The sequence below is a fragment of the Pecten maximus genome, chromosome 1 (assembly GCF_902652985.1).
Source record: "Pecten maximus chromosome 1, xPecMax1.1, whole genome shotgun sequence".
Lineage (NCBI taxonomy): Eukaryota > Metazoa > Mollusca > Bivalvia > Pectinida > Pectinidae > Pecten > Pecten maximus.
In genome coordinates this window covers 57,382,712-57,648,099 of record NC_047015.1, presented here as the reverse complement: position 1 = coordinate 57,648,099, position 265,388 = coordinate 57,382,712, and the positions used below count along the sequence as shown (strand labels likewise).

Genomic DNA, 265,388 nt, shown 5'->3' with positions numbered 1-265,388 from the left:
ACAGGTGCCATTGAGCTGAAACTTGCCTGAAATGATCCTGACATGATCCCGACCAAGTGTTGTTATTTTTCGGGTCGGTCCGAAATCCAAGCTGGCCGCCATAGCCGCCATCTTGAAAAACACATTTTAAACTTCTTCTCAAGTTCCACAGGTGCCATTGAGCTGAAACTTGCCTGAAATGATCCTGATATGATCCCGACCAAGTGTTGTTATTTTTCGGGTCGGTCCGAAATCCAAGATGGCCGCCATAGCCGCCATCTTGAAAAACACATTTTAAACTTCTTCTCAAGTTCCACTGGTGCCATTGAGCTGAAACTTGCCTGAAATGATCCTGAAATGATCCCGACCAAGTGTTGTTATTTTTCGGGTCGGTCCGAAATCCAAGATGGCCGCCATAGCCGCCATCTTGAAAAACACATTTTAAACTTCTTCTCAAGTTCCACTGGTGCCATTGAGCTGAAACTTGCCTGAAATGATCCTGATATGATCCCGACCAAGTGTTGTTATTTTTTGGGTCGGTCCGAAATCCAAGATGGCCGCCATAGCCGCCATCTTGAAAAACACATTTTAAACTTCTTCTCAAGTTTCACCAGTGCTATTGAGATGAAACTTGCCTGAAATGATCCTGATATGATCCCGACCAAGTGTAGTTATTTTTCCGGTCAGTCCGTAATCCAATATGGCCGCTGAGGCCGCCATCTTGAAAATCACATTTTAAACTTCTTCTCAAGTTCCACCAGTGCTATTGAGCTGAAACTTGCCTGAAATGATCCTGATATGATCCCAACCAAGTGTTGTTATTTTTCGGGTCGGTCCGAAATCCAAGATGGCCGCTGAGGCCGCCATCTTAAAAAACACATTTTAAACTTCTTCTCAAGTTCCACCAGTGCTATTGAGCTAAAACTTGCCAGAAATGATCCTGATATGATCCCGACCAAGTGTTGTTATTTTTTAGATTGGTCTGAAATCCAAGATGGCCACCATGGCAGCCATCTTGAAAACACATTTTAAACTTCTTCTCCAGTTCCACTGGTGCCATTGAGCTTGAAATTGGTGAGGATGTTAAGGAAGGAGGGCCAACAAAGTGTTTTGTTATTTTTTCGGTCTCGTAAAAACTTTGACATGGCAGCAATGGTGGCCATTTTGTAACATGATTGCGCAATCATGGTTTTCCTGAACAACACCTATTTCAAACTTCTTCTCAAATTCCACCAGTGGGATTCAGCTCTAACTTACCAGAAATTATCCTTAGATGGTCCAGACCAAGTGTTGTTATTTATTGGGTCCGTCAGAAATCCAAGATGGCCACCATGGCCAACAGTGCCACTATATACTTGCTACAGAGAATGCATACTACAATAATATAAGGGTTTTAATTTAGAGTCAGATGACCGTTAAGGCCCCTGGGCCTCTTGTTATGATACAAACAGAGCGTGCCATTTGATTAAATACATTGACAGATGTGATTTTTACAACACCATACTGTAGAACAACTTCCGCTGTACTTTATGATGATCAATAGATCAACTGATTAGTACATACTTTTCAAAAGTTTGAAATCTTCAGGTCTCCACACATAAATAAAGTACAAATTGAAGATGGACAAACGGTTTACCCCATTTCGGAATATGATGATGTTTTGTGAGTCCAAACAATTTGAATATAAGTTAGCTACCTTTTCTTTTTTCTGTTCTATGAGCTTACATTTTTAAGGATTTCTGATATGCTCAGATTACCTGGTAACAAGTTTTATTAGGTCACCTGAGACGAATTCTCAATTGACCTATTTTAATCGCCTTTTGTCCGTCGTCTTGTGTCGTCTGTCCGTAAACATTTTATATTTTTGACTTCTCCGAATCCTCTGAACCAAATTCAATAAAATTAGGCAGGCAGCTTCTATGGCTAAAGGTCAACCAAAATTGTGAATTATATGGTCCCCACCCCCAGGGGTCTGAGGGGCGGGGCCTAAAAGTGTCAAATTGGCTAAAATTTCAAATTTTCTTCTCTACTCTCAGATATGGTGGAATCAAACACTCTTCATAGGTGGAAGGCTTGTAAGGTGCTTTAACAAAATTGTGAATTGCATAACCCTAAGGGTCTCACATTTGCCCCTGGGGAGGGGATTAACTTTGCTGTAGTTTATATTTTTTGACTATTATTTGTTGGATTTGTATTAAAATTCATTTTAATTTGGTTAACATTATCAGCATTGGATGACAGTTTGATGGTATGACATGTTGGCACTGACTGACCCAAGGGAGCTGATGAGCGGGGCCAAAAAGGTCAAATTGACTGAAATTTCAAAAATCTTTTTCTCAAGACCCAAATTAGGTAGAATCTAATACACTTATGTATTCTTCATAGATGAAAGAGTCTTAAGGTGCTTTACAAAAATTCATGACCCTGGAGTCACACGTTTGCCCCTGGGAAGGAGTAAATGTATGGGAAATCACATTTTTGACTATCATTAGTTTGATTTCTATTGGAATTAATTCTAACTTTGTTAACATTATCAGCATTGGATAACAGTTTGCTGGTATGTACATTTTGGCCTTAACTGACCCCTAGACTGATGAGTGGGGCCAAAAAGGGTCAATCAAATTAACTGAAATATTTCAAATCTCGGGTGACTGTTAAGGTCCATGGGCCTCTTGTTTTTCCCAACATACCCTTGGCCTTGGTATAAGTGTATGATCCTCCTTCAAGCGACATTTTATGTTTTTATAACTGCCGCTTTTATATCAATTATATTGCATGTACAGAGTTTATCAATATTATTATTATTAATAAAGAAAAACTGTAAATGCTATCAATGCATTGAGATGTTTTTACAACATGTACATCATGTTGGTATTCTAGATGAAGAGATGACATATGACAATTAAAGGATTTAATTTATCATTTGATGATGTCAATGTATTTCTTTATGTCACATGCCATTGTCTATATTTGTAAATGCATGTAGTTATATATGTCTTTTGAATTACGTGCTCTTTTCTTAGTTTGGGAGTAAGTTAAGTTAAATTTAAATTAATCATTATAACTATATCTATGAGGTTATAATAAATGTGTATTGTGTACAGGATACTTAGGTTTATCATATGATTTAGTAGACGAAGGCGTTTAGCATTTATACATGGTATTTACCATGTACCCATTGTGACTGGTCTGTGTGACCTACTGGGGTAGTTACCATGTACCCATTGTGACTGGTCTGTGTGACCTACTGGGGTAGTTACCATATACCCATTGTGACTGGTCTGTGTGACCTACTGAGATAGTAACCTTGTACCCATTGTGACTGGTCTGCGTGACCTACTGGGGTAGTTACCACGTACCCATTGTGACTGGTCTGTGTGACCTACTGGGGTAGTTACCATGTACCCATTGTGACTGGTCTGTGTGACCTACTTGGGTAGTTACCATGTACCCATTGTGACTGGTCTGTGTGACCTACTGGGGTAGTTACCATGTACCCATTGTGACTGGTCTGTGTGACCTACTGGGGTAGTTACCATGTACCCATTGTGACTGGTCTGTGTGACCTACTGGGGTAGTTACCATGTACCCATTGTGACTGGTCTGTGTGACCTACTGGGGTAGTTACCATGTACCCATTGTAACTGGTCTGTGTGACCTACTGGGGTAGTTACCTTGTACCCATTGTGACTGGTCTGTGTGACCTACTGGGGTAGTTACCATGTACCCATTGTGACTGGTCTGTGTGACCTACTGAGATAGTAACCTTGTACCCATTGTGACTGGTCTATTTGACCTACTGGGGTAGTTACCATGTACCCATTGTGACGTGTCTGTGTGACCTACTTGGGTAGTTACCATGTACCCATTGTGACTGGTCTGTGTGACCTACTGGGGTAGTAATCATGTACCCATTGTGACTGGTCTGTGTGACCTACTTGGGTTGTTACCTTGTACCCATTGTGACTGGTCTGTGTGACCTACTTGGGTAGTTACCTTGTACCCATTGTGACTGGTCTGTGTGACCTACTGGGGTAGTTACCATGTACCCATTGTGACTGGTCTGTTTGACATACATTGGTAGCTACCTTGTACCCATTGTGACTGGTCTGTGTGACCTATTGGGGTAGTTACCTTGTACCCATTGTGACTGGTCTGTGTGACCTACATGGGTAGTTACCATGTACCCATTGTGACTGGTCTGTGTGACCTACTGGGGTAGTTACCATGTACCCATTGTGACTGGTCTGTGTGACCTACTGGGGTAGTTACCATGTACCCATTGTGACTGGTCTGTTTGACCTAGTAGGGTAGCTACCTTGTACCCATTGTAACTGGTCTGTTTGACCTACTGGGGTAGTTACCATGTACCCATTGTGACTGGTCTGTGTGACCTACTTGGGTAGTTACCATGTACCCATTGTGACTGGTCTGTGTGACCTACTTGGGTAGTTACCATGTACCCATTGTGACTGGTCTGTGTGACCTACTTGGGTAGTTACCATGTACCCATTGTGACTGGTCTGTGTGAACTACTGGGGTAGTTATCATGTACCCATTGTGACTGGTCTGTGTGACCTACTGAGATAGTAACCTTGTACCCATTGTGACTGGTCTGTTTGACCTACTGGGGTAGTTACCTTGTACCCATTGTGACTGGTCTGTTTGACCTACTGAGATAGTAACCTTGTACCCATTGTGACTGGTCTGTGTGACCTACTGGGGTAGTTACCATGTACCCATTGTGACTGGTCTGTGTGACCTACTGGGGTAGTTACCATGTACCCATTGTGACTGGTCTTTGTGACCTACTGGGGTAGTTACCATGTACCCATTGTGACTGGTCTGTGTGACCTACTGGGGTAGTTACCATGTACCAATTGTGACTGGTCTGTTTGACCTACTGGGGTAGTTACCTTGTACCCATTATGACTGGTCTGTGTGACCTACTAGGGTAGTTACCTTGTACCCATTGTGACTGGTCTGTGTGACCTACTAGGGTAGTTACCATGTACCCATTGTGACTGGTCTGTGTGACCTACTGGGGTAGTTACCATGTACCCATTGTGACTGGTCTGCGTGACCTACTTGGGTAGTTACCTTGTACCCATTGTGACTGGTCTGTGCGACCTACTGGGGTAGTTATCATGTACCCATTGTGACTGGTCTGTGTGACCTACTGGGGTAGTTACCATGTACCCATTGTGACTGGTCTGTGTGACCTACTGGGGTAGTTACCTTGTACCCATTGTGACTGGTCTGTGTGACCTACTGGGGTAGTTACCATGTACCCATTGTGACTGGTCTGTTTGACCTACTGGGGTAGTTACCTTGTACCCATTGTGACTGGTCTGTTTGACCTACTGGGGTTGTTACCTTGTACCCATTGTGACTGGTCTGTGTGACCTACTGAGATAGTAACCTTGTACCCATTGTGACTGGTCTGCGTGACCTACTGGGGTAGTTACCATGTACCCATTGTGACTGGTCTGTGTGACCTACTGGGGTAGTTACCATGTACCCATTGTGACGTGTCTGTGTGACCTACTTGGGTAGTTACCATGTACCCATTGTGACTGGTCTGTGTGACCTACTTGGGTAGTTACCATGTACCCATTGTGACTGGTCTGTGTGAACTACTGGGGTAGTTACCATGTACCCATTGTGACTGGTCTGTGTGAACTACTGGGGTAGTTACCATGTACCCATTGTGACTGGTCTGTTTGACCTACGGGGGTAGTTACCATGTACCCATTGTGACTGGTCTGTGTGACCTACTGGGGTAGTTACCATGTACCCATTGTGACTGGTCTGTGTGACCTACTTGGGTAGTTACCATGTACCCATTGTGACTGGTCTGTGTGACCTACTGGGGTAGTTACCATGTACCCATTGTGACTGGTCTGTTTGACCTACTGGGGTAGTTACCATGTACCCATTGTGACTGGTCTGTTTGACATACATTGGTAGCTACCTTGTACCCATTGTGACTGGTCTGTGTGACCTACTGGGGTAGTTACCATGTACCCATTGTGACTGGTCTGTTTGACCTACTAGGGTAGTTACCTTGTACCCATTGTGACTGGTCTGTGTGACCTACTGGGGTAGTTACCATGTACCTATTGTGACTGGTCTGTGTGACCTACTGAGATAGTAACCTTGTACCCATTGTGACTGGTCTGCGTGACCTACTGGGGTAGTTACCATGTACCCATTGTGACTGGTCTGTGTGACCTATGGGGGTAGTTACCTTGTACCCATTGTGACTGGTCTGTGTGACCTACTGGGGTAGTTACCTTGTACCCATTGTGACTGGTCTGTTTGACCTACTGGGGTAGTTACCTTGTACCCATTGTGACTGGTCTGTGTGACCTACTGGGGTAGTTACCTTGTACATGTACATCAGGATTTTTATTTTAATTTGACCTATATTGATATCTTTGGCCTACATCAAGGCATAAACAATTATTTGGGCCAGATCTACTGCCTTTCTTAACTCTTAAACTTCTTTCTTGGGATTCTCAAGTCTTGCATTTAACTTCTGATAGTGCTTACTAAGAATTGTAATATTCGTGAATATATTCACTTTATATCACAGACTGTAACGCAAATCATCATCATCATCATCATCATCATCATCGTCATCATCTGATTTTTTCGTTTTTAACAAATTACTTGTTACCGATAGAGTGATCTGTTAAAATAATAGCCAGTTTGATAGTTTACTGTCACTGTTTCTACACTAATAATGATCAGTGTCATTCTTAACTTCAGTTTGAAGTTAGTTTATATAACATATAAAGTATAAGTGTTGTTACTCTAGCAATACTAGTAATATTAATAAACTTAGGTAGCGAAAAGGGATTATCAAGATGGTAATTATGTATTTTAAAGATCAATTCATTTCTTGGTTAATTCTTATGATGTAGTATCAAATCTTAAAGAAAAACATTGTAACCAATATTTTATCTTTAATGGCAAGTGAGATGTCTAGGGGAGACAACTCTATACCATTGGTTTATATTGTTCATGTTATTAAGTTTATACTTAAATCTGGGTGTTGGTTTTATTGTTGTGTGCTGTAAAAGACAATACAACTCTCTTCTAATATTCCCAAAATCATTGACATTAAACAAAATAACACCACATATAGAATTTGGCTAAACTGGAATCAGGTGTTCACCTAGCCGTCTAGACTATCGGATGCTACTATAAGTAATTATATTATCTGTCAATATGGCCATGTGTGTTAAGAACCCCAACATATTCCTCGAATGAATTTTATACGTTATGTCCGCTGTGATGTATTACACAAGTATGCTGTGAGGTGTTGTCTACGTGCCTACTTACTGTATATTTGTTAGCAAAACTGTGAATTAGAGTCAGAATTTCTGGCTACAATTTTAAGTTATAAATGCTCAATTTTCATGTTAAGCTCTGCTTCTCAGAAGAACACTACATGAAACAAGTTTGGGTCATAGAATGGTGGAACTTGGGAGGAACATCATAATTATTTCATAGTTCAACTTTGACAAGATGAGCCATTATTTTTAGTTAATATAAATGTTTTGATCATTACAAGAGAAACCAAAGAACATGCACCATGACAGACCGAGACAACAGCTTCACCAGACAAACTTACATCCCACACCCAGACAACAGCTTCACCAGACAAACTTACACCCCACACCCAGACAACATCTTCACCAGACAAACTTACACCCCACACCCAGACAACAGCTTCACCAGACAAACTTACACCCCACACCCGGACAATAGCTTCACCAGACAAACTTACACCCCACACCCGGACAATAGCTTCACCAGACAAACTTACACCCCACACCTAGACAACAGCTTCACCAGACAAACTTACACCCCACACCCGGACAACAGCTTTACCAGACAAACTTACACCCCACACCCGGACAACAGCTTCACCAGACAAACTTACACCCCACACCTAGACAACAGCTTCACCAGACAAACTTACACCCCACACCCGGACAACAGCTTCACCAGACAAACTTACACCCCACACCCGGACAACAGCTTCACCAGACAAACTTACACCCCACACCCAGACAAAAGCTTCACCAGACAAACTTACACCCCACACCCAGACAACAGCTTCACCAGACAAACTTACACCCCACACCCAGACAACAGCTTCACCAGACAAACTTACACCCCACACCCAGACAACAGCTTCACCAGACAAACTTACACCCCACACCCAGACAACAGCTTCAACAGACAAACTTACACCCCACACCCAGACAACAGCTTCACCACACAAACTTACACCCCACACCCAGACAACAGCTTCACCACACAAACTTACACCCCACACCCAGACAACAGCTTCACCAGACAAACTTACACCCCACACCCGGACAACAGCTTCACCAGACAAACTTACACCCCACACCCGGACAACAGCTTCACCAGACAAACTTACACCCCACACCCGGACAACAGCTTCACCAGACAAACTTACACCCCACACCCAGACAACAGCTTCACCAGACAAACTTACACCCCACACCCAGACAACAGCTTCACCAGACAAACTTACACCCCACACCCAGACAACAGCTTCACCAGACAAACTTACACCCCACACCCAGACAACAGCTTCAACAGACAAACTTACACCCCACACCCAGACAACAGCTTCACCACACAAACTTACACCCCACACCCAGACAACAGCTTCACCAGACAAACTTACACCCCACACCCAGACAACAGCTTCACCAGACAAACTTACACCCCACACCCGGACAACAGCTTCACCAGACAAACTTACACCCCACACCCAGACAACAGCTTCACCAGACAAACTTACATCCCACACCCGGACAACAGCTTCACCAGACAAACTTACACCCCACACCCAGACAACAGCTTCACCAGACAAACTTACACCCCACAACCAGACAACAGCTTCACCAGACAAACTTACACCCCACACCCAGACAACAGCTTCACCAGACAAACTTACATCCCACAACCAGACAACATCTTCACCAGACAAACTTACACCCCACACCCGGACAACAGCTTTACCAGACAAACGTACACCCCACACCCAGACAACAGCTTCACCAGACAAACTTACACCCCACACCCGGACAACAGCTTCACCAGACAAACTTACACCCCACACCCAGACAACAGCTTCACCAGACAAACTTACACCCCACACCCGGACAACAGCTTCACCAGACAAACTTACACCCCACACCCAGACAACAGCTTCACCAGACAAACTTACACCCCACACCCAGACAACAGCTTCACCAGACAAACTTACACCCCACACCCAGACAACAGCTTCACCAGACAAACTTACACCCCACACCCGGACAACAGCTTCACCAGACAAACTTACACCCCACACCCGGACAACAGCTTCACCAGACAAACTTACACCCCACACCCGGACAACAGCTTCACCAGACAAACTTACACCCCACACCCAGACAACAGCTTCACCAGACAAACTTACACCCCACACCCAGACAACAGCTTCACCAGACAAACTTACACCCCACACCCAGACAACAGCTTCACCAGACAAACTTACACCCCACACCCAGACAACAGCTTCACCAGACAAACTTACACCCCACACCCAGACAACAGCTTCACCAGACAAACTTACACCCCACACCCGGACAACAGCTTCACCAGACAAACTTACACCCCACACCCGGACAACAGCTTCACCAGACAAACTTACACCCCACACCCGGACAACAGCTTCACCAGACAAACTTACACCCCACACCCAGACAACAGCTTCACCAGACAAACTTACACCCCACACCCAGACAACAGCTTCACCAGACAAACTTACACCCCACACCTAGACAACAGCTTCACCACACAAACTTACACCCCACACCTAGACAACAGCTTCACCAGACAAACTTACACCCCACACCCAGACAACAGCGTCACCAGACAAACTCACACCCCACACCCAGACAACAGCTTCACCAGACAAACTTACACCCCACACCCAGACAACAGCTTCACCAGACAAACTTACACCCCACACCTAGACAACAGCTTCACCACACAAACTTACACCCCACACCTAGACAACAGCTTCACCAGACAAACTTACACCCCACACCCAGACAACAGCGTCACCAGACAAACTCACACCCCACACCCAGACAACAGCTTCACCAGACAAACTTACACCCCACACCCAGACAACAGCTTCACCAGACAAACTTACACCCCACACCCAGACAACAGCTTCACCAGACAAACTTACACCCACACCCAGACAACAGCTTCACCAGACAAACTTACACCCCACACCTAGACAACAGCTTCACCAGACAAACTTACATCCCACACCTAGACAACAGCGTCACCAGACAAACTTACACCCCACACCCAGACAACAGCTTCACCAGACAAACTTACACCCCACACCCGGACAACAGCTTCACCACACAAACTTACACCCCACACCCGGACAACAGCTTCACCACACAAACTTACACCCCACACCTAGACAACAGCTTCACCAGACAAACTTACACCCCACACCCGGACAACAGCGTCACCAGACAAACTCACACCCCACACCCAGACAACAGCTTCACCAGACAAACTTACACCCCACACCCAGACAACAGCTTCACCAGACAAACTTACACCCCACACCCAGACAACAGCTTCACCAGACAAACTTACACCCACACCCAGACAACAGCTTCACCAGACAAACTTACACCCCACACCCGGACAACAGCTTCACCAGACAAACTTACACCCCACACCTAGACAACAGCTTCACCAGACAAACTTACACCCCACACCCAGACAACAGCTTCACCAGACAAACTTACACCCCACACCCAGACAACAGCTTCACCACACAAACTTACACCCCACACCTAGACAACAGCTTCACCACACAAACTTACACCCCACACCTAGACAACAGCTTCACCAGACAAACTTACACCCCACACCCGGACAACAGCGTCACCAGACAAACTCACACCCCACACCCAGACAACAGCTTCACCAGACAAACTTACACCCCACACCCAGACAACAGCTTCACCAGACAAACTTACACCCCACACCCAGACAACAGCTTCACCAGACAAACTTACACCCACACCCAGACAACAGCTTCACCAGACAAACTTACACCCCACACCTAGACAACAGCTTCACCAGACAAACTTACATCCCCACACCTAGACAACAGCTTCACCAGACAAACTTACACCCCACACCCAGACAACAGCTTCACCAGACAAACTTACACCCCACACCCAGACAACAGCTTCACCACACAAACTTACACCCCACACCCGGACAACAGCTTCACCACACAAACTTACACCCCACACCTAGACAACAGCTTCACCAGACAAACTTACACCCCACACCCGGACAACAGCGTCACCAGACAAACTCACACCCCACACCCAGACAACAGCTTCACCAGACAAACTTACACCCCACACCCAGACAACAGCTTCACCAGACAAACTTACACCCCACACCCAGACAACAGCTTCACCAGACAAACTTACACCCACACCCAGACAACAGCTTCACCAGACAAACTTACACCCCACACCTAGACAACAGCTTCACCAGACAAACTTACATCCCACACCTAGACAACAGCTTCACCAGACAAACTTACACCCCACACCCAGACAACAGCTTCACCAGACAAACTTACACCCCACACCCAGACAACAGCTTCACCACACAAACTTACACCCCACACCCGGACAACAGCTTCACCACACAAACTTACACCCCAGACCTGTTGTGTTGGTATACATTAATTCATTAACTGACAGTTAATTATCGTTCGGTTTTTTACAGTTTTATGCATAATTCAACAAAATGAATAATTAATTCATAAGAGATAATTGTCATATCCAATTGATATACGATAAGAGTTATGATACAGTAATGCTAATTAGACATTGATTGATACGTTCTAAAGATGTGACATGTTTATGTGGGAGGTGGTAAGTTTTGGCCATATGTGACTTACTCTTTCTAGTCACATATTTGTAGTCACGATGATAGCTTTATTATAGAAATGTTGGGCTATTGAATCGACGAATTTTGTCTAAGTTGACTGGCTGTATAGATTTAGTCACTTATATCAGTAAGTCACACCTAGTCACATTTCGTCACATTTTGTTGCTTTTTCCAATTATGTTCCCCTAGACAGAAGCTAAGCATGTTTATTTGCTTTAATAGTTGAAGAAAGTTTATAGAATCACAAGCCTGTAGCATATAATACTTGGTAAGATTTATTATCTCTGTGTCGAATGTTCCAGGATAAAATGATGATACACAGCGCTCGTTCTCCAGTCGTCCTTAGCAGATTCCATCTTGTTCAATCACACATTTGCCCAAAGTTACAATCGCCAGTCACAGCCCTGGAGTGTGCACCCATCACACCAAATTGAGAACTATAATAAAAGTTTTAATGCTGCCTATCACATTTCAATGCAAGTAGCCCTCATTGAAATATGACAGAAGGTTCCAAGCCCTTATAAATGCAGAGGAGAATTTTTTTTTTGTTCCTCAGAATAATTATAGTTGATAAAATCAATGTTATTGTTACAAATAATTATCTGTCAAAGATATTTGCTGTCATTGGTATAGGTGTTTATAAGATAAGTTATATTTTATTTAATAAGTGTCACACATTTTAAATACATAAAAGTACATAATTCACATACATCTGATCTGACATTAAAATGTTCAGCCTTATTAGACTTACGAGACAATAAAAAACATTAACATGTCCGATATTATGCATGAAACCCACTTGACTTTCACAGGTCATTATATAATATTTGTACAGAAATAGCATTATTAATCTGTTCTTATATGTCACCCTATATAGGGATCTATACATGTTTAGAGTATCAAATAGGTTATCAACATGCAAATCCCTTAAGTCACATTTTGCAGTGCAGTATATTACCGGGTATGATGATATAAATCTATACATTAACATTCCATCATTGAAGATAGATGTATATTACCGGGTATGATGATATAAATCTATACATTAACATTCCATCATTGAAGATAGATGTATATTACTGGGTATGATGATATGAATCTATACATTAACATTACATCGTTTAAGATAGATGTATATTACCGGGTATGATGATATAAATCTATACATTAACATTCCGTCGTTGAAGATAGATGTATATTCAAGTTATTTGTGTCAGACACTATATTCATATTGTACTGATTTCCTACAACACCTCTATAACATAAAATATCAACATCACTATATATTTGAGAGTATTCAAGGCACTATATATATGACTCTACTCTTTTATCATTTTCTTTATCTGAATACATTATATATACACACACACTGGACCTACACACACAGGATCTACACACACACACACTGGACCCTATGCACAAACACTCGACCTACGTACACACTGGACCTACACAAAACACTCGACCTACAAACACTGGACCTACACATACTTTACCTACACACACACTGGACCTACACACACACTCGACCTACACACACACTCGACCTACACAAAACACTGGACCTACAAACACTGGACCTACACATACTTTACCTACACACACACTGGACCTACACATACTTTACCTACACACACACACACTGGACCTACACACACACTGGACCTACACATACTTTACCTACACACACACTGGACCTACACACACACTGGACCTACACACACACTGGACCTACACACACACTGGACCTACACACACACTGGACCTACACACACTGGACCTACACACACACTGGACCTACACACACACTCGACCTACATACACTCGACCTACACACACACTCGACTTACACATACTTTACCTACACACACACTGGACCTACACACACTCGACCTACACACACACTGGACCTACACACACACTCGACCGATTGCTGGAACTTTCGGCCATTAACGAACAACCTTCACTGCTACTCTCTTTTAATCATTTGATGCTTGGATCAGCTGGGAACGTCGATTATGTAGCTTGTATATGAATTCTCTGCTATACATTTATCTCATCAGGCGTAAATATATGGATTTTACTGATCGCTGGGTGAGTATTTTCCAGGATGAGCCGTGTATAGGGAACAACCAACCAATTGAAAAAATATATTTTTGAAACAGCCCCTGTGTATAGAACGTTGAGCCAATGATAAAATGTCTGGCAGCCACTGATTGGCCAGTTTATTATGAAGTGAGAAAATAGATATGTAGCCTGATAGGTAACTATCAATAAGAAATGTTGATATAAATTTCGTAAGTCCGATTGGTTTTTTTCCCAAAAGTTCACGTAATAATAGTAAACAGGTAAACATTTACGATTTTTGAGAATTTTCACTGCGAAATTCACCTATTTTCAAAATGGCTACCCTGGAGAAAATTTGAGCTGAAGGACCCAACTTTTTTTTTTGATAAGGTGTTATATCAGACCCTAAACTTTTATTATAAACCATAATCGTCATATTCAATTCAAGAATTTGAATGAAATAATCCAAAACGTTAACACTAAAGTCTATGGGAAAACAATTGGTTGGTTGGTCTCTAAAAAGGTCAGGATTCTGTGGTAGACCTTCTTACCCCCAATACTTTATACTATCTTTTAACGATTTGACTAACTTTTAGGAACTCTTAAACTTTAACCATGATTCCCCTAATCAGAACCTTGATGTTGTTTAAAGGGACATGGACAGTGTATATATATATACCTAAGGCCACTGTATATACTCGTTGCGTTTGCAAATGCACAGTAAATTTTATCCGTTATAAATTCCAGAGATCAACTTTAATAACTTTATCTACACTATGTTCAACGCAGTGGTGCCTCGTAAAGAAATCGAGGGAATCTTTCAAGAAACCAACAAAATGCCGGGATTATATGGCCATAATAACACCCGGCACAACAAAAATGGAACCAAAAGGTAACAAACTATTTCACCTACATGGCTAATACAACGACATTACCGGGTAAAGGGGTAAAACTCCTAACAATGCCTGTAAGGAGCGAAGCTAGCTAGTATGCCAGTGTGCTACATAAAATATAGTGATAAACATTTAACCGTTTAATTGCGAGAAAGTAATAATAACCGGTTACCAGAAAGACTTTCCTGAAAATGCTATTTTCTCAAAAACTTGTGAAATGCTTGAATTAGTTGATTTCCTGGGTTGTATGTAGTATGTATGGTCAATATCAACATGCAAAGGATTTTTTGAATGTGCAGGAGTGTTTGAATTGATTATCTCCATTGCTTTGTGCTGACTTTTTTTTTTTTTTGTATTTTCTGTTACACCCCAGACCTGTTGTGTTGGTATACATTAATTCATTAACTGACAGTTAATTATCGTTCGATTTTTTACAGTTTTATGCATAGTTCAACAAAATGAATAATTAATTCATACGAGATAATTGTCATTTCCCATTGATATATTATAAGAGTTATGATACAGTAATGCTAATTAGACATTGATTGATACGTTCTAAAGATGTGACATGTTTATGTGGGAAGTGGTAAGTTTTGGCCATATGTGACTTACTCTTTCTAGTCACATATTTGTAGTCACGATGATAGCTTTATTATAGAAATGTTGGGCTATTGAATCGACGAATTTTGTCTAAGTTGACTGGCTGTATAGATTTAGTCACTTATATCAGTAAGTCACACCTAGTCACATTTCGTCACATTTTGTTGCTTTTTCCAATTATGTTCCCCTAGACAGAAGCTAAGCCTGTTTATTTGCTTTAATAGTTGAAGAAAAGTTTATAGAATCACAAGCCTGTAGCATATAATACTTGGTAAGATTTATTATCTCCGTGTAGAATGTTCCAGGATAAAATGATGATACACAGCGGTCATTCTCCGGTGGTCCTTAGCAGATTCCATCTTGTTCAATCACACATTTGCCCAAAGTTACAATTGACGGTCACAGCCCTGGAGTGTGCACCCATCACCCCAAACAGGGAACTATAATAAAAATTTTAATGCTGCCTATCACATTTCAATGCAAGTAGCCCTCATTGAAATATGACAGAAGGTTCCAAGCCCTTATAAAAGCAGAGGAGAATTTTTTTTTGTTCCTCAGAATAATTATAGTTGATAAAATCAATGTTATTGTTACAAATAATTATCTGTCAAAGATATTTGCTGTCATTGGTATAGGTGTTGATAAGATAAGATATATTTTATTTAATAAGTGTCACACATTTTAAATACATAAAAGTACATAATTCACATACATCTGATCTGACATTAAAATGTTCAGCCTTATTAGACTTACGAGACAATAAAAAACATTAACATGTTCGATATTATGCATGAAACCCACTTGACTTTCACAGGTCATTATATAATATTTGTACAGAAATAGCATTATTAATCTGTTCTTATATGTCACTCTATATAGGATCTATACATGTTTAGAGTATCAAATAGGTTATCAACATGCAAATCCCTTAAGTCACATTTTGCAGTGGAGTATATTACCGGGTATGACCATATAAATCTATACATTAACATTCCATAGTTTAAGATAGATGTATTTTACCGGGTATGATAAAATAAATCTATACAATAACATTCCATCATTGAAGATAGATGTATATTACCGAGTATGATCTGATCAATCTATACATTAACATTCCATCATTGAAGATAGATGTATATTACCGGGTATGACCATATAAATCTATACATTAACATTCCATCATTGAAGATAGATGTATATTACCGGGTATGATGATATAAATCTATACATTAACATTCCATCGTTTAAGATAGATGTATATTACCGGGTATGACCATATAAATCTATACATTAACATTCCATCATTGAAGATAGATGTATATTACCGGGTATGATCATATAAATATATACATTAACATTCCATCGTTTAAGATAGATGTAAATTCAAGTTATTTGTGTCAGACACTATATTCATATTGTACTGATTTCCTACAACACCTCTATAACATAAAATATCAACATCACTATATATTTGAGAGTATTTAAGGCACTATATATATGACTCTACTCTTTTATCATTTTCTTTATCTGAATACATTATATATACACACACACTGGACCTACACACACAGGATCTACACACACACACACACACACTGGACCCTATACACAAACACTCGACCTACGTACACACTCGACCTACACAAAACACTGGACCTACACACACACTGGACCTACACATACTTTACCTACATACACACTGGACCTACACACACACTGGACCTACACATACTTAACCTACACACACACTGGACCTACACACACACTGGACCTACACATACTTTACCTACACACACACTGGACCTACACACACACTGGACCTACACATACTTTACCTACACACACACTGGACCTACACACACACTGGACCTACACACACACTGGACCGATTGCTGGAACTTTCGGCCATTAACGAACAACCTTCACTGCTACTCTCTTTTAATCATTTGATGCTTGGATCAGCTGGGAACGTCGATTATGTAGCTTGTATATGAATTCTCTGCTATACAGTTCCAGACGGGTTATCTCATCAGGCGTAAATATATGGATTTTACTGATCGCTGGGTGAGTATTTTCCAGGATGAGCCGTGTATAGGGAACAACCAACCAATTGAAAAAATATATTTTTGAAACAGCCCCTGTGTATAGAACGTTGAGCCAATGATAAAATGTCTGGCAGCCACTGATTGGCCAGTTTATTATGAAGTGAGAAAATAGATATGTAGCCTGATAGGTAACTATCAATAAGAAATGTTGATATAAATTTCGTAAGTCCGATTGGTTTTTTCCCAAAAGTTCACGTAATAATAGTAAACAGGTAAACATTTACGATTTTTGAGAATTTTCACTGCGAAATTCACCTATTTTCAAAATGGCTACCCTGGAGAAAGTTTGAGCTGAAGGACCCCACTTTTTTTTTGATAAGGTGTTATATCAGACCCTAAACTTTTATTATAAACCATAATCGTCATATTCAATTCAAGAATTTGAATGAAATAATCCAAAACGTTAACACTAAAGTCTATGGGAAAACAATTGGTTGGTTGGTCTCTAAAAAGGTCAGGATTCTGTGGTAGACCTTCTTACCCCCAATACTTTATACTATCTTTTAACGATTTGACTAACTTTTAGGAACTCTTAAACTTTAACCATGATTCCCCTAATCAGAACCTTGATGTTGTTTAAAGGGACATGGACAGTGTATATATATATACCTAAGGCCACTGTATATACTCGTTGCGTTTGCATATGCACAGTAAATTTTATCCGTTATAAATTCCAGAGATCAACTTTAATAACTTTATCTACACTATGTTCAACGCAGTGGTGCCTCGTAAAGAAATCGAGGGAATCTTTCAAGAAACCAACAAAATGCCGGGATTATATGGCCATAATAACACCCGGCACAACAAAAATGGAACCAAAAGGTAACAAACTATTTCACCTACATGGCTAATACAACGACATGACCGGGTAAAGGGGTAAAACTCCTAACAATACCTGAAAAGAGCGAAGCTAGCTAGTATGCCAGTGTGCTACATAAAAATATAGTGATAAACATTTAACCGTTTAATTGCGAGAAAGTAATAATAACCGGTTACCAGAAAGACTTTCCTGAAAATGCTATTTTCTCAAAAACTTGTGAAATGCTTGAATTAGTTGATTTCCTGGGTTGTATGTAGCATGTATGGTCAATATCAACATGCAAAGGATTTTTTGAATGTGCAGGAGTGTTTGAATTGATTATCTCCATTGCTTTGTGCTGACTTTCAAAACCCAATTTTTTTTTTTTTTTTTTTTTTGTATTTTCTGTTACGGGGTGACCATTTGGAATTGTTGTCTCCCTTGGTTTTGCATAGTATGTGAAATCATTACCAGAGACATATATATGTATATGTCATTACCAAATAATTTATTGCATATAATGTGTTTATATACCAGACATATATCTCTGTATATACTTAAAATGAGAGTTTTCTAACAGCAGTTCCACTGTAGGTATATGACCACTTATAGTCAAAGGATCAAAACATGACATATTGAATACATGCCAATTATTTCCATTGATTCTATGACCGAGTGTCGTTTTCGGCCATAACACTTATATACATGCTCTCCATGATGATGTCACAAAATATCACCGTAGTCCAATGTTGCCATTCCTCATGTTTTATCTTAACTATAAACATGAATACATATCTTTTTTTTTTTAACAAATTTTTTATTCAATTTTAATTTTATCAACAACACATTACAAATACAATACATGTCCATTCAAACTTACAAGCATACATCATATTCATTTAGATATAATGTTATATATATTCATACATGTAGCCATTCTATATGTCTTTACTCACTCACTCACTCACATAAAGACACCAAATCAAACTTACACATTACAAACATACTGGGGGGGGGGGGGGGGGGGGGGGGGGGGGGGGGGGGATATGAATACATATCTTGAGGTACATAGTTCCCACCAGCTCTCAGTCACACCCATATACATCATCCATACTTGGAACTTAACTGTTTACTGTCGACTCTAAACCAGAGTCTGAATATAATATTTTAGTACCCAAGAAAACCTCCTTCTAATTGATATAGTCCTTCTAATGGAATCTTTCCTTTTTGGAATCCTAGATTCTCCTTCTAATGGAATGTTCTCCTTCTTTAGATTCCCCTGATTCTGTAATCCCCTATTTTGGGCTCTTAGCCCTTACTTTATAGCTCGTCCCTAGTTTGTATTTGTTATACTAGTTAAACCCCCGCAACGAAGTTAGGGGGGTATACTGGAATCAGGTTGTCTGTCCGTCCGTCCGTCCGTCTGTCTGTAGACGCATTTTGTCCGGACAACTCCTCCTAAACCGATGGGCCGATTTCAATGAAACTTCATCCACATAGTAACGATCGTGTGTAGATGTGCATGCCACTTTCTTTTTCTCCAAATTATGGTTGCTATGGCAACTGGTCACTATAAACAGGTTTTCTGATAAGAACCATAACTTTAAGTTTGTCCGGACAACTCCTCCTAAACCGAAGGGCCGATTTCAATGAAACTTAACACAAATATAGAGGACCATGTGCAGATGTGCATCTCACTTTTTCTCAAAATTATGGTTGATATGGCAACTGGTCACTATATTACTGGGTTTTCTTAGTTAGCCTCTAATTAACAGTTCCAATTCACCATTGACTCGTGTAGATTGCGGGGGTATTAGTCAGCCATCCTGGCGACAGTTCTAGTTTCATTTGTCATAGCAAACAAACTTCACTATTTACAATCAATATAAAAGTCTAAAAGAGGACTTCTTCTATTTTCTACTGATATAGAAATTACATAAAACCATTATTAAGTATAAATATTACCTTAGAAATACAGACTTCTATTTACTGTACATTACAGCTTCTCAACTATGTTGTCTATTGAATTATAAAACAATGTATAAATTCTAGACCACTTACTGCATCTAATGGTATGGATATTATAGTCCACATTAAAATAGTTATTAAGTTATTTATTGTTTTAAATATAAAACAAACACAACCTCTTAAACTACCTTTAGCTTACAAAGTTTCCTGTACCATATGGTCACCATGGGGGACAGACCCTTCCCTTCAGTCAGGGGTTATGGGCCCAGCATGGCACCTTTACCTATACAGTGGACAGCCTTATCCTGTTATCTATATACAATGTGTATCTATATTATACTTATTTACATAACATAATTAAGACTATTTCTATCTGTCATAATTCCTTTCAACCATACTTTTATTTGAAAGTCCAAATAAATTGATGCTGCTTTCACTTCAGAAAGTGTAGCCCAACCATTATTGAATAGCATATGCGTCCTTATGTGGAATTTGAAATTGATGTGGTGTTAACCAATTTTAATTTTTAGCTCACCTGCCCGAAGGGCAAGTGAGCTTATGCCGTGGTGCGGCGTCCGTCGTCCGTCGTCCGTTCGTCCGGCCGTCCGGCGTCAACTTTTTCATTCAAACAACTTCTTCTCAATAACCAAAAGGCCCAGAGATTTGATATTGGGCTGTAGCATGCTGGGGTGAAGGGCTACAAAGTTTGTTCAAATAAATGACCTTGGCCTTCATTCAAGGTCACATGGGTCAAATAGGCTATAATCTTCAAACGACTTCTTCTCAATAACCGAAAGGCCCAGGGACTTGATATTGGGCCTGTAGCATGCTGGGGTGAAGGGCTACACAGTTTGTTCATATAAATGACATTGACCTTCATTCAACGTCAAATGGGTCAAATAGGCTATAATCTTCAAACGACTTCTTCTCAATAACCAAGAGGCCCAGGGACTTGATATTAGGCCTGAAGCATGCTGGGGTGAAGGGCTACAAAGTTTGTTCAAATAAATGACCTTGACATTCATTCAAGGTCACATGGGTCGAATAGGCTATAATCTTCAAACAACTTCTTCTCAATAACCAAGAGGCCCAGGGACTTGATATTGAGCCTGTAGCATGCTTGGGTATAGGGCTACAAATTTTTTTCAAATAAATGACCTTGACCTTCATTCAAGGTGACATGAGTCAAATAGGCTATAATATTCAAACAACTTCTTCTCAATAACCAAGAGGCCCAGGGACTTGATATTGAGCCTGTAGCATGCTTGGGTGAAGGGCTACAAAGTTTTTTCAAATAAATGACCTTGACTTTCATTCAAGGTGACATGGGTCAAATAGGCTATAATCTTCAAACGACTTCTGCTCATGTTATTGCAATAACCAAGAGGCCCAGGGACTTGATATTGGGCCTGTAGCATGCTGGGATGAAGGGCTACCAATTTTGTCCAAATAAATGACATTGACCTACATTCAAGGTCACAGGGGTGAAATCGGCTTAAATCTGTAAACAATAATTTTGCGATAGCCAAGAGCCTCCAAGACCTGATATTAGGCCAATAGAATGCTGGAATAAAGGACTAAAACATGTTTAATATGAATAAAACTAGCTTACAATGATATTTGAATAAAGAGGTAATCAACATAGTATCTTTAGAAATGACCTCAATCAACTTCAAAGTTGCTGTAGAGCCAGGTGAGCGATACAGGCGCATTGGGCCTCTTGTTTGTTTTACTTCCATTCATTATAATATACATAAATAAAGTCAAGAAAATTGGTCTTGGGGTAGGTGATTTTGATGTGAGTTATGTAGAGAGGTTGGGAGAGGGGAGTCACTTTACCATGATTATAGTGAAAATATTGTTTTGTGGTGTGGATTTAATTTTTTTTCACTAAATATTTTCCAATAAACCCCAATTCATTAATCTATACATTTAAAAAAATTTGAATTTCATTATGATCCTTGAATTTAATGTGAGTCATGTAATGTGTTGATTTTTATTTTTTAAATTAAAAATTAATTCAGTTAATCAATTGAAGTAAACTTCTGAAAGATTTGGCAAAAAACTATTTCTTGATGGAGGAGGAGGGGGTCACTTTACCATAGCCAATCTAAATCATGTTGCTGTTAATGTATATAGACCTGCCACAATTTGAAATGATCCACCCCAATACAATTCTGTTGATACTTCATGATCTGATTTATAGAATAATACTTATTTAACCAAAATTTTCATTAATTTATTTCAATTAATTAATCAATCTATATGTGAGAACATAAAGCATCTACAAAATGTTTGGATGTTAACATTATAACAACAACAAGTGATGTTAATGTGAGTCATGTGAGGAGTGGGGGAAAGCGACCCCCCTCCTTATTAACTCACATCAATGTCAATTATCTCAGGCCAATTTAGATTTGTTATAATGTATAGATTTAAGAATTAAGGTTTATTAAAGAAAATGGGTAAAATATTTTATTTCATTACGGATATAGTAGCGTAGTAAGTAAAATTGATTAATATATATTGATCAATTTTACTTATTACACTACCATATCAGACATACATGATCACATCAAAAACTTTTCTTTGACAAATCTAGTTTTGTTATGACAGATAGTTTAAGGAATTGAGTTGGTTTTTTTAAAAGTATTTTGTGAAAAAAAGGTCAATCACAAAAAAAAGGTAAAATATTTTATTTCATTACGGTCAGGGTAAAGTGACCCCAACCTGCCCCAGCTTTTGCAATGATCTACCAAAATCTAATATTGTAAATACTATATTTTTTGTGAAGTAAACTTGTTATAAAATTTAGGTAAAAAAGATATATCAAAGCATTGCGAAAGTATGAAAGTAGTGGAAGTGAAGTGTGTGTGTGTGTGTGTGTGTGTGTGTGTGTGTGTGTGTGTGTGTGTGTGTGTGTGGGGGGGGGGGTCACTTTACCATGGCCATGGTAATGTGACCCCCTCCCCCTCCTCCTTACATGATCACATCAAAAAAATATTTTAGACCAATTTGGTTTTGTTATAATTAATGCATCGATTAAGGAAATGATGTTTACTGAATAGATAATTCCTGGAAAAAAGGTAATCACAACTATTTTTTTTTCATTTCATTATGGTCATAGTTAAATGACATCGACCTTCCCCAGCTTGAAATTATCTACCATAAACTAATATTGTAAATACTTTATTATCGAAGCTAACTTATCAAAGTTTAGTGATAAGATCAAAGTATTACATAGGTATTGGAAGGGGGGGGGGGGGGGGGAGGTCACTCTTCCATGCCCATGGTAAAGTGCACCCCCCCCCCCCCTTCCTCCCCCTTACATGATCACATCAAAAAATTATCTTAGACCAAATAAGTTTTGTTATAATGTAAAGTTTAAGGAATTGAGGATTTTTAAAAAAAGTATTTTTTAAAAGAAAAAATCAATCACAAAAAAAGTTAAGTATTTATTTCATTTTGGTCATGGTAAAGTGACCTCCAACTTCCCCAGCTTGCAATGATCTACCCCATGCTAATATGGTAAATACTTTGGTTTTTTTTTTATGTAAACCTGTTATAAAAGTTTGTTGAAAAGATATATCAAAGTATTTGAAGGGAAGAAGGGGGGGGGGGGGGGGGGGGGGGGGGGGGGAGTGACCCCCCCCCCCCCTTCCTCGATCACATCAAAATCACTTTTCTCATGTAAATCTAGTTTTGTTATAATGTAAATAATGTAATTGAGGTTAACTGAAAAAAAATCAATCATTAATTATTTTTTTGTTTCACTGGGGTCATTGTGCTGTTCTGGACAGTAAAAGCCTAAGTTCTGTTTTTCGAATAGTTCCTTTATTTCAATTTCCATTTTATGTCACACAAACACAAACCTCCAAGTTGAGTTGAGGATAAAGACACTATGGGGGACCTTTCCTTATATTGATTCCTGACGAAGCATGTGCGTCTGGTTGACATGTTGGATTTTTTTTTACCTTGGAATTATGGGTAATTCCAAGAATCGAAACCGAAAGTAAAAGTAATGAGAACGACAACAATACGTCGCAGTACCAAGCGACGTAACTCTTAATGCTGACGTTGACTTTTTACATTAAAAGTACATGGAAGAAAAAAGGACAAATATTATAATCTACATATACCAATAACCGAAGGGTAACAGAACATTCCCCGTCTGGTTTTAAACCAAAAGTCACTTCCTAAATAAAAAAAAACCCACTTAAGTATTGTACGACCTAGGCTACTGGCCTACAAATCCTATCAACCTCATCAGAACATCTACAAGTTCCACAATATGGTTACATAGTTGCATAATTAAATTGTTTCAACACATTTCAGTTCATCACAATAGACTAGATATCATTATCACTGACTGCTCTTCAGTATTGTCTGTCACTCGCAATCGGAGAACAAATACACCAACTGAGTAATTGGTCGAGTGTACTTTACCGATGTACCGTCTTTGATCACTCGGACTGTGACCTTTCGGACAAGTCCGTCAGAGCTGGATACACTTGTTCAACAACTCCTACTGGCCAGGAATTTCGCGGTAGGCTAGAATCAACCATGATTACAACGTCATTTTCTTCCATGTTCCGTTGTTGGTTGACCCACTTTCTTCTTGTTTGTAGATTCTGTAAGTATTGACAGTTTCCATTGCTTCCAGAATTGGTCTGCTAGTAATTGCACTTGATGCCATTGTTTTTTTTATACATTCCAAATTGTTCTGTGTTGAAGCAGAAGCTTACTAACATCGCCATCTTCCACGTTTATGGAGCCTACACCCAGGTCCTCAGTTGCACCTATAAAAGTTGTCCCACGATCTGACCTAAATTCCTTAACTGGGCCTCGAAGTGAGATGAACCTACGGAGTGCATTGATGAATGATGAAGATAAAAGTTCCTCAACAACTTCCACATGTATTGCACGAGTAGTTAAACATGATAATATGATTGCCCACCTCTAAGAGTTGGAAGCTCCACCTCGCGTACGACGAGTTTCTACCGACCATGGCCCAAACGCATCAACCCCAACGTAGGTAAATGGAGGACTAGGCGTAAGCCGATCTGAGGGCAGATCTGACATCTGCTGATGTACCCTCCTACGTAACTTGGCACATATTACACATTCATGCAAAACAGAGTTAATAGCAAATTCGCTAGAATTAAGTATTCTGTCTTGTGCATCTAGGAAGTCTTAAGGTCCTTGTAGCCAAGAACAGTCTTTGATCTTGTGTGCGTTAACTGGCCTCGTTGCATGATCTGCTGGGTTCTGACCTGTTGGCACGTACCACCATTGTGATTTTGTTGATGACTTGAGAATCTTGTCAACACGATTTCCAACATATACGTAAAACCGGCGGGTTTCGTTGTTTATATATCCTAACACTACCTGACTGTCTGTATAGAAAAAGGTAGATGCAATCTCCATGGCTAAGTGTTTGTGAATAAAGTTTGACAGTTCAGTTGCCATTACCGAAGCACACAACTCCAACCTGGGAATAGCATGTCCATGTGCAGGGGCCACTTTTGATTTACCCAGCACGAATCCCAGTTGTGAGTTTCCACAATCATCATACTGTTTAAGATAAGCAACGGCTCCGATTGCATCCCTTGACGCGTCCGAAAAGATATGCAGTTCGCTACGTGTCTTCTGTGACAAAGTATCCGACATGATACGAGGTATCTCGAGAGATTCAAGACCTTGAATAGATTGCTTCCAAGCATCCCAGTTGAGTCTAACCTTTTCTGGCAGTGACTCGTCCCATCCAATCCTATTCTCCTGAATAGCCTCCCTTAGCAGTAAACGACCACCAAGTACTACTGGCGCAACAAACCCAAGGGGGTCAAATATTGAGTTGACGACCGACAACAAGCCGCGTTTTGTGAACGGTTTTTCTTCTTGAGAGACCTGATATGTAAACGAATCCTTCAGGACATTCCAACAGAGGCCTAAACTCCTCTGAATAGTAGGTTCACTGGTATTAAAGTTTATTTCCTCAAAGTTCTTTGCCAGGTCACTTGGCGGAAAGTTTCCAAGTACATCTACATCATTCGATACAATTTTATGTAAACAAATATTTCCGCCATCTTTAAGCCTCTGTTGTGCGTGTTTCACTAGACTAACTGCTTCTGTAGAACTTGGTAGCGATGTCAAAGCATCGTCGACGTAGAAATTGTTATTCACGTAATCGCAAACATTGTCACAGACATGTTCTATGTCTTCCCGGTTGCATGCTGACTTGCGCAAGCCATACGTGGCCACTGACGGAGACGGTGAGTTGCCAAACACATGCACTCGCATCCTGTATTCAACAAGTTCCTTTGATGGGTCGTTGTCCTTAAACCATAGAAATCGTAGTAGATTTCTATCCTGTTCGTGGACTTCAAAGTTGAAGAACATCAGTTCTACATCGAAGGTAATGGCGACCTTTTTCTTCGCGAAACTTCAGTAGCACACCCACCAAGTTGCTGGTCAAATCTGGACCGGTAAGAAGAATGTCATTCAAAGATAAGCCCTGAAATTTTGCAGAAGAGTCGAAGACGACTCTTATTTTGGAGGGTTTCTTAGGATGATACACCCCAAAAATTGGTAAATACCACACTTCCTCTCCTTTATCCAGTTCCTGAACCTCCTCAGCATGATCGTTTTGGAGGATTTTGTCCATGAACTCAATAAAGTGCCTTTGTTTCTCGGGATTGCGTTTCAAGTTCCTTACCAGAGCCTGCGTTCTATCCCTCGCTTGTGAGTAATTGTTCGGTAACCGTGGTCTGTTTTTCCAGTACGGCAATGGAAAACTCCAGCGTCCATTAGGAGATTTGCTGGCTCCATCCTGCATGAGTTGAAGGAAGTCTCGGTCTTCCTGTGAAAAACCCAATTCATCATCATCTTTGGTCCTTTCAAAAACATCACTTCCCACGGTAGTGTGTGTAGGTGTGTCCTTTAATATAAATCTGTTACGACATGGTTCAAGTATTGATTCACGTGCACCATGTACGACATGGGTTTTCAACACAGTCACAGAATTTGACGTATGAATCTTTCCAAGACAGGTTTCCCCAATTATCACCCAGCCCAGTCTGAGTCGTTGCGCGTATGATTCGTTTCCCTGTCCAATACACTGGTCGAGGACATGATGTGAGTCGATCATGTCTCTACCAATCAGAAGCATGATCTCCGCATCTGGATCATACTCGGATATATATGATGCGATGTCCCTAAGATGTTCATAATGTGTTGCGATCGTGCGAGTGGGAATTTCCTGTCTAAGATTGGGTATCTCATTGCATTCGATGAGTGGAGGGCAGTTTTCACTGAAAGTACCTTCTAGAGACTCGATGACATAACCCGAGGCGCACCTACCGGACATAGTTACCTTGCCGGCACAAGACGATAGCACATATTCCATTTTCCCGGCGTGATAGTCAAAATGTTTAAAGAATTGTGAGCGTGCCAAAGACCGGTTACTTTGGTCGTCAATAACGGCGTAAACCTTAAGGGCCTCTTCCGGACGCCCTTCCGGATAAACTTTTACCAGCAATGTCTTGCCACATGACTTTCCCTTGAAGGATGTAGAACCACATATCTGTGTACATTTCGCGGCGACATTTTCATCTGATGATGGTTTTCCCCCCGTCATGCTTTCCTGTAACTTCTCGATCAATGTGAAAAGCGGCACAGTGGGAAGAACTTCCACATTTTTCACATTTTATGTTTTCTTTACAGTCCTTTTAAAGATGCTTTCCTACACAGCATTTGAAGCAAATTCCATGTTTCTTAATAATCTCCTTTTTCTCTGACTGGGGCTTCAAATGAAAAGTACGACAGTCTTTCAGAGAGTGTTGGGCTTCCATTCCATGCAGGGGGCAGTGCACTTGAACTACATCAGTTTTCTTTGAAGACAGAGCGACTTTGTAACTTGACTGAGTACTACCAATGGCATTGCTGACTTTCCTAGGTGTAGGATTACTACCTGTGGGCGTTTTTGTTGTTACAGTGGGACTTGCTTCAAACCGGAAGCTGGGGTCATTCACCGTGTCAGCCATATCTCTTATGAACTCTGCAAACTTACTAAACGGTGGGTACATGACACCCTTGTTCCTTTTATACCTTATGCCTACATCAGTCCACTGTGTCTGAATCCAATGTGGAAATTTACATATGATCGCATTCACACCAGATGACGAGTCCAGGAATGCTAGAGACGATGCATACATAATGTTCTCCTTCAACGAATCGAACTCGGTGAGCATGTCAGATAGTTCATAGATTTTCACATCTTTTGTGCCGAGTTTTGGAAACTTCTGAAGTCTGTCATTGAATGACTGTACTACCAATTCTGGTGCACCATATCGCATATCTAACCTGTCTCAGATTTTCTTTAATGCACTGGCTTCATCTAGACAATTGGCTGCCCTTAAACTATCAGCTTGCCTGGAGGACTCTGGGCCCAACCATCTACACAGAAGATCTAGCTCTTCTCTTGTTGTCACATCTAGCTCCGTAATTATACCTTTGAAGCTTGATTTGCAAACAAAATATCTCTCTGATTTGTCATTGAACTGAGAAAACCTATTTAAAGTTATGTCCTTTTTCATAATGTATTTAGTAAGATCCGTCATTCTTTGTGTTACCGCTTGAGAATTAGTATCCGTTTGAAGCTTAACAGACTTATCCTGTTGAAGACTTGAGCGAGTAGGAGAAAATTCTGGTGCATCTGGCTTTAATTGATGTTGACTATTAGCTACTACAGGTGTACTGTGAAATCTGACGTGCGTGCTAGGCGGTGTAGGATGACACTACTCTTCTCTGATATAACCGTTCGTAGGATCATGCCTATAAGAAAGGGTTTCCACATACTGCTGGGTCCTTTCTCTGGTCACTTCAGACAAATCCAAGTTCAGTTCATGATCGTCGCATTCCTCCATAGCTGCACAAAGTTTAGCTTGAGACTCCTTCACGTCCCTCTCAGACTCCAACATCCGGAGCCCTGCATCAATGTAAGCTGTGTGGCGAATGTGAGCCGCTTCCTGTTGTGCCCTTGCCTTTAGTAGATTAGCTTCCTTCTTGGCGAACTCAAGTCTCACCTTTGCAGCCTCATGTCTTGCCCTAAGTCTGGCTGTACTTGTACTGCTAACTTGAGAAAGTGACCTCGCTACAGCAGAGTTGTGAAGTGTTGTGGCCATTACTAGAACTACTGGCCTTAATGGTGATTTCAGGACCTCTACCTTTGGTTTAAGATGCGAAGCTGTCTTTACCGATGGCTGTGTGTGTATATCTTCAACATTAGGTTTAACGTCCAAATCTGTAGAGTCTATATGACGACGAAACTGATCTTTAACCTCCAGTTTTCCTGTAACATCTGCCACCTGTTCTGTAATACTTTGTTGGATTTTAACCAAAGCCATTTCCACTTTTGAAATAACACTTTGTAAGATAACTGTGTGTCCTTGAAGTTCATTCAAGCTCTCTCGTGTACGTACTCCTTGTAGATACCTGCTAAACTCTGAGTACAATGTACTGTAAGTGTCGCATATTATGATAAGTTTATCTTTGAAATCCTCGTTTTCAACACATGAGGCAAGAAATTCCAAAACCTGACCCACATTCTGCCTAATTATCATGAGCCTCTGATTAAAATCCTGAACACGTATCTCATACGCTGTTTCCGCCTTTTTGGAAAGTGTCCTTATCCGTTTTCCTGTTGCCTCACCTATTTCTGCCATTTTGGTCCTATTAAGTGTCTCTACTGTGCTGTTCTGGACAGTAAAAGCCTAAGTTCTGTTTTTCGAATAGTTCCTTTATTTCAATTTCCATTTTATGTCACACAAACACAAACCTCCAAGTTGGGGTAATTCCAAGAATCGAAACCGAAAGTAAAAGTAATGAGAACGACAACAATACGTCGCAGTACCAAGCGACGTAACTGTTAATGCTGACGTTGACTATTTACATTAAAAGTACATGGAAGAAAAAAGGACAAATATTATAATCTACGTATACCAATAACCGAAGGGTAACAGAACAGCCATGGTAAAGTAACCAATAGCTGACCCATCATCACTTTCTCCGTTTCCATCACTCACCTATCTTAATCAAAAATAAATCCATGCTTACATATTATTAGTTTCTTGATGATAGAGGGAAGAAAGGGAGGGGGGTGTCACTCTACCATGGCCATGGTAAAGTGACCCCCCCCCCCCCACCCCCCACCCCCCACCCCCCCGACTCGCATCAAAATCACTTATCTGATACAACATAGCTTTCATTAAAAAAATATGTTAAATTATATATGAAAAAACTAGTTAGGAATTTTTTTAATTTTTTTTTTGGAAGTGGGGGTCATTTTACCATAATGGTATTTTGACCCCGGGGTCATTTCACCATGATTCAAAATACCATGCTACACCGGGCCACATTTTTCAAGGGAGACAACTCTCATGAGGATAATTTTTTATAAAAAAATTTAAGAAATATGTCCAAAAGCAATTACATTTGTATTTAAAATATTCATATAATCTACAACAGCATAGCTTGTCTTTTGAATGTTTGTCAATAAATAATCTATATATATATAGATTGGTATGGTTTTGAAAATTCCATGAATTTACAAAACACAATCTGATCAAGTAAACAATATAAATATTATTAGAACTAATGCAATTTGTGAAACCATTCCAATTAATATATTTTAATTACTTATTGACAAACATTTGCCAGACGAGCTATGCTGTTCTCCAACAGCTCTTGTGGTAACATGCATTGCTAGTAGAAAGCATTAAAGTCAATAATTAAGTAGTCCATAGACAGCAGTCTTGACTTATTTTGCAGAGATACCATGACCACGCGTTGCTGAAGATGGTTTTGCCCAAGACAGAATTACGATACCTGAGGTAGCATAGTAACTGTCAGATAAGGTAGACTGTCTGATAAGGTAGACTGTCTGATAAGGTAGACTGTCTGGTAAGGTAGACTGTCTGATAAGGTAGACTGTCAGATAAGGTAGACTGTCTGATAAGGTAGACTGTCTGATAAGGTAGACTGTCAGATAAGGTAGACTGTCTGATAAGGTAGACTGTCAGATAAGGTAGACTGTCAGATAAGGTAGACTGTCTGATAAGGTAGACTGTCTGATAAGGTAGACTGTCAGATAAGGTAGACTGATAAGGTAGACTGTCAGATAAGGTAGACTGTCTGATAAGGTAGACTGTCTGATAAGGTAGACTGTCAGATAAGGTAGACTGTCTGATAAGGTAGACTGTCTGATAAGGTAGACTGTCAGATAAGGTAGACTGTCAGATAAGGTAGACTGTCTGATAAGGTAGACTGATAAGGTAGACTGATGAAGGTAGACTGTCAGATAAGGTAGACTGTCTGATAAGGTAGACTGTCTGATAAGGTAGACTGTCTGATAAGGTAGACTGTCAGATAAGGTAGACTGTCTGATAAGGTAGACTGTCTGATAAGGTAGACTGTCAGATAAGGTAGACTGTCTGGTAAGGTAGACTGTCAGATAAGGTAGACTGTCAGATAAGGTAGACTGTCTGGTAAGGTAGACTGTCAGATAAGGTAGACTGTCTGATAAGGTAGACTGTCTGGTAAGGTAGACTGTCAGATAAGGTAGACTGTCAGATAAGGTAGACTGTCAGATAAGGTAGACTGTCTGATAAGGTAGACTGTCAGATAAGGTAGACTGTCAGATAAGGTAGACTGTCTGGTAAGGTAGACTGTCAGATAAGGTAGACTGTCTGATAAGGTAGACTGTCAGATAAGGTAGACTGTCAGATAAGGTAGACTGTCTGGTAAGGTAGACTGTCTGATAAGGTAGACTGTCAGATAAGGTAGACTGTCTGGTAAGGTAGACTGTCAGATAAGGTAGACTGTCAGATAGGTAGACTGTCCGATAAGGTAGACTGTCAGATAAGGTAGACTGTCTGGTAAGGTAGACTGTCAGATAAAGGTAGACTGTCAGATAATGTAGACTGTCTGGTAAGGTAGACTGTCCGATAAGGTAGACTGTCAGATAAGGTAGACTGTCAGATAAGGTAGACTGTCGGATAAGGTAGACTGTCTGGTAAGGTAGACTGTCCGATAAGGTAGACTGTCAGATAGGTTGACTGTCTGATAAGGTAGACTGATAAGGTAGACTGTCTGATAAGGTAGACTGTCTGGTAAGGTAGACTGTCAGATAAGGTAGACTGTCTGATAAGGTAGACTGTCAGATAAGGTAGACTGTCTGATAAGGTAGACTGTCAGATAAGGTAGACTGTCAGATAAGGTAGACTGTCAGATAAGGTAGACTGTCTGATAAGGTAGACTGTCTGGTAAGGTAGACTGTCAGATAAGGTAGACTGTCTGATAAGGTAGACTGTCTGGTAAGGTAGACTGTCAGATAAGGTAGACTGTCAGATAAGGTAGACTGTCTGATAAGGTAGACTGTCAGATAAGGTAGACTGTCTGATAAGGTAGACTGTCTGATAAGGCAGACTGACTGATAAGGTAGACTGTCTGGTAAGGTAGACTGTCTGGTAAGGTAGACTGTCTGATAAGGTAGACTGCCTGATAAGGGTAGACTGGCAGGTAAGGTAGACTGTCAGATAAGGTAGACTGTCAGATAAGGTAGACTGTCAGGTAAGGTAGACTGTCCTGATAAGGGTAGACTGGCAGGTAAGGTAAACTGTCTGATAAGGTAGACTGTCAGATAAGGTAGACTGTCAGATAAGGTAGACTGTCTGACCTAACATTTTTGGAATTGCACAACACGGGAGGGTGAAAAAAGAGCATAGATCAGCTCGCGATTGTTTGTCAATAAATAATCAAAATATATAAATTGGTATTAAACATAAAACTTATTGATCACATAAAAAACTCTAAAACATGTAAAAAAGCATTTTTCCCAAAAATCTTTCCGTTCAACTCTGGGATGTTTTATAGTCTTGCCACACATTTTAGGACCCTAAATGTTCAATATTAATTCCCTAGTTCGATTGTAAAGTGATGTGTTAATGCCTTTGTTGTCAGCATAAAACGTTGAAAATGTGTCAAAAAGCAGGGGTTTTTTCCCGAAAAAATCTTTTAGTTTGACTTCAGGAGGGGAAAGTAGAACCCGACAGGGACCTAATACCAAATATTAATATGCCTTTCAACACTCAACGCCAAAATGTTACTATTAGAAAACCAACGCAGACACCAGGGTGACATATTTATTAGCTCTTTCATCTTCTTCAAAGAGACTAGCTAAAAACTCAGAAACATAAAAATAAAGACAAATTGTAAGCTTTATGTCAATGAGATTTTGAAATATCGTCATTGGGACCAATCTGACTGTAATAATTACGGCCCTTTACAGTTTAGGCTTACAGTCGTAATATTGGGCCAGTATTATATGCTGGGATGAAGGACTACCAGGTTTGTTCAAATGAAATTAGCTTGGTCGACCAAGATCAAGTCAAAGAAAGATCTAAAAATATCTTACTGAAACATATCAATAAATTGTTCAAAATTCATGTTGCTGTCTGTCGACCATTTTGTTTTCCTGATTAGTCTCAGAATTGAATAGGCACAAAAAAAGAGCAAGGGGGACCTTAAATGTGAAGTTTGAGTAATATCTCTCCGGTACTTCTCAAGAAATCCATTAACAAGGATTGTTTATGGACATACAATGGAACACGGACACGGGGTGATTTGAATAGCTCATGATCTGATGATGTTGGGCTAAAAAGGTAATCATACATTTCTGGATGGTTACAGATTGTGACCATGTCATTTTCAGGATTTGGAAAGGCTGTTCTGCTGAAGGCATGTAAAGATTCCATTTTCAATACTCAATCCTTCTATGAAGACTATTCTTGTGATATGTTTTGGCACTAGCGGAACCAAGGCGGGTGGTCAGGACACCCAACCCCCCCTTTTTTTGGATGAGGAAATTTTTTTTATTGACTTAAAAACAAAGGCCTATGCTAAAATCCCTCCCCCCCCCCCCCCCTATCAACCTTTTTCATTTTCCGCAATTTAGGCCCCTAGACCCCTCGCCAAAAAGTTGGCTCGCATCACCACTAAATTACTGGACCCCTGCCCCTCCCCACTTTCTGAATTCCTGGATCCATGCCTGTTTGGGACTTATAGTATACTGTCATTTGGACAACATAAACAAACTTATGTCGTGCTATTACGTCATTACAGAAGTGACGTAATAGTACCCCTTAGTTCTCCGCTGTACACTGCACCAGCAGACATGTTTGCACGATTCAATTCAATTAGATACACCTGTATTGTTGTCCACTGTGATGTGTTTAACAAAATCATGAATTACTATAGTACTACTTATGTGATTGAAGAGACAATATATTTCTCAGCAAATCAAATAAAGTTTCGTGCAAAATTTAAGTGGTTTTCATACAGAAACCAGTAAGCACTATAGGAAGTTTTAGGTTGATTGACCCAAAGGGAACGGGACAGATTTTCAATTTTGACAGTGACTTTGACCTTCGAACCTGAAAAGCAATCCCAAGCAAGCACTTTTGGTAAGGAAGCATGTTATCAAGTTTCAGTTTGATTGACTCAAGGGAACTCGAGTTATCGCATGGAAACCATCATGCGGACGACGCCGACGACACAGTGATACCTATATGTTGCCTTTTCAGGCGACACAAAAATCACCCATAGCCAGCTGCGGGCAGTCTTTCTGTGATCTGCTACCATAGTTAAGTTTATCCCCTCCCCAGGGGGAAACACGAGATCCCAGGGTCGTGATATTCTCATATTTTCATAAAGCGCCTTGAGACTCTATCTATGAAGAGTATTTGATTTTAACTTATACGAGCATTGAGAAGAAGAATTTTGAAATTTAAGCAGTGGAAACTGTAAATTGTTCACAACACATGATTGACGACACGGGATGCCGGACAAAAGGCTTTGTCTCAGGTGAACTAAACACATATTCTTACAGCAGGACAAACCAATAAACAATATATACTATATAATTCAATGGTGTTTAATTTTAAAACATTGAACATGACATACATACATTACTTCAAAAATACATCTAGTGATGATCAATATCTTACATTTATAATGACCAGGAAAATAAAATTCTATGAAACATGAAATGTCATTTTTCTGTTTACTGTGATGTTATACTCAAAATAAAAATGTTGTTTAAACATTGAAAGGTGCCATTTATTAGTTTTAAGACTTCTGAATAACTTGCAAGTTCTTTAAGACACATTATCTTTTAAACTTTATAAGTTTGAAATTTAATTCTGGTCGAATTAGAGTTAATCACTACAAGGTTATGCAGAGGATTAACCTGCCTCAACAACTCTGTATCTATCCCACTTAACTGTCAGCGAATCCTCAACATCAAGCCAATCAGATTATTGGTAGTTTCTATGGAAACCAAGGCCTCATGATGAAGTATATATATATACAGATGTTAAAAAACAGTGAATATACCAAAAGTTAATCAATGTTGAAACTAATATTAATCTAAAAAGGTCAATCTGACTACCATAATCAAACCAATACCAGTTCCTCTACAGTCGAACTCAAATGTTGACCTTAAAACATAATAAAAATATTTACATTCAGTTTAAAGTTCTTCTGAAGTGAATATAATCTACAATACAGCTGACTTGTTGCAGCAAGTTACTTCAAGAGATGCACAGTAATCAAATATATTCACATATTGTTACACTGTCTCAAATATATAACGAAATATGACTTGATAAAAATGTTTGTTTCCTTTTTGAAAATTAAATCAAATCTGCCACATTCTTTGGTATTTCATCAAGCCGCTGTTGAGTAGTACTGCTCAATGTCTCTTAAAATCCTGATGTTGTCATCCTTCACACAGTTGATGGCCACACCCTTTCATCAAAATAATTCGAAATGACCGGTCCAATATAGTTACATTAGTCTTAAATATAGAACTTCAATGACTTTACAAAAAATGTTTTCTTTTCGAAAATTAAATCAAATCTGCCACATTCATTGGCATTTCATCAATCTGTGTTGAGTAGTACTGCTCAATGTCTCTTAAAATCCTGATGTCGTCATTCTTCACAAAGTTGATGGACACACCCTTTCGTCCGAATCGTCCAGAACGACCAATCCTGTGGATGTACAACTCTCTGTTGTTGGGAAGGTCGTAGTTGATGACCAGCGACACCTGTTGGACGTCGATTCCTCTCGCCCATACATCTGTACTTATCAGCACACGACTCGCACCTGAAACAGATTGCAGACTGTTAATGACATGTTTTACAGGTATGTATTATATATGAGTAGCTTAGACGTGTAACGATTCATTGAATTGCAGAGTGGTGCATCGATTCATCGTTTATCCTGGATTTGTATCGCAATACTTGAAAATGTGTAGTTATCTCCCTTGACCAACGTTGGCTTAATTACGTTTTGTAGTAAACAACATGGCTGACAAGGCCGTTCCAGCGGCTTATAAAGTTGCCTGTTGGAGTTCTTTTACATTCAAATATCTAAATTCAAGAACACTTATAATTTGTGGGAAACGAACAAAAACTTATGTTTTTTTAAAACAAATGTTGACGAAGATTCTAATATTCCTGAAATACCAAATACAAAACATGACTACTGTATGATGGAATACCAGATATCTGATAGGTCATCAGCTTCTCATATATCATGATATGTATCATATTGTGACCCCTGTATGGCGTTACGAATCATATCGCGACCAACCTTGCAATACACAGCTCTATATTGTTTATCATTGAAAATAGTTGTCTAACGACATCATTATATAAAATAAAATAGTTACCAAATCATGTCATACCATCATAGATAGTTGCTGACGCCTGTGTCTATATCCGATGTTTATTTTACAATATTAAATTTTTAAGTTTCAACAGTGATCAAACTTTATAGGTTATGGCCTTGAAAACCAATAGCAGGTGTTACACATAGGTCGTAACTCCAGGTTTATATTTCTTACTGGATCTGAAAATTCTTACACAAATTTCCATTTTATATGAAATTTATGAAACCAGTCAAGTATTTTTAAATTTACAAAGCCTGACAAGATAAAATGTGACAAATGATTAAGAATTTTAAACCAATCTGGAAAGTTTTGTACTGATGTGCATGATTTTGCACAACAGTTAACTTTAAATATTTTAATTGGGTATATTTTATAAATATATGGGTATATATATAATAGTAGGTGTGTAGAACATACAACAGCCATGTCAACAAACACAGTCACTATATAACTCAGAAAATTGAACAGAAGGTGTATTTTACTTCATGGATTTTAACAATATTGTTCTTGTTTTCAAAAACAAACCTAAGCAGGAAATATAATATGAAAACAGATCAGTACAAATTCCCCATGCCCCATGTACCTGATCTGAATTCTTTCATGATTGCATCTCTTTCGTCTTGTCGCATGTCACCATGCATTGATGAAACAGTAAAATTGGCTTCCCTCATCTTCTCTGTCAACCAGTCGACCTTTCTTTTTGTGTTACAGAAAATAACAGCTTGTGTGATGGTGAGAGTGTCATACAGGTCACAAAGAGTATCAAACTTCCATTCCTCTCTTTCAACTGCAACAAAGAATTGTTTGATTCCCTCAAGTGTCAGTTCATCACGCTTGACCAGGATACGGATGGGATCTGTCATGAATTTGTTGGTCATCTCCAAAATTTCATGGGGTAATGTGGCAGAGATGAGCAGAACCTGTGTTGCAGGAGGAAGGTATCTATACACATCATAAATCTGTTCTTTGAAACCTTTATTCAGCATCTCGTCTGCTTCGTCGAGGATAAGCATTTTGATAGATCGGGTCCTCAGATTCCTCCTTCTGATCATATCAAATACTCTTCCAGGTGTGCCCGATACTACATGTTGTCCAAAGTCGAGTTTTCTGATGTCTTCACCGACATTTGTACCTCCGATGCACGAATGACACTGGACATTCATGTAATCTCCAAGGGCCAGTATAACCTTTTGGATCTGGACTGCCAATTCTCTCGTCGGAGACAGTACCAAGGCCTGGGTTTCTCGTAATTGTGTGTCCAAACACTGTAAGATGGACATGGAGAATGTAGCTGTTTTTCCCGTACCCGACTGAGCCTGAGCGATCACATCTCGCCCTTTCACAATGGGTTTTATAGCTCTCTGTTGAATGGCTGACGGCTTTTCAAATCCGTAAGCATATACTCCACGTAAAAGTTCTTCTCTCAAACCCATGTTATCAAAGGTCGGAGTGACTTCAACATCTTCACTTGTTTCAAATTCGATATTTTTCATAATATCGTCAGGTACCACGCGTCTGTCTTGTCTTTCCGCCATGATTGCGTTTGTCGATGTTCTAGTTAGATCACTTAAATGTTTGAATTACTTCCATTCGGGGGACTTCCCAGTGAAGCATAATCGTAACCTAGATGTTATAGTCTGTTTCAATATTTCCTCTTTCAAATCCACAATGATGGGACTGCATATAATTTCACATTTCCAGACGTATCATAGGTTCTCCGAATAGCATAAAATTAAATCCAACCGCCCATTCTTCGTTATAGAATTAGAATTGTAACATTCGAAGGAAATTAAGCCAAACTGAAAAATGTTAAAAAGGGAGGTCCGCCCCGGAATCCGTCCCCATTTCCTTTCTTTAGACTTACCCTCAAGCGGCAACAGCGTGTTTATTAAAAGTGAAAAGAGATGGCTGATACCGGCGATGCTCCCTCCGTGAAGAAACAAAAGATCGTCGCTAGGTAAAGGTGTAATTTGACGAATATATGAAAGAAGTTAATGTATTGTTAATAGCGCAAGATATTTGATTTCGTCTCTTCAAAATGAAAGTAGCTCTAACCTCGTCTACAGTAACAGTTATGCATGACTGATCATGCATGACTGCTGATTGTTGTTGCATTACAAAGTTTACTTCTTCCCGATTCCTACATATTGAGACAGTTTATTTGTTGTTACAAGGCGACATTTATGATGCTTTTTATTTCATGGTAGGCATGACCCTTTTGATGATCCCGCAATATGTGAATAACTACCTATGATTGGATAAAGTCCTATGGGGTTTACGGAAGGTAAATAACATCAGGGGTTTTATATAGTTGATAGCCAATCATGGAATACATACACAGACGTCAGAAATGTATTTATACTCCAACAAGTTATTACTAAATTATAAAATTATTACGTGTTGATGAAGAATAAGTGTAAAGAACCCCAATTGTGCCCCTAATGTAGACTCCCTGAAGATATAATAGACTATTCCATTAGTATATATACACACACACCTAGTCGACACAACCTCTTTAGTAAGGCGACAACACTAGTGTGTACACCTGTAAAATGGCCAAGTGAGTTTATACACTGATGTACCTGGTCTTGTGCGGACTAGTTAACTTATAAACAAAAGCTTAAGATTTTGTTTAAAACATTTATTTACATACAAGAGTTCAGTTTATTCATATCTTTGAAACTTTTAATTGACATTTCAGTTTATTTTATAAGAATTATGAAACAAAATTTATTAACTTAAAAGATTATTATTATAAAATTATTGGTACTGTAGAATAAACAAGAAAAGAATGAACGAGAAAACGTGGCGACAGTTTAATCTTCGTTACATTATAATTTATTTTTTAATTTTATTTTCATTCTTCAAATATTGGTTACAAGCTAAGTAAATAATTATATATTCATATTATGTAAATACTCTGTCAGAATAATGATAACTTTGAATTTGATCATCTTATAACAAATTAATTCCTATTCTAATTAACATGTACAGTTTTTGGCTTGCCAGGACGGTGCATTGTGTGGTGTACATGTACATGTGCATCCTGTTACATGGCTGTCCATCCTGTTATATGTATGTCAACATGTATATGTGTGTCCATACTGTTGTATGAATTTAAATCACTACCCTGCCATCAACATTGTCCGTAGACAGCTAAGATTTACAAAACAGTGTTGTGTCAATACTAATGAGGACACATCTTAGCTATTTGCCATTTGCAGAGCTGTTTACCTTGATCATGACCTTTGACCTGTACTTTTCAAAACACTTTAACCTTGGCCACTGTATGTTAACTATACAAGAAAGGACTTTCATGATTGATCTGAATGTTCCATGTGACCTTTCCATTGGTACTACATTTGCTGACCTTGACTGTGACCTTTGACCTACAGTCAAACCGGTCATATATGACCGTCCAAGGGAGGAAATTAAACCATCACATACATGATGACAGGTGGTCTCTAAATCCAGATTGAAGTAATAAAAAAAACCTTGTAAAGTAAATAGCATTGGGAGGGAAAATATGATAATGGTAACATATGAAAGGGAGTCACTTAATTCAGATGGTCAATCAGGCGAGCTGGACCGTATTTTAAAAAGAACTTAAAACTTTGCCTGCATGACCACAGTATGATAACCATATGAGATGGGGCTTTCATATTTGACATGCATGTTCTTTGTGATAAGAACTTTCCATTGTTGCTATACATTTGCTGACCTGCTGACCATGTTTCTGACCTTTGACCTACTTTCTAAAACGGACCTTTGACCTACCTTCTAAAAACTAATTCTGAATTTCATCCCACTCCATGAGCTATATTGTCTTCTGAAAACTCTTAATTTGTTTGATGTATATATGGCTTAACTGTAGGTCCAATAGATAGGGGATCTATAAATATATACAGGTCCACAAGTTCAGCTTCTAGAGGTCTGAAAATAGTAATAGATTTAGCTCCCTTTGGCCTGGTTTGAGAAGAGTACTGTAGATCCATTTCAGTGTAACAGCCGTTGGCATTTCTGATCTACATCAATAGTAGACAGGTATTGATTGAGAAATAAAATCCTCTGATTAAAACGGTGGTCGCATGGCACAGTGTAACACTAAAAAACAGGGTGGTCGGGTGGCTCAGTGTAACACTAAAAAACAGGGTGGTCGGGTGGCACAGTGTAACTAAAAAACAGGGTGGTCGGGTGGCACAGTGTAACACTAAAAAACAGGGTGGTCGGGTGGCACAGTGTAACACTAAAAAGCAGGGTGGTCAGGTGGCACAGTGTAACACTAAAAAACAGGGTGGTCGGGTGGTACAGTGTAACACTAAAAAACAGGGTGGTCGGGTGGCACAGTGTAACACTAAAAAACAGGGTGGTCGGGTGGCACAGTGTAACTAAAAAACAGGGTGGTCGGGTGGCACAGTGTAACACTAAAAAACAGGGTGGTCGGGTGGCACAGTGTAACACTAAAAAACAGGGTGGTCGGGTGGCACAGTGTAACACTAAAAAACAGGGTGGTCGGGTGGCACAGTGTAACACTAAAAAACAGGGTGGTCGGGTGGCACAGTATAACACTAAAAAACACGGTGGTCGGGTGGCACAGTGTAACACTTAAAAACAGGGTGGTCGGGTGGTACAGTGTAACACTAAAAAACAGGGTGGTCGGGTGGCACAGTGTAACACTTAAAAACAGGGTGGTCGGGTGGCTCAGTGTAACACTTAAAAACAGGGTGGTCGGGTGGCTCAGTGTAACACTTAAAAACAGGGTGGTCGGGTGGCTCAGTGTAACACTTAAAAACAGGGTGGTCGGGTGGCTCAGTGTAACACTTAAAAACACGGTGGTCGGGTGGCACAGTGTAACTAAAAAACAGGGTGGTCGGGTGGCACAGTACAACACTAAAAAACATGGTGGTCGGGTGGCACAGTGTAACACTAAAAAACAGGGTGGTCGGGTGGCACAGTATAACACTAAAAAACAGGGTGGTCGGGTGGCACAGTGTAACACTAAAAAACAGGGTGGTCGGGTGGCACACACTGAAACATGAGGGTAACTGGTGGGGTACAAAAATGTGGGTTTTTTTTTAAAACAATTTAAGAGATCAGAATTGTATTTTGAAAATCCACTGACTGGTTGCTTAAGAAAATGTGTGCCTCTGTTTACAGATGGCCTTTTGACCAGCGGTTATCTGTAAGACGTGTGGTAGCCAGATACCATCTCTCCTATCTAGAAGTAGATTGTGGGCTTTGATAATATTGGTAGATTTTAGTTTTATTCTTGTCTTGTTCACAAAGTAAGGCTACTTATCTCTATAGAGGGGTCATCGATCACCATATCATACATATCACTATACAGGGCTCACCATACAATACATATCACCATACAATACATATCACTACAAGGCTCACCATACATTACATATTGAGTGCCCTTAGAGAAAACTGATTATATAAGTATATATGCAGCATTATATTGTGGCAAAGTTAGTGTGAACAGCAACATCATATTCTGGCACTTAAATTGTCACTCCAATATTTTATAAGCTGTTAAATAGCCGCAAAATATTGCCAGAAACTCTTCTTTCAAATTCTATGATCAGAAATGGTGCTGTGAATTATACAAGAACCTCTTAAACCAAAAAAAAACAAACCAAGTAAACAGATGAGAATGCCCCAATATTGCCGGTATTTAGCCACAGTAAGCCGAAGGGTCATGGGAATTCAACATCCCTCCTGCCAGAGGCCATTTATTTTGTAATGGTCATCCTCATGTCTTACTCATTTAGTCAATTAAGTGTTGTAAAATTGCTTAAAAAGAATATATGCTATTTCAGGGCTTTTTTTGGGGCCAAAATGGCCCCATTCCCCACAGCAAAATTGGATATTTTTCCCAATCCAACCAGTTAAAATTCCTAATCGAATGATCTATAAAAAAATTATGTCTTTAAAAATCCAGATGGTGCCGTCCTGTCTACGTTTTATTGGTTATTCTGGCCTGATAAAGGGAGATAATGCTCTAGAGTCTAAATAAATATAGCATAGATCCATATTTGTGTCTACTTGTTATTTTTACCATTATGTCCATTTTCCCAATTTACCTGTTGCCACGCATTTTTTCCCAATCCTAAAGCCATAGGCCCCATTCCCTAAGTAGTGAAAAAAAACCTGTATTTGACAATTTGACATTGTCGTATAATTATTTGGGTCATTTCATGTATTTACTTATAACATGAGATAAATATTTTAATGTTAACCGTTTCAGCGAAGGATGCTTATTGGGGTATGGTAATCCATTGCTGGACATCTCGGTCCAGGGAAATGCAGACTTCCTGAAAAAGTGAGTGGATCAGATCTTTACATAATGTATAATTTTTATACTGCATGTAATATTGTTTTGTTGTTTACTGGTAAAAGTCATAAAATAAATGTAGATTTCATGTCAAAGCAGTACGTGAAGTAGTATGAACCATTTTAGATATAAACTCAAACATGTTCGCATTGTATAACATACTTATATTGACAGTTATGATTACATATTTAAAACATACCATTACTTGTTAGTGAAAGATATTTATATATACTGTATACGTTTTCATTTCCTAGGTATGTTATCAGTTTGAATGAAAGAGATGATGGTTGAAATTATTGTGAATTCTTGATTTTGTATTCTGAGCTTATATTCTCCAACCTCGTACCCCAGGGGCAATTTCGTAATACCTTATTGACAATAATAAGCAATCCATCAGGTTTTCGAAGTTAGACCTAGGGTGCGACGATGATATTTCTCTACATTGGTAAAATGTAAGAGTAGAGTTACTAAGTCAGTATTGAGATCGGTTTCCACACAAAATGTCAATTAGGGGGGGGGGGGGATTTAAGTATGATTATTGTAATTCATGTATCGACCAATAACATCTATCAATTTGTTTTCATATCACTGTAATAAAATAAAGTTAGGTGGAAGAAGGGGTACAATAGAACCATTGTGTCTAATATATAGGTGTTTCAATGAAGTTTTGCAGGACACTTTCATGGACATTGATGATGAATTATATGTTCCTTGGCCCTTGGGGCCCAGAGAGGTGGGCCAAAATGGGTCTCATTGACTTAAATTTCAGCAATCTGCAGTGTAAACCCATACATGTTTTCTCTGTGCAGCTATATGCAACTAAAACTTCTTCCAAAAAAGCGAGACATGTCTTGATGATTTTGAGTCCCAAGTAATTTTGCCTGTAGTCGAGGATTCAGATTTTGTGTTGGAGAAATTCATAATCGAATCATTAGACAAGAAATAGTGCCACAGTTTGATTTTCTTGTGACCTACATTTATTTATTTACCAGGTACGATTTGAAAGCTGACAATTCCATCCTGGCGGAGGACAAGCATAAGGGAATGTATGTATAGCAATGGGCATAATGCCTTTGTTAGGTCAACTTAACGAATGTCCCCCTGAATCACTCATGACCTTTTTGTCTTAATAATCACACCCTTCATGCCTCATGGACCTCTTTTGTTTGATATCAAATCCAATATACATTGATTCATTACATGAAAACGTATTCCAATATTACACAATCAAATGAATCAGAGGGTAATGATAAATGGTATGTTAAATGTTTTATATGTATGAATTCGTTGAAAGCATGAAGAATTTTTAGATGCCATGCAGATAGTGAATGTAGATTGGGCTGGCCTCTTTCATATAAATATTAAAATCCAAGATGGCATTGGCAGTCTTTATCACTCTTGCATAGGGTCCCCCCCCCCCCCCCCCCCCACCACCACCACCACCACCACCATTTTCAGTGATGAATGATTAAATTATTAAAATCATTAATTATAATATCATAATTGAACAGGTATGATGACATGACAGAGACGTTTGAAGATAGTGTAGAATATGGACCGGGGGGAGCCACCCTCAACTCCCTCAGAATTGCTCAGGTAAGTCTGATATAGAAAACAATCTACAGTATTTAACCTGATAATCTACAGTATTCAACCTAATAACCACACCCGCCCCAATACAAGCACCCATAACTTTTTTTTAATGTATGGGTGCAGTTATTGAAACATAAAAATTTCCTAACCTCTCTGATCTGCCAATATAATCTTAACCAAAAGCTCTGTATTGTTTTTGCTACATAAAGGTATGTAAATGAAAAATAAAGTTGTTATCCAACCTGGATTTCAAGAAATTTTCCCAGTACATGGGTTAAGTGCATAGTGTGATTTGTTTAATTGTTTAATTGGGTTGGAAAAGTCGTAATTTTCGGTTAATCGACTACGACAATCTGACCAAAAAAATGGAAATGCTCCAATATTCACATATCTCTTTAAGTTTTAGACATTTATCATCAAAGAGGGTAATTTAGATGGTTATAATGTCAAAAAAACGGTAAAATATTTACTAAACGATAATGTTATGTTGGGTTTAATGTAAGGAAGGGCAAGTGATCAGCTTATGCCGTGAAGAAGTTGTTTAAATGAAAAAGTTGACGCCCGACAGACGGACGTCCGTCCTCAATAACCAAGAGGCCCAGGGACTTGATATTAGACCTGTAGCATCCTGGGATGAAGGGCTACCAAATTTGATCAAATGGATGTACTAGACCTTGATTAGGGGTCAAATATGCTAAAATCTTTTAACGTCTTCTTGATAACCAAAAGGCCCAGAAAAATAATATTAGGTATGTAGCATGCTGGGATAAAGGGCTACAAAGTTTGTTCAAATGGATGAACTTGACTTCCATTCAAGGTCACAGACACCAAATGTGCTAAAATATATCAAAACTCAGGTGACAGTTAGGACCCATGAGCCTCTTGTTTACTGGTGGTCTGGTATTGATTGACGGAGGGAAAAACATTGTTTACCTTCTAAAGGTATCGTAATTTAAACTCAGAATATCTGATTATCTAGTGGCTGTCTGGTGTTCCCAAAGCAACGACCTTCTTCGGCTGTATCAATGAAGGGGACAAGTACGGAAAGATTCTTTGTAGCAAGGCAGAAGAGGAAAATGTCAACTTTAAACACCAGAACAACTCGGAGGTTCCAACTGGCACATGTGCCGTCATCGTCACCGGCACCAGCAGGTACGACTATTGGCCTAGGCTATGATATAGCTTTTATACGGTTGAGCTGTAAAAGTAGGTCAACGAGTAATTATTGCTATTTATTATCCTAGTTACACAATGTGCTAAAGTTACAGCAGGCATTTCGACTGGACACGAATATTAGCATGGGAATATCAAGCTTTCATGTAATTTCTTTATCGTTTTACGGACATTTTCTCTGAACAAACACTCGCTTGTGTAGAGGAAACACACCAATTAGTTAATAAATCTGCAATCACATTGATTGTTTGCTTTTTGTCTCGTGTGTACCGCTAATCATTTTTTTATGGTGGGGTCTCCTTTTTAGCTCGTCTCTTCGAAGAAGAGTGAGAGCTTATGTTGTCACTCCGGCGTCGGCGTCGGCGTTGGTTTTCCAAATGTTAACTTTTTGGTGCAAGTGTTGAAACGCATAGTAATTTATGGTAATATGGTCCCTGTGGGGGTCAAACTATCCCCTGCCGGAGTTAAACTAAAAGATTTTTTGGAAAAAAAAACAGATTTTTGAAAATTTTTGGTGCAAGTGTTGAAAGGTATCAATACATCACTTTATAACTGTACTAGGGTGCTGATAATTGGCAATAGAGTCCCTCTGGGGTTAGACTATCCCCTGCCAGAGTTAAACTAAAAGATTTTTTTGGGAAAAAACCAGAATTTTCAAATTTTTGGACTTGGAATATTTCTGCGTTAAGTTTTTGGTGCGAGTGTTGAAAAGTATTAATACATCACTTTATAATTGTACTAGGGTGCTGATAATTGGCAATAGAGTCCCTCTGGGGTTAAACTATCCCCTGCCAGAGCTAAACTAAAAGATTTTTTTTTTAAAAACCAGAATTTTCAAATTTTTGGACTTGGAATATTTCTGCGTTAAGTTTTTGGTGCAAGTGTTGAAAGGTATTAATACGTCACTTTATAATTGTACTAGGGTGCTGATAGTTGGTAATAAACTCCCTCTTGGGTTAAACTGTCCCCTGCCAGAGTTAAACTAAAAGATTTTTTTTTTAAAAACCAGAATTTTCAAATTTTTGGACTTGGAATATTTCTGCATTAAGTTTTTGGTACAATTGTTAAGAGGTTTTAATACATCACTATATAATTGTATAAGGGTGCTTATATTTGGCAATAGAGTCCCTATGGAATAAGACAATCCCTTCCTGGAGTAAAAATTGGATTTTTTCTTTTTAAATCTGTGTTTTTTTGTTTTTGTTTTTAAATCTTTGGACTTTGTGTTAACTTTATATTGTGAGTGTTGAAAGGCATAGTTATACATGGTATTAGGTTCCCTGTGGGGGTTGAACTATCCCTTTCCTGAGTTAAACTGAAATATTTTTTTGAGGAAAAAACACATTTTTTAAAAAATTTCGTGCAAATGTTGAAAGCTTTTTAACACATTACTTTATGTTTGTACTAGGGTGCTGATATTTGGTAAAAGAGTCCCTATGGAGTTACACTATCCTTTCTTGGGGTGAAACTGAATATAAAACAATATGAAAACGTCACAATAGACAATTTATACCGGTCACATTTTTCAAGGGAGACAACTCTCATTAGGATATGTTGTCAAAAAATTGAAGAAATATGTCCAAAAGCAATTACATTTGTGTTTAATATCTTCATTTAATCTACAACAGCATAGCTTGTCTCCAAAATGCATGAATTCACAAAACATAATCTGATTAAGTAAACAATATAAATATTATTAATGCAATTTGCGAAACCATTCCAATTAATATATTTTAATTATTTATTGACAAACATTTGCGAGACGAGCTATGCTGTTCTCCAACAGCTCTTGTTATATTGGGAGGGGGGAGAGGAATAGCCCAATCGGTTAGAGAGTCAACCTGGGTAATCTTGGGTGAAGATCCAAGGTGCGTGGTCCGATGCTCCCTACCAGTGTTCGGTTTGTGTTTCTCAGGAAGCTGAGATACAGGCCAATCTGCTGATGTGGTTATGTCCTTGGGCATTCACTTTACCATATTTGCTCCCTTCCATATGGTGTTCAGTGAGGTAGTCACCAACTACTACATGTACAAGGAGACCCTGTCTTAAAACGACCCTGGCTGTTCACAGGGCGTTATCAAACAAGGTAAACAATTGTAGTAGTTTGTGGTTACTAAAATGAACTACATGTATATATTTATACAGAAGGAGCATGCTATAAAGAGAAATAGTCTTACCACAGGACACAGGCTAACTTGAATATTTTAAGCTGAAGGGCTAGGTGAGTCTTGTTAACACATTTTGCAGAGTTTGCAATGTATGTATTAGTGTTAATATGATGCTGCTATTGTGCTTGAAAGTTCAGCAGGGGCTGCGTTAGCTAAGTAGTTAAGGTGTCCTGACACTTTATCACTAGCCCTCCACCTTGTTGCTTGTTTGAAACACACGTGGGGCAGTTGCCAGGTACTGACCATAGGTTGGTGGTTTTTATCCGGGTACTCCGGCTTTCCTCCACCTCCAAAACTAGGCACGTCCTTAAAACCAATGGGGTCGAAAAAATCATCACTGTAGATTGGAAAATTGTGAATTAATAAATTTTTTCAAATTTTGACATGTCTTTGACTCGGGATTAATTTCTAATTAAGCACAAGTGGAGGCATACGTGTTTCATAACATTTTCTGACTTATTTTGATTTGACAGGTCATTATGTGCCAATCTAGCGGCAGCCAACTGTTTCACGGAGAGCCATCTGGATGTTGAGGAAAACTGGAAACTCGTAGAGAAAGCACAATACTACTATATAGCTGTAAGTATAGGCCCTCTCCTACCCCTCCCCCCTTTATGCCCCTGCCATGAAATTGGGGGGGGGGGGGGGGGGAGGGGGGCAGTTTGTGTAACCCATGTCTGTCCTGTCCCATTTCGATGCAAATATAGTTAGTTAATCTCAGGAACTGCTGATGAGTCAACGCCATACTTCTAGTCTAGGATAGTGGGGGAGAGTCAACGCCATACTTCTAGTCTAGGATAGTGGGGGAGAGTCAACGCCATACTTCTAGTCTAGGATAGTGGTGTAGAGTCAACGCCATACATCTAGTCTAGGATAGTGGTGTAGAGTCAACGCCATACTTCTAGTCTAGGATAGTGGTGTAGAGTCAACGCCATACATCTAGTCTAGGATAGTGGTGTAGAGTCAACGCCATACTTCTAGTCTGGGATAGTGGGGGAGAGTCAACGCCATACTTCTAGTCTAGGATGGTGGTGTAGAGTCAACGCCATACTTCTAGTCTAGGATAGTGGTGTAGAGTCAACGCCATACTTCTAGTCTAGGATAGTGGGGGAGAGTCAACGCCATACTTCTAGTCTAGGATGGTGGTGTAGAGTCAACGCCATACTTCTAGTCTGGGATAGTGGGGGAGAGTCAACGCCATACTTCTAGTCTAGGATAGTAGGGGAGAGTCAACGCCATACATCTAGTCTAGGATAGTGGGGAGAGTCAACGCCATACTTCTAGTCTAGGATAGTGGGGGGGAGTCAACGACATACATCTAGTCTAGGATAGTGGGGGAGAGTCAACGCCATACTTCTAGTCTGGGATAGTGGGGGAGAGTCAACGCCATACTTCTAGTCTAGGATAGTGGGGGGGAGTCAACGACATACTTCTAGTCTAGGATAGTGGTGTAGAGTCAACGCCATACTTCTAGTCTAGGATTGAGGTGTAGAGTCAACACGATATTTCTAGTCTGGGATAGTGGGGGAGAGTCAACGCCATACTTCTAGTCTAGGATTGAGGTGTAGAGTCAACGCCATACTTCTAGTCTAGGATAGTGGGGGAGAGTCAACGCCATACTTCTAGTCTAGGATAGTGGTGTAGAGTCAACGCCATACTTCTAGTCTGGGATAGTGGGGGAGAGTCAACGCCATACTTCTAGTCTGGGATAGTGGGGGAGAGTCAACGCCATACTTCTAGTCTGGGATAGTGGTGTAGAGTCAACGCCATACTTCTATTCTAGGATAGTGGGGGAGAGTCAACGCCATACTTCTAGTCTAGGATAGTGGGGGAGAGTCAACGCCATACTTCTAGTCTAGGATAGTGGGGGAGAGTCAACGCCATACTTCTAGTCTAGGATAGAGGTGTAGAGTCAACGCCATACTTCTAGTCTAGGATAGTGGTGTAGAGTCAACGCCATACTTCTAGTCTGGGATAGTGGGGGAGAGTCAACGCGATACTTCTAGTCTAGGATGGAGGTGTAGAGTCAACGCCATACTTCTAGTCTGGGAAAGTGGGGGAGAGTCAACGCGATACTTCTAGTCTAGGATGGAGGTGTAGAGTCAACGCCATACTTCTAGTCTAGGATAGTGGGGGAGAGTCAACGCCATACTTCTAGTCTAGGATGGAGGTGTAGAGTCAACGCCATACTTCTAGTCTAGGATAGTGGGGGAGAGTCAACGCCATACTTCTAGTCTAGGATAGTGGGGGAGAGTCAACGCCATACTTCTAGTCTAGGATAGTGGTGTAGAGTCAACGCCATACATCTAGTCTAGGATAGTGGTGTAGAGTCAACGCCATACATCTAGTCTAGGATAGTGAGGGAGAGTCAACGCCATACTTCTAGTCTAGGATAGTGGGGGAGAGTCAACGCCATACTTCTAGTCTGGGATAGTGGGGGAGAGTCAACGCCATACTTCTAGTCTAGGATAGTGGGGGAGAGTCAACGCGATACTTCTAGTCTAGGATGGAGGTGTAGAGTCAACGCCATACTTCTAGTCTAGGATGGAGGTGTAGAGTCAACGCCATACTTCTAGTCTGGGATAGTGGGGGAGAGTCAACGCGATACTTCTAGTCTAGGATGGAGGTGTAGAGTCAACGCCATACTTCTAGTCTGGGATAGTGGGGGAGAGTCAACGCGATACTTCTAGTCTAGGATGGAGGTGTAGAGTCAACGCCATACTTCTAGTCTAGGATAGTGGGGGAGAGTCAACGCCATACATCTAGTCTAGGATAGTGGGGGAGAGTCAACGCCATACTTCTAGTCTAGGATAGTGGGGGAGAGTCAACGCCATACTTCTAGTCTAGGATAGTGGGGGAGAGTCAACGCCATACTTCTAGTCTAGGATAGAGGTGTAGAGTCAACGCCATACTTCTAGTCTGGGATAGTGGGGGAGAGTCAACGCCATACTTCTAGTCTGGGATAGTGGTGTAGAGTCAATGCCATACTTCTAGTCTGGGATAGTGGGGGAGAGTCAACGCGATACTTCTAGTCTAGGATGGAGGTGTAGAGTCAACGCCATACTTCTAGTCTAGGATAGTGGTGTAGAGTCAACGCCATACTTCTAGTCTGGGATAGTGGGGGAGAGTCAACGCCATACTTCTAGTCTGGGATAGTGGGGGAGAGTCAACGCCATACTTCTAGTCTGGGATAGTGGTGTAGAGTCAACGCCATACTTCTATTCTAGGATAGTGGGGGAGAGTCAACGCCATACTTCTAGTCTAGGATAGTGGGGGAGAGTCAACGCCATACTTCTAGTCTAGGATAGTGGGGGAGAGTCAACGCCATACTTCTAGTCTAGGATAGAGGTGTAGAGTCAACGCCATACTTCTAGTCTAGGATAGTGGTGTAGAGTCAACGCCATACTTCTAGTCTGGGATAGTGGGGGAGAGTCAACGCGATACTTCTAGTCTAGGATGGAGGTGTAGAGTCAACGCCATACTTCTAGTCTGGGAAAGTGGGGGAGAGTCAACGCGATACTTCTAGTCTAGGATGGAGGTGTAGAGTCAACGCCATACTTCTAGTCTAGGATAGTGGGGGAGAGTCAACGCCATACTTCTAGTCTAGGATGGAGGTGTAGAGTCAACGCCATACTTCTAGTCTAGGATAGTGGGGGAGAGTCAACGCCATACTTCTAGTCTAGGATAGTGGGGGAGAGTCAACGCCATACTTCTAGTCTAGGATAGTGGTGTAGAGTCAACGCCATACATCTAGTCTAGGATAGTGGTGTAGAGTCAACGCCATACATCTAGTCTAGGATAGTGAGGGAGAGTCAACGCCATACTTCTAGTCTAGGATAGTGGGGGAGAGTCAACGCCATACTTCTAGTCTGGGATAGTGGGGGAGAGTCAACGCCATACTTCTAGTCTAGGATAGTGGGGGAGAGTCAACGCGATACTTCTAGTCTAGGATGGAGGTGTAGAGTCAACGCCATACTTCTAGTCTAGGATGGAGGTGTAGAGTCAACGCCATACTTCTAGTCTGGGATAGTGGGGGAGAGTCAACGCGATACTTCTAGTCTAGGATGGAGGTGTAGAGTCAACGCCATACTTCTAGTCTGGGATAGTGGGGGAGAGTCAACGCGATACTTCTAGTCTAGGATGGAGGTGTAGAGTCAACGCCATACTTCTAGTCTAGGATAGTGGGGGAGAGTCAACGCCATACATCTAGTCTAGGATAGTGGGGGAGAGTCAACGCCATACTTCTAGTCTAGGATAGTGGGGGAGAGTCAACGCCATACTTCTAGTCTAGGATAGTGGGGGAGAGTCAACGCCATACTTCTAGTCTAGGATAGAGGTGTAGAGTCAACGCCATACTTCTAGTCTGGGATAGTGGGGGAGAGTCAACGCCATACTTCTAGTCTGGGATAGTGGTGTAGAGTCAATGCCATACTTCTAGTCTGGGATAGTGGGGGAGAGTCAACGCGATACTTCTAGTCTAGGATGGAGGTGTAGAGTCAACGCCATACTTCTAGTCTAGGATAGTGGGGGAGAGTCAACGCCATACTTCTAGTCTAGGATGGTGGTGTAGAGTCAACGCCATACTTCTAGTCTGGGATAGTGGGGGAGAGTCAACGCCATACTTCTAGTCTAGGATAGTGGGGGAGAGTCAACGCCATACTTCTAGTCTAGGATGGAGGTGTAGAGTCAACGCCATACTTCTAGTCTAGGATAGTGGGGGAGAGTCAACGCCATACTTCTAGTCTAGGATGGTGGTGTAGAGTCAACGCCATACTTCTAGTCTAGGATAGTGGGGGAGAGTCAACGCCATACTTCTAGTCTAGGATAGTGGGGGAGAGTCAACGCCATACATCTAGTCTGCGATAGTGGGGGAGAGTCAACGCCATACATCTAGTCTAGGATAGTGGGGGAGAGTCAACGCCATACATCTAGTCTAGGATAGTGGGGGAGAGTCAACGCCATACTTCTAGTCTAGGATAGTGGGGGAGAGTCAACGCCATACTTCTAGTCTAGGATAGTGGGGGGGAGTCAACGACATACTTCTAGTCTAGGATAGTGGTGTAGAGTCAACGCCATACTTCTAGTCTAGGATTGAGGTGTAGAGTCAACACGATATTTCTAGTCTGGGATAGTGGGGGAGAGTCAACGCCATACTTCTAGTCTAGGATAGTGGGGGAGAGTCAACGCCATACTTCTAGTCTAGGATAGTGGGGGAGAGTCAACGCCATACTTCTAGTCTAGGATAGAGGTGTAGAGTCAACGCCATACTTCTAGTCTGGGATAGTGGGGGAGAGTCAACGCCATACTTCTAGTCTGGGATAGTGGTGTAGAGTCAATGCCATACTTCTAGTCTGGGATAGTGCGGGAGAGTCAACGCGATACTTCTAGTCTAGGATGGAGGTGTAGAGTCAACGCCATACTTCTAGTCTAGGATAGTGGGGGAGAGTCAACGCCATACTTCTAGTCTAGGATGGTGGTGTAGAGTCAACGCCATACTTCTAGTCTGGGATAGTGGGGGAGAGTCAACGCCATACTTCTAGTCTAGGATAGTGGGGGAGAGTCAACGCCATACTTCTAGTCTAGGATGGAGGTGTAGAGTCAACGCCATACTTCTAGTCTAGGATAGTGGGGGAGAGTCAACGCCATACTTCTAGTCTAGGATGGTGGTGTAGAGTCAACGCCATACTTCTAGTCTAGGATAGTGGGGGAGAGTCAACGCCATACTTCTAGTCTAGGATAGTGGGGGAGAGTCAACGCCATACATCTAGTCTGGGATAGTGGGGGAGAGTCAACGCCATACATCTAGTCTAGGATAGTGGGGGAGAGTCAACGCCATACATCTAGTCTAGGATAGTGGGGGAGAGTCAACGCCATACTTCTAGTCTAGGATAGTGGGGGAGAGTCAACGCCATACTTCTAGTCTAGGATAGTGGGGGGGAGTCAACGACATACTTCTAGTCTAGGATAGTGGTGTAGAGTCAACGCCATACTTCTAGTCTAGGATTGAGGTGTAGAGTCAACACGATATTTCTAGTCTGGGATAGTGGGGGAGAGTCAACGCCATACTTCTAGTCTAGGATTGAGGTGTAGAGTCAACGCCATACTTCTAGTCTAGGATGGAGGTGTAGAGTCAACGCCATACTTCTAGTCTAGGATAGTGGGGGAGAGTCAACACCATACTTCTAGTCTGGGATAGTGGGGGAGAGTCAACGCCATACTTCTAGTCTGGGATAGTGGGGAGAGTCAACGCCATACTTCTAGTCTAGGATAGTGGTGTAGAGTCAACGCCATACTTCTAGTCTGGGATAGTGGGGGAGAGTCAACGCCATACTTCTAGTCTGGGATAGTGGGGGAGAGTCAACGCCATACTTCTAGTCTGGGATAGTGGTGTAGAGTCAACGCCATACTTCTATTCTAGGATAGTGGGGGAGAGTCAACGCCATACTTCTAGTCTAGGATAGTGAGGGAGAGTCAACGCCATACTTCTAGTCTAGGATAGTGGGGGAGAGTCAACGCCATACTTCTAGTCTAGGATAGAGGTGTAGAGTCAACGCCATACTTCTAGTCTAGGATAGTGGTGTAGAGTCAACGCCATACTTCTAGTCTGGGATAGTGGGGGAGAGTCAACGCGATACTTCTAGTCTAGGATGGAGGTGTAGAGTCAACGCCATACTTCTAGTCTGGGAAAGTGGGGGAGAGTCAACGCGATACTTCTAGTCTAGGATGGAGGTGTAGAGTCAACGCCATACTTCTAGTCTAGGATAGTGGGGGAGAGTCAACGCCATACTTCTAGTCTAGGATGGAGGTGTAGAGTCAACGCCATACTTCTAGTCTAGGATAGTGGTGTAGAGTCAACGCCATACTTCTAGTCTAGGATAGTGGGGGAGAGTCAACGCCATACTTCTAGTCTAGGATAGTGGGGGAGAGTCAACGCCATACTTCTAGTCTAGGATAGTGGTTTAGAGTCAACGCCATACTTCTAGTCTAGGATAGTGGTTTAGAGTCAACGCCATACTTCTAGTCTAGGATAGTGGTGTAGAGTCAACGCCATACTTCTAGTCTAGGATAGTGGGGGAGAGTCAACGCCATACTTCTAGTCTAGGATAGTGGGGGAGAGTCAACGCCATACTTCTAGTCTAGGATAGTGGGGGAGAGTCAACGCCATACTTCTAGTCTAGGATAGTGGGGGAGAGTCAACGCCATACTTCTAGTCTAGGATAGTGGGGGAGAGTCAACATCATACTTCTAGTCTAGGATAGAGGTGTAGAGACAACGCCATACTTCTAGTCTAGGATAGTGGTGTAGAGTCAACGCCATACTTTTAGTCTGGGATAGTGGGGGAGAGTCAACGCCATACTTCTAGTCTAGGATAGTGGGGGAGAGTCAACGCCATACTTCTAGTCTAGGATAGTGGTGTAGAGTCAACGCCATACTTCTAGTCTAGGATAGTGGTGTAGAGTCAACGCCATACTTCTAGTCTAGGATAGTGGGGGAGAGTCAACGCCATACTTCTAGTCTAGGATAGTGGGGGAGAGTCAACGCCATACTTCTAGTCTAGGATAGTGGGGGAGAGTCAACGCCATACTTCTAGTCTAGGATAGTGGGGGAGAGTCAACGCCATACTTCTAGTCTAGGATGGAGGTGTAGAGTCAACGCCATACTTCTAGTCTAGGATAGTGGTGTAGAGTCAACGCCATACTTCTAGTCTGGGATAGTGGGGGAGAGTCAACGCCATACTTCTAGTCTGGGATAGTGGTGTAGAGTCAACGCCATACTTCTAGTCTAGGATAGAGGTGTAGAGTCAACGCCATACTTTTAGTCTAGGATAGAGGTGTAGAGTCAACGCCATACTTCTAGTCTAGGATAGAGGTGTAGAGTCAACGCCATACTTTTAGTCTAGGATAGTGGTGTAGAGTCAACGCCATACTTCTAGTCTAGGATAGAGGTGTAGAGTCAACGCCATACTTCTAGTCTGGGATAGTGGGGGAGAGTCAACGCCATACATTTAGTCTAGGATAGAGGTGTAGAGTCAACGCCATACTTCTAGTCTGGGATAGAGGTGTAGAGTCAACGCCATACTTTTAGTCTAGGATAGTGGTGTAGAGTCAACGCCATACTTCTAGTCTAGGATAGAGGTGTAGAGTCAACGCCATACTTCTAGTCTAGGATAGTGGGGGAGAGTCAATGCCATACTTCTAGTCTAGGATCGAGGTGTAGAGTCAACGCCATACTTCTAGTCCAGGATAGTGGGGGAGAGTCAACGCCATACTTCTAGTCTAGGATAGAGGTGTAGAGTCAACGCCATACTTCTAGTCTAGGATAGTGGTGTAGAGTCAACGCCATACTTCTAGTCCAGGATAGTGGGGGAGAGTCAACGTCATACTTCTAGTCTAGGATAGTGGGGGAGAGTCAACGCCATACTTCTAGTCTAGGATAGTGGGGGAGAGTCAACGCCATACATCTAGTCTAGGATGGAGGTGTAGAGTCAACGCCATACATCTAGTCTAGGATAGTGGTGTAGAGTCAACGCCATACTTCTAGTCTAGGATAGTGGGGGAGAGTCAACGCCATACTTCTAGTCTAGGATAGTGGTGTAGAGTCAACGCCATACTTCTAGTCTAGGATTGAGGTGTAGAGTCAACGCAATACTTCTAGTCTAGGATAGTGGGGGAGAGTCAACGCCATACTTCTAGTCTAGGATTGAGGTGTAGAGTCAACGCAATACTTCTAGTCTAGGATAGTGGGGGAGAGTCAACGCCATACTTCTAGTCTAGGATAGTGGTGTAGAGTCAACGCCATACATCTAGTCTAGGATAGTGGTGTAGAGTCAACGCCATACTTCTAGTCTAGGATAGTGGTGTAGAGTCAACGCCATACTTCTAGTCTAGGATAGTGGGGGAGAGTCAACGCCATACTTCTAGTCTAGGATAGTGGGGGAGAGTCAACGCCATACTTCTAGTCTAGGATAGTGGGGGAGAGTCAACGCCATACTTCTAGTCTAGGATAGTGGGGGAGAGTCAACGCCATACTTCTAGTCTAGGATGGAGGTGTAGAGTCAACGCCATACTTCTAGTCGAGGATAGTGGTGTAGAGTCAACGCCATACTTCTAGTCTGGGATAGTGGGGGAGAGTCAACGCCATACTTCTAGTCTGGGATAGTGGTGTAGAGTCAACGCCATACTTCTAGTCTAGGATAGAGGTGTAGAGTCAACGCCATACTTTTAGTCTAGGATAGAGGTGTAGAGTCAACGCCATACTTCTAGTCTAGGATAGAGGTGTAGAGTCAACGCCATACTTTTAGTCTAGGATAGTGGTGTAGAGTCAACGCCATACTTCTAGTCTAGGATAGAGGTGTAGAGTCAACGCCATACTTCTAGTCTGGGATAGTGGGGGAGAGTCAACGCCATACATTTAGTCTAGGATAGAGGTGTAGAGTCAACGCCATACTTCTAGTCTGGGATAGAGGTGTAGAGTCAACGCCATACTTTTAGTCTAGGATAGTGGTGTAGAGTCAACGCCATACTTCTAGTCTAGGATAGAGGTGTAGAGTCAACGCCATACTTCTAGTCTAGGATAGTGGGGGAGAGTCAATGCCATACTTCTAGTCTAGGATCGAGGTGTAGAGTCAACGCCATACTTCTAGTCCAGGATAGTGGGGGAGAGTCAACGCCATACTTCTAGTCTAGGATAGAGGTGTAGAGTCAACGCCATACTTCTAGTCTAGGATAGTGGTGTAGAGTCAACGCCATACTTCTAGTCCAGGATAGTGGGGGAGAGTCAACGCCATACTTCTAGTCTAGGATAGTGGGGGAGAGTCAACGCCATACTTCTAGTCTAGGATAGTGGGGGAGAGTCAACGCCATACATCTAGTCTAGGATGGAGGTGTAGAGTCAACGCCATACATCTAGTCTAGGATAGTGGTGTAGAGTCAACGCCATACTTCTAGTCTAGGATAGTGGGGGAGAGTCAACGCCATACTTCTAGTCTAGGATAGTGGTGTAGAGTCAACGCCATACTTCTAGTCTAGGATTGAGGTGTAGAGTCAACGCAATACTTCTAGTCTAGGATAGTGGGGGAGAGTCAACGCCATACTTCTAGTCTAGGATTGAGGTGTAGAGTCAACGCAATACTTCTAGTCTAGGATAGTGGGGGAGAGTCAACGCCATACTTCTAGTCTAGGATAGTGGTGTAGAGTCAACGCCATACATCTAGTCTAGGATAGTGGTGTAGAGTCAACGCCATACTTCTAGTCTAGGATGGTGGTGTAGAGTCAACGCCATACATCTAGTCTAGGATGGAGGTGTAGAGTCAACGCCATACTTCTAGTCTAGGATGGTGGTGTAGAGTCAACGCCATACTTCTAGTCTAGGATAGTGGTGTAGAGTCAACGCCATACTTCTAGTCTAGGATAGTGGGGGAGAGTCAACGCCATACTTCTAGTCTAGGATAGTGGGGGAGAGTCAACGCCATACTTCTAGTCTAGGATAGTGGGGGAGAGTCAACGCCATACTTCTAGTCTGGGATAGTGGTGTAGAGTCAACGCCATACTTCTAGTCTAGGATAGTGGGGGAGAGTCAACGCCATACTTCTAGTCTAGGATAGTGGGGGAGAGTCAACGCCATACTTCTAGTCTAGGATAGTGGGGGAGAGTCAACGCCATACTTCTAGTCTAGGATAGTGGTGTAGAGTCAACGTCATACTTCTAGTCTAGGATCGAGGTGTAGAGTCAATGCCATACTTCTAGTCTGGGTTATGAAGGTTCTGTCGTCCCTTGGTTGTATACCAGGTACGCAAGGCGACTAAGGAATAAAGGGAAACTAAAGCCCTAAAGAAGCCCATCAGTTCTGGTGTTACCTGTAGTCACACACTAATATACTGTAAACGTACATATTTTAGCGGTAATTTTATTTTAGCGCTTTTCGCGCTGGAAGCCTTGCGCTAATTACTTTTTGTACGTTCCATTTCTATAGAAAGTTCTGTGGATGCGCTAATTCATCATTGCGCTAACTGGCTGAAATCTGCAAATGCGCTAAAATTTGATTGCGCTAAAATAAGTACGTTTACAGTATATACCTACCTATACAGAGCTAGTTATATGTGATCAGATATTAACTTAAGCCGGAGCAGATTTACATATGTAGTGTTGGTTTGTGTTGTTATTGTTAATATATAAGTAATAAACCGAAAAAAATCTTCTTTAAGAATTTGTAGCTTACATGATTGAAAAGATTCAATTTGATTTTGTTGATCAGGGCTTCCCTCTCACAGTTTGTCCGGCAGCCATGTTAAGAATTGCTAAACACTCTGGAGAAAAAGGCAAGACATTTTGTACCAACTTGTCAGCTCCCTTTATCTGTCAGTTCTTCAAGGATCCCCTGATGGAACTCATGCCATTTGTGGACATTTTGTTTGGGAATGAAACGGTAAGTTGTACCAGAATTTTTCTTTGCTATATAGATTTGAGAGAGTCCTTCCCAACTATATTTAGATACTCTAATGTGGAATGAAGAACACTTTTTATAGTTAATTACATCCTAATTAAATTCTCATTTATTTATCAATAATCTATTGTTCTGATTGATGGTTTTTTTTTTTACAATATTTACCAGTATGTCTCCCCAGGATAGAAACAGTCTCAGTATCAGTAGGTCGGTCAAGTTATTATCAAATATTTTTATAAAATATTATTATGCAGACTGTCAAAAGTCTCTCTCGGGGTTCAATTCAGGCTGTGCCATTGCGTCAATGACCCAACCATTCTGAGTGTAATAAAGAAATTTTGAGATTTCGAGCAGGTCAAAAATACTTACTTGCGGTTAATGAATAAATGTCTGCAAAAAAACGTAATTTAATACTGCTCAGTATTGTGCATGCATATATACATTCATTTAACAGGTTAAGTTTTCCTTCATAGGTTTTTCGTGTTTTAGATATTACTGGTCTCAGCAGCTCCCTTTCCTTTCAAATGGTCCCTATTTATGTATCACTTTATTAAACTTTTAGCTGACTCACTTTCACATTTAATAATCCTGGATTGAGAAATGATCTCGGACATTGTTGAAATAAATGACCAATTTTTCCTTGCTTCTCATTTATGAATGTTTATATTTTGAATGAGTAAAGGGAGATAACCAGTACATTAAATTAATTCTTGTGATTTTGACGACCAGATTTTACCCACTATGATGCAATGCATCAGTGTATCTTTCACTTAGCCAATGTGATACATCAGTAAATCTTTACATCTCCAATTAGCCCATTTGATGTAAATAATTACATTTCCACTTAGCTGATACTATATATTAGAATCATATCCTTTTGAGTTCCTGAAATTTTCACTTTCATGAGTTTTAAGAAAAAGATTATAAAACTCTACCATTCAATATCACTTTAGATTAAACGAGCCTACTGTGATGTAACCGAATCATGAAATTAATTATTAGAAAAATTTATGTTATTATATGTAATTATGCCCCGGTACAACTTAGAAGGCCATTACTGTTTTACCTTGATTCTGTCCACCTGTTCGTCTGTCCATCTGTCCGTCGCTATGATATAGGTTAAATTTTGAGGCCATTTGTGGGGGTCGAAATAAAGAAGGGAATGAGGGCATTCTTGTTGCACCAAAACATTTCTAGTTTTGTTTGTTTTGTTTTAACAGGAAGCAGAAACTTTTGCAAAAGAACACAACTTTGGGGTAAGTTATCTTCCATAATAATACTGTAAATATCCATATCTTAGTGGTGAACCTATTTTAGCGGTTTCTACAGTACTTCATCATCATGTTTGTCTGTTCAAATTCAGCAACGTGCTACGATTTCAGTCCACCATGTTTGTCTGTTCAAATTCAGCAATGCGCTAAAATTACAGTGCGCCAACATTAATACTTTTACAGTATCTCAATAACAAAACAACAATTACGTATAAAAATTATAGTTTCAGTCATGACACTGTGTAATTATAGGTCAGGGTTATTCCATTAAAACATCTACCTGATTCCAGGACCCCAGAATGAATCACTTCTGTCCATGGTTGTGTTTCCTATCTCTTAGTCCGGGGGGGAGGGGGTAGATATTTTACTGGAATAGCCCACAATGATAGGAAAAAAACGAAGTGTAATTATAGGGTGTCGGGGATGAAACAGAACTGTAGGATTAATATTTATTGGTGTGGTATTTCAGACAGAAGACAGGAAAGAGATTGCTAAGAAGATTGCTGCCATGCCAAAGGATAATGCGTCTAAACCAAGGGTAGTCATCATTACACAGGCAGAGGACCCCATCATTGTGGCCAAAGGTGAGTAGAGTCCTGGGTATTCATTATACAGGGGACTGACCCGATCATTGTGGCCAAAGGTGAGTAGAGTTCTGGGTAGTCATTATACAGGGGCGGACCCGATCATCGTGGCCAAAGGTGAGGAGAGTCCTGGGTATTCATTATACAGGGGACTGACCCGATCATCGTGGGCAAAGTTGAGTAGAGTTCTGGGTAGTCATTATACAGGGGCGGACCCGATCATCGTGGCCAAAGGTGAGGAGAGTTCTGGGTATTCATTATACAGGGGGCTGACCCGATCATCGTGGCCAAAGGTGAGGAGAGTTCTGGGTATTCATTATACAGGGGGCGGACCCGATCATCGTGGCCAAAGGTGAGGAGAGTTCTGGGTATTCATTATACACGGGGCTGACCTGATCATCGTGGCCAAAGGTGAGGAGAGTTCTGGGTAGTCATTACACAGGGGGCTGACCTGATCATCGTGGCCAAAGGTGAGGAGAGTTCTGGGTATTCATTATACAGGGGGCTGACCCGATCATCGTGGCCAAAGGTGAGGAGAGTTCTGGGTAGTCATTATACAGGGGGCTGACCCGATCATCGTGGGCAAAGGTGAGTAGAGTCCTGGTTAGTCATCATCACACCAAGGAAGATCAAATTATTTTGCCCAGAAATTTCTTACAAGATTATAATATAGAGCTTCTCTTTCTGTGAAGGTGTTAAATCTAATATGTATCTATAATTTTTGCTGCAGGTGGTGAAGTGACGGAGTACCCCGTAATCCCAATCAAGCCGGAGAACATTGTCGATACTAATGGCGCGGGAGATGCTTTTGTTGGAGGTAAGTACACAGGATTGATAATCTGATCGTCCTAAAATCAACGTATGATCCACCGATAATCCTAACTGAATTTCAAGGTGGTGGCCATTGTTGAAAATCCTTTTAGTGCCAACTCCCTGTGAGTGTTATAGTACAGGGCCTTACGGATGTTGTCTATAGTCTGTCCGATACAATGTATTGGCCCACAGTCTCCACACTTCAGATTTATTTGTGATACTACCAAAGCGTGACGTCAGCAGAGCCTCCATCAGAAATTCTCAATATTTCATCGTGAAAAACTTCATATATATTTTATATTTGTTTCTGTGTCACGTCTAACGATGGATCGACTCATCGACTTATCCCAATTGCAATGCTCTCGATGTCAATGCATCGATCCAGAAATCAAAAATCAATTCTTTCGCAATAGTCGGAGGACTAATGCAGTAGTCAAGATAACTAGCAATGGTCATGATTAGAAGGAATAAAAGAATAATTTTAGCTGCCGAATGCATGCTCTTCTCGTCCTTTCATTAGGCCTAACATATATGTACGAAACTTTAGTGTGCACAGCCAGACATGTTAATATTCTATAGGGGGGCTCACGTCATCACTGTTAACAACATGGCAGAAGGTGGCGCGAAATACCTCTTGGCTGAAAAAAAAAGAAAAAAGCACGGGTATAGATATAATTGGGTTTCGTAAAAGCTGACACAGATAGTGACAAAACCAGGGTAGGGCGCCGCCTGCGAATGTCCCGTAGTAAAATACAGTGGCAACACAACAAATTTGACAGATCACATTAGCCTTAAACATCTGGCTAAATTTGACAGATCACATTAGCCTTAAACATCTGGCTATTGACGTAACGAGTATTAAGATGGCGCCAACCATAACAACCGGTCATCAGACACCTGTGTCAAACCCATGTTGATTTGGGACCATTGGTCTTGTTAAATCATCAAAGTGTTTGTATGACTTTAATACTGTGCAGTATTTTCTTAAGTTGTTTATTGTTGACTGAAAATCAATGAAGAATTCAACCATGATGTCTTGTTTTAATATGTATTATGGAAGCATATATGTTAAGTTGTAAATAAAACTGTACACCATAATAGTCTATTGATACTTAACTGAAAAACAGACAAAATTGAACGTCAAACCATATTATAAAGCTATCGCAATAGTATCACAGTAGTTTGTCTTTTTCAAATACTATTGTGATAGTAATTCTGATTATCGCAATACTATCGCAATAATAAAATTCTGCTCACTAGTCACCCCTACTTGGTAAATTCATGCAAAATTATGTCTCAAAAATTCAAATGATTGCCTATGTTTAGTGAAGGTGAGTTCATATTCCAACACATAGTTATACCTGCCACATAGTAAATGGATGCAAGATATCTGATAAACATCTTAACAGATTAAGTTCATATTCACGCCATATCATCAAAGTCTACACCTTCTGATCAAATTTTGTTGCTCAGGTTTTTAATTTTGCTCTTTTTGCATTTTGCAGGTTTCCTCGCTCAGCTAGTGAAGGGGGAGAGCGAAGCTAAGTGTATCAAATGTGGCGTATATGCCGCCAACGTTGTTATACAGCAGTCGGGCTGTACATTCCCAGCACAGCCAGATTTTGAATGACAATGCCATAGGGCCTCCATTGATTGATGTATATAATAACCTCATCAACGAAATACACACAGCTGACGACCATTGGGCGAAACTCTTTACCGGGATATAGGAAGAGCTATTATTAGAATATAAACTGTCACAGGCGACAACCAACGCCTCAGGATCCATTAATACTCATCCTCAATTTATACCATGAAAACTCAGTAATGACCAAGTTTTTAAAACATTTCTTAGTTGTACTGCTCTAGGTCTGGAAATTTTTTTTTTGGTCTGAATGTCTAATGCTACCTCGCCGCTTCTGATTTTTTTTTTTTTTCAGAATTAGACTATATTAAGATGGTGATTTTACCAAACCATTGGGCATTCACGGAAAAATGAGAGGATGGACTTTAATCGATGATATTAATTTATGTAAAAACAATTATGTGAAAAGTAAATATTTGTACAAAGGATACAATAGAATGTTGAATCATATTTGGAAGAAATATCTGTCCGAGTAGGTTTTAAATGTTCTGTGTACTTAACTTGTGCAGCAGTTTAAGATTTTACAATGATGTGTTAAATATAGATAAGACGTGGCTGTTGATGTATATTGCATTATCTAACATCAGATAAGTATATATATGTACAGACAAGTGTTGGTAGGATTTGTTATATTTTTTAATGACGTTGACCTGACATTATGAAATAATTAATTTTCACAGGGTTTTTGTTGTCGTTTATTTTGTTAGTACTCTCGGACCACAATATACTTTTGCCACAAAATATCTAACATTATATTACACAAACAGATATTTCTATGATACGTGTCACATCTCGGTCATTTTCATTATTATGATAATACCTATATGAACATTCTCAGAGAGGTCCGTTTTCACTTCTCATAACTGTTTTAAATGGATGCATGCGAGTTGATTTTGTGATTATTGTTCATCCAAGTACATGTTCTTATGAAATGGTATGTTTAATGAAAATAAAAACAATTTAGCCCCAGGAAATATCTGATATTACAGGGTTAGTCCGGTAAAAAGTAAAATGCTATGTGTACCTAGGTAATTGCATTTTGAATACAAGATTGGCTCAGAAAATCAGAAAATGGTGACTGTACTTTACTATGTAAATTTCATTTCTGTTCTGGATATTGATGCTCATTCATGGTGTATTGTAGAAAAATGTGGCAGGAAGAGTATGATGATTGTGTGAATGACTTTCTCACCGATTCTCGTGACCTTTAAAGAACCATCTGTGGGTGTGTGTGAAGTACTATCCAGAGAACTTGTAGGTGTGTGTGAAGTAATATCCCAGAGCCACCTGTGGGTGTGTGAAGTAATATCACCACTGGCATTTTCTTGTATACATGGGTGACTACTAATGTCAAATCATATTTTAAGTTTTGTAAAAACTCCCTTTGCTTTTGAATGTGCATCATTTATTTCCATGAGAGAAGAAAACATTAAAACGAATACTGAAACAAACAATTGTTCTGGTTTTGTTCTTGTTTCAGACGGACTTCAGCAGAGAGAATCATTTCCCAAAATATGTTAAAGGCAGGAATGAGGATATATACCTGTCAGAACCTCCTAGTATTAAGCAGGGATGTTAAACAAAATTCTGATCACTAACCCAGGGCTAGTAGACACCAAAGGGGCCTCTAGCCCGAACTAGATATCTACGAGCCCAACATATTATAGGGAAAATATCAGAAAATTGAAAATTTAATTAACAGCATATTCAGAAAGGCCCTTTCAGCATACATGTGAAAAGCTAAGATGATAATTGTGATAATGGAAGGCGTGATCATTTTGACACAAATAACTCCATATTATTTTGATTTACGCTGCGGTAAGATTATTGCCATGAATTTTGAGGTTTTAAAATATGTTTTGGACATCCCTGTGTATAGAATTTAATTTAAATGTTTCTCTTTCTGCTGAAACGTCATGGGAAAGTCATTAGTCCCAGACTAGTATTGCTGTGATTCTCACAAGCCTGAGCTGAAAATTTGGTGGCCCCAGACGTTGGGGCTAGTGGATTTTTACCCGTCCTAATCGCGGGTTAGTGGATTCTTACACCTCTATCTTTAAACACATTCAAATACAGCTGCATTTTTTTGTGATGAAATATTTCAACTTATCAATAAAAACAGAATTCTATTTTTAGCAACAATGACCATGAACTTTGTCCACCCATTGGAAAAAAGGTTTGAAATTGATTGACATGAATATCATGGGTTACGTCCCTTTCACACTCCACCGACTTGGTCAGATAGATCACTCCATCTATTTATGTATATCAATCAGTTTTTAATCTTCGTTTTCAGTTAATGACTACATCACCGGTAAGAATTGTACTCGCATTTCATAAAGGTATTTAAATAAAGATACAGTTGAGTGTAAGCTAACCTTTGCACCCTAGTGCACTCCTACGTTTAAACTAGTAGTGCACTACATTTAAGCTACAGGTAAACTAGTAGTGCACTACATTTAAACTACAGGTGAACTAGTAGTGCACTACATTTAAACTACAGGTAAACTAGTAGTGCACTACATTTAAGCTACAGGTAAACTAGTAGTGCACTACATTTAAGCTACAGGTAAACTAGTAGTGCACTACGTCCAGTCAGGTGTGACCACAAATCCCCCTATACAGGTAATGGACAGTGCCACTGGACACCTGTGTTAGGTACCTGTAGTTGTTACATATACAGACCTGTGTAAATTGACTGCCTTATATCTGTCATCCAGGTGTATTGAAATGTTGATAAAATTTTATCTAATATTAACTCAAAATATAATTGGCTGTGGTTCTTATATGATATATTGCACAAGAGGAATTAAAACTCTATCAATTGGATTAGTAGTGGGTTTTTTTCATCATGAATTTTTTTTTTTAAGATTTCATTATAGTGTAAAATTAATGATTATCTTCCTGATTTCAAAATTTTGATGCTTTTCATTTATTTTTTTTTAAATGTGATTAATAAACATTTTATATTAAAGATTAGTACCTTAGGCCTTGATGACTAGATTTTTCTCTCAAGTAACTGTATATGGCTGTGGTTCTTATATCATCATCATCATCATCATCATCATCATCATCTTCATCATCATCATCATCATCATCATCGCAATCTTTCATCATAATCATCATAATCTTTTTCTCATCCTTGTCATCATCAACATCATCACAAGTTCTCATAAGTCATGATAAAATAAATAAAAAAAACCCAAAAAAATATAAACAAACATATGATGTTTGTGGAGTAAGGAACATATGGACTGCCATGAGTATTTCTGCAAAGCAGATTAACATGTATAACTTCCACACACAACCACACATACCTGCACACAACCTAAACACTCATAACTCATTCACCTCACAAACACATAACACGCACATACACCCTCACTACATAGACAGTACAACCAGACACACATACAATGTACATTAAAGGGAAAGAGACATATATCTAATATATCCATTCGAGAGAGAGAGAGAGAGAGAGAGAGAGAGAGAGAGAGAGAGAGAGACCACATTTACTTACCAGGTATATTCTGTAAGTGTTAGATGAATAAATAAAAAAATCGAAAAACTAAATAAACAGTTAAAGCCAAATGTCGAGACTTGGGGTTAGCGTGTATAGTAGGGAAAACAAAATTTATTGTAAGATAAGCTACATTTCCAGCATAGGTTTCCATTTTCTCCATTTACTTTCAAACTTCCTTCTCATGTAGATGTTTTTACTATAGTTTATAAAGCTTTGAACAATGAAGTGGTCTTTAATAACATTAATAAGTGCATTGAGGCTCAGGGACTTGTGAAGACATCTAGTTTTATATATATAGTGTTTAATAAGAATTAAAAGGAGGTGGTGCATGGCGGCCCACGGCCGAATCTTATTTTATGCATGATATTATGATATACTTTTACCAAATACATGTCATTTTAGACACTAAAACGAAAATTGGCAAATGCTGTATACGCAGCGCCACCTAATATGATTTCTGTAAAAAATGTGTACCCTCCCTTTTAAATTCAATATATTTCTCGTACAAAAGTACTTGATACATTTCATATTGCATTGATAGTCTCATGTGATGTTATATTTTATAAAAACATGTGTGTTTAGTATGAATTTGTATAATAGAAAGTGTAATTACAGCTTTTTTAACAAAATTATCAGTAAAAATTGTACCGTCTTGAAATTTTCTTTTATTTGTTAAGTAGATAAAATGTAATGATCGTTGGAGTACAGCTGTACTATCAAATTTTGCTTTTAAAAAACATGTTTGCATATTAATCTTAATACACAACCAAAAAAAATCATCAAAAATTACTGGATAACAAAAGATTTTTGCATACAAAGAAAGGTCATGAAGTAAATTGTATTAAAAAACCAAAGGTTACAAAGGAGCACCCTGTCTGACACAAGCAGTAAAGCAGTAATATAATGTTTAATCGAACGTTTTGATGTACCTTTTGTAGCATTTGCCTCTATTTTTCAGTACTTTCGGTACTTTGATATGTTGTCCAAAATTTGGGGTGTATGCATTTAACATAATAAAATCTTGGCATATCCAGTAATTCACAAAATAAATTTGTTTCATTAAATGTTTATGAATATCCATAGATTATTTCTAACCGGAAATTTTGATAGTACTCCATTAATAACTTTGTGGTATTAGACTTTAAATGAAAAGTTAAAAACAATGATTTTCACAAAGAAGACATCAAATTAGGCTGAAATTTAATTTTAGTGTCACGGAGCGTGATGATTCATATACAAAATTAAACCTTAAACAAATGGGGTGAATTTGTTTCACAAATAGGAAATAAAAATGTGTTCTATAATAATTAGTGGTCAAAACATTAGCTTCTTATGCAGTTACATGGGAAAATAATGAAATCACCAAAAAAAGAATATATACATTGAGGAATCGAAATTAATTCCTCTCACATAATAGGGGATATTATGCTTTTGACAAAAATATGTTTCCGGGAAAAAACTCGCCGTGGGCCGATTTAGCCCTCCTATGCACCACCTCCTTTCATTATCAACAGAACTTGCTTGAGCAGTTATAGTCCAAAAAGAAAGGATTCCTTATTTATCAACACAGGAATTAAAAGAATGTCACAAAGAGTTTCAAGTCCCTGTAGCAGTTTCTGAACTTCTTGACATTCCCATAAACAATGGATAATAGTTTCTCTCTCCATATTACACAAAGAACATAATGGACTAGGATATAAATTTATCTTGAAAAGAAAAGTATTAGTTACTAGAATATGATGTAAAATTCGACTCTGAAACCACTGTAACTTGGAATTTTTTGTGACAGTAAATGGGATTCTAAATATTTAAACTCTTCGTTCCATTTTTTCACTCCAGTAGGTGTTGATGCTGGTGTAATAAGGTAATTATAAAAATCTTTACACCCTTTTTTACTCTTATAGAATATTTCAATGAGAATAGGTCTGAAAGGTTGGGATGGTCTTTCTATCTGAAAATCATATTTCCTAAGAAAACGCTTAGCTGCTGAGACTAATCCTTGGTACTGCAAGAAATTTGTATTAATTTGAAAATTATGCAGAAATTCATGAAATGAGTAAAAGGTCAGATTATTAGAATTTTTAATAAGGTCATTTACTGAATGAACAGATGCCTGAAACCAGTTTGGATAAAAAACAAAGTTATTTCCTACTTGTATATCAGTATTGTACCATAGTGGAGTTTTTAGGATTGAAACCTGTGTAACTTCCCTCATCGAACTAGAATTATTCAACCTAATCCAGCCTATAAAAACATCCTTCCAAAATTTATTTTTGCAGTTAGCTCGACACAGAAATATATTCCCTACCACAGCTTTGTAACTTTTTTTTATTTATAACCAAATCTAACAGTAAATTCCATTTTCCTGATGAATGGAGTATTCTTCTTGCCCAACCTAGCTTTTAAGAGCATCTATAAAGGAATGCAAGTCTACCATTTTCAATCCCCCATCTATATAATTTTGAATTACTACATCTTTCTTAATTTTATGAGATTTACCATTCCACAAAAAATCAAATAATAAGGTGTTGAAGTTTAGAAATGCATTTTTCAGGGTTTTTTTTTTTTTTTAAAGATTTCATTTTAGTGTAAAATTAATGTTCATCTTCCTGATTTCAAAATTTTGATGCTTTTCATTTATTTTTTTAGATGTGATTAATAAACATTTGATATTAAAGATTAATTCTACCTTGGGCCTTGATGACTGTAGATTTTTTTTTCTCAAGTAACTGTATATGAACATATATTTTTATATTTATTATTTTATCAGACAAAAATATTTTTAAATTCAGTAGTGTATTGTTACTTCACTAATATCTTTTAATTCAACCATGAACTCATTTCATAGTACATAATCAAAAATCTGAAGTTTTGTATGTTCTCATTTATGTTCTGTAAGAGACATATAATATCTACACAACAAGTTATGTACGTACCGTATGTATAATTGGTACTCTCAGGACATGCCTGTTGTCATGGCCACCTGGGCCCCAGGGCCCAATCCCCACCTCACCACCACCTTATGGACCTCCATAACACCTTACCTATATATATGTATCAGATGAGGATCAGTCTTAAGGTGTGCCTGTTTTAACACCTGGCTATAGTTTTGTCAAGTCCTCAATTAACCCCCCAGGGGTTCATTTATAGCATGCTGTGCCAGGCTCCTCTGCCTTTAATTACCTACATGTAATTAGCATCTAACACTGCCCATATATAATATCTACCTGTGGATGTTTTTAAAAAATTCATAGGTTTTTTTTTGCGAATCATCAAAAAACAATTAATTTCTATATACATTTTTACAATAAAGATATTCAATAAGTATAGTTTATATGCTGATTTTCTTTAATAACAAGAATGATCCACATGTGTATATTATATATTTGTAAGCAGGTAACTTTATAGAAGAAAATTATGAAATTACAAATTTAAGTGTTGTATAATTCAAGTGTTGTAGACAAGTACAGCTCCAGATACATGTACATTGTATGTGTGTTATATCAGCTTAAAACTGTTGCCCCCCCCCCCCCCCCCCCCCTCCCCAAGTTTGGCAGTATATGTATTTCATAACAAAAATGTCATTAATTGTTCCCTCAGGCCATTATCTCATTCTGTGTTACCTGTAACTGATACATGTACCTGGAATCAGATCCAACATGTTATATCTTCAAAGTATTAAATACCTGCACACGGGTACATGTACAGAAATTTCAATATTTCAGTAAAGGAAGATGGAAGGTGTTTTACAAGTAACATATACCTTTGATAAACTTAAAATTTTGAAATGTAGAACTGTTATGATCACTTAATTACCAGTACACTCAAAGAATCTCTTTCTTTACATGTTAAATCAATATTTAATTAATTTCTTTATGTGTTCAGGTTTCTGACTTTAAGCAATGGATGTATACACATAGAATGCACTACATATGTTATGGGCTGAATTAGCTTTTAATAAGCATAATATCACATCAAAAATGAAATTTTGAATACGGTAAACCTCCGATTAATTCCAACACGCGGATAGTTCGAACACACATTTTTTTTCTAGAAAAACAGTAATTTTTTAGCCAGTAATAGTTCGAACTCTGGCTGTTTATAACTGACACCATTTCGGATAGTTCGAACTTGTCAAATGAAGAACGTAAAGTAAGATTTTTTTCCCCGTAAACTCCATTGAAAGCTCGCGACGACTCGGCTCCGATGACCGGCCCAGAAAAATTGCCAAGATTTAAATTTGATCAGCAAGCACGTTTAGCGCTAGGTTATTAGATTGTATGTGTGATCATTAGAATGCGTCCGTGATTTAATATATGCCACATATTTTAGCGTTAATTCAGTTTTTTTCTACATTGTGTCTAATGATTTCACTCTGCCGAGATTTTTGCCGATATTGACTCGAATAGTTCGAACTCACGCTTATTTTCTGAAGCATAATTTCGAATAATTCGAACTGGTTCGTCAATATTTATTTAATTTTGTTCGAACTAACCGGATGTTTACCGCATGCTACTTAATTTAATCGGTGGAAGGTCTTCAAAGTCTTTTAGATAGTCTATATGGTTATTCAAACACGTGGAAATTAACTGTTAATACAGAAAAAAACAAAGATCGTAAGTCTTTCGAAATGAGGATCGATTAAAAGATAATTAAACTTGGATATATAGTGCTAATATAGTAAAAATTGTAGATTTTTTCTATTTAGGAGCTAAGCTCGGGTATAATAATAAATTCAATGATATGCAGAAACAATTAGCTGATCAGGGCCGGAAGGCTATGTTTGCTCTCCTTACCAGCTGTTCTGATATGAGTTTTAATTGTACAACATCATTGCATCTGTTTGATACATATGTTTGTAGTATAATGAATTACGCTTGCGAAGTTTGGGGATAATCGAAGGCGATGGAAATTGAAAAGGTACATTAATTTTGATATTTTGTAAAAAAAAAAAATCTTAAAGTTAAAAAAAAAAAAACTACCTGCAATGCCATGGCGTATTTTAAACTTGGACGATATCCATTGGAATGTATTAGAACATACAGAGTGATTAAATATTGGTTCAAACTAATGAACCCGAACAATTGTATTTTGAACACAGCTTAATTATTTTTATGTAATAATGATACTGGTGATTGTTTTAACTGGGCTATCTATGATAAACATTGCTTTTTTTCTCTTGGCTTTGGTGATGTATGGGTACACCATTATACTTATAATTACATAGTTGTATATATATATATAAAAATACTTCTACTGATAAGACAAAGAATTTTTGATCAACATCAACAATATCTAACAGGTTTACTTGATACCTCGTCAAAATGCGTACTTTATAAATATATGGTTGATCATTTTACTTTACAGTTTTATTAATTTTGACAAAGTATATACCTGTAAAATATAGATCCTGTTTATCGAAATTACGTCTGTCTGCTCGTCTGCTATCGAGACAGGTCGATACTTTCACTTACCATATACAAGATATTGAAGATGAGTATAATTTTATTCTAGTATGCAAAAGTTTTCATGATTTAAGAAAAAAAATACATCAAACCATTTTACTGGCGCAAACCATCAATGCATAAACTTATCCAATTACTGTGTGTTAATAATATTGGCGAAATTCGTAAGTTAGCAAGATATGTATATGATGCCAACAAAGTCATAGTGTGATTAGCATACTATAGACATGTCACCTGTATTTTATATTTTTTTGTGTGGTTCAGTAATAGTCAGAATTAGTTCTCGCCTTTGTGTATGCATGAATTGTAATACGATATATATTAGCCCGAGTTTCCTCTGGCCCTGTCACCATATCTGGTGTAGGACTTGGTGTCAGGGCCAGAGGAAACTCGGGCTAGATATATTACTTACTTTAAACATATTTTATTTACACATATTTGCAAATAGGATTTGGCACAAGTTATTACAACTTATGAAGCCATTTCGGCTAGATATATATGTATCTTGGAATCCTATATATGGCAAGCCAAAGTGGAAAAAAGTCACTATTTATGGATATCCATAAATCATTTCGAATATCCATAATTCATTTTTGAACCTATATGCTATGTAGCTTTTGGAAATAAATTGAATTGAATTGAATCGCCGAGACGATGTTGACATTTGCAGTCTTCGGATGGGCCAACATATATAACGCATTCTTACTTACTGAAGCGTGATGATCAGCCTCAGTGCATCGCGTGCAATTAACAACCTACCGTTAAACCCTAATATTTTCATTGGTGAAAAATATTTTTGCCGGGTGGGCACCTCGAGGGGAAATTCATATCATCAGCAACGATGTACCATTACCGGCCCCTATACCTATTTCACAAGGTTTTTGTTGTGAAAAAGTATAAAAATCCAAAGATGGTGAATAGTAGTCCAAATGTAAAATTTAATAAGTCAAACGTTCAAAAGTCGGCAGGCGATTTACGGAATATCCGAAAATCGACCCGTGCAGTCCGAACTCTAGGTTCTAATTAATTTTACAAAACGTTACACATAGTATTTAAGCTAGAGTTAATACAAATGATTGACAGGTGGCATTTTAGTACTCAGGTGGCCATATTTCAGACAGGTGAGATAATGACCTTAATTGTCCTTTGTCCGAGACTAGGTGTCATACCTGGCCAGACCAGTTAAGTAACTCAATTAACATCAAAAGATAAATGTACATACATTGCGCGGTTTAATCCGATAACAATGAGAAAAAGGGAATTATACATATCACTTTCAAAAGACAGACAGCTGGTTGAGGTGTAATTAAATAATTTGTAAATGTAACATTTTTACAAAGAGAAATTAGACGGCGAAGAAATCCAAAATTATGGAAAATGTAAAATGTCCAATAATGTTTTGACTTGAGCCATTACATAATTGGTTTTGGTATTATTTCATAGTGTCTGATATTTCATAAGATAATAACCATCTCATATAATTCAACGATATATGTACATATATATTGCACAGTGAGAATAAATTAAAATGGGGGGGGGGGGGGGGGGGGGGGGGGGGAGAGAGATTTACATGGATATACATATTGAAGATCTATATATCATAGGGGGGGGGGGGGGGAGATTTACATGGATATACATATTGAAGATCTATATATCATAGAACATGGTCACATGTCGCGGATATCTTCTCCTCGGATATAAATATAAACGACAGCCACATATGGAACCACCAATCAGCTGTAAGGACTGAGACCGGCAGCGAGACTTCAGAAAAAACAAACAAAAAACCCACATACACAAAAAACTAAACAAAAAGACGTTTGATTGAGAATACCATGAAAATCAACTAAAAATAATAGTGATCTTATCTTGTAAAGTATTTTGCAATATACTCGTCAATTTTGTCATGGACCGTTATAATGCATATTTTGATATGTATCTTATCCAGAGACATAGAATGGAAGCATCTGATTTTCATCTTAAAACGGAAGTATCAATTTTCAATCACAGTATTTTTAATGTGTCATGCTTGTTCTGTATGCAATTAAAAAAAAAAAAAAACATAATTAGAATTGAAAAAAAAAAACCCCGCTCAATATACATCATTACCTTCAAGGGGATACCATTTCATGCACAATTAATGTATACTTAATTGTCTATCGGCTGTAGCTGGCAATGACAGGTCTGAAATTTACTGTTGTCTTCTGGTTTTGATGATTTTTGATGAAGTCAATTATAAAGACAAAGAATTTTACCTTTTTAAACAAACGTTTAAATGATAACTTTATCCAAAGATGGATGAGTTTGCTGAAGGTTCATTGAAATGTTATTTGTGTAAATTATTAATAAGATTATTTTTATCTCTATAGCCATCTCAAACTGATCCCTATATTTCGATTAGCAAAGAGAGAGAGAGAGAGATATCGTAATATTTTAAGATAATGTATATTTATTGTAGCCAGAATTTGGTAGAAGAGTTCTATAATATTCTAATTTGTCCAATTTATGTAATTTTACATAAAAAAAAGGTTAATTAAAAACGATACTAATTGACATCGACCCTCGTCATGTTAACTGAAATGTTCACTTGATAAAGATGCTACAGCGCCGACAAAGAGTATTTATGATCGATTTGAAATAAGAAAAGCCTGTAATAGCATGTTCTTGATATTGCTTATATCTGCTATATGCTATCTTCAAAGACTGTAATGAAATTATAAAATATTTAATGTAAAACTAGTTTATGATTTATGAGAATGGTATTTGTAATAGCTTAATGTATTATTGAGAATACTGTCAAACCAATTGGAATAGAAACATATTTTGATTCTCAGATATGTTTTCTTTTGCATTAAACTTTTTTTCAGCATAGCCGTATAATATTCTGTTGGCTCCGGATATGACGCGACAGGTGGCGTTACTGGTCAAGATGAAGTATGTGATTGGTCAATGTAGCGGTAAATGCAAAATGCAGATATGCAGTTAAAAAAGTTAAGATTGAATGCAAGCTGAATAAGTGGATGTATCTTTCAAATGACACATTGATAAAATTATATTCCTGATTCAAATGCAGTCTTATTATCACCAAAAATGATTCAAACTGATCTAATTTTGTTATCCGTGCTAAAACGCATTAGTTCGTTGATTTATTTCAACAGCAGTTTTACATTAAAACCACCAGCATTAAAACTATGCCGTTTATTTTTTTTTAAAGATATTTCTTTAGATTTTAGATGTAAAAAGTTTGGGGGGGGGGGGGGGGGGGGGGGGGGGCAAAACATATGTTCGCCCCCCCCCCTCCCCCACTGTAAAAAGTGAAAAAGTGGTGGGGGGTGGGGGTTGGGGGGTTGGGGGGGGGGGGGGGGGGGGTTGCAATTGCCCCTCCCCGCTTCCTACGCCACTGTATATGAAATGAAATATAGAACAACTTTGGAATATTTTTATTACTGAAATGGTCGATTTAACAATCAAAAGGCACAGACGGCCTGAATTGCTCACATGGATATATATATAGCATTTTTTCTTTCTTTCTTTCTTTTATTCTAATTTTGAAACCTGTCCTTTATCACTTTGAGTTGTTCAGCTCATCGTTGTGATACACAATGCATCTTATTAACAATGCTCAAACAAAACAGAGCGATACAAAACCATGGACAACAGTGCAAGGAGTGTATACGTACAGTTAATTACTAAAGATCATACCTTTGACAAGTTCAATAATATTAACCCTTTTGTATTTTCTCACGACAGTAATTCTGATTGTTTTAAACTTCATCCTCATTTTTTTATACGTGTTTGACCTTAAAAATCGGTCAAGATTAGTAGCATTTTTTCCCGGGCCGTTTTCGTTTTTGCGGTCCAAACGGTTAGACCACTTGGACCAGTGTTGTTCGTTTATGAAATAAAGACGGACCTGGTGATTTTATAATGTTTTAGACGAGCCTTGACAAAGACTTCCAAGGCCTGTATTAACACCTGCAGGTCCGTCAGGATATATGTTTGAAATATTACATTTAAAAACTGACAGACCGGTTTGTCCGCATAAACGAACAGACCCCTAATTAATGATGTATCCTACCTACCCCCTGTGCGAAACATGCATTTGACCGGGCCTTATACAAATCAGAGACCTATATACTACCCTAGTATATAGGTCTCTGTACAAATTAAGAAGATTCTTAATTGTTGTGTATTGTATCCCACGAGGTAATTTAAGTATACTAGCTTATGGGTAGCCAAGTTATTTAAAGGTTTTCTAGAAGTTAAGTTAAAAGTTGACAGACAGACGGATGACGAACTAAATAAGATAAAATGGAATAAAATGTGGTCCCATTAGCCTACCTGTTTTATGAATATCTAGATCTATTTATATATATGAAAGCATTTTACTAAACTGACAAGATCTGGAAGTTATTGTAACTTTCGTATGTAAATTGCAATTTTAGAAGGTCAAATTTCTTTGAAATGGTCGTCCTCTGCAAAGCATGAAAGTGACCTATCCTAGTGTGAAGCGGGTACATGCACTGGAAGAAGGAGCCCGAAATCGGGTCAAAAGTGACGTCACACAGCCTCGTTCTCAGTGTAAACATGAAAGCCAACATGGCGGACTTTGAGGTAACTTCGGTAAGTTCGTGTGGTTATTTTTGTAATTATACCTTTCCAGCGATGTAAATCTAACACATGTTGATTGATTTGGATTCCGGAGTTTATTTCAAGTGCACAGAATATACACGTTATCATCAGAGGTTAAGAAAGCATGACTCATGCTATTATGAACCATATTTATATCTTGTGAAAAGTGAGAAATTTTGACACAAGATGATGGATTGGACACTAAATAACTCATGTGGACAGCTTATTCCTTTAGCTATAAACGTCCAATATTGAAGTCACATACACGTGTGATAGTTAAACGATTCAGGAGGTAAAATACGTATTTCATTTGTTCATGAGAAGCATACACATGGATAAGATGTAGCCATGCATATTTGTACTGCATCTCGAAGTACGTGTATTGGGTTGATTGTGTATTGCAACTGTTGGGACGGAAGATGGAATACCGGTATTCCAAGAGTCCTATTTCATCTTTTATTTTGAACACGGAAAGGAGCAATTCGTACATTACTTATGAACTGCATATAAATGAAATCTCTTGGTCACAGATTTTTTAATCATTGATATATTGACGCCAGCTAATTAAAAGTATCCTATGTCAAAGAAGAAACATAAGATTTTTAACTGTATTTTTTTACAGATTTGTCGATGCTCACGACTAGCTGCCGATATTATTGTTTATAATGTGTGAGAGGTCTATGTAGTTAGTGTCTTAAAAGCAGAAACTAGGAAGTGAACTTAAGTTATTGCAGCTTAATGGAACACGTACAGTTGTCTAAAAATAGCTCTATAGAATCTTGATCATATAACACTTATTTAGATTAAATGACAGTACTGAAATATTTGTTCAGCAGAACTATCACAAGGCTACAAAGCATGAATATCATAATTAAATTTTCTTTTAGAATTTTACCATCCAATAATATACAACACATATACCCAACCCTACACCTGCACTAGAACAAGTTTGAAATGTGGTAGTGTCAGGCAGCTGGGATCAAGACAGGATTGACGATAGGCAAATATATTATACCTTTTCACTATCTAATAGAAAAAAGCTGGGGTTCGAAAGGAGAGTGGGGGGAATTCTACCCCCCCATACCCCCCCCCATCAGAATTTGTCAAGGTGATAGGTGATATTTTACATCGTTGACATATATATGTCATTCAGGTAAATGGATTTAGTTTATTCTGGTTAAAAAAAGGACAATGCGAATGAAGTCAGGCCAAGTTTATTGGAAAAAATATAACAAAAAAAACAACAAAAAACAATGGTTTTGAATGGGAAAATGATCATGGAGTTATTTGAGCAATTTTGAGCAATTTTGACTAGGCCTAGCTTGCATTGCAGGGAAGTTTTTAAGGCCATTTGAAAACAAATTGAAATTCTACTGGAAAAATTGACTTGTAAATGTTCACAATTCTTTGGTTTCACATGTACATATTGATGTAGATGATCTTATATATTATAATTTGCTAATATATTCATTGGTCATTTACAAGTAATTAAACAAGTGTTTAAGGAGATTTAAATATATTAACAACTGTTAATGCTTTGTGTTCACTATTAAAAATACTGATAACAAAAAATTAAAGGCTAAGACAAGTAAATTAATGTTCTTCAGATGTACATTGTACATACATTTTCTACAAAAGGTCAATTCTGTGCTTGATTTAGAAAACAGATTAAAATCGATAATCAATTGATTTCGAGTTTCAGATTATCAATTCTGAAAGTGAAACAGTAGTAGTAAGCGAGTAAACTTGGTAATAAATATAATAGCTGTGGAAATATAATGATTTTTTGTGTGCTTTATTTGCAGATGTCTTCAACTTCTTCATCTTTAACTTTATCCATATGATGGAGAGGGATAATACCTAAAGTTCTTACAAAAACGTCAAAACATGGCGGCTGTTGGAGTTTCCAAATGATGTACTTGATGATATTGAATCGTCTATGATGATGACCTGAGCTATTTAGTATTTATAGATTGTTTAATGAGAAGTGTGTGTTCTCAAGTACTTTTGATATTGGTACACAAATGTATAACAACATTCATCGAAAGCAAGTGTTTTCCTCCCAGGCGAGTGAAAATGTAGGAGGAGGAGGAGGAGGAGGGGGGCGCAACAAGACAACTGTGGGAGATAGACTGTTCATCAGTTCTCTTCAGAAGTATTCACATGTCAGAACAGAAAAGGTTTGTATTGTTTATTTTTGTTGCTGATGAATATATTGTAATCAGTTCATATACACATTTATTTATATCATGTTAACCCTACTGACCATATTGGACTTCAAATGATGAATAAATGGCAGAGTCCACTTAAGGTTCTTAGGGTTGAAAGGGTTGATAACAAATATTACTTATATATAATTTCAGTAATATCTTTTGCTACAGAAATATTAGCAAAATATCCCTGTTACTATTGGTTTTCAGCTCATGATCGAATACCAGAAGAGCTTATTTCATGGTGTGTCTGTCCGTTTGTCTGTCTGTAAATTACTAATCCTTTAAAGGAGGATAATCCGGAGGCTGGGCCTGTCCAATGAGAGAAGGGCTACCATATTTAATATCTTACCCAAAAAAGAAAATCTTGTTAAAAATCTATTTTTCAGATACAAATTTTGTAAGCTTCAGTACACCAGATGCAAATTTTAAGGTTCATAGATCAGATAGTCTCCGATGAAGTTTGGACCTGTATGTTGCTGTGCAGTGCAATGGCAGTCAATATGTTATTGAAATTATTTTATACTTTGGGTCAAATTAAGTTGGGACTTGATACTCGAAGAACTATGGTTTTTCTTGAGAGTAAAATTGACGTATTAATGTAAAGATTATAACTTATACTACTTGGAAAAATACATATTTTCTGGTAATTTTATTTAATTATGACGACCTAAACTTTATTCAAATGAAGGAATGCTCCTTTAATACCCTTCCATTATAGACATCCACCTTTCCAGCTATTTCATCAAAGTTGGTATGACCGAAGAAGATATTTCTTTTCCTTTCTTCGGGGATCCAGTGTTATCAATCTCACCTACATTGAAAAATGTCCAGATATTTTCGTAAAAAAGCAGGTACTCGCTTCTGAACAGACATACACACGCGGTCATTCGCGCCCGCACACGTACCAACCCACGGTGCTGTTCGCCATAAAAACCTAGAGGGTGGCCAATGTATTGAAGATGGAGAAACTGACTGACGGAAGCTTATCATACATGTTTTTCGTGACCGACGGAAATCTACTGTATGCAATCTTAGTTCTGTAAGGGGAAATCAAATACGATCTAGTCTAGTGAACTGATCAAGCGTCTGTTTGGCAATTTCGTGTGTAATCATTCATGCATAAACATAAACAAGAACCAATTACGAAGCAATGAAGTGAGAAATTGTTCGAACCGTCATTATAAATAACTAATAATTATTGAAAAATCACTGGTTCCCCAACAGCCTGGCACCAAAGTTAATCTTATAATCGAGTAATTGTGTCATTACTGTTGTTATGATGTAAGTTTTTTGCCAAAAGGGTAGGCGTGTTGGTTTAACAGGTAGAATATAGTAGTTGGCCAACACACACACACATATATATATATATATATATATAGAGAGAGAGAGAACATGGGTGTTCTCAAATTGAATTATAAACAATTTCTGATTTTGTTGAGTCATCCATGAAGGATATAGATGCGACAAGGTATGTCACGTGTTTTGTCTGTGGACAGTGTGATGGAGGGTAGCACTGCTCCCTTTACAGCACGGCATATATAGATATACCTGGTATCCGGAAATATCTACATTTATATCTCGAGAGAGACATTTAAATCTAGGATTACTGCTGATTCACTGGTAAAGGTTTTAAGGAAGTCTAGGGTAAAAAGTTTCAAGTTTCATTGCCATGGATCCCCGGACTAGCATTATGCACACCTATAGAGAGCATGAGAGTCCTTTAATCTATAAATATGAATTCTAAAATAATATTTCTTCTGAAATGTACCTTCAGGGATTATTTTGGGGTGATATCTGGGAATTTTTATCTAGTCCTGAAAATCTCATTAAAATTGAAAAGGTATTACTTTTTATAATTTTTTTTATCTATTTTCTGCAAAACCCCCAAATTTTGCAAAAGCCCCAGATTTTCCCAGAAGGGGCCAAAATTATCTAACCTATATAGTACATAGATGTCCACTCAGGTTATTATAAGGCACCTGGACCTCGTTACAGGACAGTCAATTCAATCATAGGTTCATATATAGGTTTGAAATTGAAGATTGAAAATAATGTAAAAGGGGAGGTGGGGTGTCAGTTGTCCCATCATCAAATTATATTTTGTACAACTCAAACCCCAGATTAATCGACATTTCCATGAGGACACCCCTCTCACCTAGCTATGCTAATGTTGACTACCGACAAATCCACAAAACATATGTTGATCTTTTTTAAGACAGACGACAAAAAAAGAATAAATGAGAGTAGTAAAAATTGTCCATGGTCAAAGGCCAGAGGTTAGACAATCAGATTTGTTGGGGGTCACAAATGACCGATCGGAGGCTGAGAAAGTGGTTACACACTGCAGTGTGTAAACAAAAACAATAACACACTGCTACGAATTTTATTACGGGCAATATCAGTTGTGAAACATACTTGCATAGTTATGGGATAAATAATGGTCAGTTGAGAATGTTTTAAGTGATAAATGTAACTTCAAATATGAAAAAATGTGAAAAATATCAAATTTTCTATTTTTGACACAGGGGTGTTCGAACGGTTTCCGAGAACGGAAGCTGAATATTTATACCTTTCTGTGTATTGTACATATATATCAAGGATAATTTTAACTCTGATGTTAATTACCAGTTACAAGTGCCTATGGCCAAACCTTGTTATATTTATCTCGAAGTCAGTGGGGGTTATGAAAAATCTTCACGATATCCTGAGTATTCGGAGTAATCAAGAATATCTTTCATAGAATTTTTACTTTTGTAATGGAATGTTAAATAATCAAATTAACAGAGTACCCAAGTTATCAGAACTTAAGATAACGAAGAACATGTCTTATTGTGGTTTTATAGGACCATTGAGATCAAGAGCTCTATATCTCTTAGGTTGATGTATATGTCATGAATAACTGAAAACAAGCATAAAAAATAATATTTTATCTTCATTTTCTTATTCTTATGAAGTGCTTGTGACATATAGTTGAAAAAAATAAATAAATAAACGTAACAAAATAAATATAGAAAATTTTTTTGTACGAAAATTCCTTTCAAGTTGCATACATCCATCCCTGTACTATTGAAAATGAAAACAACAAATACTTGGAGGCTGAATGCCAATTCCTGGTCCATGATTCACAGAATTTAGGCTCACAGCCAGTCAGCTACAGTTAACTTGACATGAAGTCTGTTTATTTTATTCTTATTTGATTAACTTTTCTTTTCTTTACTTAGAGATTTGTATAGTTACTCTTAATAACTTGCTACTTTTTATTTTGAGGATATTTTCAAAAGTTTGTTGCATTAGAATATTCTGTTTGTAACTGTTTGTTTATAAGATCTCAACATTGTTTACATAATTGATATAATAAGCACCCCCCAGGTGTTTCAAATTTTTAGCCCACCATCATCAGATGGTGGGCTATTCAAATCGCCCTGCGTCCGTGGTCCGTCGTCCGTCCGTCCCTCCGTCCGTCCGTCCCTCCGTCCCTCCGTCCGTCCGTCCGTCCCTCCGTCCGTAAACAATTCTTGTTATCGCTATTTCTGAGAAAGTACTGAAGGGATCTTTCTCAAATTTCATATGTAGGTTCCCCTTGGTGCCTAGTTATGCATATTGCGTTTTGAGACCAATCGGAAAACAACATGGCCGACAGGCAGCCATCTTGGATTTTGACAATTGAAGTTTGTTATCGCTATTTCTGAGAAAGTACTGAAGGGATCTTTCTCAAATTTCATATGGAGGTTCCTCTTGGTGCCTAGTTATGCATATTGCGTTTTGAGACCAATCGGATAACAACATGGCCGACAGGCAGCCATCTTGGATTTTGACAATTGAAGTTTGTTATCGCTATTTCTGAGAAAGTACTGAAGGGATCTTTCTCAAATTTCATATGCAGGTTCCCCTTGGTGCCAAGTTATGCATATTGCGATTTGAGACCAATCTGAAAACAACATGGCTGACAGGCAGCCATCTTGGATTTTGACAATTGAAGTTTGTTATCGCTATTTCTGAGAAAGTACTGAAGGGATCTTTCTCAAATTTCATATGAAGGTACCTCTTGGTGCCTAGTTATGCATATTGCGTTTTGAGACCAATCGGAAAACAACATGGCCGACAGGCAGCCATCTTGGATTTTGACAATTGAAGTTTGTTATCGCTATTTCTGAGAAAGTACTGAAGGGATCTTTCTCAAATTTCATATGGAGGTTCCTCTTGGTGCCTAGTTATGCATATTGCGTTTTGAGACCAATCGGATAACAACATGGCCGACAGGCAGCCATCTTGGATTTTGACAATTGAAGTTTGTTATCGCTATTTCTGAGAAAGTACTGAAGGGATCTTTCTCAAATTTCATATGCAGGTTCCCCTTGGTGCCTAGTTATGCATATTGCGATTTGAGACCAATCTGAAAACAACATGGCTGACAGGCAGCCATCTTGGATTTTGACAATTGAAGTTTGTTATCGCTATTTCTGAGAAAGTAGTGAAGGGATCTTTCTCAAATTTCATATGAAGGTACCTCTTGGTGCCTAGTTATGCATATTGCGTTTTGAGACCAATCGGAAAACAACATGGCCGACAGGCAGCCATCTTGGGTTTTGACAATTGAAGTTTGTTATCACTATTTCTAAGAAAGTACTGAATGGATCTTTCTGAAATTTTATATGCAGGTTTCCCTTGGTGCCTAGTTATGCATATTGGGATTTGAAACCAATCTGAAAACAACATGGCCGACAGGCAGCCATCTTGGATTTTGACAAATGAAGTTTGTTATCACTATTTCTGAGAAAGTACTGAAGGGATCTTTCTCAAATTTCATATGTAAGTTTCCCTTGGTGCCTAGTTATGCATATTGCGTTTTGAGACCAATCTGAAAACAACATGGCCGACAGGCAGCCATCTTGGATTTTGACAATTGAAGTTTGTTATCACTATTTCTGAGAAAGTATTTTAGGGATCTTTCTCAAATTTTATATGTAAGTTTCCCTTGGTGCCTAGTTATGCATATTGCATTTTGAGACCAATCTGAAAATAACATGGCCGACAGGCAGCCGTCTTGGATTTTGACAATTGAAGTTTGTTATCGCTATTTCTGAGAAAGTACTGAAGGGATCTTTCTCAAATTTCATATGGAGGTTCCCCTTGGTCTCTCTTTATGCTTATTGCATTTTGAGATCAATTGGAAAACAGTATGGCCGACAGGCAGCCATCTTGGATTTTGACAATTGAAGTTTGTTATCGCTATTTCTGAGAAAGTACTGAAGGGATCTTTCTCAAATTTCATATGGAGGTTCCCCTTGGTGCCTCTTTATGCTGATTGCATTTTGAGATCAATTGGAAAACAATATGGCCGACAGACCGCCATCTTGGATTTTGACAATTGAAGTTTGTTATCTCTATTTCTCAAAGTACTGAATGGATCTTGCTCAAATTTCATAAGTAGGTTCCCCCTGGTCCCTTGTATTGCATTTTTGGACCAGTCTGTCCTCAAAACAACCTGGCAAACAAACAGCCATAATCGTTAAATCTCAAATTTCTTATATAGCTAGGATTCCCTTGTTTGAAAAGTACTGGAGGGATGTCTCAATTTGCACAGATTAGTAAAATGAAGGGAAAAGTAGATAAAAGATCAATCTGACATGGAACTTATGAAGATCATTCAATGGTGGGCGCCAAGATCCCTCTGGGATCTCTTGTTTGAAGAGAGAAATTGGTTTAAAGGAACGTAACATTTCAAAGAATATGTCAAATCTGGACAGGTTAAGATTTACACCAGCTCATTAAAAACAATGTTTACAATATATACCATTACCAAGTATTTTATGAGTTCTGAAGGATGATATTTAAGACAGAGCTAAATACAAATTATATTGATGGATCGTTGAAGCTGCAAGGTGTGTCTGAGAACATTCATGCACGAAACATGTGCTGCTTGTAGAATGTACATCTACTTAGATTTTACGAAAATATTGCGATCTGTTCTGCCGATTATTCTCTAACATGGTAACAATCTATAAGAGATCTTCAACAATTTACATTACAGACCACTGAAGTAAATTAGACAGATCTAGACTCCTCAGTGTTAAGTTTAAACAAGTGTATATAAATAGACTGTGGTTCATGTGGAATAATTGGCGATGCATTATTTTTGGAAGCAGTGTTGTAATTGGTACCAAAATGGAAGCATTTGAAAGAAACAGACAGCCACTAAGTTATATGTCAATTATGAGGTGGACGAAAAGGTGTTTGTTGTATATTTGTTTCTACAAGTTGCTAGTTAGACTTCTAGCCAATATTTTTTGTCTGATGATTGCAGTTGGCAACCAAACTTGTTTTTGACCATGCGTAGGTAGGCCTCTATCTGATTGTGAATGAGTTAGTTACCAGGGGTACGATATAGTTTGTGGGGTTCAGTGAAACGTTTGAGAGGAGTTTTTCTGAGTAAATGGATCAGGTAAGATTTTATTCTTAATTTGTTTACAACTTATGTAATTATGAAACAAACAAAAACAGTAATAACATTTCAGTACTTGTCGTTGAATTAGATATCACTGCTCATCAATTTAGAAAAACATTTTTTGTAGATCGAGCCAGCTTTATTTAGATGATTCTAGAAATTTTCCTTTTTTTTTTCCTTTTTTTTTTTTTTAATGTATAATATGGATTTGGTAGTTTTGATTAGGGATCTATATCAAGATGCAGGTGCCAATTATTGATCAGCTTGTTTATATCATCTGTTCATCAGATTATTTATCCCCTCCCATTTCCATCTGTCCTTCCGTTCTTCTGTCCGGTAGATTTTCCGGAGCATATCTAGAAATCTGTACTCAATATTAATACCTTTACAGAACTACATACAACAATCAAAAGCTTTAGTAGTGCCTTTCGCTATGGGGCATATTTCAGTTTCAATATTTTCATGGTTAAATTATATATATAATTACCATGTACAAATATGGTCAAAATTACTGATTTAAGATCTAGAGTTTACGATGGTATATCTCCAAAACAACTCAAGATGACTCAGTCTTCCAAACTTTCTCGTACATCATTCCAGTTGTCTAGTAGTGTCTACTGCTACTGAGGAGTTTTCAGTTGAGATATATATTTGTTTTGTTACCAGGGAAACAGTTAAAATCACTGATTCCAGCATTTCTGGAACATATCTCCAAATTATGTAAAATACCATAATTAAACTAATATACCAATTCAGTGGACTATGCACCATAAATCCAATGTATGTGTTGATTAGATTTTAATATAATGACCGCTTCAAATCCTGTTCCATCCTTCATATTGACCTCTAAACATGATCGATCCTGTTAAATAATTTAATTTCAGTGAAATATCATACCAGTGACTGGGCTCCCTTGTCAGGGGATCTGAATGTCTATGACCTTGTCTTTTTGATTTTTTCTCAAAACTCGAGAATTTCACATTTCTGTTATTTTTGCATAGTGATATGTGGTATATATATATATGTGCACTATATATGATCCTTTTCATGTGTCATTGTAACATTCCCAAGGTTATTGGATCAAAGGTGAAGGTCAAATTTTGTAGATCTCCTTTAAATAGTTGTTAAACATTTTGTTGTGAAATTTTGAATAGAAAATATGTAAAACTTCATTTCTTTTACAACAATTGAGAAACATATCAACAACTCTTGTTGGCCCGATCGAAAACGGTCGAATAGTCTTACGGTGAGAGGAAACCGTAGAAAACCTGAGGTAGGGCAGGTGACCCCATACCTTTGCACTTAACTTTCAATCAGGGAATCTAACCCCGGACGCCTTGGTGAAAGGCATGTGTTGTTACCGCTGTGCCACCTGGCCACCCATTTTAAATTACCTGGTAAATTACAGGAACTGATCATGATGACCAATATATTGAAGATCTGAGTTAAGTTGGACTTGCGTAGAGTCTTGGTCACCAATATATATAGTCATCCTCACTAAATGTTACAGATGTTAAAGTTTGGGCTCTAGCATATTTATTCAAGTTGTATAACCGACAGAAATTTTTGTGTACATATTTGGCTAATGCCCAATTGGAAGCTATACTCTTTATGCAGCAATTTTGTGCCTTTTGCTAATGGGGAAATTTCATTTTTTGATATTTTTTTCTTCTGTTCAGTTGCCATGAAAACAATTAGTCCTGAACACCTAATTAACTGTTCCAAGCTTTTACAGATTATATAATTACAACTCAGAAACCTTTTAACTTACATCTGCAAAATTTTGTGTCATATTACCAATGATAATTATAGAAATGTTTCAACAGCTTTAGAAGGCCTGAAAACTATGGTGGTCAGTGAGAGCCTTAAAGCTGTGGTGGTCTTTCAAGGGTCTGAAAGCTATGGTGAACTTTAAGAAAAGAAAAAGTTTTCATCCATATTTTCATTCAACAAAATTTTATTGAATAAACAAATTAAGAGGGTATTGGGCAACAAGTTAATGCTGTAGCCCGGCCCTCTCCCACAAATATGGCTGGCAATGAAGTAATGACTATAAAATCAGGTCATATTGAACATTTATTAGTCCCTTACTGGAGAATTCGAAACTCCCCTACCAGTGAAACTATAATAGGTTTCCTCCCCGTCCTTCCGTCTGTCTGTCTGTCTGTCTGTCTGTCTGTCTGTCTGTCTGTCTGTCTGTCTGTCTGTCTGTCAGTCTGTCTGTCCTCAGTTTTCCAGTATTTTCTCAGCCATTTATCAAGGTATATTGGTGAAAGTTGGTGTGTAACTTCAGTATGAGTAGCTACAGATCAAGTTCAGATTTTAAATTTTTGGGTCAAGGTCACTGTTACTAATTTTAGCAGGGTCCGATAGGGGATATGTATTGCTTTCGGAATATCCGGCATTTTACAACAATTATGAAGCATGATGTGAACATTTAATCAATCTTGTCCCAAATAAAACCACCCAGGCTAAGGGTATATCTTAATCTGAAGTAAACTAAGGAAATGCCAAGTTTCTCTGTCAGGTGTTGTATCCGTGGTTTCATTATACACCGCCCCAATTATCTTACAGCTAATATCAGAATCGGATGTTGTTGCAGAATCAGATGTTAGTTATGGCAATTGTCCATAATTGTGTTGAATAAACAAAAGTAATTGTGGGGTAAGATTTTTTTAAGTTTTAAAAGTACTTTTTTTTTTAATTTCAAAAGAATTCATGGATTATTCTTCAAGCATGAAACGTTCCTCTCTCTTGTAAATGTGAAGCCTTTCTCCTTCGAAACCTGTCTGACAACGATCTCCGAGTTGTGGCAGGTGGCAGCTTCAACAGTCAGATTTAAGTGATTAAAGTATACAGCATCTATTCATGTTGTATATAGTTTTCTTATGTATTAGTAGGAAGGGTAAGAATAGTCAAGTTTTACATTCAGTACTTAACAAACCCATCAAGATCGGTCAAAATGGTGTTGAACTCTAGTACATATTATATAGAAGTGCATTTAATGTTCCATTACATGTTTATATCAAAATCAAAAGAATTTTTTGAGATGTAATATGGAGAAAAAATTCAGTTTAAATTTCAAGTCTCAAAACTCTTTTGATACCCAATATCAATCATCTAACACGAAACTAAAAAAATTGTAGAAAATACTGTTGCTGAATGAGATAAGGGGAGGTAATTCTTACAGTCTTATCAACATTTTGCCTAGTTGTATATAATTGTTGGTTAAAGATATTCATCTGGGAATTTCCTTTTGAATTATAAACCTTATATTTTAACAGCTTCAAATAAGTCTCATAAAATTTTATGAACAGGGTGACTATTGAAGTCACTACATTAAAAGTTTCATTGTTATATTCCACAATGTTAATTGTATTCTTACAATTTTATCCCCTGGAATGGTAGGGACAGAAAATAAAGGGACATCTTTATTATGTTAATAATATTAATATATTAGATATGTTCGATACATTTTCCTGAAAAAAAAATCTTTCATTTTCAATCTGCACTTGTTCACCTTTCACAGAGGAAATTATGGGATAGCTGGGGATGTACCACATGGTGTAATTGTAATGAATGGCAGAATTTTGTACTTAACTGAAAAAGTTTTACAATGGTGTGATGACCTGAAAGTTTACACATGTACATGTGTTGAACAGAAAAGTTTATATATGTGTTGAACATAAAAGCTTACCCAAGGGATGAACATAAAAGTTTGTGTATGTGATGAACATAAAAGTTTGCACATGTGTTGAACATGAAAGTTTATATACCGGTATATGTGTTGAACATAAAAGTTATACATGTGGTGAACATAAAAGTTATTATAATCATTATAATTGTGTATGGAGCCATTGTCAGACTCTATATCATCTATTGTTTATATAAGTGTCTGATGATTTCATAGACTTTATCATACCAAGTTATATGGAGAAGAATTATATAGCCTTCGCCTGATGCCCTATTTTCTTCCATTTGAATAAAAAAAAATTAAATTTAAATTGAAAATGAACATAAAATATAAATCTTGTGTATATGTTGCAGGATCTCGATGTCATCTTTTCCTATCTACACGGGATGGAGGCTCTGTCCTCGCTACGGGAGCCTGCCCTTCGTGCCTTGTGTCGCACTGTCCGCTACGAATGTCACGATGCAAACGACATCCTTTATTGGTAATTGTTTTAAGTATCTCCTTCCTGCATAATTAACGTGTGAAGTCTATATTTGACGATCCAGTGTTTCCTTTATTTTAACTAATGAATGAATTATCTAACATTCTATATTTAAGTATATATTATATCATTGCTGGGTTGTAAATTAGTTAAAAAACATGCAACTGAATTGTAATATCAAAGTAAAAAATCATGTCACTGAATTGTAAATAACACGTAACTGAATTGTAATTACATAGTAAAAATCATGTAACTGAATTGTAATTACATAGTAAAAAATCATGTAACTGAATTGTAAATTACATAGTAAGAAATGTTAATGAATTGTAATTACATAGTAAGAAATCATGTAACTGAATTGTAAATTACATAGTATCATGTAACTGAATTGTAATTACATTGTAAAAAATCATGTAACTGAATTGTAAATTACATAGTATCATGTAACTGAATTGTAAATTACATAGTATCATGTAACTGAATTGTAATTACATTGTAAAAAAATCATGTAACTGAATGCATATAGTGGATAAAAAATATTTTTTGGAATAGCAAAATATAATTTTAAATTACCATAATATTTTCCTTAATGTTTGAAAAAACAGCTTTAAGCTCACAGATGTTGAGTTCATTGAATGGAGCCAATGAAATCTTTTCCAGTGTAATATTTTTTTATGTGTATTTAAGACAGAGCTGCCTTTGATGTTGTGGGCCTGGTCTGTTACAGTAACTGAATGTCTCACTGTGAAAATAAAGATGACGACAGAGATACTTGTAATGTTGTAGCCAGGTCTTAAAAGGAAAACATTGTGGTGTTGTAATTGGAGGTTTGCTTTTGTAATCAAGCCTGCTGCAAACGGTCTGAACTGAAACAGATGGGCATAGTTTAAATTAAACTTGTACATTTCATCCAGGGCAAGAAAATCTTGTGTAAAGTTAGGGATATCAGTGTTGTGAATTTTCTCCATTATTTTAATGTTTGAAAAAATAAATCTGTGTAAATAAAAGAGAAAAATTCAGAACAAAAGGAGGGGATTCGAATATATGTATGCCCCTACAATTTCAGAAATGGATTGTAGGGGATGTCTGGTGGAAAGGGTATAGGGGATGGGTTGGCAGGCACATATGTTGCGAAGAAGGAAACGTGAATTTTACTCGATTTTGGTGCTTGTCCATCAGCTTTTAATACTACCTATCATTTCATATCTATTATGTCATATTTTCATGTAGTAGTAATTTTGAATATTTCTGAAACAGGAACTTGAAATAAAAAATAATGTTTTTTTTTTTTTTATACAAATATTTTTCAGTCGAGAAGAGTTGAGTACGTGCTGGTATATTTTGTTGTCCGGGTCGGTGTTCATTGAAGGTTCTATGTTCCTACCAAGGAGCAGGTAAGCGATTTTTCTCTTTACAAATACGTGCTTCGTGTCCTCTCTTGCCATCCTTTCCCCCAGTAAAATATTTCTGTATTAATATTATGTATGATGAAGCACTGCCGTCATTTGTCCTGAAATCTCTCCACAAACTCTATCACGTTGATGATGAATTGGTGGGAAAATCCATATTTGTTTGTGAGTGGGTTACCTTCCATTATTGTTAGGCCACAGAACTTTTGTGTGGTTGTCAATATTCTATAGTGACCAACTGACACATGAAATGGACGCTGGGGTGATTGATGGGTGTCTGTTGCAGGGTGTGTAATTGATAACTGTTTCTATTTCACATCAAATTCTACTGACTCTACATTTTATTAGGAGTTCAGATATCTTAATGATCAATTAATGTTATCAGTGAAACTTGTCTAAACCAGCTCCACAGTAAAAACCTGTCTAAACCAACACTACAGTAAAAACCTGTCTAAACCAACACTACAGTATAAACCTGTCTAAACCAACACTACAGTATAAACCTGTCTAAACCGACACTAAAATAAAAACCTGTCTAAACCAGGACTGCAGTAAAAACCTGTCTAAACCAACACCACAGTATAAACCTGTCTAAACCAACACTACAGTAAAAACCTGTCTAAAGCAACACAACATTAAAAACCTGTCTAAACCAACACAACAGTAAAAACCTGTCTAAACCAACACAACAGTAAAGACCTGTCTAAACCAACAATATGGTGAAAACCTGTATAAACCAACACTACAGTAAAAACCTGTCTAAACCAACATCACAGTAAAAACCTGTCTAAACCAACAATATGGTGAAAACCTGTATAAACCAACACTACAGTAAAAACCTGTATAAACCAACACAACAGTAAAAACCTGTCTAAACCAACACCACAGTAAAAACCTGTCTAAACCAACACAACAGTAAAAACCTGTCTAAACCAACACTACAGTAAAAACCTGTCTAAAGCATTAAAAACCTGTCTAAAGCAACACAACATTAAAAACCTGTCTAAACCAACACAACAGTAAAAACCTGTCTAAACCAACAATATGGTGAAAACCTGTCTAAACCAATACAACAGTAAAAACCTGGCTTAACCAACAATATGGTGAAAACCTGTATAAACCAACACAACAGTAAAGACCTGTCTAAACCAACAATATGGTGTAAACCTGTATAAACCAACACTACAGTAAAAACCTGTCTTAACCAACACCACAGTAAAAATCTGTCTAAACCAACAATATGGTGAAAACCTGTATAAACCAACACAACAGTAAAAACCTGTCTAAACCAACAATATGGTGAAAACCTGTCTAAACCAACACAACAGTAAAAACCTGGCTTAACCAACAATATGGTGAAAACCTTTATAAACCAACACAACAGTAAAGACCTTTCTAAACCAACAATATGGTGAAAACCTGTATAAACCAACACTACAGTAAAAACCTGTCTAAACCAACACAACAGTAAAAGCTGTCTAAACCAACACTACATTAAAATCCTGTCTAAACCAACACTACAGTAAAAACCTGTCTAAACCAACACAACAGTAAAAACCTGTCTAAACCAACACTACAATTAAAACCTGTCTAAAGCAACACTACACTGAAAACCTGTCTAAACCAGCACTACACTGAAAACCTCACTACATAAAGATTTTATTGTTGCAGAAAAAAATACAGAAATTACAGTAATCAGTGTGACCTTGTAGAGTTCTGTGTTAGAAGTCTCCTGAGTACACAGGTTGCTGGATTAAGCTGGGTTTGGCAGATTGTTTAGGGATAGATTATCCTGTCTGGTTTTATAATTGGAAAAGGCTGTACGTAAATGCTAGGGTTTGTATGGAGAAACAGACCTAACTGCCACCAAATCGTCCCAGGTGTACAAATGATGTTCTTGTGTTACCAGTACCATTGATAAGATATACTTCTTGGTTCTAGTGTGATTATTGGGTGTTTACTGTCTGAATATTTTTGTGGAGCATATACATATATAAATATATATATATATACACGGGTATCGTGTCATGTTGAATATTTTTTGTTTGTATTTATATATATATATATATATATAATAATCGTTAAGTACCTTATGGATGAAGTAATACATAAAGAAAACGAAAAACTCGACAACTTAAGACGAGTTGTCGAGTTTTTCTTTTTCTTTATATATTTAAATTTATACATATATATAACTCAACACTGTACGTAAAGTTGTGTATGGTAAATATTTGGATATATATGAAATATTTAATTCAGTGGCCATACTCAGACTCAAGCAATAGTGAGTTTTTCTTCCATGGGCCCTGGCCAGGGTCTATCTGTAAACAATCCATGTTATTGCTATTTCTTGAAAAGAACCAGAAGGATCTCTCTCAAATTTCATAGCTATGGTCCCTCTCCTTCCTCTCAGGATTATGCATGTTTAATTTTGAGGCTGAACAGAAAACAATATGTAACTTAATAGATAATAGATCTTTGTGAAATTTCATATTTGGCTGTTCATGTGCAATTTTGAGACCAGTCAGAAAAAGTACAATAGATATTTTGTGAATACCATATATTAATAGCTGGTGTAGGCCTGCTGTATTCAGGAACAGGGATACAGCAGCTGATGAAAATTGTGGGCCTGCTGTAGTCAGGAACAGGGTTACAGCAGCTGATGAAAGTTGTGGACCTGCTGTAATCAGGAACAGGGTTACAGCAGCTGATGAAAGTTGTGGGCCTGCTGTAATCAGGAACAGGGTTACAGCAGCTGATGAAAGTTGTGGACCTGCTGTAGTCAGGAACAGGGATACAGCAGCTGATGAAAGTTGTGGGTCTGCTGTAGTCAGGAACAGGGTTACAGCAGCTGATGAAAGTTGTGGGCCTGCTGTTATCAGGAACAGGGATACAGCAGCTGATGAAAGTTGTGGGCCTGCTGTAATCAGAATATTGAGTATATATACTTCTCAGTTCAGACTCAGAGGTCAATTCTCTTTTTGAGTGATATTGTTCTTATATAAGGACACCAGAAACACTTAATATTCAGGAGATTGTCTGTAGATTGAGTCGTCTGGAGAGCTAGGGTCTACTTCATTCACTCTACAACTTCAACAGATTTGATACCCTCAGCAGATACATGATTGAATTGAAAATAAAGACCACGATAGATAGACGCTTTTGTGTACAATTTTGTAACAATTCAAACCAAAACCTAAGCGCCACGCCTTTGTTGCCCTTTGGCGTCCTCAAAGACAGATTTAACAATTTTTAACTACCTCGGAAACAGCAATAATGTGGAGTTGAGTGTTCCTGCGTGCAAGGTTATTGAGATGTAATACAATCGGCTGCGTACGTCTATCGCTATTGATTGGTGATGTTCAAGTCTTGGGATTGTCTTGCTCGTAGAAAGTTTCAGCATCATCCGGGTGTAAAGCTCTGCAGTGTACATGATTGTGGTGCCAGTATGTAATCAGCAATTCAAGCATACTCTTTTCACTTCTTTTTATACTATCGGATTACTGCAAAATCATAATTTTTTGTTAATTTTGTGGGTGCTTTTGATTAATGAACTCATATGTCCACAAATTTATCAACTGATGAAACATGGTATGACCTTGAGTATAAGTCAATTTCATGGGTGTGTATCGCCCGTACAATAGTTGAAAAAGTGTAAGGAGTACACGTATATATACATATGTATATAGAACCACGCGTTCCTGAAGGGAGTGTATATATACATATGTATATAGAACCACGCGATCCTGAAGGGAGTGTATATATACATATGTATATAGAACCAGGCGTTCCTGAAGGGAGTGTATATATACATATGTATATAGAACCACGCGATCCTGAAGGGAGTGTATATATACATATGTATATAGAACCAGGCGATCCTGAAGGGAGTGTATATATACATATGTATATAGAACCAGGCGTTCCTGAAGGGAGTGTATATATACATATGTATATAGAACCAGGCGTTCCTGAAGGGAGTGTATATATACATATGTATATAGAACCAGGCGTTCATCGAGGGAGTGTATATATACATATGTATATAGAACCACGCGTTCCTGAAGGGAGTGTATATATACATATGTATATAGAACCACGCGTTCCTGAAGGGAGTGTATATATACATATGTATATAGGACCAGGCGATCCTGAAGGGAGTGTATATATACATATGTATATAGAACCACGCGTTCCTGAAGGGAGTGTATATATACATATGTATATAGAACCACGCGTTCCTGAAGGGAGTGTATATATACATATGTATATAGGACCAGGCGATCCTCGAGGGAGTGTATATATACATATGTATATAGGACCAGGCGTTCCTGAAGGGAGTGTATATATACATATGTATATAGAACCACGCGTTCCTGAAGGGAGTGTATATATACATATGTATATAGAACCACGCGTTCCTGAAGGGAGTGTATATATACATATGTATATAGGACCAGGCGATCCTCGAGGGAGTGTATATATACATATGTATATAGAACCAGGCGTTCCTGAAGGGAGTGTATATATACATATGTATATAGGACCAGGCGTTCCTGAAGGGAGTGTATATATACATATGTATATAGAACCACGCGTTCCTGAAGGGAGTGTATATATACATATGTATATAGAACCACGCGTTCCTGAAGGGAGTGTATATATACATATGTATATAGGACCAGGCGATCCTCGAGGGAGTGTATATATACATATGTATATAGAACCAGGCGTTCATCGAGGGAGTGTATATATACATATGTACAGTGGACCCTCGATAATCCGAACACCTTCGTTCCCAGCCCAAACCGTCCGGATTACGAGTTTTCCGGACTACCGAATTTCGTCTACCAGGTCAAAAAATTGTTGGGTAAGAGTTATCTCCCTTGATTATATACAATCCGGGACGTTTTAATGACGTTTCATAAACACGTCTAATAGTCAGTCTTTTTAAAAAATAAATACACTTATGTTCTTGATATGATTCTTGTTTTCTTTTATTTTGTAGAAACTAAAAAATAAACAATGTTTTTAAAAGAACATGTGAAGTGAAAGTTGTTTTATTTATAGCGGGCATATGTGACCTACAAACAACACACATGGGTTACGTCCCAGAGGTTCACAAACGAGTAGAAATTACATACGTTAAATACCTGAAATGAAAGACCCACTATGTACAATGTACGTTTTTTTACGTAAATTATGAACCTGAAATGAAAGACCCGGTTTTTACAACTTACCAACAGTTTTTGTGGTTTTTTTTACTGTAAGTTAAAAACCTGAAATAAACGAACTGCTATGTACAATGTACGTTTGTTACGTAAATCAGAAACGTGAAATGAAAGACCCACTATGTACAACTTACCATTAGTCCATGCTTTTTTATATGATTTTTACGTAAGTATGAAGATACAATGAATAAGTTGCAATGTGTAGTTTGGTATGTTCACAGTCTTTATATCAGAAGTTATCGCATCACGTTACGCCCATTTATTCTGATTGGATAATAATAATAAAAACTATTCACAATATTGTGTGTTTTTAATCGTGTAAATAAAATTCAGACATACGCCACGTAATAATTAACATTAATTAATGTGGTGAATCGTAACTCACTTTGCTGTACCAGAAACTCCAAGCTACCTATCTAAAAGTACGCGACACCAGCGAGAACTACCCAAGCTGTCCGATAATTATTAAACCCGTATTCACTTAACAATGTGACACTTACTGAAGTAAATCAGCGGTATCTGACGACTTATTAGTGTGTAATTAACCCGGTTCTTGTGATCACTGCTTAATACGTAAATGTACCATGTGTGTAATTAATAACATACATCTTTCAATGAGTCGTCATTACACGTAACGATGTTACAAGCCGATATCCTTGTTTACCCAATACAATTGTTAGTGATGTTAATTACCGATAATAAATTTATTACATGCATTTGTGATTGATTAAGTATCGTATCACATACTGTATGTTAGTGAATTAATTATTGCTAACTACGAAATAGCACTATGTAAAATAACTATAATAGATATTGTACGTCAAGTTGATCAAAGCAAGACCAGTCTACACTATAAAACCCTTTAATACTGTAGCATTTAGGTCGATCGTAAAGAAAAGCAATGTACCGTTATAAAAACAGAGCTACATTGTAACACAGGTAAACACCCGGGGCTATGACCTGGCAGCGGTCGCTATGACTACGCACAGTGTCAAGCGATAGTCTGTACAGCTGTCGACACGGGTGACTTGCCCGACATTTTTCTCTCCTCGTGGTGAAAAAATCGTCCGGATTATCGGGGGAAATTTACTAATGAAAAGTACTTTCCGTTCCCAAAATGGGCTTCCGGAATCGGAAACCGAATTTCCGGACTGGTGAGTACAAATAACGTTACGGAAATCCGTTCCCGTGCTATTCCGTCCGGACTGCGAGTTTTCCGGACTATCGGCGTCCGGATTATCGCGGGTCCACTGTATATAGGACGAGGCGATCCTGAAGGGAGTGTATATATACATATGTATATAGGACCAGGCGTTCCTGAAGGGAGTGTAAAATACATATGTATATAGGACCAGGCGATCCTGAAGGGAGTGTATATATACATATGTATATAGAACCAGGCATTCATGAAGGGATACCAGTACCTTTTACGCTTTATTACGCTGTAGAAACATGAAAATAATGATTGTATCAGATGCGAAGGCCTGTTCAGCCGAGAAGGAAATTTATTTATTGTTGATTTTGGTAATTGACAGCTGCTATGATAATGATCTCAATTAGACTTCATCACAAGGATCGAGTTTGTATTCAAATTGATCTGTTGGCAGGGGACCAGCTTAGTATGATGGCTGTATATAGTTTTTTGTAGATTTTATCAGGGTTCTTGGAAGGCAGTAAATATTTGAAATTTTTTTCCCCATTTTACTCGTAATAAGAGTTGTTCAGTCTTTTTTAATTATTTTAAAATGTAAATATTACTTGTATATTTATATACATATGTTTTTGTTGCCTCCTTCCTCATCCCTCATCTACTGACTATGGTTCGAAAGAAAGTTATTCAACTAGACTACTTAAATAGAGTAACTTGAAGGCTTCGGAAGGCATCCAGGAAGATGTTAAGGCCACTATCATAATCCATCAAGAATTCGGTGTGGCCTTTAATGTGATCAGTTTGGTAGGATTTAGGTTGATTTGTCAATTAGTCTCTCACTAAACAGCAACACAGTACATCTATCTAACGTAACTCATATGTTGATGATCAAGTTTGATTCCGTGGTGAAGTGCTTGTAGATTTCAGAACAAATTTAGGATGTTTTAATGGGCATGTATAATTATGAGATTTGTCTAAGGCTTGTGTACAACTTTCTAAGATCGTTTAGATTTAGACTTGTTACATAATCAGTGGTAATTAAGATTTCTGGAAGGGCAGAAGGATATCGGCCAGACTGTATTTAAAGATGAGCTGAAAAAGTTGTAGAAGTTTGTTTCTATTTCCTGTAGATATTTGCAAGTCTGAGAGTGTCTAGAGCATTTCAGTATCTGCCCTAGAACCAATGGCTTAGTCATTGTTTTGATGTTGTCACATAACAGAAAGAAAGTAATTATTTTGTACAATTCAAGCATCAAGCAATATTTGACCTCGGACAAAATTATGGATTAGCATCAACCGATAGCTTGTGGCATCCAAAAGCGTTTCACAAGTTTAGCATGGTTGGTAATAAGGTATGCATAAACTCATTTGTAATTAAAAAGTAAGTGTTGTTCAAGCATAAAGGAATGTTAATGGGACAGGAAATTTTATTGGCTTAAAAATTAGAGGTGGTAGACCATATAGTCCTGTGAACCATACACACAGTACCATACGTACACTACCGGAGGCCATACACTGTACCAGTAGGCCATACACAGTACCAGTAGGCCATACACTGTACCAGTAGGCCATACACTGTACCCGTAGATTCTTGGAGACAGTACCAGTAGATCCCTGGTGTCCAGTTTGGAGACAGTACTAGTAGATCCCTGGTGTCCAGTTTGGAGACAGTACTAGTAGATCCCTGGTGTCCAGTTTGGAGACAGTACTAGTAGATCCCTGGTGTCCAGCTTGGAGACGGTACTAGTAGATCCCTGGTGTCCAGTTTGGAGACAGTTCCAGTAGATCCCTGGTGTCCAGTTTGGAGACAGAACCAGTAGATCCCTGGTGTCCAGTTTGGAGACAGAACCAGTAGATCCCTGGTGTCCAGTTTGGAGACAGAACCAGTAGATCCCTGGTGTCCAGCTTGGAGACAGTACTAGTAGCTCCCTGGTGTCCAGCTTGGAGACAGTACCATTAGATCCCTGGTGTCCAGTTTGGAGACAGAACCAGTAGATCCCTGGTGTCCAGTTTGGAGACAGAACCAGTAGATCCCTGGTGTCCAGTTTGGAGACAGTACTAGTAGATCCCTGGTGTCCAGCTTGGAGACAGAACCAGTAGATCCCTGGTGTCCAGTTTGGAGACAGTACTAGTAGCTCCCTGGTGTCCAGTTTGGAGACAGTTCCAGTAGATCCCTGGTGTCCAGTTTGGAGACAGTTCCTATAGATCCCTGGTGTCCAGTTTGGAGACAGAACCAGTAGATCCCTGGTGTCCAGCTTGGAGACAGTACCAGTAGCTCCCTGGTGTCCAGTTTGGAGACAGAACCAGTAGATCCCTGGTGTCCAGTTTGGAGACAGTTCCTGTAGATCCCTGGTGTCCAGTTTGGAGACAGTACTAGTAGCTCCCTGGTGTCCAGTTCCAGCTTACTATTCTGAACTTTCCTGATGTCCAGCTGTACAGCCGGTATAGGATGTACACAGTTTAATTGACTGGGCCTTGTAACACTGACCAGTCAAGGATAAACATGTCACCATGGAAATATTAATGTCCTGGGGCTGCAGCCTTGGTCAAGCAGCAGTTAAAGCCGATGACCAGTGAACAGGTTTTACCTGGTGTATATACATTGGTATAATATTATAACAGAAATAAACAACATTTTTGACTCGTCAGTATATAAGCTGCTCTAGGCCATTAAAACAGGTTTTCTGTGTAAACAGTGTGTCTGGCAAGGAAGGATTTCCCCTATAGCACACACATGCACATGCATTAGAAGAGAATTATGTTGTAGACAGGCGGTAGCGTCTTGTTCCACCTCCCACTGGAATGGAACCTCCCAGCGCAGTATGATCCCTGACCTGAACCTGGTGTCATACAAGCCAAGCTGCAGAAAAAAAATGTGTTTCCTTCAGAGAGGCAAAGTGATGGGATATATAGACTGCTTCAGCAGTCTAAACCACGATTTTCAATAACAAGACAATATGTGTACTGGATGATTAGGTGTGTAAACTACAAGCCGTGGATACGCCTGACTGGATGAGATTCTTTATATTATACAAATCTACTGATCCGTGGTATTTATAGTACTGAGGTGAGTACAGCTGTATATATATATATACTGGGTTTGAGGAGACTGTTACCCTCTTAATGTTAACTGGACGTTTGGGAGACAATGGATGGAGGTTGCCTACCCCGTCCCCTGTCTGTGTGTCTTTGTATCTTTAGGTGTATGTGTGTATGTGTGGTTTCCTCGGCCTGGTAGCATCTTGTCTTGTCAGTGTATGTGTAGATCATGTAGCCACCACTATCATAACACACAAACCAGATTCTCATCATAGATGAATGTAGGAGTATGGATATTGCTAAATGTTTTCCAAATTAAAGTGTTTTTGAAGTAACGAGAGGGTAGGGGTGTGTATGTTTTTGTAATAAACAAGTGGGTAGGGGTGTGTATGTTTTTGAAGTAACGAGAGGGTAGGGGTGTGGATGTTTTTGAAGTAACAAGAGGGTAGGGGTGTGGATGTTTTTGAAGTAACGAGAGGGTAGGGGTGTGGATGTTTTTGTAATAAACAAGAGGGTAGGGGTGTGGATGTTTTTGAAGTAACGAGAGGATACGAGCTGTCCTTTAAAGACAGGTTATCTGAGATGATGGGACATTGGGAGCTGTCCTTTATAGACAGGTTATCTGAGATGATGGGACACTGAGAGCTGTCCTTTATAGACAGGTTGTCTGAGGTGATGGGACACTGAGAGCTGTCCTTTATAGACAGGTTGTCCCAAGTGATGGGACACTGAGAGCTGTCCTTTATAGACAGGTTATCTGAGGTGATGGGACACTGGGAGCTGTCCTTTATAGACAGGTTGTCTGAGGTGATGGGACACTGAGAGCTGTCCTTTATAGACAGGTTGTCTGAGGTGATGGGACACTGAGAGCTGTCCTTTATAGACAGGTTGTCTGAGGTGATGGGACACTGAGAGCTGTCCTTTATAGACAGGTTGTCTGAGGTGATGGGACACTGAGAGCCGTCCTTTATAGACAGGTTATCTGAGGTGATGGGACACTGAGAGCTGTCCTTTATAGACAGGTTGTCCAAAGTGATGGGATATTGGAAATGGCCATTTAGTAGATTTTCATTGCTATCCATTAAGACAGGTGTTTTCTTACTATAAAATGGTCAAATCAATATCCTGAACAGCCATTTATAATTTTCTGCAATCAGTTAACCTTATCTTATTGGTACAGGTCTACTTTGGACCATGATTTTTCTGATGCTTGTTATAATGTAATTCACGGTAGCTCTTATGCGGTTGGGTACATCTGTAGTAATGTAATTCTGGGTAGCTCCAGTGAGGTTGGTTACATCTGTAGTAATGTAATTCTGGGTAGCTCCAGTGTCAGGTTGGGTACATCTGTAGTAATGTAATTCTGGGTAGCTCCTGTGAGGTTGGTACATGTACATCTGTAGTAATGTAATTCTGGGTAACTCCTGTGAGGTTGGTTACATCTGTAGTAATGTAATTCTGGGTAGCTCTAGTGAGGCTGGGTACATCTGTAGTAATGTAATTCTGGGTAGCTCCAGTGAGGTTGGTTACATCTGTAGTAATGTAATTCTGGGTAGCTCTAGTGAGGCTGGGTACATCTGTAGTAATGTAATTCTGGGTAGCTCCAGTGAGGTTGGGTACATCTGTAATAATGTAATTCTGGGTAGCTCCAGTGAGGTTGACTACATCTGTAGTAATGTAATTCTGGGTAGCTCCAGTGAGGTTGGTTACATCTGTAGTAATGTAATTCTGGGTAGCTCCTGTGAGGTTGGGTACATTTGTAGTAATGTTATTCTGGGTAGCTCCAGTGAGGTTGACTACATCTGTAGTAATGTAATTCTGGGTAGCTCCAGTGAGGTTGACTACATCTGTAGTAATGTAATTCTGGGTAGCTCCAGTGTCAGGTTGGGTACATTTGTAGTAATGTTATTCTGGGTAGCTCCTGTGAGGTTGACTACATCTGTAGTAATGTAATTCTGGGTAGCTCCAGTGAGGTTGGGTACATCTGTAGTAATGTAATTCTGGGTAACTCCAGTGAGGTTGGGTACATTTGTAGTAATGTAATTCTGGGTAGCTCCAGTGAGGTTGACTACATCTGTAGTAATGTAATTCTGGGTAGCTCCAGTGAGGTTGGGTACATCTGTAGTAATGTAATTCTGGGTAACTCCAGTGAGGTTGGGTACATTTGTAGTAATGTAATTCTGGGTAGCTCCAGTGAGGTTGGGTACATCTGTAGTAATGTAATTCTGGGTAGCTCCTGTGAGGTTGGGTACATCTGTAGTAATGTAATTCTGGGTAGCTTCAGTGAAGTTGGGTACATCTGTAGTAATGTAATTCTGGGTAGCTCCTGTGAGGTTGGGTACATTTGCGGTTTTACGAGGTCAGTAAACATCATTACAACAGGCTATGGCTGCACCTGATCCACTTTGACATCTTGTGAAAGCCATTCTTTGTTATATTGTATTTTTTCTCAGTAGTACTGGTGTTCTGTGATAGCTTCAGCATATATTGTGTAACACTTGCCGCCCTAATGAGATTACTGTAGGGTCTCTGAGAACCGTATTAAGTTTTGTCTCGTGAGGAAAGTTTCCATTTGGAGCAGAAAATCTCAATACCAAACACTGTAGCATTACCAATCAATACGGCTTTCTGACTCCAGTGTCAATTCACATATAGTATTAGTAATCACTTTGGCTGTCCGTCCATGGGTCAGATCTACTTTATGTTGACACAATATAATGTCACACCATCAATATCTACACATGATTGGATTTTGGTTATATATGTGGATGTTGGGGGGGGGGGGGGGGGGGCAGTGGAAGGGGTTTTGGCATGTCAGAACTGGTCATAATAGGGGTCCCCTCCCCCAAGGATTCAAGACTCGGGCAGGGGCTGTTACCTGTCAGAACTTGTCATACAGGTGATAGGGTACCCTCCCCCAGCGATCCAGGTCAGGGTAGGGGGCTGTGATGACCTGCCAGAATTTGTAATACAAGTAATGGGGTACCTTCCCCAAGGGATTCCAGGCCAGGATAGGGGGCTGTGGCCTGTCAAAACTTGTCATACAGGTAATGGGATACCTTCCTCCAAGGGAGGATTCAGGTCAGGGTGTAGTGGGGAACAAATCCTACACTTCAGGGGAGATAGAAAGATACATGATTGAAATACAAATGTTGGAAGATTGTAGGGAAGTTAAGGCAGGTGAGCTGTGATGGGCCAGGTGAGCTATTTCACAAATATGTGTGCCTGCCAGGTGTATGATATATATATTATGTATGCGAGTCACACTCGGTCAACTCATGTGTAATATGACCAGCAGGGGTGGTTAAGTGTCATGGTCATGAATATTAATGAGTTAAGGAAGAAACACTTGTAAGACATGAATATTCATGAGTTTAAGGATGAAACACTTGAAAGACATGAATATTCATGAGTTTAAGGATGAAACATTTGTAAGACATGTGATAGGCTGATAACAGGTGATATCATTAAGATGATGGTCATCAGCTTTCACCAGTTCTTGTGTTGTTTATACCAGGTACTGGTGGATTTCGTCAGATGGACTTGTGTACATGTCTGGTATGTCGTCCTTGACTGCCAATTTCATTTCCATGATGCGGAATTCATTTCTTAATCAAACTTAGCATCTAATTATGTACATTATTTGAAACGGTTTATCTCAGTTCCTTGGTAGGTAATTATATAATTATAAAATGATGAGATGGTGCAAGCCTTAGGCTAGCTACTACTTCCTGTACATGCATTTCTTCACTCGTACGTCTTGTAGCCATCTTTGAGTCTGAAAAATTTAAGTTACACCTTTGATAGGTGCTGACATGATTGGTTTTAATATTCTTTGAATTTTTGTTATTGAAATTGGAATTAAGGAGCATGAGAAATCTGAAGTTGGAATAAATCCTGTCACAAAATGAAGTTTAAAAGCTTAAAGTTTTATAAAAAGAATTGGTCATGGAAGTATATTGTGCATGTCATATTTGAGGAATTAGTTGTAATTAAAGGGTGTTTTACATTTATGCCTTTTCCAGGATCATCTTGTAGTTCAAATGTATTCATTAAAAATATTACTTCTTCTTATAATTACCTGTGGACTGTCATCTGTACACTTAATTAAATGTGCATAATTGGAATTGATGCATAACACAAACTAGAGAAAACACATTCTATGTTGCTTACAATTTAGATGTATTCACTTCATTAAAAAAAAATTTCATATTTTTTTTTTTCTTTTTTTTTTAGATACTGCAGAAAAACAAACAAAAACAAAACAACAATTAACATTCAATGTTCAGATTATTTAGCTGGAATTTTTTTTTATGAAATTGATTATTTCTGAATTAATTGTCACGGAAGGTAATTGTTATGCAAAGTAATACTACTGCCTTGTGATTGTAGAAACAATGGAATGTGGAACTTTATAATGTTGTGTATGATGACAGAATTTATTTGTTTGGGTTGACATGATGGCCAACAGAAGGTTATGCTTTGAGGAGACAATCACGTTTACTTTGTCAGACGGATGTGAATTCTTAAAAAACAAAACTCAACAGTAGATACATGCTGTCTGGTATATTTATTCATGAAACCTATATACTTGAGGAATATGACATGCTTGTTTTTAGACAATTAAATGTTTTACGTCTTACAATGTATGATCCAATTTGGTGTCCGAGTATGTGATAATATGAACTATTACTTACTGGTAAGTTGATAAAATATTTATTTCTATAAAACAACATGTATGATATAAATCTTATTCCTATTTCTTCTTTCTGTTGTGATGAGTTTGTATATCAGATAGAATTAACATCACAGTAATGTTTGAAAAAAAACCCTGCTCTTTTCCTTCCATTTCTTAATGAGATGTTTCTGATGCCAGTACATACGTTTCTCAATGATTCCAAAAGCCCTCTTGGATCTCGGACTAACTCAAATTTTGTTATGGGAAAAAAAAAGAGATCTGGTGTTCATCTCCTCATTCTTCAGGCAGCTGTCTATTTTCAAGGTTCCTCTTCTGGACATATGTCCTTCGCATTCAGCAGAGAGGAAAATATAGGTCACTGTCACTTGATTTGCATGACAATTAGCACATTATTGATGTGAGGTATTGATAACTGATGATCTGGTGGATCAACTTTAGGCAATTTTTCGCCATTATTATCACGGTTATGATAGATGTTTGAGACATCAACAAAGTAAGAAAATATGAGAATGGTGATCTGGGAACTTTAAAGAAGCTATTCTTACCAAAAAGCATGTATAGGCAAGCAGTTGTTTTCCAAACTGACATTTACTGAATCAAAGTTTTTCATTGTTCAATAGTATTTCATCTATGCTATCCGTAAAATATAATTTTTCAAATATAATATTATAATATTTTTCTTTTTAGTTGCATATTTAATGAATTTATTTATATGAGCTTTGTCATATAGCTTAAGAATTGAATTTCAGAGAAATTGTTATCAAAAGTTCAAGAAAAAATTATAAATTTTTTTCATAAATTATTTTTTTATAAATTATTTTTTATAATATTCAGTTGCATGACAGCTGCAAATCTGCCAATGGCTAACACTTTCATAAGTAATTGTTGAAAGATTTTACATTCTGAATTACTTCAAATGAAATAAAACAAGTCTTCGTTTTGTCATTTTCTTGTATATTAAAAGGCAATATGCAATTTGTAACTTTTGAAAACGAGCATACTGGCATGCTGTTTCTCTCTGCTTCTGTTTTCTGAGTCATGCTATAGCCTTGAATAATTTCTTAGCCCCACACTTTTTATTCCCCTCTCTTTCAACATCTGAAGCCAATCTAAGTCTGCCAGCAGCCTCACCATACAGCCTGCAGTCTGGTATTAGACTCAGCCAGATGCCTGCAGTTGTTGTACCACATACCAGACTTAGGATAATTTCTTATGGATTAAAAATGTATATGTTAGGTTCATTCATTCCCTAACACTTAATTAAGAGTTTCTACACATGTGTGGTATTGCTAATTATTTTTATTGCCTTATGTACTGGACACAGGGGTGACAGTGTAATATGCATTCAAAGACCCGGTTCATTAATATAGCAGTTGATGTATTCCAGAGGAAAAATTAATAAATCAATCAATAAATAAAAATGAAATAAAATTCATTTATAGAAATATAATAATTCAACAATTCAGCATCATTTTTGACAAAACCTGTTTATAATTTCTTCTATGACCATTTGTAATTTCTATTTCTAGATTAAATGTTTGCTCCAATATAGATTTACTATCATTTTGATTAAACTAGGTACTTCCTGGTTCAATACCCTGTGGAGTAACATCAGTTATATCAGAGACAAAGACTGGCTGAAAATTACTTCCTTGTCTGGTTCGGGATACACAGAAATAGCCTGTACCAACATCATTTGAGAAATGTAGTATTTTCACAAGAAAAGAGGAGAAAATATTTATGATTGCTTTAATTCTTTCCATTTTTCTCTCTAAAACAGAGAAATTGTTGAGAAAACAGAAGTATTTTTAGCATGTTAGTGAGGTAGTTCACCAGCTGCATGGTAAATGCAGTGAAATGGACTAAGCTATACAGTCCTTGCTGACTGGACTGTTTTCAATGCCACAGCTTGAAAACTGTTCAAGATGAAACTTTGTACAACTATCAAGTTAGTGCCATAGTCATGCCTTTTGGTAGTAGAGAGGTTTAATTTTATGATATTTTTTCAATAAATCATCGAAACAAGTATGGTAGTCAAAAAAAATATATATAGAAATATAAAACATCACTGGTTCGGTGCTGATGGTAGCGTGGGCAGCAGCTGACTTGGGTGGAGAAACCTCATTACCAGGCATCAGAGCCTGTAGATCACATGTCATGCCTCTAATGTGGATTTCTAGAACCAGATTGGGAAATTTAGAAACAATTTTCCAAAGGACATTGTGATGATGCCGCTATGGTCCAATTTTTTTTGTTGTGTTGTAAGATTTAGAAGCTCTCCCCACCATGGTCACATAAGATCAGCCAGAGTATTTGTCAGAGCAGGTCCATTTCTCTGTGAAGGGGTGTTAGGGTGTGTTTTGGTCACAGTTATAACAACATGGAATCTCATCATGCAGACATTGTTAGAAGGAAGAAAACTTTCCTGACACAGCACTGAGAATATATAGCTAGGTGCTTTAACTGGGAACTCTAGCTATCTAGTTCCTGTGACAAGTTGTCAAACCAAACATGTCAGCCATTCTTCTCGTTCTTCTGCCAACAAAATTACAATTGGAATGCTAACGTAACCTATCATGCAATGATGCAGATTTAGAAAAAAATACTTTGAAAAATGTTGTCTTGTCATCATGTTTGTAAGGATTCCTTATATAAGGTACTTTGAGGTAATTTTTGGGTAAATGTAATGAGAAGATGAAGCAGTACAGAGTTTCAGTGAATTTCAAATTCATTTTGCTGTTGGTGATGGCTGTCTTTAGAGATCATTGAACTCTACTGACATCCGGCTGCTGCCAGCGAGTGCGCTTGCACTTTCTCCTAGTCAAGCACCACAACTGGTTTCCAGGCGGTCAGAAGTGCGACGAAAAAGGACCGACATTATAAGATGATACCTGTTTTAATTAAGAGTGTTTCAATAATATAAGATGTAATTTTTGATATCTTTCTAAAGTCCTTTACAATCCGTATGAGATTCATGTAAAAGATAATACAGACCTATAAGTACACACAGTTAGATGGCAGTGACTGTTGTTACACAGTCGTAACATAGCATCTCCATTATTTTAGTCAAATTTATGTCTGGATGATAAAAAAATAATAATCCTGTGTTTTTGTTTATATCTGTTTAAAGTTGCATGGTTCACCTGTACATTTGGGTTTATTTAGTATATTTTGTTTAATGTCCTATTAACAGCCAAGGTCTTAAATCACCTATACATCCGTGTAGTACTAGGGGTGTTGTATTTCTAATGTCGTAGCATAATTTAGGCTCAACTTGACTATGTGTAGTGAAGTGGCCTTAGATCTTGTTATAGTTCACAATCTTATGACTGAAGACTAAGACCATTTATCTAGTACGTAGTAATCAAAACTGTGAAAGAGTGTCATCGTTGTATGAGGTTTCGATGCTTCATATCTGGTGGGTTACACGAGAGTGTGATGCTTCATATCTGGTGGGTTACACGAGAGTGTGATGCTTCATATCTGGTGGGTTACACAAGAGTTTGATGCTTTATATCTGGTGGGTAACACAAGAGTTTGATGCTTTATATCTGGTGGGTTACACGAGAGTGTGATGCTTCATATCTGGTGGGTTACACGAGAGTGTGATGCTTCATGTCTGGTGGGTTACACGAGAGTGTGATGCTTCATATCTGTTGGGTTACACGAGAGTGTGATGCTTCATATCTGGTGGGTAACACGAGAGTGTGATGCTTCATATCTGGTGGGTTATACGAGAGTGTGATGCTTCATATCTGGTGGGTTACACGAGAGTGTGATGCTTCATATCTGGTGGGTTACACGAGAGTGTGATGCTTCATATCTGGTGGGTTACACGAGAGTGTGATGCTTCATATCTGGTGGGTTACACAAGAGTGTGATGCTTCATATCTGGTGGGTTACACGAGAGTGTGATGCTTCATATCTGGTGGGTTACAAGAGAGTGTGTTGCTTCATATCTGGTGGGTTACACGAGAGTGTGATGCTTCATATCTGGTGGGTTACACGAGAGTGTGATGCTTCATATCTGGTGGGTTACACGAGAGTTTGATGCTTTATATCTGGTGGGTTACACGAGAGTGTGATGCTTCATATCTGGTGGGTAACACGAGAGTGTGATGCTTCATATCTGGTGGGTTACACAAGAGTTTGATGCTTTATATCTGGTGGGTTACACGAGAGTGTGATGCTTCATATCTGGTGGGTTACACAAGAGTTTGATGCTTTATATCTGGTGGGTTACACGAGAGTGTGATGCTTCATATCTGGTGGGTTACACGAGAGTGTGATCTTCATATCTGGTGAGTTACACTGGAGTGTGATGCTTCATATCTGGTGAGTTACACGGGGAGTGTGATGCTTCATATCTGGTGAGTTACACGAGAGTGTGATGCTTCATATCTGGTGAGTTACACAGGAGTGTGATCTTTCATATCTGGTGAGTTACATGAGAGTGTACTGATGTGATTCTAGACATTATCTTCGTATTTTCTATAATGCTAAAAGCAGTGTTTCTTACTAAAAGCAGTTTACATGCTGGTTTATGTAACAACAGCTTGTAGCGGCTGTCATATCCAGTGCTGGACAGCTCATGGCATAAGAATGTGATACATGTTTGATTAACATGTACATAAATATCTTACCATATATATATATGTAGACTTTTGTCTGTTAATTAATGAAAAAAAAATCCCATTGTTAATAAATGAAAAAAAATATCCCATGTTCATAACAATCTGCTAATAATTTTTGACAATGAGGATTGTCTACAGACAATATGGATAAACAATAGAACCTACCTGTACATACCTGAATACCTATAAGTGTGTAATTACCTACCTGTACTGAAATATTACATGTACATTATATTGTCAAAGGTATTTTCTGCCGAAGAATACCGGGCTTTTAAACGTCATGTCTGTTTGTTCTTCATAAATCAAAAGCCTGTCGTGTGGTTGTGCTTAAGAACAAAACTTTATAACAGGACATATGTATACTTAATATGTATGTGTGAGGAACTTTAAGGTTCTGGATAATTTTCTTGGCTTATTTGGATCTTAACATATTTTTTAGTGTTAATGAATTTAATAACATATTTTTTAGTGTTAATCAATTTAATTTTGTTCAATCTGCAACAGTTTAAATATTTGAATTGAAACTGGATTTGGCTTTGGACAAGAGGCTAAGATGTATTCAGTGTTAAGTACAGAGTGTCATCATTATGAATAAGACTGAATGGAAATGAAATATTCAAATATTTCACTGGACGGAGAATTGGTAACGTGGATTTAGCTGAATTACAAAGATCAGGGTATACATACTGAAGGAACACCGGGAGGTAAGGTTGTTGGCGGGGAGGGGGAGGAGTTGAGCCAAGGTAACTTATAAAAATGTCTGAGGTATGGGGCAGAGCCCTGGTATAAATGGAGATATCTTTACTGTAGGGACGGCCTGGTCTGGGACTGTTCTGGAATGATCTTTACTGTCATGGAATAATTAATCTTTTTTTTTTTTTTAAATTAATAAAAAAAAAAAGGGAATCAGTTACAACTGATTTTGGGAGTTATCTCCCCTACATCTTTTCACAATTTTGTGATGTGAATACATGTTGTTATGACGTGTATTTATAACAGATATGTTAATGATCTGACATATGGAAATATTATTTCTTCTTTATCAGATGTTGTTTATGTATAAAGATACTGTGTATGTTTGACCCAAAAAAACGCTTATTGTTGATAGGTCACCATCCTGGAAACCTAATGTCTGCTCAATATGTGTCCTACAATTTAAGTGATGATTGATCTTGTTATACTGAATACATTGACCTGGAAGTGTCTCAATGGTACAGTTACTCAGGATTACTTTAGTGGGGCAACTTTATAACAGTGACCTAGACTTACTTTAGTGATCAGTCGTAGTCCGAGATAAAACGACTAATTGATCAGTCGTAGTCAGTTAAAATGACTAATTTATCAGACTTAGTCAGAGGTAAAATGACTAGTCAGAGGTGAAATGACCAATTCATTCAATAGTCAATTAAACTACTTTAATCATTGATCAGTCGTAGACAGATTAAAAATGACTAATTGATCATTTGTAGTCCGAGATAAAATGACTAATTGATCAGTTGTAGTCAGGTAAAATGACTAATTGATCAGTTGTAGTCAGGTAAAATGACTAATTGATCAGTTGTAGTCAGGTAAAATGACTTATTGATCAGTTGTAGTCCGAGATAAAATGACTAATTGATCAGTTGTAGTCAGGTAAAATGACTAATTGATCAGTTGTAGTCAGGTAAAATGACCAATTGATCAGTTGTAGTCAGGTAAAATGACTAATTGATCAGTTGTAGTCAGACTTAAAATGACTAATTGATCAGTTGAAGTCAGGTAAAATGACTAATTGATCAGTTGTAGTCCGAGATAAAATGACTAATTGATCAGTTGTAGTCAGGTAAAATGACTAATTGATCAGTTGAAGTCAGGTAAAATGACTAATTGATCAATTGTAGTCAGGTAAAATGACTAATTGATCAGTTGTAGTCAGGTAAAATGACTAATTGATCAGTTGAAGTCAGGTAAAATGACTAATTGATCAGTTGTAGTCAGGTAAAATGACTAATTGATCAATTGTAGTCAGGTAAAATGACTAATTGATCAGTTGTAGTCAGGTAAAATGACTAATTGATCAGTTGTAGTCAGGTAAAATGACTAATTGATCAGTTGTAGTCAGGTAAAATGACTAATTGATCAGTTGTAGTCAGGTAAAATGACTAATTGATCAGTTGTAGTCAGACTTAAAATGACTAATTGATCAATTGTAGTCAGGTAAAATGACTAATTGATCAGTTGTAGTCAGGTAAAATGACTAATTGATCAGTTGTAGTCAGACTTAAAATGACTAATTGATCAGTTGTAGTCAGAGGTAAAATGACTAATTGATCATTTGTAGTCAGGTAAAATGACTAATTGATCAGTTGTAGTCAGGTAAAATGACTAATTGATCAGTTGTAGTCAGACTTAAAATGACTAATTGATCAGTTGTAGTCAGGTAAAATGACTAATTGATCAGTTGTAGTCAGGTAAAATGACTAATTGATCAGTTGTAGTCAGGTAAAATGACTAATTGATCAGTTGTAGTCAGACTTAAAATGACTAATTGATCAGTTGTAGTCAGGTAAAATGACTAATTGATCAATTGTAGTCAGGTAAAATGACTAATTGATCAGTTGTAGTCAGGTAAAATGACTAATTGATCAATTGTAGTCAGGTAAAATGACTAATTGATCAGTTGTAGTCAGGTAAAATGACTAATTGATCAGTTGTAGTCAGGTAAAATGACTAATTGATCAGTTGTAGTCAGGTAAAATGACTAATTGATCAGTTGTAGTCAGGTAAAATGACTAATTGATCAGTTGTAGTCAGACTTAAAATGACTAATTGATCAATTGTAGTCAGGTAAAATGACTAATTGATCAGTTGTAGTCAGGTAAAATGACTAATTGATCAGTTGTAGTCAGACTTAAAATGACTAATTGATCAGTTGTAGTCAGGTAAAATGACTAATTGATCAATTGTAGTCAGGTAAAATGACTAATTGATCAGTTGTAGTCAGGTAAAATGACTAATTGATCAGTTGTAGTCAGACTTAAAATGACTAATTGATCAGTTGTAGTCAGGTAAAATGACTAATTGATCAATTGTAGTCAGGTAAAATGACTAATTGATCAGTTGTAGTCAGGTAAAATGACTAATTGATCAGTTGTAGTCAGACTTAAAATGACTAATTGATCAGTTGTAGTCAGGTAAAATGACTAATTGATCAATTGTAGTCAGGTAAAATGACTAATTGATCAGTTGTAGTCAGGTAAAATGACTAATTGATCAGTTGTAGTCAGGTAAAATGACTAATTGATCAGTTGTAGTCAGACTTAAAATGACTAATTGATCAATTGTAGTCAGGTAAAATGACTAATTGATCAGTTGTAGTCAGGTAAAATGACTAATTGATCAGTTGTAGTCAGGTAAAATGACTAATTGATCAATTGTAGTTGACTTATCATTCATCAGTTGTAGTCGGATCGATCGGAGGTGAAATGACTAATTGATCAGTTGTAGTCAGGTAAAATGACTAATTGATCAGTTGTAGTCAGACTTAAAATTACTAATTGATCAATTGTAGTTGACTTATCATTCATCAGTTGTAGTCGGATCGATCGGAGGTAAAATGACTAATTGATCAGTTGTAGTCAGGTAAAATGACTAATTGATCAGTTGTAGTCAGACTTAAAATTACTAATTGATCAATTGTAGTTGACTTATCATTCATCAGTTGTAGTCGGATCGATCGGAGGTGAAATGACTAATTGTTGATCAGTTACAGTAAGAGGTATGATTAGTCAGAGGTGAAATGACTTATTTGTTCAATAGTCAATTAAACGACTAAAATCAGTGATTAAGCTGATTAATCAGAACAACACTAAATTTTCTCGAGGAATTTAAAGACAAGAAATTATATAGCCAGTAAGTAAGTATCTCCCATCTCCATGTGTCATAACAATAAACAGAGCTTTATGGCATGTATCTGGTAATGTCTGCTGTTATCTGTCTGGTCTGAACATTATTATAACCCTTCCTCTACTGATGCAGCACACGCTGACATTGTACACCTGTCCTTTCATAGCTCACCTGGCAGTGTAACACTACTTCCAGCTGGGAGGAAGTTTACACTCCTTGGCAGTCAGTGTAACTCTACTTCCCTCCTAAGGCAGTGTAATTCTACTTCCCTCCTAAGGCAGTGTAACGCTTCTTCCAGCTGGGAGGAAGTTTACAATCCTTGGCAGTGTAGTTTTACTCCTAGCTGGGAGGAAGTTTACAATCCTTGGCAGTGTAGCTTTACTCACAGCTGGGAGGAAGTTTACAATCCTTGGCAGTGTAGTTTTACTCCTAGCTGGGAGGAAGTTTACAATCCTTGGCAGTGTAGTTTTACTCCCAGCTCGGAGGAAGTTTACATTCCTTGGCAGTGTAGTTTTACTCCCAGCTCGGAGGAAGTTTACACTCCTTGGCAGTGTAGTTTTACTCACAGCTGGGAGAAAGTTTGCAATCCTTGGCAGTGTAGTTTTACTCTAGCTAGGAGGAAGTTTACACTCGAGCTCCTTGGCAGTGTAATTTATTCACCACTGGGAGGAAGTTTACACTCCTATGACAGTGTAGTTTACTCACAGCTGGGAGGAAGTTTACAATCCTATGACAGTGTAGTTTACTCACAGCTAGGAGGAAGTTTACACTCCTAGCAGTATTGTTTTACTCTTTGGTTCACTTTTCTTAATACATCTTCTCTATTGCCTTTGAACTTTGAAATTTTCTTGGCCACAATATGCTGAGTATGTAGTCTTTAGTGTGAGAGATTTGTGTGACCTTCTACCTGAATTCCTGCCTGAATTGTCTAATAATTTATTAATTAATGATGGAGCAGGGCTGTAAATGTGCTGCACATAATCTTCCTAATTAATTCCGAGACATATCTGAGATTTGAAATGTGGAACACCAGGCGATGTATGGCGTGTCAGAGAGTCTGTACCATAGTGTGACGCTCAACACAATCTTATGTAAAAGGATCTGGTTACTTATAAGTACCGCTGCCAATTAGCGGAATTCAAAATTACTCGCTGCAGTCCCCAGAATGTTTTAGGAGCTCTATATAGCCAATTATGACAGAAACCTGCAGCCAGGTTCTCTTAGGAGTATAGTTTAGATAGCTGGAGCATTTGTATACTATATCATATCTCAGTGTTTGTAGATATGTGTGTTTGTGGTATAGGTAGGCTGTAAAAAAAAGTTGGCACGGACTTGGAAACCAGATTAGAGGTGCTGTAGTAAGTGAAGATAGAGCGAAAATGGTACGGTGGCTGGAATGACTGTTTCATATCCAAAACATCGGTCTCCTTCACATGGGGAACTCGGCCTATCAGCTCAATTTCACAGAGTTTCTAAATGTTTTACCTCCAGCCTATGAACATGCGTGATGGTGTCGACTGATCGGGGACCTCGGGATTGTCTCACATGGGATTGGGTTTGAGGCATTTATTGAAGAGATTCTGTGTCACGACCCAGTCTTCCGTCAGAATTTAAAGACATTCAGGAAGAAATGCATGTTGTGATATATCTGAGATAATAGTGGGGTGCTGAAGGTAGATCTAAAGAGTAGGATACGTTGGAGATATATCCACTATACATCATCACTACTTTTGATGTACATGTGACATCTATATATACTTACATTGGATATATGTCTAAGGCACAACAAAGAGAACTTTGGATTGATCAACTAATTCACACCATAGGCCCTCTAAAGTGAGGTTCGGATATCGTCACAGCTGATCTAAGTGTCTCTCTTCTTCCTTGGTCCAAGGGTGGTGCGTTCAGATTTGTACTTTGGAGGTTACACCATCAAGATTTGGAGCATTAATCCTGCTAAGTTTATACCAGACCATTGTGTATTCCAAATGTTTGTTAGAAAATTTCTATGGAATAGAATGTGATGATATTTCTGTGGCATTATGATTCAGGAGGTGGAATTTATCAGGTAAGTTTATTATACAGGTGATACCATGGCAGGTCATTAGGATGTTAACGAGGGTAAGATTACCGTATATATCCATAAACAGGCCCAAAGGGCCAGTATATAACCTCTGACTCAATGTCAAGACTTATCACAGAACATTTTACTTATATGTTCTGTAACAGGCCCAGGGGGCCCGTTTATAACCTCTGACTCAAAGTCAAGACTTATCACAGAACATTTTACTTATATGTCCTGTAACAGGCCCAGGGGGCCGGTATGTAACCTCTGACTCAAGGTCAAGACTTATCACCGGACATTTACCGTATATATCCTGTAACAGGCCCAGGGGGCCGGTATGTTACGTCTGACTCAATGTCAAGACTTATCACTGGACATTTACCGTATATATCCTGTAACAGGCCCAGGGGGCCGGTATGTTACGTCTGACTCAATGTCAAGACTTATCACTGGACATTTACTGTATATATCCTGTAACAGGCCCAAAGGGCCAGTATGTAACCTCTTACTTAAGTCAAGACTTATCAGGGAACAATGAAATAATCTAGTGATCATAATAAACAGTAATTGACTTGGGCTTATATCTAGACATGGGCTTATTGCCTGATTAATATTACACACCTGGTTAGGCTTATTCATAGTCACAGGCTTATTGTCAGATGAATATGACACACACATATGGTTGGCTTATTTCTAGACATGGTCCTGATAAACACAGTAGTATTTTGACAATCTGTCATAAGCAATACAAGTTGGTGTTTTTATTTACTTTGTATACAAATTCTGCATTGACCTACATCATCATGTCACAACATCCAACTTTAGTCATTCTGGCTTCAGGATGTGTGTCCTCAAACTATTGACATAACACAAGGAGATGTACCTGTTTGTCCCCAATTATATTTTAGGTTTAAAAAGTTGGAAGAAGAATCTTAACAATCTTTGTGACATTCTCTTAAAGTTTCCTTATTAGTCCCAACTGACGGACCGGGGGGGACTATAGGTTTCCTCCCTGTCCGTCTGTCTGTCTGTCTGTCTGTCTGTCTGTCCTTCTGTCTCTCAGCTGTCTGCCTGTTCTTCTTTCTGTCGGTCCGTCCACTCAGTTTTCTGCACTTTTCTTAGCCATGCTTCAAGGTATGTTGGTGAAAGTTGGTATGTAACTTCAGTATGAGTACTAAGCTTCAGATCAAGTTTGAGATTCAGGGTTTTGGGGTCAAGGTCAAGGTCACTGTTACTATTTTTAGAGGATGTCGGTATACATAGGGGACTTGTATTGCTTTACCAAAACAATACCCAGATTGTAGTATTGGAATTTAGTGGAGCAATTGTAACAAAAAACTTCTGTGTTGGTGGCTTAAAAAGTCTAGAGAGCCTGTAGCTGCTAGTCATTTACATAGGCAGGTTGTCACCCCTCTGGCCCACCACAGATATAGTTATGTAGTAGATTGATGGCACAGTTATGAACTAGTTGACTTTAGTCATTTAGATTAATGCTATGTTACATTACTATGGGGCAGTTGATTAAGAACGGTTTGGTGGAATGTTACAACAATCGGGACAATTTGGCCTACAAAGTAATTAATTCTGGTATAACTATTGAAGGATAAATTTGATATATAAGAGATGAGCAGAGGTGATTGTATTATATTACCGGCTGCTGTATCAGTGTAAAGGGGACGTTGACGGGTCAGTGACTCCTTAGGGAGCTGGTCAGTGACTCCTTAGGGAGACATTTCAGAGGTCTGACCTTTACTTCTGGTTTGTGTGTTAAACTAAAGTGTATAGGACAACCTAGTATCAGCCTGGTGGATCAGTAGGTGAATACTTTGACAGGAGAGATCGAAAACAGATTGGTTTTATGGTTGTATATTGTCAGAACCAGCTACAGATAGTGATGACTGTGTGCTCTGTTATGTGAAGGGGTCCAACGACTGATGATGGAAGTTACATCATCACCTGTGATGATACAGCTTTACTGTCTAGAGGTCTGTGTCGGAGAGCTATCAGTTTCCAGCTTGTTTTAGAATCAGCTCTTGTTAGATAGAAGATCATACACATTCTTTGTTGTAAAACTAAATTAATTAAATGAAAAGTTTATTAATTTCATATGAATTTATTTATTTATTTCATAATTATAGACTTATTAATTCAATATGAATTTATTTATATTCATTTATTGATTTCATCTAAATTTATTTCATATAAATATTCAAATTTCATATAAATTTATTTATTTTTTGATGACGTTAATATGATGGTTCCCTGAGGTCCCTACCTTAATTGTTGTGTAGTTCAGTTTTGTCGACCTTCGAATTGGCTTACTGATAGCAAAATAATTAATAGCTGAATTGCTAAGCATTTATTTTATTGATTCATTAATGTATAATAATAATTTGGAGTTTTATGTACCGCTATCACAGAATTTAGCCCACTCAACATGGTTCACACATTCTTTAACAAAAAGTGACCTTTTGTTAAAGACATTAGTTTTGGGTTATTAAATTTGATAATTTGCTGCATTTTCCACTTTAAATCTCATTTGTGACCATAAAAGTGGCCATTTTTCTCCATTTTTCCACCTCTTTGTGGTAGAAGGAGATTGGGTACATGTGGCTTATTGCACCCAATGTATGATTCATGCGTGCACAGCATCATGTACCAGCTGATGATGCTGTTATGTACACCGCACCAGTTCACGTCACAGATGTAATTATACTCCATTTGTACCTCTTCCTTTGTTTTACGTCTGATTCCTGATCTGTAAGTGATGACATCACAAAAAATTCTAACACTGCGATAAAGTCGCACATTATCACAAAGAATCTAAAACACATCTATAAAAAGATTTAAGTTTAACATTGTCAGTATAATAACTTGTTCGTATCAATCTATAATATTAATTATATCCCAAGAATATTGCTAATTGTTGTCACTTCTCCAGGGTTGTGAGGTGTCAAAAAACGTTTATATGGCCGTTACAAAGCTAGGCGGAAACTCCTACTAACAAGAACAATTGGGTGCTTCCTTTCTACGTAGTGTTAAGATGTTTGTCTTAGTCGAGTCATGTGCACAGGGTTGGTTTTCATTGTCTTGTTAAAACTGTACGTAATTGTGGAGCAGGTCAGACCGGGTCAGGTTGAGCCCTAATGTGAGGAAGGACTTGCTAACTGTACTAATGCCTCTAATCCTATTGTCTTTACTGTAAACATTCAAAATCTTAAAGTGCTTTTAAAAAAAAAAAAAAAAAGATTATAAAAATGTGAAGATATTTTGAACTGTAAAAATTATGTGGATTTATAAACAAGGGAGGCGTTTCAATGCTGTTGTCAGATTTAGTTGTGTCAATAAGATATATTGATACCAGTGAGGTATATTATAAATAAAAATACCATAAGTAAAAACCAGGAAAGAGGATGTTAGGTAAATAGTGTAAATAAAAAAATTTGAGAGGAGGTTAGATAGATAGTGCAAGTAAAAACTAGTAGAAATGTAAGTATTTTTGAAAGATTGTTTCTCTTGATGTTTTTTGATACGTTTTTCTTGATATTTTTTGATAGATTTGCACTAGATTACCAGGAAATATATCTAATTTTTCTATCAAAACTGGACAATCTCATCACATGTCTAAGTTCAGTCAATGATCCATCATCTGTGTTATGTAGGTCAATCAATAAATTGTCACAACAGGAAATAGACAGGAAACATATCAGTTTAGAATAAGGAACTTAAAAATCAATACTTGATACCAAATAAATCAAATAAATCAAAAAAAAAAAAAAAAAAATATATATATATATAATATATGTATGTACATATACATGACTTCTATATCCAAAAGGGATTTAATTTAATACATTTAAACTCTTTGCCCCTTGAAAACACACACTTTTAATTTTAATTGTTTTCAATCAGTCTTGACCTGATATTGATCAATGCAGGCAATTTAATGTATGTAGCAGCTGGTTTGTTGAGCTCAGAACATTTTGAAGATAAAACGTGGGTATGCTGGTTGTGAACATATGCAGGTTGACTGGATGTTCTAAAGATGAAATATGTATGATGAGCCAGAGAACAGATATGTTATGCATTATTTTTGTAATTTTTTGCAATCCTCACTTGGTGACCTTTGATTGTATGATTGGCTGTGAATTCCTAAATATATAAAATTATTGAGTCAGCTTCAATACATATGTTATGTTAACTTCAGTTTTGAGAATTTGATTTAAGATCTTTATTACTGTTTAAATCAAAATGAGTAAATTAAATAATCAAATTGAAACAAGCATTGTAGCATATATCTGATGGGTTTTCTTTTTTACTTCTCAGAAAATATTATAATTTTTTGGTAAAAATGGCAATTAAAATTGAATTTTGAAAAATACTGATAAAGATAAAGGCAAGACATTATAATTAACAGATAATGATTATCTGTAATCAATTAATTATTACAACAGTTGAAGTGTATTCTTCTCAAATTTTTGTTGATTACCCAAGTATGTCCCTAGTTTTAAAGTTTCTGAATTTTGACCATTAAAAATTGGAATTTGATGTAAAAAGAAAGAACTGAATAGACCTTTTTCAAACTTCATAATTTTTTTCCCTTTGGTCTCAAACTGTCAGTGGCCATCTTGGATTTGGAAAAGTTCAAGTTTGATATTCCAATTTCTCAGAAAAGTTTTGCTTGGATCTTTCTTTTTGAGAGTTGTATCTTTTCCTTTTGGTTCCAAGTTGTGTATTACCATGTCCAGAAGACCAAAAGCACAGGAGGGCACGGTTTTGAGAAGCCTTAGGGTCAGCCCTGAACAATCTAACGTCCTCACACAGGAGGGCACAGTTTTGAGAAGCTCTAGGATCAGCCCCGAACAATCTAACGTCCTCACGGAGGAGGGCACGGTTTTGAGAAGCCTTGGGGTCAGCCCAAACAATCTAATGTCCTCACACAGGAGGGAACAGTTTGAGAAGCCCTAAGGTCAGCTCGAACAATCGAATGTCCTCAAGCAGGAGGGCATTCATTCTTCCATGCCCTATCTTACCACTGTTATAACTAAACAATGGTGATAAAATGGACTAAAGTTAGAAGTTTTGGGTGAGGTTTCCTGGTTGATTAGATTGCCGGTTTAATTGAGCTTTGTGTATATTGTTTGAGTGAATTGGTGGCCATCAAATTAAGATAAAACCTGGGTGTTTCGTCCCGACATATTAACCAATATCGGCTAAAAATAGCTGATGCCTGTCTTAGCATAACGTTTAGTTTTAGAATGAATGTTTTTACCAGGCTGTTAAAATCACTCTTCATCATGATCTGTCTGTAAACAATCCTTGTTATCACTACTCCTAGAGAGGTACTGAAAGATTTTTCATCAAATTTTATCTGTAGCCTCTGCTTGGTCCTTAGTTGTTCATGTTCAATTTGAAGTCAGATTGGAACAGTGGCCATCTTGATTTTTGACAATTGAATTTTATTATTTTTGCCTTCCTCTGGAGTTACTGCATTGATTTGTTTCAAATTTTAAACAAACTTTATGTTGATCAAACAAAAATGGCTGATAGGTGGCCATCTTTGATTTTGATATTTATAGTTTGTAAGCACTATTTCTCAGAAATTACTCTGCGGGTCTTTTTCAAATTTTATTTGAAGGTTTCTTCTTAATGTCCTTAGATGTGTATGTTCAATTTTGGAACTGATAAAAAAAAACAAAAGAAGTTTAAATAAAGGTAAAAAAAAAAATTGAGAAAAGGTCAAACTTATAATGGTGAATGTCAAGTATCTCCTGGGGCAACAGTTTATATATTATATAATTAGCCAGTATAAGATTAGGGTAAAATTTAATTAATGAATACGGCATGATCACATGATTTGTTGAAAATTGACATGGGCCTATAATTATTAATCATTATAATTATATATAATCGGGAAACATTTTCAGCTTGAAGCATTTATGTATCAAATTTACTAAAAGGTTACATAGCATTGGCTCAACTTCTCAAAGATTAAATATTTGAAATGAAAAAGCTGATTGACTTTGAACAAAGACTGGTTTATTATGATAAATGGTGTTATTGTTTAATCTGCAAAATCAGGTGCAGAAAACGAAACTCGGATTTCAAAATCTGTATATATATAGGGTATATACGTAAACGTTCATGCACAAATCATAATTGCACAGGTAATATTGTGTCGGTGCATATTTTGTATAATTACAAAACGGCAACTTGGGACTAGGAGAGGAAATGCTGTGTATATATATATATATCTACATAGAAAGTGACACTTTGGAATTCGTTATTGAAAATTGAAAAAAAAAAAAAAAAAATGATTTCATTATATTTAACAAGCATATAATAACCGTTGAATTGAAAGCACTAAAGTATGTTGGCTGGTTGGCCTGCTCTGCAGGTTTGGAAATACCAGTTTAAGAAGGTATGTGGGATATACATTCTGAATGTGTTATTGTTATGTGTTAAGTTGGGAAAAAAAAAGGTTTGTATATAAGAGAGGAATTGGCATGTAATCATGTACGAGTTGCCAAATGACAGGTTGGGTATACGTAGTACAACTTGTTTTTTGCCGTTTTTCACCTGGCTTGTGGTCTTTGTGGGGGATAAGTGCGGATATAATATGCAAGTGACACGGACCTTTGTTTATATTTTGACTTAGCTGTGTATTAAGGTCATCTAGAGATCAAGAGGAACGGTAGCCATTTACACAATGACTGTCTACCTTTAAACACAAACACACAATTACCTTTGAAGGCTTTTCCTATTCGTCATTTTAATCTCCGGAAAATTTGTTGGAGGCACGTTCCGTTCTCACCTGTGCTTGTTCATATATTGGTGGAACCACATCGACAGGTGAACTTTTTTTGCTGGAGACGTTCGGGATTTGTAAAGAGTTCGATGACAGATGGTCAGCTGAAACCGCTGAGCACTATAATTATTAAGTTAGGGCTAGTGATGCGCGGTTTTGTGTTACCTGTAACACATTGACAGGTAGGGGCACACAGGTATTGTGTTACCTGCAGATAATGCTTTTCTCGTTAGTGGACAAGACCTGTTTGGTACATGCCGGCATCTATTGGTGCCTCAATGTCGGACGCTGCACCTAGGGTGGACTTGTTTTTATATTTACTGGACACAGACTGACCAGGCTGGACATTCACACCTGGACTTACATGTGGGAATTCAAAGACAAAGTGTGGATCCTAAATACTGCATTTCACTGTTGAAGACCTTAGAATACTGATCACCAATAAATCGCGAACGGGGGATGTAACAGATGAGGAACAGAGCGCCAGTTTTCTGCTTTAAGATTTAAAAAAAAATCTTGATTAACTTGTATGGAGTAAAGAAGGATTTTCCCATGAGATCTATGTACGGTATACTCCGGTAGATTAACAGAGACATCATTGTATTCTGGTTACAGACAAAAGATTCAGAAGACAGCTGATGCCTCTGTTTGTTCGTGAATACTATAGCAGTGTTAAATGTTGTGATGAACTGCCTTGATACGCGGGATTCCCAGGAGATGGCTACATTGTTACTCTGGTCGTTGATACCAGTTTGGGAGACAAAGTGATTACAGACATGGGTAATAGGGATTTATAAGATAGACAATATTATCAGGTGTTGTATACATAAAGAGGGGCGGCTACCAGGGCAGTGTTTACCTGTTCTGTATATATATATATGTATATATACCGTGTATATATATATAGACATGTCAGCACTTTGCACTAACTCGATGACACGACCACTTAATCAGCAGATAGGTAAAATATTCAATACAATATCCCGCTGACACACTGATCCGGGCCCGGGACCTTAATTTTGTACTTTCGTATGTACACCTGTGGACGAAAAATGGACAACACACTATAGACGGAGTACTTGACTGTCCATACATACAGAACTTGTCAAGCTTTCACCTATACTGTGTATATATGGATATTCTTATCAAGTGGAACCCAACTCCAGGTGTCGGATTTCATTGTAATAAGTGAATTAATATATATTGGAATTAATCGACATACACTGTGGAGATGTGTCCAGCTGCCTGGTGATGGTCAGTGGTCAGGTGATGGTCAGTGGTCTGGTCCAGACGGCAGTGTTTTGTGTATAATGGAATACATTCTGTAGAATACATTCGAGTTTAAAGGAAGTGATTGATGTGTTATGAAGATTTTTGTGTCATGATGTAATTACGATGTAGTGATGTAATTACGATGTAGTTACGGTCCTGCAGTCATGTATGTTTATGTTGTTGGGAACTCCGACCAGAATGTGGCCCTGAAGTGCGGGCCATGTGTGTCCTCCACAGACACATGTGTATCTGGGGACAGAACAGACATATGTGTACCAGGGGACCTGAAGTGTGGGCCATGTGTGTCTTCCACGGACACATGTGTATCTGGGGACAGAACAGACATATGTGTACAGGGGGATCCGTGCGTGTCCTCTACAGACATATGTGTACAGGGGGATCCATGCGTGTCCTCCACAGACACAGTTTTGTCAGGAACACAGGAGTCTCGTATGGAGGGGCAAAAAAAGGAGACAGGGGATGTGTTTGTTGGTACGGAGGCTGGTGATGAGGCAGATAGTGCAATAAATTGTGATGAATCTGACAGGTCATTTACTTCAGTAACTAGTCAAAGGTGAGCACTGTAGGGGTCGTGGTTCTCACTAGGTCAAGGTCAGATATACTTCAGGTCAAGGTCAGTTCACTTCTATAAATAGTTACAGGTAAGTATGTATGTAATGACACTGTAGGATTCTCACAGGGAGGTCAGTGTCATCCTGTTTTGATGTCTCAAAATAGCTAATAAACTAACTGGTTATATATATTGCTAATGTTATACATGTTCCCCTACCGGCCCCATTAAAATTGTCACAGTGACCTTGACCTTAACCCAAAACCCTGAAACACAAGCTTGTCTGAGATGTTATGGTCTTTTATTATGGTGTGAAGTTTCATCAAAATCCCTCAAGGAATGAAGCCGCTAGAGAGCTAACAAACCTTGCCAATACCTACGTACATATGTTATGTACAAGACAGACGGAAAGGAAATCTACTACAGTCCCCCCTGGTTTCACTGGTTGTGGACTAATAAAAGTGAAGTCATATACTACCTTACTTCTGTAGTTGAATGGCCCATTGTATGGTGCTTGGCGCTATGCTAACAATATAGCGTAAAGTTTCGTGCTTGTTTAAGAAAAACCGAATGCTATATTATCTGTGAATAGAGTTTATTACACGTTTGTGTGTTTTATATGTGGAGAAACTCGTTACACAGGTTATCAGTAGGGGAAGGTAGGCTTGTATATTTGTTAGACTAATAGATAAATTAAAGTTCCAATTCACAGAGCACGACAATGTGTCTTCCAGTAGACACTTGAGAGTATGTTTTTGAACCCGCGAAATGAGATCTGACTCCTATGTTTGAAGGGACACATATGTCTATTCAACATTTTGTGGCCCTTCAGATTTCTGAGAAATGCAGATTTGACTTCTGATATCAGTAAAAGTGCAGCATCAATTGAAAGTCCTAATTTGTGTCTTTCATGATTATTATATACAGGATTAATCTGGAATTTAGGGGAACTAAACACTTTTTGGACCATAGGGGAAAATCAGTTCTGAAAAGGGAAATTTAAACATCACAAAGTTTAAGTTTTTTTGCTTTAAAAACACATTTTCCATGTAAAAACAGCAAATGGTTAATTTGGAAAGCAAATCTGGAGTATTTAGGGAATATTATTGCCATAAAAATGAGGGAAAATACAATATTTCAGTGAATTTAACAGAAGACTGAGGGGGGCAAAATGGAACAAAATCCTGAGGGGAAACTATCCATAAATGGTAGTAAAATATCCCTAGATTGATCCCTGGTATTTATTGGTACAGACAGGTGTTGCAAGCTATACTTTGAGAAATAATTGAACGATGAAAAAAGGCTCTGGGGGAAGTACAAGAGGTAACATGGAGTGAGTTAAATGGACAGTAGAAGTCAGTGTGGATTAAAGGTTTACGGTAATCGGGGTCACCTTATAGCCGGGGATCAGTAGATTAGGCAGATCAGTGATATTTACTTGACTTTGTGGGTAGTTAGGTGACTTTACAGACACAGTGATTAATAGGGGGACTTTACATTCTTTGTAAACAGTAAGGACTTTATAATTACACGACACCATCAGATCGATAACTACCCAGTCAAAATACCATGAGATCGTTCCATAATCCAGTCTACACCATAAAATTCTACCACAATCCAGTCTGCACCATCAAATTCTACCAAAATCCAGTCAACACATCAAATTCTCCCACTATCCAGTCTACGCCATTAAATTATCCCACTATCCAGTCTACACCATTGAATTATTCCACTATCCAGTCTACACCATCAAATTCTCCCACTATCCAGTCTACACCATCAAATTATCCCACTATCCAGTCTACACCATCAAATTCTCCCACTATCCAGTCTACACCATCAAATTATCCCACTATCCAGTCTACACCATCAAATTATCCCACTATCCAGTCTACACCATCAAATTATCCCACTATCCAGTCTACGCCATTAAATTATCCCACTATCCAGTCTACACCATCAAATTCTCCCACTATCCAGTCTACGCCATTAAATTATCCCACTATCCAGTCTACACCATCAAATTCTCCCACTATCCAGTCTACGCCATTAAATTATCCCACTATCCAGTCTACACCATCAAATTATCCCACTATCCAGTCTACACCATCAAATTCTCCCACTATCCAGTCTACACCATCAAATTCTCCCACTATCCAGCCAGCACATCAAATTCTCCCACAATCCAGTCTACACCATCAAATTATCCCACTATCCAGTCTACACCATCAAATTCTCCCACTCTCCAGTCTACACCATCAAATTATCCCACTATCCAGTCTACACCATCAAATTATCCCACTATCCAGTCTACACCAAAAAATTTTCCCCATGGTCTAACCAGCACCAGATTAACATACTATGTATCCAGAGGCTGATGGCCAGGACCAAAAATGATCAAATTTACAGAAATTTTTAATAAATCTTCTTTTCAGGCCAAAATAAGATAGAACCAAATAGTTTTATAGATGGAAGGATCTTAGGCTTTACCAAAATTGTGAATGTCATGACCCCAGGGTCTCATATATGTTTCCAAGGGAGAGGTGGTAAACTTTTTAGTTTACATTGAGAAATCACATTTTTGATCAAGATTTGATGAAATGCCATTGGAAATCATACAATCTTAGTTAGAATGATCAGTATGGGATTGCAGTTTGATGGTATGCACATATTGGCCCTGACTGACCCCCAGGGGCTGATGGGTTGGGCCAAAAATTGGTTAAATTGACTGAAATATTTCAGAAATAGGCTGACCGTAAAGACCCCATGGGCCTTTTGTTTGGATGGCTTCATTGTTGAGGTTTGGCTGAAATGATATATCTAGTTGTATTTTCTATACATTGTGTACAAAAAAATGTTTCCTGGTATTTTAATACATATTTTTTTGTTTTTATTGTTGTAGTTTTGGTAAGCGGACACCAGGATGTACCCGCCGGACAAGCGAGTGCCTCATTCTGGAGCCCTCGGAAATGATAGTGGTATGTATTCGGGTTTTTTGTCACTTTATAAAAAGTTGAAAGTAAATATAGATTAAATTTAGCTTTGGTTTGCTATCATGTGGATGGTGATGGAGGAAGGCAGATTGTGAAGGTTACTATCACCATCTACACAATTTATCAACTTTGTTGAAATAAATATCTCGCTTGTTAATTTTTTGGAATTTTCACCTGGGAGGTTGTGTGCACATTCTTAACTTCATGCCGCAGGAAAGTACACTATCAAGGATCTAGAACTCTTCATGACAAAAAATACCTGGAAGCTTCCTTAAAATTGCTTCATTTTCAAATCATGAATAAATATTTAAAACATTTCATGGATATAAATAGTGTATGTCTAATGTTAGTATAAGATATTGGGAGTTTTCATTCAAAATAGTGAGTTTTAGCAAAAAGGGTTTGCATATATATTATGCATCCGACATTTTAAAGGGGCTGGGGCTGTGGGGTTGGGGGGTTGGGGGAGGGGCCAATGTCTATTTGTCCCACCCCATTTAATGACATATAACATAAAAAAAAACCTGAACAGAATTGCTTTTTATTTACACCATAGTATCGATAGTCATATCAACTTTTACACCATATCACACTCTGGTGGTTAATGGTCAAAGGTCAAAGGTCAAGAAAACAATGGTAAACTTTGATCCTAAATTAATTTTTCAGTAAGTTTATATTCATTTTTGAAATCAATTTACAATGAATAAAAAAAAATTAGAATTAAAAACTGTAATGAAGAGATAGACATAGAATGAATATATAGATCATCGTTCCATTAACAAAGCTAATCAAGGGAGATAATTATGTTAAAACTACTTTCCATTTAGACTAGATCTGTTCTATAAAGTGGATAAAAATTTCAGCTGGGTATACATTAGTGAATCAAAGGTATAGAAGGATTGTCGAATAGCACAGTGGTAACACTTTAAATGCCTTTCACCTAAGGTGGCCTGGGTTCGATTCCCAGATCGGATGTGAAAATGTATGTGGTCACCTGCCCGACCAGGTGGGTTTTCTCAGGGTACTCTGGTTTCCCGTCATAGTAAAGACCCCTCATGCTTCTATCCGGCGAAAAAGTATGATTAATAGAAGTTGGTATAACTTGTTTCGTAATGTTTGTAAAATAAATATAGCTTACCTAGAATTATCAGCACTAAGTTTGAATGTGTATAAAATAAACCACGAGACACTGGGGTCTGTATGTTAGGTTTATAATCTACTTAGCTCTGTTTTCATTTGTATCATCTGAGCAGAAGATGGTGCAAGTACAAGACACAAGTATTCACAAAGATGAGACCTATATATCCGAACTGACATTGATTGACGTCACCATGGGATAAGATCATGTACTATCAAAACAGTGGAGTGTTGTACCCCACTAGACTGGGCTTTTATGTGGGTCGGAAACATCTAAAACCTGAATAAGATGGAGGGATAGGGCAAACCGTGTACTACATCATATAGATATAAACATATAGATATGTAATGTATTGTTATGTAAATTAGATAGGAACAGACTTTGATATTTAATGCTACATTACATGTATTCTCAAAGTCTGTTCCTATTTAATTTACATAACAATACATTACATGTATTCTCAAAGTCTGTTCCTATCTAATTTACATAACAATACATTACATGTATTCTCAGATTGCTCTGTGGAAATCTCTTTTTTTTTTCTGCAATAAATTAATACAAAATTTCCTAAAGTTTAATATGGAAATTATTTAAAAATAAATAAAAAAAAAAAATAAAAAAAAAATACAGAAACAAATATTTCACTGAAAAGACATGGAAAAGAAGAAATTTCACAAAAATCATTAAGATACATTAGCAAAAGATAATTATGCAAGAAAATAATTCAAATATATTGTTCAGGGATACAGATACGATACTTATGATTTGTCAAATCACCTGTATGCATGTTATATCTTAAAGTAATTAGCTTGGTCGTTACATATGTCATAATTAAGATTAGTGTAAATACACACATAGCTATATTACACTATCTAGTCCTTTTAATGTTGCTAGATGCCATCTTTTAACAAGGATACTTATAAGATATTTATACATGGTCAAACGTCTTTACATGGTCAAACGTCTTAACGAGTGGTTAAGGTGTCCCGACACTTTATCACTAGCCCTCCACCTCTGGGTTGCGAATTCGAAACCTACGTGAGGCAGTTGCCAGGTACTGACTGTAGGCCGGTGGTTTTTCTCCGGGTACTCCGGCTTTCCTCCACTCCAAAACCTGGCACATCCTTAAATGACCCTGGCTGTTAAAATAGGATGATAGGACGTTAAACAAAGTAAACCAAACCAATCTTTTAAGAAGAGGGATGTGCTTTGTAACAATTTGTAGTTTTTGAAAGAGGATTGGATGTCTATCAATTTGCTACACAGAAAATTACTCATTCAGTGCTATATGTGTACCGTATGTCTGAAATAATTCTCACAAAAGAAGAATGATTGGTCAGAGGTCATGCGATTATGACCACTCGTATTATAAATCCTGGACTTAGGGGCTTAAATTATTCAGCAATAATGGCCATTACAACATACAGTTCTTGTGTACTGTGTTGTGTAGCTGTGACAATTCAGAATTTACCATCCATCGATGTGTTTTGATATGAGGCGATATTGCGGTTGTAAACTAATTAAAGAATTTTATTGGGATTTGAGAAACTGATCATAACTGTATTGTAACCCGCATAATTAAATATGTGTTTGGATTTTTAGTCAGAGTCGGGAACAATGGGGGTTATGAAGGAATGATAGAATAAAATTGTGTAAAAAAAAATGGGGGGGGGGGGGGAGGGGATTTTATCTCAAGGAAAAACATTGAAATCTCATTAGTTTTAGGCTAATCAATGTTTTATTACCTAAACAAGACATGAATTCAAATTTTCCTAACAAATTCTTTTTCAAAATTACAAAGTTTGTAAATTAAGAGTTACATATTTTGTGGCATAACACTGGAGATATTTTAAAATCATTTTAATATTCCATTTAATATTTAAGATTTGTATTTGAGTTGAATGACTGTGAAAACTTGTGCTATAGCTTATTGGAATCTGTATGATTGGGGAAAGAAGGTCTATTATTGAAATCTGTATGATTGGGGAAAAAAAGTCAATACTGAAATCTGTATGATTGGGGGAAAAAAGTCAATACTGAAATCTGTATGATTGGGGGAAAAAAAGTCAATATTAGAATCTCTATGATTGGGGAAAAAAAGTCAATATTTTCCAGATAGTTTGTGTGTTTAATAAAAATAAGTTGTGAAATGCAGGCTGTTTTTATTTGTCTTCATGAACAAGAAGATCTATATGTTTTTGTCTAAACTGTTATTTACATCCTATTGCTATAATGGAACCGCTATAAGGTTAGACAGTCAAGTGGGGTTCATTTTTCTCTTACCCTGGACAGGGATATCCGCAGTTTTACCGGGGTGAGATTTTCTTATCTCACCTTAGGGAAAAGACAAGCTACACATGCTCTTTGCATGTTCTCAACAACTGCACTTCGTCACGTCAACAATATCATGACGTCACGGTAACAGTACAATGACGTCACGTCGACAATTCAATTACGTCCAGGTCAACATTTCCTTGCATTGATGTAACGTCGATATTAGATACATAAGAGGGTAAACAGGGTAAGAGAAAAATAATCATTCACCCTCATGGAAGTGAGACAGGGGAATCTCAACCCTCGGGGTTGAATAATTAAGCTGCAAAACACCCGGCAAGCCTCGTGTTTGGCAACTTAAGAATCTTCCCCTCGTGTTGAGATTCCCCTGTCCCACCCCAAGGGGGTGTAAGATTATATTTGTCACCCATCGCTCCCTAGTTTCTCCAATTCTTTTGTTTTTCTATGAAATTAAAAATAGCTGTACGGACTTCCTTGTCGCCCACGTTCCTCTTTCAGTTGGACAGTATGTGTAAGTCCCTGTCCTAGTATTTCCGTGTATTTGTGAGAGTCTGTAACTGCACTGAGCCTGTGATGGTTGAACAGGAAACATGATATCCGCAGTGATGTGTCATTGTTTGACATAGGAATATCTGTTGTCAAGTGGGGAGGCTGTCAATGATGGGGAAATATTGAATCATGTCGAAATTGTTAAACAATTTGTGGCCGGCTCTCTTTTTTTGTGACTTTATAAGGAAATGAAGATGATATGGGTCCCATGTATGTGTAAATTTATATATATCCAGATTATATTTTATGCTCTCTTCGTAATAGAAAAACAATACTGCTAAAATTATTAGGTTAACAATCTAGCAAAACATCATGAAAAGCTGAATTTCATGATTTTGTGTATAGCATCCAAAAACGTGTTCAACACATGTATGTACCAGTAGATTTATAATATTTATATATTTAAAAATACAAAAAACAAAAAAACTACGGAATATTGTTCTTCTTTTCTTAAAAGATTTTCTGTTTTCCTCTATCATGAAGCATCATTTTTCAACTTTCACATAAAAGTATTATTTTACAGTTGCATAGAGTTACCAAACGCTTGTGTATCTTAACAGTGAGCGGCGTCATGAGTATATTACTGATGCTAGAATTTGGCTATTAAATCATGCATCAATATATAGATTGTTATATATATTGGCGAGATAATGTCTCAAGTTTGCATGTTAAGTGCCTCAGATGCCGAAAGAAATACGCTTACTGTCAGCGGTACCCGCTTTAGGAAAATCAGCTGGTGACATTCTTGAACGAATACCAAAAGCATAGCCAAATCAATGTTGGATTTACGGCTTACATAAATAGAAAGCTCTTCAGGAAATGTTTGGGCAAGCTTTCAAAACTTTTTTTTTGGTTTCTTATAATCTGTGGGTAGTGCCTATGTGTTATAATGTCTACTGCTGTTGGGAAATAAGTTAACAATTTTCGAGATCTAGTCAAAAGATTTGCCATAAAGTTGTTTCTTTTAAACATTATGAGTGTGGTAATTGATGATATATCGATGATTTTTACTTTGGAGTATTTACGGTGTTTGTCTATCAAGTGTTGTATATATGATATATCCGTGTAAGTCCACTAACTATGTTCAATGAATAACGGAAGGATATATATCTGCCTGAGTGGGATTTCAGTGTCTAAAGCATGACACAGGTCCATCCTATCAGATGAAGTTGAAACTCCGACAAGGAAGATAGCAGAGAATTTTAGAATTCAAATTTCACTGCAGGTTTTCAGTGAAGCTGGTTGATTCTATAAAGTTTTGGCAAGGAATCTGCCTGTATTTCATTACCAGGAGTGAGTATGTATCGCCTAGTGTTATCTTAACCTGTGTGATTTGGCCTCCATCATGATAGCGGCCGGGTAGGCAAAAGTTGTAGCCGCCAAAATGTTGGGAGAGACAACGCGTAAAATGTATTGATGCTTATAAGTCTGAGCTGCACTTTATGATGGAAGAGGGTGTGAGGCTGTTTCACAAAAACCTTGGTCTCCATGCCAGTTCTATCTCGATGAGACTGGGGTATGTTATCTCTCTAAAGATACCGACACATTCCATTTCCATGGCGGCGGTTTGTATTACAAAATGGTTCTGTTGCCATTGATCTTGCACTTTATCCTTCCAAATTTAATGTTTCCACGATAATGTTTATGTACGCGCGCCATTTAATATGAATTACTGACAAAAGAGATTTTATCTGTTAGGTAATTTATCGATGAAGACGAAACATGTCTAAAAAACGTAATAGGAACAATATATTGTCAGAACTGTAGATTTTTTTTTCAAAAAGTTTTCTTGTATAAAAGATTTAAAGGTTATTTTGTCAACTAAAATAATCCTGGTAGTCAGATTTAACTGATCAAACAAGTCAGAAGGATAGTAGGTCAGATTTAACTTATCAAACAAGTCGCGAGGATAGTAGATCAGATTTAACTGATCAAACAAGTCGCGAGGATAGTAGGTCAGATTTAACTGATCAAACAAGTCAGAAGGATAGTAGGTAAGATTTAACTTAAAACAAATCAGGAGGGTAGTAGGTCAGATTTAACTTATCAAACAAATCAGGAGGGTAGTAGGTCAGATTTAACTTATCAAACAAATCAGGAGGGTAGTAGGTCAGATTTAAACTGATCAAACAAATCAGGAGGATAGCAGGTCAGATTTAACTGATCAAACAAGTCAGAAGGATAGTAGGTCAGATTTAACTGATCAAACAAGTCAGAAGGATAGTAGGTCAGATTTAACTGATCAAACAAGTCAGAAGGATAGCAGGTCAGATTTAACTGATCAAACAAGTCGCGAGGATAGTAGGTCAGATTTAACTGATCAAACAAGTCAGGAGGATAGTAGGTCAGATTTAACTGATCAAACAAATCAGGAGGATAGTAGGTCAGATTTAACTGATCAAACAAGTCAGAAGGGTAGCAGGTCAGATTTAACTGATCAAACAAGTCGTGAGGATAGTAGGTCAGATTTAACTGATCAAACAAGTCGTGAGGATAGCAGGTCAGATTTAACTGATCAAACAAGTCGCGAGGATAGCAGGTATTCTTGGTTCATTTATTGAAGAACATAATTTTATGAAATGTTAGATATGAAATTAGCAATAGATAGAGTATATATATTAGAGTAATGAATATGAAACTGTATCATACAGTTGTTTTGTCCTTCTATGACTCATCAGGGATGTTAGAGACATCATACTGCTGTTTTGTCCTTCTATGACTCGTCAGGGATGTTAGAGACATCATACTGCTGTTTTGTCCTTCTAGGACTCGTCAGGGATGTTAGAGACATCATACTGCTGTTTTGTCCTTCTAGGACTCGTCAGGGATGTTAGAGACATCATACTGCTGTTTTGTCCTTCTAGGACTCGTCAGGGATGTTAGAGACATCATACTGCTGTTTTGTCCTTCTATGACTCATCAGGGATGTTAGAGACATCATACTGCTGTTTTGTCCTTCTATGACTCATCAGGGATGTTAGAGACATCATACAGTTGTTTTGTCCTTCTATGACTCATCAGGGATGTTAGAGACATACTGCTGTTTTGTCCTTCTAGGACTCGTCAGTATTCCTGGAGTTTCTGTGAGATGGGGAGGTAAACAGATGTATCCCTGGAGTTTCTGTGAGATGGGGAGGTAAACAGATGTATCCCTAGAGTTTCTGTGAGATGGGGAGGTAAACAGATGTATCAATGGAGTTTCTGTGAGATGGGGAGGTAAACAGATGTATCCCTGGAGTTTCTGTGAGATGGGGAGGTAAACAGATGTATCCCTGGAGTTTCTGTGAGATGGGGAGGTAAACAGATGTATCCCTGGAGTTTCTGTGAGATGGGGAGGTAAACATGTATCCCTGGAGTTTCTGTGAGATGGGGAGGTAAACAGATGTATCAATGGAGTTTCTGTGGGATTGGGAGGTAAAAGTATTACAAGAAATGTTTTGACTCGAAATATCGTTTGTGTGTATATAGCTTGGACTACTTACGGATATGTATCAGGTTCATCAGCTGTGTGTAAGTTGTGGTCACAACATTGAGGCATATTTATTTCGGATTATTTTGAGTGGATATACGTCAGGAAAGGAAGGAAGGAAAGAAAACTTGAGTATGGTGGTGAGTTTCTGCTTTAATCAGATAAACCTACATTAAACTACACAATACACGGTCTGCAACTCCCGCGCGTCCCGTTACAACCGACGTGTTATTGACTTAAAACATTGGATAGACAAGGAAAATCGCCCTGATTTACGTATGCGTCGATGTGTTGAAATATTAAATGTTGAACCTCTAGTGTGATTGACTTCAGAAGATACCTACAGTTATGGATTCATTTGAAGACATTCGGATATGTGTGCGGAGAGCTTCATCAGTGAGTGTTAATGTTTAGGAGTGTTCTTGAGAGTAAAATGAATTCGTAGTCTTATTGGATCTATACACATCTGTGATGTTCCATTTAGGAAAATAACTGTCTTGATTACATGTAGAGATGTATGGGTTTGTTTGTATAATCTAAATGGTATGAATGACGCAGTTAAGATAATTTTACCATATGTTAAAAGATATGACAATGAGGATAGTGCTTGGATTTGGATCCTAATTTTTATCAAGATTTTTTTTTTTTTTTTTTGTAATTTTTTTTGGTGGAGTTTGTATGGGGGGGGGGGGGGGGGGGGGGGTGCGGGTGTTTCACATAGACCCTTGTGTAATATGACTGCTAGTGATGACTGAAATGATATCAGTAATATATTTGTGCTGCTTTAACTGTAATTCTAGGTAAGAGTAACACCCGATATGAATTGGAAAGCAGTGTGTGGTTTATGACTTGTGTGATAAGATCCTGAGAACATACAGGGCAGAATTCTATGAATGTGGATTTTTTTGATTTTTTGTGTTTGTATTGCCAGAATTACCCCAATAAGAGTTGTGTTGGTAAACATCCAAATGTGTCAGAGTTCTACCATTATACAGGGACACCAGAATGTGTTATAGAGTTCTACCATTATACAGGGACGTCAGAATGTGTTATAGACCTCTACCATTATACAGGGACGTCAGAATGTGTTATAGAGTTCTACCATTATACAGGGACATCAGAATGTGTTATAGACCTCTACCATTATACAGGGGCATCAGAATGTGTTATAGAGTTCTACCATTATACTGTGAGGGACGTCAGAATGTGTTATTGAGGTCTACCACTATACAGGGACATCAGAATGTGTTATAGACCTCTACCATTATACAGGGACATCAGAATGTGTTATAGAGTTCTACCATTATACAGGGACATCAGAATGTGTTATAGACCTCTACCATTATACAGGGACATCAGAATGTGTTATAGAGCTCTACCATTATACAGGGACGTCAGAATGTGTTATAGACCTCTACCATTATACAGGGACGTCAGAATGTGTTATAGAGTTCTACCATTATACAGGGACATCAGAATGTGTCATAGAGTTCTACCATTATACAGGGACATCAGAATGTGTCATAGAGTTCTACCATTATACAGGGACATCAGAATGTGTTATAGAGTTCTACCATTATACAGGGACGTCAGAATGTGTTATAGAGTTCTACCATTATACAGGGACATCAGAATGTGTTATAGAGTTCTACCATTATACAGGGACATCAGAATGTGTTATTGAGGTCTACCATTATACAGGGACGTCAGAATGTGTCATAGAGTTCTACCATTATACAGGGACATCAGAATGTGTTATAGAGTTCTACCATTATACAGGGACATCAGAATGTGTCATAGAGTTCTACCATTATATAGGGACATCAGAATGTGTCATAGAGTTCTACCATTATACAGGGACGTCAGAATGTGTCATAGAGTTCTACCATTATACAGGGACATCAGAATGTGTCAGAGTTCTACCATTATATAAGGACGTCAGAATGTGTTTAGAGTTCTATCATTATACAGGGACGTCAGAATGTGTTATAGACCACTACCATTATACAGGGACATTGGAATGTGTCATAGAGTTCTACCATTATACAGGGATGTCAGAATGTGTTATAGAGTTCTACAATTATACAGGGACATCAGAATGTGTTATAGAGTTCTACCATTATACAGGGACATCAGAATGTGTTATAGAGTTCTACCATTATACAGGGACATAAGAATGTGTTATAGACCTCTACCATTATACAGGGACATCAGAATGTGTTGTAGACCTCTACCATTATACAGGGACATCAGAATGTCTTATAGAGTTCTACCATTATACAGGGACATCAGAATGTGTTATAGACCTCTACCATTATACAGGGACGTCAGAATGTGTTTAGAGTTCTATCATTATACAGGGACGTCAGAATGTGTTATAGACCACTACCATTATACAGGGACATTGGAATGTGTCATAGAGTTCTACCATTATACAGGGAGTCAGAATGTGTTATAGACCTCTACCATTATACAGGGACATCAGAATGTGTTATAGAGTTCTACCATTATACAGGGACATCAGAATGTGTCATAGAGTTCTACCATTATATAGGGACATCAGAATGTGTCATAGAGTTCTACCATTATACAGGGACGTCAGAATGTGTCATAGAGTTCTACCATTATACAGGGACATCAGAATGTGTCAGAGTTCTACCATTATATAAGGACGTCAGAATGTGTTTAGAGTTCTATCATTATACAGGGACGTCAGAATGTGTTATAGACCACTACCATTATACAGGGACATTGGAATGTGTCATAGAGTTCTACCATTATACAGGGATGTCAGAATGTGTTATAGAGTTCTACAATTATACAGGGACATCAGAATGTGTTATAGAGTTCTACCATTATACAGGGACATCAGAATGTGTTATAGAGTTCTACCATTATACAGGGACGTCAGAATGTGTTATAGAGTTCTACCATTATACAGGGACATCAGAATGTGTCAGAGTTCTACCATTATACAGGGACATCAGAATGTGTTATAGAGTTCTACCATTATACAGGGACATCAGAATGTGTTATAGACCTCTACCATTATACAGGGACGTTAGAATGTGTTTAGAGTTCTATCATTATACAGGGACGTCAGAATGTGTTATAGACCACTACCATTATACAGGGACATTGGAATGTGTCATAGAGTTCTACCATTATACAGGGAGTCAGAATGTGTTATAGACCTCTACCATTATACAGGGACATCAGAATGTGTTATAGAGTTCTACCATTATACAGGGACATCAGAATGTGTCATAGAGTTCTACCATTATACAGGGACATCAGAATGTGTTATAGAGTTCTACCATTATACAGGGACATCAGAATGTGTCATAGAGTTCTACCATTATATAGGGACGTCATAATGTGTTATAGAGTTCTACCATTATATAGGGACGTCAAAATGTGTTATAGACCTCTACCATTATACAGGGACATTGGAATGTGTCATAGAGTTCTACCATTATGCAGGGACGTCAGAATGTGTTATAGAGGATAACAGGTACGACAGAAACTCAAAACCAGTGTTCAGATTGTGCATTGATCATAGCTCTGGAGCTATATATGACTTACTTTTGTTGATATACAGATAATTAACCAAAGTAATAACCTGACACTTGAGAAAAGTCAAGAAATTTATGAAAAAGACTAGAAATTGCTCTGATTTTGTTGTCTTGAACAGTCTTAAAACTTTGTCATGATTTTAGGAAAATCCTCATGAGAAAGACACATTTAGCTACAAGTTCCATATTCTGTGATTTCACTATGACATCACACAAAAATGTTTTTCATTTCTCATCTTGAAATTATCTGAAAACTAATATATGAACTAGACAAAGCGAAAGCTAAAGCTGTGTTTACATAGAGGTTGTGTTCCGACAGAAGTACGGGCCTCACTACAACAAATACGGTAAAGCATCTGTGTCAGGAACTATATCACCACTCGGCCTGACAGAAGTACGGGCCTTACTACAACAAATACGGTAAAGCATCTGTGTCAGGAACTATATCACCACTCGGCCTGCTGTTTTTTTAATAGATTTTTGACAGAATTTGGAAATTAAGATGGAATACACATTGTGAGAATTTTATTTTACTCTTTTATTGATTACAAAGTTCTCATGTCATATCCCACCCAGATCTGATTATTGTTGGGTAATTAAAGTTTAGTTATTACAAATTGGAAGCCAACCTCAAAATAGTCTTCTGAAATGTTGTTTAGTTGGTCCAAAAAAGTAAATTAAAAACAGAAAAAAATGGAAAGATTTAATCTGGGTTGTTAAACTTTCAAATTTATTTCTTATTCAAGAGCAATATGGTTTTCATTAGCAATATATACATATCTGATAAATAAAAAATTACATCAGAATTAGGTGACCTCTGACCTGCGAGTCATGTTTATGATTTAAGGTACAGCCTTGATAAATGCCCTGCATGCCATGAAATTCTAATTTATACAGTGTATATAATGTTGAGGAAAATCAGATGCATTTTTCTCACCGATAAGAAATTAAGTGATATGAGACCTATGTTTTTTTTTTTTAAATCTTTCCTGTAGGGTTTTCTGATCATGAGAGGCCTATTTGCGTCACTGGCTGTAAGATGTATGTTGTATGGAAACCTCCAATCTCTTTGGTCATGATTTTCTCACAGTTTCATTGGTAGCGGAGATTGTGATGCTTGCACACGCAAGAAAATGATTTCACAACAGATATCCAAGGCACCAGTTTACTTGTGCTGATTTGAAATTCTATAGATTTATTTCTGCTACGGAATTGACTGAAAGATTTCGACAAATTATTCCAAGTCTAATTTAGAATTCATGAAATAGCGAGAATGAAAACATGGAAAATCAATTTTGTGTTTGCTTATTTTGACTGCTGATTATAACACAAATATATACTCGTATATGTTGATGTCGTCAAAACTGGCATTAAGTTATAAACCAATTTTTCCCACCATTTTCAGCATTGCACTAATTTTGATGTCAGCTTCACTTTTCATTATATCTAATCTTATGTAAAGTTAAAGTTTTAAAGCTAAGACTACATAATACAAAAAAAAAGGAATTTCAAGCAATTCACAATTTGCATCTTTAAAGATTTATTTATTTTGTTTTACAAATTTCAGATTGAAGTAGATCTGTCTTAAAACATTTTGAGAGATGTTATAAAATGTCATTTTGTTTAAAAGTGACATGTGATGATGATGTTGTGATTTATTTAGAGGTGACATGTGATGATGATGATGATGATGATGGGATTTATTTAGAGGTGACATGTGATGATGATGATGTGATTTGTTTAGAGGTGACATGTGATGATGATGATGATGATGATGATGTGATTTGTTTAGAGGTGACATGTGATGATGATGATGTGATTTGTTTAGAGGTGACATGTGATGATGACGATGATGATGATGTGATTTGTTTAGAGGTGACATGTGATGATGATGATGATGATGATGTGATTTATTTAGAGGTGACATGTGATAATGACGATGATGTGATTTATTTAGAGGTGACATGTAATGATGATGATGATGTGATTTATTAAGAGGAGACATGTGATGATGATGATGATGTGATTTGTTTAGAGGTGACATGTGATAATGATGATGATGATGATGTGATTTGTTTAGAGGTGACATGTGATGATGATGATGATGTGATTTATTTAGAGGTGACATGTGATAATGACGATGATGTGATTTATTTAGAGGTGACATGTGATGATGATGATGATGTGATTTATTTAGAGGTGACATGTGATGATGACGATGATGTGATTTATTTAGAGGTGATGATGATGATGTGATATGTTTAGAGGTGACATGTGATGATGACGATAATGTGATTTATTTAGAGTTAAGGTATGATGATGATGTGATTTCCTGTATTACAGATTGACTATCCGGATGTACAGGTTATGAAAAGTGGTCAGCGACAGGCATGTAACAGTGTGAATATTGACCGCTACATTGATGACCACTATGAAGGCCGCATGCGCAGGATGCATTCGGACGGTAGTGTAGAACCAGTAAGTATATCTAAGGTCCACTTGGATATTGATTAGGTCGGACCGGCTGAGGTCTTTACCATCAACCCTGCTCACATGTCAAAAGTGTGGAGAAAACTTCAGGGACCATTACTCATGGATTAAGGATTCCTGGTCAACATCTTAAATGATCATAAAAAATGTATTTTGGATATGTCTGTTTACGGGGTCCCTAGGTAAATTAGAAATCAAATGACACATAACTGTCGCCATTTCTGGAAACCATGGAAGTGGATATCAGTAGAATGGGTTCCAAGTTGGTGTTCTTTTTTTCAAGGAAAAAATTATTACAAAGTCTGGGATATATTACAATTACCAAGTAAACAATTGTAGGCCAAATAAACTGGAAGTTAAATTCAGTAGGATTGTCCTGACCATATGTAGATAATATCTGGGATGTTGAAATATCTATGTAAGCATTTGCAGGCTCCGTGAGCTAAAAGTTAAATTAAGAACGATTGTTAGACCTGCCCATATGTCGGAAAAGGTGGAAAAACAATGAATTATCAACATACAAATGGTCGCTTAAAAACTGAAATGGGAAGAATGTGGCAGCAATGCATTATCAATGTCCGAAGTAGTTATTATATTAAATTACCGTGATGTAAGGCTCAACAGATATATTTCTACTTTCACTTTTAATCTGTTTCAGAATTCGAAAATTGAAATCAATTGATAAAATCGGAATAGAGTGGTAGTGCTAAATGGTTTCTCTCACATCGCGGTGACGGAAAAAAGTATAGGTGCTATTTTTCTGTCTGTATATTCAGGGACAAGTACAAATAATGACAAACAGATTTTTGAATATCAATAAATCTTATTTTATGTCAGTTAACTTGGAAGCTTTAATGGATTTTGAGGAGTAAACTACTTTGATATATCCAGATGAACTTTTTTTTTTGCATACCATTGTTGTTATATAGTGTCAAAGTGAGATTTTTAAAGGCATTAATCCAATGAGGACTCTGGTTTAAATGAAACCCTAAGGCAAATCATGATAAATCATTGATAAGGGGTAAAGTTCCACCATGTTAGATTCAGCTCAAACTTACCAGAAATGGTCCTGACCAAGTGTGGTTATTTTTTTCGGGTCAGTCTGAAATCCAAGATGGCCACCATGGCAGCCATCTTGAAAAACACACTTTAAACTTCTGCTCCAGTTCCACTGGTGCCATTGAGATGAAAATTGGTAGGGATGTCAAGGAAGGGGAGGGCTAATCCAGTGTTGTTTATATGGCAGTCATGACGACCATTTTGTAGCATGATTGTGCAATCATGGTTTTCCTGAACAACACCTATTTTGAACTTCTTCCTAAATTCGACCAGTGGAATTTAGTTCTAATTTTCTTGAAATTTTCTTAGATGGTTCTGACCAAATTTTTTTCCCTTCTTTTTTTTTCTTCTTTGGGTTGGTAAGAAATCCAAGATGGCCCCCATGGCCAACAGTACCACAATACTTGCTACTGAGTATGTATTCTACAATAGTACAAGGGTTTTTAGAGTTAGCTGATCGTTAAGGCCCACGAGCCTCTTGTTTCAGTGTACTAAAATTAATTGACTAGTCACTCTGTTTCCTGGAAAATCAACATCCTATAAACTCGGAAATCTCAATAGACATTGTGGTTTAAATCTGCCTCTGATGTTAGATATTATTTCACTATTTCAGTCTTCAAAGGATGTGTCATAACTTTGCACATATCCTTTTCAGAAAACAATTGACTTTTTCTTTACAAAGGGTAGATTTCATTTCTTTAATTAATATGATGAAACTTTCGTTAAAAAACAAAAACAAAAAAATAAACAAAAATCTAGGATAATAAGTGCCTCAATCCAACTGATGTCTGTATTGATATTTGCTGAAATTGAATGTACACACATGTACAAGTGTGTCTTAACCCTTTCAACCCTAGGAAAATTTAGTGGACTCAGCCATTCATTCATTATTTGAAGCCCAATATGAGCAGTGAGGGTGAAAGGGTCAAATAGTCGAAGTTGTTCAATAACATCATGAAGGGAGATAACTCCTATAATCAATGTATGTAATAGCCTACCTTAACATTGTCACACTAATACACAAATCTGTGTACTTTGTCATCACACTAATACACAAATATGTGTACTTTGTCATCACACTAATACACAAATCTGTGTACTTTGTGATCACACTAATACACAAATCTGTGTACTTTGTGATCACACTAATACACAAATCTGTGTACTTTGTGATCACACTAATACACAAATCTGTGTACTTTGTGATCACACTAATACACAAATATGTGTACTTTGTGATCACACTAATACACAAATCTGTGTACTTTGTGATCACACTAATACACAAATCTGTGTACTTTGTGATCACACTAATACACAAATCTGTGTACTTTGTGATCACACGAATACACAAATCTGTGTACTTTGTGATCACACTAATACACAAATATGTGTACTTTGTGATCACACTAATACACAAATATGTGTACTTTGTGATCACACTAATACACATATGTGTACTTTGTGATCACACTAATACACAAATATGTGTACTTTGTGATTCTGTATAAGTCTGTATATCATGTACGTAGATATAGAAAAGTGTTGGAATTCAAAAGGGACGTTTTATATTTGATGTTGTACAGGATAAATCATTAAGTTAATCCTGTATTTTGATATCATTAAGTAATTCCTGTATTTGAGATCATTAAGTAATTCCTGTATTTGATATCAATAAGTGATTCCTATATTTTGAGATCATTAAGATGTGGTTCCTGTATTTTGATATCATTAAGTAATTTCTGTATTTTGATATAATTAAGTAATTCCTGTTTGGTCTTTGTTTATGCAGTTTCCCCAAGACTGCAGCCTGCGGGCCGGGGAGCAGTTATACTTACGAAATGAACAGTTTAAGCGGTGTTCACGGGCCAGTGACACGTCAAGTGCTTACTCCGGTTCTGATATGATGCAGTCATCCATTGATGACCAGGAAAATGTTGATGCAGACCTTTCCGGACTCCAGGAAAGTAATGTTGATCTCGACTCTGATGAAGAAGAAGGCTACCCAGAATCAGAGGTATGTAGATGTTGGCCATCAAACTGAAAGCCAGATCTATCTGTTGTTATATAGTTTCAAAGTTGCTGTTCTCTTTGATAAGTTTAAAGTCTAAATGTCCAAGACAAATTCTGAGGAAAACTTAGAAACTTTATTAAGAATCTATTGTAGATGTTTACTATGAAATTCAGCCTTTTTCCTTTACTGTTGTTTATAAACAGACCAGTTGTTTACGGTAAGAGGTCAGTTGTTGTCAGTCAGAGATCTGTTGTTGTCAGTAAGATATCAGTTGTCAGTAAGAGATCGGTTGTTGGCAGTAAGAGATCGGTTGTTGTCAGTAAGAGGTCAGTTGTTGTCAGTAAGAGGTCGGTTGTCGTCAGTAAGAGATCAGTTGTCGTCAGTAAGAGATCGGTTGTCGTCAGTAAGAGATCAGTTGTCGTCAGTAAGAGATCGGTTGTCGTCAGTAAGAGATCGGTTGTCGTCAGTAAGAGATCGGTTGTCGTCAGTAAGAGATCAGTTGTCGTCAGTAAGAGATCGGTTGTCGTCAGTAAGAGATCGGTTGTCGTCAGTAAGAGATCGGTTGTTGTCAGTAAGAGATCGGTTGTTAAGAGATCGGTTGTTGTCAGTAAGAGATCGGTTGTTGTCAGTAAGAGGTCGGTTGTTGTCAGTAAGAGGTCGGTTGTTGTCAGTAAGAGATCGGTTGTTGTCAGTAAGAGGTCAGTTGTTGTCAGTAAGAGATCAGTTGTTGTCAGTAAGAGGTCGGTTGTTGTCAGTAAGAGGTCAGTTGTTGTCAGTAAGAGGTCGGTTGTTGTCAGTAAGAGGTCGGTTGTTGTCAGTAAGAGATCGGTTGTTGTCAGTAAAAGATCGGTTGTTGTCAGTAAGAGATCCCTTGTTGGGTTTTAACATTGCACTTGTTTTGGGAAAACATTATTTACTGGAAATTTTCAAATAGCTTCAAATACATGTATGTTTGAACATTTTCCTGAAATATCAAAAAAAAATTGTTTCACTGATGTATTTAAAGCTCAAGGAAATTTCTTGATAAGTATTTGTTTCACTGAAAATAGTGACCTCAATGTTGGAGAGCAGCTGGTTGTATACTTATATATAAAATAACAAAGTAACGCCCTCACGAGCAGGAAGAATGAGTAAGTGTATGTGGTAGGGAGGTCAGTAAATGTGGTACAGAAACGTGGAGGAAGGAAGATAAATAACATTCTTACTTATACCACTGGACAACAGCTACAGACACACCGGTCATTACTGTATACCACTGGACAACAGCTACAGACAACCGGTCATTACTGTATACCACTGGACAACCGCTACAGACAACCGGTCATTACTGTATACCACTGGACAACAGCTACAGACACACCGGTCATTACTGTATACCACTGGACAACAGCTACAGACAACCGGTCATTACTGTATACCACTGGACAACCGCTACAGACAACCGGTCATTACTGTATACCACTGGACAACAGCTACAGACACACCAGTCATTACTGTATACCACTGGACAACAGCTACAGACACACCGGTCATTACTGTATACCACTGGACAACAGCTACAGACACACCGGTCATTACTGTATACCACTGGACAACAGCTACAGACACACTGGTCATTACTGTATACCACTGGACAACAGTTACTGACACACCGGTCATTACTGTATACCACTGGACAACAGCTACAGACACACTGGTCATTACTGTATACCACTGGGCAACAGTTACTGACACACCGGTCATTACTGTATACCACTGGACAACAGTTACTGACACAATGGTCATTACTGTATACCACTGGACAACAGCTACAGACACACCGGTCATTACTGTATACCACTGGGCAACAGTTACTGACACACTGGTCATTACTGTATACCACTGGACAACAGTTACTGACACACTGGTCATTACTGTATACCACTGGACAACAGCTACAGACACACCGGTCATTACTGTATACCACTGGGCAACAGCTACAGACACACTGGTCATTACTGTATACCACTGGACAACAGCTACAGACACACCGGTCATTACTGTATACCACTGGACAACAGCTACAGACACACCGGTCATTACTGTATACCACTGGACAACAGTTACCGACACACCGGTCATTACTGTATACCACTGGACAACAGCTGTACTGACACAATGGTCATTACTGTATACCACTGGACAACAGCTACAGACACACTGGTCATTACTGTATACCACTGGACAACAGCTACAGACACACCGGTAATTACTGTATACCACTGGACAACAGCTACTGACACACCATTCATTACTGTATACCACTGGACAACAGCTACTGACACACCGTTCATTACTGTATACCACTGGACAACAGCTACAGACACACCGGTCATTACTGTATACCACTGGACAACAGCTACTGACACACCGGTCATAACTGTATACCACTGGACAACAGTTACTGACACACCGTTCATTACTGTATACCACTGGACAACAGCTACAGACACACCGGTCATTACTGTATACCACTGGACAACAGCTACTGACACACCGGTCATTACTGTATACCACTGGACAACAGCTACAGACACACTGGTCATTACTGTATACCACTGGACAACAGCTACTGACACGCCGGTCATTACTGTATACCACTGTACAACAGCTACTGACACACCGGTCATTACTGTATACCACTGGACAACAGCCACTGACACACCGGTCATTACTGTATACCACTGGACAACAACTACTGACACACTGGTCATTACTGTATACCACTGGACAACAGCTACAGACACACCGGTCATTACTGTATACCACTGGACAACAGCTACTGACACACCGGTCATAACTGTATACCACTGGACAACAGCCACTGACACACCGGTCATTACTGTATACCACTGGACAACAGCTACAGACACACCGTTCATTACTGTATACCACTGGACAACAGTTACTGACACACCGGTCATTACTGTATATACCTATATTGTTACTGGACAACAGCTACTGTCACACCGCTATATACCTACTCAAAGGCTTCTATGTAAATCAGATTAACAGTTAGATGTAAACAAACATGGTGACTCTATTTGATTGTTTACAGAGCACTTGTTCATGTAGCAAATATGCTTTTATGGTCACAAACAACAAGTACATACACAAAATTCCAGACACATTTAAATCAGTTGTTTTTATTTGTATATAAATAATAACTAGAACACAGCATGGGGTTTGTTTGTAAGGTTAGTTAGGATTCAGGGAAAGAGAAAGTATACTCCAAGATCTGCTTTGGTGCCTGTATGAACTCCTGTGGATGGTGTTTAACTGCTAAGGATGTTGGTAAACTCTTATGGATGTAGGTAAACTCTTATGGATGTAGGTAAACTCTTATGTATGTAGGTAAACTCTTATGGATGTAGGTAAACTCTTATGGATGTAGGTAAACTCTTGTGGATGTAGGTAAACTCTTATGGATGTAGGTGAACTTGTGGATGTAGGTAAACTCTTATGGATGTAGGTAAACTCTTATGGATGTAGGTAAACTCTTGTGGATGTAGGTAAACTCTTATGGATGTAGGTGAACTTGTGGATGTATGTAAACTCTTATGGATGTAGGTAAACTCTTATGGATGTAGGAAAACTCTTATGGATGTAGGTAAACTCTTATGAATGTAGGTAAACTCTTATGTATGTAGGTAAACTATATATTGATGTAGGTAAACTATATATTGATGTAGGTAAACTCCTATCTATGTAGGTAAACTCTTATGGATGTAGGTAAACTCTTATGGATGTAGGTAAACTCTTATGGATGTAGGTAAACTATATATTGATGTAGGTAAACTCCTATCTATGTAGGTAAACTCTTATGGATGTAGGTAAACTCTTATGTATGTAGGTAAACTATATATTGATGTAGGTAAACTCCTATCTATGTAGGTAAACTCTTATGGATTTAGGTAAACTCTTATGGATGTAGGTAAACTCTTATGTATGTAGGTAAACTATATATTGATGTAGGTAAACTATCTATGGAGGTAAACTCTTATGGATGTAGGTAAACTCTTATGTATGTAGGTAAACTATATAATGATGTAGGTAAACTCCTATCTATGTAGGTAAACTCTTATGGATGTAGGTAGACTCTTATGGATGTAAGTAAACTCTTATGGATGTAGGTAAACTATATATTGATGTAGGTAAACTCTTATGGATGTAGGTAAACTCCTATCTATGTAGGTAAACTCTTATGGATGTAGGTAAACTCTTATGGATGTAGGTAAACTCTTATGGATGTAGGTAAACTTCTGTTGAGACAGGTATATATAAAATGCTGTGAAGTAAAATGTTGACACTGTGATATACACACCAGTTGTTATACACTGCTATCCATAAAAAACTATATACATTCTTTTGACTTGTTGAAATATTATCATTGCATCACAAACTTTATTTTTGCAATTTCTCGAAGATTGTTCATTTTTTCAGTGACAATATGACAAATTCCTATGTAAATAACCCACCTTGCTGAAGTTCAAAAATGCATTAACAACTTTTGTTAAAAAGATGTATCATAATATTTTATGAATTATCCCGTTCAAAATTTTGTTACTCTGTGAAAATATGCTCTCAATTTAGCAAAAGAAAAAAAAAGAAAAAAATAGACATGATATTGGGAAAATATCACATATTGAGGATTTTTTGGATAATTAATAACTGTATGGACTATTCATAGACTACAAAACAAAACATTGCTATTTGCAATATTATAATCATATTTCATGAATTTTAAGATATTGTCTGCAAGGTGTAAAGGAACTTATGGATAGCAGTGTATGTAGAAATAAGGAACGAGAAAGATGAAGGCTAAAGTTGCGAAATAGAAAGGGTTTAATGTATAAACGGAGCTACAGCTTGTGAATCCTTGTATAATTTGTGATGTTTTGGTTTTAAGTATCAAGGAATTGAATGAGCTATGTTGGAGGGCTCTTCACTTGTCTTTTGATAAGTCTTCTTAGGACTTCCTGCGTCGAATATCATGTTAACAAAATGCGTTGGCGTAATAATCTGACGATTAATTGTATTTCAACGAAAAGAAGTTGAAACAAGAATATTGTTGTTTATGGCTAAGTGTGTCCTCAGTCATATATATGAGGTCATACAGGGTTACGGAAATTTTAAGTTTGAATGAGATTTTGATAGCAGGACATGTTAGAGTGTTTTATACAATAATCATTGACGGATTCATGGTTTTCTCACAAGGATGTAAAACTGATCCGATCATGTACCGTTATATAACTTATACAAAAACGGAAAGACTATTTCCACGATAAAAAAAAAGTTTGTTTGATGTTTTTAATCGCTACTAAAACAAAATTATAGATAGGATCTGGACTTATGAAATCGTGGAAATGAATTCGGGGAAGTGATAAAACTACAGCAGAATTTGATAATTGTGGAAATGAATTCGTGGAAGTGATAAAACTACGGCAGAATTTGAGAATTTGAGATTCAATGTGTAAATCAAACTCAATGACTCCAGACCTTATAGTTACAAAGGTACCATATATGATTTTTGTTTCAGCAGATACATAGGTCATGAAAGGCGTTTCTTTCTTTACCTAGAATTTTGTTGCTGTCGGAAAATTATTGGTGGCAATATTCAGAAGGATTAGTTGGTTGTGATATGATAATGTATTATGTTGTGATATTTATTAACAGCTGCTTCGAGATGCGGTCCAGGAATGTCTACAGAAGGACCCTGCGGATCGGACCGAGGATGACATTGGAACTCTCCTGGAGTTCATCCAACATTTTAGAGTAAGTCAGAAAACGATTATAAATACAAAAACACAAAAAGTGGCTTGCTAAGTAAAACAATTCTCAGGAAAATGTTTTTATATGAAATCAGAGTTGAAATGGAATTTTTTTTTTCTTATAGGAATTGTGTTTTTATCAATTGCATTTCTAAAACATTTTTTGGCTGGATCATACATTTAGTCTTTGGTTTGGGATTTTGCAAGTTGTCGTCTTCCTGTTTTCTAAAACATTGCCTTATTTTGTAACAAACAACAAACTTATTGAACACTTTAAGTTGTAAAAAAGTTTTGAAAGAAAGTTTTGATTATTTATTTGATAGTTAGATAACAAAGACTTAAAGAAGATATTTGTTAAAACATATTCATTAAAGAATTGATTTGTGTAGAACCAAAGAATCGACTCTTGAAAGATAAATTACAAGTATATACTTTAAAAAGAACTTATATGAAACCTGAATTCGATATATTTGTATTTGCGTTAAATGATAATCATATTTTCTAGGCGTTTGCAAACATGACACTTCCAATCCGGCGTGCCCTCTGCTCCGTAATGGTATTTGCTGTTGTCGAGAAGCAGGGTCAGACAGTGATGAACCATGGAGAGGAACTGGACTCGTGGTCCGTCATCCTCAATGGTCAGGTGGAGATAGTTTACCCAAATGGTGCTATTGAATTCCTACACATGGGAGACTGGTGGGTTGAACTTACACATGGATTTTCTTCCCTGTATTTTATATTTGAGTAATAATCTGTTTGAACTTAAAGAACTGTACACACATTTTCCAAGCCGCCTTCATCATGAAAAGGGATGCATCTGTCTTTGTTTGTAGATGTATGCTCTAATCTAAGAATTTTGAGATACATCCGACACCCCTGCCATTTATTATAAAAATCGTTAGAGGTCTAGGTGTGATAAAAAGACAATTGAATGTTGAAAATACTTAGATTTTTTTTCTGAATTTTACAATATTTAACTTGAATCATTGGAATCGAAAACTAATTAGTTGGGATTGCTTTTAGAATTTACTTCATCTTTGCATATAGTTCAAGTGTTTGTGTATAAAATGCATTAATTTTGTATAGAGATTTGGTATCCTTATAAGTTTCTGAAACTTTGTGTAAGATTTTGTGATGTCTGCTGCCGTTGTGTTGATTTTCTATGTTGATTTTCTGTGTTGATTTTTAAATGTTGATTTTCTGTGTTGATTTTCTATGTTGATTTTCTGTGTTGGTTTTCTATGTTGATGTTCTATGTTGATTTTCAGTGTTGATTTTCTGTGTTGATGTTCTATGTTGATTTTCAATGTTGATATCCTATGTTGATTTTCTGTGTTGATTTTCTATGTTGATTTCTTATGTTGATTTTCTGTGTTATTCGTGTGACAGTTTTGGTATCACGCCGACCATGGAGAAGCTGTATCATCAGGGAGAGATGAAGACGGTCTGTGATGACTGCCAGTTTGTGTGTGTAGCTCAACAGGAGTATTACAGAATTCTACACCAGGTAAAAACATCGTCAACAGGTTAACGAGATATTGTCAGGTAAACAAATCATTCAGGTAAACAAAACAATCGGGTAAATAAAACAATGGTTTATCAACAAAATTAAGGCTAAACTCTATAGCTGAGTAAAAATCAAGATTGTTAGGATTTCAACAAGTGAACCTCAACATATGGCATCCAATTGGTAATTCAGATGGTATCCTGTTTGATGAATATTTCTGGGGAAACACTTTGACTGCAAATTTTTTGTGATAATGGAAAGCCAAAAAAGTTGCCACCTAAAAGCTGTCATTTTTTCCTGTTTAGGCATTTACACTCCTTAAAATTCTGAATACAATACAGCTAACTGTGATTTTCAGGTTAAAAAATTAATAAATTAGAGATAATATTTGCCATATGCTACCATGTATTTATGAAATATGTTTTTGAGTTGAAATTATTTTTGACAAGATATTTAAGCCAACTTTTCCATTTTGATACAGGGAGAGGAGAATACACGGCGACATGAAGAGGAGGGAAGCATTGTGTTGGTGACGGAACATCGAGTGTTTGATGGCGGAAATAGACGAGGCCATATTGTGATCAGGGTTAGTATTAGACATTGTTCAGTGTGTACTGGGAAGGTCTTTCAGGAAGAAGTCTAAGAATGACTGACACAAAAAAAATGGTTTGGAGCAAGATAGGGATCTCAACCTTTCAGGGTTGTAGATTCCTAAGCTACCGAACCCAAGGCATGCGGAGTGTTTTGCAACTTAAAAATCTTCCTCTCTTGCCCCCAATATTCTATTTTAATAGTCTATTTTCTCAGTTTAGTAGTATTAAGTATCAAGTGTTCTACAGTAGAACACATAATGTGTGTAGCTTTTTCCTTCTGGAAGTTTTAGATTGTGTTAAATGTCATCAATTATTGTGTAATATATGTGATAAATGTCATCAATTCATGAGTACTGTGTTAAATGTCATCAATTCATGTGTAATATGTGTTCAATATCATCAATTCACAGTTACTGTGTGTTAAATGTCATCAATTCACATGTACTGTGTGTTAAATGTCATCAATTCACAGTTACTGTGTTAACTGTCATCAATTCATGTGCACTTTGTGTTAAATATCATCAATTCACATATACTGTATGTTAGATGTCATCGATTCCTGTGTACTGTGTGTTAAATGTCATCAATTCTTGTGTACTGTTTATTGATGTCATCAATTCCTGTGTACTGTGTGTTCATTGTCATCATTTCCTGTGTACTGTGTATTGATGTCATCAATTCCTGTGTTCTGCTTTAACCCTGTATGGTTTTGGTCTGTGTAGGGGACAGCGGAGCGTCTGATGCAGCACCTGGTAGAAGACCATTCTGTGGTGGACCCCACATATGTTGAAGACTTCTTATTATGTTATCGTATGTTTCTCAAAGACCCGTCAGAACTCTCCACACGGCTAAGACAGTGGTTTGATGATCCAGTACTTCGACCAAAAGTATGTCACAATATGAAAAAAAAGTCAACTTTTATAAATAAGAAATGATATTGGAACCATTTTGAACTTGAAATAATTTTGAATAAATTTTGCCAAATCTCAGTGATTACCATACTTTCTTGCCATAAGGTCAGAAATAATTCGACAACATTTGAACGCTCAGATGTAGATGTTGGTGTCATCCACGAATTACTTTGTAACTCTAATGGCAGACCTTGTCTTGGTCTAATTTGTGTTTTATTCTGAAAATAATGCGTATTTTGTAGTGAGAAGAAAGTCATGTCTGAAATTATCTGAACATTCTCTCTTTGCCACAGTGGCAGAGTGGTTAAGGTGTCCCGACACTTTATCACTTGCCCTCCACCTCTGGGTTGCGAGTTCGAAACCTATGTAAGGCAGTTGCCATGTATTGACCGTAGGCCGGTGGTTTTTCTCCGGGTACTCCGGCTTTCCTCCACCTCCAAAACCTGACACGTCCTTAAATGACCCTGGCTGTTAATAGGACGATAAACAAAAACAAACAAACATTTTTTTTTTTCACTTTTTTTTAGACAGCCATTAATGTAGAATTGAACATTTTCAGGTTACTAGGGTTGTACTTCTTTGGGTCAACAATCATTTCATTGACTTTGAAATGGACGCTTGCATGTGTGACTTCCTGGAGAAGTTTGAAAAGCTCCTGGAAAGGGAGGTAAGTCTCCGCTCTCACCAGTTATTGTGGTTAATTATTTGTCTACTACATTTTTATCTCGGAGTTTTAACAAATTTAACCTTAACTGGGTTTCAATTAAGGAATTATCTGGAAAGAGACTCACCATTAACATATCATGTACAACTGATGTAAGTTGATTATGTAGAATTATATCAATCATTGCTAGGAAGTATATTTTAAGCTTCATCATTGCTAAACAGAGCATTATTTATAATGTATAATTTCCTGTTCTATTTAATTTGATTGCATTTTGGCTGATGCAAAAGAAAAAAGAATTTAAGAGAAAGGAATTTAATTGATTTTTAGCAAGTGAAATATTTAATTGATTTTCAGCAAGTTAAATATTTAATTGATTATTTAGCAAGTGAAATCTCTTTTAATAAGAAAAAAAAAACTAAAATTCAATTAAGATTTTTAGCAAGTGAAATATTTCATTGATTTTTAGCAAGTGAAAAATTTAATTCATTTTTAGCAAATGAAATCTCATTTAATGTAAGAAAAAAAAAATCCAACCATAAATTAATTTTTAAAAACATTTCACAGGGAAGATATTTATAGCCTCTTGTTTTATCATTATATATTAATACAGATCTATATATGGATATATATAATATATGTTTCAGTATTTATCAGACGTAAGTTATTTGAAACAGTGACTTTGAAAATTCAAGCTTATTTGTCAGATGGAAATTGATTTTTATTTTAAGATTGGATTATTAAAATCAAAGGGATATCAATGTTCTGTTGACCAGAGCTTGAATTTTCTGACCACTCTTCAAAGAAGTGCTTTGCAAATTATGTTTCATACTGCTTAAAAAGAGATTTAATGTTTAGCACAATTAGTGATTCTGAATTTCCTTGCTTTTGCTTTGGATAAAAGAAATTTTGCTGCTGAACTAGGGAATATGTCCTTTCTGTGTCTAAAAGAAAAATTTAAATGCTTTGAAGTCATATGAAGAAAATTTTAATTCCACAAAAAAATATTTCATTCCTTAAATGTGTGAAACTTGCTAAAATATGTCTTTGTTATATAACTCTTGGCAATATAAACCATTTCAAGATTTGTCTGATGTGCGATTTGTAGATATGTATTAACCAGAAAAGCTGTTTTTCTTCGAACCTAATGTATCATAATTTCTTCAGTCGGATATTTATGTATGATAAATTGTAACACGAGTTGGAACAGTTGAACTCGTGTCATGGCAGGAATGATGAATGCCTGTAAAATTTTGTTCGAAATTTTTTTTTTTTTTTTTTATAATTTCCAAAACAGAATTTTGAAGTTCTATTACTGATAACTGTTCTGAAATCTGATATTTGTCTTCATGCTAAAGTGGAAGAAATCATATGAAAAAAAAAAAAAAAAGAATAATAAAAATTTATGATACATTAGGGTTTGGATATATCTGGCTGACATGTAACATGCATACAAACTTTTGATACATTAACCAGACCATGATAGGCCAATCACGGCTACTCAACATAGCATGTGCGGCAAAGGCCCGCCCTCGTACGGTGACACTAACTCGAGCCACCCGGGAGGAAGTGCTTCATTTCTCAGTCTTAGGGGGCCAAGAAAGGGGATTTGGCATCTTCATTTCTAAAGTGGAGAGGGCATCTAAAGCTTATGAGGCTGGCCTCAAAAGGGGTGACCAGGTAACAGAAAACATTTCCACTGGTACATTTATGTTTGACTGGTTACTGAAGGATTTGAAAAAATAATTGCTTCCATTAATTGCTACTTCTGTTGAAAAGGGCGAGAAAATAACGATTATATAGACATAGACTGTGAGTGTCCACCACAGATTATATAGACATAGACTGTGAGTGTCCATCACAGGTTTTTGAAGGGTAACAGAAAAAAAAAAAAAAAAAATGGTGGATGTTTTTTTATTTAATTATGTGATGAATTGAACAATTTCAAAATAATTATTTTCATTTTTTTCCTGTTCATGTTGATACTGGTCCAGTGACATTCAGCATGTTGATACTGGTCGAATGTCATATTCAACATGTTGATTGTCAAGTGACATATTCAACGTGTTGATTCTGGTCAAGTGATTTATTCAACATGTTGATTATGGTCAAGTGACATATTCAACATGTTGATTATGGTCAAGTGACATACTGATCATGTTGATTCTGATTTAGACAATAGATACTGTAAACATCCTCTTCTAATTTGCTGTAAGAAAACAATAGTAGTTTTGACCTGGGCATACATAGCTGTCGATACATGCCTTCTCACACCTGTAACATTCAGCGGTGGATTTGAGAATAACTAACATGGGCGTGGTTTGGATGCTGTTGCCAACATGGTCTTGGACTTCTATTCAACAATACTAATTCTCGAGTTTGATTAGAAGAGTTTTTTCTTCAAATATTTCTTCATTAAAAAGAATTTGATGTTATAAGATATTAGTTAATACTGAACTGAAACTGAATCAAGGATAACATTCATGGGTCTACAGAAGACTTTCTCCTTGTTTTACAATGTTAACAGTCGTTATTTATATAAAAATGTATATTTTCAATGAATGCAATAATGTAGGTTTCAGTTTTGCTTGTCTAACCCATGCATTCTGTATTCCTATACCACTCACTCTTATGTCATATGTTTTCACTTGAACTCTAGATTTTAGAAGTGAATGGAAGTAACTTCCAATGTGTGTCCCACAACAAGGCCTTAGAGACCCTGAGAGGGACAACTCACCTGTCCATCACAGTCAAGTATAATTTACTAGGTAAGGGAGACAACTCGTGTGTCTGTTATAGTAAAGTATAATTTGCTAGGTAAAGGAGACAACTCACCTGTCTGCTACATAGGTAAGGGAGACAACTCTACTAAGTAAGGGAGACAACTCTACTAGGTAAGGGGGACAACTCCCATGTCTGTCACAATTTATATGGTAAGAACTTATCTGTCTGTCACATTCAACATTTCTTACAAGTAAAGGGGGATAACTCACTTTGCAAGAAGAAGTGCAGAATTAAAGTAACCAATTACACAGAAACAAGGAAGGAAATTTTCCTGTCTGTCACAAGGGATAATTACCTTATTGTTCAAAGTTCTTATGGTAAGAAGAAATTATTTATTTGTATCATGAAATATTTATTCAAATGAGAGAACAAGCCTCTATGAAAGTAAAGATAGGGGAAGTAAGCACCGAAATACATTGTTGAAATGTTTTGTCTTTCTGTTTTCAGAGTTTAAAGAAATGTTGCTGGCAGCAGATCGATCTAGTAAATCTGAAAAACAAGATGCGAGTGGTCAGTTGAGTAAACGATTGTCTGCGCCAAATCTAGAAGACTTCGCTTCGCCACTGATTAAAACTAAAGGGAATAAGAAACAGGAGAAGAAAGACCGGTCGTGGTTTAACACTCTTGGTCGCAAAAATATTATCAAGAAATTCCTTCCTCGTAATTCCAGTGTGTCTAGTATGGAGGGGTATGTATAAATACCAAGTAGAAAAGGTCAAAGTTCAAATGTGATACCTTATTTTGTGTTAAGGTTATATGCTACCTTACACATTATACATGTAGTTTGTGTTAGAGTTAAGGTTATATCCTACCTTACACATCATGCCTGTGATATGTATTAGAGTTAAGGTTATATGCTACCTTACAAACTTTACTAGTGATTTGTGTTGGAGTTAAGGTTATATGCCACCTTACGCACTATACCTGTGATTTGTGTTAGGGTTAAGGTTATATGCTACCTTACACATTATACATGTGATTTGTGTTTGAGTTAAGGTTATATGCTACCTTACACATTATGCCTCTGATTTGTGTTTGAGTTAAGGTTATATGGTACCTTACACATTATACCTGTGATTTGTGTTAGAGTTAAGGTTATATGCTACCTAACACATTATACCTGTGATTTGTGTTAGAGTTAAGGTTATATGCTACCTTACACATTATACCTGTGATTTGTGTTTGAGTTAAGGTTATATGCTACCTTACACTCCCTACCTGTGATTTTTGTCAGAGTTAAGGTTATATGCTACCTTACACATCATTACTAGTTATCACTTCGATTCAATCTTGGAAAAACAAGATGAATTTTTTCCTCAACATGAAGGTTTTATTCATCCAAGTATATTCCCCTAGCTAATAAACATGTGCTTGCTATGACTGATGCATGTAGAATGTATGATTTTTTTTTTGCAGAGAATGTATGAACAAATCCGACGAGAGTCTGTACTCAGGCCCACTCCGACAGACATCGACCACGTCGGCCTCGTCTCTATCCCCAGGAATGAGCGGCCACTTAAGTGCTAGTAATCCAGACTTATCATCGCTAACGGTGGACGATGTGAAGCAGGACATCCCTGACCATGTAGTCAAAGTCTATAGAGCTGACCAGTCATTTAAATTTCTTCCGATTCATAAGGTTGGTGATTTACCCCAGATGTTACAATGTTGATTCTGTCCATTGCTATCGAGTCAGAAAGACATTGAATTGCATAATACAGTTAATAGGAATATTTTGGTTGTGGTTATATTTTGAATAATTCAGCATGAAATTATCAAAATTTAAAAAACACAACAATTCAAAACATCAGCGGTATAAACATTCCAAATAATTCCAGATACAATATTTATTTTTTTTCTCTGAAAAAACAAAACAAAAAAATAACAACAACAAACAAACAAACAAAGCAAAACAAAAAATAGGATTTTTTTATCAAGTGTTGTTTTGTCATTCTTAAATAAAGACAAGATATACTGGGTATATACAGATGGTATTTATAATGCTTTGTATTTGTAAACCTGTAATACTGTAGCTCTGGTAAGTTCACATGGTTTTGATAGCTTACTATTTGATCTCAAAGCTACAACTGTGAGAGAATCCAAAGATGAGAAAGAGTTTCAAGGAAGAGAAATTTGATGACGTATCTGAGCTTCACAATAAAAAAAAATAGGCAAACTTTAATTGCGAAAATTTGACGCAGTGATGATAGGAGGCCAAATTTAGACACATCAAAATAAAACCGCCCTGTTATGATGAAAAACGGCAAAATTTGTCGACACCAAAAATTTGTAATTTACAGTACCAGGTATTGTGTGATCTAGATTTGATTATGTTTGAAATATTATGATAAATGAATGTGTAAGTGAAGGTTTTGAATTCAGGAAACAACTGCCAGGGAAGTCGTGATGCTAGCGTTACAAGAGTTTGGTATAACTGACCCCAGTAGGTGAGTAAATGTAATTCGTAGGGTGTTCTCAGACTTCGTATCAGATGATCTTTAACTTTTCTATAAGCAGTAAGTTTACTGTTAAAGTGTTCACTGAGGTCATTGATGTTTTAATTGAGGCAAAGCTCAAAAGTAAAATTGAAGTTAACATTAGAATATTCTGAAGTTGTTTTTGAATAATGATTATGAGTCGTTTGAGCTATTCACAAGGGATTTCACTTCTGACTGCCACTTGACAGGTCTCTGATTGACTTCCAACGATGTCATACAGTTAACAGTATTTCGACAGAATTTCGTATTTCCAGAGGTTTCACAGTTAACCGTATTTCGACAGAATTTCGTATTTCCAGAGGTTTCACACAATTAACAGTATTTCGACAGTATTTCGTATTTTCAAAGGTTTCACACAGTTAACAGTATTTCGTATCTAGGAAACCAGATCTGTTCGACCACAAACACTTCAGATAGTATTTCGATACTAGTATAGCTATATATATAACAATGGTGAAACATTGTTTAACATTCAAGATCTTCGTAGTTGTAAAAGTAAACTTTATTTATTTTACAACAATTGCGAAACAAGTTATGTAAACTGATATTAATCACGCTTGTTGACCCGGATGAAATCAGGCGAAGGGCCTTACTGTGGGAGGAAACCGGGGAAAACCCATGTGGTCGGGGAGGTGACCCCATACCTTTTCATGTCCGATCTGGGAATCGAACCCGGCCACCTAAAGTTTAAAGTTACATTATAGGTTGGCTAATGAACACCTTTACTGTTGCATCAAATTTTTTGGCCATTGTTCACAAAATCTTAAGAGATATTGGAGAGATTTAAATGATAATAGCATGAAAAACCTCAGAAGGCTTTCATATTGGTTTGAAGGAGGCGTATAAAATCATCGGTTTATGTTTCAGTAATTACTCATTATGTGAAGTAACAGTGGAAAATGAGAGTCTGGTCAAACAGAAACGACTGCCAGATCATCTTGGAAATTTACCGGAAAGACAGAATCTCAATGGGAGGTATGTTTGTTGGAACGGAAGTGTTGATTTGGTAGAAACCCACCAATCACACGTACTGTTACATTTAGAAACCCACCAATCACAAGCGCTGTTACATCTGTTCTTATTGCACAGGTGTTTGTTACCTGGTGAAGGTCACACTTTTTAAATTTTGAAACCATTTGTATTATAATCTCAACTCTGATTATGGACTGGTATTGTTCTTTTTACATTTTGTATTTAAAGAATTAAAACCTTTTTCTTTACAATATTATTGCAAATATATCCCTCCTCTCCTCTACATCTTCTCAGGTCCAAAATGCACTTCTAAATTTCACTGCTTTTCTCTCTAAAATCCTTCCTATGGTATATCATATGGCTTCCACTCGCGGTTACCTTGAAAACTTGCTTTCTTTATTTAGATTTTAAATTCCTACCGGAGATAAATCCTTTTCGTTCCTCGATTTCAATCCTTGATGTGGTATTGTTTCGTTATCCTCCACCCTACTCCTGATCAAAATCTATCGGTGCTAACACACATGTAGATGTCCTTCATTGTATATATCTGTCACCCAAAACTTTAGAATTTCCAACTCGTCAAAAGTAGCTCTAAAGAATAGCTCATTGTGAGGTGATTTTTTCGAATTTCTTTTCTTCAAAGTCGTGAGAAATAACTCCTTACTGGTTCCTCAGCATTTCAGATGTATGCTAGTTGAATTATGTATTATAAGATCACATTGGCGTGACAAAAAACGAGAGGGAGATATTTTTCTCTCTTGTTTGTGAGTTCTTTTGAGCTACTTTGCTGCCCGTATCCTGTGGTAGAAAATACATCCCTTGGGAGTCAGGCCTGGTGCAGGAAACACACATCTTCCCTGTGGGATGGGTCACTGTTCTTAAAATTTATACACCTACAAAAATTAATGTTTATATTAAATTATTTAAAATCATTTTGTTTAATAAATATTTATATAGTTATAAGTATTATATCAATTTCGATAAAAGATTTTCTGCATTTTGACATGTAGAATAGTAAATATGTTGTGGAAACTTGAAATGAATGAATTAATTCAAGTATATTAATCTTTTATGAGTATTTAAATGTTAATAGCGGCTGCAATCAGCTTTATCAGATAGGCTTCAAGATAGCTGTTCATCCAAGCGTAGATTTCCTCTCTCATTAGAGATGTTGTGAAAGTGAACTTAACCATGAGTATTTAATCAAGTTCGTACAAGTGCATTCGATCGGCAGTTTATTTCCGTATGTTTCAGGCATGTGATTTTTTACGATCGAGTCGGGATATCGTTCGGTTTTTCGATAGCATGAAACAAAAGATATATTTATGAATTTTATGTAGATTTTCCATGTTTATTTTTGTGTATTTTGGAAACATAAAAAGCCATAAATTTGTGTTGTGAATATTATTGTAAGTATGTAAGCCCCTGGAAACTGGCCGCGGTACTAACTGAAGCCCGCAATTATTAATTATTACTGGTTTTTGGCTATAATGTATTGGTGATTGTGCATGGACAAAATTTATTGATGGATTGGCTGACAAATTTTTCCTTTGATTCATACTTGTGTTTGGCAGCTAGCTTTTCTCCTCCTTTCTTTTGACAGATAAAACAAATATGTAAAATAACATGCTTTCTGCTGTTGTCAAACTATAACTTATTTTTACCCTTTAAACAAGATCTGGATTTAATGAGGAATGTTATGGTTTAATTGTAAGCTTTTCAACAATCAACCTTGAAAGTTCTGGAGTGATAAATTTGGGAATGTATACGCGTATGCTGGTGTGTTATGGTATGCAGGCCTGGCTTGGCACATTTTACCACCCTTTTCGTTGTAGGTTGTCTCCCTTTACTTGGCTTGATCATAGCTTGTTTGAAATCTGCATGCAGTCTGTCTTCTTTTGCCTGACCTTGTTCTTCTTTCACTCACCTAAAATAGAACACTGCACGACAGACATTTTGTCAGTGACAAATGAACCTCTAAGAGTTATCCAACTTCAGCATTTTTGTGTGTCATGCAGAACAGAGTGCAAACAACACTTTTACTGGAAGCAATACTTATATCTACTGATAAAATATATCTGATTGTCATAGGGCATTTGGAAAAATTAAATGATGAAAGGAATGCCGGAGCCAGGATAGAAATAGAAAGTAAAGCATGTGTCAGATGTATTTTGTATTTCGTTCCAATGGTACGCCGTCTTTAACATCAAACATGTTTAACACTCGCACACAAAACAACTTGACTGTTTGCTAACATTTCTTGCAGGATCAGTAGTTGATGTCTAAAAGTACAGTCAAACCTGTCTATAAAGGCCACTCGATGGGGCAGAGAAGTAGTCTTTTAAAGGCAGGTGGCCTTTACATAGAGGTTCTTTTACTATGAATTTTGTTACATTGGGCACATGTGGTCTGTATAGACAGGGTTTGGTTTATACAGGATGTCTGTATAGACAAGGTTTGGTTTATACAGGTGGTCTGTATAGACAGTGTTTGGTTTATACAGGTGGTCTGTATAGACAGGGTTTGGTTTATATAGGATGTCTGTATAGACAGGGTTTGGTTTATACAGGTGGTCTGTATAGACAGGGTTTGGTTTATACAGGTGGTCTGTATAGACAGGGTTTGGTTTATACAGGATGTCTGTATAGACAGGGTTTGGTTTATACAGGATGTCTGTATAGACAGGGTTTGGTTTATACAGGATGTCTGTATAGACAGGGTTTGGTTTATACAGGATGTCTGTATAGACAGGGTTTGGTTTATATAGGATGTCTGTATAGACAGGGTTTGGTTTATACAGGTGGTTTATATAGGTGGTCTGTATAGACAAGGTTTGGTTTATATAGGTGGTCTGTATAGACAGTGTTTGGTTTATACAGGATGTCTGTATAGACAGGGTTTGGTTTATACAGGTGGTCTGTATAGACAGGGTTTGTTTATATAGGTGGTCTGTATATACAGGGTTTGGTTTATACAGGATGTCTGTATAGACAAGGTTTGGTTTATACAGGATGTCTGTATAGACAGGGTTTGGTTTATACAGGATGTCTGTATAGACAGGGTTTGGTTTATACAGGTGGTCTGTATAGACAAGGTTTGGTTTATACAGGATGTCTGTATAGACAGGGGTTGGTTTATACAGGATGTCTGTATAGACAGGGTTTGGTTTATACAGGATGTCTGTATAGACAGGGTTTTGTTTATATAGGTGGTCTGTATAGACAAGGTTTGGTTTATACAGGATGTCTGTATAGACAGGGTTTGGTTTATATAGGTGGTCTGTATAGACAGGGTTTGGTTTATACAGGTGGTCTGTATAGACGGGGTTTGGTTTATACAGGTGGTCTGTATAGACAGGGTTTGGTTTATACAGGATGTCTGTATAGACAGGGTTTGGTTTATACAGGTGGTTTATATAGGTGGTCTGTATAGACAGGGTTTGGTTTATACAGGATGTCTGTATAGACAGGGTTTGGTTTATACAGGTGGTTTATATAGGTGGTCTGTATAGACAGGGTTTGGTTTATACAGGATGTCTGTATAGACAGGGTTTGGTTTATACAGGATGTCTGTATAGACAGGGTTTGGTTTATACAGGTGGTCTGTATAGACGGAGTTTGGTTTATATAGGATGTCTGTATAGACGGGGTGGTTTATACAGGATGTCTGTATAGACAGGGGCTAGTTTATACAGGTGGCCTGTATAGACAGGGTTTCATATATATAGATGGCCTTTATGGCAGGTTTGATTGTATAATAATTTACTATGGGCTCCATACATAGAAGGAAGAACATGAATTAGTTTGTCACCTTCTGTTTTCTGTGCCTGCTAAAGTATTCTACAATTAATTATGTTGTAATGACAGTATGTGTCAAGTGTTAATTAGTGTGATGCACTATAGAACAGGAAACACAAGACCGTGTGGTGCCATATGTATGTGGTATATTAATTCTGACTTACATGTCGGGACTTATTTGCTACAAGTCTAGAAACACTGCATAGTATTCAAAGAAAAATCGCTCGGCTACAGGTGGACATTAAAAATATTTTCCTATACTCTGGATTTGTTTTACCATATCTATCAATAAGCCCATTCCTGGTAGTAAGCCCACCAATGTTCATGTACGTCTGTTTTAAGGCGCAAGTCCCCTGGGTTTATAGCTAGATATATATATATATGTGATAATTTCTTGAAGCATTCTTTAGAATACACTGTCAGTGACTTAGACATGCAGTGAATCTGTCTTGAAGTAAATATGACTGATATATATATAGTGGTGTTTGTTGGTGTCACACTCAATATTCATTAAGATTCACAAGTCATCGTCAATCCTGAATCAGGCTGTTTTGAACTAACGGAACAATGGCAGAATGTTTCATCTGTAAATCTTGTAAATATTGGTAATAATAAAACCACCAAAAACTTAAAAGCTAAATTGAATCAATTTCTGATGCTGATGTTTGGATACATCATTTAGCTGTGTTCTTACTTGAATTTATTTGCTTCAAACTTAAAAAAAAAATTAACAGAAAAAGAATTTGATACCAAATATTTTGGTACTTGTTCTAATGCATATTGAGTCTTTTTTCCTCAACATGGACTGGTGGGAAACTGACCTAGATGTTAATGTGTCCTTATTGTGTGTGTAACCTTTTGTCCCATGGATTGCATCCTCATCTTCATCCAGGAGATAGCTGCTCAAATAATGTCTTACTTTACTTAAAATATATATTTTTTGAAAGCAAATTTTATATTAGATAATAAGATAGAAATATTTTGATGTTAATTGTGTCCGGTTTAATTTTAAACTTTGGTGATAATTGTGTCCGTTTTTATTTTAAACTGGCAATATCATGATTTTTGAGAGAAAAAGTGTTAAGATTGACTTGAATTTGAACAGTTAGATCCTGGAATACCTAGTGTGTTGTAACTCAGATTAACCCAGAGTACATTGGCCTGCAACCTTCAAACTTCCCCTTGATCCCCAAACTGCACCAGACAGTCGCTGCAGACAGTGGCTCGGTTTCCAGGGGCTAATCTTGTGTGTTTTTTCATTGTCACTCATCAGGCGTACTGTTCCCTGTGTACTCAGGTATTATCTCAAAAACAACATGAACACGGAGACGCTAGTCCCTGATGAACTGCGGGCCGACCTTATAAAGGAGGCGCACATCAGCCTCCTGCAGCTCAACACAACAGAGGTCGCGTCACAGATCACACTCGAAGACTTCAAAGTGTTCAAGGATATCGAATCGTCTGAGTATGTCGACAACCTTCTTGCACTCAAGTCCAAGTATGGCTGTCCAAACCTGAAGAAATTTGAAGATGTGAGTAATGTTTTATCATTTTATGTTAACCTAAAGAAATTTGAAAGATATGAGTAATGCTTTATCATTTTGTGTAGAGTTAGGACAGGCTTAGTTTAGTTATTATCTGATTTTAGGAGAATTTGTGATTCAATGTTTTTATTATTGTAGGCTTTAGTCTGTGCTATAGATTATTTCTGTCAAAACTACAGTTTAGTCTGCTGTTGCATTTTTAGCTCACCTGGACCGAAATTGCTACTTGTCCTGAATGGCTGAATGGATTTTGATCAAATTTGGTCTGGAGCATTATTTGGCAAAACATATCAAATGTTGTATAAATGGAAGGTGCAACTCCCCTAGAGCTGGATGAGTGGGGCCCAATAAGGGAAATATATGTCAAATTATTTTAATTTCTATTTTTTTTTGTAGAAGTGACATGATTTGATCCAAATTTGTTCTGAACCATCCTTGGGAGAGGCAGCTCCAAAATTAATGGAAATTTATTTGTAATCCATCTTAAATATGAGTGTTTTACCATGATCACTGACACATCCAGGTGAACATTGCAGGACCTCTGTGCCTCTTTGTTTTGTGAGGACCGCTTGGGTTGCAGGAGTTGCAAACTAAAATTTGGTCTCACTTCTCACTTTTGGAATTATTCATACTTTAGTTTGCTGCTGAGGGCAAATCTGGATTGATTTCATTATACTTTGCCTTGGAGATTTCTGCTGACCATGAAAGAGTATTTAACCCCCCCCCCCCCCCCCCCCCCCCCAAAAAAAGAAAAACCAACAACAAAAAACAGTAGTTACATTAAACTAAAATGTGTGATGAAGCAAAAAGAGAGGCATTTTGGTGACCCAAAGCAGGCTCCAGAAATGCCACCCTAGTAATTAATTAGGAATGATTGTTTTCCTTCTCTTGTCAGCTGGTCAATAAGGAAATGTTCTGGGTTGTTACGGAGGTGTGCAGCGAGTCCAACATTGTCAGACGTGTCAAGCTCATCAAACATTTTATCAAAATAGCACGTAAGTAGCTAAAACTCTACATTTGAAATAGCATGTAGCATGTAAAGGTAGCCAATTCAAGTATGTACATTTAATAGCACAGAAGAAGCCAGGTCCTAAATCAAAATAGCATATAAGCTATAAGCTAGGTGCTACATCAAGATATTGTAGCCAAGTTTGGTAAGCTGGTAATGTTAAATAGCTGACATGGTAAGCTGGTAATGTTAAATAGCTGACATGGTAAGCTGCTAATGTTAAATAGCTGACATGGTAAGCTGGTAATGTTAAATAACTGACATGGTAAGCTGGTAATGTTAAATAGCTGACATGGTAAGCTGGTAATGTTAAATAGCTGACATGGTAAGCTGGTAATGTTAAATAGCTGACATGGTAAGCTGGTAATGTTAAATAACTGACATGGTAAGCTGTTAATGTTAAATAGCTGACATGGTAAGCTGTTAATGTTAAATAACTGACATGGTAAGCTGGTAATGTTAAATAGCTGACATGGTAAGATGTTAATGTTAAATAGCTGACATGGTAAGCTGTTAATGTTAAATAGCTGACATGGTAAGCTGGTAATGTTAAATAGCTGACATGGTAAGCTGGTAATGTTAAATAACTGACATGGTAAGCTGTTAATGTTAAATAACTGACATGGTAAGCTGGTAATGTTAAATAGCTGACATGGTAAGCTGGTAATGTTAAATAGCTGACATGGTAAGCTGGTAATGTTAAATAGCTGACATGGTAAGCTGGTAATGTTAAATAGCTGACATGGTAAGCTGGTAATGGTAGATAGCTGACATGGTAAGCTGGTAATGGTAGATAGCTGACATGGTAAGCTGGTAATGGTAGATAGCCGACATGGTAAGCTGGTAATGTTAAATAGCTGACATGGTAAGCTGGTAATGGTAGATAGCTGACATGGTAAGCTGGTAATGTTAAATAGCTGACATGGTAAGCTGGTAATGTTAAATAGCTGACATGGTAAGCTGTTAATGTTAAATAACTGACATGGTAAGCTGGTAATGTTAAATAACTGACATGATAAGCTGGTAAATATAAAATAATTGACGTGGTAAGCTGGTAATGTTAAATAGCTGAAATGATAAGCTGGTAATGTTAAATAGCTGAAATGGTAAGCTGGTAATGTTAAATAGCTGACTTGGTAAACTGGTAATGTTAAATAGCTGATATGGTAAGCTGTTAATGTTAAATAACTGACATAGTAAGCTGGTAATGTTAAATAGCTGACATGATAAGCTGGTAATGTTAAATAGCTGACATGGTAAGCTGTTAATGTTAAATAACTGACATGGTAAGCTGTTAATGTTAAATAACTGACATGGTAAGCTGGTAATGGTAGATAGCTGACATGGTAAACTGGTAATGTTAAATAACTGACATGATAAGCTGGTAAATATAAAATAACTGACGTGGTAAGCTGGTAATGTTAAATAGCTGAAATGATAAGCTGGTAATGTTAAATAGCTGAAATGGTAAGCTGGTAATGTTAAATAACTGACATGGTAAGCTGGTTAAATGATAGGTTTTCTGTTTCAGGACATTGTAAGGACTGTAAAAACTTCAACACCATGTTTGCTGTTGTGAGTGGTTTAAATCATTCGTGTGTGGACAGACTCCGCAACACCTGGGAAAAAGTACCTAACAAATATACGAAAATGTACAATGTAAGTACCTAATGTCAGCTGGTCCAGAGGGAGGGGAAATAACCATATATACAATGTAGAAACTGAGTAGAGAGAGACAAAGATTTTTAATCTCTTATTCAGAAATGTGTTTAAAAGATTTTTTTTCCATTAGATATTTAGATAGATATTGTTATATGGTGCAGTTTCAAATCATCTTTGTTCTTTCTTTTTCAGAATAGTTTGTATTAACTTTATTTTCATGTATGTATATCGTACTAAGTTTCCTTTTCTATGTATCTTATATTGAGTTTCGTTTCTATGTACTTTGACCATTAAGTTTCATTTTCTATATACTTTACATTAGGATCTGAAAGACTTGATGGATCCCTCCAGGAACATGTCTAAATATAGGAATTTAATTAGTAGTGATAACTGTCAGCCTCCCATGGTAAGTATTACTATTTGAAAGTTACTGAAAAAATAAAACATCAAAATAAAAAAAAATAAAAAATTTTAAATTGAAGAGTTATATTTTGCAATTGCAATGTTATTTTCAAAATAGAAATTTTGTTAACTTTACAATCATTGAAAAATGTCTCATTAACTTTCCTAGCTTAACATACATTCGAAAATGTCTCGTTAATTATAAATTGTAGAGTAGATAGATTACCCATCACATGCAAGTTTCATATTGTTCTCTTTACAGTTGCCATTTTTCCCTGTTGTGAAAAAGGACCTTACATTCATTCACCTGGCTAATGACTCGTATGTGGACGCACTCGTCAACTTTGAGAAAGTCAGAATGATAGCCAAGGAAGTTCGTCATATATGTAACATGGCATCAGCTAAATATGTAAGTGGAAATTCATTCTAACAAGGGACAAATTGTCTGGGATTTTCATTGATAAAAACATAACTTGTATTTTTGTTGCCTTTCGAATTTTGTACACAGAATCTTCATCATTTATAAAAAAGGTATGAAGTATTTTTAAGATAAATAAATGCAAAAATTAAGGTTTTAATTTCAATCCTTTCTGGGGTGTGAAATTTCTGCAGGGGAAATTATGAACATTTTAAATTCTTTATTTTTTTACAAAAGAAAATTTATAGACCTCTTATTGATCAAGTGATATTCCTCATAGCAACCTATTAGCATTGGTGAGGTACATATGATAAGTAGTTAGGGCAACACAAAATGGAGAGAATGGAGTACGGAGATATATTGACCAGGGATGGTCCTTATTTATCTGTGATTATTTCAGAATGTGAGTACCATGTTCCTGGGGACTGGCACCATGTATGAGAACTCTTGGATCTCGGGAATGGCCACCATGAAACGTGTGAAGAACCGTCGTGGGTCAGCGGTTCCCAATGCCAAGAAAATGTACGAGGAGGCTCAGATGGTGCGTCGGGTCAAGTCGTATCTTAGCAACATGAAGGTCATTCCGGACGAGGAGAAACTGAAAGAGATGTCTCATCAATGTGAAGCCCCACCACGTAGGTCAAAGTTCAAAGTTCATGAATGTTTAACCTCATGTTATGTGTTAGGGTTTGTCATTCCTATATCACAGAACACTCAAGTCACATGACTGTTGTGTTGTTATGAGTCACATGACTTGCGCAAGTCTGTCTCTGGTCACATGACTTTTGTGTTATTCTGTGTCTGATCACATGACTGTTGTGTTAGTCTGCCCCAGGTCACCTGACTTGTGTTAGTCTGTCTCGGGTCACATGACTTTTGTTTTCTTGGGTCACATGACTTTTTTTGTTAGTTTGTATTGGGTCACATGACTTTGTTTTCTTGGGTCACATGACTTTTGTGTTAGTTTGTATTGGGTCACATGACTTTTGTGTTAGTCTGTCCCAGGTCACACTATGACTTTTGTATTTTCTTAGGTCACATGACTTTTATGTTGGTTTGTATTGGGTCACATGACTTGTGTTAATCTGTTTAAGTTTTGCTTCCTCACAAGAATCCATGAAATGTCATATTAGGACAGTATTAACACACCAGGACACATGTTCTGTGGTGAAATGGCTCATCAAATGTGATCAGAAATATTGCCTGTTGTCAGAGGTCAAAAGGTCCAAGTTTTAATGACTATACCATTTGGTTATTAAATTTCTTTTTTATTTGATTTTGTTGTCAAACAGGAAAATATAAGTGTGCTATATGATGTGAACTTCCTTAGAATTATTGTGAAGACTTTCATCCTGAAATGGTTTTTATCGTCATTATTTCCTTGTAACTGTTATATATTGAGGTATGACCTGTTCCTCCTATAAAACATAGTGTACTCTCTACCTAGATATTGATTGGAACTCTTCTTTCTTTTTCCAGTTAAAAAGACCGACCCATCATCAAGCGCAATAACCGCATCCATGGCAAACCTGATGGAGCCCCCGAAGAATGTTTCTAGTGGACCGAAGTTCGGTATGGAGCATGATTTCTGCCATTTCCACTCTAACCCATCCTCTTTGATATGTATATTTTTTGAATATTTTTCGTTTTTTCAAATTACCAATATGAGTTATGTATACATTTCTTTCCTCTAATTTTGCTGTATAAAACTGACAATGGAATGTAGATTTCTGTGAACCTGTTGTATGACTCTCAACTTCCTTTCATTTTATGCAGGATGATTTCTACCCGAACAAAACTTTTAAATGTCACATAATTTTGTAGTAACCATTTCTGTTGCTTTTTGAATATATTGAATACTTGATCGCCGACCGACCAATAACTTGTCTGATCCTGCTGTATGGTTTATATCACAGAAATATCGGGTTAAATTCCATGTAGTTACAACATTTGTTCCATAAAGGTGTGGGGAGTTCGATTAATGTGGTCCGTTCAACTTCGCTTGTGTTTTACAAGTAAAGTAAGGCCAGCCAGTGGAGACTTAAGAGAATTTGGATTAGATCTAGAAAAATGTATGAATACAGTAGAATATTTGGATTAGATTTAGAAATATGTATGAATACAATGGAATATTGGGATTAGATTTAGAAATATGTATGAAACCAAGGCAAATATTGGTATTAGATCAAGAAATATGTCTGAATACAATGGAATATTGGGATTTGATCTAATAATATGTATGAATTCAATGGAATATATGGGATTAGATTTAGAAATATGTATAAATACAGTGGAATATTTGGATTAAATTTAGAAATATATATGAATCCAAAGGGATATCGGAATAAGATTTAGAATTATGAAAAAATACAATGGAATATTTGGATGAGATTTAGAAGTCTGTATGAATACAATGGAATATTTGGATTGGATCTAGAAATATGTATGAATACAAGGGAATATTTGGATAAGATTTAGAAATATGTATGAATACAGTGGAATACTGAGATAAGATTTAGAAACATGTATGAATACAGTGAAATACTGAGATAAGATTTAGAAATATGTATGAATACAGTGGAATACTGAGATAAGGTTTAGAAATATGTATGAATATAGCTGGGTATTGGGATTAGATCTAGACTTATGCATGAATACAGAGTTATTGGTTGGCTGGGTGACCTCATTGAATGTTTATGATTTCTGTTGCTATTGAATGACATAAATGGCTTTATGCTTGACTGCATCTTAACGGAATCAGCTGTTCCTCATTCTTCATCTTCACCGTAGATTTAATATGAAGATAAATCTAGAAAAATTATAAATACGATCAAAAAAGTTATAACCAAGAAAATGGGATAAAAATTATCTGATTCCCAGAGTTGGTGAGTTTTCTTTAGACCACCTTTTGGATTTGGCCATGATCAATCCTATTACTGAGATTCATTTTCTGAAAATAACGTTTTGCTACGGTGGCGATTAGAATGAGCAGGAACATTTTGAGGCCCTGTACGTTTTGCATGTTAACGGTTGATGATTTTCTTTGTGTATGTTAGGTGCGGAGTCTCCAGAAGCCATAAGAAAACTTATGGGTCTGACGGACAAAGTACGACCCCATAACTCCAAACACTCTTTACCTTCTGCTCCAAACCTAACCAGCCCCATGTCGGGGCGTCGACAGCCAACATCGCCAAGGCATGCTCGCCCACTTCCGGCATTGCATTTATCTCCTGAAAGCTCATCTGTAGTCAGTTTAAGCAATATAGCATTGCGCAAGCCAAGTCGGAATGGTAAGAACTGGTTACTTCCTGTTTCAGCTGCTGGCCAGGGTTGGACATTATCGTTACTTCATCTCTGTCTTAATTATAGAAAAATTATTATAATCAATCTCTATATCCTTCAACTAATGTTAATTTTCTCCCTTTTAGTCTGTCTTGATTATGCAAATGATTATAATCGATCCTTAATCTTCAACTGATGTTGATTGTCTCCCTTTGACTAAAAGTTTCTTTAATTTACCTATTGTGGGAAACTTAACTTCTGAAATAAAAATTAGCTCCTTTTCTAAGAGATTTTGAATGAATTAGATGAAATTTTGAATTTTCATAAAAATGAAGGTTGAATTTTCATAAAGAAGAAGGTTGAATTTTCATAAAGAAGAGGGTTGAATATTTTCATGGTTGTATGTGATTTTAATTTATAACGGAGAAACCTGAGGCCAATAGTAGGGATAGTTTGTTGTACGTCCTTGTGGTTCTGTCAGTTCTTGTTTAATGTGTAAAATTAAGTTGTAGTGCTCTTACTGCATGTGTAAGTCGCCAAACATAGCTTTTTGGTGGAATGGCCCCTATCATACCTAATTTTGGTATTTTTTTGCTTGATTATGAGCTTATCAGATATGTTTGACTTTTGACCTTTTGCAAAAATATGTGATCTTTTTAACTTGATGTTGATATTCAGTTGTAATAATTTGTTTTTTAAAAACTAACAAAAAGACAAAATTGTCTCTGATATGACTGTAAAAGACAATGTGCAGGTTAATTAATTAAGACTTTCTCATTTAATGTGTTGATGTTTTTTTGTTTATCCTTTTTTTTCCCAAAAAATTATGAGGTGGGTGTAAATGAAGGACCGCATATATCTGTATCAGGTGTATAGAGGTGAGAGTTGTAAGGTGTATAGAGGTGAGAGTTGTAAGGTGTATAGAGGTGAGAGTTGTAAGGTGAGAGTTGTAAGGTGTATAGAGGTGAGAGTTGTAAGGTGTGTAGAGGTGAGAGTTGTAAGGTGTATAGAGGTGAGAGTTGTAAGGTGTGTAGAGGTGAGAGTTGTAAGGTGTATAGAGATGAGAGTTGTAAGGTGTATAGAGGTGAGAGTTGTATGGTGTATAGAGGTGAGAGTTGTAAGGTGTATAGAGGTGAGAGTTGTAAGGTGTGTAGAGGTGAGAGTTGTAAGGTTATAGAGGTGAGAGTTGTAAAGTGTATAGAGGTAAGAGTTGTAAGGTGAGAGTTGTAACGTTTATAGAGGTGAGAGTTGTATGGTGTATAGAGGTGAGAGTTGTAAGGTGTATAGAGGTGAGAGTTGTAAGGTGTATAGAGATGAGAGTTGTATGGTGTATAGAGGTGAGAGTTGTAAGGTGTATAGAGGTGAGAGTTGTATGGTGTATAGAGGTGAGAGTTGTAAGGTGTATAGAGGTGAGAGTTGTAAGGTGTATAGAGATGAGAGTTGTAAGGTGTATAGAGGTGAGAGTTGTAAGGTGTATAGAGGTGAGAGTTGTAAGGTGAGAGTTGTAAGGTGTATAGAGGTGAGAGTTGTAAGGTTTATAGAGGTGAGAATTGTAAGGTGTATAGAGGTGAGAGTTGTAAGGTGTATAGAGGTGAGAGTTGTAAGGTGTATAGAGATGAGAGTTGTAAGGTGTATAGAGGTGAGAGTTGTAAGGTGAGAGTTGTATGGTGTGTAGAGGTGAGAGTTGTAAGGTGTATAGAGGTGAGAGTTGTAAGGTGTATAGAGATGAGAGTTGTAAGGTGAGAGTTGTAAGGTGTATAGAGGTGAGAGTTGTAAGGTGTATAGAGATGAGAGTTGTAAGGTGAGAGTTGTAAGGTGTATAGAGATGAGAGTTGTAAGGTGAGAGTTGTATGGTGTATATAGATGAGAGTTGTAAGGTGTATAGAGATGAGAGTTGTAAGGTGTATAGAGATGAAAGTTGTAAGGTGAGAGTTGTAAGGTGTATAGAGATGAGAGTTGTAAGGTGTGTAGAGGTGAGAGTTGTAAGGTGTATAGAGATGAGAGTTGTAAGGTGAGAGTTGTAAGGTGTATAGAGATGAGAGTTGTAAGGTGTATAGAGATGAGAGTTGTAAGGTGAGAGTTGTAAGGTGTATAGAGGTGAGAGTTGTAAGGTGTATAGAGATGAGAGTTGTAAGGTGAGAGTTGTAAGGTGTATAGAGATGAGAGTTGTATGGTGTATAGAGATGAGAGGTGTATGGTGTATAGAGATGAGAGTTGTAAGGTGTATAGAGGTGAGAGTTGTAATGTGTATAGAGGTGAGAGTTGTAAGGTTATAGAGGTGAGAGATGTAAGGTGTATAGAGGTGAGAGTTGTAAGGTTTATAGAGGTGAGAGTTGTAAGGTGTATAGAGGTGAGAGTTGTAAGGTGTATAGAGATGAAAGTTGTAAGGTGAGAGATGTAAGGTTTATAGAGGTGAGAGTTGTAAGGTGTATAGAGGTGAGAGTTGTAAGGTGTATAGAGATGAGAGTTGTATGGCGTATAGAGGTGAGAGTTGTAAGGTGAGAGTTGTAAGTTGTATAGAGATGAAAGTTGTAAGGTGTATAGAGGTAAGAGTTGTAAGGTGTATAGAGATGAGAGTTGTATGGCGTATAGAGGTGAGAGTTGTAAGGTGAGAGTTGTAAGGTGTATAGAGTTGAGAGTTGTAAGGTGCATAGAGATGAAAGTTGTATGGTGTATAGAGATGAAAGTTGTAAGGTGAGAGTTGTAAGGTGTATAGAGGTGAGAGTTGTAAGGTGTATAGAGGTGAGAGTTGTAAGGTGTATAGAGGTGAGAGTTGTAAGGTGTATAGAGGTGAGAGTTGTAAGGTTTATAGAGGTGAGAGTTGTAAGGTGTACAGAGGTGAGAGTTGTAAGGTGTATAGAGGTGAGAGTTGTAAGGTGTATAGAGGTGAGAGTTGTATGGTGTATAGAGATGAGAGTTGTATGGTGTATAGAGATGAGAGTTGTAAGGTGTATAGAGATGAGAGTTGTAAGGTTTATAGAGGTGAGAGTTGTAAGGTTATAGAGGTGAGAGATGTAAGGTGTATAGAGGTGAGAGTTGTAAGGTGTATAGAGGTGAGAGTTGTAAGGTGTATAGAGATGAAAGTTGTAAGGTGAGAGTTGTAAGGTGAGAGTTGTAAGGTTATAGAGGTGAGAGGTGTATGGTGTATAGAGGTGAGAGTTGTAAGGTGTATAGAGATGAGAGTTGTAAGGTGTATAGAGGTGAGAGTTGTATGGTGTATAGAGGTGAGAGTTGTAAGGTGTATAGAGGTGAGAGTTGTAAGGTGTATAGAGGTGAGAGTTGTAAGGTGTATAGAGATGAGAGTTGTATGGTGTATAGAGGTGAGAGTTGTAAGGTGAGAGTTGTAAGGTGTATAGAGGTGAGAGTTGTAAGGTGTATAGAGGTGAGAGTTGTAAGGTGTATAGAGATGAGAGTTGTATGGTGTATAGAGGTGAGAGTTGTATGGTGTATAGAGATGAGAGTTGTAAGGTGTATAGAGATGAGAGTTGTAAGGTGTATAGAGGTGAGAGTTGTATGGTGTATAGAGGTGAGAGTTGTAAGGTGTATAGAGGTGAGAGTTGTAATGTGTATAGAGGTGAGAGTTGTAAGGTGTATAGAGGTGAGAGTTGTAAGGTGTATAGAGATGAGAGTTGTAAGGTGTATAGAGGTGAGAGTTGTAAGGTGAGAGTTGTATGGTTTATAGAGATGAGAGTTGTATGGTGTATAGAGGTGAGAGTTGTAAGGTGTATAGAGGTGAGAGTTGTATGGTTTATAGAGATGAGAGTTGTATGGTTTATAGAGGTGAGAGTTGTAAGGTGAGAGTTGTATGGTGTATAGAGATGAGAGTTGTAAGGTGTATAGAGATGAAAGTTGTAAGGTGTATAGAGATGAAAGTTGTAAGGTGAGAGTTGTAAGGTGTATAGAGATGAGAGTTGTAAGGTGTATAGAGATGAAAGTTGTAAGGTGAGAGTTGTAAGGTGTATAGAGGTGAAAGTTGTAAGGTGTATAGAGATGAAAGTTGTAAGGTGTATAGAGGTGAGAGTTGTAAGGTTATAGAGGTGAGAGTTGTAAGGTGTATAGAGGTGAGAGTTGTAAGGTGTATAGAGATGAGAGTTGTAAGGTGTATAGAGATGTGAGTTGTAAGGTGTATAGAGATGAGAGTTGTAAGGTTTATAGAGATGAGAGTTGTATGGTGTATAGAGGTGAGAGTTGTAAGGTGTATAGAGATGTGAGTTGTAAGGTGTATAGAGGTGAGAGTTGTAAGGTGTATAGAGATGTGAGTTGTAAGGTGTATAGAGGTGAGAGTTGTAAGGTGTATAGAGATGAGAGTTGTAAGGTGTATAGAGGTGAGAGTTGTAAGGTTATAGAGATGAGAGTTGTAAGGTGTATAGAGGTGAGAGTTGTAAGGTTTATAGAGGTGAGAGTTGTAAGGTGTATAGAGGTGAGAGTTGTAAGGTGTATAGAGATGTGAGTTGTAAGGTGTATAGAGGTGAGAGTTGTATGGTGTATAGAGATGTGAGTTGTAAGGTTTATAGAGGTGAGAGTTGTAAGGTGTATAGAGGTGAGAGTTGTAAGGTGTATAGAGGTGAGAGTTGTAAGGTTTATAGAGGTGAGAGTTGTAAGGTGTATAGAGGTGAGAATTGTAAGGTGAGAGTTGTATGGTGTATAGAGGTGAGAGATGTAAGGTGTATAGAGGTGAGAGTTGTAAGGTGTATAGAGATGAGAGTTGTAAGGTGTATAGAGGTGAGAGTTGTAAGGTGAGAGTTGTAAGGTTTATAGAGGTGAGAGTTGTAAGGTGTATAGAGGTGAGAGTTGTAAGGTTTATAGAGGTGAGAGTTGTATGGTGTATAGAGATGTGAGTTGTAAGGTGTATAGAGATGAGAGTTGTAAGGTGTATAGAGATGAGAGTTGTAAGGTGTATAGAGATGAGAGTTGTAAGGTGTATAGAGATGAGAGTTGTATGGTGTATAGAGATGAGAGTTGTAAGGTGTATAGAGATGAGAGTTGTAAGGTGTATAGAGGTGAGAGTTGTATGGTGTATAGAGGTGAGAGTTGTAAGGTGTATAGAGGTGAGAGTTGTATGGTGTGTAGAGGTGAGAGTTGTATGGTGTGTAGAGGTGAGAGTTGTAAGGTGTGTAGAGGTGAGAGTTGTAAGGTTATAAAGATGTGAGTTGTAAGGTGTATAGAGGTGAGAGTTGTAAGGTTTATAGAGGTGAGAGTTGTAAGGTGAGAGTTGTAAGGTGTACAGAGGTGAGAGTTGTAAGGTGTATAGAGATGAGAGTTGTAAGGTGTACAGAGATGAGAGTTGTAAGGTGTATAGAGATGAGAGTTGTAAGGTTTATAGAGGTGGGATTTGAGGGAATGGTTGTACAATGTTAAAGATTTCTTGGTTTCGAGGTTGACAGTTCTTGGGAAGTCAACAGGTCACTATGATGGTTGTGATTTCTCCGTTTCAGGGTCGATGGGTTCTGGCGAGTCAGCGAGCCCCACAGGCAGCACACACAGCTCACATCAGCATTACGAGTCTGATTCTAGTCGTCATAGCATGTCGTCTAACTACGACACCCAGAGTACTAACTCAGCAAGCTCAAACAATTCTCCACCCCAGCCGAGGAAGTTCTCCCACCCCTCACATCCCCCACAGACAGGTGAGTCACCATAATTGGCTATATTGCTAGCTGATCCTTTATACAGCGTAATATATGAACCTCCTCTTCTACATTATCTGTGACCGAAAATGACATTTCTAGATGCATGGGGTGTTTGTCTTCCCCTCTCTTCTGTAACTACATGAAAATACAAGCTTAAATGCTTTCTTTTTTTCTCCAAATAAACTAGTGAAGAAATAAGTTTGATTTTTATGTGACGGAAAGTTTGTTTGTAGTTTTTTTTGCAATATCTCAAGAACAATGATGCTTACATTTTGAAAAATATTTAAAAAAGCACTATTGATAGTATGGTGTGGAAACAGAAATCTCCCAGAAAAAGAATACTTTATTGGGCTTTCACAATTTGATGTTTCTGCTTTGTTAGTGGCTGTTCCTGTTGCTGCTTTTAGAGAGATTATACAGTTAAACCCTGTCCTGTGAATCTGTGAAGGTTTACAGGGCAGCATTGGCTTCTAAGATCGCTTTCACTACTGAAGTCTGAATAGAGACATTTGACCAGTACGATCCTGGTGTGCTGTTTGTGTGAGGTTTTTAGATCGATTCTACAAAAGACTGACGTGTGCTCTTCTGTTTGTAGCGGGTCATTTCCAACAAATCAAATTTTAATTGAGATGGTCATTCTATAGAATATGCTATTGATGAAAGATTGTATTAACTTCCTTGACCCTTGTCCCAAATACAAAGTTCCTTGACCCTTGTCCCGAATTCAAAGTTCCTTGACCCTTGTCCTGAATCCAGTTCCTTGACCCTGGCCCTGAATCCAAAGTTCCTTGACCCTTGTCCTGAACCCAAAGTTCCTTGACCCTTGTCCCGAATCCAAAGTTCCTTGACCCTTGTCCCTAATCCAAAGTTCCTTGACCCTTGTCCTGAATCCAAAGTTCCTTGACCCTGGCCCTGAATCCAAAGTTCCTTGACCCTTGTTCTGAATCCAAAGTTCCTTTACCCTGGCCCTGAATTCAAAATTCCTTGACCCTTGACCTTAATCCAAAGTTCCTTGACCCTTGTCCTGAATCAAAAGTTCCTTGACCCTTGTCCTTAATCCAAAGTTCCTTGACCTTTGTCCTGAATCCAGTTCCTTGACCCTGGCCCTCATTCCAAAATTCCTTGACCCTTGTCCTGAATCCAAATTTCTTTTACCCTTGTCCTGAATCCTAAGTTCCTTGACCCTTGTTCCTTGCTCAGAACATTAAAGTTTGTAGTGCATTAACAAAATCCTGAATCTAAAGTTCATAAATCTTAATCAGCTTGTAAAAGAAAATGCAAACACAATTCTGACAATTTAAATAATATCTTAAATGCTTTGAAAGCTTTGCTCCCTGAAACCCTGAAATATAACTACTAACAACAGAATCCAGTAAAAATATGAGTATATTGTAATTAACACTATTACTTAATTACAACAAGGATGTCACAGGTACTATGCACTTTTAGGTGAATTAAGTTCAGCACAGAGTTCTCACGACGACCAGACTAAGTGATCAGCTGAAAGGAAAGAATGTGGTTTAGGGCTTGTAATAGAGTCGAGAGTTATGTAGTCAAGATAGAAACATGGAAATCGAAAACACTTTGAGTACAAGATAAAATTATCAACCTGTAACGATGTCTGAAGTATGAGTGAAGCCAGAACTGTGTTACCTTCTACACCATCTCTGCCTGTAAACTGTGTATGCCAGTTTGGGTATTCAGAACTGCTTGTTGAGACTTTCCCATCTCCCCTAGAGAACATATCCTTCTGTCCAACTCTTCATGCTTGACTCTCTCATATTAAATATGGTATACATGTAACAGTGATGTCTGATATGTTTCTCTACTCATCCAACTGCCAGCCATTAGTCTGTCTGCAAAAATGGAACTGGTTTTTCAGTACTGGTATAAATATACTGACATTTTGTCCGTAAATCTATTTGTCATTTCGGCATGCAATCTTCCTATCTGCATTCATGGGCGACAGACTGGTGTTTGTCAGTGGATGGTTGTGTATATTTGTTGGTAGTAGCTGTTGTGTTACTATTTCAGGGCCCCTGTCTGCCCCTCACCACCATCCTACGCCTCCAATCCCTCAGCCTGCGGGGGTCAGACCCCCTCTGCCGACGTACGATGTTGTCATGCAAAACTCTCCAGGTGAGAATGCCGCAGCGCGTGGCTCACTGATTGGTCCACAGCGAGCATGTGGTATCGGGTATACAGTGTTCACATACCCAGGAGATTTAGTCTCGCACTATACACACAAATGCTAGTCTCATGATCTATGTAAAGGGAGGTCACTCTAGGGTAAAGTTTATATGGTTCCTCCATGGGCTCAGCGGGTGTAAGTTGAACTAGATATGGTATAATCTGTATTGGGGATGTGATTATGGTGAATAAGGGGAAACAAAATCAAGGGATTGGTCTGAGTAAGGAACTGCTGTCCGAGGGATACACTGAAAAGGGGAGATAATTCACTTTTATCACTGAATTTACATTTCTGCCAAATAGAAAGATTTTACACAAGTGATCATTGGGTGTAGATATTTGAGCTAGCATTCGTGTCCAGTGTGTTTATTCCAGGTCAACTTTCACACAACGTCCTCATAGAAATGTGTGGAAATGGACCTTAGTGATAGAAAAAGCAAATAAATGTGGCTTAATTACTTTTCGTGGTATCTGATATTTCACTGTTTTGGGTTTTAGATACTTACTTATATAAAGATCTACTTTGAAAATTGAAGTTTGCATTAACCAAGGGATAAAATTAATTGTTTTTGAATTTGAAGATTAAAGAATAAAATTATTGTGTACTTTAACGGAGCCCAAAGCAGTTAAATTTCTGGTCACACGAAATGCACAACGCATGTAATGTCACTCACTGCCAAACACATTGCGTGTGCTACATCATAGTTGAATTGCATGGCTACGCTTTCCTGGTGAAGGATTATCGATGTGCATGTACTAATGATCTCGCCAATTTATTACAACACACCTTGCTCCAGCATTATAGGGTAATCTGAATGGTTATAACATATTTATAGCAAGTTGGTTGATAGCTATATATCTACATGTACAGGAATGTAAGCTATATATCTACATGTACAGGAATGTATGGTAGCATGAGCAGAGAGCCTAAGTGTCTAAAGGCTATATATTAATTCTATTTTCTCAAGCAAATATGACAGTCTGCACATGCTCTCATAAGTCAAAATATGACCGTTATAACAAGAATGCTTATATCGTTCCGTTGATTGGTGACTTTTGAATATTATATTGGTTTAATATTTGAAGTATTTTTGTAGACTTAAGATTGCGTTTGCCTAAGTTAGCCAGTAATATGATCATTTTCATGTGATCCAACATCATTAGTTAACAACTCTTAGGTGGATGTTGTGTTTTTTTATCATTAGTTAGAGTATGAACTGACACAGACAGAGCTATCATTTCTCTGGAAAAAAAATACAAAGGGAGATAATTATAACCGGTTGGTTACCTCCCCTTAATTCCTCTTATTGAGACACACCAGACTGATGTATGTCACATACACAGCTCAAAACAGAATTTTTTTTATTATTATTTCATTCAATTTTGAGTTTTTAAAGGGTTTTTGGCCATGATCTTTTGTTTATTAAATATTAAAATGATATATAATATTAAGCTGTAAAACAAAAAAAATGTGTTTATAAGGTTATGAACCCCCATTTAAATGTGCCCCTGGCATCTGCCTCTATAGTAAGTACTTGTTCTTAAGGAGAAATTTCTTAATCTGCAAAACGAAGAACACGATTTGTAGTATTATTTCATTGAATAATCTCTGTAAATTTTCATCTTGCATACTGGTGTTTTGTTAGTTGTATGGTTAAGTGTGATGTTAAGTACAATGAGAGATTTTATCCTGTATGTTTTTGAGCTGATAAGATGGGGGATATCTCTATGACATTTTTCAATTTTTTACACACTGGAAATCATTATGATTCAAGTAACTGTATATGTTGTATGTGTAACTTTGATAACCTCTTGAAATAGCGAAAACTTATCAATCTCAGACAAATGGCAAATATGTGTCATTCTCGGGCAGTGATCATTCTTGTTACTCCATGGCTGGGTCCAGTTATGGCCTAAAAAAGACAGATTTACATAAAACAGTGTTGATAGTTTATAGTTGTTCATCAGTAAAATAACACTACTTTGGACACAGAACTTTTTATGTGAACTAATGCCAGTTTGACTGAATCATTGTAGGAGGCGTGGCTAGCGAAGGTCATGTGACCGGAATACTGAGCAGCTTGAATCACTAGAATTTGAACTAGAGATGCAATGATTATATATACATATGTTACTTAATTAAAAATTGTAATTTAAAAAAAAAACATCATAGCCAAAACCCCTTTAACCTGAAATCTTAATTAAAAGTTGTAATTTAAAAAAAAAAATCATAGCCAAAAACCCTTTAAACTGAAATATCTTTGACCCTTTCATTTCGATTTGTAAAATAAACTGCTGACACTGGCTTTGCATTGTGTTTTAAAGTTTTAATTTGAGTGTTCTGTAGAAAATTTGATTCAGTATCTGATTGAAGCCTGATCTCAGTTGACTGTTCTTGGCCACGTTTGTGTACCATACCTTTGATCAAAAGAATTATCTGGATGAAGTTTCCCATTAAATGAAATATTTATAAAATATATCTTATTCATAGTTGGACATTTTTTCATGGGGTTCTTAGGATAGTCAGTTATTTTTTTCATAAAATGAGTTTGTGGTAGTATCAGAAGTAAAATTTTAGGAAATTTATCTTCATTTTGATAAATCAAATAATTTAATCATAAGGGTATATTTTCTGCCTTTTTTCTGGAATTTAAGAAGTTTAGTATCCTGATTGCCAGGAGTCTAAAATAATTTTTGACCCATTTCCTGGTTTGACAAGCAAAATGAGACAGATAGTTAAATATTTTCTGTTCACTCTGTAGATATATAGATTGCAGTTGTTTCCAAAAGATTGAAAATGAAACCTAATTAAGAAAAAGCTGAATATAGACAGTTTACTGTTGGAATGTTTTTGAAGAAGCAATGTGTATAAGATACAGGCTCCATTATTTGCCAGTCTTGATGAAGGTGTAGTGCACAAATGTGGCCCGCAACCTCAATTGTGAAAAGGCAAGCACACCTTTACTGTATAACCATCACTTAATATTATCATATCACCTCTATCATACACCACTATTGTAGAGAATATATCCTCACTGCATCATGATAATCAAGGGCTACCCATTGAGTCACTGTGACATGATGGGATGAGCAGGGCTACCCATTGAGTCACTGTGACGTGACGGGATGAGCCGGGCTACCCATTTAGTCACTGTGACGTGACGGGATGAGCCAGGCTACCCATTTAGTCACTGTGACGTGACGGGATGAGCCGGGCTACCCATTGAGTCACTGTGACGTGATCGGATGAGTCGGGCTACCCATTGAGTCACTGTGACGTGATCAGATGAGTCGGGCTACCCATTGAGTCACTGTGACGTGACGGGATGAGTCGGGCTACCCATTGAGTCACTGTGACGTGATGGGATGAGCAGGGCTACCCATTGTGTCACTGTGACGTGATGGGATGAGTCTGGCTACCCATTGAGTCACTGTGATGTGATGGGATGAGTCGGGCTACCCATTGAGTCACTGTGACGTGACGGGATGAGTCGGGCTACCCATTGAGCCACTGTGACGTGATGGGATGAGCAGGGCTACCCATTGAGTCACTGTGACGTGACGGGATGAGTCGGGCTACCCATTGAGTCACTGTGACATGATCGGATGAGTCGGGCTACCCATTGAGTCACTGTGACGTGACGGGATGAGCCGGGTCCATTGAGTCAATGTGATGTGACGGGATGAGCCGGGTCCATTGAGTCACTGTGACGTGACTTGATGTGCCAGGCTGCCCATTGAGTCACTGTGACGTGACGGGATGAGCTGGGTCCATTGAGTCACTGTGACGTTACAGGGTAAGTCGGGCTGCCCATTGAGTCACTGTGACATGTGACAGGAGCTCAGAAGGGCTGGCTGTCTGGTCACTGTGACATGTGACAGGGTTTCAGAAGGGCTGTCTGTCTAGTCACTGTGACATGTGACGGACTCAGAAGGGCTGCCTGTCTAGTCACTGTGACATGTGACAGGGGCTCAGAAGGGCTGTCTGTCTAGTCACTGTGACTTGTGACAGCTCAGAAGGGCTGTCTGTCTAGTCACTGTGACATGTGACAGGGGCTCAGAAGGGCTGCCTCTCTAGTCACTGTGACATGTTACAGGGGCTCAGAAGGGCTGTCTGTCAAGTCACTGTTACATGTGACAGGGACTGACCAAGGCAGCTGAGTCACTGTAACACAATTATAATCACATTGTAGAGAGAGAAAAAAAACTAATTACATATTTATTGGAAAATTATTTAAACTAGAGAATCATATATAATCAGGTTTTGCCTTGATGAATATATCTGCTTGAATATTATATATGCGGTAGATGGTACCAATATTTTTTTTTCATATAATAAATCTGCATTCAGTAATAAAATGAACCTGAAAAAAATCCAGAATTTCTCAGGGAGTAACTTCAAATTTATATTCCTGTAAATGTTTCTAAAATCATTAAATAAATGTATTTTAATTAGTAATTTATAAATGAATTTCACATCAACTCAAATTTTTAGATTTTTTTGCTAAAATTTAATGGGAAATGTTTCATAAAATTGAATTGAAAATTTAAAAATAATTTTGACTCAAAATTGAGATTTTATCAAAACCAGAAAATGCATGTTGAATCTTTTTTCACTTATAGTTATGGAATTAGACAATAAAACCTAATCAGAGTAGAGGAATGAAAAATTACTTGATGCCAACTTCTCCAATTTCTTTTTATTTAATTATTTTGTTTGGTTTTGTTTATCATTTGTACATAATTTATTTTTATTTTGAGTTTTGTTGATCAATATAAACATCAAAAGTCACCAATGATGAATACTAATGTGAGACTGTCAGATCGTTTTCTGTTGTGTATATAACTATTTCTGTTGATAACTACTATATGTCTGGTCTTTCCTTCTGCCTTTCCTCCGACAGCATATAGCCAATATATTCACCAAACGTACACAAATGTAAGGCGTCCTCCTCTCCCTGATTACCGCTCCGCTACGCAAATGGCGCAGTATGCCCGCCAGAAGCACATGTGGCAGTTGGATCGAACGCGCTCGCATGATGGTGTTGTGGGCTACCAACAGAACGGCGAGGTATCGTCGGGTGATAGACATTTCGGCTCATCAATGGATGGTAGGTGACCTCCGGTTAGGATGTGTGTGGTAGGTTGTACAAGCCTAATGACCGTGTTTTCAAATGTGTCTTGTCCGTTATGTTTCGTACTCGTCACGTCCTGTGTCAGTCATGCCCTAGTGGCTGCCATTGCTGTGTGAGCTACAATGTGTAAGCTTTAGTGGAAAATTTTTTTTCCTTATGGCTGTGTGTGTAATGTACATTGTTTTCGTGAATTTCTCATTTATCATAAAAGTCGCAAATAATTGGTACTTGTGTTTGAAACAAACATTTTGTGGTTGTAGTTATAAACCGCGCCTTGTGATTCGCTTATTTACAGCTTTTAGACAATCAGCATGGCCAGATGATCAACCAGACTCATAAATTATAAAGGTTTGTCACCTCGTGTGAAAACAGAATTACCTCCCTTTGAACCCCTTCAAATACCATTTCGAATAAGAATTGAGAATTAATATTTTTTGCATGAAATCAAGCAAATCCATACAAATTAAAACAAGAACTGGCCTGACTGTTTTGTTAGCCTCCAGAATAATAATAGGTGTAACATCACATTAACATATGAAGATCAACAAGTTAAATTCATTTTGTATGATTTTAATGTATTTTTATGGGCACACCGTTTATTGGGGGTAGGGGCCTTGATCTACCTATCTCAATTGCGTTCCATTCTGAATCAACTACGTATCTTGAGAATCCATGAACAAATTAGTACATATCCACTCCATAACAGATTAACTTCATATCTAATTCAAAACAAAAAGTTTTTTCACTTGATCGTATTCTAGTGGTCATTGGTCAAAGAGGGTCAAAGGTCACCTTTAACTTCTGTTGAAAGGGCACAATCGGCCAAATCAGTGTCATGCATTGAGAGAACCTTTCAACAGATTTCTTTGGGAGATTTTACCACAGATATTTAATTGATGAGAGATTTTGACGAAACTTTGCAGCTGTGCTTATAAGGCAGCTTAGGTATGTTTGAATACAGCATTATCAGTCAAAGGTCAAGGTCACTTATAAGAATTTAGTTTTGCATTCCTGGTCATCAAACAACAGTCATATCTATTGACATTTTTCATTTTGTTAAACATCACAGGTTTTGTTGGTATTTTAAGTGAGCTTGAGTGGCTTATTCATGATAGATGTCATTTGATATAAAAAATGTAAAAAAAATATGCATATTGTCAACTACCTACAAGTATTAATCTTAATATAGTCCAGTATACTGTCTGATCATCACAAAACATGGCAACCAAAAAGTCCACGGGGGGTACTAGGTGTGTGTCGGGACGAAAATATTACAATTAATTAATGATGTCACTAATTAGGTGCTGTGGATCAGCCACCTACAGCTGTCGTCACTGATTTTCCCGAAATTAAATTCATTCGGAACTCTTGTATTTCCTTAATGAATGATACATTTATGATTGATAGATGTCGAGTTATCATGAAAAACATAATCATAGTCCCGATTTGCAGCACAATCAGTAAGATTCTAACCCTTCTACAAACAGCATGCTGTTCATCCCGAACCTCTCCTCTGACCCACTAACCTGGGCTACTTACACTGGTGGTAGGATGTTCAAATCTGGGTGTACGAGATTTAATCTACAAGCAATTTTAGAACACTCTGTGTACCATTTATAGGACTATATACAAAGACAATTCATTCAATTTAAAGTTAATTGATATTCAGTATTTAAGTGATCTTTGAATTTCGATGTTGTTCAGATTTTAAAACATTATATATATTTAGTGTATTGAATTTACTATACTTCCCGTTCTGTAATCAAGACAGAACTTAAGTCAAAATTATTTTTATGTAGATTTATTTATTTTTATATAATTAGTATGTATCTAAATGAAAACCTATTAGCTGATTTTTATGTCTTCCTGTTCTGTTGAAGTTTGGACTTCCTGGTTCAATTTTTCGTGCTTTAGCAAACTGATATTTTTTATATTTTCTTACTAGCTAGCTGTTATCCCATCTTTGCATTTTGGCATGAAGTGTTTGTTAACCTGTTTCTCCTGCAGTTTGCACTTAGCCAGCTATCTTGGTGTCAGTATGCACTTGTTGCTGACGATAGTTGTTATACTGCCACTGTAGATGGGGTCGACAGAGAGACAATCTACTGTATGCCAGTAAACCAAGGGGGGATAACTGGAGCTGTAGAAATTCAAGGACAGGATGCATGCTTGTAAATAGTTGTTGGTGATGTGAAGTTGTTGTGCTCTAACATATGTTAATTTTCAGAATAATATATTGATATTGGTAATTGCTTCAACAGTAATAAAAAGATTTGGAAAAAGAAAAGAAATAATATGGTATGACAATTGAGTTTTAAAAGTTATTAAACTAAAGTTTGGTGCTGGGTGCTATTGGCTTATAGCCAAACGGCACCAACATTTTGGGATTACTGTTAAAAACATATATATGTTTAAAGCTATGAATTTGGGCCATCATCATATAATTTGTTCACTCTTTCAATGTTTTTTTATTTTGTTCGACTTCTCAATTAGCTGATGGAGTTATATACGAAATTTCATAAAATTCTGTTGATGATTCATTGATTTCAATGCAAAGTAGACTCACTGATTAAACCGTTTGAACAAAGGACATTGTGTAATCAGGATTAAGAAATAGAAATCCTAAAAAGAAAAAAAAAAATCTTTTAGAGAAACAGCTTTCTTTACAATAACCATATTGAGGTATGCAGTCTAGTACAAGTTTTAATTCTCGGCATTCAGAAAAGAGGCCGTGGGGCAGTTTTAGGGACAGGTGCACTTACAAGGTTGAACAAGTGTACCTGTATATATATGTTTTGTGTATTGTGTGATGATAGGCCAAAAACGGAGGGATTTACCCTTTCACATTAATGAAATTGGACACTAGTACTGTTGTAACATGAACCGGTCTATTCTAGATGCATAATATACACCTGTATATAAACATGTTGATGTTTAGTGTAGATCAAGTTTCTTACCTGTGGAGGGAAGTTTCTCAACTAAACTAGAATTCTCCCTGCAACCAGGAAACATTTACTAAGAATTTTTCATCATCCTAATTTGATTTCATCCTAAAAATGAGGATGTTAAAGAGAACTAGGTTTTCAGTTTAGATTTGTGGAATTTTTTACGAGCAGTAAATCAAAGTTAAGGTGAAGTGAAGTGTCTCTGAGTGTGAGGAGAGATTTCTACTTGGTTAGTCTAGAGTGTGGGGAGAGATTTCTACTGGGTTAGTCTAGAGTATGGGGAGAGATTTCTACTGGGTTAGTCTAGAGTGTGGGGAGAGATTTTTACTGGGTTAGTCTAGAGTGTGGGGAGAGATTTTTACTGGATTACCCAGTACATTTGTAGTCAAGAGTGTGTGGGAGAGATTTCTATTGGATTAGTCCTGAGGTTGGGGAGAGATTTCTACTGGGTTAGTCTAGAGTGTGGGGGGAGATTTCTACTGGGTTAGTCTAGAGTGTGGGGGGAGATTTCTACTGGGTTAGTCTAGAGTGTGAGGAGAGATTTCTACTGGGTTAGTCTAGAGTGTGGGGAGAGATTTCTACTAGGTTAGTCTAGAGTGTGAGGAGAGATTTCTACTGGGTTAGTCTAGAGTGTGAGGAGAGATTTCTACTGGGTTAGTCTAGATGTGGGAGAGATTTCTACTGGGTTAGTCTAGAGTGTGGGGAGAGATTTCTACTGGGTTAGTCTAGAGTGTGGGGAGAGATTTCTACTGGGTTAGTCTAGAGTGTGAGGAGGGATTTCTACTGGGTTAGTCTAGAGTGTGGGGGGAGATTTCTACTGGGTTAGTCTAGAGTGTGAGGAGAGATTTCTACTGGGTTAGTCTAGAGTGTGAGGAGAGATTTCTACTGGGTTAGTCTAGAGTGTGAGGAGAGATTTCTACTGGGTTAGTCTAGAGTGTGAGGAGAGATTTCTACTGGGTTAGTCTAGAGTGTGGGGGGAGATTTCTACTGGGTTAGTCTAGAGTGTGAGGAGAGATTTCTACTGGGTTAGTCTAGAGTGTGAGGAGAGATTTCTACTGGGTTAGTCTAGAGTGTGAGGAGAGATTTCTACTGGGTTAGTCTAGAGTGTGAGGAGAGATTTCTACTGGGTTAGTCTAGAGTGTGGGGAGAGATTTCTACTGGGTTAGTCTAGAGTGTGAGGAGGGATTTCTACTGGGTTAGTCTAGAGTGTGGGGGGAGATTTCTACTGGGTTAGTCTAGAGTGTGAGGAGGGATTTCTACTGGGTTAGTCTAGAGTGTGGGGGGAGATTTCTACTGGGTTAGTCTAGAGTGTGGGGGGAGATTTCTACTGGGTTAGTCTAGAGTGTGAGGAGAGATTTCTACTGGGTTAGTCTAGAGTGTGGGGAGAGATTTCTACTGGGTTAGTCTAGAATGTGGGGAGAGATTTCTACTGGGTTAGTCTAGAATGTGGGGAGAGATTTCTACTGGGTTAGTCTAGAGTGTGGGGAGAGATTTTTACTGGGTTAGTCTAGAGTGTGGGGAGAGATTTCTACTGGGTTAGTCTAGAGTGTGGGGAGAGATTTCTACTGGGTTAGTCTAGAGTGTGGGGAGAGATTTCTACTGGGTTAGTCTAGAATGTGGGGAGAGATTTCTACTGGGTTAGTCTAGAGTGTGGGGAGAGATTTCTACTGGGTTAGTCTAGAGTGTGAAAAGAGATTTCTACTGGGTTATTCAGGAGTGTGGGGAGAGATTTCTACTGGGTTAGTCTAGAGTGTGAGGAGAGATTTCTACTGGGTTAGTCTAGAGTGTGGGGAGAGATTTCTACTAGGTTAGTCTAGAGTGTGAGGAGAGATTTCTACTGGGTTAGTCTAGAGTGTGAGGAGAGATTTCTACTGGGTTAGTCTAGAGTGTGGGGAGATATTTCTACTGGGTTAGTCTAGAGTGTGGGGAGAGATTTCTACTGGGTTAGTCTAGAGTGTGAGGAGGGATTTCTACTGGGTTAGTCTAGAGTGTGGGGGGAGATTTCTACTGGGTTAGTCTAGAGTGTGAGGAGAGATTTCTACTGGGTTAGTCTAGAGTGTGGGGAGAGATTTCTACTGGGTTAGTCTAGAGTGTGAGGAGGGATTTCTACTGGGTTAGTCTAGAGTGTGGGGGGAGATTTCTACTGGGTTAGTCTAGAGTGTGGGGAGAGATTTCTACTGGGTTAGTCTAGAGTGTGAGGAGAAATCGGGTTAGTCTAGAGTGTGAGGAGAGATTTCTACTGGGTTAGTCTAGAGTGTGAGGAGAGATTTCTACTAGATTATTCCGATGATGTTGACCTTTGAACTAATCCAACTTTTTTTTTCTTGTATTTTTAGATGCAGAAGAAGAGCAAGTGTCTGCAGTGTGATGGTCAAGTACATTCTTGCCTTGGTCAGCAAAGGGATAGTAGTGTCCAAAGGCTGATTGGTCAGCAAAGGGATAGCAGTGTCCTAAGGCTGAGTGGTCAGCAAAGGGAAAGCAGCGTCCTTAGGCTGAGTGGTCAGCTAAAGGGATAGTAGTGTCCTAAGGCTGATTGGTCAGCAAAGGGATAGCAGTGTCCTAAGGCTGAGTGGTCAGCTAAGAGACAGCAGTGTCCTAAGGCTGGTCAGCATGGATTTAGTGCAATAAGAGATACAAGTTTTGTCTGTGATAATGCTAACAAGGGAGGAGGGCAGACGTCACTCGTGGGGGTATTCAAGCATGTGGATTCCAGTGGATTCCAGTGGATCTTCGACAGAGAATGTGCCATATGGACGTGTAGTTGGCCTTATGATTGTCATGAAGCACATTGAAGTGTATTCAGGAAAATGTCCGGAGAATCCTCTTATGCCAGGAGTTGTCCCTCCCCGATTTCTACAGCATGCTACGTTGACTTCCTTCTGCTGGTGTGGATTTAAAAATGTGCGGAACAACGTGATCTTGTGGAATAGTCATCCACATGATCTTGACTCGGGTCGTGGCCATTGCAGTATAAAATCTCTCCTATAGTTCTAGTCTGCTTGTGGAATCATGAGAGGGATGAGGGTGCAGAATTCCTGTCATGTGGACGGTGGATTTTACTGCAAATTCATCGTCATTTATCATCGTCTGGGCAGTCTGGAGATAGTTTTGGAGCGAATCTCATTTAATCATCATGTGCATTATTATAAACATGACCCCTGAATTGATTCTAATTTAGACATCAGGATTTGTCCAATGACCAAGCATCACATTTGGGTGTTGACTGTGATATCAAATCTCCAATTTTGATAATTTGAACCCAGAGTGCATTTTTTCCTGGAGAGAGATGACAATGGTTCTGCAAGTACATGTGGTACACTTCAAACTTTCTATGGTTGAGAAACTCTGATTTGAAGGTATTGCATAGACATTTTCTAGTACTTGTATGATGTTGAATCGATTATGCAGGGGATACCACAGAACAATTAAACCTCCACCGTGTGACGACTTGACACTGCGACGAACAATCAGGAGAAAAACTGCTTACCTATATATATATATATATATGCAGTGTGTGTAACATGCTGTGGACAAGGCCAGTGAAATATCGTGTAGGCTGGTGACTCGTGTGGCCAAACTCTCCTTAGTCACCCTCGACGCAGTGCCGAGATATCAAAGTCTGTATATGGGACTGGATATCTAATACACATAGTGCTACATTTGAGAGGAGGCAACTATTCTCTTATTTACTCAGTAAGTCTAGAAGATCTATGCATTGGTGCCATTTTGATTTTATTGTTGATTTTTTTTGTTGAGAATTAATTCGGAGAGCTTCCATATGTTTTATATCATGTCTGTAATGCCCAGGTCTCTGTTGTATCAATCATACTTAGCTTACTAACGTCAAAATTCTTTCGTAAATTTGAATTCAAAATATGTTCTTGGATTCAAAATGACAAAATTAATCTAAAAATAGATTTGATGAATCATTTTGTGATTGGGTTGAAGTAAATTAAAGATTATCGCAGGTTATCCCTGATGCAGCAGAGCTCTGTGTAACTTAACTGTTGTCTCTCCTGTACCACAAAGAAGCTGGTAAAATTATCTCCCCTTGGCAGTTAGTGGACCAATCTGAAACCTCGAATTTGACTCCCGCTATATTAACTTGGAGGTGATCGATGAAGATTTTTTTTTTTTTTTTTTTGTAATAAGGGATATTTTCTTCAAAACAAAGTTCTTTTTTTGAAGTCAGTGTCAATACTGACAGGAAATTACTTCCCTCCTATAGAATTCTTAATGCTTAAAATTTTTTCTTTTTAAATTCTTCATTAAAATTTATAACATACACCAATTATGTTTTTTCCTCTGCACTATTTGGGAGTAAATTGTTTTTGGTGATCAGAATTTTTTACTTATTCATACACCTGTATCACCCAAGGTTATGTGTGAAGCACATCCAAGGAATTCATAGACTGCTAAAATTACCTCCCCTTGGCAGTGATTAGGCTATAAAATTATATCCCCTTGGTAGTGGGTAGACTGGTAAAATGATCTCCCCATAGAAGTAATTTGGCTGTAAAATTATCTCCCCTTTTGGCAGTGATTTGGCTGTAAAATTATCTCTCCTTTGGATTTGGCTGTAAAATTATCTCCCCTTTTGGCAGTCATTTGACTGTAAAATTATCTCCCCTTTTGGCAGTCATTTGACTGTAAAATTATCTCCCCTTGGCAGTAATTTAGTTGTAAAATTACCTTCCTTTTGGCAAAATTTTGAGGTCAGTAACTTATTATCAGTACAAATCTTATTTGTTCAAACTGTCCAGTATAAGGTGCAACTGTAGTGCATATATACAAACTCATTTTTCTGGACTAAAAATAGCTATGTCTGGCTGACCGGTGGTAATTACGACAAATTGTCCACTGCCGATGTCTGGCTGACCAGCAGTAATTAAGACAAATTGTCCACTGCCAATGTCTGGCCCACAACTGGCAAGACTCTCGGCTACAGATGAATATTTCCATAGTAATACTGTCTAGGGAGGGGGTTATAAAGGTCACAGGTTCATACTGATGGTACAGTATATAATCTGAAAGCAAACTTTCTGCTCAGAACCATTCTCCCTCTTACTTCTCTGCTAATTTTGCAGCTATCATGTAGGGCTTAGAGAACATTGTTAAGATTCTAGTGTCCATATTGGACCATGTTATCAATTATGATAAGTTAAAATGATCATATTGGTTTCAGATTTATAATACAAACAACAGATATAGCAGCTGGTGCAAGACTGGTTAACAGTGAAAATCTGGTAGTGAAAATTTCTAAGAATTATTTGGAAATAATATTATCTGTATATTAGGTACAGGAAATATACCTACGAAGAATATTTAGGTGTTACTGATGTAGGAGATACAGGAGGTTTGACCTGTATAGTTTTTGTTCAGTATTCTTGCCCAAATTTGAATTGTTATAAATATTGATTGTTGCAAAGCTGAGAAAATGCAAATTGGAGTATCTGCAGATTATAATTCCATAAACAGTGATGTTCTGTGAAATATGAAGCATGCTTAGCAGTTCTATTCACTGAACTGTAAACACATGTTACGGTTTCATGAACAGGATGATTCGCAATTAACAAAACGTTTTTGTCAGTCTTTCTCATGCATACTGCAGAGATAATTTGATTTTAAATCCAAAAAAACTTCAATATCTGCCACGAGACTCCCCTGAGGTTTAATACTTATAGACTGTTACTGATTGTAAATTACGGAAATGTTTGGGATCTAGAATGAACAGCATGCCCCTTGAAACATCTTCACTATCCAAGGGTGTTTGGTCCTCTCCTTTAATTATGTGAAGATGAAGGTATTGAACCATAAACCCTTGGTAAGCGGAGATGCCCTTGAACATGCAACACTTATGTTTTTTAAAAGATAGAAATAAAAATCTGTTTTGCTGTTCAACAAAATCCTCTCAGCAGTAGGCAATACTGGCTTCAGTTTGATCCTGGCCTTAATGTTCGTGAATGAAATATAGAAATGTAATCTGCTCTAAAATGATAGTGCAAAGTTGTGCTCTCCTGTTCCGGTACCCAGCATTTGATAATGTGATGTACAACACTTGTGTAATTTGAATGTATTAATTGTCCTTTTTTATGTATGTACATTTCATAAATTAATTAACGATATGATTTTTGATGTTGTTGAGGGGCTTGGCAATATATTGAAGGAGTCGTATGATGACATTTTGTATTGTTACGTGGATTCACATGAATGTCATGTTGATTCACACAGATCTGAAATTATATGCAGAAAACATGTGCATTAAGTCTGATAAAGTTATATACTACATTGAGAAGTTTTACACATATTTGAGGTTTGCCTATAAGTTTGTGCTAGAGAATTAGAAGCATATGTGTGTCTTATCAATGCATGATGTGGGTATATTATAATATGCAAGTTGTGTGTGGAAAAAATGTTGTGAGTTGAGAATCTGGGTGTAAGGGTGAAATACATGTATATGTGGGCGTGAGGGTACGAGGGTACAAGGGTGTAAGGGTACAAGGGTGCAAGTAGTCAGTGGTGGAATGAAAGTGGATCAACTTCAATAATTAAGCCATGTGTTGCATTTGTACAGCATTACACTATCACCTATCATATATCAAGTCCAGGTCAGTTATAAAGTAACTGTGTAACATGATGGATCTGATTTGACAGGTAAACTTGTCGTTTTCAATATCAAAGTATATATCACCTTGTAATTAATAATTTATTAAGTGCAGAAGTTCTAGGATTTCAAATTCATTGCCAGGACATTTATAATTACTTGAATGAGAGAAGAGTTGAAAAAATCGACTCGGGAGTACTTTGTTGTAGTAGTTCAATACTATTATTGCAGCCCGATTAGATACTGGATATTCGATGACAAGCCTGTGTTAACTAGTTATTCAGGAGCTTATAAGTTATTCAGTCGTGTACCAAGACTATATGCTATCTTGCAAAATCAACAAATGTACATTTTTCACCCTTAAATACGATTGGCTTGACGAACAATCTCAGTTAGGTTATGGTGTCTTTTAGAAAGCATTAAAATGAGACCGAAATTACAATTTTTGAACAATATTTTACAAAAAAAATTTTGTGCAGTGATCATTGTGAGGTAGCATATATACTTAACACAAGACAGTTTTACGGAGAATCTGGTTGGAATTACATTTACTGTCAGCAGTTTGTATACATTATAATCATGATTATCATCATATCATATTTATTCAAGTTCTTCTTCTATGTCCCCACTTTCATAAGCTAAGATCCCTGTGAAACAAGAAAAAATTTACAACATTATTTAAATTTTTACTTAAAAAATATTATTGCATTATTATATTTTTGGTGTAATTGAACAAAGCTTTGCATTTGGAATTAATAGAAATTGGCTTATTTAACATTGTGATCTAGATTTGATTCTCATCTTCCTGTAAGTATAAGAAGAAGATTATCATAAAAATAAATTTGGAAATAATAGAAGTTGGCTTAGCTGTGATCTAGATTTGATTCTCATCTTTCTGTAAGTATAAAAAGATCTGTCATAAAAATAAATTCATGTGTATGTATTTAAAAATGCATTTACAGTCATTATTGACATGACTGGTTACATAGATCTAGTACGGAGAAAGGATAGCCTTCCTCATACACTTCCCCTCATACAATACAATGTCCATTGTCATATATTAAATATGTTGAAAAGAATAATAATAAAATATGTACAGTTTATAGTAATGATGATTGTAGTTTTGTTGTTTTTATCGACCAACCCTCTGATGATGGTTGTCGTCCATCAGATGAAAGAAAAGAGTTAAAATATCTGACTTGGAGTTCATTGAGTGATAACAAACTTCAAAAGTTAAAGTCCAAGATGGCTATCTTTTGTTTTTGATCAGCCCGAAAATATATCCATAAAGAAGCCGTGGGGAGCACACCTGTTCAGAAATTTCATAGTTCTTCTTTTTCTTCTGATCAGAGGAACTAAATTACACTCTAGAGTCATAATTTGGTGATACAAAACAGATACTATAGAGCAAATACAAAAAGAAAAAATGAAGAAGAAAAAACAGTACAGGAAAGTTCAAATTCACATAGAACCAATAAGTATGGATCAGGAAGCGATAAGCATGCACCAAGAGCCCTTTGGCAATCTTTTATTCAAGAATAACAATGTTTTTTTGTGAACTTTATTTATCACTCAAATTTCATGTTCTTGGTCAATACAATTACGGAATATCAAACAACTTTTAATTCACCCGAGATGAAGTCTTTGCAAAGTCTTCATGACTTGTCGACAAACAGGAAACTGAGGGTCATGATATTTGAATAGGTCACCTTTGTTCAAATAAATGACATTGGCCTAGTTTCCAGTTCACAAAGGCCAAATATGTTGAAAATATTGACTTCTCAATAACCAGGAAACCAAGGGTTATGATATTAAAACAGGAGCATGCTGGGATAGAGAGCTACGTTGTTCAATTGAATGACCATGACCTACTTCCAAGATCATTGGTTTTCAATGCCTGAATTGCAATCTTTGAACAACTTCTAAAAAAACCAAGAGGGCTATCAAGTTTGATGGAATGAACGATGGTGTACTATTTTAAAGGTCACAGGGGTCAAATATTAATTAGGCCCAGGTTCATGATATTGGGCTGTCAAGTTTGTTCAAATAAAGAGCCTCGACCTTCCTTCAGGCTACAGGTCAAATGTTTAAAAATCTTAAAACAATTTCTCATTAACCAAGAGGCCCATGCAGGTTCATGATATTGGAACAGTAGAAAGCTGGGATGGAATGCTACCAAGTTTGTTCACATGAACGACCTTGACCTACTTTCGATGTCAAAAGTTTAAAGGAATCGACTTCTCAATCTCAAAAACACCTTGACCTATACTCTCAAGGTCAAAGGTGTTATAATCTTGATATCAACTATCTGTATATATATATATCAGAACCTTTGGGTCTCTTGTAGTTTTGTTGTTTTGTCGTTTGATACAGCGTTTGTGAATTTGGTATTCATGTTCTGTTCCCTTTGTTTTTTAGGAGCGTTCATGAATTCTGTCATCATGACTTGTCGCTTTTGTTGTTTCCACAGAGCGTTTGTGAATTGTTACTTGTCTCGTCGTTTGTTGTTTCCACAGAGCGTTTGTGAATTCTGTAATTAGTTTCGTAATCACATTTTTGAGCATTATTTGTTCCGATGGTCATTAGAAATAATACCAATTTGTATATTCCCTTGAAAAAAAACCCAGGAATGATTTCAAGAGCTGATTTATTTATTCAGTAAAACATGGTACATTACAATGAAAACAATAGAATCTTATATCTTTACATATCACAAGCTTTAATACATGTTACATTACATCCTAGCTTCATTAAAACAATTGTCTGTCTCCGTGAATATGTTAGGAAAAATGTAAAACATATACAATATTTTGTATGTTGTATGTTAATTAAGGATGCATGTGTAATCATACAACAAATCTAAATTCATACTGACAAGAATCCAAAGGTTTAGACTGATTTCACCTTCACAAGGTCACAGACTCACAAGGTCACCTGATTCACAAGGTCACTTGATTCACAAGGTCACCTACTCACAAGGTCACTTGATTCACAAGGTCACCTACTCACAAGGTCACAGACTCACAAGGTCACCTGATTCACAAGGTCACTTGATTCACAAGGTCACCTGACTCACAAGGTCACCTGACTCACAAGGTCACCTGACTCACAAGGTCACCTGACTCACAAGGTCACCTGATTTCACAATGTCACAGACTCACAAGGTCACCTAGCTGGCTCACAAAGTCACTTGACTCACAACATCAACTGACTCGCAAGGTCACAGACTCACAAGGTCACCTGATTCACAAGGTCACCTGACTCACAAGGTCATTTGGCTCACAATGACACCAACTTACACAGTCATTTGACTCCCAAAGTCACTTGACTCACAATGTCACCTGACTCATAAGGTGACTGGACTCACATGGTCACCTGACCGACTCATAATGTCACTCGACTCACAAGATCACAGGATTCAAAATTTCATTGTACATATATCACAGTTATTGCTTACAAAACATACTGCATCTGTTATTACATACTGTAGGTATACATATACTACGGCAATTTTTTTTTAGGGGGGGGGGGGGGGGGAGGGTAGTTAAATTCATTGCTCAAATGTTAAATTTATAAAATTGAGGAGATTATAAAATGTATTTCTTTAATGAATCCATACACACTTTAGAAGGTGAAATAAACAAGTTAAATAACAATGATAAATGATAACAATACACAGGTTTTGTCACCAATGTTGCATTTCAAGTTGAATGCTGCAACAAAACAATGCAAATAAGCATAAGCATAGGGTACAAACGTGCAATGCTAACTTGATTTTTTCCAGATAAGTGGTACATGAAAAAAGTTCATGTAAATATTCAACAGTTTACCTTTTCAAGGACATATATACCTACAAAATCCACAAAAATCCACTCCTCAAAAACAATGTTTTTGAAGTATCGGATGAAAAGTTATGGGATTGAAAATAAATATGAGATGAGAAGAAAAAAGAATCTGAAGCTCGATGTCACCATCATCACAGTTATGTATTGTGTAGGTCACTGACACTCGAAGATGTCACCATCATCATCACAGTTATGTATTGTATAGGTAACTGACACTCGATGTCACAATCATCACAGTTATGTATTGTGTAGGTCACTGACACTCGATGATGTCACCATCATCATCACAGTTATGTATTGTATAGGTAACTGACACTCGATGTCACAATCATCAGTTATGTATTGTATAGGTAACTGACACTCGATGATGTCACCATCATCACAGTTATGTATTGTATATTATGTCACTATGGTGAACACTGATCGCAGTGTTAGTGCAAACATTTCCTGACATTGAATGTTCCGTGACATCACACACCATGTTTTTCCTCAAATACAAAATGTCATCTAACAATTTTATAGGATTTCAAATAATGCCTCACTCTCCTACATTAACAGCCATTGGACTGCAGGATTTCAAATAATGCTTCGCTTCCCTATATTTACAGTGACTGGTTTGCGGGATTTCAAATTATTGCTTCGCTCCATACATTTACAGCGATTGTTTTTTATACAGTCTACTTGCGTAGAAGCCGCACTGAATCCATGCCTGCTGGATATTTTAGTTTTTGCTTTGAATGTAGCCTCGTGGTGGTAGAGGAGGAGGCTCTTCGTCGGCAAACTTTGCAGTTTCCAGGAATTCAAGACGCAGCGTCTTACGTGCCTAAAATAAAGTAAATCAATTAGATTTCATTCATACATGTAGCTACAGTATATATATAAAATATCTGTTATAAGTTCATTCACAAAGCAAAACTTTTCAATGAGTAACTGTGACCTGTCTAAACTTGACAATCAGTTTGAACTTCGAACTAGATATGTAGAAAATGTGAAAAGTCGAAATATTCGGAAGTTTCTATTTAAGATAAAAGCAAAGATTCCCAACATATATATATATTACTAAACCTAATAGTGACTTAACGCATTAACATATTTTCACTGTTATGTATAATGTTCAAAAGAATACAAACATTTTAATCTTAAGTTTATTTATCACATTGCTGGCTTGTTCTGCTAAGTTATAAATATCATACGACACATGTGTAATAACACTATTGTGACATCGTAATAAATATTACACTTTTGTGACGTCGCATGATTATCTGGTGAGGCGGAAACGTTCCATCTGAGCCAGATTTCGCTTGACTTATATAGAAATGAAAATTGAATGTTTTTGTTTATATTCTCTTGAAAAGTAGTTATGTGATAAATAGAATATTAAACTTGTGGCTATGTCATATGAAATTTATGCCACGAGCCTTTATCAAATGAAGTTGACAAATAAACTTGTTCAATAATTTGTTATGCCACAAGTCTTTAGTCTTAAGTGGCATATCAAATTATTAAACATTAAGTTTAATATCTTCCATATGACATAGCCACAAGTGTAATATCCTCTATAGACAGCATTAGATCTCGAACGAAGTAAACATGTGTCGCAAGGCCCCTTTATTATGTCACGCTGCTTATCAATGGAATACAGCTTGAAGTTTTGAATATAACTTAACTATATTATCTTGCCTTTTGACCATAAATAATCTTACCTCTTTTGACTGTCTGGATGATGTCGACTGTCTAATTTGCACCGGTTCCTCATCGTTGGGTGATCCAGTCTCTATGTTGGAGTGTGCTGACATTTTCAAGTAGAAGGCATCCTCTCCGGAAGACTCCTCCTCCTCGTCCTGTTAGAAATTGACATTTAACATTTTTATCATTTCTTCATTTCTGTGTTTTGAAGAGTTAAGATTCTTTACTTTTATTGAATTATTTAACATATAATAGCCATTTATTTGTAAATGTAATCTTCAACTTGGACCAATATGACACAAATAAAACTGTTTAAATTTTAGTGACCTTTGGCAGTTTGGCAAAATATTGCAATCAATATATTTCAATTCACATACAGAAAATGCCCATCAATGAAAAAATCAAATAATTAAAAATAAGGTGCAATACCACAAATCTGATTTCGATATCATGTATTTAGATTTTCAGATTCTTTGGATGTTAACATTGATATATATATATTTACCAGAAGTTCGTCCGACTCGCTTCCACACATATCGAAACTGGAAGCAGATACTTGGCTGATGTCGGACACTCTACTACCGTTACCTGTAATAACATACATCTCCTTTGATATACTGATTATACTTATATATCATCTAATTGGTTTCAATTACGAATAATGATACATCGCATTCAACACTCGAAAGTGAGTATCGTTCTAACATCCACAATGTCAGACAAAGGTATATCTTCACACTGTCAAACATGGGTATCGTTGTCATACAATGTCAGACAAAAGTATTTTCACAACATCATATATGAGTATAATTTTCATACTCACAATGTCAAATACGAGTATAATTTTCATACTCAAAATATCAAACACGAGTATCGTTCTCATACTCACAATGTCAAACACGAGTATCGTTCTCATACTCACAATGTCAAACATGAGTATCGTTCTCATACTCACAATGTCAAACATGAGTATTGTTCTCATACTCACAATGTCAAACATAAGTATCTTTCTCATACTCACAATGTCAAACACGAATATTGGTTCCATATTCACAATGAAAAGCATAAATTGAAAAAATTTGACCAGAATGACAATAATTGTTGATTATAATGTTTTTGTAACATGTACTTGTTCTTGCTCTGATTTTTTTCAGAATCATTCCCAATATTCCTCACAGCTAAATATAGAAAAAAATTGAGAGTGCAATATAAAAAAGTTTCTATTATCGTGTAATCTGTACGGGAGAACTTAAAAAGGATGCACAAGTAAAGGTCACCTGTAAGTTTGAGTTAAGCTTCCTCATCTTGAGTCATCAGTGATGCTGGAGAACGAGTTGGGGAGAAATGTTGGGGATATAACATTTAACCTAAACCATGGAAAAAAACTATAGAACCTGGGAGATGTCTTACACAGCCATTTATTCAATTGCATCAATGATAAGATGTTGTGTTGATATCTACAATTTTGTGTAAAGGAACAACTTACTGGAACCACTGCTCCGATCCTGGGCAAGTTGAGTGGTTCCTCTGGAGTTTCTCAGCAGGGTAGGTGTCTATAAAACAAAAAAAAAAACGTTTTGATTCCCATATAAGGTAAATCATCTGTGCGCATTCTCAACATTGTAAATTTTATTATTATACACGTATATAAATATATGCATGAATATTTTATTATGGATGTGAAAATAATATAAAGACAAATTAAACTTTGAATCTAAAATTAAACACCTTTGGTAGTAAGATGTGTCATGGAGGGTTCATAAGGGTTATTAGGGAGGGTGTGTGAGGGGTCTATGTATGATGGAAGGTGTGTGAGGGGTATGTGTATGATGGAAGGTGTGTAAGGGAAGGTGTGTAAGGGAAGGTGTGTAAGGGAAGGTGTGTCGGGGGTCTGTGTGTGAGGGAAGGTGTGTAAGGGAGGGTGTGTGAGGGGTCTATGTGTGAGGGAAGGTGTGTGAGGGGTCTATGTGTGAGGGAAGGTGTGTAAGGGAGGGTGTGTGAAGGGTCTATGTGTGAGGGGTCTATGTGTGAGGGGTATATGTGTGAGGGGTCTATGTGTGAGGGGTCTGTGTGTGAGGGAAGGTGTGTGAGGGGTATGTGTGTGAGGGGTCTGTGTGAGGGGTCTGTGTGTGAGGGAAGGTGTGTGAGGGGTATGTGTGTGAGGGGTCTGTGTGAGGGGTCTATGTGTGAGGGAAGGTGTGTGAGGGGTCTGTATGATGGAAGGTGTGTAAGGGAGGGTGTGTGAGGGGTCTATGTGTGAGGGAAGGTGTGTGAGGGAAGGTGTGTGAGGGAAGGTGTGTTAGGGGTCTGTGTGTGAGGGAAGGTGTGTGAGGGGAGGGTGTGTGAGGGGTCTGTGTGAGGGGTCTGTGTGTGAGGGAAGGTGTGTAAGGGAGGGTGTGTGAGGGGTATGTGTGTGAGGGGTATGTGTGTGAGGGTCTGTGTGTGAGGGGTCTATGTGTAAGGGGAAGGTGTGTGAGGGAAGGTGTGTGAGGGAAGGTGTGTAAGGGAGGGTGTGTGAGGGGTACGTGTGTGAGGGGTATGTGTGTAAGGGAGGGTGTGTGAGGGTCTGTGTGAGGGAAGGTGTGTGAGGGGTATGTGTGTGATGGAAGGTGTGTGAGGGGTATGTGTATGATGGAAGGTGTGTAAGGGAAGGTGTGTCGGGGGTCTGTGTGTGAGGGAAGGTGTGTAAGGGAGGGTGTGTGAGGGGTCTATGTGTGAGGGAAGGTGTGTGAGGGGTCTATGTGTGAGGGAAGGTGTGTAAGGGAGGGTGTGTGAAGGGTCTATGTGTGAGGGGTCTATGTGTGAGGGGTATATGTGTGAGGGGTCTATGTGTGAGGGGTCTGTGTGTGAGGGAAGGTGTGTGAGGGGTATGTGTGTGAGGGGTCTGTGTGAGGGGTCTGTGTGTGAGGGAAGGTGTGTGAGGGGTCTGTATGATGGAAGGTGTGTGAGGGGTATGTGTGTGAGGGGTCTGTGTGAGGGGTCTGTGTGAGGGGTCTATGTGTGAGGGAAGGTGTGTGAGGGGTCTGTATGATGGAAGGTGTGTAAGGGAGGGTGTGTGAGGGGTCTATGTGTGAGGGAAGGTGTGTGAGGGAAGGTGTGTTAGGGGTCTGTGTGTGAGGGAAGGTGTGTGAGGGGAGGGTGTGTGAGGGGTCTGTGTGAGGGGTCTGTGTGTGAGGGAAGGTGTGTGAGGGAAGGTGTGTAAGGGAGGGTGTGTGAGGGGTATGTGTGTGAGGGGTATGTGTGTGAGGGTCTGTGTGTGAGGGGTCTATGTGTAAGGGAAGGTGTGTGAGGGAAGGTGTGTGAGGGAAGGTGTGTAAGGGAGGGTGTGTGAGGGGTACGTGTGTGAGGGGTATGTGTGTAAGGGAGGGTGTGTGAGGGGTCTGTGTGTGAGGGAAGGTGTGTGAGGGGTATGTGTGTGAGGGGTCTATGTGTGTGAGGGGTCTGTGTGTGAGGGAGGTGTGTGAGGGGTCTGTGTGTAAGGGAGGGTGTGTGAGGGGTCTATGTGTGAGGGAAGGTGTGTAAGGGGAGGGTGTGTGAGGGGTATGTGTGTGATGGAAGGTGTGTAAGGGAGGGTGTGTGAGGGGTATGTGTGTGAGGGGTATGTGTGAGGGAAGGTGTGTAAGGGAGGGTGTGTGAGGGGTATGTGTGTGAGGGGTATGTGTGTGTGTAAGGGAGGGTGTGTGAGGGGTCTGTGTGAGGGGTATGTGTGTGAGGGGGATGTGTGTAAGGGAGGGTGTGTGAGGGGTATGTGTGTGAGGGAAGGTGTGTGAGGGGTCTGGGTGTGAGGGAAGGTGTGTGAGGGAGGGTGTGTGAGGGGTCTATGTGTGAGGGAGGTGTGTAAGGGAGGGTGTGTGAGGGGTATGTGTGTGAGGGGTCTGGGTGTGAGGGAGGGTGTGTGAGGGAGCGTGTGTGAGGGGTCTATGTGTGAGGGGTCTGTGTGTAAGGGAGGGTGTGTGAGGGGTCTGTGTGTGAGGGGTATGTGTGTGAGGGAAGGTGTGTGAGGGGTATGTGTGTGAGGGAGGTGTGTGAGGGGTATGTGTGTGAGGGGTATGTGTTTGAGGGAAGGTGTGTGAGGGAAGGGTGTGTAAGGGAGGGTGTGTAAGGGAGGGTGTGTGAGGGGTTTGTGTTTGAGGGGTATGTGTGTGAGGGTTATGTATTTGAGGAAAGGTGTGTGAGGGGTCTGTGTGTGAGGGAGGGTGTGTGAGGGGTATGTGTGTGAGGGGTATGTGTTTGAGGGGTATGTGTGTGAGGGGTATGTGTTTGAGGGGTATGTGTGTGAGGGGTATGTGTTTGAGGGGTATGTGTGTGAGGGTTATGTATTTGAGGAAAGGTGTGTGAGGGGTCTGTGTGTGAGGGGAGGGTGTGTGAGGGGTATGTGTGTGAGGGGTATGTGTGTGAGGGGTATGTGTGTGAGGGGTATGTGTTTGAGGGAAAGGTGTGTAAGGGAGGGTGTGTAAGGGAGGGTGTGTGAGGGGTATGTGTGTGAGGGTCTATGTGTGAGGGGTATGTGTTTGAGGAAAGGTGTGTAACGGAAGGTGTATGAGGAGTTTCTGTGTGAGGGCGGCTGGTGAGGGGTTTATGTCTGAGCGAGGATGTATATACTTACGGATATATTAAGATTTTGTTGTGATTTCTTTTTCACCAGTTTGTTCTTTAATTTCTTGATGATGCCCTTTTCCTTACTCTGTTCCTTGACAATATCGAACATGGACATATAGTCCTTCCTCAGTGTATCTAGCGCTTGCTTGCGTTCCTTAATAGAACGGGAACTGGAACTATTTTGTTTTTTCCATGACTCGTATAAACGTTCCGCCTCATTGAGTGTAAACTCCCCATCTTTGACAGCGGACATTATACCAATAAGGTCATTCTCCGCGGCCGAACCGCCTGTACAACCCAGAGTTGCTGATTTTCCTGTGTAGAAACAAGTTAGAGGGTTGTACAAACGACTTTCAAGGTATGAACACTTGTCAATAAAGAGCTTGGTACAGTAGAGTTAAATATTAACTGAATCACACAGCTATTTTGTCATCAGTGATGCTAAAGGTGCAAAGATATTATACCTAGTAGACGACTAAGGAAACTAAAGTTTGTTGATCAGCAGAAATGTCAAATCTAGATGGAGAAGTGCAGTAACACTATAATTTAATAAATTTCATTATTTTCAATTTTGGATTACAAAAGAAGTTCTTCTGTATTAGTTAAAATGTGCCATTCATGTTTTGGCAGGACTTTTTCTCACTGGTTTGGGAAAGGGCATTTTGTCTCATTTGGGAAGAAAATTGGTGAATCGAGAATGATTTTTTCAGGAGTAAACTGCAAATTTTGGAAATTCGGCTGAAATATGAAATAATTTCATTTGGAAATGGGGCCCCATTAACAGCCCCAAAAAGCCCCCAGAAAAAGTCCTGTGTGCCAAAACAACGATCAGTGTCTGCCTGTATCACCTACAATCTCAAGAGGATATAACATGGATACTTCTGACACCAAATATCTGGCGATATTCAAAATCAACAAAAAATTATTGGTGACATCACTTACCAGTAGCACGAGTTTGTATACTAGTCATTCCCATGAATTCCTGCGCTGATGGTTGTTGCTTCTTTCTTGGGGCAGGAAGTGGCGGCCGTGATGGCTCGGGGGTTGGTTCGCTGTGACGTCTCGTGCTCCTTAATTGAACTGCAATGGAAATCAATTCGATTTTGTTTACCATCATTTTAGGATTATACATGTATATCCTTAAACCCAAAACCAAATTATATTAACCAATAGCTTATATATTTTTATGATATATATACAATTATAAAATTTAGCTTTATCAAGTTAATAACCGTCATCATTATCAAAACATGACATTTTATAAAAGTCTCTTTAAAGGTTAAAAATATATTTGCACTTTATCGAAGTGTCGGTAAATGCAGAAACAAAGGTTCAACTCACTTCTTGAAGGTGTTGGTGGGATTTTCGTGTTAAATGTGTCCTCGCTAGTTTTGTCTGAATGTGAAAGAGGATCTGAAATAAATCCAAAGTATGACTATTAAGTGCTCAAGGCAAAAAGTTATACATATATATGTTTTAGTGATTAAAATATATAGGAGCTGACATGTTGTTTCATAGGTATTGTGTGGTGGATGGGTGAAATTTCGACGACATGTTTATCTCAGAAATTTTTTGTTTAAGTCCGTGTCAGCACGTTCACGAGATTCGGGGTCAAAAGGCATAATTTCTCCTCTTCAAGTAACTCTACACTTTAAGTAGGTTAAGAGATTTTCGTATAGTGTATTTTAGCTTTGATAAATGGAAATTAGTAGCATTTTTACATCTGCTTGTGAAACATTACATGAGATATATTTTGATTGACATTTCCTTATACAAATTAACTGAGGTACAGGGACTCGTAATAAAAAGAATCTGATTCGGAAAATATTAACATGAAATTCAGAAAATATAACTAGGGGAAGGGGCCTTTATTCGGCACCAAATGTAGGTACCTTTAAAAAAAAATCACAATTGATATTGTGAACAACTTTTTTAGACAGATTATTTATTACTGCTCGATTCACACATTCTTACCTTCATGCATACCCAATGTTTGTTGGTTTTCATAAATCTTTCTGCCACTCATTTCCAAATACAAGTCTTCACAAGCATGTACGGTAGCCTCCACGTCCTTTATAGGAAGGAAATTGTGTTATATATTAATTGGGTTTATATGATAATGGTGCTTTAATTTACAATTAAACCAGGCCTTTCCATCAATATAATCAAATTTCCTTGTTTCTTAAGGAATGTTGTAACACGAATTCAATGGAAGTGGATGTGTCACCTGTGCAGAAAGATGGGCGATTGCAAGAGATACTGCACGGAAACAAATTTTCTATTTTTAGTAACAGTGACCTTGACCTTCGACTTTCAGACCTGAAAAGCCATCCAAAGCAAGCACTTTTGGTAAGGAAGATCTGCATGAACATTGAGTTTTATGGGCCAAAGGCAACTTAAGTTATCACAGGAATTTTTTGTTCTTTAATTTTCAGTAAGTGACCTTAACCTTTGACCTTCAGATGTAAAAAGCCATCCCAAGCAAGTACTTTTGGGAAGGAAAATCTGCATGAAGATTGAGTTTAATCCGCCCAAGAAAACTTGAGTTATCCCACGGAAACCTATTTTCTATTTTTAGTTACAGTGACCTTGACCTTTGAACTACATATGTGAAATGCCATCCATTGCAAAGCACTTTTGGTAAGGAAAATCTGCATGACGTTTGAGTTGAATTGACCCAAGGACACTCGAGTTATCCCACGGAAACATATTTTCTATTTTGTTAGTGACCTTGACCTTGACATTCGTACATGAAAAGCAATCCCAAGCAAGCACTTGTGATAAGAAAGATTTGCATGAAGTTATGACACGGAAACTTCTGCCGCCGCCGCTACTGACAAAGTGGTGCATATTATGTCGTCTGCTTTTTGCAGCCAAGACAAAACTTAGGTAAACATCAATCGGTCTAGTGGTTCTGTAATTTCAATATGCATACATTGGAACTAAAGCAGTCAGTATTCAATGCTTAAAGTTTATAGATATGTGTTACGCAATCTTTCAAGGTTCGTCATTAAATGAACCAGGAAGTTCGCTCTTTTTATGACTGAAAACTCTCACAATATGCAACGATGACATAATCGTTTACTGTATGCCGACAAACACGCTTGTTAACAATTATATGCACTTAAGTTGACATTACAAAAGAAAGCTTACCACAAATGTACGAAGATAGTCACACAGCTCTGAGTGTCCATGTTTGTCGGCTAAATCAGCCGGATCAAGGCCATGTTGGTTCTCCACTTGGAAGGCAGCTAGCGATCCAGGTGTGTCAAGAAGCAATGAACATAACTCGCTCAGTCCGTTTTTGGCGGCAAAATGGAGAAGTGTTGGCAATTCATGTGGGCTTCGACCTAGATAAAAAAAATCGGACAAGTTGTATGACCGTATGAGATTTTGTTGATGATAAGTTGTTTATTTTACGGTTTTATATAATTTTCATCTGTGTGATATTCCTTGAATGTCCCATTCAGACTTTTATCAATAAATACTTTCAGTATGATATTGATCAGGTTGCGTTGCTGGAAGACATCATTTAAGTCCAGAATTTACAAAGCCTGCATTATATTAGTTAGCACCTTCTAGATAGATTAATAATCTTTCAGACGAAATTATTCTTGAATTGAAACAAAAAAAGCAAAAAACAAAAAACAACAAAAACAACAAAAAAAGCAAAAAAACAAAAAACAACAAAAACAACAAAAAACAAAAAAAAACAACAAAAAAACAAAAAATGCTAAGAAATTTACCACAAATACTTTTAAACTTACGTTGTGGGGTATCCTCGTAAAAGTCTCCAAGAATACATTCTAACGCGTCATCGTCGGGCTGGCTTTTTTGATAAACTTTGACCAAGGCTTTGTCCAATGCCTCTTCGTTATGAATGGGTATTCCAAGGATCTGGGAGAGGAAAGCCGGACACTGGTAAGGCTCGAGTGTGGGTAGAGTCAATTTTATAGGGTGTTCTCCGTAATAGGTACCATTTGTATGAACCTTCAACTTGCTCTTGCCCGATACTTCACCTGGAACAAAATTTCAATAGAAGATTAGAAATAGTAATTCGGATTTTCATTTACAAAATTATCTATCTCCGTAAACCATATCACTATCATCATGTAAAAGTTTAACTGCTGAATTCAAAGCATGTGACAGATTTTCGAAAAAACAAAAATTAAAAACAAAAACAAAAAAACTGGCTGTTTTTGCCGATAACATGGCTTACTGATAACAACAAGTTTTCATATTCTTGATTTTGTCCAAGTCTGTGACCTGTCTAGTTTCGGGACATGCATGATGTCGTAGCTTTTCCATAAAAATAAAACGACCTACAAAAATAAAAGATTCACAGATGTTTAATAGCTTAAAATAACTTCGAGATTTCTGATCGATAAGACAAATTCTAGCCCGCTATTTATATGGTTTCATATTTACATGTGTCGGGAATCTGGAAGGAATATGTAAATGGATTCATCTTTTTGGCGAGGTGTTTCATCCCGTCCGGCCCGATAGATATTTCAACAGGGCCCGTAACTTCAGTTCTGAAGATCACTGCAATGGTTTCCCCAATCTAAACAAAAACACATATTACTTAGAATGTTTCAAAAGCAAAAGAATAAATTAAACTACTCTCCGATGCAGACAAGACATTTGGTGATTTCACAATAATTCAGAATTGTGACATATATATATAATTTGTCAAGTAGTAATAACGACAGTACAGACAAGTAAAATGTCGAATTTTCGAGGCAATCTTCCCCTTTATCAAGACACGGGTAAATTACAAACGATCACATATAGACATAGAACATTGAACAGTTACATAAATATAGTGCGTATAAACAACAATAAATATTGTTATGTTGTGAAAATGATCCCCCTCGGCCGATAATTAATTCGCCGAGGGCCTATTATAATTAATTTGAAAACATCTTAGGTGGCGTAGATATGGTAAGATTGAATAAATAAATAAATCTCGGCCCAAACAGCGGATAGCAGTGACAATTTCGGGTGGCCAATCCCATATTACTGACAATATATGATATATATAATATATTTCCAAATCAAGTGAATATCATTTTTATATTGGCGTTTTTGTTATGAACACGGATACAATCACTTTCAATTGTATAACATACATGTTCAGAAGAATTTAAATAAAGCCATTTTATTTCACATTCAGTCGTAATTTCAAGCAAATGGTGTATTAGCGATCTAGATGTCGACCCAGCAGGTAATTACACTTTGACTCTTGCTAAATTATCGGGTTGTAGATATTATCACAGTATAAATATGAGATAATGTTATTGTTCAAAATATTTAAATGATAAAAAATGAACCCATAAACTTTTCGCCTCAGCAGTTGTGTAAGGAAGTAAAGCTGACGGAAAATTGAGGTGCTTCCCCAGGAAAAGTATTTTATCAAAGTTTCCAGCGTATTCATACTGATAAATATAGGTCTCGACTGTCAAGTGCTACAATCAAGTCACGTGATGTCTCCGATAACAAAAATGTGGGTCAGTGGGAATCTAGAGCAAATAAACAAGGACTCGATCGCTATGTACTGGTTTCTGACATTAAGTGTGAACGTGACTTTTAAAATATGAACTATTTTCATATGTCCATTTTAATCAGATGCAGAGACGTGTATATCACATTCAAGATATATACACGTCTCTGATCAGAAAGTAGTTAAAAGTAAAATGAAAATAAAATTGTAAAATGAAATGGACACACACCTCGTGGACGTGACTTGGCATAATCTTGAATTTTCTCATTTTGGTTCTTCTTGTCGTGGCCTGCATTTCAATCAATTCCAAAAGATCACCGACAATGGAGCGATTTTTGTGCCCTTCGTCTTCAGCGACAAATGTTTTCCTTTTCACGAATCGGTCAAGAGCTGAGATGCTTTCCATATCATCCTTCGATGTATGACAATGGATATTTGAAATGTAAGTTCTTTTACTCAGAGACTCAAAATGGCTGTCGTCTTCCTGGAAGAATTGCAGCATATTACCGGTTGTCAAGATGACAAGAAGTTTGCACTTTTTGACCTTGGCCTTGAACTCGTGTAGGGATATCATTGTAGTGCACGCATCAATGGTCAGTTTGACCTCACTACAGCTCATCATTTTCTTCCAGTATTTACACCATTCTTGACCATCATCATCATCATAGAACAAGCAGATGTCAGTTTTTACCATTTTGGACCTTGAGGTCTTTTTCCAGTTATCGTTGTAATCGTCTGTAGTCATTTGTCTGTAATTAGTGAACATGAAATGTTAGCATAAACAAACATAGACTGTGCATATGAGAACAACATTTAACTCATAAAATGCTATAAAAGTTGCTTTTATAAGAAACATTCAATGGCGCTTCCAATGAATGAGAGGCTGAGCTCACCGTCCTAATTAAGTGCCAGACTCTCTGGTCGCAAGAAAGTTTGGAAAGAGTACAGATTCCAGCTAATATTAAATGGAGAGTTGAGTCTCTTTGTCACCCATTGTTTTACTTCACAGTTACAAGAAAGGGCAAAGGTTATCTTTGAAGTGCCATAAAGTATTAGATATTTTTATCTTTATAATGCTCGCAGTATTAAAATGACATCATTTGATTCATAACACTGTAATGTGCACCGGGGGAACAACGGAGCGGTCACCCATCCAAGAGCTGACCACGCTCGACGTTGCTTAACTTCGGTACACAGGCACGGCACTCAACCGCACAGCCACAAAAGCTAGCTATTTCCATGAACCATCACATCATAATCAATCACAAAAGGAAAAATGTCGATGTCATGAAACAGGGACAGAAATTAAATAAAGCACCTGTACAGACACTTCACCAGTTCAGAATGCAGTTTACTCGCAGCATGTTAGAGAAACACGCCTGACAACAGTTTGTTTTAACGTCTCATGACGCTAATCGTACAAACTGCAGGATTTCAGCCCATAACTTTAAAGTATATATAATATATAGCAACTGTGATTTAGCCGTAGACTTCACCCTCTAATACAAGTTCTTTAAAAGCATAAGAATAAATGTTTACAAACGACCCATCACAGATAGGTATACTGTTTGGTGACCGGGTGCATAGTGACACAAAATACATGAAAACCTTTATGGGAACTACACCAAAATAAAACTGAAAGATAAAAATAAAAAAATAAATTTTTTGTCAAGATACTTATTCTATCCTTTTTTAGCCCACCACCATCAGATGGTGGGCTATTCAAATCGCCCTGCGTCCGTGGTCCGTGGTCCGTCCGTCCGTCCGTAAACAATTCTTGTTATCGCTAATCCTCCGAAAGTACTGAAGGGATCTTTCTCAAATTTCATATGTGGGTTCCCCTTGGTCCCTAGTTATGCATATTGCATTTTGAGACCAATCGGATAACAACATGGCCGACAGGCAGCCATCTTGGATTTTGACAATTGAAGTTTGTTATCGCTATTTCTTAGAAAGCACAGAAGGGATCTTTCTCAAATTTCATTTGTAGGCTCCCCTTGGTGCCTAGTTATGCATATTGCATTTTGAGACCAATCGGAAAACAACATGGCCGACAGGCAGCCATCTTGGATTTTGATAATTGAAGTTTGTTATCGCTATTTCTTAGAAAGCACAGAAGGGATCTTTCTCAAATTTCATTTGTAGGCTCCCCTTGGTGCCTAGTTATGCATATTGCATTTTGAGACCAATCGGAAAACAACATGGCCGACAGGCAGCCATCTTGGATTTTGATAATTGAAGTTTGTTATCGCTATTTCTCTGAAAGCACTGAAGGGATCTTTCTCAAATTTCATATGTAGGTTCCACTTGGTGCCTAGTTATGCATATTGCATTTTGAGACCGATCGGAAAACAACATGGCCGACAGGCAGCCATCTTGGATTTTGATAATTGAAGTTTGTTATCACTATTTCTGAGAAAGTACTGAAGGGATCTTTCTCAGATTTCATATGTATGCTCCCCTTGGTACTTAGTTATGCATATTGCATTTTGAGACCAATCGGAAAACAACATGGCCGACAGGCAGCCATCTTGGATTTTGATAATTGAAGTTTGTTATCGCTATTTCTGAGAAAGTACTGAAGGGATCTTTCTCAAACTTCATATGTAGATTCCCCTTGGTGCCTAGTTATGCATATTGCATTTCGAGACCAATCGGAAAACAACATGGCCGACAGGCAGCCATCTTGGATTTTGATAATTGAAGTTTGTTATCGCTATTTCTGAGAAAGTACTGAAGGGATCTTTCTCAAATTTCATATGTGGGTTTCCCTTGGTGCCTAGGTATGCATATTGCATTTTGAGACCAATCGGAAAACAACATGGCCGACAGGCAGCCATCTTGGATTTTGACAATTGAAGTTTGTTATCGCTATTTCTCTGAAAGTAGTGAAAGGATCTTTCTCAAATTTCATAAATAGGTTCCCCTTGGTGCCTGGTTATGCATATTACATTTTGAGACCTATCGGAAAACAACATGGTCGACAGGCAGCCATCTTAGATTTTGACAATTGAAGTTTGTTATCGCTATTTATCAGAAATCGCTGAAGGGATCTTTCTGAAATTTCATTTGTAGGTTGCCCTCTGTGCCTAGTTATGCATATTGGATTTTGAGACCAGTCAGAAAACAACCTGCCCGACAGGCAGTCATCTTGTATTTTGACAATTGAAGTTTGTTATCGCTATTTTACAGAAGGTACTGAAGGGATCTTTCTGAAATTTCATATGTAGGTTCCCCTTGGTCCCTGGTGTTGCATTTTGGGACCAATCCGAAAATAACAGACAGCCATTATCGCTAAATCTTAAATTTTATGTATAGGTTACCGTTGTTTGAAAAGCACTAGAGGGCTGTTTCTGAATTTACACAGATTAGTAAGACTTAGAGGAAGGGAAAAGTAGAGAAAAGATCAATCTGACATGGAACCTATAAAGATCATTCAATGGTGGGCGCCAAGATCCCTCTGGGATCTCTTGTTTTCTATTACTGCACGTCCCTTACGCCAATGAAGTACTCCTTGTGAATTTCATTTGTACTTACAAAGGTCATTGACAGGAGTTGTCTTATGATTAGAGAATTAGAATACTTAAATTCAAGTATATAAACAAAAAAAACGCCTGTCATCAACTTTAAGGAGACGGATTGATCTAAGTATTCATGTACTTTTTCTAAATCATGTTAATATTCTTGTACATACGAGGGCTGATTGATAAGTTGTGAGCCTCGTATTGAAGGATTTGAATTTTGACGGACATATTGTATTATTTTTCAACATAATCCCCTTCAACATCTATACACTTTGCCAGCGGTGTTTAAGGGCCTCAATGCCACTTTTACAGAACTCATTTTCTTGGCTGTTCAGAAAGTCATCCACTACATGTTAGGGTTATGGTAAGGGTGTCTAAAATAGCTGTTGTCAGTTTTGGAAATAGATGAAAATATGATGGAGCGAGATCAGGTGAATAAGGCGGATGCTCAATCAATTTAAAGCCACAATCGTGGATGGCAGCCATAGCAATGACAGACTCTTGTACACTAACCCTAACCGATTTTGTCCAATTTGCGAAAGCTGCTTGTCTTGTTTATTTAGAGTGATACCTCGTCGATATAAACTAACCAAATGAGACCAGTCCTTGAGTACACGGCCGTATATAGTCAGAGAATAGTAGGACTTAAAAGAACATCCTTGAGTACCTCCTTCAATGTGTTATCAGTGTCATAACATCCGGTACATAGATATAGAATGTGTTCCTGTTAATGTTGAGCAAAACTTAAAACTAAGGTGAGCAAAAATTAAAACTTCGAGACGTGTTTCATTAAATCCTACACGAAAAAAAAGAAAACAAATTTAGGATACTTTTTATCACATTCATATATAACTCAGAAAACTATCATTTTGACAGGGTTTAGAGTGAAAATGTGGAGGTTTTCATCAAAATAAAAGAAAATACCACTAACAAAAGAGCAAAGGCCAACAAGGAAATGCGTATGTTAAATATACCTTCACAAACAGCCTACCTTCCTAAACAACATACCTGTCTGACCACTATCAATAGATGATGAAGAGTATAATTATAGTTACTAACAGAATGTCACGTAGAGCTTCAGGCTCAGATAGTTATCAGATCATTTTAAACAGTTGTAGACACGATTTTAAACAAAGCGCTTACCGTATAAACTTGAAATGCAAAAACTTGTCTGTATATTATATAGACAAGTAGATTAATGTATTGTAATCCCATGCTTAATTTTTCTAAAAATATATCATACCTTTGCCTCATGAAATACTAATTCTTATAAGGCTACGGTATGATATATATATACATATATGTGTTTCAAATTCAGTATGTGACGGTGATACAATAATTCACTAGTCTATAACATAACATTTTGATTAAAAACATCATAATCATGTTCACAAGTACCTGTGAATATACAAAGATGAAAATGAGAAATTACCAGAAATGTTGTGCTACAATAATCTCGTACTTATTTCAGCGATAAGTGTCTTCAACTCCATATCTTGGCGGTAAGTGTATGTATGACTCGTTTGAACCATTACTCGCTACACAGTTCTATACCTCGCTGAGATAAACACATACCGGTTTACTTAAGACAATGTACATTATAAAAAAATCCGAATAGATAATGTATGTTATAATGACATCCGAATGGACAATGAGATGTTTTTATTCCAGGACACACACACGTACACTCATGTACTCGCACATACAAATCTACAAACGCCAGCCTCACACACCTGGTATACAATATGCTATGTTTTAAGATGTACAGATTTATAAACCTCTATCATACATACCTGTATTCGTGGTCCTACACGTCGATATCATATGAACTATGAACAGTTGCTGTACAATTGCCAGTTTATATATAAACTTTCCGTAACTCATCTACGGAGCGGATACCTCTGTCTCGGTGGGATACGGATGTGTGTATTGGTATTCTCTCCTTGTTTTCTTAACATTATAACTATTTCACAAATCACTTTCCACAAAGTCGGTTTTTCACTGAGCTATTTTTACACTTCCTGGTTAAGTTGTTATTGCGAGCCAGACACACCGGCACACTCCAGTAAGCTCCACTGCCCGGCTCATGTGACACATGTCGTCGGCCTTTTTAACTTAGCTATACAAACTACAGTAAATATGGTCTTAAATTCATGATGAATAGATAAAGATTTCGATAAAAACCAAACATTTTAACACTAATTATGTACTGGTACATAACTTATGCTTAGAAATGTTTTGGAAACGTACGTAATGAAGGGGGACACGATGTGGGGGGTCATTTCAAAATCATGAAAGTACTTTTCGTTGTAATGAATTTACACCCACAGGGCCTAGTCTCACTTGTCTGTACACCCTCAGGGCCTATTCTCATTGTCTATACACCCACAGGGCATAGTCTTATCGGTCTATACACACACATGACCTAGTTTCGTCTGTCTATACACCCACAGGGCCTAGTCTCATCTGTCTACACACACACAGGACCTAGGTTCGTCTGTCTATACACCCACAGGGCCTAGTCTCATCTGTCTATACACCTACAGGGCCTAGTCTCATCTGTCTATACACCCACGGGGCCTAGTCTCGTCTGTCTATACCCCACAGGGCCTAGTCTCGTCTGTTTATACACCCACGGGGCTTAGTCTCGTCTGTTTATACACCAACAGGGCCTAGTCTCGTCTGCCTATATACCCACAGAGCCTAGTTTCATCTGTCTATACACACACAGGGCCTAGTCTCGTCTGTTTATACACCCACGGGGCTTAGTCTCGTCTGTTTATACACCAACAGGGCCTAGTCTCGTCTGTCTATACATCCACAGGGCCTAGTCTCATCTGTCTATCCACATACAGGGCCTAGTCTCATCTGTCTATACAACCACAGGGCCAAGTCTCGTCTGTGTATACACACACAGGGCCTAGTCTTATCTGTCTCTATACCCACAGGGCCTAGTCTCATCTGTCTATACACACACAGGGCCTAGTCTCGTCTGTCTATACACACACAGGGCCTAGTCTCGTCTGTCTATATACACACATGGCCTAGTCTCATCTGTCTATACACCCACGGGGCCTAGTCTCGTCTGTTTATACACCCACAGGGCCTAGTCTCGTCTGTCTATATACCCACATAGCCTAGTCTCGTCTGTCTATACACCCACAGGGCCTAGTCTCATCTGTCTATACCCACATAGGCCTAGTCTCATCTGTCTATACACCTACAGGGCCTAGTCTCGTCTGTCTATACACCCACGGGCCTAGTCTCGTCTGTCTATACCCCACAGGGCCTAGTCTCGTCTGCCTATACACCCGCAGGGCCTAGTCTCGTCTGTCTATACACCCACAGGGCCTAGTCTTATCTGTCTATACACCAAGAGGGCCTAGTCTCATCTGTCTATACACCCACAGGGCCTAGTCTCGTCTGTCCATACACCCACAGGGCCTAGTCTCATCTGTCTATATACACACATAGCCTAGTCTCGTCTGTCTATACACCCACAGGGCCTAGTCTCGTCTGTCTATACACCCACGGGGCCTAGTCTCGTCTGTTTATACACCAACGGGGCCTAGTCTCGTGTGTTTATACACCCACAGGGCCTAGTCTCGTCTGTCTATACACCCACAGGGCCTAGCCTCATCTGTCTATACAACCACAGGGCCTAGTCTTATCTGTCTATACACACACAGGGCCTAGTCTCATCTGTCTATACACCCACTGGGCCTAGTCTCATCTGTTCATACACCTACATGGCCTAGTCTCCTCTGTATATACACACACAGGGCCTAGTCTCGTCTGTCTATATACCCACAGGACCTAGTCTTATCTGTCTATATATATCCACAGGACCTAGTCTCGTCTATCTATACACACACAGGGCCTAGTCTCGTCTGTCTATACACACACAGGGCCGAGGCTCATTTGTCTATACGCACACAAGACCTAGTCTCGTCTGTCTATACACCCACAGGGCGTTGTCTCGTCTGTATATACACCCACAGGGCCTAGTCTCATCTGTCTATACATCCACAGGGCCTAGTCTTCTCTGTTTATACACCCACAGGGCCTAGTCTCGTCTGTGTATACACCCACAGGGCCTAGTCTCATCTGTCTATACACCCGCAGGGCCTAGTCTCATCTGTCTATACACCCACAGGGCCTAGTCTCGTCTGTCTATACACACACAGGGCCTAGTCTCGTCTGTCTATACACCCACAGGGCCTAGTCTCATCTGTTTATACACACACAGGGCCTAGTCTCGTCTGTCTATACACCCACAGGGCCTAGTCGCATCTGTCTATACACACACAGGGCCTAGTCTCGTCTGTCTATACACACACAGGGCCTAGTCTCGTCTGTCTATACGCACACAGGGCCTAGTCTCGTCTGTTTATACACCCACAGGGCCTAGTCGCATCTGTCTATACACACACAGGGCCTAGTCTCGTCTGTCTATACACCCACAGGGCCTAGTCTCATCTGTTTATACACACACAGGGCCTAGTCTCATCTGTCTATGCACCCACAGGGCCTAGTCCCATCTGACTATACACCCACAGGGCCTAGTCTCATCTGTTTATACACACACAGGGCCTAGTCTCGTCTGTCTATACGCACACAGGGCCTAGTCTCACTTGTCTGTACACCCTCAGTGCCTATTTTCATTGTCTATACACCCACAGGGCCTAGTCTCATCGGTCTATACACCCACAGGGCCTAGTCTCATCTGTCTATATACACACATAGCCTAGTCTCATCTGTCTATACACCCACAGGGCCTAGTCTCGTCTGTCTATACACCCACAGGGCCTAGTCTCGTCTGTTTATACACCAACGGGGCCTAGTCTCGTCTGTTTATACACCCACAGGGCCTAGTCTCGTCTGTCTATACACCCACAGGGCCTAGCCTCATCTGTCTATACAACCACAGGGCCTAGTCTCATCTGCCTATACACACACAGGGCCTAGTCTCATCTGTCTATACACCCACTGGGCCTAGTGTCACCGGTCCATATACCTACAGGGCCTAGTCTCCTCTGTGTATACACACACAGGGCCTAGTCTCGTCTGTCTATATACCCACAGGACCTAGTCTTATCTGTCTATATATATCCACAGGACATAGTCTCGTCTATCTATACACACACAGGGCCTAGTCTCGTCTGTCTATACACACACAGGGCTAGGCTCATTTGTCTATACGCACACAAGACCTAGTCTCGTCTGTCTATACACCCACAGGGCGTTGTCTCGTCTGTATATACACCCACAGGGCCTAGTCTCATCTGTCTATACATCCACAGGGCCTAGTCTTCTCTGTTTATACACCCACAGGGCCTAGTCTCGTCTGTGTATACACCCACAGGGCCTAGTCTCGTCTGTTTATACACCCACGGGGCTTAGTCTCGTCTGTTTATACACCAACAGGGCCTAGTCTCGTCTGTCTATACATCCACAGGGCCTAGTCTCATCTGTCTATCCACCTACAGGGCCTAGTCTCATCTGTCTATACAACCACAGGGCCAAGTCTCGTCTGTGTATACACACACAGGGCCTAGTCTTATCTGTCTCTATACCCACAGGGCCTAGTCTCATCTGTCTATACACACACAGGGCCTAGTCTCGTCTGTCTATACAAACACAGGGCCTAGTCTCGTCTGTCTATATACACACATGGCCTAGTCTCATCTGTCTATACACCCACGGGGCCTAGTCTCGTCTGTTTATACACCCACAGGGCCTAGTCTCGTCTGTCTATATACCCACATAGCCTAGTCTCGTCTGTCTATACACCCACAGGGCCTAGTCTCGTCTGTCTATATACCCACATAGCCTAGTCTCATCTGTCTATACACCTACAGGGCCTAGTCTCGTCTGTCTATACACCCACGGGGCCTAGTCTCGTCTGTCTATACCCCACAGGGCCTAGTCTCGTCTGCCTATACACACACAGGACCTAGTTTCGTCTGTTTAAACACCCACAGGGCCTAGTCTTATCTGTCTATACACCAAGAGGGCCTAGTCTCATCTGTCTATACACCCACAGGGCCTAGTCTCGTCTGTCCATACACCCACAGGGCCTAGTCTCATCTGTCTATATACACACATAGCCTAGTCTCGTCTGTCTATACACCCACAGGGCCTAGTCTCGTCTGTCTATACACCCACGGGGCCTAGTCTCGTCTGTTTATACACCAACGGGGCCTAGTCTCGTGTGTTTATACACCCACAGGGCCTAGTCTCGTCTGTCTATACACCCACAGGGCCTAGCCTCATCTGTCTATACAACCACAGGGCCTAGTCTCATCTGTCTATACACACACAGGGCCTAGTCTCATCTGTCTATACACCCACTGGGCCTAGTCTCATCTGTCCATACACCTACATGGCCTAGTCTCCTCTGTATATACACACACAGGGCCTAGTCTCGTCTGTCTATATACCCACAGGACCTAGTCTTATCTGTCTATATATATCCACAGGACCTAGTCTCGTCTATCTATACACACACAGGGCCTAGTCTCGTCTGTCTATACACACACAGGGCCGAGGCTCATTTGTCTATACGCACACAAGACCTAGTCTCGTCTGTCTATACACCCACAGGGCGTTGTCTCGTCTGTATATACACCCACAGGGCCTAGTCTCATCTGTCTATACATCCACAGGGCCTAGTCTTCTCTGTTTATACACCCACAGGGCCTAGTCTCGTCTGTGTATACACCCACAGGGCCTAGTCTCATCTGTCTATACACCCGCAGGGCCTAGTATCATCTGTCTATACACCCACAGGGCCTAGTCTCGTCTGTCTATACACACACAGGGCCTAGTCTCGTCTGTCTATACACCCACAGGGCCTAGTCTCATCTGTTTATACACACACAGGGCCTAGTCTCGTCTGTCTATACACCCACAGGGCCTAGTCGCATCTGTCTATACACACACAGGGCCTAGTCTCGTCTGTCTATACGCACACAGGGCCTAGTCTCGTCTGTCTATACGCACACAGGGCCTAGTCTCGTCTGTTTATACACCCACAGGGCCTAGTCGCATCTGTCTATACACACACAGGGCCTAGTCTCGTCTGTCTATACACCCACAGGGCCTAGTCTCCTCTGTTTATACACACACAGGGCCTAGTCTCATCTGTCTATGCACCCACAGGGCCTAGTCCCATCTGACTATACACCCACAGGGCCTAGTCTCATCTGTTTATACACACACAGGGCCTAGTCTCGTCTGTCTATACGCACACAGGGCCTAGTCTCACTTGTCTGTACACCCTCAGTGCCTATTTTCATTGTCTATACACCCACAGGGCCTAGTCTCATCGGTCTATACACCCACAGGGCCTAGTCTCATCTGTCTATATACACACATAGCCTAGTCTCATCTGTCTATACACCCACAGGGCCTAGTCTCGTCTATCTATACACCCACGGGGCCTAGTCTCGTCTGTTTATACACCAACGGGGCCTAGTCTCGTGTGTTTATACACCCACAGGGCCTAGTCTCGTCTGTCTATACACCCACAGGGCCTAACCTCATCTGTCTATACAACCACAGGGCCTAGTCTCATCTGTCTATACACACACAGGGCCTAGTCTCATCTGTCTATACACCCACTGGGCCTAGTCTCATCTGTCCATACACCTACATGGCCTAGTCTCCTCTGTATATACACACACAGGGCCTAGTCTCGTCTGTCTATATACCCACAGGACCTAGTCTTATCTGTCTATATATATCCACAGGACATAGTCTCGTCTATCTATACACACACAGGGCCTAGTCTCGTCTGTCTATACACACACAGGGCTAGGCTCATTTGTCTATACGCACACAAGACCTAGTCTCGTCTGTCTATACACCCACAGGGCGTTGTCTCGTCTGTATATACACCCACAGGGCCTAGTCTCATCTGTCTATACATCCACAGGGCATAGTCTTCTCTGTTTATACACCCACAGGGCCTAGTCTCGTCTGTGTATACACCCACAGGGCCTAGTCTCATCTGTCTATACACCCGCAGGGCCTAGTATCATCTGTCGATACACCCACAGGGCCTAGTCTCGTCTGCCAATACACACACAGGGCCTAGTCTCGTCTGTCTATACACCCACAGGGCCTTGTCTCATCTGTTTATACACACACAGGGCCTAGTCTCGTCTGTCTATACACCCACAGGGCCTAGTCGCATCTGTCTATACACACACAGGGTCTTGTCTCGTCTGTCTATACGCACACAGGGCCTAGTCTCGTCTGTTTATACACCCACAGGGCCTAGACGCATCTGTCTATACACACACAGGGCCTAGTCTCGTCTGTCTATACACCCACAGGGCCTAGTCTCCTCTGTTTATACACACACAGGGCCTAGTCTCATCTGTCTATGCACCCACAGGGTCTAGTCTCATCTGTTTATACACACACAGGGCCTAGTCTCGTCTGTCTATACACCCACAGGGCCTAGTCGGATCTGTCTATACACACACAGGGCCTAGTCTCGTCTGTCTATACGCACACAGGGCCTAGTCTCACTTGTCTGTACACCCTCAGGGCCTATTCTCATTGTCTATACACCCACAGGGCCTAGTCTCATCGGTCTATACACACACATGACCTAGTTTCGTCTGTCTATACACCCACAGGGCCTAGTCTCATCTGTCTATACACACACAGGACCTAGTTTCGTCTGTCTATACACCCACAGGGCCTAGTCTTATCTGTCTATACACCTACAGGGCCTAGTCTCGTCTGTCTATACCCCCACAGGGCCTAGTCTCGTCTGTTTATACACCCACGGGGCTTAGTCTCGTCTGTTTATACACAAACAGGGCCTAGTCTCGTCTGCCTATATACCCACAGAGCCTAGTTTCGTCTGTCTATACAACCACAGGGCCTAGTCTCGTCTGTTTATACACCCACGGGGCTTAGTCTCGTCTGTTTATACACCAACAGGGCCTAGTCTCGTCTGTCTATACATCCACAGGGCCTAGTCTCATCTGTCTATACACCTACAGGGCCTAGTCTCATCTGTCTATACACCCACAGGGCCAAGTCTCGTCTGTGTATACACACACAGGGCCTAGTCTCGTGTGTCTATATACCCACAGGGCCTAGTCTCATCTGTCTATACATACACAGGGCCTAGTCTCGTCTGTCTATACACACACATGACCTAGTCTCATCTGTCTATACACACACAGGGCCTAGTCTCGTCTGTCTATATACACACAACTCCTAGTCTCATCTGTCTATACACCCACGGGGCCTAGTCTCGTCTGTTTATACACCCACAGGGCCTAGTCTCGTCTGTCTATACACCCACGGGGCCTAGTCTCGTCTGTTTAAACACCCACAGGGCCTAGTCTCGTCTGTCTATACACCCACAGGGCCTAGTCTCATCTGTCTATACACCCACAGGGCCTAGTCTTATATGTCTATACACCAAGATGGCCTAGTCTCATCTGTCTATACACCCACAGGGCCTAGTCTCGTCTGTCCATACACCCACAGGGCATAGTCTCATTTGTCTATATACCCACATAGCCTAGTCTCGTCTGTCTATACAACCACAGGGCCTAGTCTCGTCTGTCTATACACCCACGTTGCCTAGTCTCGTCTGTTTATACACCAACGGGGCCTAGTCTCGTGTGTTTATACACCCACAGGGCCTAGTCTCGTCTGTCTATACACCCACAGGGCCTAGCCTCATCTGTCTATACAACCACAGGGCCTAGTCTCATCTGTCTATGCACCCACAGGGCCTAGTCTCATCTGTTTATACACACACAGGGCCTAGTCTCGTCTGTCTATACACCAACAGGGCCTAGTCGGATCTGTCTATACACACACAGGGCCTAGTCTCGTCTGTCTATACGCACACAGGGCCTAGTCTCACTTGTCTGTACACCCTCAGGGCCTATTCTCATTGTCTATACACCCACAGGGCCTAGTCTCATCTGTCTATACACACACAGGACCTAGTTTCGTCTGTCTATACACCCACAGGGCCTAGTCTTATCTGTCTATACACCTACAGGGCCTAGTCTCGTCTGTCTATACCCCCACAGGGCCTAGTCTCGTCTGTTTATACACCCACGGGGCTTAGTCTCGTCTGTTTATACACAAACAGGGCCTAGTCTCGTCTGCCTATATACCCACAGAGCCTAGTCTCGTCTGTCTATACACCCACAGGGCCTAGTCTCGTCTGTCTATACACCCACGGGGCCTAGTCTCGTCTGTTTATACACCAACAGGGCCTAGTCTCGTCTGTCTATACATCCACAGGGCCTAGTCTCATCTGTCTATACACCTACAGGGCCTAGTCTCATCTGTCTATACATACACAGGGCCTAGTCTCGTCTGTCTATACACCCACAGGCCTAGTCTCATCGGTTTATACACACACATGACATAGTTTCGTCTGTCTATACACCCACAGGGCCTAGTCTCATCTGTCTATACAAACACAGGGCCGATTCTCATTGTCTATACACCCACAGGGCCTAGTCTCATGTGTCTATACACACACAGGGCCTAGTCTCATCTGTCTATACACCAACAGGGCCTAGTCTCGTCTGTCTATACACCCACAGGGCCTAGTCTCATCTGTTTATACACACACAGGGCCTAGTCTCGTCTGTCTATACACCCACAGGGCCTAGTCTCGTCTGTCTATACACCCACAGGGCCTAGTCTCATCTGTCTATACACACACAGGGCCTAGTCTCGTCTGTCTATACACCCACATGGCCTAGTCTCATCTGTTTATACACACACAGGGCCTAGTCTCACTTGTCTGTACACCCTCAGGGCCGATTCTGATTGTCTATACACCCACAGGGCCTAGTCTCATCTGTCTATACACACACAGGGCCTAGTCTCCTCTGTATATACACACACAGGGCCTAATCTCGTCTGTCTATATACCCACATGACCTAGTCTCATCTGTCTATATACCCACAGGACCTAGTCTCGTCTATCTATACACACACAGGGCCTAGTCTCGTCTGTCTATACACACACAGGGCCTAGGCTCATTTGTCTATACGCACACAGGACCTAGTCTCGTCTGTCTATACACCCACAGGGCCTAGTCTCGTCTGTCTATACACACACAGGGCCTAGTCTCGTCTGTCTATACACCCACAGGGCCTAGTCTCGTCTGTCTATACACACACAGGGCCTAGTCTCGTCTGTCTATACACCCACAGGGCCTAGTGTCATCTGTTTATACAAACACAGGGCTTAGTCTCGTCTGTCTATACACCCACAGGGCCTAGTCTCGTCTGCCTATACACCCACAGGGCCTAGTCTCATCGGTCTATACACACACATGACCTAATTTCTTCTGTCTATACACCCACAGGGCCTAGTCTCATCTGTCTATACACCTACAGGGCCTAGTCTCGTCTGTCTATACACCCACGGGGCCTAGTCTCGTCTGTCTTTACACACACATGACCTAATCTTATCTGTCTATACACACACAAGGCCTAGTCTCGTCTGTCTATACACACACATGGCCTAGTCTCATCTGTCTATACACCCACGGGGCCTAGTCTCGTCTGTTTATACACCCACAGGGCCTAGTCTCATCTGTCTATACACACACAGGGCCTAGTCTCGTCTGTCTATACACCCACAGGGCCTAGTCTCGTCTGCCTATACACCCACAGGGCCTAGTCTCATCGGTCTATACACACACATGACCTAGTTTCTTCTGTCTATACACCCACAGGGCCTAGTCTCATCTGTCTATACACCTACAGGGCCTAGTCTCGTCTGTCTATACACCCACAGGGCCTAGCCTCATCTGTCTATACAACCACAGGGCCTAGTCTCATCTGTCTATGCACCCACAGGGCCTAGTCTCATCTGTTTATACACACACAGTACCTAGTCTCGTCTGTCTATACACCCACAGGGCCTAGTCGGATCTGTCTATACACACACAGGGCCTAGTCTCGTCTGTCTATACGCACACAGGGCCTAGTCTCACTTGTCTGTACACCCTCAGGGCCTATTCTCATTGTCTATACACCCACAGGGCCTAGTCTCATCTGTCTATACACACACAGGACCTAGTTTCGTCTGTCTATACACCCACAGGGCCTAGTCTTATCTGTCTATACACCTACAGGGCCTAGTCTCGTCTGTCTATACCCCCACAGGGCCTAGTCTCGTCTGTTTATACACCCACGGGGCTTAGTCTCGTCTGTTTATACACAAACAGGGCCTAGTCTCGTCTGCCTATATACCCACAGAGCCTAGTCTCGTCTGTCTATACACCCACAGGGCCTAGTCTCGTCTGTCTATACACCCACGGGGCTTAGTCTCGTCTGTTTATACACCAACAGGGCCTAGTCTCGTCTGTCTATACATCCACAGGGCCTAGTCTCATCTGTCTATACACCTACAGGGCCTAGTCTCATCTGTCTATACATACACAGGGCCTAGTCTCGTCTGTCTATACACCCACAGGCCTAGTCTCATCGGTTTATACACACACATGACCTAGTTTCGTCTGTCTATACACCCACAGGGCCTAGTCTCATCTGTCTATACAAACACAGGGCCGATTCTCATTGTCTATACACCCACAGGGCCTAGTCTTATGTGTCTATACACACACAGGGCCTAGTCTCATCTGTCTATACACCAACAGGGCCTAGTCTCGTCTGTCTATACACCCACAGGGCCTAGTCTCATCTGTTTATACACACACAGGGCCTAGTCTCACTTGTCTGTACACCCTCAGGGCCGATTCTGATTGTCTATACTACCACAGGGCCTAGCTCATCTGTCTATACACACACAGGGCCTAGTCTCCTCTTTATATACAAACACAGGGCCTAATCTCGTCTGTCTATATACCCACATGACCTAGTCTCATCTGTCTATATACCCACAGGACCTAGTCTCGTCTATCTATACACACACAGGGCCTAGTCTCGTCTGTCTATACACACACAGGGCCTAGGCTCATTTGTCTATACGCACACAGGACCTAGTCTCGTCTGTCTATACACCCACAGGGCCTAGTCTCGTCTGTCTATACACACACAGGGCCTAGTCTCGTCTGTCTATACACCCACAGGGCCTAGTCTCGTCTGTCTATACACACACAGGGCCTAGTCTCGTCTGTCTATACACCCACAGGGCCTAGTGTCATCTGTTTATACAAACACAGGGCTTAGTCTCGTCTGTCTATACACCCACATGGCCTAGTCTCGTCTGCCTATACACCCACAGGGCCTAGTCTCATCGGTCTATACACACACATGACCTAATTTCTTCTGTCTATACACCCACAGGGCCTAGTCTCATCTGTCTATACACCTACAGGGCCTAGTCTCGTCTGTCTATACACCCACGGGGCCTAGTCTCGTCTGTCTTTACACACACATGGCCTAATCTTATCTGTCTATACACACACAAGGCCTAGTCTCGTCTGTCTATACACACACATGGCCTAGTCTCATCTGTCTATACACCCACGGGGCCTAGTCTCGTCTGTTTATACACCCACAGGGCCTAGTCTCATCTGTTTATACACACACAGGGCTTAGTCTCGTCTGTCTATACACCCACAGGGCCTAGTCTCGTCTGCCTATACACCCACAGGGCCTAGTCTCATCGGTCTATACACACACATGACCTAGTTTCTTCTGTCTATACACCCACAGGGCCTAGTCTCATCTGTCTATACACCTACAGGGCCTAGTCTCGTCTGTCTATACACCCACAGGGCCTAGCCTCATCTGTCTATACAACCACAGGGCCTAGTCTCATCTGTCTATGCACCCACAGGGCCTAGTCTCATCTGTTTATACACACACAGTACCTAGTCTCGTCTGTCTATACACCCACAGGGCCTAGTCGGATCTGTCTATACACACACAGGGCCTAGTCTCGTCTGTCTATACGCACACAGGGCCTAGTCTCACTTGTCTGTACACCCTCAGGGCCTATTCTCATTGTCTATACACCCACAGGGCCTAGTCTCATCTGTCTATACACACACAGGACCTAGTTTCGTCTGTCTATACACCCACAGGGCCTAGTCTTATCTGTCTATACACCTACAGGGCCTAGTCTTGTCTGTCTATACCCCCACAGGGCCTAGTCTCGTCTGTTTATACACCCACGGGGCTTAGTCTCGTCTGTTTATACACAAACAGGGCCTAGTCTCGTCTGCCTATATACCCACAGAGCCTAGTCTCGTCTGTCTATACAACCACAGGGCCTAGTCTCGTCTGTTTATACACCCACGGGGCTTAGTCTCGTCTGTTTATACACCAACAGGGCCTAGTCTCGTCTGTCTATACATCCACAGGGCCTAGTCTCATCTGTCTATACACCTACAGGGCCTAGTCTCATCTGTCTATACATACACAGGGCCTAGTCTCGTCTGTCTATACACCCACAGGCCTAGTCTCATCGGTTTATACACACACATGACCTAGTTTCGTCTGTCTATACACCCACAGGGCCTAGTCTCATCTGTCTATACAAACACAGGGCCGATTCTCATTGTCTATACACCCACAGGGCCTAGTCTTATGTGTCTATACACACACAGGGCCTAGTCTCATCTGTCTATACACCAACAGGGCCTAGTCTCGTCTGTCTATACACCCACAGGGCCTAGTCTCATCTGTTTATACACACACAGGGCCTAGTCTCGTCTGTCTATACACCCACAGGGCCTAGTCTCGTCTGTCTATACACCCACAGGGCCTAGTCTCATCTGTCTATACACACACAGGGCCTAGTCTCGTCTGTCTATACACCCACATGGCCTAGTCTCATCTGTTTATACACACACAGGGCCTAGTCTCACTTGTCTGTACACCCTCAGGGCCGATTCTGATTGTCTATACACCCACAGGGCCTAGCTCATCTGTCTATACACACACAGGGCCTAGTCTCCTCTTTATATACAAACACAGGGCCTAATCTCGTCTGTCTATATACCCACATGACCTAGTCTCATCTGTCTATATACCCACAGGACCTAGTCTCGTCTATCTATACACACACAGGGCCTAGTCTCGTCTGTCTATACACACACAGGGCCTAGGCTCATTTGTCTATACGCACACAGGACCTAGTCTCGTCTGTCTATACACCCACAGGGCCTAGTCTCGTCTGTCTATACACACACAGGGCCTAGTCTCGTCTGTCTATACACCCACAGGGCCTAGTCTCGTCTGTCTATACACACACAGGGCCTAGTCTCGTCTGTCTATACACCCACAGGGCCTAGTGTCATCTGTTTATACACACACAGGGCTTAGTCTCGTCTGTCTATACACCCACAGGGCCTAGTCTCGTCTGCCTATACACCCACAGGGCCTAGTCTCATCGGTCTATACACACACATGACCTAATTTCTTCTGTCTATACACCCACAGGGCCTAGTCTCATCTGTCTATATACCCACAGGGCCTAGTCTCATCTGTCTATACACACACAGGGCCTAGTCTCGTCTGTCTATACACATACATGACCTAATCTTATCTGTCTATACACACACAAGGCCTAGTCTCGTCTGTCTATACACACACATGGCCTAGTCTCATCTGTCTATACACCCACGGGGCCTAGTCTCGTCTGTTTATACACCCACAGGGCCTAGTCTCATCTGTTTATACACACACAGGGCTTAGTCTCGTCTGTCTATACACCCACAGGGCCTAGTCTCGTCTGCCTATACACCCACAGGGCCTAGTCTCATCGGTCTATACACACACATGACCTAGTTTCTTCTGTCTATACACCCACAGGGCCTAGTCTCATCTGTCTATACACCTACAGGGCCTAGTCTCGTCTGTCTATACACCCACGGGGCCAAGTCTCGTCTGTCTTTACACACACATGACCTAATCTTATCTGTCTATACACACACAAGGCCTAGTCTCGTCTGTCTATACACACACATGGCCTAGTCTCATCTGTCTATACACCCATGGGGCCTAGTCTCGTCTGTTTATACACCCACAGGGCCTAGTCTCGTCTGTCTATATACCCACATAGCCTAGTCTCGTCTGTCTATACACCCACAGGGCCTAGTCTCGTCTGTCTATACACCCACAGGGCCTAGTCTCGTCTGTCTATACACCCACAGGGCCTAGTCTTATCTGTCTATACACCAAGAGGGCCTAGTCTCGTTTGTCTATACACCCACAGGGCCTAGTCTCGTCTGTCCATACACCCACAGGGCATAGTCTCATCTGTCTTTATACCCACATAGCCTAGTCTCGTCTGTCTATACACCCACAGGGCCTAATCTCGTCTGTCTATACACCCACGGGGCCTAGTCGCGTCTGTTTATACACCAACGGGGCCTAGTCTCGTTTGTTTATACACCCACAGGGCCTAGTCTCGTCTGTCTGTACACCCACAGGGCCTAGCCTCATCTGTCTATACACCCACAGGGCCTAGTCTCGGCTGTCTATACACCCACAGGGCCTAGTCTCGTCTGTCTATACACCAACGGGGCCTAGTCTCGTGTGTTTATACACCCACAGGGCCTAGTCTCGTCTGTCTATACACCCACAGGGCCTAGTGTCATCTGTTTATACAAACACAGGGCTTAGTCTCGTCTGTCTATACACCCACAGGGCCTAGTCTCGTCTGCCTATACACCCACAGGGCCTAGTCTCATCGGTCTATACACACACATGACCTAATTTCTTCTGTCTATACACCCACAGGGCCTAGTCTCATCTGTCTATACACCTACAGGGCCTAGTCTCGTCTGTCTATACACCCACGGGGCCTAGTCTCGTCTGTCTTTACACACACATGGCCTAATCTTATCTGTCTATACACACACAAAGCCTAGTCTCGTCTGTCTATACACACACATGGCCTAGTCTCATCTGTCTATACACCCACGGGGCCTAGTCTCGTCTGTTTATACACCCACAGGGCCTAGTCTCATCTGTTTATACACACACAGGGCTTAGTCTCGTCTGTCTATACACCCACAGGGCCTAGTCTCGTCTGCCTATACACCCACAGGGCCTAGTCTCATCGGTCTATACACACACATGACCTAGTTTCGTCTGTCTATACACCCACAGGGCCTAGTCTCATCTGTCTATACACCTACAGGGCCTAGTCTCGTCTGTCTATACACCCACGGGGCCTAGTCTCGTCTGTCTATACACATACATGACCTAATCTTATCTGTCTATACACACACAAGGCCTAGTCTCGTCTGTCTATACACACACATGGCCTAGTCTCATCTGTCTATACACCCACGGGGCCTAGTCTCGTCTGTTTATACACCCACAGGGCCTAGTCTCGTGTGTCTATATACCCACAGAGCCTAGTCTCGTTTGTCTATACACCCACAGGGCCTAGTCTCGTCTGTCTATACACCCACAGGGCCTAGTCTCGTCTGTCTATACACCCACAGGGCCTAGTCTTATCTGTCTATACACCAAGAGGGCCTAGTCTCGTTTGTCTATACACCCACAGGGCCTAGTCTCGTCTGTCCATACACCCACAGGGCATAGTCTCATCTGTCTTTATACCCACATAGCCTAGTCTCGTCTGTCTATACACCCACAGGGCCTAATCTCGTCTGTCTATACACCCACGGGGCCTAGTCTCGTCTGTTTATACACCAACGGGGCCTAGTCTCGTGTGTTTATACACCCACAGGGCCTAGCCTCGTCTGTCTGTACACCCACAGGGCCTAGTCTTGGCTGTCTATACACCCACAGGGCCTAGTCTCGTCTGTCTATACACCAACGGGGCCTAGTCTCGTGTGTTTATACACCCACAGGGCCTAGTCTCGTCTGTCTATACACCCACAGGGCCTAGCCTCATCTGTCTATACAACCACAGGGCCTAGTCTCATCTGTCTATACACACACAGGGCCTAGTCTCATCTGTCTATACACCCACTGGGCCTAGTCTCATATGTCCATACACCTACATGGCCTAGTCTCCTCTGTATATACACACACAGGGCCTAGTCTCGTCTGTCTATACACCCACAGGACCTTGTCTCATCTGTCTATATATATCCACAGGGCCTAGTCTCATCTGTCTATACACACACAGGGCCTAGTCGCATCTGTCTATACACACACAGGGCCTAGTCTCATCTGTCTATACACACACAGGGCCTAGTCTCATCTGTCTATATACCCACAGGACCTAGTCTCGTCTATCTATACACTCACAGGGCCTAATCTCGTCTGTCTATACACCCACAGGGCGTTGTCTCGTCTGTATATACACCCACAGGGCCTAGTCTCATCTGTCTATACATCCACAGGGCCTAGTCTTCTCTGTGTATACACCCACAGGGCCTAGTCTCGTCTGTGTATACACCCACAGGGCCTAGTCTCATCTGACTATACACCCACAGGGCCTAGTCTCGTCTGTCTATACACACACAGGGCCTAGTCTATCTGTCTATACACCCACAGGGCCTGGTCTCATCTGTCTATACACCCACAGGGCCTAGTCTCCTCTGTTAATACACACACAGGGCCTAGTCTCGTCTGTCTGTATACCCTCAGAGCCTAGTCTCATCTGTCTATGCACCCACAGGGCCTAGTCTCATCTGACTATACACCCACAGGGCCTTGTCTCGTCTGTCTATACACCCACAGGGCCTGGTCTCGTCTGTCTATACACCCACAGGGCCTAGTCTCGTCTGTCTATACACCCACAGGGCCTAGTCTCGTCTGTCTATACACACACAGGGCCTAGTCTCGTCTGTCTATACACCCACAGGGCCTAGTCGCATCTGTCTATACACACACAGGGCCTAGTCTCGTCTGTCTTTACGCACACAGGGCCTAGTTTCGTCTGTCTATACACACACACGGCCTAGTCTCCTCTGTTTATACACACATAGGGCCTAGTCCCATCTGTCTATATACCCTCAGAGCCTAGTCTCATCTGTCTATGCACCCACAGGGCCTAGTCTCATCTGACTATACACCCACAGGGCCTAGTCTCATCTGTCTATACACACACAGGGCCTAGTCTCGTCTGTCTATACACCCACAGGGCCTAGTCTCTCATCTGTTTATACACACACAGGGCCTAGTCTCCTCTGTCTATACACCCACAGGGCCTAGTCGCATCTGTCGATACACACACAGGGCCTAGTCTCGTCTGTCTATACGCACACATGGCCTAGTCTCGTCTGTCTATACACCCACACGGCCTAGTCTCTCATCTGTTTATACACACACAGGGCCTAGTCTCCTCTGTCTATACACCCACAGGGCCTAGTCGCATCTGTCGATACACACACAGGGCCTAGTCTCGTCTGTCTATACGCACACATGGCCTAGTCTCGTCTGTCTATACAACCACAGGGCCTAGTCTCATCTGTCTATACACCCACAGCCTAGTCTCATCTGTCTATACACCCACAGTGCCTAGTCTCATCTGTTTATACACACACAGGGCCTAGTCTCGTCTGTTTATACACCCACATGGCCTAGTGTCGTCTGTCTATACACACACAGGGCCTAATCTCGTCTGTTTATACACACACAGGGCCTAGTGTCGTCTAACTATACAGCCACAGGGCCTAGTCTCGTCTGTCTATACACCCACAGGGCCTAGTCTCGTCTGTTTATACACACACAGGGCCTAGTCTCGTCTGTCTATACACCCAATATATAATCGATTTTACATGTATATTGGATGTATTGACAGACGAGACTAGGACCTGTGGTTCACCCAATACCTCGTCTGTCAAATCACACAATATATATAATTACATTGTACGATTGTATATTGGGTGTATTGACAGACGAGGCGAGTGCTTGATGTGGATACAGTAGAACTCATTAGACTGTTCACGTACATGCAAATGTTTCGTCTTTCAATGACTCCTTAGTGATGCTAATGGCTTAGGCGTTGATGATAGGAGAGGACCAAAAATTAAAAAAAATAAATAAATAAATAAAAAATAATCTAGGAGAGGACCAAAAACAAAAATAGAAATATATAGCTTATATGGCGATATTAATAAAAGAACCATTTCTTTGAATCGTATTGTTCATCTTCATTGCTGACAATTCTTCGAAAATATCAGTGAATGCGGTAGTAAGGGAATTCAAGGTAGATTTGACCTAGATTACAGGTGCACAAGGTTTGTTATGTATGTAATCCGACCAACGACTTCCTGATGCATTTGTTGTGTTCTGGCGAGGACATCAGGAACGCGGCAGTGCTTTCTTAAAATAACTGTTATATCATTTTGTTTTTATCTAGCACGTTGCTTATAGCGGGACTCGTTAATCTCGTTCAGCCTTGCGGGTGAAGGAAGTTCAAGAAATACGCGTTCGAACAAAGAACCCAATAGAATATGTTTACAATCTGTTAGACAACATCATCGCTTGACGGTAAAATAGCTATTTGAGGATTCACAACATATTTATGACGGATATATTGACCCCCGTGTCATTTTTTGACGATATCATAATTTGCGTAAGGATCCTAATTTATTTGCAATACCGACAAGTTCATAAATATGTTGGAGTGCTTTAATTTGTTAAAAATGATGATAATTAATCTGCAAGTTAATTATTTTCAAAGCATTTCATCTGATAGAAATCTATATTTCAAAAGAAAATGCAAAAATAAGTGCGAAATACTTTCATTTCCGCGACCGCGTGAAGCGACCTTCGGGTGTGAGCCAATCAAAACGCCGTGAAATGTCAAAGTCCATGTCAAAGTTCACCTTGTCAGCCAATAAAAACTAATTCACAGTTCGTTTATGAAGATCCCCCCCCCCCCCCTATATTTTAACAAATCTGTCGTCCATGATCCCCTTCTGGATTTCAACACGTTCAGCTTCTAGCATCAATGACGAGTCAAATTGAGGACGAAACAGCTTTATGATGTCATAAGCATAAATGGCGAGTCATAGAAGGACGAAACAGCTGTATCATGTCATTAATATCAATGACGAGTCCAAGGGAGGACAAAACAGCTATATGATGTCATTTGCATTAATGACGAGTCATAGAAGGACGAAACAGCTGTAAAAGCTGTGAAAAGTGAATATAAAATTGCAACTGGGGACGGATAATGTTTCTGGATGGAATCATGACCTATGCTATTGTCTCTTTAACAATTGGCTGATATTGTAAGCTTTGTATTGTCCCCGTAACAATGGGACGATGTTGTGAGCCATACATTGTCTCTGTAACAATGGGGTGATGTTGTGAGCCATACATTGTCCCTGTAACAATGGGGTGATGTTGTGAGCCATGCATTGTCTCTGTAACAATGGGGTCATATAATGACCTATGGTTTTGTCTGTGTAACAATGGGGTCATATAATGACCTATGGATTTGTCTGTGTAACAATGTACATTTGTAATGATAGTATGACATAGTTACGGTGGCTGGGAAAGGACATTACATAGCATGATAAAACCATTTTCTATCTCGATCGATCGACTTATTATCTCGATCGATCGACTTAATTATCCCGATCGATCGACTTATTATCCCGATCGATCGACTTAATTATCCCGATCTATCGACTTAATTATCCCTATCTATCGACTTAATTATCCTGATCGATCGACTTATTATCTCAATCGATCGAGTTAATTATCTCGATCGATCGAGATAATTAAGTCGATCGATCGAGATAATAAGTCGATCGATCGAGATAATAAGTCGATCGATCGAGATACAAAATGTTTTTATCATGCTGTGTAATGTCCTTTCCCAGCCACCGTACAATGCAAATATGTCATACATAAACAATTTAACTCTCACATATTTTCATTCATTCAATGAATCTTCATTCATAATTAATTTCAGAATTGATTGTGATTGTGTCGAATTGACCTACTGTTAATTAAATTAAAGTACATATATATGAGCATTGTTTGGAAGTGATAGACGTAGGAGAGAAGGTCCTAGAAGTTGAGATTAAAGAGAGAGAGAGAGAGAGAGAGAGAGAGAGAGAGAGAGAGAGAGAGAGAGAGAGAGAGAGAGAGAGAGAGAGAGAGAGATTAGTGGGGGAGGGGGGGGTGAGATTGGGAAATAAGGATTCTATAGTTGTGCTAACAAGTTCAAGGGAGTAAACAATGTATGCATTTAAAAGTAAAAGTTTTCAAAATATTTTAAAGTTATGTTGTTTTATTTTGGCAAAAACTGACGATAGGGTTTAAGAATTATTAATTAAATTTGAAGAATTAAAGTGGATATTAAAAGGTAGAAAGAGATAGGTATTTTGGTGAACGTACAATCAGACAAAGGTCTCGCATGACTAGTTCAGCCAATCAGCTGGTGTTTCACCTGAACCAAGGCCCTGAAGAAAATGTGTTTCTTAGGTTTGTAGCTATTTTCTGAGTAAAAAGAACAAATGCAATGGGTACTTTCTAAGAGTAGGGTATTGAGATTTTAAAAATCAAAAATATACACTCCTGGTATAAATATAAAGATGTTGGATTCCATGTGTAAAAAGGCGGGAATTCCCCAGGTGGGGGTTCCCCTGTCCACTGTAAATATCAGGGTTACTGTCTTCCAAGTACTGGTGTGCTCTTATATGCTATTAAACCTGTCCAATAACATCATTTTTCTGGTAGAGAAATCTTCAAACTTTAATTTGATATAAATTTCACAACATTTGAACTTCAAATGAGCGATTGAATCATTGGTAATACTATATAGTGAAATAATTAGTTGTGTGAGACCTAGACAAAGTGATCGAGACTATTGCATGTACAGTTTGTGTATTTAGATGATAATTCTCGAAGCCAGTACGAAAAATAAACCCAGAAGACAGTACAAGCATAGACGAGATAGATAAACAAAATAAAAGAGCAAAATGTCCATAGAAATAACAATGGTAATTTCTGTTCCATTTATGGTGACGGAATTTTTCTTTTAAATTGTTCGCATTGTTTTACCGCTGATATAGTACATTGCATCCAACCCCTGGGAAAGAGGGTTTATCAAATGGTCCATACACCCTTAAGTGCCATTAGATGAAAACAACACATGTTTACATGGAGTCGCCATTGTTGTTATTGACATTTGAGACTTCAGTGAGATATGTTCGCGTGTCATGTATGAAATGAAACACAAAGAGTCAATATCAAGTTATTTTAAAGCTTCTTAAAGATGGCAGCTGTTTTGACCCTACAGCTTTCATATGATACCTAAAAGGTAGGTGTAAACAAACTGCTGGAGGTTGAATCCGATACCAAACGATGAACTTACCTTGGATAATGGATTGGGGCTGTCCGCAACAGTAACGATACCTGTATCGTTTGCCTCTATAGTGTCACACACATATTTGTTCACAATGGTGACGTTAAGTTATAGTGATAAAACAAGAGAATATTATCACTCTAATCAAATAGTATCTCCATTTAACTTGCCGGTCTGGTGATCAGGGCTCAAATACTCATCAAAGTTTTCGTGGACGCCCGAGGAATTGCAAACGAAATATTTGGGTGTTGCTAAAGTCAAAACCAAGAAAAGCAATATTTCAGAAGACGAATTTGTAATCAGCGGATTTTAGTTAATTATCTTATTTATGTATCTATCTTTATAATAAAAAGTATATATATATATGTAAATATAACATAGTAACACAAATGACGAAGGAAGACAACTTTTTGACTTCTGGGCCTGGAACTCACGATCTACGGCACCCAATCGCCTAACCCGCAGCTTAAAACAGAACGTTTCAGTGGCACAGTGATGGTCGGCCCGATACCCCGGCATGATCATTGTGGAAGTCGTATGTTAGATGATATATGAATACCTGGATCGCAATGTATTTACATACATGGATACGAATTGTACATATATTATAAATATTTCTCTCGGTACAACTACGACAGGAAATTCAAATCTATATCTTCGGATCACCAACACAGAGTGTATATGATATATTGTGCTAATAAATAGATATATAACAAAGTAACACAAATGACAAAGGAAGACAACTTTTGATCCGTGCCCTGACCATCACTGCGCCATTGAAACATTTATGTAAGAACTCCGATGTGGCGCAGTGGTATAGGCTGCTGGTATTTCTGGCTAGGCGATTGGGTGCCGTAGACCGTGAGTTCGAGGCCCGGTCAGGGCAGGAATCAAAAAGTTGTCTTCCTTCGTCATTTGTGTTGCTATGTAATATATATATATATATATATATATGCTTTTACTTGCTTTCAGAGCAAGCTCTTCAGGTGAATTTTATGGTTTGCGTATTTCTTCTTCTTATTATTATACATATATAATGAAAACATTTAAATTTAATGTGAATGTGTTGTTTAGTTTACCGCACAAGCTGTTAGTTATTACTCAGATCATTGCCGTCTTGCACGACTTTCATTTTTCATGTTAATATACTTTTTAAATACGTAACTCACCGGGGGGTTTGCCGTATAAAACAGACATGCATTGACTGGTACATGTTTATTGTACCCAGACATGTACACAGGATTTCCAGTTCTAAAAATAGCAACCATTCACCCATCAACGTATGGATATTTGGGGATTTACTGAGTCGCCATGACTATGCATACTAAGCTGATATTCGATCTTCGTCTTCCTGATCCTAACTGACAAATAAAAGTACATAATATCTTTCTCAAATTGTTTTATGTCTAAACCGTAAATTTGTAAAGGACTTTCTGCTCTAATTTGTAGCTGCTCTACGCCCAGGGCCCTATCACTATCGAAACGTTTTGTTAAAACTTGATATGTCCCTTCACCCCCAGACTCATAAACCGTAGCAAGGGAAGATACGAGTTCTGTGGCGACCGTATAATGACAATTTTTGAAATTATTTTTACTCTTGCATCAGAATTTGAATCCCAAAGCATCAACGTGATCATAAAATCCCATATTTCAATAATATCACATATGTTTCAGGGTTGTTGTGTCAAGGGGAAAGTCACTGTTACTATTTTAAGAGAATCATCAGTCAGCGGTCTTGTGGCTTCATTCCTTGAGAGGATTTTTTTTTTATTTAACTCCACACGAATACAAATGGCTATAATATTTTGGATAAGTTCGATTTCCAAGGTTGTCTGGTCAAGGTCACCATTACTATTTCAGGAAGATCTTGCCAATGCTCTTACGGTTTCATTCCTTAGGGGATTTTGATAAATCCTCACAAATACAAAGGACCATAATTTCTAGAACAAGTAAGAGTTTCATGTCAAGGGTCACAGGGTCAATGTTGTTGTTTTTTTCTTAGAAAATCCTTGTTTTTTTACTCCCGTTGTTGATCTGTGGTTATAAACGAGATTTTTATATATCGTTTTATGAAATTGTATGTAGGATGTCAATTATAAACCCAGAATTACTGTCTGACGTACTTTACAGAGGATAATACAAATGCAGATGACGTGATGACAACACTATCCTGGGAAATAATCGTGACTACAAATATTTAGACTTAATTGGATAAAGTTTTGCTGTTATAAAAAAACGTCATACATAATTTATTCCTTTTTGAGTTTAATAGTCTCCTACCTGCGAAAACGGGAGGGGGTTCACACCTTCCGTAAATGTCAAAGTTTGTCGGCACTGTAGCGGCTTCATTCCCGGGGAGATTTTGATCAATCTTCACTCAATAACAAAGGATTATATTATCTCGGACAAGTTCCTGTTTCAGGGATTTTGGGTCAATGTCAAGGTCATTGTCACTATTTTTATCGTGAACACTACATGATATTATGTTGCTACTATAGAAAAGAAAATTAATGATAACGATGGTGTATTCAGTTTAACCATGTTTGTGAGAATAGTGATATTGAAAACCAGAATCAGTACTTCTTCTTCTTCATAACATCATCCTCGTCCTGCATCATCATCATCATCATCATCATCATCATCATCATTTTATCTGATGTAAACAATTTTTAAAAAAGGGTAAAAGGTAAAAAAGAAGAAAAAAACCCACTAAGATAACATTTATTTGAAATATGTGGGAAGTTATCTTGGCTGACGACTAGAACGATTAAGACATCGTTTAAGGTTGCTCTAATTTTTAAAAAAAATATTTAAAGAGAACATTACATCACGCGGGGAACTACCAATATTTACCTAGCGCAGTCAGACGATCACTTTACACAGGTGTTAATACTATATAATATACATACCATAAAATACCAATGTGATGTGCACCAACCAATTGTAAACGTATGTTACATATTTATTACCGAACTTAGGACGTTTGTTGTCTATTTCAAGATGACTAAACACATATTTAACTTACTTGTTTAATTTAAATGTCATACCTTGCAATGTTAAATCACTTTGACAGGCAATACCAAACAATAAAAGAAAAAACGCTAAAGAGCTGGGAGATTGTTGTCGTAGATATACACATAATTTATTCAGCCGTATTGGGTATATGACACAAAAGCATGTACATTTTTTTGATTTTCTTTGATGTCAAAAAGCTTTACGAGGGATTTCAGCGAGCCTTACAATACGATGACAAATGCTTGCGTTTACTTTTGACTCAAGTTTTGATATAAGTTTTCTACAGACACAAATTGGTTAAACCCAGAGATATCCCCACTGCCCTTTCTATCCATGATGATATACTGAAGAAAATTGCACACGCTAAAAAACGTTTAATTGTCTGTCACGATATTGCCTGACGACATTGTTCCTTTTGCAGGCTGCATATGTTGTCAAGCCCAGAATAAATAGCATTTTAAGATTCGCAGTTAAAATGTAGGTGCATGTATACCTCACCGAAGGAATTTATTGATTTTTATATCAATTTATCTTTTGTAAGAATATGATTTTAAGATTGTGTCAGGCTCGTTTAGACCGAGTAATGTTGATATAAGGTACAGGAAAATCTATTTTGGGTCGTATGTTACAAGAATAAAACTTCTAAAACTGTGGTCCTATTATTTCCTCACAATAGATGTAAATAATACATAACAACACTGACATGTAAACAAGACAATAGCAGGCATGCATTTACAACATTCAAATCAGCTATAAGACAATAGATAGATAGCACACACAAAGAGGGTTATATATATTTTACATTTAAAGTGTATTAATCAAACATAACACAGAGATAATTTAGACAATTAGATAAAACAAAACTCGCCTATTAAATCAAAAACATGAAAAAATTACCACCACATCTTAATGATTAAAGGATTAAGTTGCAAAGTAAAACAGCAATATTTATTTCACATGCAAACAAATAGAAATAAATAAATAACTAAATAAATAAATTAATAAATAAAATAAATAATTAAATAAATGAATAAATAAATAATTGAATAAAATTAAGTGAATAAGTCAATTTAAAAAAAAAATGAAATTAAAATCACATCACTTAAAAGCTTAAATATACTAAATGTATACTAAATTATAATAAATAACCCACTAAAAACCAGTGGAAAGCACTAATACACAGAAATTAAACACATACCTTGCACCTACAGATTTGATCATCTCAGGTGTTCAGCATTCTGCGAAATGTCTTGTAGTTTTCTGCCTTTCTAAAGTGATTTGGCAGACTGTCCCACACCTGGGCTTCTTCAAATCTGAATGAAAGACGTTTAGTCATACCTTTTCATCTTAACTCTTGGCACCAGGACGAGGTTCATCTTCCTGAAATTATAAATATGGTCATTTTTAACAATCAGGTCACAAATTTAATAAGGTGCCGCTATCTCGCCGTCGCGTTCCCACGAGCTCACGATCTCGACAGAGCGAGATTGCAAGGTTGTATGATGGCCCGAACCGGGCACTTTAAGCAAGATGTAGCCTTTTTCAATGAGATAAAACAAATTTCACTATGAATTTTGATGTAAAATAAACACTTTTTCCTTCAATGTTCATCCCGTTATCAGAAATTTTGTTTGTGTTTACACGAACGCTAATGAGATTTTTTTGTGCCACGTACATAGCGTATGGCTGAGTAACGATTTATATTCCATCTTCGCAAGCCAAAGGTTCATTTCACGAATTTATCTTTGGGGAATATAGCCTTGTACCGTGGCTTTTGAGGGCTTCCAATGAAATTACGTTGACACACAGGGACACAATGACGCATATTCCCAACCCATAGCCATGTGTATCATACATATATATGGATTGTCGGTTGAAAACTTTTGCCAAGTCCCTGTGCGTGGAATAATTGTTCGACCTAGTACCGAGGCACCAATTAGGAAAATAATTAGGGGTACGTATTCTTGTTTTGATAAGTTCGTAGAGATAATTGACTTTATTCTAAATGTAAATTACAACCAACGGAAAATTGATTGGCGGTCAGTGCTGGAGAAATCTTAAAAGTTTAAAGGTTTGCTAGGAAAGAGCGATATCCCTGTGTCTCCGCTAGGTGGCAGTGGAAGCGATATACCAGTGTCTCCGCTAGGTGGCAGTAGAAAGAATATGAAAACTTCGGCTAAATCCACCAAGGTATCTAGGAAATGTACGTTTGGCCATCATTCTTCGTGAACGACCTGTTGATGTGCAACGCATTGCTTGAAGGAAATGATCATGAGTTTTACTATGGAGTCTAACATTTGTATTTGTTTGATTTCATGATGACCAAAACAATGAACCATGTCTATCGGATACCATACCGAACTTAATATTAAGGCAGACTATCAAACATACAACTTAGCTGTACATGTTAGCCCAGTTGTATGATTAGCGCGATGATTTCAATTTTCCGATTGTTAATTTTCCATTTCTTGATAGCAGCATCCCTGCACCCTCTATGGTCACAAGTTCCGTGACGGGTGTCGTCTACTGACGGGGAAATTAACAATACAAGGTTACCAGAGATACAAGTTGATGAAGATATTGTTGACATTTGATGAGGTTAACACCGGGATATATCAAGCCTAGAATCTGATAATCACTTCGGTCGTTATCTTCGATTTCAAGGGTTGATATATCCCAGTGTTAACCTCATCAAAAGTCAATAATTGTATAGTATTAATAATAGTCATCATACATTAAATCACACAATGACATCTTTACAAGCCTCTTAGTACATCATCATAGAATAGTATATATAGAGGTTACACAACGAGTGGTTACTGAATCTATTTCACTCATGTAAGTTAATTTTTTAAAGTAACAAAAGACACGAGCTTTAGCGAGTGTCTTTTGTAACTTTTAAAAAATAACTTACGAGTGTGCAATAAATTCCATATCCAACAATCACTAGTGGTGTGACCTGTTTCTACCGCAATGATATGGGCTTGAATCAAAGGAAAACTTGACCAAGTCTTCTTTCACGTATGTACCTACGGTGTACCGGTGACGTCCGAGACCCGGTGATGTGACGTCATTCGATTATTGATGGCGTCAATAACCATTGCAGCTCGGGTCAAAGTTCGAATTCTTGACCAATCAAAAGACCGGAAGGTTAATATCCACTAGTGGAATATAACATATAACATATATATCCATTTGTTTTTTGGTTTGTTTTTGTTTAGCGTCCTATTAACAGCCAGGGTCATTTAAGGACGTGCCAGGTTTTGGAGGTGGTGGAAAGCCGGAGTACCCGGAGAAAAACCACCGGCCTACAGTCAGTACCTGGCAACTGCCCCGCGTAGGTTTCGAACTCGCAACCCAGAGGTGGAGGGCTAGTGATAAAGTGTCGGGACACCTTAACCACTCGGCCACCGCGGCTCCTCTATATATATCAAACAGTTGGCACATTTATACAATGGCTTGAAAGTGGAATAACACATCGTATTGTGGTAGAAACAGTAATACACTTCTCGTACTAAATCATACAACATTATAATAAACAGCATCTCTCAATAAATTATAAAGTAATATTTTAATCTTTGTTTGTAACAAGCATTTTCATTGGTTAAGAAATTTCTGTTATCAGTCCATAACGTAAATAATGACACCGTCGTTTATAACGTCGCTTTTGATTGGCAGATGGAGAAGCGTAATAATTTGTAAGATGAAAGAGTCCAGCAATAAAGTGAACTTTTGCAGGCTATAGATTAAATTGTAAGGATTGGCTTGAATAATTTTATTTATGTTTGTTATAACGAAACAAGAAATATCTTCTAAAAAGATAAACGACATAGTTTTAATGCTGGTGGTTATGATGTAAAACTGCTGGTGAAATAAATTAACGAACTAATGCGTTTCAGCACGGATAACAAAAAAAATATATATATCAGTTTGAATCATTTTTGGTGATAATAAGACTGCATTTGAATCAGGAATATAATTTTATTAATGTGTCGTTTGAAAAGATACACCCACTTATTCAGCTTGCATTCAATCTTAACTTTGTTTCGTTTTTAACTGCATATATGCATTTTGCAGTTACGGCTACAATATCTATGCCGAAAAACCGGAGTATACCCTCATCATAAACCACTTCACGGTTTATTTAGAGTAAATAAACTGTTTATTGTTTTTTTTTACCTCCATAGCATAAAAGAAGATTCAATTTAATCTTACAACACAACCCTACACTGAATAGAACCCATGAATGCATAACACATACAAATGTAGTCATACAGTGGTGTGAAATACACCATGTTACACACTGCATATGATACAATCAAACAACATCATATTTACCTTAAACAAACAGTGCAGCCATGCAGTAAGTTGTAGTAATACACTTCACAATATTAATTTATATAAAACAAAAAATATGACTTGTAGTAAGTTGTGCTTATAATACATGCTTATTCTACATTCTACCATGTTTGCTATGCAACGCCAGTTTTGATTGGTTTAAAACCATGTATTATTTTCCAATAATACACGCTCGTGTTAAGAACATACGCTCGTGTCAATAACACACGCTCGTGAGTCACGTCTGTTACAATGTTATGCATCTAATATTCACCCTGATAGAATACGGTTACTGTAGCCGAGTGGGCTAATGGGTTAGTCTTTGCTTATTTTATCACGACGATTCAATTATCTTAGGATAAATTACATAATACCATTGTGTTAAATAACTTGAGCAATAGAAAGATTGGATTTAACTCTAAAGCCATCGAGTTCATATAGTGATAAGTCATATTTGGGAATACCACTATGAGAAACAGGAAGTAGTTGATGATAGACACACTGAAATGAAATACGAAATCTGCATATTATATAGGACTGACAACACAGCATAACTGATTACGGTGTAATAGGTTTGTGTGTAAACAGCACACTTATAACTAAAGTAGACATATATATATATATATATATATATATATATATATATATTATCGCGCATTTCAACACAAACGTAAACAATTTTCTTAAAACAGAAAGTGTATTTTGGAAAACGTATAGGGAATTTCCATATATCATGTAAAAGAGTGAAGCGAGACTAGTCATTATAGGCATTCATTCTTTCATACATATTAAACCTTTAATTGTCGTTTGAATGGTTACTGAGTAAGCGTTTCCATTTGCATTTGTCTTGAAATTCACGACTCTTGAAAAAATCTTCACGAAATTAATATAAATTGTGTTTTTGTTGCATGTTAATAATGTCAGGTACAAAAACTTTACTTAATTAAATGAGACAGGTTGAGTTCGAAAAGACGCCTGACAACAATTTTGTGTGTTAAACAGACATCCCCTATGGTACATATTCTACCAAGAAATAACCTTTTTGTTTACGCAGATGTATACTTCTACGGAAAACAACCAATCAGTGACATGCACATTTCACTTTTTGTTCTTACAATAAAGCCTGGGATTTGTTTGAAAATGGAATTTTGTGACTTTTTTAACATGACCATTTCAAGCCACACCCATCATATAGTGCCGAGGAAAATATTTTACATTTAGCTATTTTTGTAGAAGTTAACGTGATCAGAGCGCAGAACGAATTAAGGATATAACACCACACTTTTATCAGGAACAGACGTTCGATATGGTTTTTTTCTACTATTCAATAAAACACTGCCATGCGTTAAAATCTTCTTTAGAATTGATAGTTTCTTTCCATATACAATTTGATCACAATTAATATTTGGACTTTTGGGAAGGCATCCTCAAAAGGAAGAAATCGAGAAAAAAAAAAAAAAAAAAATCTAAAAATCCTATTGCTGGCGTTTTTTTTATCTATCGAAAAAATAGAACAATTGAAAGCTTTTAATCTCGGTCAATACCAGGATCTCAGTAATTGATAAATAAAAACAAAGTATAAAGTTACAGAAAAAAAAACCCCGAATTTACATCAGGATTCACATTAAACAGTTTTTTGTAAGCTTCAAAAACTAGGGCAATTATATTTATACTACCCACCTTTCATATTGGTATCACCCCGTTCACAACCTGACCAAAATTCATCGGACGATACTATGTACAAAACAGGGGTAATCAGGTATTTCATATCCGATGGACTGTGGTTCAGAAACAGGTAAGCAACACAAAGAGTGTAAGTACATATATAACTTCTCATTGATAACTAATATCAGAATAGTCATGATGTTCATGGCGGACGTTTCTGTTTTGTGATTTGAAAGTTAATCCTGCACTGTAAGTCAGCCATGTTATTACGCGGTTGGCCTTTACCTTTAATATCCCATACCTATTTATATACACACAATCGGGGAACCCCCTAACAGCCAGACCTATCTCAACAGTCTACAGGTAAGTACTGATCGTCTGACCAGTTTAAGTACTATACATGTTCATCAACACCATTATTATGTTATATATTGTTTCACATAACATTTGTGTATTTTAAAATCTCAATATTATGTATATATGTAAACAGTTTAGTTTATGTTTTATTTATTTCAAGGCGGAAGTATATGTTATTAATCTTCCATGTTAAGATTTTCTAAATTTTATATCATATATAAACATGGTTTCTCTTGATATGCATATGCTTTTACTATATAAATTTGGATGTTGTATGTTTAGGGACAAAGTATCTTAGGGGACAGGGTTTTTCACTACCAAGCCTCAGATAGATTATTTCACTAACAACCAGTGTTTTAGGGGACAGATTATTCCGCTAACAATCAGTGTTTTAGGCAACAGATTTCCCCCCCAACAGTCAGTGTTTAAGGCGACAAATGATTCCACTATATTCAATAATCAACCAGTGTTTTAGTGGACAGATTATTCCACTAACAGTCAGTGTTTAAGGCGACAGATTATTCAACCAACAACCAGTGTTTTAGGAGACAGATGATTCCACCGACAGTCAGTGTTTTAGGCGACAGATTATTTCACTAACATTCAGTGTTTAAGGCGACAGATTATTCCACAAACAGTCAGTGTTTAAGGCGACAGATTATTCCACTAACAGTCAGTATTTAAGGCGACAGATTATTTCACTAACAGTCAGTGTTTTATGAGACAGATTATTCCACTAACAGTCTAACAGTCAGTGTTTTTCAGGGACAAATTATTCCACTAACAGTTACCGGTTATGGAAGCAGATTATTCCGCTAAAAGTCTAGTTTTAGGGGACAGATTGCTCAACTTACAAGCCATTTTAATAGTAATACGGCCCTATGTATGACCAAGAATAGTAGGACCGATTGATCGTTTTATTAATGAAACGAGCAGAGGCTTTCTGAAAATAAAATCAGTTGCTGTAACATAGATATATATACAGTTATTTTATTCAATTTATTCACGTTGTCAGAGCGTGAGATTCTGTAACTGCATCGTGCAATTGACCACTGTATATTACATCTGGCTTGTCGTAAGACAAAGTGATTCTGAGAAAAAGGAAAAAAAAAAAATCTAAAAATCCTATTGCTGGCGTTTTTTTTTATCTATCGAAAAAATAGAACAATTGAAAGCTTTTAATCTCGGTCAATACCAGGATCTCAGTAATTGATAAATAAAAACAAAGTATAAAGTTACAGAAAGAAAAAAACCGAATTTACATCAGGATTCACATTAAACAGTTTTTTGTAAGCTTCAAAAACTAGGGCAATTATATTTATACTACCCACCTTTCATATTGGTATCACCCCGTTCACAACCTGACCAAAATTCATCGGACGATACTATGTACAAAACAGGGGTAATCAGGTATTTCATATCCGATGGACTGTGGTTCAGAAACAGGTAAGCAACACAAAGAGTGTAAGTACATATATAACTTCTCATTGATAACTAATATCAGAATAGTCATGATGTTCATGGCGGACGTTTCTGTTTTGTGATTTGAAAGTTAATCCTGCACTGTAAGTCAGCCATGTTATTACGCGGTTGGCCTTTACCTTTAACATCCCATACCTATTTATATACACACAATCGGGGAACCCCCTAACAGCCAGACCTATCTCAACAGTCTACAGGTAAGTACTGATCGTCTGACCAGTTTAAGTACTATACATGTTCATCAACACCATTATTATGTTATATATTGTTTCACATAACATTTGTGTATTTTAAAATCTCAATATTATGTATATATGTTAACAGTTTAGTTTATGTTTTATTTATTTCAAGGCGGAAGTATGCATTATTAATCTTCCTTGTTAAGCTTTTCTAAATTTCTATACCATCTATAAACATGTTTTCTCTTGATATGCATATGCTTTTAATATATAAATTTGGATGTTGTATATTTAGGGACAAAGTATCTTAGGGGACAGGGTTTTTCACTACCAAGCCTCAGATAGATTATTTCACTAACAGTAAGTGTTTTAGGGGACAGATTATTCCGCTAACAATCAGTGTTTTAGGCAACAGATTTCCCCCCCCAACAGTCAGTGTTTAAGGCGACAAATGATTCCACTATATTCAATAATCAACCAGTGTTTTAGTGGACAGATTATTCCACTAACAGTCAGTGTTTAAGGCGACAGATTATTCAACCAACAACCAGTGTTTTAGGAGACAGATGATTCCACCGACAGTCAGTGTTTTAGGCGACAGATTATTTCACTAACATTCAGTGTTTAAGGCGACAGATTATTCCACAAACAGTCAGTGTTTAAGGCGACAGATTATTCCACTAACAGTCAGTGTTTAAGGCGACAGATTATTTCACTAACAGTCAGTGTTTTATGAGACAGATTATTCCACTAACAGTCTAACAGTCAGTGTTTTTCAGGGACAGATTATTCCACTAACAGTTACCGGTTATGGAAGCAGATTATTCCGCTAAAAGTCTAGTTTTAGGGGACAGATTGCTCAACTTACAAGCCATTTTAATAGTAATACGGCCCTATGTATGACCAAGAATAGTAGGACCGATTGATCGTTTTATTAATGAAACGAGCAGAGGCTTTCTGAAAATAAAATCAGTTGCTGTAACATAGATATATATACAGTTATTTTATTCAATTTATTCACGTTGTCAGAGCGTGAGATTCTGTAACTGCATCGTGCAATTGACCACTGTATATTACATCTGGCTTGTCGTAAGACAAAGTGATTCTGAGAAAAGGAAACACATCTATAAACTTAGTATTCTGATATACATGCATATGAATAGAGCCAAAACCTGAGGTTGTGAGAAGATATTTTATTTACATTAGTTGAAACTTGCTTGTAACACGCATTTTCATTAGCTTAAACATTTATATATTAGCCCATAATGTATAAATAGACCTTGCTTTTGAATGGCTGATATAGCGACATAATAATTTCTAAGAGAAAATAATTCATCAGAAAAAAGGTAGATTTTTTAAAGGGATTGTGTGTAGTACATTAAATACACATGGTGACGCGGACAATTGACGGTGTAGCGAGCTTGGGTGTATATATCGCACTACTTTAAAAAGGGATTATGACAGTGCTGTTTGTCAACGTAATTACTATTGGATATTAATTAAGACGGGTTTTACAGTAACAATAGTCAGGTATGTTTAATGTCATTTATTAACAAACCGAAACAAAAACTGATATTTCCCGTGCCCCAAATTGTGAACAATTTACCGAGATAACACATTTTGTTTGAAAAGGTAAATAATGTTTTCAACTTCGGAATAACCGGTACATTTTACATAGGTTTTATAATATCGGGACAAACATTTTACTTCAAGATTACCTAGTTTTTCGAATTATCCGAGTTCGAGATATCCGATTATATTTTTATTACAAAGAAGGATTTCGGCCGGGATCGGAGTAATACTTCGAGTTAAACGGGGTCTCCGAATTATCCGAGTTCGAGATATCCGTTTTTTTTCATTACAAAGAAGGATTTCGGCCGGTACCGGAGTAATACTTCGAGTAAAACAAGGTATTCGAGTTATCCGAGTTCGAGTTAACGAATATATATATATATATTATGTTATGGAGCTTTTCAGTTCATTTCCACTCTATTTATCGTGTGTTTTATATAGCTCTTTAACATAAAAACATATTCAAGCCAATCTTTAAATATCAATCATATCCTATCATAATAAAAACACATTGTTTGACAACAGTACGATTCTCAGCCCAGTTATATAATTGTCGTATTAAAATGTTCAATATAATACCCCACTAGCCCTAGCCATATATAAATACATGTAATATTACTTGATAAGGTTAAGAAGAGTCTATAAAAGGATGTATTGAATTTACCTTTTTATTGCGACAAGTAATACATGTACTATCAGTCGACGGCCAATATAAAACTTAACTACCTCCTGAATGCTGTAAAAAAAATCAATTTTGATGATTGTTGAAGTACTTATGTCACGTTTCTGGGTTAGATGAGTTAGTCATCAAAACTTAATTCAATTCAGCAACATAAAATATAGCATTTTAAAGTTCCCAGTTAAAATGTAGATACAGAGTAAATATTTATATATCAAAGGGAACGTGGACTGTAAACGCTATCGGACACCAGGAAGTATCAAATAGGGCTTCTATGACGTAAGATACACGGCTGGATTTTGTTTTGATTCGTGAAAGCAGGCTTGATCTGTATTGGTTTTTACTGCGTAAATTATTAATTCATTATCACTAACCTGCATTTATATATATATTTAAAAAGTGCTGCTTATCTTTATCAATAATTTTACTCTATGGTAAGAACACTTCCTCTTCTACATTGTTACATATATTTAAGCTGACAAATATTTCTGAACTTGAGCTCGAGATTTTCACACTTTTGGCCCCTAAGATGACTGACGAACCAGCTGGATGATTCCGGTTTTACTGTGGTGTACTGGAATTAACACTGTAGTGTACTAGAGTTAACACTGTAGTGTACTGGAGTTAACATTGTAGTGTACTGGAGTTAACACTGTAGTACACTGGAGTTAACACTGTAGTGTACTGGAGTTAACATTGTAGTGTACTGGAGTTAACACTGTAGTACACTGGAGTTAACACTGTACTGTACTGGAGTTAACATTGTAGTGCAGTTGAGTTAACACTGTAGTGTACTGGAGTTAACATTGTAGTGCAGTTGAGTTAACACTGTAGTGTACTGGAGTTAACATTGTAGTGCAGTTGAGTTAACACTGTAGTGTACCGGAGTTAATACTGTAGTGTACTGGAGTTAACACTGTAGTGTACTGGAGTTAACACTGTACTGTACTGGAGTTAACATTGTAGTGCAGTTGAGTTAACACTGTAGTGTACTGGAGTTAATACTGTAGTGTACTGGAGTTAACACTGTAGTGTACTGGAGTTAACACTGTACTGTACTGGAGTTAACATTGTAGTGTACTGTAGTTAACAATCTAGTGCAGTTGAGTTAACACTGTAGTGTACTGGAGTTAACAATCTAGTGAGGTGGAGTTAACACTGTAGTGTACTGTAGTTAACAATCTAGTGAGGTGGAGTTAACACTGTAGTGTACTGTAGTTAACAATCTAGTGAGGTGGAGTTAACACTGTAGTGTACTGGAGTTAACATTGTAGTGAGGTGGAGTTAACACTGTAGTGTATTAGAGTTAACATTATTGTATTAGAGTTAACACTGTAGTGTACTGGAGCTAACGCTGTAGTGTACTGGAGTTAACACTGTAATACACTGGAGTTAACACTGCAATACACTAGAGTTAACACTGTAGTACACTGGAGTTAACACTGTAGTACACTAGAGTTAACACTGTAGTGTACTGGAGTTAACACTGTAATACACTGGAGTTAACACTGCAATACACTAGAGTTAACACTGTAGTACACTGGAGTTAACACTGTAGTACACTGGAGTTAACACAGAGTATTACAGATAACACTGTAGTGTACTGGAGTTAACACTGTAGTGTACTGGAGTTAACACAGATTATTAGAGTTAACACTGTAGTGTACTGGAGTTTACACTGTAGTACACTAGAATTAACACTGTAGTACACTGGAGTTAACACTGTATTGTACTGGAGTTAACACTAGTGCACTGGAGTTAACACTGTAGTGTATTAGAGTTAACACTGTAGTGTATTAGAGTTAACACTGTAGTGTACTGGAGTTAACATTGTAGTGTATTAGAATTAACACTGTAGTGTACTGGAGTTAACACTGTAGTACACTGGAGTTAACACTGTAATGTACTAGAGTTAACACTGTAGTGTATTAGAGTTAACACTGTAGTGTACTGGAGTTAACACTGTAGTGTATTAGAATTAACACTGTAGTGTACTGGAGTTAACACTGTAGTGTACTGGAGTTAACACTGTAGTGTATTAGAGTTAACACTGTAGTGTATTAGAGTTAACACTGTAGTGTATAGACAGACAGACAGACAGACAGACTTTCTTTATTTCCTCTTTTCAGAGATTTACAATATCTTGTCTTTTACATTTCTATTACAAATTTACAGTGTTTAAGTGATTAGATTCGTATATGAAATCAAAAGGCTCTTTTCATTCAGTTAAAGAAGAGTGTTCATTTGCATAATCAGCGATGGAATCAAGTCAGCAATGTTGATCATCATCGCAGCCCACCTATCTTGTTCCAGGGGAATATCCTGTACGCTACCCAGCACACTGTATTACACTGGAGTTAACACTGTAGTACACTGGAGTTAACACTGTAGTGTACTGGAGTTAACACTGTAGTGTATTAGAGTTAACACTGTAGTGTACTGGAGTTAACACTGTAGTGTACTGGAGTTAACACTGTAGTGCACTGGAGTTAACACTGTAGTGTACTGGAGTTAACATTGTAGTGTACTGGAGTTAACACTGTAGTGTACTGGACTTAACACTGTAGTGTACTGGAGCTAACACAGAGTATAAAAGTTAACACTGTAGTGTACTGGAGTTAACACTGTAGTGCACTGGAGTTAACACTGTAGTGTACTGGACTTAACACTGTAGTACACTGGAGCTAACACAGAGTATAAAAGTTAACACTGTAGTGTATTAGAGTTAACACTGTAGTGTATTAGAGTTAACACTGTAGTGTATTAGCGTTAACACTGTAGTGTATAAGAGTTAACACTGTAGTGTATTAGAGTTAACACTGTAGTGTACTGGAGTTAACACTGTAGTGTACTGGAGTTAACACTGTAGTGTATTAGAGTTAACACTGTAGTGTACTGGAGTTAACACTGTAGTGTACTGGAGTTAACACTGTAGTACACTGGAGTTAACACTGTAGTACACTGGAGTTAACACTGTAGTGTACTGGACTTAACACTGTAGTACACTGGAGCTAACACAGAGTATTAGAGTTAACACTATAGTGTACTGGAGTTAACACTGTAGTGTATTAGAGTTAACACTGTAGTGTACTGGAGTTAACACTGTAGTGTACTGGAGTTAACACTGTAGTGTATTAGAGTTAACACTGTAGTGTACTGGAGTTAACACTGTAGTGTACTGGAGTTAACACTGTAGTGTATTAGAGTTAACACTGTAGTGTACTGGAGTTAACACTGTAGTGTACTGGAGTTAACACTGTAGTGCACTGGAGTTAACACTGTAGTGTACTGGAGTTAACACTGTAGTGCACTGGAGTTAACACTGTAGTGTACTGGAGTTAACATTGTAGTGTATTAGAATTAACACTGTAGTGTACTGGAGTTAACACTGTAGTACACTGGAGTTAACACTGTAATGTACTAGAGTTAACACTGTAGTGTATTAGAGTTAACACTGTAGTGTACTGTAGTTAACACTGTAGTGTATTAGAATTAACACTGTAGTGCACTGGAGTTAACACAGAGTATTAGAGTTAACACTGTAGTGTATTAGAGTTAACACTGTAGTGCACTGGAGTTAACACAGAGTATTAGAGTTAACACTGTAGTACACTGGAGTTAACACTGTAATGTACTAGAGTTAACACTGTAGTGTATTAGAGTTAACACTGTAGTGTACTGTAGTTAACACTGTAGTGTATTAGAATTAACACTGTAGTGTACTGGAGTTAACACTGTAGTGTACTGGAGTTAACACTGTAGTGTATTAGAGTTAACACTGTAGTGTATTAGAGTTAACACTGTAGTGTATTAGAGTTAACACTGTAGTGCACTGGAGTTAACACTGTAGTGTATTAGAGTTAACACTGTAGTGCACTGGTGTTAACACAGATTATTAGAGTAAACACTGAAGTACACTGGAGTTAACACTGTAGTGCACTGGAGTTAACACAGAGTATTAGAGTTAACACTGTAGTGTATTAGAGTTAACACTGTAGTGCACTGGAGTTAACACAGAGTAGTGTATTAGAGTTAACACTGTAGTTTATTAGAGTTAACACTGTAGTGCACTGGAGTTAACACTGTAGTGTATTAGAGTTAACACTGTAGTGCACTGGAGTTAACACTGTAGTGTACTGGAGTTAATATTGTAGTGTATTAGAATTAACACTGTAGTGTACTGGAGTTAACACTGTAGTACACCTGAGTTAACACTGTAATGTATTAGAGTTAACACTGTAGTGTATTAGAGGTAACATTGTAGTGTATTAGAGTTAACATTTAGTGTATTAGAGTTAACACTTTAGTGTACTGGAGTTAACACAGATTATTAGAGTTAACACTGTAGTGTACTGGAGTTTACACTGTAGTGTACTGGAGTTAACACTGTAGTGTACTGGAGTAAACACTGTAGTGTACTGGAGTTAACACTGTAGTGTACTGGAGTTAACACTGTAGTGTACTGGAGTAAACACTGTAGTGCACTGGAGTAAACACTGTAGTGTATTAGAGTTAACACTGTAGTACACTGGAGTTAACACTGTAGTGTACTGGAGTTAACACTGTAGTGTACTGGAGTTAACATTGTAGTACACTAGAGTTAACACTGTAGTACACTGGAGTTAACACTGTAGTACACTGGAGTTAACACTGTAGTGCACTGGAGTAAACACTGTAGTGTACTGGAGTTAACACTGTAGTGTACTGGAGTTAACACTGTAGTGTATTAGAGTTAACACTGTAGTGTACTGGAGCTAACACAGAGTATTAGAGTTAACACTATAGTGTACTGGAGTTAACACTGTAGTGTATTAGAGTTAACACTGTAGTGTACTGGAGTTAACAGTGTAGTGTACTGGAGTTAACACTGTAGTGTATTAGAGTTAACACTGTAGTGTACTGGAGTAAACACTGTAGTGCAGTGGAGTTAACACAGAGTATTAGAGTTAACACTGTAGTACACTGGAGTTAACACTGTAGTGTACTGGAGTTAACACTGTAGTGTACTGGAGTTAACACTGTAGTGTATTAGAGTTAACACTGTAGTGTACTGGAGTTAACACTGTAGTATACTGGAGTTAACATTGTAGTGTACTGGAGTTAACACTGAAGTGCGCTGGAGTTAACACTGTAGTGTATTAGAGTTAACACTGTAGTGTATTAGAGTTAACACTGTAGTGCACTGGAGTTAACACAGAGTATTAGAGTAAACACTGAAGTACACTGGAGTTAATGCTGTAGTGTACTGGAGTTTAAACACTGTAGTGTACTGGAGTTAACACTGTAGTGTATTAGAGTTAACACTGTAGTGTACTGGAGTTAACAGTGTAGTGTACTGGAGTTAACACTGTAGTGTATTAGAGTTAACACTGTAGTGTACTGGAGCTAACACAGAGTATTAGAGTTAACACTATAGTGTACTGGAGTTAACACTGTAGTGTATTAAAGTTAACACTGTAGTGTATTGGAGTTAACAGTGTAGTGTACTGGAGTTAACACTGTAGTGCACTGGAGTTAACACAGAGTATTAGAGTTAACACTGTAGTGTACTGGAGTTAACACTGTAGTGTATTAGAGTTAACACTGTAGTACACTGGAGTTAACACTGTAGTGTACTGGAGTTAACACTGTAGTGTACTGGAGTTAACACTGTAGTGTATTAGAGTTAACACTGTAGTGTATTAGAGTTAACACTGTAGTGTATTAGAGTTAACACCGTAGTGTATTAGAGTTAACACTGTAGTGTATTAGAGTTAACACTGTAGTGTACTGGAGTTAACACTGAAGTACACTGGAGTTAACACTGTAGTGCGCTGGAGTTAACACTGTAGTGTATTAGAGTTAACACTGTAGTGTATTAGAGTTAACACTGTAGTGCACTGGAGTTAACACAGAGTATTAGAGTAAACACTGAAGTACACTGGAGTTAATGCTGTAGTGTACTGGAGTTAACACTGTAGTGTACTGGAGTCAACACTGTAGTGTATTAGAGTTAACACTGTAGTGTACTGGAGTTAACAGTGTAGTGTACTGGAGATAACACTGTAGTGTATTAGAGTTAACACTGTAGTGTACTGGAGCTAACACAGAGTTTTAGAGTTAACACTATAGTGTACTGGAGTTAACACTGTAGTGTATTAGAGTTAACACTGTAGTGTACTGGAGTTAACAGTGTAGTGTACTGGAGTTAACACTGTAGTGTATTAAAGTTAACACTGTAGTGTACTGGAGTAAACACTGTAGTGCACTGGAGTTAACACAGAGTATTAGAGTTAACACTGTAGTACACTGGAGTTAACACTGTAGTGTACTGGAGTTAACACTGTAGTGTACTGGAGTTAACACTGTAGTGTATTAGAGTTAACACTGTAGTGTACTGGAGTTAACACTGTAGTATACTGGAGTTAACATTGTAGTGTACTGGAGTTAACACTGAAGTACACTGGAGTTAACACTGTAGTGCGCTGGAGTTAACACTGTAGTGTATTAAAGTTAACACTGTAGTGTATTAGAGTTAACACTGTAGTGCACTGGAGTTAACACAGAGTATTAGAGTAAACACTGAAGTACACTGGAGTTAATGCTGTAGTGTACTGGAGTTAACACTGTAGTGTACTGGAGTTAACACTGTAGTGTATTAGAGTTAACACTGTAGTGTACTGGAGTTAACAGTGTAGTGTACTGGAGTTAACACTGTAGTGTATTAGAGTTAACACTGTAGTGTACTGGAGCTAACACAGAGTATTAGAGTTAACACTATAGTGTACTGGAGTTAACACTGTAGTGTATTAGAGTTAACACTGTAGTGTACTGGAGTTAACAGTGTAGTGTACTGGAGTTAACACTGTAGTGTATTAGAGTTAACACTGTAGTGTACTGGAGTAAACACTGTAGTGCACTGGAGTTAACACAGAGTATTAGAGTTAACACTGTAGTACACTGGAGTTAACACTGTAGTGTACTGGAGTTAACACTGTAGTGTACTGGAGTTAACACTGTAGTGCACTGGAGTTAACACAGAGTATTACAGTAAACACTGAAGTACACTGGAGTTAACACTGTAGTGTACTGGAGTTAACACTGTAGTGTACTGGAGTAAACACTGTAGTGTACTGGAGTTAACACTGTAGTGTACTGGAGTTAACACTGTAGTGTACTGGAGTTAACACTGTAGTGTACTGGAGTTAACACTGTAGTGTACTGGAGTTAACACTGTAGTGTACTGGAGTTAACACTGTAGTGTACTGGAGTTAACATTGTAGTACACTAGAGTTAACACTGTAGTACACTGGAGTTAACACTGTAGTACACTGGAGTTAACACTGTAGTGCACTGGAGTAAACACTGTAGTGTACTGGAGTTAACACTGTAGTGTACTGGAGTTAACACTGTAGTGTATTAGAGTTAACACTGTAGTGTATTAGAGTTAACACTGTAGTGTATTAGAGTTAACACCGTAGTGTATTAGAGTTAACACTGTAGTGTATTAGAGTTAACACTGTAGTGTACTGGAGTTAACACTGTAGTATACTGGAATTAACATTGTAGTGTACTGGAGTTAACACTGAAGTACACTGGAGTTAACACTGTAGTGCGCTGGAGTTAACACTGTAGTGTATTAGAGTTAACACTGTAGTGTATTAGAGTTAACACTGTAGTGCACTGGAGTTAACACAGAGTATTAGAGTAAACACTGAAGTACACTGGAGTTAATGCTGTAGTGTACTGGAGTTAACACTGTAGTGTACTGGAGTCAACACTGTAGTGTATTAGAGTTAACACTGTAGTGTACTGGAGTTAACAGTGTAGTGTACTGGAGTAGTGTACTGGAGTTAACACTGTAGTGTATTAGAGTTAACACTGTAGTGTACTGGAGCTAACACAGAGTTTTAGAGTTAACACTATAGTGTACTGGAGTTAACACTGTAGTGTATTAGAGTTAACACTGTAGTGTACTGGAGTTAACAGTGTAGTGTACTGGAGTTAACACTGTAGTGTATTAAAGTTAACACTGTAGTGTACTGGAGTAAACACTGTAGTGCACTGGAGTTAACACAGAGTATTAGAGTTAACACTGTAGTACACTGGAGTTAACACTGTAGTGTACTGGAGTTAACACTGTAGTGTACTGGAGTTAACACTGTAGTGTATTAGAGTTAACACTGTAGTGTACTGGAGTTAACACTGTAGTATACTGGAGTTAACATTGTAGTGTACTGGAGTTAACACTGAAGTACACTGGAGTTAACACTGTAGTGCGCTGGAGTTAACACTGTAGTGTATTAAAGTTAACACTGTAGTGTATTAGAGTTAACACTGTAGTGCACTGGAGTTAACACAGAGTATTAGAGTAAACACTGAAGTACACTGGAGTTAATGCTGTAGTGTACTGGAGTTAACACTGTAGTGTACTGGAGTTAACACTGTAGTGTATTAGAGTTAACACTGTAGTGTACTGGAGTTAACAGTGTAGTGTACTGGAGTTAACACTGTAGTGTATTAGAGTTAACACTGTAGTGTACTGGAGCTAACACAGAGTATTAGAGTTAACACTATAGTGTACTGGAGTTAACACTGTAGTGTATTAGAGTTAACACTGTAGTGTACTGGAGTTAACAGTGTAGTGTACTGGAGTTAACACTGTAGTGTATTAGAGTTAACACTGTAGTGTACTGGAGTAAACACTGTAGTGCACTGGAGTTAACACAGAGTATTAGAGTTAACACTGTAGTACACTGGAGTTAACACTGTAGTGTACTGGAGTTAACACTGTAGTGTACTGGAGTTAACACTGTAGTGCACTGGAGTTAACACAGAGTATTACAGTAAACACTGAAGTACACTGGAGTTAACACTGTAGTGTACTGGAGTTAACACTGTAGTGTACTGGAGTAAACACTGTAGTGTACTGGAGTTAACACTGTAGTGTACTGGAGTTAACACTGTAGTGTACTGGAGTTAACACTGTAGTGTACTGGAGTTAACACTGTAGTGTACTGGAGTTAACACTGTAGTGTACTGGAGTTAACACTGTAGTGTACTGGAGTTAACACTGTAGTGTACTGGAGTTAACACTGTAGTGTATAAGAGTTAACACTGTAGTGTATTAGAGTTAACACTGTAGTGTACTGGAGTTAGCACTGTAGTGTACTGGAGTTAACATTGTAGTACACTAGAGTTAACACTGTAGTACACTGGAGTTAACACTGTAGTACACTGGAGTTAACACTGTAGTGCACTGGAGTAAACACTGTAGTGTACTGGAGTTAACACTGTAGTACACTGGAGTTAACACTGTAGTGTACTGGAGTAAACACTGTAGTGTATTAGAGTTAACACTGTAGTGTACTGGAGTTAACACTGTAGTGTATTAGAGTTAACACTGTAGTGTATTAGAGTTAACACTGTAGTACACTGGAGTTAACACTGTAGTGTACTGGAGTAAACACTGTAGTGTATTAGAGTTAACACTGTAGTGTACTGGAGTTAACACTGTAGTGTATTAGAGTTAACACTGTAGTACACTGGAGTGTACACTGTAGTACACTGGAGTTAACACTGTAGTGCACTGGAGTAAACACTGTAGTGTACTGGAGTTAACACTGTAGTGTACTGGAGTTAACACTGTAGTGTACTGGAGTAAACACTGTAGTGCACTGGAGTTAACACAGAGTATTAGAGTTAACACTGTAGTGTACTGGAGTTAACACTGTAGTGTATTAGAGTTAACACTGTAGTGTATTAGAGTTAACACCGTAGTGTATTAGAGTTAAGACTGTAGTGTATTAGAGTTAACACTGTAGTGTATTAGAGTTTACACTGTAGTGTATTAGAGTTAACATTGTAGTACACTGGAGTTAACACTGTAGTGTACTGGAGTTAACACTGTAGTGTATTAGAGTTAACACTGTAGTGCACTGGAGTTAACACTGTAGTGTACTGGAGTTAACACTGTAGTGTATTAGAGTTAACACTGTAGTGTATTAGAGTTAACACCGTAGTGTATTAGAGTTAACATTGTAGTACACTGGAGTTAACACTGTAGTGTTCTGGAGTTAACACTGTAGTGTATTAGAGTTAACACTGTAGTGCACTGGAGTTAACACTGTAGTGTATTAGAGTTAACACTGTAGTGTATTAGAGTTAACACTGTAGTGCACTGGAGTTAACACTGTAGTGTATTAGAGTTAACACTGTAGTGCACTGGAGTTAACACTGTAGTGTATTAGAGTTCACACTAAATTACAATGGAGTTAGCACCATGATATTATTATATTTTTCGGCATAGCCGTCTAATTTTGTTTTGGCCCCGGATTTGACGCGACAGGTGGCGTTCTGGTCAAGATGAAGTATGTGATTGGTCAATGTAGCGGTCAATGCAAAATGCAGATATACAGTTAAAAACGAAACAAAGTTAAAGGGACCTCACGGTAAACCAATATTTATTTTGTATTTTTTATCATATTATTGGGTATATCTTTTAAAAAAATAACCTTCTGAACAATAACCATTCGAATTCGATGATGTAGGCCTATGTACATAAAAACATCAATTATCAATTATTAAAAGGTTATCACAATTCGCTGATCAACAATCTGAATATGCAAAAATTTTGTGACATATACGATAAACGCATGCACACAACAAACTGAAACACATGGAAACAAAAATGGCTTCCAATGTGAATCGACTGCGGTTGAAAACGAGAACAGCTTCCGCAGTGAAGAGAATAATAGGAAAATGGGTCAGACACAATCCTAGAATTAAACTTGGGAAGCAGTACACTAGACTGTAAAAGTTCGAACATGAAAACAGCAGTAATACGGACGCCGCTCGTATTCTGCTTGATTGTTTGATAGTAGGTCATGACAATCTCGGTAATATTTACACAAACTCGGTAAGATTTCCACAAACTCGATAAGATTTCAACAAACTCTGTAATAGTTCCACAAACTCGGTAATATTTATACAGTCTGTACCAGTACATCGCTACTGTTACTATACTATATGAACAATGTTTACACTTATTTACACATAAATATGTGTGCCGTAATATATACAGAACGTGTTATTTAACATTTAAACCACTGTATGATATCGTTATCCAACTAACCCAGATGGAATATAGATATCGCCTTGTAAACTATCATGTGTTTGTGCTGCCACGATTTCAAAACAATCACGTAATGATTTAAAATAATTTCCGCGCTAAATTTAGAGGGGGATTCCCAGCTTAATCGAGTGGTCAAGCTGGACATAGGGATTGACTGTGAACATTGGGACAGCACAGAAACATAACTGGAAAGGAACAAAACGCGTACATTCAGTGAAAATTGCGACGTTTTTACCGTGATGTCCCTTTTAAATTGAATGCAAGCTGAATAAGTGGATGCATCTATTCAAATGACACATTTGCAGTCGTATTATCACCAACAATGATTCAAACTGATATAATTTTGTTATCCGTGCGCATGCGCATGCGCATTTATTAATTACAATGTAGTTCGTTAACTTATTTCACCAGTAGTTTTATATTATAACCACCAGCATTAAAACTATGCCATTTATCTTTTTTAAAGATATTTCTTGTTTTATATAAAATATGCAAATACTTTAAGAATCCTTTAAAAAAACGTGCAATCATAACAATATTATGTTCTGTACGTGTGTTGTAGGGTTCCTGATATCCCAGTCATATAACTGTGTTAAAGGAAGACGAAATAGCGAATAACTTCAAAGACAATCCCATGAGGACAAGATAGGGCTAGTAATCAGGAAAGATGGCAGAAGAACATGAAGATATCACAAAGCTTTGTGATTTGTTGGACCAAGTTAAAACTCAAATTAAGAGAGTGGAAAATGAGCTAGGATACTGCGAAAACCATAGAGAGTATCATTTTTGGGAGAAGTTGTCAAGTAAATCCGAAAAAATGGAATTAGTGAAAACTTCTTTGGATGCCCTTATCTTAAAGACGAATCCCCAGCAAAGAGAGCGAAGAGGAAGGAGTGAGTTTTCTAAATTACTTCAGCATTTTATTTCTTAATCTAGGATTATTGTAATCCATAACTTTTTTTTGAATTATCAAAAAATTCTTCACAACATATAAAACTGTCAAATAAAACAATTCTCTTGTGTCAGTTTCAAGAAGTTTCATTGTTATATGAGTTACCAACTTTCAACCAGTTTCGTATTCAAAGATTTTTTTTATTTATTTATTCTAATTATTTTTTTTTTATATTTTTTTTGAGGTAAGACAAATAGGTTGTATGTTCTCTGTATTATGATACAATAATAATATTTCTGTTTTTACTACTTTCAGTCAATGCTGAAACGAACAATGATAGCGGCTATAGTTCAGCACCTATAGGTATATTTATTGTTATAGATATTAATTTATTTTCTTAGTCTTTCATTAGAAATTAAATAGATATGGACGTGCGTAAAGATACTTATTAAAGAGCGAAGCGTACCCAAGTGTATGTGGAATGTATTAGTGACATATTTTTAAACAATTAAGCGACTTCTTTTGCTTAATGATAAAACCGAAATGAAATAATTAAAATTAAATACATTCGAATGCAAGGAACTGCTAACAAACCTTTTAATTTTCAATCACATCTGCAAAAAGGTTAATAAACAACATATATACATTATAGAGAGGAGAAACGCCGTGGCTGTAAGAGAAGAAGACATGCCAGCACCAGGTAACATATATTGTATATAAATGAAGTAAATGTTCTACCTTGTATTTCTAGATCTGTCTTTGCGCATCACCAAAACATATAAAAGTGTATTCAGATATAAACTTAATTTTCCCATATTAATAACCTGACATTCTTATTGGAATTTCAAACTTCGGCTATAGTTTCAATGACGAGTCTTAGAAGGATGAAACATTTGTATAGGGCAATTTCATATTCATTATTTACAAATACGCGAAAATTAATCGTTCACGAAAATAAGTTAATTTAGCGTTTTTACTAATCTCTAACAAATGTCATATTTAATTTAACTTTTTGGATGGCTTTTTTAAAACAATCTTTTCAACACAACCTTTCATTTCTTGCATATACAGAGAGGAATTCTCTTGATGCTTCGATTGGAAATCGCAGGGCTTCGTCAGGTAAGCATTTAATATGTACCTGTAATTCACCGGTTAACGCAGCAAGGTAAAACTGGACGAAATTCCTGTCTCGCTATTCAAACAAGGAGGTCGAAAAAATATAATATGCAGAAACATTGATCATGATATAACTGCAGTGATAAAGCATGCAGTTGTTTGGACACCGTTTTCATTTTCAAGGTGATCAATGGCTACACTTTATTCCTCCTTTTGAGTAATTATTTCCGTCATTATAACGTCAATTGTAGTTATTTATTTCGTTGATATTATTATAAAAATCATTGTCATCTTACAGAATAGAAAATCTAGAAGTATGTTTATTTTGTGCTGCCAAATTTCAAAATCACGATAAAATAAACAATTTAGAAAAAGAGTAAGAGAAAAAAATGCATTTAACATAAAACCAACTCATTACAATTTATTTTTGTTACAGAAAGTGATGGTTTTGTGTTTTTTGTTACATAAAGTCATTGTTTTGTTTTGTTTAGTTTTTGTAACAAAAAGCCATTGTTTTTTTTTGTTACAGAAAGTCATTGTTTTTTTGTTAAAGAAAGGCATCATTCTGTGTTGTTTTTGTTACAGAAAGTCATTGTTCTGTGCTGTTTTTGTTACAGAAATTCATTGCTTTTTTGTTACAGAAAGTCATTGTTCTGTGTTGTTTTTGTTACAGAAATTCATTGTTTTGTTGTTGTTGTTGTTACAGAAATTCATTGTTTTTTTGTTTTATTTTGTTACAGGAAGTCATTGTGCTGAATGCCTCCAGCAGATTAAATCTCCAACTCAAGTTACAGAAGGACAAGTGAGAATATCAACTGAAAACGAGGATCTCTCAGAATCTCAGAGCTCTGCATGATACCAATGCACAAGGTGGATGATTGCCGCACCTGAAAAAACCCGGATTTGGGAATTACCTGTTCTTGTGATGAAATATGTGATGAAAACAATGGATTATTACAATTTCAAGGTGTAGTACCCGTACGTGTACTTAACACATATTATAGACAATGTGTTGTACCTACTGAACACCTGTTACAGACAATGTGTTGTAAGTACTGAACACTTATTACAGACAGGAAACGTGTTGTATGTACCGGTCAACTATCAGTACATTTATCCCTTTGATCAATGATAAATGAGGATATTATT

The 265,388-nt window shown here is 38.2% G+C and overlaps 6 protein-coding genes and 2 long non-coding RNA genes across 15 annotated transcripts; 5 read left to right on the top strand and 3 right to left on the bottom strand.

Annotated features, from left to right (window-relative positions):
- Window positions 1-25,652: 25,652 nt before the first annotated feature.
- LOC117321548 lies at window positions 25,653-26,759 on the bottom strand. Its single transcript, XM_033875998.1, has one exon. The coding sequence runs from the start codon at window positions 26,757-26,759 to the stop codon at window positions 25,653-25,655; it is 1,107 nt and encodes a 368-aa protein (XP_033731889.1).
- An 8,668-nt stretch (window positions 26,760-35,427) lies between these two features.
- On the bottom strand, window positions 35,428-38,818 carry LOC117339144 (eukaryotic initiation factor 4A-III). Its single transcript, XM_033900566.1, has 2 exons — window positions 37,835-38,818; window positions 35,428-36,683 (listed from the first exon to the last, which is right to left on the bottom strand). Exons 1-2 carry the CDS (start codon window positions 38,784-38,786, stop codon window positions 36,424-36,426), a joined length of 1,212 nt encoding a protein of 403 aa, XP_033756457.1. The 5' UTR covers window positions 38,787-38,818; the 3' UTR covers window positions 35,428-36,423.
- A 263-nt stretch (window positions 38,819-39,081) lies between these two features.
- Window positions 39,082-65,734, top strand: LOC117339152 (adenosine kinase-like). 2 transcript variants are annotated; one of them, XM_033900578.1, is made up of 11 exons: window positions 39,082-39,208; window positions 43,505-43,579; window positions 44,584-44,637; window positions 45,103-45,187; window positions 46,164-46,336; window positions 48,999-49,104; window positions 59,779-59,949; window positions 61,188-61,223; window positions 61,708-61,822; window positions 62,553-62,639; window positions 64,141-65,734. In XM_033900578.1, the coding sequence occupies exons 1-11, from the start codon at window positions 39,156-39,158 to the stop codon at window positions 64,263-64,265; spliced, it is 1,080 nt and encodes a 359-aa protein (XP_033756469.1). In that variant the 5' UTR covers window positions 39,082-39,155; the 3' UTR covers window positions 64,266-65,734. The 2 variants fall into 2 exon arrangements, with proteins under 2 accessions (XP_033756469.1, XP_033756472.1); XM_033900581.1 differs by lacking the exon at window positions 39,082-39,208 and adding an exon at window positions 39,743-39,811.
- Window positions 65,735-77,855: 12,121 nt separating this feature from the next.
- On the top strand, window positions 77,856-79,781 carry LOC117339134. The gene is made up of 2 exons (XR_004535094.1): window positions 77,856-77,891; window positions 79,706-79,781. It is a non-coding gene; the product is annotated as an uncharacterized LOC117339134 (long non-coding RNA).
- Window positions 79,782-79,867: 86 nt separating this feature from the next.
- LOC117339109 (rap guanine nucleotide exchange factor 6-like) lies at window positions 79,868-196,548 on the top strand. 6 transcript variants are annotated; one of them, XM_033900523.1, is made up of 32 exons: window positions 79,869-80,080; window positions 90,606-90,733; window positions 92,044-92,127; window positions 128,399-128,474; window positions 141,859-141,993; window positions 144,857-145,081; window positions 150,794-150,892; window positions 151,394-151,584; window positions 152,278-152,395; window positions 152,877-152,981; window positions 153,711-153,875; window positions 154,459-154,566; window positions 155,211-155,222; window positions 156,040-156,243; window positions 157,223-157,331; window positions 157,795-158,035; window positions 158,764-158,986; window positions 159,730-159,794; window positions 160,713-160,820; window positions 165,888-166,146; window positions 167,054-167,153; window positions 168,699-168,826; window positions 169,152-169,235; window positions 169,494-169,640; window positions 170,050-170,284; window positions 171,129-171,221; window positions 172,706-172,939; window positions 178,367-178,558; window positions 180,596-180,700; window positions 185,656-185,862; window positions 186,182-186,234; window positions 191,168-196,548. In XM_033900523.1, the coding sequence occupies exons 1-31, from the start codon at window positions 79,925-79,927 to the stop codon at window positions 186,223-186,225; spliced, it is 4,380 nt and encodes a 1,459-aa protein (XP_033756414.1). In that variant the 5' UTR covers window positions 79,869-79,924; the 3' UTR covers window positions 186,226-186,234; window positions 191,168-196,548. The 6 variants fall into 6 exon arrangements, 5 of the variants coding, with proteins under 5 accessions (XP_033756431.1, XP_033756414.1, XP_033756401.1 ...); XM_033900540.1 differs by lacking the exon at window positions 155,211-155,222 and having other exon boundaries at window positions 79,868-80,080; window positions 165,912-166,146; XR_004535090.1 differs by lacking the exons at window positions 79,869-80,080; window positions 90,606-90,733; window positions 92,044-92,127; window positions 186,182-186,234 and adding an exon at window positions 124,543-125,499 and having other exon boundaries at window positions 191,168-191,250; window positions 191,360-196,548.
- On the top strand, window positions 175,521-176,109 carry LOC117339140. Its single transcript, XR_004535096.1, has 4 exons — window positions 175,521-175,539; window positions 175,640-175,649; window positions 176,023-176,036; window positions 176,098-176,109. It is a non-coding gene; the product is annotated as an uncharacterized LOC117339140 (long non-coding RNA).
- A 1,520-nt stretch (window positions 196,549-198,068) lies between the features above and the next one.
- LOC117339103 (phosphoinositide 3-kinase adapter protein 1-like) lies at window positions 198,069-216,602 on the bottom strand. The gene is made up of 13 exons (XM_033900486.1): window positions 216,386-216,602; window positions 211,298-211,817; window positions 209,994-210,129; window positions 209,333-209,584; window positions 208,719-208,915; window positions 207,540-207,636; window positions 206,907-206,978; window positions 206,508-206,645; window positions 205,573-205,880; window positions 202,453-202,519; window positions 201,472-201,554; window positions 200,984-201,121; window positions 198,069-200,103 (listed from the first exon to the last, which is right to left on the bottom strand). Exons 2-13 carry the CDS (start codon window positions 211,811-211,813, stop codon window positions 200,002-200,004), a joined length of 2,106 nt encoding a protein of 701 aa, XP_033756377.1. The 5' UTR covers window positions 211,814-211,817; window positions 216,386-216,602; the 3' UTR covers window positions 198,069-200,001.
- A 30,558-nt stretch (window positions 216,603-247,160) lies between these two features.
- Window positions 247,161-265,135, top strand: LOC117339090. 2 transcript variants are annotated; one of them, XM_033900474.1, is made up of 6 exons: window positions 247,161-247,212; window positions 262,794-263,124; window positions 263,439-263,486; window positions 263,776-263,823; window positions 264,195-264,242; window positions 264,980-265,135. In XM_033900474.1, the coding sequence occupies exons 2-6, from the start codon at window positions 262,899-262,901 to the stop codon at window positions 265,093-265,095; spliced, it is 486 nt and encodes a 161-aa protein (XP_033756365.1). In that variant the 5' UTR covers window positions 247,161-247,212; window positions 262,794-262,898; the 3' UTR covers window positions 265,096-265,135. The 2 variants fall into 2 exon arrangements, with proteins under 2 accessions (XP_033756365.1, XP_033756360.1); XM_033900469.1 differs by lacking the exon at window positions 247,161-247,212 and adding an exon at window positions 248,825-248,885.
- Window positions 265,136-265,388: the final 253 nt, after the last annotated feature.

Coding starts and splice junctions, on each gene's coding strand:
- LOC117339144 (XM_033900566.1), bottom strand. CDS start 38,786: ATGGCGGAAAGACAAGACAGACGCGTGGTACCTGACGATATTATGAAA. Junction 36,684..37,834: donor CATGAAAGAATTCAGATCAG/GTACATGGGGCA, acceptor AATCTGTTTCAG/GTGCGAGTCGTGTGCTGATA.
- LOC117339152 (XM_033900578.1), top strand. CDS start 39,156: ATGGCTGATACCGGCGATGCTCCCTCCGTGAAGAAACAAAAGATCGTC. Junction 39,209..43,504: donor AAACAAAAGATCGTCGCTAG/GTAAAGGTGTAA, acceptor TAACCGTTTCAG/CGAAGGATGCTTATTGGGGT. Junction 59,950..61,187: donor TTTTGTTTGGGAATGAAACG/GTAAGTTGTACC, acceptor TTGTTTTAACAG/GAAGCAGAAACTTTTGCAAA.
- LOC117339109 (XM_033900510.1), top strand. CDS start 125,090: ATGTATGTTTATGTTGTTGGGAACTCCGACCAGAATGTGGCCCTGAAG. Junction 154,567..156,039: donor AAAAGCTCCTGGAAAGGGAG/GTAAGTCTCCGC, acceptor TACATTAACCAG/ACCATGATAGGCCAATCACG. Junction 166,147..167,053: donor ACCTGAAGAAATTTGAAGAT/GTGAGTAATGTT, acceptor TTCTCTTGTCAG/CTGGTCAATAAGGAAATGTT.
- LOC117339090 (XM_033900474.1), top strand. CDS start 262,899: ATGGCAGAAGAACATGAAGATATCACAAAGCTTTGTGATTTGTTGGAC. Junction 263,125..263,438: donor AAGAGAGCGAAGAGGAAGGA/GTGAGTTTTCTA, acceptor TACTACTTTCAG/TCAATGCTGAAACGAACAAT. Junction 263,487..263,775: donor CTATAGTTCAGCACCTATAG/GTATATTTATTG, acceptor TATACATTATAG/AGAGGAGAAACGCCGTGGCT.
- LOC117339103 (XM_033900486.1), bottom strand. CDS start 211,813: ATGACTACAGACGATTACAACGATAACTGGAAAAAGACCTCAAGGTCC. Junction 208,916..209,332: donor TTACGAGGATACCCCACAAC/GTAAGTTTAAAA, acceptor TTTTTTATCTAG/GTCGAAGCCCACATGAATTG. Junction 200,104..200,983: donor CATCCAGACAGTCAAAAGAG/GTAAGATTATTT, acceptor ACTTTATTTTAG/GCACGTAAGACGCTGCGTCT.
- LOC117321548 (XM_033875998.1), bottom strand. CDS start 26,759: ATGCGAGTGCATGTGTTTGGCAACTCACCGTCTCCGTCAGTGGCCACG.